Genomic DNA, 288358 nt, shown 5'->3' with positions numbered 1-288358 from the left:
AGAGGAGGCATACCTAGGGAGGCAACCTAGAAATCTCATACTTCAATGATGTGTAAGAAAGGTCTTCTGTTAAAAAGGATAGATGGACTGATATTGCAGAGATAGCGCAAGGGAGGTGGCTTCAAATTACTTGTTGGAAAGGTTTTGCTGGTGAGTCAGCTATCCTGAACTGCGGGGTGTTACCACTTTTTCCACAGTCAACTTCCCACCCAAGGGTGTTTCCATCTTTTCTTGGATCAAGGCCTGTTATGATAGGGAATTTCTTCATTTTCTCCCATAATAGTTTCGTTTGTTTTTCTCTTTTTCTTTTTCCTATTTTCCTTCTCTTTTTTTTGTTAAGAAAGAGAATGGTAGAAATACCATGTGTCAAGACCAACCTCGCCACCGTTGTTAGATCAGACAAGAAGAGAACAAGGTCGAGTTGAGATGTATCTGTGAGGGGTTAGCAGAACGAGACCGCCTCATGAGGAGAATCATAAGGGCTATTAGAAGCACGTCGAGAAGGACAATGCGATGCCCAAAAGGGAGAGGGTAGGTCGACTGTGATTGTCAAGATCCACAGGGAGGGAAGTACTTCTTCAGACGATAGCCATTGATTAGGAAGGGATCATCAAAGGCATCAACGGTCTGCACCTGAACAGAGCCATTAGGATTGATAGCAAGTACCTTGTATGGGCCCATCAACCGTTGTTGAAGCTTGCCAAATCTCGAATCATAGGCCAGGATAAGATCACCTTCTTTGAACTCCTTGTGCTTGATGAAATTGTCATGATAGGCCTTACGTCGCGCTTGAGTGGTTTCCATGCATTGTAGAGCCATCCTCCGAATCTCATCCAAACATTCCAAGTGCAAAAGGCAGCATTGCAGTGACTCATCATCTCCCAAGCGTTCTTTAACTGCCACTCGCAAAGAGGGCAATTCCAGTTCAATAAGGAAGACGATTTCTATACCATACACTAGCTCTGTCCGGTAGCTACCTTATGGGAGGTTCTATATGCCCAGAGGGCCTCTATAAGTCGATAATCCCAGTCGCGATGATGTGCGGCAATTGTTCTTGTCAGGATCGAGCAAAGGATGCGATTGGTGACTTTAACTTGGCCATTGGCTCTAGGGTAATAGGGAGTGGACTTGCAATGGCAGATCTTATACAGTTCCATCAGCTCCTCCATGATTTTGTTGAGGAAATGAGTACCTCTGTCACTTACCAGGTCGAGGGGACTGCCAGAACAGGTGATAATATTCTCGTACATGAACAGGGCTACACTGTTACCATCATCCTGCTTCAGGGCTTTAGCTTCACACCACTTTGTGACATAATCCGTACATACTATGATGTATCTGTTTTGCTTCCGTTTGGTGGGTGGGTCAATGGGACCCACAAAATCAATCCCCCACTTCTCGAATGGCTTTAGGGGAAGAATGGGTTGCAGTGGCATGGCACTTGTTTTGGTGGGTTTCCCCATTCGCACACAAGCATCACATCTCTTGTAGTAGTCATGTGCATCCTTGTGGAGGGTAGGCCACCAGTATCTTGCTAGCAGAGCCTTCCTGGGTGTCACTTCTCCTGCGAAGTGTCCACCACATGGTTCATCATGGCATGCTTTCAATACTATGGCAATTTCATCCCCTGCAACACATCTTCTCAATACTTCATCTTTGCCTCTCTTGTACAGTGCACTGCCTAGCAAGGTGTAGGGGGCTGATTCTAATAGAAACTTCTTCTTCTCACAGCTTGAGATACCAGGAGGTTGGCTATGTGTGCATACGAGGGAGTAACTATTTCAACTAGAAACAAGGAATCATCAAGAAGTTTTGGATCATCATGTTCCTCATCTGCAGTTTGAGGGATCTGTGATAGATGATCGGCTAGGACATGGGAACAGCCAGGCTTAGTGACCACTTCAAAATTGAACTCCCAAAATAGGAGCAACCATCTCATCAGTCATCCTTTAACATCTGCTTTGTTCATCAGGAATGACAATGCTTCATGATCCACATAGAACTTGAAATGTGTTGACAGTATATAGTGTCTAAACTTCTCTAGTGCAAACACCATTGCCAAGCACTCAAGCTCTATCATTGTATAGTTTCGTTCTCTATTAGTGACCTTTTGGCTTGCATAATAGATTGGTTGATCTAATTTAGAGGGGCCCTTTTGACATAGAATAGCACCTAGCCCTTTGACTGATGCATCTGTGTGCACATGAAACTCCTTCATCCAATCAGGAGGCTACAAGATAGGTGCTTGGATAAGGCATTGTTTTAGGGTATTAAAGGTTTCTTCATAGTCATCAATCCAAAGGAAACCAACATCTTTCCTTAGGATCTTGTGTAGAGGGGCCGCCTTGGTTGCAAAATGTGCAATAAATCTTCTGTAGTAACCCGCCATGTGGCCAAGAAATCCTCTCAATTGCTTGAGGTTTGTTGGTGCTATCAAAGTGGCAATCTTCTCGATCTTTGCCGGGTCAGTTGCAATCCCTTATGCAGAGCCAATATGGCCCATAAGAACTCCTGATGAGACACCAAAGACACGTTTGTCAGGGTTGAGAGAAATCCTATACTCTCAGCATCTGTCAAAACATTGCTCTAGGTGTCCCTAATGCTCACGAATTAAGTTATAGACACAAAAGTTATCAAGATACACCTCAATGAAATCATGAAGATGATTCTAGAAGGCACCCATCGTTACTCGTTGGAAGGTGGCAGGAGCATTACAGAGCCCAAATGGCATCATTCTATAGGCATAGGTCCCCCATTTTGTGGTGAAGGTTGTTCTGGATTGGTCCTCTTCTGCAATTTGGACTTGGTTATATCCGTTGAATCCATTTAAGAGGGAATACAGCTCATGGCATGCCACTATGTCCAATAGTTGGTTTGTAAAAGGGATAGGGAAATGATCCTTCTTCGTCGTCGAATTAAGCTTTCGAAAGTCCACACATATTCGAAGTTTCCCGTTCTTCTTGGGTACTACCACAATGAGCAAAACCCATTCACTGTTAGCCACGGGATAAATGAACTCGGCTTCAAGAAGCTTCAATAATTCAGCCTTCACCAGAGCAGAATAATTAGGATTCATATGCCTTTGTCTTTGCCTTACAGGTTTGGCATCAAGCTCTAGGTCAATGTGATGTTGGCATACTGTGGGATCAATCCCTTTTTAGATATTTATATGACCAAGCAAACACATCTAAGTTCTCCTTTAGTAAGTCTTGCAGGACCACTAGTTCTTCTTCTGCAAGATTGAGGCCCACTTTCAAGTGATGTTCAGTACCATCAATATCCATGAACGTCACTTGTCTTTCACCTTGCACTTCGTGGATAAATGTCCCACGGATTACTTCGGGATAGAGGTCTAACTCTTTCAAGGGACTAGTATCCTCATCTGATATTCCACTAGAATCACTCTTTCCATCCTCTCTTAGTGTGATGCTATGCAGAATTTTGCCATCAAACTCATCTTCCGCGCACAAGGATCGTTTAATAAACTGACGCAATCTACGATCCTTAACTCCCTTCACATTTAGTCGATGACTTTTTTTCATCTTAATATGCACATATTTGTGTGGCTTAAGTACATGAAGCCTAAATTTCCATGCATTTGTGCATTTGCATGCTACGAGCAAGAGCTATCATTTCATGTGTTTATTGAAATTACGGACGTGAACCATGAACCCTAGATAACTGTTCATGTACTAGTTTGGATGGAAGCCTATTATTTTATGTGAAATATTGGAAAAAACCTATCATTTCATGTGTGTAAACCTGGCCTTGATTCGTGTGCACTACATTGGTCGTTCCGCTTGTCCCTCCAGCATTATCGGTGGCCTGGACGCCTACGCTTCCCGCGACTTTCTTCTTGGGAGCCATTCGCCTCACGAAGATTGGGCAGTCCGCCGATCCTTGACGGGTTTCAGGTAGATATGTTTGGTTGGGAAAGACCACTGGACGGGGTTCGTTGGGTGACTTGTGGCGGTTACTCTCTTTCTCTCTCTTCTTCTTCTTTTTCTCCTCTCCTTCTTTCTTTCTCTCTCTCTTCTTCTTCTTCCCTCCTACTCTCTTCTTCTTCTTCTCCTACTCCCCTATTCTCTCTCCCTCTCCTTCTCTTCTTCTCCTTTCCTCTACTCTCTCTCTCTCCTCTTCTTCTTCTCTTCTTCTACTACTCTCTCTTCCCCACTTCTCTCCCTTCTTTCTCTTCTCTCTCTCTTTCCTCTCCTCTCTCTTCCCTCTTCTCCTTCTCTTCCTCCCTCTTTCTCTCCCTCTTCTCTCTCTTCCTCCCTTCTTCTTCTTTTCTTCTCTTCTTCTCTCTCTCCCTTTTCACTCTCTTCCTCCTTCCTCTCTTCCCTCTTCTCCTTCTTCTCTTCCTCCCTCTTTCTCTCCCTCTTCTCTCTCACCCTTCTTCTTCTCCTTCTCTTCTCCTCCTCTTCTCTCTCTTCTCTCTCACCCTTCTTCTTCTCCTTCTCTCCTTCTCCTTCTCTCACTCTTCTTCCCTTCTCTTCCTCCTCTTCTCTCTCTCCCTTCCTCTTCCCTTCTCTTCCTTCTCTTCCTTCTCTTCTCCTCCTCTTCTCTCTCTCCCTTCTTCTTCTCCTTCTCTTCTCCCTCCTCTTCTCCCTCTTCTCTTCCTCTCTCTTCCTACCTTCTCTTCTCATGGCCAGTTGCCTGCGGAATGGGGTGGGGTTTCAAATGGCGGTCTAAGGTGGGGGGGGGGGGGGGATTCTGTCGATGGGGAGGAAGGCCGCTACCTGACAGCCCGTGGGGAGGAGGGGGAGCTTCTGCCCCTCTCTGACAAGCCCCCATGGGGCTTTATAGAGGAGGTGGTGTGGGGGGGAAGGTGACGTCCTCCCGCCACCTAGGGGGCTACATGCCCCCCTCTCTTTATCACTTCACTCTCTCTCTCTCTCCCCACCATGCAATCGGCAAGGGGAGAGAGAGGGGGTAAAAAAATTTTAAAAATTTTGAAAATTTCCTCCTGGGGGGGTTCCTATGGAGCTCGGGGATATTACAGTTGAGATGTTGAGCTCTACACGAGTTGGTATCCACTATGTGACTTGTTGATGTGATACAGTTTTATTTGCTAGCATGTTAGGTGATTACGCCAGTGATTCTACAATTGGACCCACGTAGTCCATCCTTGGTTATGGCACATTTATTGTGCCACCTCTTCTTTCCTAGTGGGTTAGACTTAGTGACTGTGTGTACATTTTTGTGGTTCTTTTATATTATTATTTTATCATGTTGTAGATTTACTTATTTTATGTGGAAAAAGAAGAAATAAGAAGAAAAATATTTCAGTCCTATCTCTTTGTGTGCTCAAGTCTCCGTTACTTTTATGTATGTGTGCTCTTGGATACTTAACCTCTCTCCAATCTTGTATGTTTTCACCACTTAGTTAGATGGGTCTATACGTCTACACTTAGCACATTGGTAGTTATTATGATCCTCACATGAATGTTGACTTATCACTTATTATATTTAGTTTGTTGCACCTACCTACAATTGGCATAGTTATAGTGCTAGTGGATTAGTATAGTCAATTATGTATTGTTTGTCTTAATAGACCACTTTCCTTTATGTTTTATCTTATCTATACTTTATGTATATTATATTGTTTGTGAAAGAAGAAGAATAAACTACCAAGAAAATATTTTGGTCTCCATCTCTCTTCTTGTGTTTTTGAGTGAGCTTTCTCTTATGTATGGTATGTGTTTAGTGCAAGAACTCAAGCAAGTCCCCCCACCACACAATTCATGATAAAAACTAATGAGAAAACTATTGGGCATTAGAAGAGGATCAAGGAAATACATCAAAACACAGAAGATCCTTCAAATCTCTCAAAGGTGGGATGAGAGTTCAGTGGTCAAAATTAACTAAATTGTAGTGAAATAGTGGCCAATGAGAAGGATTCCTCCTAAGAGCTATGTCATACGTAGATCTAAGGGTGATAACTAAGTTCTTTCATTGCCTCTTCACCTACAACAAGACCTCAACCAACCCAATCAAGATACCTAAGTGTGAGTCCTAAAAGATATACTAACAAGGAATCTAGTCAAGCAAGTCTTGAATGCTTTGTGGCTCGAGAATGTTATAGAATCCCTGGCCAAGTGCAAAGGATAGCTCCAAACAATCCAAAGGATAGCTCCAAACAATCCAAAGGTGAAGCTTAACTATACGGAGGCTAGGCACATTATCCATTAACTATGGCAACTTGCTCACCTACATTATTATTGTTGTAGTGAGAGCATCCCTCTAGGAAATCTTGCCACCACATATAGATCCACCCACACAATCCAAGGATTCCTTTGAGGTCACCATGAAAAGAGAAAAGAGGTGAAGATAAGAAGGAAGAAACCTAGCCATAGTGATGACACAAGCAAGGAGAAGAAGAAGCATCGAGAAGACGAAGAAGTGAGAGCTTACCTTCAGAAAAATCTAATAGAGGGAACACAGAGGAAAAGGGACTAATTGTTCATATTTCTAAAAGGAGCTTAAAGAAGGAATGGAGAAAAATAGAAGCTATAATAAGGCAATGATAGGAAGAGTATAAAAGGGCTATTAAAGCATCAATAGAAGAGCCCATGTGCAGCAAGTACCAATCTATCACTCAACAAAGTAGCAAACCTTATAGCCAAAAAATGAGAAAGTAGTTCTAGCAAGGAAAAGGAGAAGGTGACAAAGGAACTAATGCATGAGCTAATGGCTCAAATTGGTACCATGCAAGTGCAGATCAATGAGTTGGCAAAGGCACAATCCATACATAAAGTTGCTACAACTAATCTAGAGGAGAACTCTCACCCAATACATATCATGAAGAATGCACAAGACACTTCCAAGGGGTAGAGGGCAACCAGGAACCCTTGAGCAGATAATCAAAGAGCTAAAAGAAGAAAAACCCAATGCACTTAAAGCCAACCAGGTGCTCAAGACATATTGAAAAGGACACAGGAGGAGTACAAAAGCTTCTTGATATACTCTAAAAGGCAAGTTGAGGAACTTCAAGCTCAATTGTAGTAGGAATGTGAGTTGTAGGAGCATGGCAAGGCACTGAAGGAAATTCAAGAAAATCAAGACCAAGAGTTTCAACACCAATTGAAGAAGTGCAACTTGGCGCTCATGGATCTTCAAAACTACCTAAAAGAGTGTGACATTGTACTCAAGGACCTTCAAGAAAAACATGTATAGTAGAGCTATAAAACCAATTGAAGAAGTGCAAATTAGTGCTTAAAAATCTTCAAGATCAATTTAAATAATAGGAGATGCCATAAACAAGCTTGAAGACACACAGGAGCAAGACCAATCACTTTGCAAGATACAATATTAAGATGGTGGAGCTAAGTATATGGATAATAGAAATCAGCCTCCACCTCACTAATGCTAAAATTTAAGTGAACTAGGAGAAAGAAAGGATTGGATTTACATGAGAGACACCATCTTGAACATCATCAATCAAAGGGCCAATGGAGTGTTTCATATGCATACTTGTAGGAGACCATCTCCAACATCTTATTAGGGACCATGGGCATGGTAGAAAAAGATATCCAAAGCCCCTATGAGATCACTTTGATGAAGGTATTCAATGACCTAGGAGACCATCTCCAGCATCTTATTAGGGAACATGAGCATGGTAGAAAAAGATATGCAAGGCTCTATGAGACCACTTTGACGAAGCTATCCAATGACCTAGGAGCAACCGTGTATAGTGAAAGCTAGCACAAACTCCAATTAGAGGTCTACAACCTAGTCATGGTGAAGCAACAAGGGACAATGACAAAATCACTTCCCAATGTGATGTTTTGAGTATGCTTAGACAATGGATGTGATGTCTTGACTCACATATGAATAATATGATGTAATTACATAAGAATACCACTAGGAGATAGAGAAAGGGTTGAATTAAGTCCTCATGATCTTACCAAGTGATGAATCACATATCTCCTCAAGAATAAGCAACTAAAAGATAGAGCTATTTAGGGAAGCTAAGATGATAGCCCATGTGCCTCAATCTAAGAAACTAGAAGAACTTGAACCATGACTTGATTCACTCTCCACCACCTTGGAAAATATGGGGAGGATTCAAGAAACCAATCTAATGATAGAAGGGACAACCTAGGAGAACATTGAAAATTTTAAGGAGGATATGAGAGAGCCGTTCATTATAAGAATGTATGCGAGAGAAGAATATGGATTGATTTGTGGTTGAGAAAGTACATATAGCTTTTTAGCTTGGACACTCTCCCTTCTCTTTGCCTATGGGATACATTTCATACATTGTAGATAGCCTCTTTTTTTAATCATGCGAACTCATCCATCCACATGTCTATCCATTCATCCTCTTAGAACTAGTTCCCATACATGCACATCAAATATGCTAACAACCCCTCCTTGATATGTGTTGGTCATTACCAATTGACATTTTCATTAGGGATGTGATTACAAAATAAAATTTCCCCCTTGAGTCCCCTATCATACTCATAAGTATGTGGTGCGACATAATCATGATATAAGCAATTAGCCAAGACATGGAAACGACCAAGTTTAGTGACCACTTCAAATCAATCTCCTAGAACAAAAGGAACCATCTCATCATTCTACCTTTGACATTTGCCTTCTTCATCAAGAAAGAAAAAACCTCATGATCCACATAAAACTTGAAATGTGTTGATAGAAGGTAATGTCAAAACTTCTCTAAGGCAAACACCATTGCCAAGCACTCAATCTATGTCATTGTATAGTTCCTCTCTCTATCAGTAACTTTTTGGCTTGCATAATAAATTGGTCGGTCTAACTTTGAGGAACCGTTCTAATAGAGAATTGTGACTAGCCTTTCAATCGATGCATTATTGTGTACATGGAATCCCTTCATCCAGTCAAAAAGTTGCAAAATGGGTGCTCTGATCAAGCACTACTTCAAGGTATTAAAGGCTTCTTCACAATCACCTGTCAAATTAAACTCATCATCTTTTCTCAGGAGCTTGTGCAAGGAAGTATGCCTTTGTTGCAAAATGTGATACGGGCCTCCTGTAGTAGTCCATATGGTCAAGAAACCCTCTCAATTGTTTTAGATTAGTTGGCATGATTAAAGTTGTAATCTTCCTAATCTTGATAGGGTCTATTGCTATCCTTGTGTGGAGACAATGTGGCCCAACAAAATGCTTAAACAGACTCCAAAAATAAATTTGTCAGGGTTGAGAGAGATTCCATACTTGTGAGTACTTCTTGAGGTGTCCCTAATGCTTGTAGAGCATATTGAAGACACAAAAATCATTCAAATATATAAAATCATGTAGCTAATTTTGAAACGTGGCCGTCATCACTCCCTGAAAGGTAGGAGGGGCATTACGAAGCCCAAGTGGCGTCATTGTGTAAATGTAGGTTCCCCATTCTATTGTGAAGGTCATTTTGGACTGATCTTCTTCTACAACCTGCACCTGATTATATCCACTAAAACCATCTAGCAAGGAATAAAGTTCATGAACTGCCATTGTGTCTAATAGTTGATCAATGAAGGGGATAGAAAATTTATATTTCTTCATTTTGGAATTCAATTTTTAAAAGTCTACATAGATTCAAAGCTTTCCATTCCTTTTTAGGTACAACCAAGATGGGAAAATCTCATTCACTATTGGCCATTGAGTAGATAAATTTAGCTTCTAAGAGCTTTGGCAACTCTATCTTGACTAGGTCCAAATAATTAGGATTCATACACCTTTGATGTTGTGTATAGCTTCACATTTAGCTCCAGGTCAATGTGATGTTGATATATAGTGGGATCAATCCCCTTTAAGTCTTTGTAAGACTAAGAAAAAACATCCAAATTCTCCTTTAATAGGTTATAAATGGTCAATAACTCCTCTTTCAAAAGGTTGCTATCCATTTTAAGATGTCTTTCCATGCAATCTATATCAATAAAAGTCAACTATTTTTCACCATCCACTTCTTGAATGAAGGTCCTACAGATTGCTTCTGGATGTTCTTTCAAATTTTGTTTAAAAAGTAATTACTTCTTGACTTGAGAACTCATCTTTTGAGGATTCATCCAAGAATATCATCTAAGAGAAACCATCTAAGTTTTGTTTGGGCTACGGGATTAGTGCTTATTGGCAAGGTGCATCATGATCATCTAGTCTGAAGGGTACTTTAGTCATTCTATCCAAGAGCATGGGATCTTCACCTTTTCTAGCCTCTGGGACGTCCTCCTCATTAGTATCCTCTTTTGGATGGATAGCTTCTTCCACTTTGGTTTCATAATCTACATCTTCACTTTCATCATCATCCTCTTTGTACTCTATATCTACCTTATAGGGGCTTTGTAAAAGAATAACAAGTTCTCTACTTCCTCTTCTTGTTCTATCTCTCACTCTATTATAGCCATGTAATAGGGAAAGCTCTACATCCATGACTCTATCTCGCTATCCAAGGTAATTTTAGAAATCATTCCTAGTTTCGATAGGAGGTATTCACCCCCATCAACAATTACTTTACATCTTTTAAGAGTTGGCTTTCGGTACCCCTCCAGTACCCACCACTGTCACATACACTATGCTTTTGGTTTCTTAGGGAAATTTTTCTTGACAATGTCTTCTTCTACTAATGTTGCTTCATTGGAGGAGTTAGATGAGACTTCTATGGAGGTGGATCCATGGCCTTTCTGCAAACCATAGAGCTTCAACACCACTTTGTTGTGTCCCCTACCTAGGGCTAGGGTTCCTTTAAACCAATCTGCTCTATCTCCAAACATCCATGGTCTTTTGAGAAATAGGGGTAAGATGTTCCATAAGAGTTGGGCTTTACTACCAGGCATGTCATCGTTCCTACTACCAAAAGTTAGTAGCATTAAGGCTTAATATATTGCACTAGAATTTAGAGTCTTATTGTGGCTTGTGGTCTACAGCTTGTAGTATAGTGTGAATTAAAACTCATTGTATATTCTCATTCTCTACACATCCCTTGTAATTTCAATCCCACGCTAACTAGCAAATCTACTATATTCCACTTACCTACCATGGTAGTCATGCATCCTCACCCACTCTATTTTGTGAATGTGCTTGACCTCTTGGTAATTACCTTACCAATCTAATTATTAGAGCTATTATCTTTCTTTCATCGTCACATCCATCATGATGTTCACTAAAGAGCATTCATCTATCAATGCACTTGCAATAAAGTAGCCTTCTATATCTAAACTCCAATCTTTGGAGTGTCATGATCTAGGAAGGCATTGGCCACATCCACTTCTTTCACAAGCTTTAGGGCTTTATTATCCTTAGGCTACATCTTCATGTGAGAATGCTTTTAAATCTCTTTCTACAACTAGGCAAGAGCATCTCAATCTTAGTAATATAGAGACCAATCATTCAATGTATGCCAAAGATCATTGAAATAGATCTGTTATTTCCTAATAGACACCATTAAGATGAGATTCAATGACAAGAAACAACTAAAAGGGCTAGAGACTATGAGCTGAGTACTTCCTAGGGGGTTGTGTCTACCTTACCATGTAGTGCACTGTAAAGTGATGGCAGAACTGGGAGATGGGTCAGAAGTCTAAGGTGTTGTCCCACACTTGATGACCTAGTTCTTGTGAGGGACTTAGGGAGACAGGTCTATCAAAATGTCTTACCCTTGATGTACCCTAATTTGTGAAGTGGTGGAGGGCTAGGGTGGTCCTTAGGTGCAGTGATTGTGACACTCATAGATTATAGATGGATAGATTTCATTTTTGTGTTCCTTTTCTTTTTCACTTCTTCCTCTTCTTTTCTTTTTTTCTTCTTTTTCTCTTCTTTTTTTTTCCTTTTTCTTTTCTTTTCTTCTTATTTTTCTTCTTCTTTCTCTCTTTTTCTTAAATTACAAAGGAGCACATTAAGTGGTTGTGATATTTTGACTTTTATTTTCAATCTTCTTAACTTCTTATAATTAGGATTGGAGAGTTTAGACCATTAGATAAAAGAGAGTCTCAAATAAAATAATCCAAATTTTTGTAACCTAACACCTTCCAAGACCAATAAAATCAGCAAACATCCTTTATGTAAATTGCCATACACACGGCGATCATGACTCGTAAATCGAAAATTGACTAAGCACATTTAAAACCTAGATGACTAAGAGAGAAAGTAAGAGAAAACTTAAAGCTTTAAAGCTTAAGATTTAAAAGAAAGTGACTCGAGAGGGCATGCTATAGTTGGTATCAAAGTGCACCTTGGTAAAGAATACAATGCAAGTAAATAAAACTAGTTATAACTACAGTATAAGATATCTTCCCTTAAGTTGTGAAAATCTTCTCTTGTTAATATATGTTCTTGATTTCTAGCAAAGGGAAAAACCTTGGAAATGATTCTTGATTTTCCAAGTTATGTTTATGTCAGCAATGCACTTCTCTAGTTTCAACTGGAGAAACCAAATGATGTGAATATTAGATTAGATATACAACCCTTCGCCCTTGTATTACAAAAGATGATGAATGTTAAGGAGAGGGTATTGTTACATTGACGCAAACCATATTGCTTACCTCCAAAACAATTTAAAGAGGCTAAGATGGATGGAAACCCTAAAGGTTGCCAAGATTTATCTCTTCTATAAGGCCAGAGTAAACTCGAACATGTTCACTGGAGGACGACAAGTCAAATTGAATTGGTTCATCTACGATGAGGTTACAAAGGTTATATCGATTGACTGAGTCATGGTTCTAGGATACTCCAATTGCTACAACTATAAGAAAGAAGGATTATCTGATCTTCCCCTAAAATATAGATTTTTGGATATCCATTCCAAGAATCCTAATTACTATGTAATGGATATATCGCAATGCCATGCCTAGGTCATGATAGAAAATCATTTTCCAAGAATAATATGAGCTTTTGAACTACTCAAATAATGTATTCCCTTCCTATTGATGTAAAGAATTATTTTCATCCACCCATTAATCAAAACTGGTTGTCTCCTTGGTAAATTTGGAATAGTGGAAAGATATTATCCATTTGATGAAACTTTTAAACCCTAGTAGAAATAGAATTAACTAATAGAGGTGACAAAGTCAGAAAAAATTCCCTATCAACCATACCAAATATCAACCTTAGGTGAATCCAATGGATGGAGGACTCAAAGGCTCGTTGAATTATCCTTCCTTGACAACCCTAGACAGGACCCCATTCTTCATACTAACGATCGAATAGATCATGAAATCATCATGTAAGAAAAAAACCAACTAAGTTCGTCTTGATTGATGCAATTGCTATTTTAGGGAGTAACCCTCATCGTAAGGATATCTAGATCTTCCCACAAAAATATCAAAATATGGATATACATGCCATAACTCCAATCGGTGGGGTCTACTAAGTTACTAGAGATCCATGGGTAAGTCTGACTAAGATTAAAACTCTCTTTTAAAGTGTAAACCTTGATCATTATCAGAAAGACTGAGTAGTACATAATTCCCTTCCTAAATTAATGAGGTAGATGAAGCAAGTTAACATCTTCTTGAATATTATTGGAGAGAAAATTGATTATGAAAATTACATAAATCCCCAAGGCATCACCCCAAACCTCAATATTACAAAAGCTCAAGAGAAGAAATTTCTTCTTAAGCAATACAAGCCACAGAAGTTTGATGGTAAGAAGAGGGATATTCCAACTAAGGTAGAAACATGGATAGAATCTATGAAAGATTATTTCATTACTGTAGGGACTGCACCGTCAAATCAAGCAATGATTGCAAAACTAAAACTCACAGGAGATGCCCGTCTTTGATGGAAACTGTGGTGCAAGGACCAAAGAACATCTGATATCACTATCACTTGAGACAAGATTAAGGATGCTGTGCATGGGAGATACCTTCCACCCACATATCAAGCCCATCAGATGAATGAATTCTTCAACTTAAAGCAATTAAGACTAAGCCTAGAAGCTTACTACTCCAAATTTGTAACACTTCTAAAATATGCACCTACGATGGATGTTTCATAGCATGTATCCAAATTTTGCAATGGTCTAAATCTGCCCCTAAATATGCTCCTTGAGTCAATGAGACCCTCATATTTATAGGATGCATTGATTCCAGCAACCCCAATAGTTTAGGAGATGGAACAAAGGCCAAGAAATGTAAAAATTTTTTAATAGAGACTGTTAGAATAAGGGCAACTTCCAAAGATATGCAAAAAGAGCCCAAGGGCAGTATCAACCAAACAAGACAAAGAGAGCCAAGTCAAATGCAATGGGCAATGAGGCTCCAAGGTGCTTCTATTACAAGGAACTAGGACATTTCAAGAGACAGTGCCCAAAGCTTGGCCCAAACAACCACCAAGGTCAATTCTGTGAGGAAAACCAAGATGCCAGGGGCAAATTTGCATGAATAAACCCGAAAGAGATTAGTAATGATAGAGATCCTACAATGGAATCCAATATGGAAAGAGCGAGAGTACACACCACTCTCAATAAGAAGGGTCCTCAATAATTCAAACACCAGCAAATTATCAAGGTAAATCCTTTCAAATATTAGTCAACTATGGAAGTACCCACTCTTTCATATCACCAAAATGTGCAAAAAGGATAGGCATAAACACTACTCATGCACCTAGTTTTCTTATGGAGTTAGCAAACAGCAAAGAAGTTCTATCAACACAACAAACTAGCAAGGTAGAATTTAGCTTCAACGCCAATTCTTCCAAAATGAGCTTCTGGATTATGAACCTCGGGGCTTATAAATGCCTACTAGGAATGGATTGGTTAATTCCAAATAATGTCCATATCCATTGCAAAAAGGGTTGAATTACATCTCAAAACTCTCTTTTACATCTCAAAACTCAAAGAGAGAACAAGTAACCACTCATCAAAAAGAAGCATGGAACCCTAAGGTTCAGCTGGCTAAAGATTCCCGAATAGTAAAAGAATTGAAGAAAGGATTACCCGTCTATCTAATTAAGCTCAACAAGGCTGAGTAGGATAGTGAAGCCAAGGACCAACCATCTTGACTAAGAGATTATGTGGATGTTTTTCCAGAAGACCTAATAGAGCTTCCATCGACAAGAGAAGTAGATCACAAAATCCAACTCATTCTAGGTGCTGCCGCCGTCACCAACAAATGGCCCATCGAATATCAATTCCTGAAGCCATTGAGCTAAAAGAATAACTCAAGCAACTATTAGACCAAGTAATTCACCATGGGGATCCCCTATACTATTTTAGAAAAAGAAAGATGGAACACTCCACCTTTGTATTGATATACGAATTGCTTGATCGAGGAGCAAATGTCTTTTCAAAGATTTTAGATTAGGCTATTATCAAATAAGAATCAGGGAGGAAGATATCCCTAAAACTTCTTTAACACAAGGTATGGTCATTTTGAGTTTATTGTGATATCATTTGGATTAACAAATGCTCCCGCCACCTTCAACAAGTTGATGAAATATATTTTCCGACCCTACCTTGATGACTTCGTCCTCGTCTTCTTCGATGATATCTTAACATATTCCAAGAATGAAGAAGACCATGGACCATAGCTGCAAATAGCTTTCGAAAAAATGAGACCCCACAAACTATATGCTAAGAAGAAGAAATTTGCCTTCTTCAAAAAGCAGATTGAATATCTAGGACTAGGATTCATACTATCAGCATATTGCATTTCAATGGATCCTACCAATATCCAAGTTGTACAAGATTGGCCACCCCCAACAACAGTCAAGGAAGTGCGAAGCTTTCTAGGGCTAGCAAGTTGGTATAGAGTCTTCATTAAAGGCTATGCCTTGATTGCCACACCTCTTACTGACCTTCTCAAAAAGTAGGTCTCCATAATATGGACGTCCATCGAACAATCTAGCTTTGAAAAGCTTAAGTAGAGTTTGGTAATCGCCCCTATTTTAAGGCTACCTAACCTAAGCAAAGAATTTGAAGTCATAACTAACACAAGGTCTCTTGCTTTGGGTTGTGTGCTTATGCAAAAGGGATATTCAAAAGCTTATGCTTCAAGAAAATTAAAGATCCATGAAAGAAACTATGCCACACATGATCTAAAATTACTTGATGTATCTCATGCCTTTAAATTATGAAAACATTACCTTCTTGGTAATAGGTTTTCTCTAGTCATTGATCATAAAAGCCTGAAGTGGATTTTTACTCAACCAGATCTCAATATGAGACAACGTTGATGGATTGAGACCTTGCAAGAATTTGACTTTGAAATCAAATATAGACTAGGCAAGGAGAATGTGATTGTGGATACCCTATGCTGTAAATCATTTCTTCATACTCTAATCCTAGAGGAACCCTCTAGGGCAAGAACTCTTGCTACAATGATTTCAATGGCCCAGTAACCCTATCATAGAAATGGCTAAAGAAGAAGCACTGAAGGATCCAAGCTATTAGAGAATGTTAAGAGAGACTTATGTTAAGGGTTTAAGTCCAAAACTCAAGTCTAAGTATCAAGATTTTCTATAAACAAGGAGCTTGCCTATTTTAAGGCAATACTATGTATTCCTACAAGCCAGGAACTCAAGAAGAAAATACTCTGGAAAGCTCACGATTTTCCATTTTCGGGTCATCCTTGATATGCCAAGACTCTTAATACAGTCAAAAGAAGCTTCTATTGGGAAAGACTCAAGGGTGACATACTCAAGTATGTCACCAAATGCCTAAACTGCCAACGAATTAAGGCCGAACGTGTCAAGTTGCCAAGAAAGCTCCAGCCGCTTAACATCCCTCAAATGAAATGGGAGTATATCAACATGGACTTCATAGTTGGATTACCCCTAGTACAAGGATGATATGACTCCATAATGGTAGTCATTGATATGCTAACAAAAGTTACACATCTTATTCTTGTAAAAACCAATTACAAGGCCTCCGATATCGCCATGATTTTTTTTAATGGTATTTTGAGAAGGAAAATTAAAAGTGAAAGTGCCAAATCCTATTTTTTGGTGGATTTTTATTTTATGAAGCTTCAGTGTATTATTTTGGGCACTTGTCTATCATGGACATCATCAAAATACCATGGATGTATTATTTTGTGAGAGCCAGTGTGGCTCATTCCCATGCAAATTGTATTTATCACTCGCGCAGTTATATTTGTTATGCCCGCAAGTGTTGTGTGGGTTGCACACATGTATTTGTGGTTAGATTAGCATAGGCTTGGTCTATTTAGGCTAAGGTACAAGCATGCTTCAAGGATTGACTGGCCTAGAGCCCATTAAGTAGGTAGGATGCCCAAGAGAGGGTGCAAACCCTAATTCACAGTTGTGGAAACCCTAAACGCAAAAGGGGCGCAAACCCTAAGCACAAAAGGGGTACAAACTCTAAACACAAAACACAAACCCTAACCCTAACCCTAATTCTTGATCTATATAAGGGTGGGAGATCTCGGTTGTATTCACCCTTTTGGCACATCCATGCTGTGGAAGCTCTATCAGTGTGACTATTCAAGCTTTCTATTCTATCTTTCCATTCTATCATCTTGCATCCATTGTGTTGAGAGTGACTGAGAGGGAGAGAGTGAGAGGTGTGTTGTGAGAGGGACTGAGGGAAGTTGAAGCTCTTCTTCATCTTGTTTCTTTTCTCATCGTCTCTACTAGCTCTTCGACTCATTGGTGTGCTTGGTGGTGTATGCAAAGGAGTGACAGCATTGGATCATGTTGATCGTGGTCATGAAACCATATTCAAGCCTTCAAGTCATCAAACACAAGAAGGTAAGTTAGGTGATTTCACTACAACTTGAGCTAGTCTTATGTTCTTGGTTTCTTGGGTTGGAGAGGAGGATGCTTAGTTAGTTAGAGTGGAGTGTTAAGAGACAAAGTGAGAGATTGTCACCAAAGTGAGTTGCAGCTTCCGAAACAATAGAAGTCTGTCCAAAGTCCTGACTATTGGTGCATTTGGCTCAACACATCTCATTAAGAAATTTTTTTGATTACATGGATTACCCCAAATAATCATCAGCGACCGCGATTCTCTCTTCACATCAAACTTTTTGAAGAGTTTATTCGAAGCTCTAGGAACCTAGCTCTACTTCAATACTGCTTACCATCCCCAAACCAATGGTCAAACAGAGCAAATCAATCTAGTTATTGAAGACATATTGAGAGCTTATTGTAATAGGGAGCACAAACGATGGATCCAATACCTACCCTTAGTTAAAATTGCCTACAATGCATCATACCATCAAAGTATTCAAATGACTCCTTTTTAGGCACTATATGGGCAAGGTTGTCTTACACCACTAAATTTTTTCAATCCTACCCTATGGGTAGAAGCATCTAGGCAAATGCTGAAAGAAATGCATCAACAAAATGGAGACTATAAATCAACACAAGGCATATGCCAATCAACAAAGACAATAACACATTTTCAAAGAATATGACATTGTTTTCATTCAAGTTCATCCAAAGAAAAGTTCCTTATCTTTTGGGGAATTCAAGAAGCTAAGTCCAAAGTATTGTGGACCATATAAGGTGCTAAAGTGTCTAAGACCAATGTCTAGGACCAAATGCTTACAAGGTGCAACTCCCTAACAACTTGAAAGTACATAATTTATTTCATATCAGTCCATTGAAAGCCTATGTTCCTAACATTGACCATGTACTTAATGACCAACAAATTGTGATGCCAAGTCAGGAGTCCTCAAACTTCAACTAGAAAAGATACTTGACATCCGAGAGAAGACTCTAAGAAGCAAAACCCTTAGAGAGTATCTCGTCGAGTGGAAAGACTACCCTAAAGAGGATGCCACTTGGGTTGACGAAAAATCACTATGTAACTAATACCCTTAGTTCCATTCGAGATGAGGACATCTTGATTCCTCTAAGGAGAAGAGGATGTGATATTTTGACTTTTATTTTTTATCTTCTCAACTTCCCGTAATTAGGATTGGAGAGTTTATACCATTAAATAGAAGGGAATCTTAAATAAAATAATCCAAAATTTTGTAACCCGAGGACCGATAAAATCAACAACAAGCATCCTTCATGTAAATTGCCATACGCACAGTGGTCTTGACCCATAAGTCAAAAGCTGCCTAAGCACATTTCAAACTTAGATGACCAAGAGAGAAAGTAAGAGAAAACTTAAAGCTTAAAATCTTAAGCTTTAAAAGAAAGCCTATGAGGAAGGAGAAGTTGACAAATAGGCCACCACTCCTCCCCCCTTTTTTTCCGTTAAAAAACAATGCAAATTTCTCTCTCCCTTTCCAAAATTGGGAGAAGTTGAAACCATGAAGAAAAGCCTAAATTATCCTCCTCAATATCAGTAAAAGACTCCAACAATCTCCCACTTTTCTCAGTTCCGATAAGAAGCCTAGATTGGAGCAAGATCATCCAAGAGCCAAGTGAATCAGTGATAGTATCTCTGGCAACCTCTTTGGACCTCAAAGATCAGATCTCCAGCATTAGATTACATCTTGAAAGATTCTATATTGATGGATTGCCAAGATATCCTCCACAAAGATCTCCTTTTCTTGGCCACAACCCATAAACCCCTTCTTCTTCAATTTAACTATAAATATGGAGCATGAGGAGCCATTGAAAGGGCGGCCTGATCTAAGAGAAGAGGCTTCTCTCAAACCAAGACTATAGAGCAAGAGGAAGTGGGGCAAGAGGAGCACAAGGATGGAAATTCTTGCCACATGAAGACAAGGAGGATACTCCACCGGCTCTTGGAATCTAATCCCCCATCCCTTCTACCTTCACTTCCCTGTAGAATTGAGACTCTACTAGATTTTTTCTCAATTCCTAGTGATCACCATCCCCATAAATTCGATTGTGATAACCCCAAGCTCGATTGCCAAAATCTCCTCTACAATCTCATGATAAAATACCATGGCCCCGAAGAAGAAAATCATAAGGTCACGAAGGTAGATGCCAATAATGTTGCCACTACAAATGGAATCGCGAGTACTGGGATTACAAATGAAGCTGAAAATACCATCAACCAAGCACTCATTAGATGCCCATGTACCATATTTTGATATTAAAGGCAGCTACCAAATCATCATCCTATGAGTTGGTAACAAAAAGTTGCATTCGTAAAATGGGACTTTTTTGAAATCTCCTGCATAAAATCTTTTAGAGAAATTCTTAACCGCAAATTTAAAGGAATAATTTGGGTTTGTAAGAGATGTACCAAGCAGAAGTACAAGGAAGATACTACGATTCCTAAAAAGACTTAAAAAATTTTATTTGTATTGAACTAATGGACCCTTTGATGGATAAACACGGACACTAATTCTCCTTATAAAAAAAGTCTTGAATTGTAATTGTTAAAAGAATACTTTCCATAATAAAACTAACCGATATTTTTTTTAATTTATTGCAAGAAAAGACCCACAAACTCCATTAAGAAAAGAAAAAGACAATCATGGGAGTTGTTCTCAAAAATAGAATTCTTGTTTAGATTCAATCTGAACTAGATCCTGAGGGGAGGGTAATTCGAGAAGATTATTGGAAGATATTGCCACTTACACTAATTTTTGCCTTGATATTATTATTTTTTAGAATAAAATATTTGTCTCAAAAATAAATTTATTAAAAGTTTATGTATAATGCATTCGAAATAAGATGTTTGTGATTGGAAGCTAGGTACTAATCTTTCCTAAAATCATCAGGCTAAAAGATGGATGATCAAATACAGATCGCCAACCGAGGCAGTATTTCGATGAGCACAAAACTCCAACTAAGGCAATGTTCTTTGATGGTTCTAGACCTCTCCAAGGCCAACGTGGACAAAACCTACTCCGAGGAGTCCTTTTTTTGTTTTCGCATTAGTGTAATCATGGTGGGAAATGTCTTATCATAGGGAACTCTAGTTGGCAGGAGGAGGTGAGGATACCAGGGGGGCTCTGGTCACAAACTCTTTATACTCTTACAAACTATCAATTACCCTTCAAATTCCAGATAGTATCCTAGAAGTTCCAATATTAGTCTAGGAGCTGAACTTGGAGAGAATAATACCTTTGGGTTGACATCACATCTAGCTAGAACAGAAAACATCGTAAAAAGATATTTTTCTTGAAGGAACTATTGAGAAGAAATTATTTTACTTTGTCTTTGTGTCATGAAATAAAGACATGTAATGAATTTGTATTAGGACATAATCAAAGAAGTTGTTTTTATCAGTTGAATCTAAGGTGGTATAATTAGGTAATTAAAAATACTCTATCAAGGGAAGCGGGAGGATGGATCCCCGACGGATCCAGACCTACGGTTGGATGGACTCGATAAGTAAGAGCTTTATTCAAAAGGAAAAAATCACATTTTAAATAGGTAAATGTATGACCACTAGATATCAAGAAGCCTGACTTGCATCGTTTTAGAGGCCAAAATGGGATTTTTCCCCATGGGCAAAAGTGTCAAAGTGCCACACTCCCCTTCATCTCCTATTCTCTTTGAACCAAGCACAATGCAAGTCTGTTTCAATCAGGTAATTCTATAAGAAGTGGAAACTCAAATTGCTGACACTAATCAACCGTTAGTAGTTGATTTGGCTCATAATAAGAACTAAAAACTCAAGTAGATCCTCATGAGGATGGCTAAAACTTCCACTGCAGGGTAGACTTGAGCGAGCTTGGAAAGCAAACTCCACGGCATTTTATCAAATATCAGACGGCATCTTCTAGGACATCTCTTGATGGGCTACTAAGTATGTGCCGACAAGGAAGTAGCTCGAGGGGGCACATTACAGTGGCATCCCATTCATGGGCAAGGGCCAAACTACGTGGAGGCTTAAGGGATTTTCTTAGGAAGGCTCTACTTTGCATATAGCCCTTTAAGTTAACCCTTTAAGGCTCTACTTTGCATATAGCCCTTTAAGTTAACCCTTACATTGAGGGACATAGATGACAAAAATGGGTGGCTCCACCCAGTGAATCTACTTTCACTCATATCCTCTAATAGACTCATACAAAATGTTGGCAAGAGGGTGGCTCTCATCATGAGGCGGACCATACAACTATCTATTCCTACATTAATATCAAAAAGAGGGGCGATAACTGTTCTTCCTCCAGTAGGCATTTGTTTTAGTATTCACAAAAAGCAGAGATAATTGCATGTGGTAATGAACACAAGATCTAGGGACGAGGAGAATTCTCTGAGGAAGCCTACTATTGATGGTGGAGGTCCTTTTCAGTGAAGGTTAGGCCTTCTTCAAGAGACACAGCATTCACATTATAGATCATAGGGAAGTCATACCTACCATGCACCTCCTAATTGAAGTCAAATCCAATCCTCCACATATAGGGCATGTAGGTAGGATAGTCCCTCTCGTGTGATAGGGTGCTATATAAAGCCATCTAGGTCTCTAAGTTAGAGTCCTAGATGTTCCTACGCCACTTAGGTTGAGCCTCATACCCTTCCACTCTCCTGGGCACTTCCACTGCCTTATCTTCCCAATCATCTGCAGGCTCATGTTGCCAACTCGTGGGGTGTCTCATTCTTTCCTCCAACCATCTCCTTTCCAACCTCACCGAGAGCTTCATTACATCCTCCACCACCCTTGGAGATACTACCATGGCTATCGTTCGAGGGAAGGTGAAGGCAAACTCGAAAGGGTATCTGCAATTTTCCCATTGCTCCCACACTGCAAGTTCCTAGCTCTAATTTACAGGATGGCACTCCTCTCCTTGAGAAATGGCAACATGTGGAACTTGCAACAACTTGGCTTGGAATTTTCTGCGTGCTAGTTCTTTTTTCTCTCTCCACTCCACCATTCTTAGGGTGATATGGCTTCCTCCCCTTACTCTTCTGGTTGCAAAGGGGGGCTCAGTTCATGCAGTTGTTCTTCCTCCACCTAGTCATGCTCAAAGTCCCACCCTTCTTCATGGATTGGCTCTATTGGCTCTTCTGGAAGAGGTTGTGCTCATTGCTCCAGCTCCCCAAAACCTAGCAATTTGAGTTCTTGCATGGTTAATCTTGTTGTGATCAAATGGGATTTTTGCTCCTCTACTCCTAGGGTGGTGATAGGTATGAGTGCCTTGGTATGGAGTCCATATTCAAGCACTCTCCTTGCTAGCTCTAACTTCCCTTTGACTTCCTCAAGGGTCTCTTCTTTTCTTGACTGCGTTACATTTAGCACTGTGTTTAAAAGGGCTTTTTGTTGCTCAAAGATCCTCGACTCTATGACTATAGCTTTGCTTGCTGCCACCATGAGGCATTCGCTCTCTGAATCGGCCAGTCAATAACCTAAGTGTTTGATTCTATCTACAACTACAGCTTTGCTCTCTACCACCATGAGGTATTCACTCTCTGAATGGGCCAGTCGATAACCTAAGTGTTCGATTTTTTCCTAATTCTTGGTTGCTCATTCTTAATCTTCTCTTTCATCTACTCCAAACCTTGATTCTGGTATTGGGCTAGAGTGGTGATTACCTACTCCTGCTCCTACCATAATGTATTCATTTTCTCTCTTTCTAGATTCAAGTGCTCTACTTGCTCCTTTAAGATTGCATGTTTGTGGAGAGCTGCTTGAAGTTGGTTATAGAACTCTACTAGTTTCTTTGTGGCCTCTTCATCTTTTTGTGTTTTTACCGCATGCAACTCTTTTTTTTGCTTCCTCTCTTTGCCTCTTCAACTCCTCATTTTCTAGCTCTAGGTGTCTATTTTTCTTGGAGTTGAAGGCACACATCGCCTCTAGCTCCATATGGTTGTCCCTTTCCTCATCTTACAAGTCTTTGAGGAATTATTTGCCTTGCTACAAGTGTGGCCTTTTTCTCTTCAATCATTCTATCAAGTTGGATTTGAAGTTATTTTATCAAATTGTCATATTCTTCTATGTTGTGCATGGTTGAGGACATCGAAGTAGTTGACACTTCCAAGCGGGGTATCTTCGGCCCTTGGCATGATTCAGCATCGACTACTACTCTATTGGCCTTTTATTTCCTACCAAGGGGGGATCCTTTGCTTGGTGCAGGTGCAAGTTCTTTGTTGAGAGTGGAAAAAGACTGAATTTTTGATTGATTTTTATTGTTTTTGAGGATTGAATGATTGATTTTTGATGGATTTAGAGTGATGTATAATTGTTAATGGAAGTCTTTGAGAGTTTTTTGGATGATATTGATTGTGTTTTGGAGACTCATAATGATTTTCAGTAGAGATATGAAGCTCAATGATGTTCTGATAGGTTCTGTTGAGGTTCTGATTTGGTTCTGTATACCTTCCGTATAGCTTCTGTTTTGTTCTGATTTTCTTCTGTATGAAGCATGGATTGATGATTGATGAAGGTTGAAATATTTTGGAAGCTTATTGAATAGTTTTTTATATTTTGGAATGGTTTGAGTATGAGTTATGAGGTTTTGATGACCTTCTGTAACCCTCTGTACACCTTCTGTAGAGCCTCTGTCTCTGCTCTGTAACTGTTCTGTAGCTGCTCTGGTACTGTACTGTATTGTTCTGTAGATCTTTTGTAAGTGTTCTGTAGAATGTATATGTAACTTTGGGAAAGTTTTCTAACTTTTGGAAAGGATGAATCTAAGTTCAAAAGAGCTAAAACAAATGGAAGAAGCAGCTGCTAAAGACTGAAGAGAAGACTGAGTGACACTGACAGTAGTGAGCTGTGAAAAGACATTGTAGTGGCTCTGGTGTCTCTTCATATCAGACATACCTCTTGGGAGGTGCATCCACAACCTAAGAAGGATTATTGAGAGTTATTATGAGAGTATTGTAGTGAGGAGATGATGTATTATTGATAGAGAGAGAGATAGACAATTCTATCAAAACAGTGTAACTGTATATGAGAGATTGAGAGAGAGAACTATGAAGACATTGAAGATGGATAATATGTGATTGATTTCCATTCAAAGATGGTGTATTCCTCTATGTTCTTTGTTCTATTGATGGATTCTATAAAGATGTTGAAGATTATGATTGATTCTATCAAATCCATGGGAGATATCTACTGTGATGTTGCATGAAGAATTGTTGTTTTCTTTGTTTTGGTAATCAAAAGAATGAAATAAAAGCTTGTTGATGTTACAATATAGATTTTCTTGCAGTAGAATCCCCTTTTCCTTGGTGTTCCTCTTGGGGCTCCATGTTTTTGGTGCGCAGCTGGGGAAAACTTGCCATCAACAAGCATTAGAAGAGACTGAAATGAAGGAAATGGCATTGCCAAGAAGAGGAGAATTCAATGGATGTTTGCAAAGTATCTTCTTCCACTAAAGAGTTGGAGATTCTCATTATCAAATCCACTTTCCACAAGAAGTTCATCCCACAATTGCGGAAACATATCACCATCATGATACATGCTTTATGTGGTGGACTGTTTCTTCTTCCTATTGAAGCAGCAGAAACTTGCATCTTGGTGGCAAACTATTTGGGAACAAACTGAAGAGCAGAAACAAAGAGAATGACCACCCATGGAAGATTTGGCATTCATTGAGAAGTTTCCAAACATCATCAAGTGGAAATTTGTGAAGAAGCTTCAAGAGTCATGGTCTGTGGAGGTTCACGAAAACAAGAAGGAAAAGAGTTGGAATTTGTTCATGGATTCTCAACAGCAAGATACGTGGAATGCTTGGTGCACTGACAATCTTCTGTTTGTCCAATTAGCAACCCACTAAAAGTTGGTAGACAAAGTGTTTTTCACAACATACACTGTTGAAACCCTCAGAAGGTGGCATTATTATAATGGCACAACAATGGTCCTAAGAAGAATGAGTTTTGATACTTTCAAAATGGAATATCTTCCCCTCTATAGTGGTTTGAAAGCTGAATTCAGAGATGTTGAAAAGAAGGAAGTAGAAGAGATGTTGGCCAGAGAATCCATCAGCAAACTAAAGCCCTCTCTGATACTATCGTGTTGAGTACAGATCAACTGGTTGGAGCCAACCCCCTGATGAATGACGCAATCAAGAGACAAGCGTTAGAACGAGTCCAGAGGGACGTGAGAAGAGAGAAGGCAAAAATCAAGGCTGAGAATGAGCTCGTAGTAGAAGCCTCCTTTGACGCCCTAAAAGCACTCTTTACAAAAGTCCCCAGGGAGACTCAAGGTCCCCTTCCTAGTCAGATTCGTCCTGGAAATATTGATGACATGCTAGCAAATGTAGTCCCATTGCCAGTTTTTAAGGGAGAGTACAATGAAGACCCTGATCTTCATGTAGCAGAATTTATGGTAGCATGTGTAGCTAACAATGCCAGAACCCCTGAGCATTGGTTAGCAATATTCCCCACCACCTTCAAGGGGGTGGTGTTTCAGTGGTATGAGAGACAAGCAGCAGGAACTTTTGGCACATGGGACACGACCTGAAGTTGGCCTTCCTCACTAAATTCAGGCGTGAAGGTTTTGAAGAGCAGATACTAGAGGAGTTCATGAACCTAAGTCAGTCCTCTGGAGAAAGAGTAGAAGCTTATGTCTCGCGAATGGAATCCATCCTGAAGAGATGGACTAACCATCATTTGGATGAAGAAATTCAAAAAGGAGTGTTTCTCAGAGGCCTACAACCAGAAGTTGAGAAGACCAGTCAATCTGCAAGCTGCAGTGGAAGGTGCAAGATTGTATGACGAAGTTGAAGCAAGGCTGTCAATGACTCCAGGTAGAGGAGTCTTACCTCCTCCCATGCTTGGAATGGTATACCCACCAAATTCAGTCCCAGGGACAGTTCCCTACCCCTATCCCCAGATGCAAACAGTACCGCAGTATAATGCACCTAACCCACTGTGGTCACCGTAGATGACAGTGCCTCAAATGATGGTTCAACCACAACCACAATGGCCTCAAATAGTTCCTCCAATGGCAACTCAACAATAGTGGAATCCTACCAACTAGAATCAACAACCCCAAGTCTCAACAGGAGCGTTGAATCAGAACCAGAACAAAGGACCTTCTGGCTCGACCCAACCAGTGTATGCAGTAATTACAGAAGCTTCCCAAAACCCTACTACAAGCACTTCAGGAGGTGAAAATCTGAAGGACTACTTATCCAACTCAGTTGCAAGTATCAAGAAAGAGCTTTTGGATGTGATTACAGAGCAACTACAAATGTTGAAGGTGAATACCACCAATATATCCACTCCTGTGGGAGCTGGAAGAGATGTGATGCGCTCTAATACATGGTGCGGAAAGTGTCATCAAGCGGGACATTTAACCACTGAATGTACCCAAAAACCAACCATTCCTGGAGCCTTCTATTCCTATTGTTTTCGGAAGAACCATACAGAGGATATTTACTCTCTGAAAGAGATGCATGAACAAAGACAGAAGGATGAAAATGCAAGATTCCACTTGCTGGAATCTAAAATGACAACACAGGATATTGGACCAAAGCCTAGGGAATTTGGTCCTAATTTTGGTCCAAGGAGGTTTCCCTCTCAAAGTTACAGAGGCCGACAGTCTGGCGGTGGTCAGATATCTCCCCGAATTGTCCAAACCCCTAGACAATCTATGGACTACAAGACCTTATGCAGCCGATGCAAAGTAGAAGGCCACACTACAACCAAGTCCAACCCCCTGTAAAGGCCAATGGCACTGATAGCCAACAGAAAGTACAAGAGCTTGCCTCGAATTTGGTAGAGTTGAAAGTTGCCGCTGTCATGCGCGCCAAGAAAAAGGAACCAGTTGTTCAAAATGAAAATAACTCTCTTACCAAGACTGTGAAGTTCAACCTACCAACAGGGGGATACAACAGTACAGAACAGAACAGTGCAATACAGAGTAGTGCAGTGCCACAGAGAGTTACAGAGACAGTCCCAAAAACAGGACCAGAGGCCCAGGAGATAGATGATACAAAAGCACTTCCAGAAACAGAGGAACTGCCGATGTTACAATTATTAGAAGAAAAAGGAAATATGAAAATGGATGTAGCCCCATTCCCCAGCAGGTTGGAGAAGCCTGTGGATCCTATCAAAGATTATGACTTGGTAAAAGACCTAAACACTTTTAAACCAAACTTAACATTCCGACAGTTACTGATGTTGTCTCCCAGCTGCCGAAAGAAATTCAAAAGCATCTTGACAAGAAGATGTGGACTAAGGATCGCTCCTTCAACAGTGACCAAGACAGGCCCTAGAGCCTGTAAAGGAAGTCGATGTGGCTAATGCCTTCCTAGAGCCTGGAGCCCAAGAGATTAGTGTATGGATAGAAGGATGCTTTATTTTAGATGCATTGATTGATGGAGGCTCATCAGTAAACATAATGACAGATGTGACAATGAAGGACTTAGGGTTGCAAGGAATTCAACCTACACATTGGCTTATCAGATTGGCAGACCAAAGCAGAATCAAACCATTGGGCATCCTCCCATACATAAAAATAACCCTTGAAGGAAGAGACTATTGGCTGATATATTTGGTGATTCAACCGAATTCTTATGGGACCTCATACCCTCTGCTATTGGGAAGACCTTGGCTTTTTGAAGCAAGAGCCAAGACGGACTAGTTCAAAGCAACCCTAACCCTAGGCAGAGGACCCAACAAAGTGGTGTTAAAGTTGTATGGATCGTAAAAAGGCAATGGATCCACATCCATTGAAATCATAACTAACTACTCCAACGAGGTAATAGATGGTACATCAGGAGATGAAGAGGCTGTCAAACAGATCTTTCCTAAGAAAATAGAGGCACAGTCCCTAACTATGGGCAATGTAAGCCAACTACCAAGGGAAGCAAAATCCTTGTCCATGGGAGAATACATCTTGCCTCAACTTGAATTGACTTCTAAATCACCTCTAACATTGAAATAGAAGCATGGATGTACTATTCTCCATGTTACATGACAGTCACAGAGACAGAACAGAGGCAGAACAAATACAGAGACAAAGGAGAGGCAAAATAGAGAGAGAGTAGATACAGAGACAGTCGCAAAGACAGAACAGAGGCAGAATAGATACAAAGAAAGGGCAGAGGCAGAAAAGAGACAGAGCAGAGGTAGAACAGAGACAGAGCGAATACAGAGACAGTCGCAGAGACAAAACAGAGGCAGAACAGATACAGAGCAGTTACAGATACAGAGACAGAGCAAAGGCAAAACAAAGACAGAGCGGATATAGAGACAGTTCACAGAGACAGTAACTGAAACAGAGCCAAAGGCAGAAGCAGAGTCAGAAGCTGTGACAGAAGTAGAAGCAGATGCAGAGGCAGAAGATCTATTCTTCTCCTACAGAGCCTCTACAGAAGCAGAGACAGAGCCTCCAGAGGAAGAGGATGAAAATGATGAGGAAAAAAATGAAGCAGGTTATGAAAGTGCAGATGAAGAATTTCCTCTCATAGTAGATGATCTTGTTGAAGTCCCTATAGAGACCTCAGACGTTGAAGATCTCAGGGTACTGTATGGAATGACTATGGTTCCATTTGGGTTGGCCAATGGACCACAAAGTATGCAGAATCTGTATAACCAATGGATTAAAAGCACAAAAATTAAGTTCACTAGTGGCTCCTGTCATCCTAAGTGTTCAGTCCAGAGAAAAGATGATGATGATGATGCCCCCTGCCCAACAACAGAAGCTAGACCTATCAAAGCCTCGGCCCATAGAAGGTCTGTGCTATGTGACATTCCTGGATGCATCCTTTGAAGATGAATCCTTAAGTCCGGAAGAAATTACCACTCATACAAACAAAGCTCTGATACCCTTTCAGCAACCTCAACAAACAAATGAGTCATCTATTCAAAAGGAGAACACTGGTTCTAGTGGAACATCAGATGAGGGCACTACTCCCTTGAAAGAGTCAGACCTCTATCCAGAAGCAATCCGTCACATTTATCCGTGAAGTGGAAGGTGAAAGACAAGTGATGTTCTTGGATACTGACGGTACTGAACGTCACCTGAAAGTGGGCCTCAATCTTCCAGAAGAAGAACTAGTAGTCTTGTGAGACCTACTCAAATAGAACTTAGATGTGTTTGCTTGGTCATATAAAGATCTAAAGGGGATTGATCCCACAGTATGTCAACATCACATTAACCTAGAGCCTGATGCCAAACCTCTAAGGCAAAGACAAAGACATATGAATCCTAATTACTCTGCTCTAGTGAAGGCTAAATTATTGAAACTTCTCGAAGCAGAGTTCATTTATCCCGTGGCTAACAGTGAATGGGTTTCGTCCATTGTGGTAGTACCCAAGAATAACGAGAAACTTTGAATATGTTTGGACTTTCGAAAGCTCAATTCGAAGACAAAGAATAATCATTTCCCTATCCCTTTTATAGACCAACTCTTGGACACAGTCGCGCAGGCCATGAGCTGTATTCCTTGATGGATGGATTCAATGGATATAACCAAGTTCAAAATGCAGAAGAGGACCAATCCAAAACAACCTTCACCACAGAATGGGGGATCTATGCCTATAGAGTGATGCCATTTGGGCTCTGTAATGCTCCTGCCACCTTCCAATGAGTAATGATGGCTGCCTTCCAGAATCATCTGCATGATTTCATTGAGGTGTATCTTGATGACTTTTGTGTCTATAGCTTGATTCGTGTGCACTAGGGACACCTGGAGCAATGTTTTGACAGATGCCAAGAGTATGGGATTTCTCTCAACCCCGACAAAGCCCCTCTGCAGAAGCTCCTAAGAAAATATGCTGATTTACTTTGGACTGACGACTGTGAAGAAGCCTTTAATACCCTAAAATAGTGCCTTATCCAAGCACCTATTTTGCAGCCTCCTGACTAGACAAAGGAGTTCCATGTGCACACAGATGCATTAGTTGAAGGGCTAGATGATATCCTATGTCAAAAGGGTCCTTCTAAATTAGATCAACCAATATATTATTCAAGCCGAAAGGTCACTAATAGGGAATGGAACTACACAGTGAACAAAGCTTGAATGCTTAGCAATGGTGTTTGCACTGGAGAAGTTTCGACACTATCTATTGTCAACGCATTTCAAGTTCTACGTGGATCATGAAGCCTTGTCCTTCCTGATGAACAAAGCAGATATTAAAGGACGACTGATGAGATGTTTACTCCTCTTCCAAGAGTTCGATTTTGAAGTAGTCACTAAGCCTGGCCGTTCCCATGTCCTAGCCAATCATCTATCACAGATCCCTCAAACAGAAGAAGAGGAACAGGATGATCCAAACCTTCCTGATGCTTCCTTGTTTCTAGTTGAAACAATTACTCCCTGGTATGCAAACATAGCCAATCTCCTAGCAACTCAACAGTATCCTCCTGGCATCTCAAGCCATGAGAAGAAGAAGCCTCTGTTAGAATCATCCCCCTACACTTTTCTAGGCGGTGCACTGTACAAGAGAGGCAAAGATGAAGTATTGCGAAGATGTGTTACAAGCGATGAAATCGGCATCATATTGAAAGCATACCATGACAAACCATGTGGTGGACACTTCGCAGGAGAAACGACAGCCATGAAGGCTCTGTTAGTAGGATACTGGTGGCCGACCCTCCACAAGGATGCATACTACTACTACAAGAGATGTGAGTTGAGATATCGAGCTCCACTCGTGATATGCCAGGGTGACCGTTGTGCATTTATGTCACCGACTTGTTAGCTGCAAATGCGGTTGGTACACCACCCATGAATAATAGCTAGATAACAGCTATCCTTATCTACTCTAGTTCGTGGCTCACTAGTATGCCACCTTAGTTAGTTGAGTTTGGTTTGAGACCCATATATAGGGTTCTTCTATTACTATGTACAAGAGTTCTTTTTGGCTTACACAACTAAGAAGAGAAAAACTGTTTCCAGCCTCCACCTTTGTGTGTATTCCCCTATTGTGCAAGTGAGAAAGCTACAAGTGAGACTCCTTCCTTCTCTCCCACAATCTTGACATGGTATCAAAGCCTTGTTCATGGTAAGGAGCTCAAGAAAGCAAACCAAGTTCGCAGTGTTCTGGTAAGAGGACTAGTGTTGCTTTCATTTTTCTGTTTTGGAAGCAAGTCTCTGCAGGTAGCATAGCCAGAAAGTGCAAGAGTGCATTGTCTCATATTGAGACGCCCTTCGCGCTGTAACAAGAGGGCAATATATGCTACGGGACATGGCTTTACCCCTTGGTTGCTCTATTTTTTTTATTTGAGGCCATTTCGGGGCCTGTTTTGGAGGCGGAAGTTTTCTGCACGCACTCAGGAAAAGGCCCTGTTTTATGCTGTGTGACCATTGTTCTACAGGTCGGTGAAAAGTTACCGTAGAAATTGCATCGTATGCTTGTGCGCAAAGACATTGGGAGTTACAGAATCATCCTTGTTGCCTGTTGATGCAAAATCGTCACTAGGAAGTGACTGTGTGGTCAAATACCACTTTCGTCAATTTTGAAGATTTGCCCTTGTGAGGCTGAAGCTGTGTGTTTTACAGTGACAGAATTTTTTGCAGTGTTCTGTAATGGCGTCTGATTCTCTTTCACAGATTGTCACTGAAAAGCTTGACAAGAACAACTTCCAAGCATGGAAGTTTAGAATGATGAATTTCCTTATGGGAAAGGGATATTGGGAATTTTTTGCAGGAAATGAAGAAAAACCAATTCTTCCTGATGTTTCCAATCAACAGCAAATGCATGCATTTAAAGGATGGCATGAGAGAGCCAGAAAAGCTATGTATTGGCTGTCTATCAATATTTCAAACTCTATGATTGTGCATATTCAGGATGCAAGTATGCCAAAGGAGGCATGGGATACTTTGTCAAAAATGTATAGCACAAATACGCAAGCCAGGAAAATGCAGCTCAAGCAAGAGTTACACAATGTGCAAAGAGAAAGTATGAGCATCAATGACTACACATGAAGGTGAAGAAGATTGCACATGCACTTGCTTCCATTGGGTCACCAGTGGAAGATGGTGATTTAGTTTCCGTGACCTTGAATGGTCTAGGAAAGGATTATGCACAGTTCCGAACATCCATTTCTATCCGTAAAAGATTTCCTGATTTTGAGGAGTTGATTGCTTTTCTAATTTCTGAGGAGCAGAGAAACGGTGGTACATCTTCTTCAGGAGGAACCTCAAAAGAAATTGTCTTCTACTCAAATCCTGGAAGAGGTAGAGGCAGAGGTAGAGAAGGCCGATCTGGAGGCCGTGGTAGAAATCAGAATATGCAGCAAACTCAAGAAAACCAGTCCTATGGAGGAGGACGTGGTAACTCTAGAGGCAGGGGGAGCCAAAGAGGTCGTGGTGGATGGCAAAGAGGCCAAAATGCAAACAGCAATGTTGAATGCTACTATTGTGGTAAAATGGGTCATATGGCTAAAGACTGCTATAAAAAGCAGAATGACATCATGAATGGAAAATTGCAACAAGGGAATTATGCATCTTCTAGTAGACAGGGTGATGACAGAAATGAGCATTTGTTTATGGTGCAGCACATGAACAATTCTGTGACAAGTGTAGAAGAAAGCAATGAAGTGTGGTATGTTGACTCAAGTGCGTCAAACCACATGACAGGTCATGTAGAATGGATGCAGGATGCAAGGAAAATAGAAAAACCAGGATTTGTGGAGACTGGTGATGATACTGCACATCCTATTGTGCAGATTGGAAAAATTCATTTGTCTATGTAGGATGGGAAAAAGAAATACATGTTAGATGTATTTCATGTCCCGAATATCACCAAGAATCTGGTTTCTGTTGGTCAAATGGTTGAGCAGGGCTTGCAGGTCAGATTTAATCCTCATGGATGCTTTGTTGAGGATATGAAAAATAAAGGTCGCTTGATAGCAAAAGGAAAGAAGAAGGGCAGAATGTTTACATTGGATGCAGACATGCCTGAATTGAGTGTAGCAATGTTTGCACATGGGACCGGTGTAGTTGCAGATATTGATATCTGGCATAAACGCATTGGTCATGTTAATGTACAGCGACTTAGATCAATGCAGGCCCAAAATATTGTTGCAGGATTGCCTAAATTCAAGGTTGCAGAAATGCATAAGGTATGTGAAGCCTATCAATTTGGAAAATAGGCAAGGAAACCATTTTCTAGACATGTTCAAGAGAGTAAGAAGCCATTGGAATTAATCCACTCTGATGTGTGGACTACTAAAGCTGCATCTATTGGAGGCTATCATTATTTTGTCACTTTTATTGATGACTATAGCAGAAAAGTTTGGGTGTATTTTATGAAAAAGAAAAGTGAAGTTTTTGGGCATTTCAAAACTCTTAAAGCTATGGTTGAAAAAGAAACAGACCTGCAAATAAAATGCCTAAGGTCAGATGGAGGGGGAGAGTACCTCTCAAATGAGTTTGCAAGGTTCTTGTAGGAGCATAGCATAAAGCAGCAATATTCATGTAGGCATACCCCACAGCAAAATGGAATTGCAGAAAGAAAAAGCAAGCATATTGGAGAGGTATCTCGTGCCATGCTCAATGAAAAAGACCTGCCAGATTTTTACTGGGCCGAGGCAGTTGCTACAGCAGTCTACATAATGAACAAGACTCCCACTGCAGCAATACATGGCATAACTCCAGAGGAGAGGTATACTGGTAGGAAACCAGATATTTCTCATTTGAAAATTTTTTGTTGCATTGCCTATGTTCATGTGCCAGATGAGTTGAGATCCAAGTTGGATCCAAAAGCTGAGAAGTGTATCTTTATTAGTTACTCTCTGCAGAAGCAGAAAGGGTATAGATGCTATAACCCTTCTACTCGTAAGTTTACTGTGAGCAGAGATGTTGTTTTTTATGAGATGAGTAGCTGGTATAAACCAATAAATGTGATTGATAATGTAGATGCACAAAATGGTAATGCTGCACAGAATTCACAGCAGCAGTTACAAGATATTAGTGGACCTGGAGTGTCCTCTAGCACTGGTTCACATTCTTCGCCATGGATAGGCAGATTGAGATCAAGAGAATCTTCTCAAAGCAATGCAGATAGTGGTATGCAGGTATCACGAAAAGGAAAAGAGAAGGTAGATCAGCCCATGTTTGATGTGAATGCAGGTCACTCTTATGTGGATGGTGAATCCAATGGCTCAGAACAGAGCATTGATGATGAGTTGGGTATTCCTTCTATTGTTACACCTAGAGTAAGGAAGACCAGGGATGTTTTGAGAGCACCTAGAAGTGAGTCTACTTTGTGTAGGTCTACCAGAGCTAGGTATCCTGTGGATAGGCTGAAATATGATGGATTTACAGCCATTCACTATGCCTATATAGTCAAAGTGATACAGGAACCAAAACCCACTTCTTTTGAGCAAGCCATGGGAAAAGAAAAATGGGAGAAAGCCATGGATGAAGAAATCGATGCTTTGGAAGCAAATGCTACATGGGAATTGGTACCTTTGCCTAAAGATAAGAATGCAATTGGTTGTAAGTGGGTTTATAAGGTGAAGCACAATGCAGATGGTTCTGTGAACAGATACAAGGCAAGATTAGTAGTCAAGGGGTATACACAAACATATGGCATTGATTATGAAGAAACATTCAGTCTAGTTGCAAGGATGGCAACCGTAAGAGCAGTCATTGCTATGGCTCCATCAAAGGGATGGTCTTTACATCAGATGGATGTAAAGAATGCCTTCTTGCATGGTGATTTGCAACAAGAGGTCTATATGGAGCAGCCACCAGGTTATGTGCATGCTGTTCATCCTGAGTTTGTTTGTAGGTTGAAGAAAGCCTTGTATGGCTTGAAGCAAACACCTAGAGCATGGTCTGACAAGATAGGACAGTATCTTGTCACTATTGGCTTTCAGATTTCCAAGGCAGATTTCTCACTTTATGTGCGAAAAACAGAGAAAGGTATTATGATGCTTGTCATTTATATTGATGATTTGATTATCACATGTGATAGTGATGAAGATATCCTTCATGTGAAAATGCTATTGAAGCAGAAGTTTGAGATGAAGGATTTGGGAGAGCTGCGTTATTTCTTGGGCATTGAGGTGATTAGATCATCAAGTGGGATATGGCTCTTGTAGAGGCAATATGGATCGGACATGATGTCCAAATATGGGATGACAGGCTGTAAGCCTATTTTAGTTTCTTTGGAGCAAAATGTGAAGCTAAGCACAGATGCAGGTGAGCTTCTGGAAGACCCTACTATGTACAGACGCATAGTAGGAAGTTTGATTTATATGACTATTACCAGGCCAGATTTGAGCTATGCTATTGGATTGGTAAGTTAGTTTATGCAGGCTCCAAGGAAACCATATTTAGATGCGGCTAGACGCATACTCAGGTATGTGAAGTCCACATTGCATTATGGACTATTTTATGAGATTGGGGTTCAGATACAGTTGCATGGATACACTGATGTTGATTGGGCTAGTAGTATTTCTGATAGACAATCTGCCAGTGAATATGTGTTCTCTTTTGGGAGTGCTGCAGTCACTTGGAGCAGCAAGAAACAACCTACAGTTGCCTTGTCGAGCACAGAGGCTGAGTACAGGGGTGCAGCAATGGCTGCATGTGAGGTAGCTTGGTTGCATAAGCTACTTTATGATATGCATCAGTCTACAGACGGGCCAGTTGTCATTTATTGTGACAACATGAGTAGTATACACTTAGCAAATAACCCAGTATATCATGCTAGAACAAAGCACATTGAGGTGCATTATCACTATGTGTGGGAGAGGGTTTTACTAGGTCTTATTGATCTAGTTTATTTCAGCACAGAGGATCAGGTAGCTGACATATTCACGAAGGCATTGGGCGCAGAGAAGCTACGCAAGTTCAGAGACCTACTTGGTGTGCAAGAATTGGGATTGAGATCGAGGGGGACTGTTGAGATATCGAGCTCCACTCGTGATATGCCAAGGTGACCGTTGTGCATTTATGTCACCAACTTGTTAGTTGCAGATGCGGTTGGTACACCGCCCATGAATAATAGCTAGATGACAGCTATCCTTATCTACTCTAGTTTGTGGCTCAGTTAGTATGCCACCTTAGTTAGTTGAGTTTGGTTTGAGACCCATATATAGGCTTCTTCTATTTCTATGACAAGAGTTTTTTTTGGCTTACACAACTAAGAAGAGAAAAACTGTTTCCAGCCTCCACCTTTGTGTGTATTCCCCCATTGTGCAAGTGAGAAAGCTACAAGTGAGACTCTTTCCTTCTCTCCCACAATCTTGATGATGTGATGCTTGTCTATGAATGGGGAAACCCACCAAAACAAGTGCTGTGCCACTGCATCCCATTCTTTCCCTAAAGCAATTCGAGAAGTGGGGGATTGATTTTGTGGGTCCCATTGATCCACTACCAGATAGAAGCAGAACAGATAGATCTTAGTATGTACGAATTATGTCACAAAGTGGTGTGAATCTAAAGCCCTGAAGCGGGACAATGATAATAGCATAGCCCTGTTCATGTACGAGCATATTATCACCCATTTTGGTAGTCCCCTCGAGCTAGTAAGTGACCGAGGTACTCATTTCCTTAACAAAATCATAGAGGAGCTTATGGAGCTGTATAGCCATCGCAAGTCCACTCCTTATTACCCCTGAGCCAATGGCCAAGTTGAAGTCACCAATCGCATCCTCTCCTAGATTTTGACAAGAATGATTGCCGCACATCATCGCGACTGGGATGATCGACTTAAAGAGGCCCTGTGGGAATACAAAATATCTCATAAGGTAGCTAAAGGACAGACCCCTTTCCAGCTAGTGTATGGTACAGAAGCCGTCTTCCCTATTGAACTGGAATTGCCCTCTTTTCGAGTGGCAGTTAAAGAATGCTTGGGAGATAATGAGTCACTGCAACGATGTCTCCTGTACTTGGAATGCTTGGATGAGATATGGCAAATGGCCCTACAGTGCAAAGAAACTACTCAAGCGCGATGCAAGGCCTATCATGACAGTTTCATCAAGCACAAGGAGCTCAAAGAAAGTGATCTTATCCTAGCCTATGATTCAAGATTTGGCAAGTTTCCTGGCAAGCTTCAACAAGGGTGGATGGGCCCGTACAAGGTACTTGTTATCAATCCTAACGGCTCTATTCAGGTGTAGACCATTGATGCCTATGATGATCCCTTCCTGATCAATGGCTATCGCCTGAAGATGTACTTCCCTCCCTGGGGATCTTGACAATCACAGTCAACCTACCCTTTCCCTTTTGTGCATCGCACTGTCCTTCTCTTTGTGCTTCTCGTAGCCCTTATGATTCTCCTCATGAGGCGGTCTTGTTCCGTTAATCCCTCGTAGAAACATCTCAATCTGACATTGTTCTCTTCTCGTCTGATCCAACAACGGTGGCGAGGCTAGTCCTGACACATGGTATTTCTACCATTCTCTTTTTCACCGAAAAAAAAAACAAAAACAAAAAAAAGCAAAACAATCAAAACTGCTATGGGAGAAAATGAAGAAATTCCTTATCATAACATGCCTCATTCCAAGAAAACACCCTTTGGTGGGAAGCTGACTATGGAAAAGGTGGTAACACCCGGTAGTTCAGTATAGCTAACTCATCACCAGCATAATCTTTCTAGCAAGTAATTCGAAGCTACCTCCTTGGGTGCACTGTCTCTGCAATATTAGTCTGTATGTCCTTCTTAACAGATGACGTTTCTTACAAATCATTGAAGTATGAGATTTGTTGGCTACCTCCCTGGGTATACCTCGTCTTCAAGATCCTGATGACAACAACAGGCGACATGATCTTCATCACCAAACCCCTTGAGTGATGTGAGCTTTCATCCTAACAAGATGGGGACGTGAGCATGGGCTATATCTATCTACAATATTTCCGCAATGAAATATTAAAGACCCTAGATCCCGCACAACCCGCACAAGAGCAATTTCAAGTGATCTCTTGCAATAAAAAAACTTTGGGCTAAGTGCTCCCTCCCCGTGCATCAACAAACACCAGCCCCGCGTCGCGTATAGGAAGCCGTGGCTAAAAACCGTAACCCACGCAGGAACACCCCTTGATGGGACAAAAAGATAATGAATTAAGTGCAAATTGTTTTATTAAACCCCCTCCCCTTCAGCCCTTGCATGGCGGGGAGAGGGAGTATGGGTAATGTTGTGGAGGGGCATGGGGAGAAGAGCATGCACCCTGCCACATGTGTGGCAACCCCCCCCCCCCCCCTTCAAGCTATATAAACCCCCCCTCCCAAGCTTGAGGGGGGAGGGAGGAAGGAATTGGTCGTGCTGCTGGCTGCCATGTGGAGCCGCCCGCCTACTGCACTGCCAGGACTGCCACCGCCGCCTGCTGCTACGCCCCATTGTCTCCATCTCCATCATCACCATCATCATCATCATCACCACCACCATCATCATCATCGTCGTCACCATCTTCACAATCATCTCCCCACCCACATCATCTGCCTGTTTTCAGAAGCTTGGAAGCTTCTATCAAAGCTTCTAAGCCAGGTTCACTCGTGTGCTCCTAGTTTTCTTAAAACCGTGTCTTGCAAGGCCCAATTTCTACACAGGGAAGAAATATCGGACAGTAGGGAGTTTTGGAAATCGGATAAAGGGCAAGGAGAGTTCGTGGAGTCGAAGTCTACTGTGTCCATGGCTCCTAAGCAAACGTAGAGAGGAGCGCACGCGGGAGCTTCCACCCTGAGTACGAGAGTGGACAACACCCCGATTCTTAATGCCCAGGTTCCAATAATATTTCCACATGAAAAGGATGCATTAAGCATGTCTTTAATTCTCTAGGGAAATTTGAATGCATTGGGAAATTTATATACTCATTCGATCTACAAAATTTAGTTGCATGTCAAGCATTTGCAATTGCTTGCACTTCCGTGGTTAGGGGTAGTTGAAATTCTCAACGTATGATGCATAAGTAAAAAGACAGAATTGCGCAAAGGCATCTTTGTTGCATCGCGCAAAGGACAGGGTAAATAACACATAATGCACTTATGTAATACTTTCCTAGTTGTGACTCGTGTATAAGATAATCCTAGATGCCCATTAAATGATGTCCGAGTAGTTGCAATGCATGGAAAGGATTTATGAACCTTACAAATTGCATGCGATGGTTGTTACATTCTAGGATGGGTTAAGTGCTAAATGAAGGATTAAATCAATGATGGACTCATGGCATTCGCTCATGCATGGAGTTCTTTTATCAAAAGATTGAAATTGCGAAAGGATGCATCATCATTAAGAGACCAAAGCTTGAATTCGATGCATAAAACGTAGGGTTTATAAGATTTAGCTCTAAATGTCAATCATTATAGTATAGGGCAAGGAAAAGAAAGATCTCTGTAGATCCTTTAGTTGCATAAAGGCAAAAGGTCTATGGTTTAGAAATTGCATAATCGCATGGAATGATAAATCTTGCAGTTACTTCCATCTTTTAAGGAAAGTCTTGTGAACTCTAAAACAATGTATTTGCATCTCTAAGGAAAAGATCACCTATTGTCGTAAGACAATTAGATCAATTAGGTAAATCGCTTGTAATTGTGTAATTCACATGGGATTCATAAAGGCGTAAATAGTTAGTGTACGACGAACACCTCAATGTGCTAGATAGGGTTAAGCTATGTTAAAATTCTGCCTAGTATCGCACTTAGGATGCCAACCTAATATTTCTGATCTCAAAGGTCCTACCCACATTCATGAAATGTTAGGGTTATCTAAACGCCCATGCAAGAATAATATAGGGTTCTCACCCTAAGGATCAATTGGCCAAATACTAGACTTCCATATGAATTTAGGAACCCTAGGGCCAAAGCGTTATCGGCCTAGTAGGGTTAGGGTTGGGTTGGGTCAAGAGGAATCCCAAGCCCTTATCTTGATCAATGGTATTCTTGATCAAGAAAGACCGTACGAAGAAAGATATAATCACAAGTCAGATACTGACACATATCTCGTGTGATGAGCTGCAACGCCATACGATCTTGTGTCTAAATCACAAAATAGTATTGCTACTCCTTAGACTAAGTTTGGCGAGTTCTAATCGCAACTCACATTTCCTAAGAATTGAAAAGTCGTCATGCTTCAATACTCTTCCTTGAAGACTGATTTGTCAAGCCAAGGTAATTATGAATTGCCTAGTAAGCAATTGACCAATCAAGTGAGGAGAACGGGGTTGTCCAAGATTTATTGACCATAATATATGGAAACCTAAAGTAGTGACAATTTGGGTTAACAGGGTATAAACCCTAACCCAAGGAAAAGGGTTAAACAAGCAAATTCAGCTTACGAAACCCTTGGGATCTTACCAAGTCGTGATTGATCTAGGATCGAATGCTGGAAGCATTCGGGGAGAAGAAATCACACCTTAGCACTTGGCCGTACAAACGACCATTGGAATGCTCGTGATTGTACACTTACGAGCACTGTTTGTACTTCTTTGCTCAAGGAACTAATTCCGGAAAAATAACTAATGCTTCAGGTTGAAAGCGTGGAGGGAGAGGCAGTACCAACTACCTCCGACTGTCTACCTGACCCTATCCAAGGGGGTTGTTAACTGCGCCGGGTACGTGAACCGAACCCGCCGCAAGAGGTCTCTCTGTGGGTGCTACTTGGAGCAGGAGGACGCTTGGGTGCCAAGGGAGACTCTAGCCGTAAATCCCTTACCTCCGGATCCTGCACAAGAGGCCGACGTGATTCGAGATGGGATCTTGAGGCCCGCATACTAGTCAACGGGTGGAACTTGGAATAGCGATCCCTGAGGATTGCTAGAATAGCCTTCGGGCAGGTTATTTGATGTATTCCAAAGACTATGATAAATAAAGATCAAATGTTGAAAAGGAACTTGCTTGACATTGTTTTTCTATGTCAGTGCCTAAGTTACGTGAAGAAACTTGTTAATTAAGGAAGCTATTTTTGCTTGTCAAACTAAATGTGGTAGGTAATTAGATAACTAAAGAAACCTGAGAAAAGTGTGGTGAACGTGACTCCGGGTCCGTCCTACGGAAGGGTGGTCCCGGTTGGTGGGAAACTTTTCTCAAAGGATTTGACAGCGAGGTAACAATGACCTAGAATCTTTAGAGCTAGAGCCCCGATTTATGTTGTTTTAGGGGAACGGAATGGGACTATGCCTTATGGGCAGAGAGGTTGAGCTTCGCATCCCTCTCGTTTCCCATTCTCCTTGAACCAAGTGCAATATAAATCCACTTCAACCCTGATGTTTTTGCGCAAAGTAGTTCGTCTGGGGCGTCTAGGGCTCGACGCTAGTTACCTCGTAGGAACTTGACCATAAGGGAAACCCTGATTGAGGTCGGTCCTAAGTGGGAACGGCCGGAATGCTTCCGCTTCATGGCAGACTCGAGAAGACCTAGATCACAAACCCCGTGACATTCCTTAGGAGTGTCAGGCACCGCTTTCTGGACTCTCTTCCCGATGGGCTGCTAAGACATGTCCTACAAGCGGACAAGGGGGACACGTTACAGTTGGTATCAGAGCGAACCAATGAGATCTAATATTTACAAGGGAACTTAATGAGGGGAAGTAGAGCAATGTTGCCATTAAGAGCATTTTCTTACTTACTTATGAATGCTAGCCTGGAGAGTCGCGAAGCATGGAACAAATTCTTGGTGTTCGAGGTTATGTTTATGACTGCAATGCGCGCTTCGGATTATCGACGAAGGCTAAGCATGATGAATATTCTAGACCGTACCTACAATCCTTCACCCTTGTACGTGGAATGGAGATGAACGGGTGAATCAGGAATTTATTACATAGCTGCCCACCGACTTGCATACCTTCGGACCAACTTGAAGAGAATCAAGTGGATGGAGAACTTAAATATCGTGAAGCTGTTCATCTTTGTCGAGGCTCATGCAAACGCAATCCTACATGTTGGCGGTCGAAAGGTCGAGCACAACAAGTATGTGTACGAGGAAGTGACTCGAATAATGCTTGTCAATAGAATCAAGGTGCTGGGATGTTATGAGAAGAATGGGCATCAAAGGAAGGGATACCCCAAGCTTCCTATGACCTATCGATTCCTGAAAATCCATGACCCCACTCCATATTATTACTTAGTTCCCGTATCCGAATGTAACACAATCTTATTCTCCCCAAATTGATGTGCCAATCAGCTTGTTCTACCCTCCCAAAATAAATGTACTCGAAAGGGATATATCCATACAAATGAAATAGACTTTTTATCACTGTCTGTCTTGGCTGCAAGTGTTGGTAAAGGAGTTAAGTGATTAGGTCACTTGGCTAAAAGCTGAATTGGGCATGTAATGTAATGTGAGAAATGTTTAGCAAGTTTTTAATGTAAAGAATCTTCATGCCCATACTCAACCTCAAGTGCAGATTCCTAGTTCGACCCCTACACCAAGTATAGCCGTAATTCAGGAGAAGAAGTTTCTTCTCAAATAAATCAAGCCACCTGGATTCGATAGTAAGGGAAGGACTGTCCAAACTGACGCCGAGGTTTGGATCGAATCCATGGAGGATTATTTCAAAGCAGCAGGTACTGCACCCGCTAACCAAGCTATGCTCGCCAAACTGAGGCTTACTGGCAAAGCAAGACTTTGGTGGAAATAATGGTGCAGAGACCAAGGGATTTCGGAAGGGTCAATTACTTGGGAGAAGCTTAAAAGAGCTATGAGAGGGAGGTATCTGCCACCTGCCTATCTCACACAGAAGATGAATGAATTCTATGAACTGAAGCAACTTGGCCTATCCCTGGATGCATACTATTCAAAACTCGTCTCTCTCTTAAAGTACGTGCCACAAATGGACATGACACAACAGGTGTCAAAGTTTTGTGCTGGATTAAACCCACCCATAAACACACGCCTGGAATCAATGCGCCCAACAGACCTTCAAGACGCACTCATTCGAGCTGCACCCATAATACAAGAGGTGCAGACCAAGCCAAGAAATAACAGGACTTGGTCTTACAGGGATCAGGACAAGGGAATGCTTAGGTCTCAGGTTAAGAGAGCACATGGCCAAAATCAGGGACAAAGGAAGAAAGCTAGGGCCAGTACTATCAACAATTTTGTTCCTACCCAAGGTAATGGTCGCAATCTCTATTGCTTCCATTGGAACGAGCTTTGTCACTTCAAAAGGCAGTGTCCCAAGCTTAGCAGAGGACAACGTCAAGGGCCATTCCAAGGAGCCGTCCATGGCCAAGGAGCCACCGTCATGGCTAGAGGGAGAACCTCCAGTGTTGCCAACAAGGAGGTGGGTGATGAAGAAGATCCAACCTTGGAAGCTGACATTGAGAGGGCAACGATTCATGCCACTCTTCACAAGAAAGGCCCCAACCGCCAATTCTCAATGATTCAAACACCATCGGATTATCAAGGTAAAAGCTTCAAAACCTTGATTGATTGTGGCAGTATACATTCCTTCATTTCACTAGTCCATGCAAGAAGATTAGGAATAGCCACAAAAGATGCGCCTACCTTACTTGTGGAATTAGCAAATGGTCGTGAGGTCTCTTGTACCAGGCAAACTGCTAAGGTGAAATTCCTACTGTGTGGAAAGTCGACTTCGGTCAGATTCAAGGTAATGAACCTAGGTGTCCATGAATGTTTGCTTGGAATGGATTGGCTAATACCCAATGACGCCCACATTCACTGTGGAAAGGGCCAAGTCTCCTTCCGAAATTCTGAAGGGGAACTAGTCACAACTCAAGGAGAGGCTGGGAAGCCAAAAATTCAACTGGCCAAAGCAACACGGATAATAAAAGGAGTTAGAAAGCAGCTACCTGTCTATTTGGTTAAACTAAATAAGCTAGATCAAAATCAAGAATCTAGGAAAGAACCTTCATTGTTAAAGGAATACGCAAACGTATTTCCTAAAGAGCTTACAGAACTTCCTCCTCAAAGGGAAGTCGATCACGAAATCAAGCTAACGCCAGGAGCTACACCAATTACAAAGAGACCTTATAGGATGTCCATCCCGGAAGCGATTGAGCTGAAGGAGCAACTCAAGCAACTGTTAGACCAAGGCTAAATCCGTCCTAGCAGTTCACCATGGGGAGCTCCAGTGTTGTTCCAGAAGAAGAAAGATGGAACGCTTCAGTTATGCATTGACTACAGAGGGTTGAATCGATCAACAATTAAAAACAAATACCCCATTCCAAGAATAGATGAACGTCTTGACCATCTTCAAGATGCGAAGATCTTCTCTAAGATAGATCTCAAGTCTGGATATTATCAGATAAGGATCAAGAAAGAAGATATCCCAAAGACGGCATTCAGCACAAGGTATGGACACTTTGAATTCCTAGTCATGTCATTCGGGCTGACAAATGCTCCTGCTACCTTCAACAGGTTAATGCGGGATATCTTTAGGCCCTATCTTGATGACTTCATACTCGTCTTGTTTGACGATACCCTAGTCTACTCCAAGCAGGAAAAAGATCATGAACTCCAGCTTCACATCATCCTTGAGACAATGAGGGCACACAAGCTTTATGCCAAGAAGAAGAAGTGTGCATTTTTCAAGCGACATATTGAATATCTGGGATTCATTGTATCAGCATAAGGAATTTCAGTCGAGATGTTTTGGAGTGGCCAACACCAACTTCTATCAAAGAAATACATAGTTTTCTTAGATTGACAGGATGGTACAGGGTCTTTATCAAAAACTATGCTTCGATTGCAACACCTCTGATGACTGATCTACTAAAGAAGCAAGTATCAATTGTATGGTCACTTGCTAAACAGACCAACTTTGACAAACTAAAGCAAAGCTTGGTATCAGCACCCATCCTAAAACTTCTTGATCTTAGTAAGGAGTTTAAAGTGATAGCTGATGCTAGCACACTTGCCTTAGGATGTGTGCTTATGCAAGAAGGTCATCCTGTAGCATACTCTTCAAGGAAACTAAAGAGCCATGAAAGGAATTATGCTACCCATGATCTGGAGCTATTGGCTGTCATCCATGCTCTCAAACTTTGGAGACACTACTTGTTGGGTAATAAATTTACCTTAGTAACGGACCACAAGAGTCTTAAATGAATTTTTACCCAGAATGAGCTCAATATGAGGCAACGTCAATGGATTGAAGTGTTGGAAGAATATGATTTTGAAATCAAATACCGGCCTGGAAAGGAGAACGTAGTTGCCGATACACTCAGTCGTCGCAAGGCATTTCTGAATTCTCTAATTTTGCAAGATCCATCAACAGCCAGATCTCTAGCCACAAAGGTATCCATGCCAAACAACCCAATTCTTGAGCTAGCTAAAGAAGAGGCATGCCATGACCCAACCTATCAGAAATTGCTAAGGGAGATCCCCATCAAGGATCAAGACCCGAAGCTACAAACAAAGTATCAAGAATTCTCTATCAATAGTGGACTTGTCTACTATAGGACAAGATTATGTATACCTGCAAGTCAATCACTCAAGCAGAATATACTTTGGGAAGCCCATGACTCCCTCTTCTCAGGACATCCTGGCTATGCTAAGACCCTCAATGCGGTCAGAAAGAGCTATTATTGGGATAGGGTCAAAGGTGACGTTCTCAAATATGTCATGGAATGTTTGTCTTGTCAACACATTAAGGCCAAACATGTCAAAATGCCAGGGAAACTGCAACCACTTGACATTCCCCAAATGAAATGGGAATTCATTAGTATGGACTTTGTTGTTGGCCTGCCTCAAGTTTAGGGAGGATACAACTCCATTATGGTCGTGGTAGATATGCTTACCAAGGTTGCACATCTTATCCCTATTAAGACAAACTATAAAGCCTCAGACATCGCAAGGCTATTCATCAAGGAAATATTCAAACTGCATGGGTTACCCAGAAGAATCATTAGTGATTGTGACTCTCTCTTTACATCACACTTGTGAAGGGCTATCTTCGAGGCCATTGGGACTCAACTCTATTTCAGTATAGCTTACCATCCCCAAAACCGATGGTCAAACAGAACGAGTCAACCAAGTCATTGAAGATATGTTTAGGGCACACTGCTGTTGCGAACCCAAAAGTGGATTCAATATTTTCCACTGGTTGAGTTTGCCTACAATGCTTCCTACCAACAAAGCATTCAGATGACCCCTTTTCAAGCATTGTATGGGCACGATTGTCATACTCCTTTAAGCTTCTTAGATCCAACCTTGAGGGTTGAAGCCTCAAAGTAGATGCTGGAAGACATGGATGACCAAATCAAGTCAATAAGACAGGACACCCAAGCTGCCAAGGACAGCAGACAGAAGGCCTACACAGACTTGAAACGTCAAGACAGATCCTTCGTTGAAGGTGATATGGTCTTCATTCGTATACGTCCAAAGAAGAGTTCCCTATCCTTGGGTGAATCCAAAAAGCTAAGTCCAAGGTATTGTGGACCCTACAAGATTCTCAAGTGCCTAGGGCCTAATGCTTACAAACTGCAACTCCCTGAAAGCCTAAAAGTTCATAAGGTATTCCATATCAGTCTATTGAAAAAGTATGTGCCTAACCCTAGTCACGTGCTTGATGATCAACAAGTTGTAATGCCAAGACAAGGAGTCCTTGAGCTATGGCCTGACAAGATCTTAGATGTTAGGGAGAGGCATTTGAGATCCAGAACCTTGAGAGAATACCTCATCCAGTGGAAATATTATCCTGAAGAAGATGCCACTTGGATGGATGAAAGTACTCTCAACCAACAATACCCCCAGATCTTCTCAAGATGAGGACATCTCCATTCCTCTAAGGGGGAGAGAATGTAATATTTCTGCAATGAAATATTAACAACCCTAGATCCTGCACATCCTGCGCAAGAGCAATTTTCAGTGATCTCCTGCAACAAAAAAACTTTGGGCTAAGTGCTCCCTCCGCGTGCATCAACATACACCAGCCCCACGTCGTGTATAGGAAGCCGTGGCTAAAAACCGTAGCCCACGCTGGAACACCCCTTCATGGGACAAAAAGATAATGAATTAAGTGCAAATTTTTTTATTAAACCCCCTCCCCTTCAGCCGTTGCATGGCGGGGAGAGGGAGTATGGGTAATGTTGTGGATGGGCATGGGGAGAAGGGCGTGCACCCTGCCACGTGTGTGGCTACCCCCCCCCCCCCCCCCCCTTCAAGCTATATGAACCTCCCCCCAAAGCCTGAGGGGGGAGGGAGGAAGGAATTGGTCATGCTGCTAGCCGTCGTGTGGAGCCGCCCGCCTGTTGCACTGTCAGGACTGCCGCCGCCGCCGCCGCCTGCTGCTACACCCCATCGTCTTCATCTCCATCATCCTCATCATCACCATCATCACCATCATCATCATCATCGTTGCAATCTTCACAATCATCTCCCCATCCACGTCATCTGCCTGTTTTCAGAAGCTTGGAAGCTTCTAATTTGGAAGCTTCTATTGAAGCTTCTAAGCCAGGTTCACCTGTGTGCTCCCAGTTTTCTTAAAACCGTGTCTTGCAAGGCCCAATTTCTGCGCAGGGAAGAAATCTCGGGCAGTAGGGAGTTTTGGAAATTGGATAAAGGGCAAGGAGAGTTCGCAGAGTCGAAGTCTACTGCGTCGATGGCTCCTAAGCAAAAGTCGAGAGGAGCGCACCCAGGAGCTTCCACCTCGAGTATGAGAGTGGACAACGCCCCGATTCTTAATGCCCAGGTTCCGATAATATTCCCACATGAAAAGGATGCATTAAGCATGTCTTTAATTCTCTAGGAAAATTTAAATGAATTGGGAAATTTATATACTTATTCGATCTACAAAATTTAGTTGCATGTCAAGCATTTGCAATTGCTTGCACTTCCGTGGTTAGGGGTAGTTGAAATTCTGAACGTATGATGCATAAGTAAAAAGACGGAATTGCGCAAAGGCATCTTTGTTACATCACACAAAGGACGGGGTAAATAACACATAATGCACTTATGTAATACTTTCCTAGTTGTGACTCGTGTATAAGATAATCGTAGATGCCCATTCAATTATGTTCGAGTAGTTGCAATGCATGGAAAGGATTTATGAACCTTGCAAAGTGCATGCGATGGTTGTTACATTCTAGGCTGGGTTAAGTGCTAAATGAAGAATTAAATCAATTATGGACTCATGGCATTCGCTTATGCATGGAGTTCTTTTATCAAAAGATTGAAATTGCGAAAGGATGCATCATCATTAAGAGATCAAAGCTTGAATTCGATGCATAAAACGTAGGGTTTATAAGATTTAGCTCTAAATGTCAATCATTATAGTATAGGGCAAGGAAAAGAAAGATCTCTGTAGATCCTTTAGTTGCATAAAGGCAAAAGGTCTATGGTTTAGAAATTGCATAATCGCATGGAATGATAAATCTTGTAGTTACTTCCATCTTTTAAGGAAAGTCTTGTGAACTCTAAAACAATGTATTTGCATCTCTAAGGAAAATATCACCTCTTGTCGTAAGACAATTAGATCAATTAGGTAAATCGCTTGTAATTGTGTAACTCACATGGGATTCATAAAGGCGTAAATAGTTAGTGTACAACGAACACCTCAATGTGCTAGATAGGGTTAAGCTATGTTAAAATTCTGCCTAGTATCGCACTTAGGATGCCAACCTAATATTTCCGATCTTAAAGGTCCTACCCACATTCACGAAATGTTAGGGTTATCTAAACGCCCATGAAAGAATAATCTAGGGTTCTCACCCTAAGGATCAATTGACCAAATACTAGACTTCCATATGAATTTAGGAACCTTAGGGCCAAAGCGTTATCGGCCCACTAGGGTTAGGGTTGGGTTGGGTCAAGAGGACTCCCAAGCCCTTATCTTGATCAATGGTATTCTTGATCAAGAAAGACCGTACAAAGAAAGATATAATCTCACAAGTCAGATACTGACACATATCTCGTGCGATGAGCTGCAACGCCATACGATCTTGTGTCTAAATCACAAAATAGTATTGCTACTCCTTAGACCACGTTTGGCGAGTTCTAATCGCAACTCAAATTTCCTAAGAATTGAAAAGTCGTCATGCTTCAATACTCTTCCTTGAAGACTGATTTGTCAAGCCAAGGTAATTATGAATTGCCTAGTAAGCAATTGACCAATCAAGTGAGGAGAACGGGGTTGTCCAGGATTTATTGACCATAATATATGGAAACCTAAAGTAGTGACAATTTGGGTTAACAGGGTATAAACCCTAACCCAAGGAAAAGGGGTAAACAAGCAAACTCAGCTTACGAAACCCTTGGGATCCTGCCAAGTCGCGATTGATCCGGGATCGAATGCTGGAAGCATTCGGGGAGAAGGAATCACACCTTAGCAGTTGGCCGTACAAACGACCACTGGAATGCTCGTGATTGTACACTTAGGAGCATTGTTTGTACTTCTTTGCTCAAGGAACTAATGCCGGAAAAATAACTAATGCTTTAGGTTGAAAGCATGGAGGGAGAGGCAATACCAATTACCTCTGACTGTCTACCTGACCCTATCCAAGGGGGTTGTTAACCGCGCTGAGTACGTGAACCAAACCCGCCGCAAGAGGTCTCTCCGTGGGTGCTACTTGGAGCAGGAGGACGCTTGGGTGCCAGGGGAGACTCTGGCCCTAAATCCCTTGCCTTCGGATCCTGCACAAGAGGCCGACGTGATTCGAGATGGGATCTTGAGGCCCGCATACTAGTCAATGGGTGGAACTTGGAATAGCGATCCCTGAGGATTGCTGGAATAGCCTTCGGGTAGGTTATTTGATGTATTCCGAAGACTACGATAAATAAAGATCAATTGTTGAAAAGGAACTTGCTTGACATTGTTTTTCTATGTCAATGCCTAAGTTACGTGAAGGAACTGGTTAATTAAGGAAGATGTTTTTGCTTGTCAAATTAAATGTGGTAGATAATTAGATAACTAAAGCAACCTGAGGGAAGTGTGGTGGACATCACTCCGGGTCCGTCCTACGGAAGGGTGGTCCCGGTTAGCCGAGAACTTTTCTCGAAGGATTTGACAACAAGGTAACAATGACCTAGAATCTTTAGAGCTAGAGCCCCAATTTATGTTGTTTTAGGGGAACGGAATGGGACTACGCCTTACGGGCAGAGACGTTGAGCCTCGTATCCCTCTCGTTTCCCATTCTTCTTGAACTAAGTGCAGCATAAATTGGCTTTACGTTTCTTCGCAAAGTAGTTCGTCTGGGACTCGACGCTAGTTACCTCCTAGGAACTTGACCATTAGGAAAACCCTGGTTCAAGTCATCCTAAGTGGGAACGATCGGAATGCCTCCGCTTCATGGCAGACTCGGGAAGACCTAGATCGCAAACCCCGTGACATTCCTTGGGAGTGCCGAGCAGCGCTTTTTGGACTCTCTGCCCGATGGGCTGCTAAGACGTGTCCTTCAAGCAGACAGGGGGACACATTACATTATCAGAGCGTGAGACAAAGGGTGGAGTGAGTGACCAGTTTTTTCCTTCGAATCAAATGAGAGGTGAGATGTGTGAACGGAGTGTTATACGCACGGGATGGGCCTCTCAATGTACAATGCACGATTTGTTCCTATGCACTGCACCATAAGGCTCCCTAGCCTTCCTTCTTGCACTGTATGCCAGCACAGAGGGCAGGATGCACAATTGCACCATCAAATGCGCACAAGGCATACAACCTCTGCACAAGTGACAGTGAGGATTACATCAATGGGTTTCAGGAATGGGTTGCCCTCTGTATCTTTCAACAGAGTGTAAGACAGAGGATGGGCTGAGTGTGACTGATGTTTCTTCAATCAATTATCGAGAGGTGAGGATTAAGGGATGTTGTGACCATTGGACTCACGTACGTTTTTGTTTCCCTATGCACCCACGGGATGGGTCTCTGCCATCAGCACAGGATACGTCACTCTGTTCTGTACACTGCACTGCAAGGCTCCCTGGCCTTCCTACTTGCACCTATGCCAGACAGGTTGGACGCACTGATGGACCATCAACTGTGCACCGTGGCATACTCTCTCTCTGCACTATCCCTTTGTCGATTCTTAAACCGGGTGTGAGCTATGGGTTTTCATCATTATTTCCTCGAGTGATATTAGTCATGGGGCGAGTGACTATTCTTTCATTCCATTTGAGTGATCGTGAGTTGGGTGCAATATCCCTCGTCATCGACAAATTTCCTATGATTCCTTCAACCAACTACCTCCCTAGGTGCTGCTGCTTGGTCCCTGCCACGAAGAACGAAGGATGTGAGTTGTGAAAACATCTTGTTACCTCCTGCAACCGATAATGACACAAGACACAACCTCGATAGTCGACATTCCTCCTCAGCAATATGGGCCAAGTTCTTCTAACCCTACACCTTTTTTTTTCAGTGACGGTCATGACGTAAGTGTGGGGATGTTCGTGGTTGGTATGATGTGTGGTACTAAGTTCTTGTTGTTCGGTTGACCCTCCTTGCTAAGGTTCTAAGTGTGGGGACGCGTCCCTGTGCGCCTATGTTGCATACCCCCATGCATATACTCTACTCTGATCATATATCTATGCTATGACTTCATTTTACCCTAATGGGGTCCCTTCCCCACTCCTCCGTTCTCTTTCACTCTGTCCCCGAAGTTGTTCCTTGACCGTTTGTCTTTATCCTTTGTTTTGTGATTTTTCCATGTGAACGCACCCTACGTTTACTGAAACTCACATCCAACCTTATAGCCGTGTTTGTCCCTTTGACCTGCCTATTTTTCCTTTTTACCAACCCTTGTTCTGACAGATGGTTCTAAAGTTATTAATTTTTAAAGCAATTCCCGTAAATTGGACGATTTCCCATGTGAACGTATCTTCATTGCTTCGAAACCCTGATCTCATGTGCCAGCCTTATCCTGCCCCTTCCCCCTAACATTTTTCCTTTTTACTCCATGTCATTCTGATGCACGGTTGATCGTGTTATTAATTTTTGCGAGTTTTCGGGCCCTTTTGGCGCCTATTTTTTACATTTTTCCATGTGAACCTGCCCTATTTTCACCGAACTTCCAGTTTGATTTGACAACCGTGTCCTACTAGCCTTTCCCCCACTTTTTCCTTTTTCCTCCTCCCTCTTCTGACTGTCGGACTTTTAGTTATTAATTTTTCTGAGTGTTTTTGGAATGGTTTTTCGATCCGACGAACGGTTTGGATTTTATTAATTTTTATTCATTTTTACCATGTGACCACGTTTCTCGTGTCGCACGTGAACGCGCCTGTTTTGGATTTTACGTGTCTTGAGATGCCCCCAGGGTGTCTGTGGTTCGCGCATCGCTGTCCCTACCCCGTTTGATCCCATCATTGTAAATTTTTTTTTACTCCCGCCTCGCGCATGCGCTCGACGGGGGTGCGTTCCTTTTTTTTTAAAGACACCAAATTTTTTTTAAAAACCAAAATAAAGAACCAAAATCAAGAAAAAACAAGAGAAACAAAAAAAAAAAGAAGAAAATAAATAAAACAAAGAAAAAGAGGCAAACAAAAAAAAGAAGAACTAGGAACTCATTCAAAAAAAAACACCATACCTGATACTAATAACATTTTTCTTATTAACACAAACAAAAAACCAACTAAGTCCATAATTATATTTTTTTTTTTAAACAAAAAAACCACAACTGGAAACGAAACGACGGAAAAAAGAAAAAAAAATTACCTGATTTGTCGTTGTCGTCCGCGCGTCCCACCCGCCTTCATCTTCTCCCTCTCAGCACGTCGGTCTCCTCCACCTGTATCGCACCCTCCTCCCCCTCGGCACATCGGCCTTCTCCACCTCGTTCGCCCCTCCTACCTCTCCCTCCTCCCCCGTCTGTCACCGCCCTGTACGCCAAGCGGCCGCCCCAACCTGCCTCGAAGTCGGCCCGATGCCTCGACGTCATTGCTACCCCAGGAGCGATGTTGTGGCCGCCTAATCCGCCGGCATCGCTGCCTCCATCGCTTGACGCTCCTAACGCTACACATTGGCCACCTATTGGTCGTCGCTACCTGTCCGCAGGTGCCCGCCATCCTCCTCCTCCCCCTCCTCCTCCTCCGCCATTCGGCGGGCCACCTTCCTTTTTCCCCCTTTGTCAGCCCCCGTTCCTGCCCTTTCTCCTCTGTTGTCTTCCCGCTGTGTACGGGTGTGCTAGTGAGTGTTCATGCGCGAGGACACGCTTTCGACTTGTCCGTGCGGTGGAGTCTCACAATCAGCCATTCACACGCAATCATCCTTCGTTGTTCACACGCAGCTCGAGTATCGCCTTTTATTTTTCAACCCGCAAAATACATAAAAATACATTAAAAGTAAACATAAAACACATAAAAATTTCAAATTTTCATTAAAATTTACTAAATTTTTTAAAAATTGCAAAAAAACTTCTGAAAAATTTCCACTTTTTTGAAATCATTTGAAATATTTAAATAAAGTGTAAATTTAAGCAAGTAAATTGCAAAAAAGTCAAAATTTGAAAATCCCTTCAAAATTACATGCAAAATGAGTAAAATTCATTAAAAATTGGTAACAATTTAAAAATAAATTCAAAAAAATTCCAAAAAATGCCACGAATCTCCTTGTCCCTTTTGCCACTAATTTCTCAATTAATAATGCTTTCATAAAAGGTCTAAATATTATTTGAAGTCAAAATCCTAATTTTAATACTTCACTTTATGAAAATTTATTTTAAATTCCAAAAATCAACTAAAAAATCATGGATACATTCAAACACATTCTTGACACTTGCTAGATTGTTGAAATTCTACCCTTACATTTCATAACATATTCATGTGTCATATATCCCGATTTAATTATTTAAAAAAATAGAAAAAATAATAACCCAATAAATAAACCAAAATCAAACACTATACAAAATACAAACACACCTAAAATTCAAAAATAAAAAATCAAAACCACAAAAAAATTTAAATATCAAAATAAAATCAAAATAAAATACAAACACTAAGGTGCTTTATTTTTTCTAGTCAATGGTGTTTGTTTTATTTTACTGGACTCCTTGCCTTTGGGACTACTTAGTGCGTCTTCGGTCCACTGCATACACACCCCTACCATGTATTTATTTGTGAGTTTTATTTATTTTCATTATCCCTTAATCACAATTCATTGCTAAAATGAACTATATTCACTCACTTTTTCACACATATTCACGCTAAACACACATATTAAAAATCAACCAGTTTGGGAATCGTAGTCCGGGGTTCGTTAAAGTACCGTTTCACCCTAATAAATTGTAATTAAAGTTATAAGAAGAAACCGTCGTTTTCCTATTAAGGTTTATCACCTAATAAAAAGTCACGCATTGTTAATAATTTCTTAAAATGAACCCTTCATTAAAACAATTTTCCCTCATTGCACTTTTTTCCCCCTTTTTAATAAACACACTTTGTGGGATGGGCGTGTAAAGTCCTGTAAGTTGAAATTGTTGGTCAAGGTTATGGTCATGTCCTGATTAGATTTTTATGGTATTATGGTTTGTTTATGTGCTACAATTACGGGTACGGTTTATAGTTTTTCCTTCTTTTGCGCCTGATACGGGGTTTTGGGTGCCTACTTATTGCACTGCATGAAGTTTTCGGTCGCATATGTGTAGAGGTCATGCCGAATTTTTTCTAGGATGTGGGTTGTTTGGAGTGGTAAATTGGTTAGTTACGTCTATGTGTGTCCTTCTTTTGATTAATTTCTTTTTTATAGCTATTTTGGTTATTTTGCAGGCATTCTTTGTGATTGTCTATGTTGTGGTGTTGTGTTTTCCATCTGAATGGCGCCTCACACTCCTCCTCCTATCTAGTATGTCTCATTGATCAGTAGGGATTATTCTTCCCTACTGGCTTTTGAGCTTATAGTGAAAGCAAGACTTGCGACTTTTGTGGCTGCTTCATTCCCATTGATTCCAGATGATCCATCCCTGTGTGATGAGTTCCTTGCATCATACAGCAAGAAGTCGAGCCTAGTTCATGGTGCTTCCATGGTATTGACACCCCGAGGGTTAGGGAAAGCTTTGTCTCTTCCCTACAAAGGAGAGCCCTTTGTTACAGCTAGACAATTATTCTCTAACGATGAGATTTTCAAGTTGTTACAGAAGCAAACCAAAGAGATTCTAGATGTTAAGAAAGTGATAAACACTTCAGGAGTATCTTTTTCCATGATCACTAATCCTCTTTGGAAGTTAGTATGCCAATTCCTCCAAGATAGGTTTATGCCTACCACAACACCATCCCATTATTTGTCCAAAGAGCTCTTCACAGCTTCAAGATGGTGTTAAAAGGGGTGGCCATTGATTGGAGTACTTACCTGCTTACAAAGATGGACCAACATTTTGTCAAAGTAACTAGAGGAAATGTCACAAATCTCACTTATGGTTCCTACTTGTATGCTTTCTTGACATACTCAGGCCTAAAGAAGGGTGTGCTTCCACCTCCTCCATCAGATCCAGTACCTCCCCCTCCACCTTTAGAAGAGTCAAAACCTATTGACATAGAGGATCTTGATTCTCCTCCTCCATTGGTCATTCAGTGGAAGCGCTTGAAGCGTGTGGTAGATAAAACTCCCTCAGTTCTTCCTTCAGTCACAGTTCCTGCTACATTTGGCAATGACCTCCCTGCTAACCTCACCTGCAACAATTTTTTCAAGGCACATAGAGAGGGTTCCTTGGAAATATCAGTCCCTTCACTGAACATTTTAGTGTCAGGAGATGCTATTCCATTCCTTTGTAATGACATCTAGAGTTTGATTGAACTTTCAGTGTGACAGCTTGTGTTCAATAGCTGTATACTTCTTTCTATGAAGAATTGATGCAGTCCAAAGACCAATTGCATAAGGCAACCTCAGAGTTAGCCTTTGCTAAAGACACACTTGTAGATCTGTTTAAGCAGATGGAGCAACAAACCCAAATGATTGAGACCCAGAGAGAAGAAATATATTCTTTGAAGATTCAGTTAACAGAAGCTCAGTTAGAGGTCAATAAGTTTCAGAGGAGAAAGAGAGAATGCTCAAAGAAGCTCAAGAGTTTTAGACTCTTTTAGATGCAAAATTGTCAACCTTACAGACTTCTCATAATACAATGGAATCACAAGCTTCCCAGATTAAGCAGTTGCAAGACCAACTGGCACAGTCACGGTCCATTCCTCCAAGCCCCAATGTTGCTATTATTCCTTCTATCTCTAAGCAGCATTTGGTAGTTCTCCAGAGACAGGCCACATTGTGTCCCTTGTTTCAAGATAAAGTGGAAAGATTGCAGTCCAGGATAGATTTGTTATGGTCTACATTTGAGCACTTTCAGGAGTGTGTTCCTCCAGACCATTCTTTCTTTGTCCACTATCAGTTGCAGAAGTTGGCCTTCTATATGAAGCTTTCAACGATGGATCTTCCTCTTCCAAAGGATGGTTGGAGTGGGGTTTGATCTCCTGAGTTACTGATAAAAGTGGTCCGTATGGTGTTTGAAGATTCTGTGACGACAGATACCATGTTGATGTCTTACATGTATCTACAAGGAGATTTGTTGATTCTAGATGATGTAGATTTGGCTTGGTATGTGGGGGACGTGGTTTTGCAAGCTATTTTGTATGTCAACTATTTGGAGTTGCGGATAGATGACATGTTCCAATGTTATTCCTCAAAAGTGGCTACTTGCCCTGACAATTCATGGCATTCAATGATTGATTATGTGATCTTGAATCAACGTCAGAATATACTTCTACCTATGTGCAGAGCACTAACCAGATCTCTTAGCTTATCTTTCCAAAAACCATCCGTTTGATTCATCCTTTTTTTATGCCTATCAGAGAAGATCTGTCTTAGGTCCCTCTGTTCCTAGCCTATTATACTATCAACAAATGGCTTATCGCCATGATACTTATCTTTCCCTTTATCAAATCAATTCAGCAGTAATCTTACCTCTTCTTTTTCAACCTCAAGGTTTTCCTCAAATTCCTATATTTACCTATTGTTCTTTTATCGAATATCAAGTTTTTTTCCATTCTCCACCATGCCCTTCTCCATCTATCCATATACCCTCTACTTTTCATGTTTATCAATTGACACATTTCCTAACTGATTCACTTAAATTTTCAGTCACTCCTTTATCTTATTCCTCCTTTTATGATTTTTCCTACCCATCTCTTCATCCTCTTTTACTTATTCCACTTCCATTTGCTACCACTTCTATTTCTCAACCCCCTTAGCTGGTTAGTGAATATGATGGATTTGATCAGCAGATTCCCAGAAGAAGAGGATGGAGCTCAATTGATTCTCTTACAGGACCCCAGATAAACTGGCCAATAATTCCAAGAGACTGGACAACTGCTAGTCAAGCATACCAGAATTACCTTCATTTTGCTCACCAATATTCATAATCTCTAGATCCTTCAGTGAGATTGACAGCTCATTTTGCTTGGTATCTAGCATACATGCATAGGCATTCCCATAATGATTAAAAGGCCATTCCAAAGCTTTGTATGAGTGTCAATATAAACATTGATTCCCAACAGTTGGATGTCCTATATTTTCATGCCCTATGTCTACCTAGCAGATACCTTGTTTTGCTAGAAAGAATGTGATGCCTGCAGTTCTTTCAAAATCCTCCCAAGACATTTGTAGATGAGTCCTTTTCCATGGATCATTTTCGAAACCACCAAGCCTTCAAAAGGGATCACCTTCATTGAAGCCTTTGCAATGTATTGTGGATGATTCTTAATGATATATATCTCTTTTTGGAGGTGTCATTCAGATGGTTGTATTAGTGTTTGTGTGTGTGTTGTAATCATTGTATGTGATGAGTTCATGCCGGTTGAATACTTTGTTCAAGAGCTCTTTTCAAATTATTGAAGGTGGAAGGAAAGCCTGTGGTGCCAAGATGAAGAAGAACCTCTTATATCCTTTACAAATTTGTTATGACTTTTAAATGGTTATCAGATGAGTTAATGAATAACGAAGTTTGTCTTTAGTAGTTTTTTTTTAGAAATACAGGTGATAAGTTGGGGTCGTGGTTTGGCAAGATTATTGAAGATCCTACGGAAGATAAAATTAAGCTCTTTAATGAACTTATATTCTTCTTTTTCTTAGGTCGCGAGGACGCTTCCTTTCTAAGTGTGGGGATATGTTGAGAGTGGAAAAAGACTGAATTTTTGAGTAATTTCTTATGTTTTTTAGGACTGAATGATTGATTTTTTATGGATTTAGAGTGATGTATCATTGTTAATGGAAGTGTTTGAGAGTGTTTTGGATGATATTGATTATGTTTTGGAGACTCATAATGATTTTCAGTAGAGATATGAAGCTCAGTGATGTTCTGATAGGTTCTGTTGAGGTTCTGATTTGGTTCTGTATACCTTCCGTATAGCTTCTGTTTTGTTCTGATTTTCTTCTGTATGAAGCATGGATTGATGATTGATGAAGGTTGAAATATTTTGGAAGCTTATTGAATAGTTTTTGATAGTTTGGAATGGTTTGAGTATGAGTTATGAGGTTTTGATGACCTTCTATAACCCAAGGTAGACCTTCTGTAGAGCCTATGTCTCTGCTCTGTAACTGTTTTGTAGCTACTCTGGTACTGTACTGTATTGTTCTATAGATCTTCTATAAGTGTTCTATAGAATGTATATGTGACTTTGGGAAAGTTTTCTAACTTTTGGAAATGATGAATCTAAGTTCAAAAGAGCTAAAACAAATGGAAGAAGCAGTTGCTAAAGACTGAAGAGAAGACTGAGTGACAGTGACAGTAGTGAGCTGTGAAAAGACATTGTAGTGGCTCTAGTGCCTCTTCATATCAGACATACCTCTTGGGAGGTACATCCATGTCCTAAGAAGGATTATTGAGAGTTATTATGAGATTATTGTAGTGAGGAGATGATGTACTATTGATAGAGAACACAATATTAGTGAGTTTAGTTATAGTGTTCAAGTTATGACAAATCCAAAGATTTGACCATGTGTCCCAAACTTATGGGAAATTCCCATATTCCCCAATATGGTGTTAGAGAGAGAGAGAGAGAGCCAGAGATAGGCAATTCTATCAAAACTGTGTAACTGTATATGAGAGATTGAGAGAGAGAACTATGAAGACATTGAAGATGGATAATATGTGATTGATTTCCATTCAAAGATGGTGTATTCCTCTATGTTCTTTGTTCTATTGATCGATTCTATAAAGATGTTGAAGATTATGATTGATTCTATCAAATCCGTGGGAGATGTCTACTATGATGCTGTGTGAAGAATTGCTATTTTCTTTATTTTGGTAATCAAAAGAATGAAATAAAAGCTTGTTGATGTTACAAGATAGAATTTCTTGCAATAGAATCCCCTTTTCCTTGGTGTTCCTCTTGGGGCTCCATTCTTGCACTTTGCTCACCAAATACTGCAGCCAAGCCATAAGATTGCTTTCATTGACTACCCCTTTCGTGGTTCCTTGCATCAGGGTGATTTTTGGGGTGGCTATGTCTCGCAGGATTGCGTATAGAGGGGCCTTTCCCTTCCCTTTTACTACCACTGGTCTTTATCATGCTTCTTTTGTGAGCAACACTTGTGCTTGGCACATTCTCCTACATGGGGCTCATCATAGCTAATTTGTGAGATTAGGAGGGTTGCATATGCATTCCAATTTACCTCATCCACTATGTTTGCTATAAGGATCTCAAGCAATGGTACTCCTATTCTGTCCATGAGGGCCTTTGGCTTGAGAAGAGGGTGTGAACCATCTTTACTTACAGTATGATGGTGGGATCAAGGATATCAGCCAAGCTGATTCCATCATTTGTATAGACTTTCTTCTTGTCCATTCTTGGTATCCCATAGACATCTCTCTTGGGCCTTTTCTCTAGCTTGTCCACTAGTCCTAGGGCCTTTTCCACAATTTCTCAGCTAAGTTCAACTCCCACCCTTCTAGTGGCATCTCCTTGTTTGATTGTTACTCTGCCACTATTCTTCTAGGCATCAAAGGTCTTTAGGAACTCAGTGCCTTTGCTATGGTCGATGTATTGCCCCACCTTCTCCAGGTACTTAGCAAGATTACATTATTACATTATCTTCCTAATCACCTCTTTAGATATCACCAACTCCCCCCAAGTTGTGGATATGCTGTAATATTTTAGTTTATTGAATGCGCATATCTCCATGGCTAAGCCATATCTTTTGTGTTCCTCCTCTGAGAATGGGAGCATATTGGCTTTATCTTGTTGCCCTACCATTTGGGTTCTTGTCACCACATGGCAGCCCACAATTTCTTTTCCCTAAAGGGCATTTCTTGCATAGAAGGTAAAGTGACTAGAAAGGTTAGTATCTGATGATGAAAGGTATAAACCACAAAATGACAATTTCCACATCAATCAATCTATACATTTTACACAAGAACTTCATGAGTAAATTTACTCAAAGAAGAAGAAGCATTCATTCTTTTCTTAGAAGTTCAACTCTTATTTTGATTTTTCATTTATTTTTCACTTCTGTCCCCTTCCCCTTGGAAATTATGAAAATCATTCCTAGGATTATGGAAGTAAAGGTGTAAGGGTTGTCAATACATTCTTGGTGCACCTTACTGGTTCAAGAGTCAGTCGTAAAATGTTGGGTTATACTCTAGTATTACGTGGCAGTTCATATCTTGCGGACAAATGACCACTTGTATTATGTAAGTGAATACATTGATCAAGAGGTCACTTGAGCCGATTCAACTTGCAATGTGGAGTTCGAAGCATGGATAATAGGATATTGTCATCTAATGGCCGATTTCTTGTCATAGCTAATACCCTAAATGATGTTGAGGCCATATACATTGAGTCCTACTCAAAAATTTTGATGGCACGTTGTTACTTTGCATTGGTCATGATTTGATAACCCTCTTGAGCTCATGAAATGTGGAGAGTATACAACATTCCTAAGAAAGTGGACTCGGACTCAACTAATTGTTGGAGTTGAGCAAGTTCCTGTGGTAGCATAGGAATTTTGCTCTTCTTGTAAGAGGTAATTAGGCATTGGCTTAAGGCCTATTCTTGTGAGATTTCATTGGCAATCATCTCTTCTGCAATGGTGGAGGCTTTAGTGAAGATGAATTCATATTCTTCCTAAGAATACGGCAAGGAAGGTGCCTCATTTACTATGGATTCGTCAAGTAGACCTAGGTCCAAACATTTGTAACTTCTAGCAAACAACATGAAAGTTGAGTCCAATCATTGAATGCACGTTACTAAGTCATCCCTCGTGTCCATGGCCATGTTGGAAGCCACTTCAAGAATGGATTGTCGTTGTTGCTGCGATGACTTAAGTTTTGTCATCGATGGCTTTAGTTTTGTTGGACTGGACAAGTTGTGGCATGTTAGTTCCATCTTGGGATTCTGAGAGCTGGATTTTAGGACCCGATTTAGACCCGTTCTTGAAGCACTAGAGCTCGTTTTTTGGGCCGGCAAGTGCCTAAGAGGCGTTAAAGAACCAATTTTCATGAAAAATCTAATGGTGACAAATGGATAAGCTGGAGTTTTCCTAGATGCATTTCGACGTCACGAATCCAACGCCAAGTCTCGGTGTCGATCAGAGGTCGCTTGACCCCCCATTTAATCCCCACAAGGTTTGGCATTATAAAGAAGCTACTAAATCTAGGAGCTAGAACTGCGCGATAGAGCCCAAGTTTATAGTTTTTGACATCACAAAGCCAGCCGTCCAGTCGGATCGGGAATCAAAGTCTATTTGCACCCCCCCCCCCCAAACAAGTCGAAAGCCCTTCCGCGGCAATGTGAAAGTGGTTTTTTTGAAGTGGACGTTTTATAAATGAAATGAAATGAAACTCTAAATGAAGAAAATATGCAAAAACATTCGAGATGCAGGGAGGGGCGTTCTTTGATTTGCACCCCATTTTTTAGGGATTTGTGTGCCTCTTGGATGCTCAATCATGTAGAGAGAGAGGGGGAGATCCCTGATCTATGTAGAGGGCAAGATTTTGATGGTAACCATGTGTAATATGATGGAGGGAATGAAATTTTGATTTTTAGTATTTCTCTCTCCTCTTTCCTCTCTCCTCTTGTGGGCTGTTCATATGCATCAATGAAAGAGAGAAGGGGGTGGAGGTTGATGACAATTTTGAAGCAAAGGATGCTAACGAAGTGGTAGAGGATGTAGATCGGGGCTGGAGATCATGTCAACGGCAAGAGGGAAGCATCAGCGGCCTCTCAATCTTGACATATACACCTTGAACATGCAAGTTTCTATGAGTAAGTGTTATTTTTCTTTGTTTACTGAAAGATAATTGAAATAAATGATTGATGATTATTGTTCTTGGTTACATATGCTGAATTATCTCTAAAATGAAAGAAAAAAACCAAAATTTTTTATGATATAATAATTTTTCCTCAAAACACGTAAAACCCGCAAAGTGTGGTTTTTAAAGAAATCATGAAAATTGGGGGTTTTGGTGAGCGTTTTGAGTTTTCATGGAATAAAAATGAATATGAAAATGGGGTTGAATGCTTTTGATCAGTGAGAGCTCACAATTCTGATTTTTCATTATTTTGCAAGAAACAAATAGAGAAAAATGGAGAAATTTAGGTTTTTCGTGATAAATAAACAAGGAAAAAGAGGATCCATGTTTGTGGATGTGTGACAAGATTGAGGCATGAGGATTAAGCCTCAGCTTATCCTTGTTTGTATGTCTTATGGTGATTTTTATTGCTTTCCATATGAAAAAAGACATAAAAGCGAACCCTACACCTATGCACCGTTGCAAAATCTAAACGGTTACGGGAAAGAGATTGTACGAGTGAGAGGTTGTTGGAAATACAAAAAATCCTAATTCATTTAGTTTATGCAAAGCATATAGGCTGATAATAATCTAAATTTAAAGAGACTAGTAGCATGAGGAAACTCGGTGCTAGTCTCTAGCAACGCCACAATAACGCATAGGCTAAAAATCATTAAAGGATTGTTTTGCACATCATGTGGTTGATTTCTAATCATAAAATGGTTTCGCATAATGGTCATACACTTCTGCATTTTCCGTGCCACATGGTATAAAACCTAGATGCATAGCACTTCATTGCTTAAATAAATGGCCAACATGGAGTATGTGAGGATTCCTATACTGTAGGATAGACGAGTGGTTCCTTGGTGTAAGTTTAGTGAGGAAATATCAACCCTTAGATCATAAAATATACAAAAGAGTGGAGCTTAGACGCTTGTTCTTTATGTTGGAGCAGTGCATCAAGGGGCCAATCCCCGAGATGTAGGAGAGCTGCACTAGTGTTGTGGCATTCAGACACGGAGGAGGTTGCCTCCCTATGTATGTGATACGTGGTATATTATACCAATGAGTATGGGATCTCCCTCTGAGGAGTAAGGGAAGAAAAACGTTGGACTATGTCCTATTACAAATGCAAGATCAATATTAGAGTTTAGTATAGTGTGTCCCTTAGACGCTCCTGGCCGCGAGGCCATATGGGGTGTCTTGTGTGTCTTAGAGGTTTGGCTAGTGCTAGAGAGCCAGTGTCGGGCCTGTTTTAGGTTCTGATAGATTTGCATTGAGTTTAGTGATCTTGGTTTGAGAAGTTTGGAGTTCAATTAATGCTTTGTCCGTCGATTTTTGCGGTGGTGATCACATCAAAGTCACTAGGCATGATCTCATTCATGAGTGGTTTCTCATTGACTCTTGGTTGAGCTTTGGGTCAATAGACCATTGAAGCGCTCATGGATTGAGCACCCTTTCTTTTGGTTTTTCTCTTTTTTTGTTTTGATTTATGTTTCTGGGCGTTAGTTTTTAGAGCATGAGATTGAGGATCGTACATGCCACTTGTGAGTTTAGGTAGCCATACCAAGGTATTACCTTCACAGTAGCCTTGGGCTCAAATAGGATATTACCTTCATGATTGGCATTTGTGAGACTATGGTCTATGCTTGTTGGAGACCCACTTGGGTGTTTGGATCATAGCTTTAGTTGTGGTCTCTAGATGCTGGTGAGACTTTACCATGGGTGTACATTGTGGTGCACACTAAGTTTAACTATGAGTGGTACTCCACGCCTATGGGTAGTTGAAAGCCATTACTATTCTAACATTGTCGATGGCAAGGTAGATGCACTACAAGTTGCAGTCAATATTACAATGAACTTGTTTTTTGAATCCATGACCCAATAGTGATTCCTTACCAATACTTTGCTTGTTAGGCAGCACATACAAGATTATGGGTAGGCTGTTAGTCTCGATAGAGACCATTAATTTGAATTTTCCCAAGAGTGGATAGGACTGCCCCCCAAACAAGTTGAGTGTCACACTGGTTGGTTGCAATTGCAGTTGACTCATGGCAATCCAGTGATCATATGTTAAGATATTTGAGTCGACTCCCTTATCAACAAGCATTTCAAAGGTGTATACCTCTTGAGCACTCATCACACTTATTCACAGGTAGGCTGGTGCTACTACTTCCTCATTCTCCTCCTCTAGTTCAGTGATGGTTGCAACTTTCACATTCATTAGTGGTTCCATCATTAGAGGTTCATAAAGTGGATGTGAAGGAGGGTAATACTTTTTTATGCGACTTACATTGAAAAATCCTACATCCTCCCCCCCCTAGGGTTTTGAGTTTCACATTGCCCATTCTATTGATATTGTGAACCTTGAAAGGTCCCAATCCCCTAAATTTCATCTTCTACTCTTGTGTCCATTGAGAAAAAGTACAGCCAGACTAGGTCTCCTTACTTGAAGTCTCATTGTTTGACATGTTTGTCAAACCAACTCTTGCATCATGCCTTCTCATAGATTAGGACATGGGTTGCAATGAGATGAGTCTCAGATAGGCATTCTAGACCAACCAATTTGTCCATGTTTCTATGCCCTCCAATCTCTCCAGGACTGCTATTCTCAAGCTTGGAACAAATAACTCTACTAGTAGAATTGCTTCGATTTCGTAGGTCACTTTGAATGAGATCTATTCTATGGTTGTTTTGTAGGCCATCTTGTATGACCATAAAGCTGCCAAGAGCTTGTTGTCCTAATCACTGTGACATGAAGCAAAGACTACCTTTGTTAGGACATTCACCAAGATCTTGTTCATGGATTCAGCTTGATCATTGGCCTAAGGGTAATATGATGAGGACCTCCGGTGGATTATCAAGAATGTGGATAACAAGTGAGCAATCACTTCATTGATGCAGTGTGTGCCTTGGTCTCACTGACCAACTCTATGGGACAACCAAACCATGACATTACTTGCTCTTAAAGGAACTTAGCCATGGTTCTAACATCATTTTTGCAAGTTTCTCGAACTTCTGTCCACTTGGTGAGATAGTATGTGGCAACAATGATGTACTTGGCTTGTGATACTATGACACAATATTGATTGGACCAATGAAGTCAATTCCCCATTTCTCAAATGGTTGGCATACGATCAATGGGATCAACTCCATTTTTTCCTTACAAATAGAGACGTTGGTCCATTGGCACTCATCATAGTGCTTCACAAACTTAGGTACATCACAGAATAGCGTTGGCGATCACAATTGAGAGTAGAACACCTTGCATGCTATGGTGTCTCCACTAAAATTTCCTCCAATAATCCCCCCATGTGCTTCTGTGAGCACATGGTGCATTTCATGTTCGTAAACTATTAACCCTCAAACGAACGAAGGTGGAAAATTCGAAAAAGCTAAAGCAAAAGACAAAGACAAAGGCCAAGGCAAAGAGAAACGGAAGACAAAGACACACAAGGAGAAGAGTCCTAAATAAGGGAGAAATGCGCACAAGGAAAAGCGCAAGTCAAAACTTTTGTAAAAGAGCGCAAGCGCATCATGGTTTAATTCAAGGAGCACCGAGCTCTCACCCATGCAATTTGTAAATGTAGATGGGCGGTGGAAAGGAAGCTAGGAAGATAGAAGGACAATGGGAAAAAGGGCCTAGGCTACGGCCGGCCATGTAAAAAAGGGGAAAAGGGGATGACCGCCCAAAAGGAATTTAGGGTTTTGTATATAAAGTTGAAAAGTGAATGAGAAGCTCATTCTTGTGTGTGGCCAAAAGTGGCTCTCCTCTTCTTCTTCTTCTTCTTCTTGTTCTTGCTTGCTTGAGCTTGTGCTTGAGAGAGGGAGTGTGAGAGTGTGAGGGAGTGAGTGTATGAGGGTGAGGGACCCGGAGAGGAGAAGCTCTCCATCTTCTCCTCTCTTCTTCTCTTCTCTTCCCTTCTCTTGTCTTGCTCGCGGCAATGGAGCTTGGAGCGTGGAGCTTGAGAATGGAGCTTGCTTGAAGCTTGCACTTGGATCATGGAGCTACCGGAGTGCGCGGGAGAGGAGGTAACTCGATCGGCAAGAAGGTAAGCTCACTACACCTGTAGATATGGTTGGCGTGTCGGCTATGTGAGAGGTAGCCATTAGTACTCGGCTTGGAACGCTTGAAGCAATAAGGAGTCCGTGGGTCTTGGCGATTGAGCGAAAGCATCCCACATAAACACACCTCCTTAAGAGTCCATCCTATCCTAACTAATACAATTCACTAGCGATGAATTGACAGGGTTAGATCTTCAAGATTAGTCTTTTTAACCTATCTTTTTCTATGGTCATTCAAGTAATCCATTCTCTAGGATGTGGACTATATCATGCATCCAATACGGTGTGAGGTCTGCTCTAAACAAATCATGTTCACTGAACATTCTAAAAAGATGTGCATCTGGTAGGTCATCAATGATGCCCTATCCAACCACCTCACCTATGGGTATGCGGGACATGTGATCTGCCATATATTGCTATTTACCTTTGTTGAGATATTTACAATCACACCTACTTCAGTCCCTTTGTGAGGAGCAATGAGGGCTTAGGATTAGAATCCCATATGCACAGTAGGAGAAAGTACTACCACTCAAATCCTATAAAGCATTGTACTTGCACTCTTTTTCTAATGCAATGATAGTACTCTTTTCTTTCCAGTAAAGTGTCATATCACTATCAATACACAAGATTATGTTTATGAGTCCAAGTCTCAATCTTGGAACCTAATTCACTTCTGTAACAATTTGTCCTAGTCAAGGTCAATGTTTTCATGAGTTTCTTTTTCCTCTTTCAACCTCCATAGCTTTCGCATCTGCCATGCTCTAGATCCCACGTATTTCACATGGTATCAGAGCTCAATTGAGCATGGCCCAACTCGCCTTTCACTCCTCTCAGCTCCTTTCCATCTCTACTCAGTTCAGTTCGAGTACTGGACCCTATCTCCAACTTCATTTGCATTCCTACCTTCAATGAAGCTTCCATGGCAGCCATAGCTAGCAGCACCATGTCAACTTGAAGCTTTCATATCTCTCTCCACATGCCAAATCTCTTTGAACTTCCTTCTAGAGAAGTGTTTCTCTACTTCTAGAGCTCCTCCTTGGCACCTCAATTATTGAGATTGGGCAACTATATCTTTAGCATTGCCTCTTTTCAAAGTTGCTACCATAACTGTGTCTTTGGACAACACCTACCTACCTTTGTTGGAGCAGCCATATCTCATCAATCAGGCCATATCTCTTCGAGCTTTCTTCTTGAAAGTTGTTCTTCAGGTCAAGGCGCAACTTCTTGGCACAAAAAACAAGGAGATTGATGCACACCATGCCTGACATTTTCATTTTTTCAAGTCCGGGTGCAGTTTTGACAGTGACCACTTTGAAGGCTTAGATCTCTCAACTCGAGCAAAATGAGTACAAACCCTCTTAGGGCGAGTTAGACCCATTAGTGAGGGTCATCATCTCAGAGAGTTTGAGCAAATTTGACCTGTGGAGCTTGTGGGAGCTCATTTACCAATCGTTGGTCCCTGTTTTGACAGGACAGCCATAGCCAAACTTCATCAAGCTTAAAAATCTCATCATTTTCTCTCTTCTGCCACCACTAGAACAACCCACTGCCACTCAAACCTAAAGGTCCCAACATCAAATCAAGAAGGGGAAGATCTAGATCTAAAAGAACTTGAAGGATTTTTGTAGGTTTGAAAGACTCAGGGAAGAAACATAGTGTCTATTGACACTTATTTTTAGTGATCTAAACACTTGTGTCTCTTGACACATCTCAACCAACTCTTCTACTGCTTAAATTTGATAAGTCTGAAGCTGATTTTTTGCTAGTCTCTCAAGTCGAACATGCGCAAAGATTCTCCAATTGTCCGTTTCAAAGGAGTTGGGTTTCATACCTGGCAGACCCGCATCAAACCGATCCTGATGAAGAAGGTCCTTTGGGCCATTACCACTGGAAAAGAAAAGAAGTCTCGTGATGCATATCTTGCTATCACTTGGCAAAAGAATGATGATAAGGCTCAGGCCATTATCGAACTGGAGCTAGAAGAAAACTATATCCACCATGTGGATATTTATGAGACTTCACATGATACATGGAACAGACTTGACACTTTGTTCGGTGCACACTCTAAATCATCAAAGTATGGTCTCCTGATTGAGTTTTTCAGGCTTGAAATGAAGTCCAACACATCACTTTCCACACATCTAAATTACATGGAAGGACTTCTAACCCAACTTGCAGGAATCAACATTAAAATGGAAGAAGATGTTTGCATCAGTGTTCTACTTAAGAGTTTGCCTCCTGAATATAATAATGTATCAACAACTCTAATTAATATCCCAAACCCTAAACTTTTTGATATCCGGGCATCACTGTTAGAGGAGGAAAAGAAGCTAAAAACTAAGGAAGAACCAAGTACCTCTAGAGATAAGCATGCCTTATATGTTGGCAACAGGTACAAAGGTAAGAAGGATCAGCTCTTCTGTGATTTCTACAGAAGGACCAGACACACTGAGAAGTTTTGCCATGCCAGAAAGAGGTCCCAAAAGGCCTATCTAGTTACAATCAAAGAAAAAGAAGAAAACAAAGAAAAGGAAGAAGAAGAAGAAGAAGACCACCAGGAGAATGACAAACCTCATCAGTCCTTCTATTCAAACAGACTTTTTTAGCTGTGTATTTCCCAGCCCTAATGCCTCAGGCATAAACTTGTAAACTCCTCAGTTATCCTTGTACTACATCCTCTGTACACTTTGTGAGGCCGCTGCTATAGCCTCTGGATGTCCATCATGTTTGTGGTACCCACACTTAGCCTTTTCTACGACAGCCTCTGGTGTTTTGCCATGTTTATGGTGTGCCCATACTTTGCAGGTGTTGCTTTCACTAAAGCCTCTACACACTTTGTACTTTTGATTGTGATTGAGGAGGGGTGTTGAGATATTTGGAATCATACCTACTTCAGTCCCTTTGTAAGGAGCAGTGAGGGCTCAGGATCAGAATCCCATATGCACAATAGGAGAAAGTACCACCACTTAAATCCTATGAAGCATTGTACTTGCACTCTTTTTCTAATGCAATGATAGTACTCTTTTCTTTCCAGTAAAGTGTCATGTCACTGTCAATACACAAGATTGTGTTTATGAGTCCAAGTCTCAATCTTGGAAACTAATTCACTTGTGTAACAATTTGTCCTAGTCAGGGTCAATGTTTTCATGAGTTTCTTTTTCCTCTTTCAACCTCCATAGCTTCCGCATCTGCCATGCTCTAGATCCCATGTATTTCACAACCTTTGCATACTACCACAGAGAAGTCAAATTCCAAAAGCAAAAGTAACCATCGAGCGATGTGTCTTATTGTGCACAGTTTGTTCACAAGATAAAGCAGTGCTTGATGATCCACAAAGAAGGTAAAGAGTGTCACTAGAAGATAGTATCTAAACTTCTTGACGGCGAACACCATGGCTAACCCTTCCCTCTCTATTGTGAAATAGTTCATTTTCGTATCACTGAGTTATCTACTAGTAAAGCTCACTCGATAATCAAGGTTATGCTCACTAGGTTGGCACAACACTGCCCCCACAGTAAACTTTGATGCATCAATGTGCACATGGAAGGTAATGGACAAATCTAGGGCTCTTAAGATAGGTGCTGAAGTTAGAGCCTATTTAAGCCTTTCAATGACTTGTTGACATTCTTTGATCCACTTGAATACTATCAATAGCTTGTACAAAGGACTTGCAATCAATGCATACCTCAGCACAAACCACCATAGTATCGTGTGTGGCCTAACAAGCATTGAACTCCCTTGAAGTTGCTCAAAGGAGAAAGGTCTACAATTACCCTAACTTTCAAGGATTTTGTGGCTATCCCATTCCTCGATACAACATGCCCTAAAATACACCCATGCTTTACCCAAATTTGCACTTTAAGGGGTTCAATGAGAGATTGTATTGTCTACACCGTTCAAAGACTATTGGCAACTTTTCCAAGTGCTCTTCCCAATTGGTATGGATGCAAAGTCATTAAAAAATACTTCCAACCATTTTCTGAGCATGTCCTTGAAGATGGCATACATAAGGTGCTGGAAGGTAACAGGGGTGTTAATGAGTCCAAATGGCATGACTATGTAGGCAAACACCCCCCATTTGATGGCAAATGCTACCTTGTGCATGTCATTCGGATGGACTTGCACTTGGTTATAGCTTGAGAAGCCATCTAGAAAACTGTAGGCTTCCTTTACTACCACTCTCTCTAGCATGTGCTCAGTGTATGGTAATGGGTAGTTGTCTCTCTTTGTAGTTGCATTGACCTTCTTATAGTTCACTCATACTCGAATATTCCCATTCTCTTTCATGACTATTACAATGGGTGATACCTATTCTATGTGCTCTATATTGTAAATGAATCCAACCTTCAATAGCTTATCAATCTATTCCTTCACTGCATGTGCGTGCTTAGGATTCATTGCATATGGTCATTGCTTAACTGGTACTGTATAAAGGGTCATAGGAATGTTATGGGTCATGATACTTGGATCTATTCCTTTCAACTCGTCTAAGGACCATGTAAACACTTTAGAGAATTCCCTTAAGAGATTTATGAGATTATTCTCCTCCTCATTAGTAAGGTCATCCGCTATGTACACATGTCGAGGCTTATCCTCTTCCCTTGCCAAGTTGAATTTCCTAACTTTGGTTGGTCCTTCAATGGATTCACTTGCCTACCCTTTCCACTTGGCTCCCACTAACATCACTATTCGATCATCCTTTCTAAACTTCATCAAATGCTTGGGCAAGCTGTCACATTTCTTTTATCATTGAGCTTCCAAAGACTTTTACTATTTCCTTCTCACCTCCTTTTTTCTCTTGCACCTTAGGTGGATTGAAAGTCCCCCTTGGTGCATTTGGTCCCAGGTGGTCAAGGCATTTTGGGATCACTATCAGAGCTCCCCTCTAACTCGCGGTTGTACCCACCATCCTCACTGGAAGAGGCCATCTCCCCCCTAGTGGTCGCAACTCCTCGAAGGCTAACTCCACTCGAAATAATAATGGGGTTCAAGGATGAACTAATCCCACTTGCACATTATAATCTTCTATCTCTAGGCATTCTACCATGCTCGACCGCAATCTACCTTGGCAACTCCTTTGTTCATTCTAAACGTGTTGATCTCTTAGGGTTTAGTGTCTACTCTAATTTGCTCAATCACTCTTCCATCCGTATCATATTCTATGGTCTTCACTTCCTCTTCACTTTCCTCCCTGATGGAATAGCAGTCTTTGTACTCAACCTCCTCAGAATCCTTATGCTCAAATAGTGTGTCGTTTTTAGGGTTCATACTCTCCAGATTTTTCTCACTTGTCATGAGAGTTTGGTTATATTACAAGTTTTAAGTCATGCACCTTAGTCCATCACCACTCCTTACTTTCCATGAGATCCTTGAGGGCATTTAGGTTTTCAGTTGGGTTGCCAACTGGGCTCACTTGACAAGTACTCAAGGATTTTATGGAGTTCTAATTTATTAGTTGGGATGCAATAACTGATTAATGTTGGTTTGGTGATGGAACTCATGGCCATCATGCATAGGGGCACTGTGGATAGGTTAGAAATTATGGTTTTGCTATACCAACACATGCATCAAGTCGTGCTCATCCTCAAGACAAGGAATGTACTTTGTTATAGGTCCATACTTGCTTCGAGCCTTTAAGTCACCCTTTAACATGGTAGAGATGGCATCTAGGTCCATTGGTGAGGTTTCTAAGTGTCCATCTCTACTCAAACTGGTTCTAATCTATTGCTTAAGAATATCAAGCCATTATCCCAATCCTCTATCACTTGGATGAGCATTCCTCATCCAAGGTCTACCTAGCAGGATATCATAATTCACTCCCTTCATGACTATGAAGTTCATAGAGAATTGGATTCCAGCTACCTTTAAGGGCCAATCCTTAAGGACTTTAAAAGGTCTAACCTTCATTTCGTTTGTTAGAGTGATATTGAACTATGCAATTTCTATCGGTGGGTTTTCCCAAGCTTGCAAGATAGCATGGCTGAGTACATTGACTCCTACTTCTATGTCTACTATCCCCTTCCACATAGTATCTCCTAGGGCAATGACAGGTAAGACTGTGTGTATCTCAATGCCTTCCCAAAAGGCATTCACATGTGGGGACTTATACATTGGATTCAACGTCAAGCTTGGTATGTGTATCATAGCATCATGATTAGGCAAGTCTTGCACTTCATTTTTATCAGTTTGTTCTATCCATCACTTCAACCCTTGCCATAGTGTAGGGTTTTGCCTACGCAATTCCCTCAGTGACAATGCCACAAGAGTTTATGTTTGTGTGGTTAGAAATTTTCCAACCATCCTTCCCTCCTTTGCTTCATGGGATTTTTTCTAGTGCTCTTGGGTGGCCCGTCTACTTGGGACAGGTTGGTGGGCTCATGGTTGAGGGTTCATTGATCTCATCCTCAATGATAAGTTCAGTATCTTGCAAGTGAGCTCGTGCTTCCTTTATCCATTCCTTGACCTTATCCACAACCTTTAGTTGATGGTTGGGATCAAGGTACTCTCCAACCTTAGCACTTCCCTTCTCCCTCATCTTAGGAGCAAACGTTTCTACTTCTACATCAATAACCTACTTTTCCTTTATTAAGTTGGTCACACTCTGTTTTGAGTGTTACTTTTGCCTTAGTCCTCTTTTTTCTCCTTTGTTGGCCCTTCTTCCCCATAGAGAATGAAATTAGGTTACTAGGTCTAGGTAATGAGATACTAACCTACTTTGTTTGGGGCTCATGTCATGACATTTATGGAGATGGGTGTGGCATCGTTGTCAGGTGACTTGACATAAAAGAGTCTGAGAGGCACTAACGTTACGACTGCCAAACTATTGGAGGTTTTTCACTTAGGGCAATCAACAAAAAGGTGTGTAACTCTATATTCAGGGCACCTCAAGTTGGCCTTCTTCGTATTGCTTGCTCCTTTTCAGGGTAGCAAGATGAGATATGCCTTGGATGGCCGCATGTCCACAACATGCTATGAACTCATGGTTCTGACCTCCTCCTAGCCCTCTAACTCTTTCTCTGCCTAAAGCAATGATAGGCACATACCTAAACTCGATCAACATGGGATTACCTTCCTCGTCATAAGGGACGTAAGGGTTCATCTATGAGTATTCCTCCAATGGTTCCTCTACAAAGTGCATTGGAGTGTCTCTTGGTGGATGGGTCATTGTAGGTCTTGGTGTGGCAGTCTAGGGATTCCTATTGATCCTGGAGTAGTTGGCTTTGAATTGTTTGGTGCGGGTAGAGCCAAAGGGGCTCTCCCTCTAACATAAGGCTATCTAACTCCTGGATAGTATGGCTGAGTGTAAGGTTGTTGGTGGTATAACAACCATCTTGACAATCGGTAGTGCATAGTATCATGCCCGAATCTTTCATAGTTGGCACAAGGCCAGGATTTGGGATTGAGGCATTCAAATGGTAGGTGGTTCCCTCCACAATGTACACACTTCATGTGAGGCCGTATTGGCCTTTGTATTGACTCTATAGTCTAGTCGACACTCTTTCCTTTATATTGCTTGCTAAGACTACTTGTTTGCTAAGTATTATGGTTCTCTCAACATTTATTATCGTGTTGCTCCCTTGTTGCATAGCCCTAGAGCTTCTCTCTTTGAGAAAGTCATCCACCTACGCGGCCTCCTCACAGACTCTTGCAAGCACATCCCTTTGTAGGTTCGAGTAGCTCGCTAAGGCCTTATAGAGTTCTTTGTTGTGGATCCCATTAATAAATATGGTGGAGACCACTCTCTCATTGGATCACTCAACTATAGGTATCCTCTTATAGTCCCGTATGTCCTCTTTGTCTTTTTGGCTAGCATTCATTAGATTAACATTGAGGTTATTGAAGTATCCTACCTCTGAGAATCTCTTGATGAAGAGATCCTTTAGATGGGTGAAGTTAATGCGTTCAACATTATCTAGACTAATAAATTAAGTTTGTCCCTTATCTTCCAAGCAAAGACCAAATTCTTGTGCTCATTGAGCAGGGTCCATGAGGTTGTTAGCCTCACACACCAACTCAAAATACTCGACGAAGTTGGAGGGGTCACTGCTTACTTGATATTTATCGAATTGCTTGGACACTATGCGTATCTTTATTTGGCTCCTACTATTTGGGGTAACTCTTAGGTTGGCTAGCAATGATGCTACCAAGGCTACCCCACTTTGCTCAATGCTAGTATTGTCCAAGAATTGCTTCATGAGTAGCTCACTCACTATAAGGTCTACTTTTAAGACTCTCTCCCTAATAGCATTGTCTCATGTTATGTTTCTATCTGAGATAGCTAGGATCCTGTGAACTCGTTGAGCTCTCTCTCCTGGCACAACCTCTAAGCCCTTTGCTCCTGGTGGCTATAGCTTACTATGCGCTACAATGCAATCTATCCTAGTCTTCTCTCCTCCTCAAGTCCAGCTATGATATCCGCTACTACAGGTCTTCCTTAATGCATTATCCTTGTCTACTAGTCATACTACTAAGTGATAAGTTACTGGACCTCATCTGGATACCCTACCATATTAAGGTTAAGGTCAAGGTCATTCTCGTTTGAGTTTGTACATGCCATGGTGGTTGTCTCCTAACCCACTAGTATTTTTATGAGGTCAACTAGGCCGAGTAAAGATACATGTCTAATCATAGCAAGTTCTTTCTTCCCTCAACAGTCTACTAATGGTTGTGTCTTCCCTAGATCTTTGTTTCTAGTGTCCTGACTGACTCGTCTCATTCCCAGGGTTGCAATCCTACTAGTGGGCTCATTCTAGCTTAATCCCCTTTAGTGTGTTCCTTGTTCATCCAATCAATCTCTACACATATATACATGCTTATGTGCTTGAGCAGTGAAACTCTATGTGAACTGCGCAAAATTAGGCTTTCTAGCTTTCATGTATGCTTAAGTGTCTAGAATGTAGATTGTAACCTTTGATGGACTCAATCACATCCAATCAGTTTCATGCCATTGCAGCTTTTTTGCATGGATTGTGATTACTCCTAGCAATCAATTTTGGTTTCTTCATGGGTCTTGATAGATGGTCTGATGGGAATTTAACCCAAATAGTCAAATTGAGTCTCTATTAGGGGTAAGTGGCTAGTGCTTAGTTATTTCAGTCAATCCTGGAGTACTAGGTCAAAGTTTTGAGTACAAACAGCTCTAAGGTCTCATGTGCTAGTTTAGATCCCAACCTGGGTTGCTGGATAACCAATCATAGGCCCTAACAGGTCTTAGAATGGAAAAAATGGTCAAAATTAGAGTTTTGGAGACAACTCATCTGAGTCCAACACTCAATCATCTGATTCCTCGATTCGGTTGTCGTAGTGGGCTCCTAAAGAAGAGTAGTCGTCAAGTGGTCAAATGAGGGGTACTCGTCTAAATGTTTGAGTCGACCATCCGAGGCCTAAGATTCTGACCACCATCTAAGGCCTGAAAATTTGTAACCTCATTCAAATGCACTGCCTATTAATACATCCAGGGTGCTAACCTCATTCAATGCATATCATGGGAGACTCAGAACATACCTAGAGTGCCCCAATGTGACAATGCCAAGGTTTGCTGTTGCTGTTGCCTCTTAACCTATAACTCTCTATCTCTCTCAAAGCTCTCTCTCTCTCAATCTCACAATGTGCAAATGAGCTCTCTCTTCCCCTTTTCCACCTTTTGTGTTCTCTCTTTCTTTCCTTACTCTCTATCTTCCTTCCCAAACGTTGAAAATCTTTTTTCTTTCTTTCTCTATTCCCTTGTTTCCTGGTTATACATAGACTTATATTTTCATTCTTCTTTTTTATTTTCCAACCTTAATTAAACCTAATCAAAATGCACTTCTCCTACTCTAATCAATGCACATAAATATTTCTAAACCTAAACTAATCCACAAGAGATATTGAATGGCCTCTGACTCTCTTGCTTCCTACCTAAAACCAAGTGCCATTTCGAAGATGAGCTCCTACTGCATTGCTTGATTTGGAGTGTGTAAGTACTCAAGCTTGAATTAGTTTGTCCCATCAAACAATGGAACCAAAATATCATTGCTCTTGTGAGCTAATTGCCAAGACCCATAGACCGCTTATTGCTTCAAGTGTTTCAAGCCGAGAGCTATTGCTACCTCTCACATAGCCATGCGCACTCCTCCACACAAAAATGTAGTGAACGTATCTTTGAATCTAATCGAGTTACCTCCTCCCAAAAATCCATTGATAGCTTCATGATCTAAGATGGCTCTCAAACAAGCTCCATCTCCAAGCTCCAAGCTTCGACCTTCATAGCCATGTGTGGGAGAAAGAAGAAGAGAAGAAGATGAAGATGAAGAGAGGAGAAGAAGAGCTTCTCCATGGTCCCTCACTCACACTCACACTCACACACTCTCCCTCTCTCACACTCCCTCTCTCTTACATAAGAAGGAAGCAAGAGCAAGAAGCAAAAAGAGAATAAGTTTGGCCACACACAAAGAATGAGCTTCTTCATTCACTTTTTGACTTTTATTAGCATTGGCCTTAACCCATACCTCTCATTCCTTCTTCCTATTAGCATTGGCCTTAACCCACACCTCTCATTCTTTTATAGCTTGCATGGGAGAGAGCCTGACACTCTTTTACAAAATGAATTATAAGGCACCTGGAGCTCTTTTTGCAAAAATATTAAAGTGCACTTATTTGTATGCACTTGTTTCCTATTTTAGACTTTTTATGTGCTTTGTGTCTTCAAATTTTCCTTATTGCACCTTTGTCCTCTGTCTTCCTCTTACCTTGGAACTGTCTTCTGCTTCCAATTTTTTGGATTTTTTATCTTGGTTTTTCAAATATTAACATATTTTATATATTTTTAGCAACTATAAAATATAGTATTAGGTGCTGTTTAGCTCAGATTTGGGAGAAGTGGTACCATCCAATTGTGTTTGCCAATCACAAATGGGGGGTATCTAAAATTAATTATACTTACATGGAAAAACTATGCCTTGGGATAGTTTTTGCAACGAAGAAATTAAGGCACTACATCCTATATGAAAAGGTAGTATTTTATATAAAGGTAGAGGGAATGAGACTATTGTTGAATAAAGGTATTATTTTATATAAAGGTAAAGGGGATGAGACTATTGTTGAATAAGTTGCAATCACTTGACCGCCTAGCAAAGTGATTGATCACTTTGCAAGAGTTTGATTATGAAATTAGGAGTAAGCTATCAAAGTTGCACGCCATTGTGCTGAATGTCTTGTGGATTTTGGAGAGCTGAAGGACGTCTTGGTTGAAGGTAGTGACCTCGAGGGTCTATTCAAAATTGATACGGCCTCCATTCCATCCTGGTATGCTACTATAATGCACTATCTATTCACAAGAGAGGTTGCAGCCGCTTTGTTGAAGGTTGAAAAGAGGAAAATTAGGTAGTAGTCCTTAAAATTTGCCTTGATCATAGGGACATTATATTGGTAAGGGGTCGAAGATGTTTATCACCGATGTCTTATGCCTGATAAGGTTCTATTCATTTTGGAAGAGTTCATGACTCTACTTGTGGAGGGCACTTTGCTGGATGGTTAACTGCACAGAAGGCTTTCAAAGCTGAATATTAGTATTTGTCTATTTTCTAGGATGCATTTGAGTATCTCAATAGATGTGATAGATATCAAAGACAAAATAATATGGAAAATAGGAAGCACCCACTAACTCCTATTATGGCTATACTACCATTTGAGAAGTGGGGCATTGATTTTGTTGGACCTATACATCCTTCATCAACTACACACAAGCATTATATCATTGTGGCAATAGACTATTTTATAAAGTGGTCTGAAGCCCATGCTACAATGAAAGATAATACTAAGGAAATGTGTAATAAAGCAATTTTCATGCTACCTTAGTTAGGAAATTAGCCTATTTTATACAGCACTTTCCATGATGATTCAATTTGCAAAGAGGATATGGGTTAATAATGTGATATGCAGTTTATACTTCCATGTTTAAACAAGGTATACTATATTAATTCTGTTCTATAATAATGGACATTAATCTAAATTTAATTCATTGCACTGCATAAAGCTATATACTAGAAATGCATTTATGCGGCCTTTATTTTGCTTGTTTTATTGAAAATATTAATGACTAAATTCATCTGTCGTGAGCTAATTTTTTTAAAGCATTTAAGATGAAAAATGCATCCTATTTCCAACAATTATCCTTTGCACGATTGAGTTATAACGATACCAAATAAAAATGATGAAGGAAAACCTAGACTTGGGGTGAGATGTCCACGTGGATGCTAGGAGATGATCCTCCTGCAGTTGCACCTTGGGCTTTCTTAGGAGGCATCGCAATTGTAGTCTTTCCGTCGTGGAAGCAGCTTTACAACTCCTTTTTGAAATTCCACCGTGGCTCCCTTTTGTGATAACTTGCACCGTCGGTCGAAAGCATTTTTAGAAGGCTTCCTCCTTGAAGTAGGGATTTCGAAAGGGGGTGTTTCAAAATCTTTTGCGAATAAGACCCATTAAAGCCATGGGAAAGGCTTAATGGAATTATAAAGACTCGCACGAATGGAGAATAAAAGGTGTAGAATCCCTTATGAGGGCTTTTGAGTGGGAAAGGAAGGTGTCAAAAGACCCTCCACATTCACTTTTCTTTTACATGTGGGGGAAAAAAACAAGGTATGGGAGAGCTAGATGGGTTATTTTTGCATGGCCTAAGGGGGCCCTTAAAGGGATTTAAGATCCGGAAAGGAAGAGTCTTTAAGGTAATATCTTTTGATGGAAAAAGGGCTTAAAGAGCTTCAAGGGGAAATTTGAGGGGGGGGGAGGAAAAAGGGCTAAGGGGGCCCTTAGGGGGGGGAAATTCCAGGGGGAAAAGGGGGTAGCCCTAAAGGCTAAGGGAAAGGGAGCCTAAGGGAGATTTAAAACACAGGGGGGACGGGAGGGGGGGGGGGGGGGGGGGGGGGGGGGGGGGGGGATAGGATCTTTAGGGTCAACTTCTTTTGGGGAGGGAAAGGGGGCTTATGAAGCCCCTTAGAAGCTTCCCCCCAAGAAGCTTCTAAAGCTTCTGAGCCACGTGGGGGGGGAATACAAACACCGATTCGGCGGCGTTCTAATGGCTGGGGGCGCGGACTACGACGATCAGAGGGCGACAATGGCCTGGCATACGGTGACTCCAATGCCGCCACTCCTTCTTAGCCTCTCCCCTCTTGCAACAGCAGGTGGCAACACACCCCGTATGCGATAATGGCAGCACCTCTCTCCACAGAGCCTTCTCTCTCCCACTCGCAGTATGTCTCTTTACAGCGTCGTACCTCTTCAATATATATAGGGGAGGGGATAAGATCCTCCCTCCCCACGCATCGATGGGCATGCCCCATTGCCTAGGCAAGCTTTAGCAAGGAGCTTGCCTCACTTGCTATTCCCCTCTTCCTCCAACTCGACAGTCGGCTGGAGGAGAGGGGAAATAATTTTTTAAAAAATTCTAAAACAAAAGAATTATCCAATTCTATTATCCCCTATTGAGGCACTTCACGCGTGCCTTTGGGATATTACACTCATGATGACATTGACTGAAGACCACAACCGTTACACAAGTGAATTAGGTTCCAAGATGGAAGCTTGGACTCATAAACACAATCTTGTGTAGGGCTAACAAGTACAAGACTGACACTAACTGATAAACAAAAGCATCATCATGTATTCATTCATCTATATGAAAAGTGGTAGTCAAGTATAATGCTTTATAGTTGTTGGATGGCTACAGTTTTCCTCTCTGTGCATATGGAATTCAGTCTGCCTGCATGTCCTAAGCCCAAAACTTTCTCATAAAAAGAGGCTACATTAGGTGTGATTGAAAATATCTCAACACCCCTCCTCAATCACAACCAAAAAGTACAAAGTCTGTAGAGGCTTTAGTGAAAGTAACACCTACAAAGTGTGGGCACACCATAAACATGGCAAAACACCAGAGGCTGTAGCAGAAAAGGCTAAGTGTGGGTACCACAAACATGATGGTCATCCAGAGGCTATAGTAGGGGCCTGACAGAGGTTGTAGTACAAGGCTACATGAGGAGTTTATAAGCTTATGATAAAGACATTTGGGCTAGGCAATACAAGGCTAAAAAAGTCAGTAAAAAATAGGATCAAGGACCACGAGGCCCTTGCGGTTTTTAGCATTTCTTTTGACATAGATCTTCGATTCATTACAGCTCTTCTTGTCTAGCTTCCTGTACTTGTACTTCACTTTGTATGCCACTTCAAAGTCTTCATGATTTTTCTGCTTCTTCTTCTTATTACTGTTCTTTTGGTCCTCTTGATTTTCTTCTTCATTGACTTTGCTTGCAATAGTTGCATCAGTCTTTATGTCCATGTCCCCCTCAAGCAAAGGTATCATTGTCTCTGAGGCAGCAGAAATGTCTTCAAAATCTTCAAATAAATTCATCAATTTCTCTTCAAAACAAGTAAATCCATCCATCCCTGCAAGCGGAATAAACAAGTCTTCCATGTAGTTGAATTGAGCAACAAGAGTAATCTTACTCTTCATGAGAATCATCTTCATAAAAGACTTGATTTTGGTCATTCCCATGATGGAAATCAGCTTCAAATGACTAAAAATAACCAGCAATGAGTTGATCTTTATATGTGTCAAAAGACACAGGCAATGGCAGTGAAGTATCAAAAGATACTAGTTTGAAATTTGATGTTTGTTGCTTGAGTTTGACTTGATGATCTTCAAAAACTCTTCATAGCTTCCCCTCCTTGCTGATTTGATGGTTGAATACTTGCTAAAAACTTCATATTAGAGTGGCCTTGGCTTGGTCTAAGTGGCAGGAGAGAGAAAATGAAGGAAAAATGAGCTTGAAGATAAGTGGCTATTGCTGTCCTGTCAAAATAGGGACCAGCGATGACTGGTAAATGAGCTCCCATGAGCTCCACAGGTCGAATCTGCTCAAACCCTTTGAGACGGAGGACCCTCACTAATGGATCTAACTCCCCCTAAGAGGGTTTGTACTCATTTTTCCCAAGTTGAGAGATCTAAGCCTTCAAAGTGGTCGCTGTCAAAATTGCGCCCATATTTGGGAAAATGCAAATGTCGGGCGTGTTGTGCATCAATTTCCTTGATTTTTGTGCCAAGGAGTTGCATCTTGACCTGAAGAACAACTCTCAAGAAGAAATCTTGAAGAGATATGGTGTGCTTGATGAGATATGGCTACTCCAATAGAGGTAGGTAGGTGTTGTCCACAGACACAATTATGGCATTGACCCTAAAAAGAGGCAATGCTAAAGCTATAGTTACCCAATCTCAATGATTGAGGTGCCAAGGAGGAGCTTTGGAACTAGAGAAACATTTCCATGAGGAAGTTCAGAGAGATTTGGTCTATGGAGAGAGATATGAAAGCTTCAAGCTGACAGGGTGTTGATGGCTATGGCTGCCATGGAAGCTTCATTGAAGGTAGGAATGCAAATGAAGTTGGAGATAGGGTCCAGTACTCAAACTAAGCTGAGCAAAGATAGAAAGGAGCTGGGGGAGTGAAAAGAGAGTTAGGCGCCATGCTCAGCTGAGCTCTGATACTATGTTAAAATATGTGGGATCTAGAGCATGGCTATGGCAGCTTGTAAGCATAAACTAAACTCATGATGACATTGACTCAAGACCACAACTGTTACACAAGTGAATTAGGTTCCAAGATGGAAGCTTGGACTCATGAATACAATCTTGTGTAGGACTGACAAGTACAAGACTGACACTAACTCATAAAAAAAAGCATCATCATGTATTCATTCATCTATATGAAAAGTGGTAGTCAAGTACAATGCTTTATAGTTGTTGGATGGCTATAGTTTTCCTCTCTATGCATATGGGATTTAGTCTGCCTGCATGTCCTAAGCCCAAAACTTCCTCATAAAAAGAGGCTGCATTAGGTGTGATTGCAAATATCTCAATAGATCTTGGCTTCTCCTTTCTTCCAAGTCTTTCAATGGCTCAAGCAACTCCCAGGGTTGAAATCCTTGTATTTTAAGTTCTTTATAGAGTAGCTTTAAGCTTGCCTTGCCTTCTTCTCATTTTGAAGTAGGGGAGTATGTGTTTGCGTTGTTTGCGCTGAAAACACAATCCCTTACCTCACAAAAAATTTCTGCCGCATAAGCCTTGTCTATGGCTTTAGCAAGCTTCTACAAGGATTCTTCAAGCTTCCAAGCAAGCACACATAGCTATTTCTCATTCTCATGATCATTCTTAATCTCCCAAACCCTCGCTATGGCAAATTTTATGACAGATGTGAAATCTCTTGAAATTTCTTGAAGAGATCAAAGGGGCTTTACTCTATCAAGTTTCCTGGAGCTTCCTCAATACTCAAGGGACATACATTGAACCATTCTTGGACTTGAAGCTTCAAGGATAGTTGGCTATGGAGTCAAAATAGGGCAGCAAGCTTTAGGCATCAAATTCTTGGATTATTCTCTTCCATTTCATGGGGCTTTTGCTCTAAATCACGTCAGGGACCTCTCTTCTACTTCAAGTATTCAAGATCTTGAAGAATCCAAGCAATGCATTCAAGATTGAAGGCCAATCTTCTCTTGATTTATAAGTATGATAGAGATTGAAGAATTTCTTTGAAATCTCCATCAAAGAGGCTTCAAATTCAAGGGATTTTCATCTATACTACTCATTGGATCTTGGATCATATTTGGAGATAATATGTGGGATTATAGAGTGTATTCTTCTCTTAACCATTTGTTGGATTCAAGAAGACGGTCTATCAACCTTATGGCTGAAGTTTAACTCAAGCAACATCTTCTTTTTCAATCATTGAAAAATGTACTATTACTCTTCTTTAATCTCTCCAATTCCTCATTCAATTGTTGTTGCATTTCCTATTGTTGAAGGAGAGGTTAAGTAGAGTACTCTTGCATTGAGCTTCAATATCACCATTAATTGAATGAACCATAATACTCAAGTATTGAGGCTTTGAATCTTGAATCCCAAGCATGAATTGATTAATGAATCAACCCATTGAAATCAGCCATTGAAATTGAGGGTATCATTACTCTTTGCATTGTTTGATTGATCAGTCCATAGCATTAACCATACAATTTCCCTTCAATTTTGCTAATGGATTTCTTAACCTTTAACTTTTGGGTCTTTTGCAAATTCAATCTATTGAGATTACCCAAGAAATTTTGTAAAAGGTGAGTATAGTAAATCAGTGAGTCACTGATTACTATAGATAAACCTTTCTCGTCCTCATTTACATACATTTTACCTTCCAATTCCTGCATATCATGGAAATATCAAAATCTTGATTTAGCCATGCATATCATGCCTTGGTTTTTTTAGAACACTATCTCTACCATGTATATTCTGACTGAGCAAAAATGTCGAAGCCATACAAGATAGCAAGACAATAGTGAGGTGACCCTTCCTTGCTATTTATGACTCCGTAGCGGTACACAACCTAGCTTGGAAGGAACTTTGCACACCTTCCAGACTTGCAAAGCCCATTTACGTACCTGTCGTTGTTTTATCCCTCACCATAGGTGGTGGACCACGGAGGACCACTTGGAAAAGAGTGGACAAAGACTTGAAGACTTTTGGTACCAAACATGGCAAAATAGGACAGTTGATGACAGTTTTGAATAGAGATACAAGTCTACAAGTACTTTGAAGGTGATCAAAGGTTGGTGACAAAGCTACTTCAGTGTCCACAAGGGATTCTTAATAATCTATGACCAAATGGTTTGAAACAGGGTCCAAACAGTGAGTTTACACGTGGTTACAGATTGTTATCTCATCCGGACAGTCATAAAGAATCAATTACAGAAGTAGGATATTTCATTTTGAAAAATTGGTTCTTATACTTTATGCATAGAGGATGAAGTTAGCTTGAACGCTAGCTATATAGCACCTCATTTGGACCTACGATTCAAAAGTTTTGGTCATTTTAGTGACAAGTGGTCACTATAGACAACACCTGGACAGGTTGACAAAGTACACTATTTTGATCTAAAGCAACCATATACCTCTTCCAAACTAGTAACCTCGATAAATCTCGTATAACTAAGTGTTGTTAGCTTCGTTTGGAGATATCAAGCACTTAGATTAGAGGAGTATAGCTCTATTTCTTGACCATTCTTTGACAGGCAATCCTAAGTTACTATAGTTTCCATGATGGCAAGGAATAAGAAGAAGGAGCAGGTATTGGAGCACATTAATGAGGGACTACAATGCTGAAGAAAATCCTACCATAAGGGCCACAAATTAGGGACAATAATTTATGGGCTATAATACACCTAATGAAGAGATCCAATGGCCAAGGGTTCCTTATGACAATGATCCTAGAACTGAAGTAAATGTTTCTCATGACCCCAATGATTTCCAACAGCTATCAAAGAAAATTGGTAATATGAATGAAGGTCTAATCCAACTTATCCATTCAATGGATGACAAGTTTGGCAAGATGATTACACATATGGGGCAGCAAAAGCATAGGCTAGAGGCCAAATTTGAACAACTGGTTACAATATTCAACAACTTGGGCAACAAATTTCAAAGCAATCCACCTTCCCATGCTGAAGATGTACCTATTATTCATGGCAACGTGAGGCCTACAACAATCCACTAGCATATACCATCCACTTTTGAACATGGAGGACCTTCTAAGGTGAATGAAATATTTCAGCCTCATACCAACTCTTGGAATAGAAACAGGCCAAAATTCACTAATTCAAGAGATAAGGACAACAAGATTATTCCATGCATGATGACAGAAATGAATTTGTACATGGATGTCATCCCTTTTATAAAGAGTTCTGCTCTCAACATACTCAAGTTCATAATGTAAGAGATGATCAAGGGCAGTATGCATATGATAAAGCAAGGAATGGAGACAATTTCTAGCATGCTGAAGATCATGATGATAGGTCGCCACATGGGATATCCAGTCATAACCAACAATCACATGGGAACTCATTGTTTGGTCATCAATCTTTTGGAAATAATAGAAATGGGAAGTATTCATTTACTCCTAATCATGGATAGCAAGCAATGAGTGATCATTTTAATAGGCAACAGTATTTTGGATATACCATCATAATGGGCAACATTACCATTATGACAATGAATACAAGGACAATATCAACATATCCAATTGCAAAGGAGAGAACCCTTCATCGACCAAACTTGAGGAATGGATCAACAAATTGGAAATGTATTTAACTCTCTACCCATGCAATGATCAAGCAAAGATTTGTTATGCAACCCTACACCTAGAGGGATATGTGCATACGTGGTAGAGATACAGGACCGAGATTGGGGAGAATTTTTAGTCTTGGGAGGGCTTTAAATCAGCCACATGACTCAAGTGTTCGTGTCACCGATGGAGAAGGAAAGGCTTGAAAGGAAATGGTATGATCTTATGCAAAGGGGTTCTACCATGAGGGAGTATTCCAGCCAGTTCTTAAACATTTCCATGTATGTGAAAGGCATTTCTAAATTAGCCAAACTGAATAAATATTTTTGATATTGATCCAATCCTTTCAGCTGAAGTTGGGGCAGCCAAGCCTACAAATGTCCATGCAGCCATTCAATATGTTGAAAGGTATAGCCAAAAATATAGAAGAGATTTGACTTCATTTCAGCCCAAAACAAGAATGAATTATCAATCAAATCAACCTATGAGATTTGGTCAGCCAACAAAGAGAGAGATTAGAGCTAAAAATAGGTTTCAAAATAGTTTTAGCAAGGTTCCAACTTCCCCTATAGCATATGCTTCAAAACAGGGCAATAATTTCAAATATAATGCTAATCCAAAGGGACAATTCAAGAGGATTGAAGGTGAAATTAAACAATATCCCAATAACAATAGCAACAAGGCACTTCCCAATGACAAATCCAAGGGTCTATGCTATAAATGTGGGGAGAAATGGTCTCCTGAGCACAAGCAGAAGTGTAAAGGATATATGTCAAAGTCTAATATGTTGAGCATTGAAGATTCTGATGAAGAGAAGACACAACAAGGAAATCTTTTGCAAGTAGAGTCAATTCCTACTTGTGATGAGATGCATGAGCATGATGATTAGGACACACAGGAGGAATTAGAGCCAATTAATAGTTTTCTTTATGAACCAGGTGGTCCATTTGATCCTCGTGGATCAGGGATTGATGATCCTTGTATGGTTTTTTATCATCCCATGTTATGTTCCATATCTCAAGATGCACTAATGGGTTGTAAAGATGAAAATATACTTTAGCTCAAGGGTGCTATAAATTCAAAGGTTGCTCATATTCTCATTGATACGTGAGCAGCACACATGGTTTTTTCAATGCCAAATCATTGTATGAGCTGATGTTACAACCTCAAGAAATAGATGCCCCACTGAAGGTACAAGTGGCTAATGGTGCTCAAGAGTTGAGCAAAAAGATATGCCGGTAGACTCCTATTGAATAATCAAAGTCTTGCACTATTATGACAAACTTGATTGTCCTAGATAAGGGTCCTATTGACATCATCATTGGTTGTGATTGTCTTAAACAGCTTGGAAATTTTTCTTTGGACCTAAATCAAATGTTCATGGAGTTTACTTGAAATGAATAGCAAGTAAAACTTAATGGCATAGAGAGAAAGCAAGTGAAAATAATCAGCAAGAAGAAGATGAAGAAGGAAATTAATGCTATGTCTTGCATTTCCACACTTCTTCTATCAAAGGCAGATGAAAATCAGCAATCTACTTCACCTAAGGAGCAAGATCCATATTTATGTAAACTTTTGGAAGAGTTTAAGGCCATATCCCAACCACCTACATCATTGCCTCCTCTGCAAGAAGTGGATTATCCTGTTGATTTAATGCCTGGCACTAAACCCATCAACAAACCTCCTTATAGGTTATCCAAGTATGAGAGAGAAGAAGTAGAGAAACAGGTTAAAGACTTGCTAGAAATGGGGTTTATTAAGCCTAGTCAATCGCCTTTTGCTTCTCCCGTACTACTTGTCAAGAAGAAAGATGGGGTCATTTAGGATATGTATTAACTATAGAGACTTAAACAAGAGCACCATAAAGAATAGGTATCCAATCCCCCACATTGATGATTTGTTGGATGAACTCAAGGATACAAGAATTTTCACTAAGATAAGGTCAGGATATCATCAAATCAGGATGAAAGCAGGGAATGAGTACAATACAATTTTTAGAACAGAAAGAGGTCTCTGCCACTTCCTAGTTATGCCATTTGGACTTTCAAATGCACTTGCAACTTTCCAAGGTCTTATGAACAAGATTTTTTAGCCATTCTTATATAAATCAGTATTGGTATTCTTTGATGATATTCTCATCTATAGAAAGAATAGAGAGAAACATCTAAAGCATGTCAAAGAAGTCCTTTTTACCTTGAGAAGACAAAAGTTTTTTGCAAAGGAAAGCAAGTGTACTTTTATGGCTGATGAACTTGGGTCATATAGTTGATGAGAAATGAATTATGGTTGATCCAAAGGTCCAGTGCATCAAGGATTGGCCCATACCACAGAATTCTACTTCATTGCAAGGATTTCTTGGATTATCTTCTTTCTATGGGAGATTCATCAAGAATTATGCCCATGTAGCAGCTCCTCTCATCACTGACAAATTGAAAAAGAAAGCTTTATTTTGGGATGCTATAGCCACTATGAGTTTCAATGAGTTGAAAAGTCTTCTCATTTCAGCACCTATCTTAGTGTGCCTAGACTTTTCTAAGGAGTTCACTATATTTGTTGATGCTAGTGGCAAAGTTATTGGGGTCATTTTATGTCAAGACCATGGCATTATTACTTATGAAAGCAGAAAGTTCAATGATAAAGAAAGACAACTCCACATCTATGAGCTGGAAATGTTCGCTATTCTTCATGCAATCAAGAAGTGGCACCACTACATTTATGGCAGTCATTTTAAGGTGAAGAGCGACCATCGTGTGCTGAAGTATTTCCTCTCTTAGCCAAATCTCTCTCCCAAACAAAGACGATGGTTAGCTACACTTCAGGGATATGATTTTGAGATTCCTTATATGGCATGCAAGGATAATTTAGTGGTAGATGCCTTATCCAGGATGTGGACATGTTTCGTTTCTACCATCTCTACCATAGATAAGGATTGGATCCAAGACATTCAAGAAGAATATCTTTTAGATGAGCACATTGCCAATATTATGAAGAAATTACAGCAAGATGATGGATCTGAATTTTTCACTTTCAAATGGCAAAATGGACTTCTCTACTTTAAAGGGGGAGTATACTGGACTCCTCAGTCATCCTTTAGGTCACAAATTTTACAAGAGATGCATTCTTCTCCTTTGGTAAGACATATTGGATTGTTTAAAACCTTTGATAAGATCCATAAATGTTTCTATTGGAAGGGACTTTGGAAAGATGTCGAGGAGTATGTGATGTAGTGCTTACCATGCCAGCAAAATAAAGATTCAAATTTATTGCCTAGTGGTCTACTTCATCCTTTGCCTATCCCACATGGTAAATGGACTAATATCATCATGGATTTTATTACAGGACTTCATACCACTAAGCAGGGCCAGAATAGCATTTTTGTTGTGGTTGATCATCTTACAAAATCAACCTTACCTACCAAAGTCCAATATTCAACCAAACAGGTGGCAGATCAATTCATGAAAGAAATTTTCAAACTTCAAGGATTACCTATGAAGATTTTTTTTTATAGGATTCCAAGTTCATGGGGAATTTTTAGAAAAGCCTTTTTACTTCCATGGGTACCAAACTAACTCCAAGTACTGCCTACCATCCACAAACAAATGGCCAAACTGAAAGGGTCAATAAATGGTTAGAAATCTCCCTCAGACACTTTTGCCATGATACACAGAATGCATGGGATCATTGGATTCATCTTGCGGAGTTCTGTTACAATAATACTCATCACACGAGTATTCGTATGTCACCATTTGAGGCATTGTATGGATATAAAGTCCAAGTACCTTCAGCATTGTTTCATGATGAAATGAATCCTCTTGCTCGAGAAGAGTTGGAAAAGATGGAAGCCTTAATGAAATAGTGCAAAGAAAACATCAGGAAGGCACAAGAGACAACGAAATTATATGTTGATGATAAAAGAAGGCATGTGAATTTTGAAGAAGGAGAATGGGCATTTTTGAAAGTACCTAAGTCTCGTTATGCTTCTCTCAAGGGTGGACATAATAAGCTTGCTCATCGCTATTATGGTCCATATCAAATCACAAAAAAAGTTGGAGATCTTTCTTACCAACTTGATTTGCCTTCAACCACATGCATTCACAATGTTTTTCATGTGTCTCAACTCAAGAAATACATTGGCCCTACCATACAAGTTCTTAAAGAACTACCTCCTCTTGATGAAGATGGCTTAATCATCTATGAGCCCAAAAGGATTATTGGTAAGAGAGACAAGGTTCTAAGGAACTGTATTGTTATGGAATATCTTGTCAAGTGGAAGGGATTGCCTATGAAAGAATAATCTTGGCAACATGCTTCATATTTAGATCAGTTTCCATGCTTCTACAAGAAGATATTACACTGGGGATAGCTTGATTTTATAATTTTCTATCATAAAAATAATTGACCTATCAAAATCAAAATTGGATTTTGATGATATGGATGGATACGTTATGAAATATACTTCATTTCTATATCTCATATGTGCCATTCTAACATTTCTATCCAACATTATGGGTCATTTACTAACACTACCCTGTTTAAGACAGCATTCTAGATTTCCACTGTTTTGAGCTTATTTTTGAGATTCTTTTCAATGGAAGATTATATTCTTCAATGGACAAATTCAACAAGAACATTCAACATTGATCTCTCATTTCTTAACATTTACCATTTACTTGTCCTTTCCGTCTTCAAAGTTTTGAGGACAAAACTTTTGGGGGGCAAGGATGGATTGTAATTAAGCAATTTTCATGCTACCTTAGTTAGGAAATTAGCTTATTTTAAATTGGAGCATAAAAGGCAAGAGGGTGCCAATGTAAATCATCTTTGTTAATCATTTTTTACATCTCCATTTCTTAGAGCTTGAAGGTAATTCCTTCTCCACCATTGTAAGGGATGAGTTCCTTGCAACAACTGTCATCAATTGATTCTTAAGCTTCCATGGCTTCAACATCTCTTGTAATTTTTTGTTGTAAGACATCTTGAATTAAGAAGTGGCAAGCTATGGTTCTCAATATTTCTTGTTTTTTAGCATTTCTTGTTAGTCTTTGTGGAATTTCATTGAAGAGGAAACCTTCATTTCAAAATGATGAGTTTTATTTTGGAGCAAATTGTTTGCCATCTTGGTCCACCTAAGGAACTTCTATCTAATCGAGGTACACACTTTTTAAATAAAGTGATTGAGGCTTTAACGGAATCATTAAAGATTAAACATAATAAGACCATACCTTTTAACCCCCAAGCCAATGGGCAAGTGGAGAGTACCAATAAGTAGCTTGAGGGGATTTTATCCAAGATTGTATCTAAAGGTAAGCATGGTTGGGATAAGAAATTGTATGTGATTGTTTGAGCTTATAATACGACATTCAAGAGAGCTACATGCCACACCCCTTTTAAATTAGTTTATGGAAAGGAGTGTGTTTTACCTTTGGAGATTGAGCTGCCTACAATAAGGTTTACTCTAAAGCATTCTCTGGGTGAAGAGGAAGCATTACAAGAAAGGATATTTCCCTTATACATCTTGATGAGATTCAATTACAAGCCTTGTTACATCAAGAAGTAGGCAAGAAGCAGATAAAAATACTTGATGACCTTTGGGCTAAGATGTATAAATTTGCTAATTGTCAATTGGTTTTATATTATTATGCATGTTGCAAGCTTTTCCTAGGCAAGTTAGAGCCCAAATGGGATAGTCCTTATAAAATTATTCATATAGGAAAGAATGGTTGTACAACCCTTTTAGTGGATTTGCAAGGGCTAGAGTGCAAAACTAAAGTAAATTTCAATAAACTGAAGCATTATTTATATATAGGGGCTGATGCTAGACTTGGTGCCTTTGCAGGTCCTTTAGGATACAACTTAAACTTTCAAAAGGGTCCCAAGTCTATTGGATAGGAAAAATCATTATTTATCTTGAGCATCCATATTTAGAGCAATGTTACCACCAAGGCAAAGTAATCTAGTGGAGTAAGGGTTATCATATCATTGAGTGGCAAGATGGATCTTTTATGTAGGGTATTAAGGTATATTGTTTGCTACCACTATCATTAGATTCTTACTAACATCCCTATTGACTTTAGCGAGGAAGAAGGAATTGTACTTGTTCTACACCCTTTCTCTCGATTAGACTTTGATTATCATAAGTACGAGTAGGTTTATTACCATGGCAAGTTACATCAATGCAGCCTTGGTTTACACATTATATTTTTATAGAACTTCTCGAGGACCTACTAAGCATGTGAGTATTGGGATCATCATTAAAGACCCCATTGTCAAGTGCTTTTATGAATAACATGGCAAAATACAAGGCCTTGATTATGGGGCTAAATCTAGCCAAACATAGTGGTATTCATCGATTATTAGTGAAAGGCGACCCACAGTTAGTGATCAACCAATTAAATGGGACTTATAGTGTGAGAGATCCCATTTTAAGGATGTATCATCGTGCAATATTGGATACCCTTGAGGTCTTTGAGGTAGTGACTTGCCAGTTGATTCCTTGAAAATGGAATCACTTTGCATATTCCTTGGCTACTTATGCCTTTGTTGAAGATTAATTTTCTTAACTATGTCTTAAGGGATTTTTACGATTGCCTCCTGATGTTAGTCCAGGGCTATTGTGGAGATTGCTTTGCTGACATGTCTTGTTTTGGCCATCGATGGTGGTTACTATAGGTTATGAGTCATGTAGTGATTAAATATCTTTCTATTCTATCATGATTGTATCAAATTGTTTAGCTACATATTTGTAGGATATCCCTTGCTATTTATATAGGGGGTTAGCTAATAATTTGATACATTTAGTGTAGGGTCTAAACAGCCCACTCCCTTGGTCTAGTTTGGTACTTCAATAGGATTTATGTGGGGACCAAGGGTTTGTTTTTAGCATTAGGATGTTGAATGGTGTGCTTTATTGGTTAATTTCATTAGGCCAAGAGGGCCATTTATTTTGTAGTAAAATAGATTTATCTCCTTAGGCCAAGTGGGCCATTTGTTTGTTTGATGCAGATGCAATTAATGGTTTTTTGTTTGGTGCTACACTAAATAGATTCGATGGAGTACCTGGAGGGAGCCTCTTGCTACACAGAAGCTTCTTAAAGCCAAGTCCAGATTATATCCTTCCTTTATTAGGTCTTTTCCTTTATGCTATATGTGTATTTGTATGTGGGAAATCTTTCTTTTTTTGGGAACCAGCATTCAAGGCATGAAGTCCCAGGGTTTGGTTAAGCGTCTCTTGGGAGGTTTTAGTAGTTATCCACCTCTTGTAAAGACATTGTCAGGCACTCTAAGTTTTTATGAGCAATCCTAGTGACCCTATTCTGCTAACCTACCAAGCAGCTCTTTCTAGGACTCCCTATTAGTTGTGAGGTAGATAGAGAAGCCTGCCAAATAAAAGAGAACAAACAATGGATATGTCTAAAATATACAAAATACAAAGGTCTGTAAAAAGGTGTTCTAACCCCTAAATTAGGAAAATAAAGAAAGAAATTTTCCAAGAGCAAATGATCATTATCTTACGAAGGCCTAGTAGGTTCTTAGGGGCAAGTCAAATGTCTTCTCTTCCTAGGGGTGGCATTTAGTCAAAAAATAAAATAAGCATGGTTGAAGCAAAAACAAAAGTGAGCCGAAAAAGAAAAAATAATTAAGTTTCAACTTGTAAGATCTTGGTAGGTTCTTAGGTACCGAGACAGGATGTTCTGAACTAATGACCTATTCTCATTGGGTCACGATATGCTCGGCTCCCTCCTTTTTACACACCCGAGTATAATATACTGAAGAAAAAAGCATGATAAAATAAAAAATATGTGCCTTTTTATAGACCAGGCTATAGGAGTCCTCACCTAGTAGGAGTTCCTGGTCTAAATGTCCTAGGTCGTCAAGTAGGCAGGTCAAACCACCACTAAGGATGACTCATGTCATCCTAATTGTACTTCCTCCCACCATCGTGCTTCTATCTTTGCATGTGTGAAAGTAGCTAGTCATTTAAGGTTTACATGTTCACTAACTGGTGCGCAGATCGGTCGCAGATAGCTCACGTGGTGAATCCCGGAAGGTCCCCAAGAACAAAGTACTCTACTTTTTAGCACAAAAACCCATGTAAAAGCAAGCACGACAATAGGCAAGAGACAAATTGGGTTCAATCTCCCCCATGCCTTGTGTGAGCGCTTCACAAAGCATGTATTTTATGTATATTTCCAATCTTCATGCTCAATAATAGCCCAATTACAAAAATATGACAAGCTTTTAGCTTTTGAGTTTGCTTTCTACAAAAATAGTAAAATAAAGCTAATGGACGGTGCCCATAGTGTCTGGCGGCGTACGCCCAATCTCAATGTCCAAATAGAAATAACATATCCAGGCGCATAAGCGCATACAAAATAATAATAAATAATCGATGTCTCAATAGACATAACAAAATATAGGCGTGGCGTCTATCAAAATCTAATCCAAGAGTCGAAAACCCGCTAGACTCCAATGCTTTCCTCCGCCACTGCTTCTATCTCTACACATCAACTGAAGCATTCACAATCGTTAGTAAATTAATACAATTAAACCGACAAAAGTGAATACCTAGCAGTCTTCAACTACATAAATAAATCAACTGGTTAGAAATAAATCCTAACCTTAATTTATTACGAGTGCGCACTCTAAACTCATAAACGTTTATTAATTTAATATGCATTTTGCGGAATCACCCGCTATGGAATCACCCATGTACACACTAAATTAATGAAACGCCCGAAAAGGACAGGCGTCCCCATCAACTTCTCGCACAAAGAATCCTCTTTGTGTATGAGCCCCGGTCATCTAAGTTTACGGAATCCATCGTAAAACCTCACGGAATCCACCGTGGAATATGCCTCCTGGCATCATACCCCCAGGGTGGGATAGCAATTGACCTCAATTGCTATTAGCTCAATGTGGAGCTAACAGAGTGGGGAAAGCATTTAAGTCTCTAGCGTGCATCCATTGTGCTTCCTCTACAGGATGGTTCTTAAATTTGACTAGATATCTAGAATACCTTCGGCCAGTTCTAGTGGTCATGTAGTCAGTGTCTATAATGGCTTCTGGTTCAAGTATTTCAGTCTCTTCTTCTAGTAAAGGTGGGTTTTCATAGACAGGGTGTATAGGTAATTGGCCTCTAAATGGTCTCAATAAACTAATATGAAATGTATTATGAATTTTCCAATGAGATGGCAGTTCTAACTTGAATGCATTGTCATTAATCTTATGAATGATTCTAAATGGTCCGTAGAATCTAGGAGCTAATTTGACAACTGGATGTCTATCTACACTTTGCAGTCTACGCTTTTCTATTCTAAGCCAAACATAATCATCAACTTTGAAATTCATGGCTTGTCGTTTCTTGTTGGCTTGTTTGGTATATGATTGTTGGGCTTTAGCAATCATATCCTTTACCTCATCAAAAATAGTGTTATGCATAACAGCAATATCATCAGCACTCTGTATTCTATTAGACAAAGATGCAACAGGTGTAGATAATCTATACCCATAAATAAGTTCAAAAGGTGCTTTCTTTGTAGATGTGTGCGGTGTATTGTTATATGCAAACTGTAATAAATGTAAATGAGTATCCCAAGTCTGAGGTTTAGAGATAGTGTATGCACGTAAAAGATCTAAAATGGTGCTATTTGTGGCTTCTGTTTGTCCATTCGTTTCTGGATGAAATGCAGATGAGAAATCAATCTTTGTGCCTAGATTTGCAAACAGTGTAATCCAAAAATTATTACAAAATCTAGAATCTCTATCTGAAATAATCATTTTCGGCAATCCATGGTTAGTAAAAACAGTTTTCAAAAATAACTGTGCTGCTTGTGATGCTGTTAAAGTTTTCTTACATGCAATGAAATATGCTTGCTTACTAAATCTATCTACAATTGTCCAAATCATGTCATGGTTAGATTTAGTATTTGGTAAACCAGTAATGAAATCCATAGATATATGTTCCCAAGGTTTAGATGGAATAGACAAATGCATTAATAATCCATACTGTTTACCATGATGTCTCTTTATTCTTTGACAAATCAAACATTCAGAAACAAAATTAGATACATCTGCATCCATATGCGGCCAATAAAAATCTTCAGTTAACATGCGTAATGTAGAAATGATACCTCTATGACCTTGATATGGGGGACAATGAATTTTATTCAAAACAAAAGATCGGAATGGAATAGTAACACACAGTCTCTTTTCAAAGAACATGAATCCATCATTATATGACAATGAATCAATAGGAATGAAATTATTTTGAACTAATTTTTGCCAATCAGAATGAAAAGTAATATCCTGGTGATATGTGTCTTTCATGGCAATCAAAGAATCAAAAGATATGATAGAAATGTTATGAATTGCAGGTCTTCTACTCAATGCATTAGCAACTACATTTTCTTTTCCAGGTTGGTATTGAATGATAGGATGGAAACTTTGAATAAATGAAGCCCATTTGATATGACGGTCAGAAATTTGGGGTTGGCTAAGTAAATGTCTAATGCTTTGCTGGTCGGTCTTTATCATGAATTCTGAACCCATTAAATAATTCTTCCATTGTTTTAATGCTTGGACAACTGCTAAGAGTTCCTTGTCATAAGTGGAATATTTGAGCTCAGAGGGTTTCAGCTTAGAACTAGAATATGCTATTGGATGGTTGTCTTGCATTAGCACGGCTCCTATTCCTGATCCGCTAGCATCGGTCACAACTAGAAAGAATGGTCTATTAAAGTCAGGCAATTGTAGAACAGGGGCATTGGTTAATGCACATTTGAGTAAGTCAAAGGATTTCTGCTGGTTTTCAGTCCATTGATAAACAATACCTTTCTTAAGAAGTTTGGTCAATGGTAAAGCAAGTAATGAGAAATTACATACAAACATCCTATAGAAACTAGCAAGACCAAGGAATGAACGTAATTCATGTACATTTTTAGGAACAGGCCAATGCAATATTGCATCAATTTTCTTAGGATCAACTTTAATTCCTTCTTTTGATACAATATGACCTAGATATTCTATTTCTGTCTTAAAGAATTCACTCTTGTCAGGATTTGCAAACAATTGATTTTCTTTCAGTAATTGAAAAACTAATGATAAATGCTCATAATGCTCTTTTTCACTTTGACTGAACACTAAAATATCATCAAAGAAAACAATCACACAATACTGATATTTTAGAAAAATACGGTTCATCATTCTACTGAAAGTGGCAGGTGCATTAGTTAATCCGAATGGCATGACTAAGAATTCGTAATGGCCAAACTGTGTCCTGAATGCAGTCTTAAATATGTCTGATCTATCTAGTCTCACCTGATGATATCCAGACTTAAGGTCAATTTTACTAAATATAGAAGATCCTTGCAGTTTGTCCATAAGGCCATCAACTCTAGGTATAGGATACCTATTCTTTACAGTGATCTTGTTTAATGCTCGGTAGTCAATACACATCCGATAAGTATTATTCTTTTTCTTGACTAAGAGCACAGGTGCACCGAATGGAGAACTGCTAGGTCGAATTAAGCCTCTATTTAGTAATTCTTCAACTTGACTCTGGATTTCTTTTTGCTCTATTTGATTGTGCCTATATGGGGCTTTGCAAGGTGGTTGTGTGCCAGGTATTAGGTCAATCTTATGGTCTTCTGGACGTGATGGAGGTAAACCTGGTGGTAGGTCTTCTACAAAACAGTCCTTAAAATATGCGAGAAATTCCTTATGCCTAGGGTGGATATGATTTTCCTTTGCGTGCAATTCATTTACCCAAATGAGATATGATTTAGTATTCTTGCGTAGTGCACGTTTTGCTTGAGTATGCGAAAGCAGTGGAAACATATGAGATGCATGCATACCAAATAATGTAATAGATTTTCCTTGAAAATTAATATTCATTGTGTGTGTGGAATAATCTATATTGGGATTATGTTGGTGTCTCCATGGCATTCCTAGAATAATGTCGCTAGACTGTAATGGGACAACTAAGAAATTTCTTCTTTCAATATATGGACCAATTTAAATTTCTAAATCTGGAACTTCTTGTGTGCCATTGTACCTAGTGCCTAAAAATGCAGCTTTTATGCGATAGTGCGTAGGTACAGTATGCAGTTTCAATTCCTTTACCAATTTTGCTGAAATAAAGTCATGGGTACTACCGTCATCATGCAATATAGTTCTTTCTTTTCCATGCACCATACATTTCATAGTCAACAATGAATGTGAAGTAGGCATACCTGGTAAAGTGTCGGAAGTAGTAGTAGGATCATCTTCTTCTTCAGTGAAATCCGGCATATCCTCATGCTCGTCTTCGTCCGTAGCTCCAAGGTAGTTGATATGTGCTGATGGCTTCTTTGAATGACAATTTGCTGCGAGATGCCCTGGCTGGTGACACTTGTAGCATACGATGGGCTTGGCTTTGGTCACATTATTTGCAATGGCTGGGAGTCTGGGTATATTTGGATTTGCTTGTGGAATAGGTTTAGAATTTGGATTGACAGTGGATGGTAATGCAGGTGGTTTAGGCCAATTCTTGCGGAAAGATGGTGATGAGAAACGACCTGGATTAAACCTTCTGAAATTGGAATTGAATTGTTTAGATCCATAATTACCGTTTGCTTGGAATGGCTATGGTCGTCGATCTCTTCTGCGTAACTTATCTTCAGTGTCGTGGGCTAAGGAGATGGCGTCTTCAAGGGTAGCAGGCTTGAACATGTTCACTTCAGCGTAGTAATGTCCAAGAAGTCCAGACATATACTTCCGCTTATGTGTCGTCTTTGATACGTCTTCAAGCATGAGTAGCTGTAGGAGTGCATTCCAAAAACGCTCTGTATACTGTGCAATAGGCTCACGATCGCACTGTTGAAGTAAATCCCATTGCTTGATAGCCTTCTCATGAAATTGCGGTGGTAGGAAATTTTGCATGAACTTCTTCTTGAAATCTTCCCATGTAGCAGGACATTCTATGCTCTTGCGGACTACAGTCCACCAAAGTGATGCTCTGTCTATCAGATGATTAGTAACACACTTGATTTTATCTTTCTCGGGATAAGTTTCCTCATGGAAATAGTCATCAAACTGACTAATGAATGATAAAACAGTCTTTCCTTCTCTTATGCCATTGAAAGTGCGAAACTTGAAACTTCGTTTACTTATCTTGGATTCCTTGCGAATGGTTTGTGCTTCAAGAGTGGCGTTGATGGTACGGCGAATCAAATCTTCAGCTTGAGGTTCTTCTTTGTCAGTGGACGCTCCTTGTAGCTTTGTCAATTGCGCTTGCAAGGCTTGCCTAGCTCTTCGCTCTTCTTCCAATTGCAGCATGATAAGATCCAGCTTTTGTTCCATGGTAGGCTCAGGTAGATCGTCTTCAGCCATAGGATCGTCCATATGTGGGGTAGTCATCCTGTAAAACTCAACAAACCTTTCTCACTCAAAATCAGTTAGCGGGATGAGCGTAACTCAAATTTGGGGTTACAAGGCTATGTATTTTTGGGTATTTTCTTCTTCTATTTTCAGAAATTCTGCAATATTTCTGTATCCGTTTGCTAAAAGTACTTCAACGAACTTGTAGATAGGTAGAACAGCTTGCTGCGAACAACTTTCCAGTTCAGAGTTTTTGCATACGAACAAGTCTTCTATGAGTTTTAAGCACTAATCAGTTCTGATTTAGTCTGACTTGCAGAGTTGCAGACTTAACAGACTTGCAGAGTTGTTGACTTGCTGGACTTAGGCCGACTTGCAGAACTTGCAGAACTTGATTACCGTCGACTTACAGAACTTGACTTCAGGAGTGCGAGACCCGGAGTTACTGAACTTGTTTGCCTAGTGTGACTTGCAGAGGATTGTGTGACTTGAAGGAAGCTTAGTGATTTAAGCTTTGACTTAAGGATTAAGAGAGCTTAATGGTGGAGAACAGGCCGCCGTTTTTTTCGTGAAGGGGGGGGGGGGGGGGGGGGGGGGGGGGGGGGGGGCCGTTTTTTCTCCACGCGGAAATTTCGAGGGGTCTTCTTGCAAATCGACTTGAAGTTTTGAAGCTTAATAAGCTTCTTAAGCTTTCTCTAAGCTTATTGAAAGAAATTTTGAGAAAAACAATGAAGCTTATCTCTGTAACTCCACGACTTGATGAAGGAGTTGGATGCGTGGTCCTCCGCCTGCAGAGCTTGGTCCTTCGCGATCTGACAGTGGAAACAGGGGTTCTTGATCGCCAGAAGTCTGCCTGTATCGACGGTTCGCGACGAGGTTGACTGTAGAGTCCGTTTGTTCCTGGAGCTCCGCCTTCACCCGAGATTGGTAGCGATTGGAAGCTCTTGATCTCTGCTCCGCTCCGATACCACTGGTGCGCAGATCGGTCGCAGATAGCTCACGTGGTGAATCCCGGAAGGTCCCCAAGAACAAAGTACTCTACTTTTTAGCACAAAAACCCATGTAAAAGCAAGCACGACAATAGGCAAGAGACAAATTGGGTTCAATCTCCCCCATGCCTTGTGTGAGCGCTTCACAAAGCATGTATTTTATGTATACTTCCAATCTTCATGCTCAATAATAGCCCAATTACAAAAATATGACAAGCTTTTAGCTTTTGAGTTTGCTTTCTACAAAAATAGTAAAATAAAGCTAATGGACGGTGCCCATAGTGTCTGGCACGCCCAATCTCAATGTCCAAATAGAAATAACATATCCAGGCGCATAAGCGCATACAAAATAATAATAAATAATCGATGTCTCAATAGACATAACAAAATATAGGCGTGGCGCCTATCAAAATCTAATCCAAGAGTCGAAAACCCGCTAGACTCCAATGCTTTCCTCCGCCACTGCTGCTATCTCTACACATCAACTGAAGCATTCACAATCGTTAGTAAATTAATACAATTAAACCGACAAAAGTGAATACCTAGCAGTCTTCAACTACATAAATAAATCAACTGGTTAGAAATAAATCCTAACCTTAATTTATTACGAGTGCGCACTCTAAACTCATAAACGTTTATTAATTTAATATGCATTTTGCGGAATCACCCGCTATGGAATCACCCATGTACACACTAAATTAATGAAACGCCCGAAAAGGACAGGCGTCCCCATCAACTTCTCGCACAAAGAATCCTCTTTGTGTATGAGCCCCGGTCATCTAAGTTTACGGAATCCACCGTAAAACCTCACGGAATCCACCGTGGAATATGCCTCCTGGCATCACTAACAATTTCCTACAATCCCTCAATATTTTTTTATCTTTTCATATCCTCTAAAGAAGCATTTTGTCCCATCTTTCTAATTAATGTTTCCATCTTTTCAATGTAATGTTCCATGCTTTCTCTTGGTTTTGTGCTAGAGATAGAATGGTTATCTACTCTCTGATGAGTTAACCTAAGCTAAGGTTGTGCCAAAATGAAAACCCTAGCAAACAAGAGAATTGATTAGTTGCTTTCCAAGAATATAAGAGATAAACTTTATTGACAATCCCAGTTCTCTAAAAAAGAGTGATAAAAGTTCATAGCTTGAAAACTCCTAGTAAATCCCAACAAGGAGAGACAAATGAAATACTATTGAAAAGATTGCCTACTAGGGCAAATTATGTTCATGGTTTCAATTGTGCATTCAAAGGGCTAGTTCATACACAATGAAGGAAATATTTGTGTTGTAAAGATTTAGGATTCTAATTGAATCTTAATATAAATGGATTAAAAGAAAGGATTGCAAAACCCCACACCAAGGAGGTTGGTTTTACTACTTTAGAGAGCTCGAATTGGGGCCCCAATGGGTGGCAAGAGGCCATTTCGTAGGGAGGATGCTATGTAGGAGGTAGTAAGGATGCGAGGGGGCTTTGGCTAGTAAATTCTTGCCTAATCCCTATGACTCAGGATGGATTTATGAAAGCCCTGTTACTAGTTAGGGATGGAAGTATTGGTGAAAATTAAACCTTCAGGTTGTTACTTTCATATGGATAGAAGGAGAAATTATGATCAAATCCTTCAAGATGAATAAAGATTGTTTAATAAAGGATTTTCTTATTCTGTTTGAATGTTGTGATTTAAATTACATGAATGAACCTAGTGCTTGAGGAAGCTACCTTTATGTGTTGAAATGTAAGGGTAGTAGGTAATTAGATAACTAAAGATTATCCATAGAGAGTAGAGGGAGGGCAAGATCCTGATGAGCCTACACTTAGGTAGGATGGTCTCAATGAAGCAAGAGCTTTTTCAAAACACATTAAATAGAAACTAAGCATTGATCTAGCTAGGAGATTAAATAGAACCCTGACTCCATGTCCTTTAGGGGACCAAATGAGACTATGTCTTATGGACTAAGGGATTTATGTGTTGCACTCCCCCTCATTTCTCACTATCTTTGAACCAAGTGTTACACGAATCGACTTTGATATGGGTGATCCAATACAAAGAGGATGATCAAAGACCGATGCTAGATGAACCAATAGGTGACCTTAGTCTGAGCTTAGTATGCTCTGAGAACCCGGATTCAACTCAATACTTATGGTGGGTCATAGTCAAAACCTTATGTTTAGAACTGGACTCAAGTAAACCTAGGTGACAAACCCCATGTTATTCTAAGTACTTGGGAGCATCACTTAGAAATATCTCTTGATGAGCCACTAAGTCATGTCACTGAGGGCTTCTCAATCAAACATATCACACCATGCTACTTTTTCCATTTTTAATTCTAGCCTTCTTTTTGAAATAGTTATGAAATATGGCCTTTCTTACTATAACACTACCATTTTCTGCTACTATCACTAGAATTCTACTATCATTTAAAACTTGCAGCTTCTTTTCTTTGGTTTCCCCTTCCTTGAGACTATACTCCCCCTATTTTGTTGTGTCCCATAACTTTGACCACAACAACCACCTTGTCCTTGACTATGACCTCTTTAATCTTGTTCTTATTCTTACTTTGAGAAAAAGAGAAATCCAAGACAAGGTTCTGCTCCTCAACTATCGTCATAGAAATAAAATCTACACGTTGGGGATGTCATATCTAGTATTCATAGATAACCTAAGCTATTGTACTCATCTCCAAGTCCATCTAAACATGCTCATATGACATTACTATCATGAACTACTATGTTGGTAGATTGAAGAGTTTTCACAATGCTCTTGATCTTTAATGCATAGTCATTGACGGATAAATTTTCTCTTTTAACTTGTTTATCTCTCACTTAAACGTCAACTTTATAACTTTTGTGTTTACCTCAAACAATCTTGCCAAATTCCTCCAAGCAATAGTGGAAGTTTCAAATTCTTGCAAATAGTCCACCATACTATCTGTGACCCTCATAGATAGTAAATACATGAATTTACTTTGTGTTTGCTCCCAATCTTCAAAGTCTTTATCTTTTATGTACTATTGGTTACCTAACGTGCTAGTGAGTAAAGTCTTGGCACATTACCAAGGCATGTAGTGAATACCAACTCATCTGGATCTTGGCATCTCAACAATATCTCCTCATCAAGCAACTGCCTAACACAATACAGTAGCTAAATAAGTAGTGATGCTCTAGCTACTTCCATTTAGCTAGATTTGGTGTGACACTAGACTCTAGAGCCCAAACAAGAATTTCTATTATCACCATGCAAGTTCAGAAATGCATAGAAAGAAATGATCCATATAATTTTATTGAGCAATTTGAGCATGTCTATAGGCTAACAACTTAAAGACATTGACAAAAGACTAGAAGCATTTGGGCTGCACCTAGAAGAGAAGTATGACTTGGTTTACAAGTCTTGATGGTATTGAAAAGAATGGTTCTACTCAAGGACTTGTTCATAAAGCTTTTCCTTGAAGCTACATATATGAAAGCTCATAAAAATGAGTCAAAAAGACAAGGAAGAGATTTGGGACTACATAACTCACATGCATAGTCCCTCAGACTAAAAGGACCAATTAGAAGGTTGTAGCCATAGTCTTCATAAATGGAGTCAAAAATTAGAAAATATACAAAGCTATTGCTAGCAATTCTAGTCTATATGTGATAGATTAACAGAGATATATGAAGAGGCCATTAGAGTCGATGGCATGTTAAAGGAAAGAAATAGTAAAGTGATTCAACCAATAAGTATCATTACAATTCGCAATGAGCTACCATCCATAGCAAACGAATAGTTCTCAATGAGTAAGAGAAGAGAATGGGATAGATCTCTCCCAAAAGATGTCAAATCTTATGTTAGAACTTGTAAAACTCCAAGAACTCTTGAAAGAATGGCCTATAAGTTCTCGTGTCTAATGCGTACATTATGAAGGTAACCATCTTTTAGTGCAATGCTCCAAACCTCAATCAAGATATTGGATCAAGTATGGGAGATTTGAACATGATGCAACTAATTTTAATTGTTGATGAGACTTTTGTATCCTCAATCCTACCATCAGAACCCTTATTGGATAAATGCACAATTTCATTGTGGTATAAGATCTCCCTTAGCTATATCTACACTGAATGGCTAGAGATAATCAATAGTTAGGGTGAATATAAACCCAATAGAGATACTTATACCAATCATAATGCTTCCATAAATCAACACTCCAGTTTACTATATGAAGGAGCCACTAGATGAAGAATCATACATAAACTCTTATGTCTCACATGATGAATGTGGCATCATGCACTTATATGTTGATTTTTCAAAATGAAAAGCTTTTACTAACAAGGCAATCAATATGTGCCCTTAGGCCTCTTTGGAGTTGAATTATTAGACAAAGTAGTGATCCCAACTCTAGTTAATGTAATGACCAAAGCAAAAGTATCAATACCAAGACCAAGCAACTTGGAATATTCTTTTATTTTTCAAAAAAAATTTAAAAACAAGAAAATTAAGAGTGATAATGCTATTATACTTCTAATGATGTCATGAACACAAAAGTAAAAATCTCAATACTCAAAATGAAAAATAAAGAAAGCACTACATTATGGAATTACCCTAACCATAACCTTCGAATAAAAATCATGGGGAAGATTAGAGCTCGGTAGAAGAGGCCCGAGCACATCTTAAAAAGGCAAAGTTGGTGTTAGACTAAGATGCTTAGGATTTATCAAGCATGGAGCTGACATCATCCCCAACATACCTAAAATATGTTGGGAACATAAAATCTAACCTAGCAAACCAAGGACATGAAATAGAACTAACCATGTCCTTCCACAAATAGGGTTCTCTAGTATTATGTGGGATAAAACTTCTTTTATGGACATAGACAAGTTGCTCTTACTTACATCATACGTGACCTCATTATCTCATGGGAGTCCAACTAGCACCACACATGGGAGTATTTATCACTTCTCTTATAAGTCTAATGCATTTCCCCTTTTTCACCAAATAGAGGATGATTCACATGAGCGTGTTAGAAGGGGCATTTTTCAACACCCTCCCTAAGATAGATAATGTTGGCTATGTGGCACTCACTCTAAAATAAAGTAAGACAAAATAAAAATTTGTATAGAGCCTTGAAGTTTCTAAGCTCTTTTTAGGTCTAGGAATACAAAAGAGAAACATTTGGAACTTCACCTTCTTTTGTACATCACCATACTAACCTCTCATCTAGATTCTATTCCTCTTTTATCCTTTACTCTTACCTTTGCACCTAGAATTCCCATTTTAATTTGTTGTCTTTATATTGTTGACCCTACATTTTCTCATATCCCCCTAGATTCTTCTCTAGTTTATTGACAAAGAGGGAGAAAAAAAATGACATAGTAACTAAGCCATAACTTGAGAGGGTAGAGAACCCTCATTATCTTCCTTATTCAATATCACTTAGAGTAGAATACTCTTTTCTAGTCACACACAATAGATAGAGAGATATGTCATAGCTAGCCATACTAACTATGGTTAAGTCTTTGTATAGTTGATGGAGCTTGACTCTCAACACTCCCCTTCAAGCTCAAGAAGGACATTGTACTCCAACGAGCTCTCTAAAGCAATTGAACTTATCGTTACCTAATGACTTGGTAAAGATATCAACTACTTAGTCTTTAGTTTTGACATGTAGGAGATTTATCTTCCGTGCAAATATCATCTCTCATATGAAATGATCATGTACCTTGATGTGTTTGGTTCTAGCATGATACACAAGATTTGTAGCTAGAAGTATACTACTCATATTATCACAATGCAATGTAACTTGAGCATCTATTTGCATATCCAAATCTATCAATAGCTTCAACAACCAAGCAATCTCACAAGCTACTAATGTGACACCTCTATGCTCTGCCTCAGTACTAGAGAGTGCAATTGTTAGTTGCTTCTTGCTACTCTAGCTAATCATACCACTACCAAGGCTAAAAGCATATCCACTAGTAGACCTTCTATCATATGGACAAGCTACCCAATTTGCATCATTATACCCCATAAGCTTTAAGTGCTTATCACTCTCATAGAAGAGTCCATAGTCTACTATAGTCTTAACATAGCACATAATTCTTCTCACTACATCTAAGTGAGGTTTTATAGGCTTTTAAATGAACTGACTAATAAGTCCAAGTGAGCAGCTGAGATGAAGCCTAGTAATGGTAAGGTAGATGAGACTTCCTACCATCTGCTTGTACATAGTAATATTTGAAATTTTAGCTTCAATGATAACATCTAGCTTAGTATTTTGATCTAGTGGAGTATCCAAAATCTGTATTATTATATTTCTTTAGCATCTCAAATGCATATTGTCTTTGCATCAACTAAAGCCTATGAGCTAAATTCACAACCTGAATGTCTAAAAAGAACTTCAACTCTCCCAAATCCTTCATATCAAATTTAATTTTCAGCATGGCATAACATTTTGTACCTTAATGTTATCATTCCATGTCATGATTAGATCATCTACATAAATGATTAGTACCACAATACCTGCATCTGCTTTTTTAGTAAAGAGACTATGATTAGCCTTTCCAACTGCAAATCCAAGGCTCTGCAAGTAAGTACTAATATGTGCATGCCAAGATCTTGGAGCCTATTTCAGCCCATAAGTGCCTTTTTCAATTTGCATACGTAGTGTGGATACTAAGAGTGCACATACCCTTCCAACTGATCCATAAACATCTCTTTTGCCAAGTCTCCATTCAAAAATGCATTCTAAACCTCCATTTGTTGTAATTTCTAGCCCTTTTCTATGCCAATGCAATAACTATCTTGATGGTTGTCATTTGGCAATGGGGCTGAATGTCTCTTCATAATATAGGCCATACTGTTGTGCATAACCTTTTGCCACTAACCTGGCTTTATACCTTTCAATGGTGCCATTTAACTTACACTGAACCTTACCCATTTATAGCCTATTGACTTATTACCATCAAGCAATGCAACTAATTCCCAAGTCTAATTTTCAACTAGTGCATTCATCTCTTCATCCATTACCTTACACCAAATTTTGTCTATGGTAGCTTCATTGAATTTAGCAAGTTCTATGTGTTCCATGACTTTTATCATACATGCATAATGATTTTCTAAAAATCCACTATATATAAGCCTGTCAATAAGGTATCTCACCCTTTGTGACCTTTTGAATTGAGGTGGATTGCTTAACTCCCCTCTCTCATGAGGCAGTTGTACAGACCTATTTTGCTTAACTCCATGAGTATAAATAGATGGAATTCCAAGTTCACTATCCAAGCTATCAACTAAATCATATCCAAAAGTCAACATCCGAGGAGCATCATCAAGAACTTTCTCTTTGCCTTTGCCTTTTGCTTCATTTCTCCCCCTCACTGACATAGCATTATGAGTGGATGGTGATGCATGACTACATAACATGCCACTCCAAGGAGAAACACTCAGAGATACATCACCTGTAGGTCCAAACATAGTAGTACTATACTACAAAATAGAAATAGATACATGATCTAAAGATAAATCATTAGAACTAATAGCATAGGGCCACAAAGCCAACTCATTAAAGATGATATCTCTGATGATCACAGTTTCCCATGTAGACGGATCAAAGCATTTATAAGCTTTCCGCTCTTGAGCACAGCCAATAAACACACACCTTTGTGCCTTAGGATCCAACTTTTTCCTCTTCTCATCTAGAATGTGTAGATATGCAATGTAGCCAATGACTTTAAGATGGCTGATGTTTGGCTTATGACCATACAATTTCTGATAAGGTGTCATGCCGTGAATCCCTATAGTAGGAGTACAATTTAGCACATACATAGTTGTCATTATAGCTTCAACTCAATAATACAGTGGCATGTTCTTCTCATTGAGCATCGCTCTAGCAGTCTCCATAAGAACCCAATTTTTCCTTTCTACCACTCCATTGTGTTGTGGAGTGTAACTACAAGTAAGTCATCTGTGAATGCCATTCTTTGCCAATAATCTATCAAACTCATTGGAGACATACTCACCTCCATTGTTAGATCTCAAATAAGACATAGAACAGGCAAATTCCTTCTCAACCTATTGCTCAAAATCTTTAAGAACCACAAGTACCTCATCCTTTTGCTTCAAGATATGCACCCATGTATACTTAGTGAAATCATCAATGAATGTGACATAATATTGGGATCCACCAAGAGAAGCATTATGGACTGGTCCCCAAACATCTTAATGAACCAAATGCAGTGGTCTAGGGTTGTTATGAACATGCGTCATGAATGGAAATCAAGATTGCTTGCAAAACTAACACACATCACAAACATGACCTAAATCCAAGTAGGCAAGCCTATAACCAACTACTTCTTTTGCATAGTATACAACCTTTGGACATTGACATATCCAATGTGCTTATGCCAAATCTCAAGATCTCTAACTGTACCCTGTCCATGTGCAAACATAGCTCATTTCGACTCTAGAATACTAGCAGCTAGGGTAAACATATGACCAAGTCTTCATCCTCTACTTTAGCTCCAATAAAAGTTAACGGATCAACAATGGTCTTGATCTCTATGACATAGTCCTATATTGACCATCCTTTTCTACCCATAGTATTAAACTTTTGTTTCACTTCCATTTTTCATGCACTAGTAGTAGTGCCATAGTAACACATCAAGATATCCCATCCATCTTTCAGTGACTTGCAATTCATGATATGCATGACCATTGCATCTGAAATACATGGTGAGAGTCAATGCAAGACTCGGAGAGCTCATTCAAGCCAAGCATGAAGTGCTCTCTGCTACTCAATAGTGGGATTGCTTTTTGGAAGCTTTGGTTCAGCCTCATCACCTATAACAAGATCTTAGTATTCTTTCCCAATCAAGAAGTTCTCCATGCAAAATTTCCATATTGCATAGTTGTTGTTGTTGTCCTAATCTGAGTGATGTTGTCTAATCCTCTTGCATTCGCAATGTTTGCAACTATAAGTATTTACTGCAATATCCAAGTTGTTTGAGCTATCAATGTTTGACTCTCTGCACACCAAGATGTCTTTTCACTGACAAAATGCTTGCATATAATTCAAATAACACATGTACATTACCCAGCTATTTTTCATCTAGCTCAATTCAACTCAGTTTAGTCAAGTAACATACATTAATACTTTAGTCAAAGTCCCCAAAATTTCAATCAAGTGGCATAGGCATGCACCTTGCAAAACAAGATAGTTTCAGTCCTATAGTGAAAGCAATAAAATGTGTGTAATAATCAAGGTATTTCACCTCAACAACTTCTCCAAACTTCTCAGAACATGTGCCATGTCATCTGGGAGTCAAACCATATCCATATAGGCATCATTGATTGCATATAGGTTCAACCCAAACAACCTCTGAACAATGCAGATTTCTCTGTGGTTAATTGACAACCTCTAAACAATGTAGATTTCTCTGTGGTTAATTGCTACATATGATGCCAAAATTCACCAAGCATAGAATAATTTGAATCATTATTTCGTACATGGCTAATATTCAATAAATGTAAGCATGGACTACTATGGGTGGCAACAAGAACCACATCATTGACCTCTATGCAAAGCCCTCTTATGCTACTCTCATTGCTCTAGCCTTTGTCCTTACAACTGAAGCCATTTATTTGAGGGAAAATATGATTTGGATGTTATTTCATAGATCAATACTACTATCGATGAGATATGTGCTACTAGGCAAGAGTGTATATGTATACCAGGGAGAGGTACCATTCTAGCTCTGTCCTCATGAACCCAACATAGTAGCACTTGCAAATTTTCAATTTGCTTCTGATCGATCACAAACATTTGCTATGAACTAAGCATTCAATGCTCTAAACAACTGAGCACTCCATAAAGATGCCATCATATGATCCAGGTCATAGCTTTGGAATTTTTAATTGTATTTTTGGTCGCTACCTCAATTGGTGCTATCTTGCCATTTTTCACCCCATCGCCATGGGGATAGGTGGATGCTTGTTGAGAATGTCCTATGGAAGATCATATGAGTCCAAACACACACTCTCTCACCTTTAATCACACGATTTTTTGCAACCTTCTCATCACAATGTTCTTGACTTCCAAGTTGATTTTGTATTGTTTCTTGTGCTTAACATTGTTTATCCCACAACTCTCAAAGCTCCACCAATTGTCATACATTATATTTCCTTACAAATTGTTCTGCTTCTAAGGGGTTAGTCATAGCCTTGTATTGATATCAAGAAGAAGCCTGACACAAAATTGGACTACGCCATCATCCAGCTCACTCCCTCAAGAACAAGGTGTAAGCTCCATGTTGCTTCACATGGAGTTACATGCAAGCTCGCCTCAGGCCTACTAGCACCCTTCCTTTCTCCCAAGCACCCGAGCTTCAAAAGTAGGGCATCTTACTAGAATCTAGGGAGGAGAGATTGGAACAAGGGTTCTCAACTACTTTGGAACTGAAAGGGGTGGCCTATGCAGTAAATAAGTCGAGCTGCAAATTAATGGGGGGAAATGATATTGATCTCTAAGGTGGTGCAATATTGGTGCAAGAACATGACACTCTAAGCCTTCCATTAATTATAGCAACTGCAAACATGGCCCAAGCACATTGAAACCCATTTGACTTGGGCTTAAATCAAGGAGCTTGCTTTGATACCATATTGAGAGAGAGGGAGAAAAACAATGGCATGGTAACTAAGACATAAACTAAGAAGGTAGAGAACCCTCATTATCTGCCTTATTCTGTGAGAGATAGGTCATAGTTGACCATACTAACTTACAATTAAGTCTTTGTATAGTCGATAGAGCTTTATTCTCAACATAGTTGTCCCTCCTATTTTTTCCACATTTTTTGAAGAATCCCTTCAAATCTTTTTATTATCTTTCCTCCATTTCCAACATCCCTTTCCCTTCAACTTTCTACTTTTATGATTTGTCTTATCCACCCATTCATTTCTCATCTCTTATTCCACTTCCCCAACCCACTAGATACATTAATCTCCCTCCTCAATTTGTCATTGATACAAATGGATTTGATAGTGATATCCTTTGTTGGCAATAATGTACTTTACATGATTCATTAACACAACTAGTTTTATAATGGCCTATCATTCCTAGGTCCTAGGAGAATTCATCAACTTGTTCAAATTCACACCTTTTGTTTGCTCGAGCGCAGGCTCAATTAAGCAATTTCTCTATGTGATAGGTTACACATTTTTGTTGGTATTTTGGCATTTATGCATTAGCAATCACATATGAATGTCAAAAACTCTATCCTATCCTTAGCCATCAATACTAATGAGGGACGTGTTTGTTGCCTAGATAGATGTACGCTACTATTTCACACAAGCATTTCCTACCAGATTTGTCATTTTGATAGTAGAGAGGATGTGTTGCTTACAATTCCTTTAGAATGCCCCTATTTACTTTGTAGATGAGACTAGAGCAAGGGAGAGACAAGTTAAGCATGCAATTCAAAAGGAAATATTAACACCCTAGCAAGTCCATAGAGAGATCCTTAGATGTATCTTGATTTTCAATGATAATATAATTTCCTCTCCATTTTTGGGTATTTATGCCATTTTGACTATTATGTGTGCTTCTGTGTGTGTGTGTGTGTGTGTGTGTGTGTGTGTGTGTGTGTGTGTGTGTGTGTTGTGTGCGTGCGCGCGCGCGTGTGCGTGTGCGTGCGCGTGCGCGTGCGTGTGCGGGTGTGTGTGTGTGTGTGTGTGTGTGTGTGTGTGTGTGTGTGTGTGTGTGTGTGTGTGTGTGTGTGTGTGTGTGTGTGTGTGTGTGTGTGTGTGTGTGTGTGTGTGTGTGTGTGTGTGTGTGCGCGCGCGCGTGTGTGCGTGTGCGTGCGCGTGCGTGTGCGGGTGTGCGGGTGTGTGTGTGTGTGTGCGCGCGCGCGCGTGTGCGTGTGCGTGCGCGTGCGAGTGCCTATGCGGGTGTGTGTGTGTGTGTGTGTGTGTGTGTGTGTGTGTGTGTGTGTGTGTGTGTGTGTGTGTGTGTGTGTGTGTGTGTGTGTGTGTGTGTGTGTGTGTGTGTGTGTGTGTGTGTGTGTGTGTGTGTGTGTGTGTGTGTGTGTGTGTGTGTGTGTGTGTGTGTGTGTGTGTGTGTGTGTGTGTGTGTGTGTGTGTGTGTGTGTGTGTGTGTGTGTGTGTGTGTAGGAATGAATATTTTTTCTCCTTTGTAGTATATCCCTTGTTTTAATTTTGCAAATTTTGATATATGTAATCATTGTATATAGACCAAGTTTTCACACAAGAAAACTCTTGGTAAGAAGAGGATTGAATCATCAGAGCCAACTCACATTGATTTGTGAGGAGCTACACCAATGGAGGAGCATCATAATTGGTCTTGTTTATCGATGGTACTACACAAAAACTATAGGTATATCATATTCAAAAAACTGTTGGTATCTTTACTACATTTCAAAACTCCTTAGCGTATGTAGAGAATCAATCAATCAAGAAATTTAAATGCTTTCATATTGATAATACTAGGCAATACATTTCTCATTTCTTTCAAAAGTTTTGTGAAATGTGGTGTACTAAGAGGGAGTTGACTATGCCTGATAATGTAACTTAGAATGAGATTGTTCGAAAAAATGAATAGGACTGTGGAAGAAAGGATTTTTATCATCCTATCTAATACAAGTCTTCCATATAGATTTTGAGCTAAAGTTATTAAAATAGTTATTCATTTAATCAATATATTACCTAGTAAGCTATAGGATAGAAAAAACCCTAAAGATATATGGTCAAGAAAGAAAACCTTTTAAAAAGAGCTTATCTTTGTGTGTTTTGCACACTATAAAGTGTTGATGGACATCATATAGTATCTTCATTAGTTTACCTTCCTTAAATTTGCATTGGCATTTAGGTGCAATATTGTTGGGGTAAATGCCAATGGCCAAAGATCAAGCAAATATCCCTTGTTTATGTACACACTATGCAAGCATATATCACTGAAAATATTAGAGAATAAGGGTAATTTGGTACCCACAATAACTCAACGACCTTTGTGCATGCAGCATTGCTAAAATACATTTGTAAAGAAATGTCTTGCCTAACCCCCCAAGACCATCCAAAAAGAAGATTTGTCCCTCACCAATACGCAAGGTACCAAGAAAAGCATGGAATGTAGCAACCTAACCTTCATTGAGTTGTAATTTCATCAATTCAATAATCTATGTCTTCTCATATTGATCATATTTAAACTCCTCAAGAATAAGAGGAGTTCCTTACATTACTCCGCTTTACAATTAAAATTCTAGCATCTTGAGGAAATAAGACAAAGTTCAATCATGTCATCTCAAGAGTGATTGCAAGTCTTTCAAGGCTTCATTTCTTATCTCTATCTATAGTCGATCACCCTACATACCAACCATCCTAAACTTGTAAATGATATCCTCTGTAAATGGATATTCAAATCTCTCCCACAACTATCCTAGAGAGGTTATTTCACAAAACACCAATATTGCCATAAATAAATTCCTTAATTACACACCCAACTTTCTCACTTTTGGATATTGTTGATTGCAATAAAACCACTTTGTAAGATTAGTCATCTTAGCATTATGATTTGCAACATCATCACCATCTTTGAACACCACAGTGTTTTCTCCTAGCAAAGGGACGTGCAATCTCTGAAGATTAGGCTTCTCATTGTGCGTGTGGAAATTCAAAATACACTAGCATACCTCAAGGGCAGAGACATAGCAAGAATTAAGGTATCTATGAATCTTATCAGTCATTTGAACTGCAATATTTGTACTTTCACCTTTTGGTCTCACACATGCAAGCATGACCGTAGTTCTATTACGTCCTTTGTATATATAGTTGTAAAGATACTTCACAACTATGATAGTAAAACATATCTCAATATCAATGTGTACATTGTATTGCTTTGAAAGGTACATATTTTAGGTCACAATCCAATGATTATCAATGATACTACACCTAATGTTCATGCTTTTGCCATCATCACATCTCCTATAAACAGAATAACCAGTGTCATCAATAGCAGTCTCACAAAAGAAATTTCATGGATACCCCTTTATACATTTTTTCTTTGTTCATACATGGAGTGTGTGAATCAAATGGCCCACATGGTCCATGTATGTTACATCTAACCACTATCTTATATAGCATAGGGAATTTTTCTTTATCTAGCAACTCTATGGAAATGATTCTATCATAATGCTCTATTGTCAAAGGCTTGAACTAATCTTCTAGAATCAATAAAATATAAGAGTGAGGCAACCATGTATTTTGAAACTCTATAACACAACATATCTAGCTACACTTCCAAAAATCTTTTTCTTAATAAGTATGTCCATCAATCCATATGCTTTGTATGGAAGACGCAAGGAGCAAAGTTGCAGTGATAGTATGTTGATTGCGCTTAACAACAATCTTTGGCCAATTTAGATTACATGTAAAATTTATAAAAAGATCAAGCTTCTCCTTTGCATGCACAATTCCCATGACCAACCTTATTTGTTAATTGCTCCAAAGGCACATCATCCGCTACATCACTATATGGAATCCTTGTATACCATCCATCTTATCAATTTGGAAAAAGCAAGACATACAACTTTGTCATATACACTTGATCTAATTTTGACATTCACGCATATTAGCCCTCTTGCATGAAGACATGGATATCATGATGACATAGCTCATCTTCATCACCATTCCTAAGCATAATTGCAACAATCTCATTTCCAATAGGCACTGCATACTACCTTGATGCAGAACCATTATTGCTCTATAAATCATCTCTTGAAGCTCTTATAATTATGCAGGTATCAAGCTAGGCATCACTTGGAATCAATTTGCCAATTTGTGCTCTATATCATACACATAGACTTGCATGAATCGAGGTCTCAATTTATGCTCAACATCAAGCAACACTAGACCAATGTAATGATACATTGAACCATGTACACAAAAAGTATACCCATTTCTAGTGGTATTTATAAGCTTATCTACATGTGCTCACATTGAAACAAATGAAAGGGCACTATTATATCCTCAAATGTTATTTTTGAATTCATGACTATATCTACGATAACCATCCAATAATTTTTTTTAAAAGTTGAGGTGGTTCTCACAAAGTCGATAATTTAATCTTACCATTTTTGGCACAATGTTTACCTAACATCTGAGAATGCACAATCCTTGTCTCCACACTCCACAACAATGCATGACAAATTCTCGAGGCTCCATATGGAAAGTACTTTAGGATCTTTAAACACCAAAATATTCATTGAAGGATGGTTGTCCAACCAACTCGGGCAAGTCATGCAAAATGGAGCATGGTCCTCTATTTTTTGGAAAGGCGAGATCACGCTACACTATCTCTTCCAAAGCATGCATCCACTCATTCCCAATCACTTGTTCTTCCTAAATTATGTTTCCATTCAACAACTACAATCCCATATCTTGTACTTGCACTTCTTCCTCCATGATACGACAATCGTTTCCCTTAGGGTATTGTGCACACACACTACTAAAACATATCACTTCCACATGCTCACCATGCAGAATGTTGGTCCCATTGATCAGAGGAGCACTTCTATCATTTTGGTACATCAGATGTTCTATAAGCACATCATTATGGATTTCCATGTTTCCCAAGATATTGTGATGCACATTGGCAATTGCATCATCATCTAATGCATGAACATTCTACATGAAAAAATGTGGCTACTATCCTATTCATGATGCATGAAAACCACCGTGCAAAGCATTGAATGGAACAAACCATCGAAAGAGATTTGTTGATGGTGATAAGGTAAGGGTAACTCAAAATTATACACTCTAGAAACATGAAAATGTACAAAAGGGAGCAATGCTCTCAAAAGTTTGTGATTCAAAACTCACATTTGTGTGTGTGTGTGCGTGTGTGAATAGAGTGAGAGTGAGAGCAAGAAAAAGAGACACACACACAACATACACATATATGTAAGTATGCATGTATGTATATGGAGAGAGAGAGAGAGAGAGAGAGAGAGAGTTGGGTGTGTGCGTGCGTGTGTGTGTGTGTGTGTGTGTGTGTGTGTGTGAACATTTGCAAAATCAACACTCGCATGAACATTCAAACTTTCATGTCAATAGGTCAAGTGGATAATTTGAAATTAGTTGTGCAAGTTAGTGCATGTTTATTATAATTTGACATTAGCTTAAAATTGACATTACTTGAATGAGACAACATAGCAAACACACACACACACACACACAACATGTGTGTGCATGTGGAAGTGAGCAAATGACAATAAAAAGATGAAATTCATATAGTTTACGAATATGATATCACGTCATGGAAGTTGCAAATATAAAAATGCACAAAAAAATTTCAACCCTCCTGCAAGGAGCCTCACATGTCTAGTAATGGACATGTGAAACTTTCTATTCATTGTTGCCAATAAATCTGTCAACTACCCAAGGAATAATGGAATGGCCCATAGAAGTTATTGGTGCATCGAAGAGGCGACATTTGATAATGTACTTGACTCAAGTTATGTTCTCCACATTGTTGTAGAAGACATAGAATTTGTTTCTCTCACACCATGGACAATGTCCAACATCTAATGACTTCTTCCTATTGGAAGGTCTTCCAATGACCCATAAAAGTATTCAGAAATCTTTTTAGCTAAACATAGATCTTTCCCAAAGTAAGCCCACTTTGTTTGATACTACACATATTAAGCAGAGATTTTGAATATTTCTTTTTCATCATGGAAGAACCACCCATCCACGCATGTGGTTCACTTTGACTATTTTTCATACAACTGAGTTATGACATTTTTGCATAGCCATGCTTGCCACAAGCGTGCTCAAAACTATGTCTAGAAAGACATGTGCCTACTCCATTGTTACAATGGGCTACATTCCATCTCAATAAATATTTTGGGAAAACAAAATGAATAACAATAAAACATTGAACAACACACCAATACAAACAATAAAATATTCATAACTCAAAAAAAAAAAGATGATACAACTTTTGAAATTTTTATCACAAATTGAAGGAAAAAAAGAAATGTGATCAATTGGAAATAGTCCAAAAACCAATATAAGTAATATTTTTCTTTCCAAAACACTCCATGTAACAAACTCTATGTAGTGAGAAAGGTAGATTCAAGACAATCTGTGGCTCATCAATGACTACAAGCCCTTGAACCTTTGCATACAAAATTTTAAGCATGCAACCTCCTCTCGCAACTAGGTGAAAGGTAGGGTGCATCCACTCATGCACATGGTGGGCCCTCCAAGAGAGTCCTCCTCTTAGAGGATCTTCTACATATTATCAAAGATGATACTCACAAACTGATTGGTTTTTGCAATAGTGGTTTGCAAGCCCTTTACCTCTCGCTTGACTTTAGAAGACCACATATTAAATATGGTCTCCACATAAGCATTAAAAGTTCCATAGTCCTTAGCCAATGACAATTTTTTTTTCAAGAGATTTCAAGTGCCTCAAACAATTGAGGTACTTTTCATCGCCATGTGAAGCATGCTTAACTTGACAATACCACTTTCTAATAGCTGCTTCATTGTGGACTTTCAAAATTCTGCATGTGTTTTTGCGTGCTTGCTTAGAGCACATAAGCTTCTTTGGAACCCCGTTAAGATCTTTAGCACAACAACATCCAACATTTTCCACTCATACATATGTACACACAAAAAATCATAAGTATGTGAGCATAATGGAACTAAAAATGAAATGAAATTCAGGCGCACGCACACGCACACACACAATGCATCACACATTAAAACAATCATATGAGAAAAAAAGGGAGGGAAACATATACTTGTATACACATAGTAAAATAAATACATCTATACATCTATATAAACATGGGATAAGAGAGAGAGAGAGAGGGGGGGGGGGGGGGGGGGGAACATACAATTGTATGCTCACAAGAAAATCAATACATAAAGTTAGAATTTTTAATTAACATAACATAAAAAGTTGATGTAAGAAGGGTAAAATATTAATATATTTGTATGAACATGTAATGAGAGAGAGAGAGAGAGAGAGAGAGAGAGAGAGAATTTTGTGGATCATAAACACATTTCACATTAAAGCAAACATCATTTTAAAAAAATGGGAAGGAAACATGACATTGCACACACAACACAACAATCTCATTATCTAAAGTATGCCCCTCTAAATCAATACAATATATAAAAATTTGGTGTAATAACCATAAAATATTAATCCATTTGTATAAACATGTAACATGGAGAGAGAGAGAGAGAGAGAGAGAGAGAGAGAGAATGCACTAATGCAATAGAAATGCTAACTAAAGGTCGCGTGGTTTGCCTTAATTACACCTCCTTTGACTTGTGAGTAGAACATTCCATTTTTGCATTTTCTACTGCTGCATTTCCCTCTCTCATTACTATACGTAATGTGATAATCATCTTGAATTCAAACAATCACGCCTATATTTTTGGTAAACTTGCATTATATCTAATGAAAAAGTTGTATTTTTGTATTATGGTGGCCTTCAATTACATTGTATATATATTTTCCAATAAAACAAAACAAAAGTAGTCTATCCTAAAAAGGAGGAGTACATCTCCTTGGCTTTGTATGTCTTTTTTGGTTTATCCAAAAAAAGAACACCCTATGCTATTTTGCTATTTTAGGAGAAAAAGGGGGGGAAATGGCCTTAAGAGACATGGTTTTAGGAGGAAAAAAGGAATAATGGCCTTAAGAAACACACTCTGAATAATCCAAGAAAAATGAGGAAGAAATATGGCCTTGGAAAACATGCTCCAATTGATAAAACTGTTGTATTTTCATATTTTGGTGGCTTGTATTTCTTTTTTTCAATTTTAGAAAAGAAAGCTTAAAAATAGGCTATCCTAAAAAAGGGGAAACATCTCCTTGACTTTGTATATCTTTTTTTTAAATTAAAAAAACTCATGCTATTTTAGGAAAAATTGGGGGGAAATGGTCTTAGGAAATAAACTTTGAATAATCCAGGAAAAATGAGGAAGAAATGTGGCCTTGGGAAACATGCATTGATTGCCACATTGGATAGGTAACTTTGAACTTGAGGCTTGGTGGATCCTGTAATAAGAGATAATTGGTCAACTTGCATTGTATTCAATAAAACAATTGTATTTTCAAATTTCAATGGCCTTTAGTTGCATTGTGTATCTTTTTTCTCAATAGAACAAAAAAGAGTTTAAAAGCAATTCGTCCTAAAAAAGGGCGAACATCTCACTAGCTTTGTATATCTTTTTTGGTTCATCCAAAAAGAGAACACCTCATGCTATTTCTCTATTTTAGGAGAATAATGGAGCTAAAAAGAAAACAAGTGTTTGCAATGAGATAGATAGACCACAAAGCACATATTTTTAACATATAAAATGGCCATTTAAACTCCACACTATTCGTGTAAAGACCATTGGTCGAAGGCTGAGTAGGCATCATCTATAAGAGGTTCAAATAAGATACTTGAGCTCTCTAAATAAAGTACAATACATGCTTTGATCAAGGGAACCCTTGAGGATTAGTTTGGCAGTTGTCATAGCCTAAGTTTGAAGTGTTTGAACATCCGTTGAAGGTTGTTGTCAAGGTCAATTCGCGGGTTTTTTTGGATTTCTTAAGAAGAAATTGAGTTTGTCTATTAATGTATGCAAGCGTGGAGGATGCTTAAGCATAAAGGCGGCATGTTTCTTGAGGAACAAGGGGCCATCTTGTTAAAAGAAGCACATAACCTACTTGTGTATTGAAGTGGGGGCATGCTTGTGAATTGAAGTAGGGTTAGCTTGTTCAAAGAAGCACATGGCTTGCTTGTGTATTGAAGTAAGGGGCTTGCTTGTGCGTTTAAGTAGGGTCAACTTGTTCAAAGAAGCAAAATGCCTACTTGTGTATTGAAGTAGGAGGCTTGCTTGTGAATAGAGAACTGAAAGGAGAAGAAATATTGGAAATTGTTTTGATTGTTGCTTGATGTAAAGCATTAAGGCTCCCAATCCTGATCATGTAAGAACATATTGTGGGCTTGGTCAATTTTATGATAGTCGACAAGTGACCACCTCCTATTTGAGACAGAGCTTGCAAATAAGCTTTTCTTTGCCATGTTCCACAAAACCCTCTCGCTACTACATGTAGATATCATCATGAAGGTCACCATGTAGAAATGCTACCTTGACATCCAATTATACAAGAAAGTCCATGTCATCTTTAACCACCAAGGCAAGCATTGTGCAAAGAGTAGTTGATTTCACCATGTGTGAAAACATCTCACCAAAGTCCACACTTTCTTGCTTAAAACCTTTGTCTACTAACATTGTCTTTTACTTTACTTTACATAATATGTAACCTTCAACTTATAGATCTAGTTGGATGACAAAGCATTTTTTCCCTTTGGCAAAGGAACTAACTCCCAATTCTGATTCTTCATAATGGAATGCATTTCATACTACATAGCTATCTCCCACTTAAGCTTACCATCATGAGTCATTGCCTATTTATAACAAGATGGCTCTCCACAATCTATCAAATCACATAATCAATCCTAGGTTGAAATCCCTTAGGGAGATGAGAAATATAAGTAGATCTACATAGCACAATGGCCTATGGGAATTTCAACCTCCACTCTTTCTTCATGAGGCACCATAGGGCTCTCAACCCTATTGCTCAAATAAATCTCCAAGCTTCTTGCTCACTAGTTGAAGCATCACTTATGCCCTCTATCTACACACTTGATGCACTAGCACTTGTCCTACTACATGGCAAAATAATAGGTTGCACTATATCTTGGAAAGTAACTTCCTTGTTTCCACTTCCTTAAGAGGCTTCTTATGCATCTTCTTCTCATTAAAGATGTGGAATTTGGCTCTAGCTTGTTGTGTTTTTCCTTTTATATGCATAAGCTTCACATCCAAATACTCTTAAGTGATCATAAGAGGGCTTCTTGCCTGATCATGCCTATTATGGAATGCCGCCATCCAAAGTAGTACTGAGTGACTTGTTTATCAAATGTGTAGCAATTGTCATAGCCTTAGCCCAAAATCCTTGAGTCACACCAACATTCAATAGCATACTCAACATTCTTTTATTTATCGTCATATTTATACGCTTTGCAATACCATATTGGGCTGGATTACCAGGTACAGTGAGTTTCTTTTTTATCTCATATGCTTTACAAAAATTACCAACTCTCATGAGAGATATATTCTCCACCATTATTAGTTATGAGACACTTAGGTCCCTTGCTAGACTCATTTTTTGTAAGTGCCTTTTTTTTTGAAAACAAGACAAAGCCTTATCTTTCCTACCCATAGTGAAAGCCCACACTTTTCCAATTGCATCGTCAATGAACATGATAAAATAGGATGCCCCCATAGACTTTGTAGGGTTAGATCCACATATATTGCCATGCACTAAGTCAAGTGGCTCACTTAATTTCCTGTGTAGGTTTTTCTTTGTGTTGAACATGTATGATTTTCATAAATACAATGCTCACAAACAAAAGATCAGAAAAATGAAGAGAAGGTAAGTAAGTCAAATGCAACAGCATTCCCATTCCTTCTCTAGACATATGCCCTAATTAATAATGCTACAAATATACATTTGGATGCTTGGTTACTATAATGATATGATTTTTGATAAAAGATACATGAAGGAGATTCAAAGTGCCATATTGGGCTCCTTTAGCGATAACAAATGATTCCTTGTGGACTTTCCATGATTGGCTTCCAAAAGTATTAAAGTATCCCAAGTCATCCAATTGACTAGTAGATATCAAGCTCTTAGAAATCGTAGGTATATGGTAGACATTCCAAAAAGTAAAGGTAGATCCATTCTGAAAAACAAATTGCACATCACATGTATCGACTATATCACATACATAGTCATTACCAAGATAAACAGATGCATGCCTACCATTGTCATATGAACAAAACCACTCCTTAGGAGGAGTCACATGAAAAGATGTACTAGAATCAAGAATGCATTCTTAAGCTAGTTATCTATCCACTATAACTAGCCAATGTGTAGGAAGAGTAGAAGTAAATAGCACCTCACCATCGTCATTATGCACAGTCACTTTATCGATTTCTTTAGTCTCTACATTTCCTTTACCTTCTTTTAAGTCATCATTCTCATCCTCATTTTTTAAAATCATTTTTCTCTCGCTTCCATGTGTAATAACCCTTCTTAATATGACATGTTTTACCACAATGAAAGAATGCAATATCTTTCTTGAATGTGGATTTACTGTGCGATCATCCATGCTCCTAATTCTTGTATTTGTATTTTTTTTTGCATCTTTTTTCCTAAGTTGCAAATATGTAATAATTTCTACCTTGTTCCATGGATTTTTTGCGTATCTCTTCAAACAATAAAACTACCCAACATCATTAAACTTCAATTCACCATTTGGAGCTGAATTATTGATAGTTGTTCTAAAGGTGTCCCACAATGCATGCAAGGAGCATAACAAAAAGATTACCTTAATCTCATCTTTGAACTTTGACTTTTGAGCCTACATCTGACTAAATATGATATTATATTCATTAAGGTGAAATGTGATAGTAGAGTCCTCCTTCATCTCTAACTCAAACAACTTTTTCATGAGATACACCTTATTAGAGGCAGTTTCTTTCTTGTAAGTGTCACAGAACTTCTCCCATAAGTCATGTGCAGTGGACTCATTCACAACTATACAATATACAAATTCTGCCAAGTGAAAGTTTAGTAGTAGATTTAGTCAATGAATCAAGCTCTAACCAATTATCTTCAGACATGTTTGCTAGTTTTCCATCTATACCTCTTATAGACCTTAGTTGCTTCTTTTGAATAAGGACATCTTGGATTTGCTCCTTCCACAAATTGAACGTGATACCATCAAAGTTCTTGATATTATACAGTTTCTTCTCCACTACAGATGATGAAGCCTTTTGTGCAAAATAACAACCAACTGGCAAGTAACAGCAACCAAAAAATCAACAAACTACACCATGAAAATAGTAGAATTTTTATAACATATACTGAGTATAATAGGAACTTAGAGAATATAGAAAATGAATGAATGTTCAACAATAATGCATATACCGTCCAAACACTATGAAAGTAAATACATATAGTTAAAATATAATATTATATCATCAATGCTTCCTCATGGATACATAGCATAACAACATCCAACTATTCAAATGTACATCAAAAGTTTGATCTCCTTGAAACCTTTGCAATATTTGAAGAAATATTATTTTTGCTTATTCACAAGTAAATATGCATAGATAATATGACAAACTATATAGTTCAAGAAATCTCTACAACATATATATTTGAGTATCTACTCTAGTAATACCTGTTGCATATAGTAGCGCATCCAACAACAACCTCTAAAATTGTGAAATACGTGATTTGCAATGTGCATCAAACTTTTTACTCCAATCTCGAACTGCTTGCTTCTAATACTACGTCATTGGTTACCGATGCATGGTAACTTGTGTCCAACATCTCTATAGAGAGGACATTGCAATCCCTTATTTGTTTTGCATCTTTTGAATAACTTGTATAGAATTGTAGACAAAGACAAAAAAACTTGTGCAAGTAGCACTTACAAGTCAAAAATGGAGCCCAAAATAGTATGACATAAAAAAGAAAGCAAATTAAGTCCTTGTGGGCTCGCCCTTAGAATTTGTTGACCTCTTCACACACATCGAATCTCATTAAAAATAGGGATGAGGAAGATTTCTATTGTCACCACTTATTAGAGACTCTCTACCACTTTGATACCAGTTGTTGGAGTTGCAAGGAGAGTGGAGATTGCACACACACACACACAATGTATGTATGGATGTATGCATGTAGTATGTATGTATGTATATGTATGTATGTGGTATATATACTATGCATGTATGCATGTAGTATGTATGTATGTATGTATGTGGTATATAGTATATATACCACATACATACATACATACTACATACATACATAGTATGCATGTGTGTGTGTGTATAGAGAGAGAGAGAGAGAGAGAGAGAGAGAGAGAGAGAGAGAGAGAGAGAGAGAGAGAGAGAGAGAGGATGCTATGTTTATGATGATTCTAATAGCTCTCTTGTGAGCGGCACAATTCTACTAACAATGAGTAAAAAAATCTAGCATTGGCTAGGTGAATATTGAAATTCAATTCTATTGACAATGTTGTTGATGTTTTTGCCAATGTGTAACTCTCTTATGGTTTTGGAGTGGTTTTGCAAATGGTTGTCCATGTTCAAATAATGTAACCGATTCAAGGTGTCTATTCTTATAACATTGATGTTCTCATGAGAGATGTGCTTGAAAAAACCGCATGTGCCCTTCATCGAGCCATAAAGGATATCAATATTCTTCATACAGATCACCACAATCATGTCTCTTTTTAACTGCAAACAAGACTGGAAGCCTCTAATATTCCCTTGTTGCTGAAAATGTAGATGGGTTGTTACTACAAGCCTTGGCCTTGACATGTCAAAAATGTAAGGGAGGCATTGGGATCCTACAGTATTAGCTTGTAACATTTAAATTGAAAATTCTCTTAGTGAATATCCCAAAATAGTTGAAGCATGTATTGGCTTATAAATATCTAATTGAATTTGGCATAGCTAACAATGCACAAATCACTACAAAACACAAATCTAAGGCACCAAAAGCATAGTTTCTAGCAATCTTGTCTCCAGAAAGTTTAACATCCTCTCACCAACTAGGCATATCTCACCAAAGACAATTAGCTCTAGATTTTGGTAGCATGAAGATAAGGTGTTAGTAGTCAATGGTTTCCATATTCTTGTTATGCATGTGAAAAGGATGTTTGATGTCGTGGATTTTGTTTTTTTGTTGAGGGGAACACCATCATACATTTGCCTTTGCTTTGGATTTAACATGTGAAAGGCCCCCCTTAGTACTTGTTGCTCATGTAGTAGCATATATATATATATATTTTAGTCTTGGGGTGTAAAATATTAAATTCTTTTATGTTGGGACTCTTGGTAGGCTCTCTAAAGAGGCCAAATCGACCAAGTTCCAACAAACAAGGGTATGATGAATTGTTTGTTGAGGGCATTTCACACTTAGTATATTTTATAATCATGATTCGATGCGTTTAGATATGGCTTTCATTTTATCGATTTAGTTCTTCCCCAATTTTGTTGCTTTGTAGCAATGAATTCTCATCACCTTGATAAGTAGGGCATCATTACTATTTATAGAAATACTCAAGATCTTTGCATTTTTTATATGCAAAAATGAATAGTTTGTTAGATTTTTGGAATGGTTTTATTATGTTGTATGCATTGGTGAATTCTATTAGGCATGTGATGTGTGATAGGATAAGGAGCCACACACATATGTTGTATGCATTGGTGAATTCTATTAGGCATGTGATGTGTGATAGGATGAGGAGCCACAAACATCATTAGGGATTACTACATTGCTATTATCAAATGGTCACACATCACACTCAACATTTGAGATCCTATTGCAATTGGAGGGCCACTCTACATACAACATACCCATGCTGAGTGATCTAGAAGGATTATTAAGGGAGACCTAAATTACTTTGTGGAATGAGGTTTCGATAATGCACGATTATGATTTTGAAGCCGTGGATAAGAGTTTACAAGATATCATGTTTTACAATTGATATTTTGGTAGAAATATTACATTGTTTGGAGGTGATTTTAGATAGATCTTGTCTACTATGGTTAAAGGAGGTTGTGAGGACATTGTGAGTGCATCTGTCTGTTGTTTAGTTTTATGGCAACATGTAAAAAATTTCAAGTTGACACAAAATGTGAGAGTATGTCCTAATGATGACTCGATGCGTACAAACTTCATTAGGTGGCTTCAAGGTATTAGAGATGTTATTGTCTTAACAGATGCTACTAATAGAGTTATATTCCTTGCAAGCATAGTTATACAAGGGGGGTTTAGTTGGGGGTCTCATTGCATGCATATATAATGACTTTTCCAATGTGCATGATCAATCAAGTTTCTTTGTTGAAAGAGCAGTTTATACTTTGAGGAATGTAGAGATGAGGCATTTAAATTTAGAATTATTTTGTTTGATGCCAAGAGATGTGAGACGATATTATAGTACTAATAGTATATTTGATACAAATAAAAATAGGTTTCACTACACTGTAGAATATTTGAAGTCTTTTGATTTGGAAGGTGGATTTCTGCAATATTTATTGCTATTGAAGGTCAATGCATCTATTATTTTGCTTCGAAACTTAAACCGTACGAGAGAACAATGTAATAGAATGAGAGTGATATGCAAGGCTTTTAGTAGCAAGGTTTTGGAAGTCGAGATAATTACAGGTACAAACATTGGTGCCAGTGTATTTATTCCAAGAACCACATTTATTCCCATAACTTTGCACTTTTCCTTCTCTATGAGGTGACGACATTTTCATGTACAATTGGCATTTGCAATGACTAATAACATAGACTGTGAGCGGGGCTCTATCTTAAAAGATCGATCTTTACACATGGGTAGTTGTATGTGGCACTTTTAAAAGTGAAATCCTTTGCTGGCTTAGAAATTTTGTTGCATGACAACGATTGTTATGCAAGTTCCATTACTAACTTTATGTACAAAGAAATCTTGCAAAGAGTGTAATCATATCCAACTTTTTGCAATGTGTGTCGTGCTCGATTGTTTCGATCATTATTACTCTTTCTAGACTCATTTCATCTTTGTTTGTTTTAGTTTTTTTAACTCTTGTTTTGTAAGAAAATGAAGCCCCTAGTGTTTAGTTACTAACGTGCATCTCAGGTTTAGATGAGATTGTGGTAGAAATTCCTATCTTTCGTACAAGAAACTAAAATATGTAGATCTCTTACACATGTATTGAGCATCTTGAGAGTCTTTCATTTGTTCAAAGATTTGAAGGCCTATTTATTGAGATTATTTATGAGGGATATGTACAGTGTCATTACATGGCATCCCCTATCTACATATGGATAATTTGGGCGTTTGTTTTCTATTGCTTTTATATACAGGCAATCTACATATAGATTTCATTGTTGTTTCCTCTCATAAATATACATTGTTAATATCGTTATATTGTTATAAGAAAATAATTAATGAGGGTGAGACGTTGCTTTTGCTCTTGCATAAACATTAGAGATACAAGAAATTAGTTTAGAGTCTAGGGTGTAGCTAATGGGAATGATGTTTTTTTTGGGGGGGACATGTAAGGATATTTAAAGGGAGTAGTAAACTGTGAGCTCTACTTGGTTTCCACTCTACATGTGATTCCCTATACTTAATGGTGAACCTTTACATGTGAGGGTTCACCATTCCCTCACATGTGAGGATTCATCACTGAGTATAAAGAATCACATGTAGAATGTGAGGGTTATCACTGAGTACAGAGAATCATATGTAGAGTGGAAACCAAATAAAGCTCAGAGTTACTTCTACTCTTTATATAAGTGTTTCTGGCTCTAATGCTATGGTATAGTTACAAAGCCCATAACCTTATAAAGCGTGTTTCTGGCTCTAATGCTATGGTATAGTTACAAAGCCCATAACCTTATAAAGGGACGAAAGGGGTTTATACTAGATATCTTTAAAAATGTCCTACTGGGGGTAGGAGGGAGGAGGGCTACTTCCCCATTGAGAGAGAGAGAGAGAGCGAGAGGAGAGTTCTAACCATACGAGAGAGAGGTTACGGAAAAGAGAGAGCAAGAGTGTGCGCGTGTGAATTCATGAATTGGAAGAGAGAGAGAGATAGAGAGAGACAGAGAGCGCGCGTGCATGCATCTGCAGCATTATGAGTGGCGCCCGGCTCTGCAATTTGCTGGTAGAGTTGGGGTATGAGGATTGGCAGCTTCTGGATCCGGACAGCTTCGAATGGCCTTTCCAGTACGACGATACGCGCGCCCTTCTCGATTGGCTCTGCTCCAACCTTCGTCCGTCCAACGTGCTTTCCCCCCAAGAAGTCCTACAGTCAGTGTTCCCCCATCTGATCACTCTCTTTGTACTGTGCTAAAATGCAAAAATCCATGATGCACCCAGGAGATATGAAAATGCGCGTACTTCTCAGCTTGAATCTTCTTCTATTCTTCGTTTCTGCGTCTAGGAAATTTGTTACCAGCATGTTGTGTTGATTGAAATGACCCAATTTCAAAATGAGAGCCTTTTTATCAGTGTAGTGAGTCGATCGAACGACTCCTCTAAACTTGTGCTTAATGTGTATGTTGGGCCTCGGATCCTAATAGCAGTCTCTTTATGAGGCCTCATACACATGCGCACACACCTGTTGTTGTGGAGAAATAACCTTGTACTAACAATAAATGTATACGAATAGGCCCAATACGATTAAAAGGTGCAGGCATAAAGGTTAGAAGCATTCATTGAAAATATCATATTGATGTCTATTGATCCTTTATTGATGAGGCTGTCAGAAAGAGATTTGTGCAGAGATCTTCTAAGATAAGTGTTACCGTTTGAAATAAAGGCCTCAAAAGTAGCCAAGTTTTGAAGCTTTCAAATATTCCAGAGTATCCAAAAGTGCCCCCAGAAAATTAAAGAAGCTTAATATTTAAATCTGATCGGTAAAGAACCAAAAAGCCAGAAAAGCTTGCCAAATGCAAAGGAAGAAAGCGGAGTCTAAGAGAAACAGACACTTGTTGAATAAGCTCTTGTGATTGAGGGTGACCCTAAAAAATGTGAAAAAGTCTCATTTGAAGCACCACATCTATGACAAGTAGTAGGAGCAATCTTTTTGGTGGTAAGCAATGGATGCGAAAGGACAACAGCACTCATACATCTGTGATGGAAAAGACACTCCTTGATTGGCAACTCGCTGGCCCAAATATTTGAGAGTTGTTAGTACCATTTCAGAATAGAATCTAGCAATGGAGGGAATAGTGTCCTTATCAGTGTCTCAAAGCACACAAAACCTATTTTTAGTTGTGTATGCTATTTGAGGGCAAAACCACCTTGCCAAGCAAAGTTGCAATGGCAAGAAGATGTGCTTGAAGATAGTTATGGAAGTCTTGGACTCCCATGGGTGGAGATAGAACATTTCTAATGGATATGATAATTATAACCTCTAGTAGTTGACTATGGAAGCACACAAACCAACCAAGCTCAAACACTGGAGGTGATTTCTCAAGCATAATTTGTTTGTGAGACACATTTGAAAAGGAGCCCGTCAAAGCAAAGTTTGATGATCAATCTTAACAACAAAATCAACAAGGTGTTGCTTTCATAAAAGAAGGGCATGAATAGCACCCAACAACTCTTTCTCATAAACTTGCAAATACCTACATAAGCCACCCTAAATGTCAAAATAGTGTGATGGGACGGTTTGCGCTCATACCATATCAAAGAGATAGTAGGGTTTGTAGGGAGAAACACAGAGTGTACGGCAAATGTCGAGAGAAGAAGAAACTCGGAGAAAACATAGAAGAAGAAAAATATGAACAATGAATCATTGAATCATGCTGAATGAATCAAGGTAATACAACGGAGCTGAAGTTCAAAGATGACTACATTGTCTTGGTTGATTAGGCGATAGCACATGTAGGGAATCTGCATAGTGAAGGGAGTGAAGCGCACTCCTTCGGGTAGTAGAATATTGAAGTAGATATTGAAAAATGAAGGACAGTAGTATCGGGAGCGAAATGCAGTCCTCAAGAGTGAAGAAAACACAAAAACGTAGGTATCTGATGCAGGGTTAACAAATAGGATGTATCTTGCTGTAAATGGCTTGAATCCACTATTAATGAAGCCTCATGATAATGCTAGGTGAGGAGGGTTGACGCTAGATGCGGCTGCATTAAATGTAGCCGATTGGACAACAAATCTGTTCGCCGACCAGTTGTTTGAATGCACTCTGTTGATGCCTAACATGTGGCAGTTGCCACGTGGCACTCTTGTACCAATTGTTGCCTGGGAAACTTACTGTACCTACTGCCTGTTCGGGGAATGACCAGCTAACTAGGTCTAACACCCCCTCTCAAATCTTGGATATGGTAGAAGGCTAAGGGATTTGGAGTGCTGTCGAAGTAAAGCTTGGGAAAGCGCCTTGGTAAACAAATCGACAAGACTTTCCTTTGTCTTGCAATAGACCAGGAAAACGGTCTTATCTAGAATCTTCTTCCGAATGAAATGGTACGCGATCTCAATATGCTTTGTCCGAGCATGAAACATAAAGATTCCTGGCCAAGGCAATGCAACTTTCATTGTTGCACTGTAGAACAATAGGACCTATTTGCGGGCAGCCAAGCTCCTTTAGGAGCTTGTGAAGCCACATTGTCTCACATGTAGTAGATGACGCCGCCCGATACTTTGCCTCAGTTGAAGAGAGGGCAACCGTGGGTTGCTTCTTGCTGCTCCATGAAACAACACCAACACCCAAGGTAAAACAATAACTTGTTGTGGATCTCTGATTATCCACATCACTAGCCCAATTCGAATCACTCCAACCAGTAAGGACCAAGTCCATAGCACTTGTACCAGTAGGATAATAGAACCCCAGATTAGGAGTCCCTCGTAGGAACCGCAAAATCCTTTGAGTAGCCTACCAATGTGCCATCATGGGTTCACTCATGAACCCAGCCAGCATGCCTACAACATAACATAAGTTAACATGGGTATTAAGAAGCCAAATCAAGGAGCCAACCGATTGTCTATATTGGGTAGCATCCGCCAAAGGAGATTCGGGTCCATAGGAGTTGTAAGAGACTTGCATCCCTCCATTTCACGCATAGTCAAGAGCTCCTGTATATACCGTTGCTGGGAAATAAAAATACCCCTCGGAGTTTGATAGATCTCATGACCTAGAAAGAAGTGAAGAAGTCCCATATCCGTCATCTCAAACTTCTAATGAAGTGCTGCCTTCATCTGCTCGACCATCTGATTATGATCACTTGTCACAATCAGGTCGTCCACGTAAAGGACAAACAACATGACCTCCACTTGAGGTGTGTACATACAACTGGGGGTTGGCTTTGAAATGTTGATATCCTAATTTCTCTTGGAGGAACGAGTCAATCTTCTCATTCCAAGCAGGGGGAGTCTGCTTAAGGCCATAGAGAGCCTTCCACAACCTGTACACCTTGCCATTAGAAGAACCGAAGCTGGGAGGCTGTTCGATATAGATATCCTTCTTCAGCTTCCCATTTAAGAAGGCAGACTTTACATCCAGCTGATAGACCGGCCATCTTCTATGGCTAGCCAAGGCAAGAACTACGCGAATAGTGGCCATCTGAGTTGTAGGGGTAAAAGTATCATGGAAATCAACGCCTGGGCATTGTGCAAAACCTTTAGCAACAAGGCATGCCTTGTACTTATCCAATGTGCCATCACTGTGGTACTTGGTCTTGAAGACCCATTTGACTCCAATGATCTTCTTATAAGGAGGCTTTGGCATGAGATACCAAGTGCCATTCCTCTCAATTGACTCCAACTCCTGCTCCATTGCTTTACGCTAATGATCATGTTGTAAAGCTCTCTTCATCGAAGTGGGCTCCTGATCCTGCATGACACGAGTCATCAAATAGTAATTAGTGTAATCAAGCTCAGTGTGATGTGCTTGGTTCCTTTGAGAACACCGTGGGCCATCTTGTGGTTGCCACTCCTTAGGGACCCCCTCAATCCTTGCATCACGAAGAGTGTCATGAGCCCAACGAGGAGGCGACCGGATCTCGCCTCGTTGCCCTCCATTTGCTGAAGTTTCTGAAAGGTCCATTGATAGTGGGGAAGCATTTTGTTAATCCGGTGGCTAAGAACTAAGGCTCCAAAGGAACAATTGCGGGCGCTCAACTGTCACCAGGATCTCCAAGAATAGGGTGTTCCTCACCCCCCTCTAAGGCTAGAACTTCCACGAACCGAACATCACGGCTTGTGTAAACATCTCGCTTAACGGGATCATATAATCAATAGCCTTGAGATTGCGAGCTATAGCCCAGAAACACTTGCCGTTTAGAAGCTGCTTCAAATTTGTCATGCTATGTCTTCGGGATGTGAACATAGGCATCACACCCAAAAACCTTGAAATAAGAAACATTTGACTTAGACCCAAAGTACGCCTCATATGAAGTCATACCAACAACAATGGAAGTAGGGGAATGATTAAGGATGTGAACTGCGATAGCCACAGCTTGAGCCCATAGACATTGAGGTGTCTGACGGTGCTCCATCATGGTACAAGCCATCTCAATCACATTGGATTTCTTCCGCTCGAAGATGTCATTCTAGTGAGGGGTGGTTGTATTTGCAAACTCCTGGTGAATACCACGATCTGCTAAAAAATGAGCAAGCTCATTAGAAACAAATTCTCCGCTCTTATCCAATCATAAGGTCTTCAGGTTCCGGCTCGATCGGTTTTCCTCAAAGAGTAACCAATCCTTAAAGTAGGAGAAAGCCTCCGAATTTAGCTTTAAGAAATAAGCCCATGTCATCTTGTTGTAATCATCCATAATTAGCGTGAAATACAAGCTTCCTCGAAGGGACTCTGTCCTCATCGGTCCACAAAGATCGGTAGAAACAAGCTCCAAGGGTGCTGAAGACCGCCTTGAAACCTTGTTGGGAACAACATCATGAGTTTGCTTCCCACGGATGCAGGATACACATGGTTGTTGGCTCACCACAATATCCGGCAAACCTCGAACAAGCTGGCCCTTGGATGCCTTTTGAAGGTTATCATAATTGAGGTGGCCAAACTGAGCATGTGAAAGCTTGGACTGAGTTTGTGAGGTAGGAAGAAGAAGATTGTAACTTGTAGACTCCATTCTCCTCATAACCTGAAGAAAGAACCTCTCTTGATCCACGATCAAGAATCCAAAAAGAATCCTCATCAAATTCAACCAAGAGGCCGAGGGCACAAATCTTGTGTACTGAAAGTAGATGGTACTCCAAGGCCGACACATAAAGTACCTCGGAGGTATGGGCACCACCACGTCCATCTAGAATAAGATGCATGTTGCCTCGTCCTTGTATGGAATAGATGAATTGTCACCAATGAGAATCTGGCCATGCAAAGGCAGCAAATGAGCAACACCTACGGAGGAAGGAGTCATGTGCCAGGAGGCACCACTGTCAAAAATCCACTCCAGAGTGTATGGCGCCATCAACACAACATCAGAAGCCGTCAGGGTCGAATCCTCAACCACCTCCAAGTGGAGGAAAGCATTTGATGAGGGAACAACCACCGCTCCAGAATCCTTTGAAGATTTCTCCTTCTGCTCCTTGTTGGGGCAATCCTTCTTCCAGTGACCAGTTTTGCCATAGATGTGACAAGTAGACTCCTTGTCTTTGTCCTTCTCCTTCTTCTGAGAGGACTGTCCTGTCAGAGTGAAGCAATGCGGAAGTGAATGACCGTGACAAAGAGTGAATGGAGAGAGAAGAGAGAGAAAGAGACAGTGAAACGCAGAATGCTGTATAAGGATGCAGAATTATACATGGGTGCAGAGAGAATATCTGCATATGTCTTTGCCTTGAGGACCTTGATCTCTGTCACCCTCGAGTGCTGTCTCCGTCACCAGCAGGCTGAAATCTGTCAAATACAAGTGATGAAGTTTGCTGGAAACTCAGCCTTTAAAAGGCTGAAAAGAATGCCTCGAAAGATGCCCAAAATAGGCAGGTCGGCTGCATTTAATGCAGCCGACTGCAGTCGGGGACAATTCGATTGCTGGCACGTGGCACTGTTGACGTGGCATGGAGCTGATTGCTAACACCCCCTCTCAAATCTTGGACAAGGCAGTAGATGTAGGGATCTGGAATGTCAATGAAGTAAAGCCTGGGGAAGTGCCTTTGTAAAGAAATTTGCAAGATTGTCTTCACGCTTACAGTATTCCACATCAATGGTCGCATCTAGAAGCTTCTCCCTGATGAAGTGATATTCAATCTCTATGTGTTTCGTTCGAGCATGGAATACGGGATTCTGTGCCAAGGCAATGCAACTCTCATTGTCGCACCGCAAGATAGTAGGACAAGTCTGGGTGCAACCAAGCTGCTCCAACAACCACCAAAGCCACACAACCTCACATGTGGTAGAAGACGCAGCTCCATACTCTACCTCAGTCGAAGATAGGGCTACTGTGGGCTGTTTCTTGCTACTCCAAGAGATAGCACCAGCCCCCAAGGAAAAACAATAACCTATAGTAAACCACGTGTGATCCACGTTGCTAGTCCAATCTGAATCACTCCAATGTGCAAGAACAAGATCAGAAGCACTTGTACCTGCTGGATAATGAATCCCTAAGGCAGAGGTCCCCCTCAGATATCGTAGTATCCTCTGAGCAGCCTGCCAATGCACCTGTTGAGGTGCTCTCATGAATCCAACCAAGAGACCTACAACAAAGCAGAGATCAACCCGTGTGTTGAGGAGCCAAATCAATGAGCCAATAGCTGACGGTAGCAAGTAGCATCCGCCAAAGGAGAATCCGCGATTGAAGTGGCCTTCCAGTTCAGATCCACAGGAGTAGAAATGGACCCATCTCAAAAGTCACCAAGAGCTCTTGAACATATATGTGCTGAGAGATGAAAATCCCCCTTTGAGATTGATAAATCTCATGGCCCAAAAAGAAATGGAGAAGTCCTAAATCCGTCATCTCGAACTTCTGATGTAGGGTTGCCTTCGTCTCTTCGACCTTTTGGGTATGAGCGCATGCAATAATCAAGTCATCAACATACAAAACAAACAACACACGACCTCCCTCGGAAGTGTGCACATAAAGCTGTGGATCGGCCCTAGAACACCGATATTCCAACTTGGCCTGGAGAAATGAGTCAATCTTCTCGTTCCAAGCATGCGGAGCCTGCTTTAGGCCATACAAGGTCTTCTTTAACCTATAAACTTGCCCAGTTGAAGAACCAAATCCAAGAGGCTGCTCTACACAGATCTCTCCTTCAAATCACCATTCAAGAAGGCCGACTTCACATCCAACTGCAAAATAGGCCATCTCCTATGACCAACCAAGGCAAGAACATCATGAATAGTTGCCATGCGAGCTGTAGGGGCAAAAGTATCATGGAAGTCAACACGTGGGCGGTGTGTAAAACCTTTAGCATCAAGGCGAGCCTTGTGCTTGTCCAAAGAGCCATCACTATGGTACTTGGTCTTGAAGACCCATTTGGCACCAATCACCTCCTTATGAGAGGACGAGGCACAAGGAACCAAGTGCCATTCTGCTCAATTGCCTTCAACTCGGTTTCCATCGTCTTCTGCCAATGATTAGACTGTAAAGCCTCCTTCATTGATGTAAGCTCTCTATCTTGCATAACATGGAACATCAAACAGTAGTTAGAGCAAACAAGCTCCGTTGTATGTGCCTGGTGTCGTCGTGATCTCTGTGGTTCATCTTGCGGTTCCCACTCCTCAGGGACCCCCTCGATCCCTGAATCACGGAGGGTGTCACGGGCCTAATGACAAGGAGGCCGAATCTCTCCTCGGTGCTCCCCATCTATTGAAGACTCGGGTACATCCACCGGTGAGAGCTCCACTAGGGTGGCCGGTGGAAGAGAAGACTCGGAATCTGAAGAAGAATTGCCATCAAGAGACTGGGCTCCAAAGGAATTGTCTCGGGAGCCCAAATCTCCCTTGGATCTCCAAGTATGGGGTGCTTCTCACCCCCCTCTGTGGCCGGAACTTCCACGAACCGCACATCTCGGCTCGTGTAGACATCCTGCTTTACGGGGTCATACAAAGAAGACTTTAATTTGTAGATGCCATTCTCCTCATACCCTAAAGAGAGAACGTTCGTCGATCCACGATCAAGAACGCGAACAACATCATTGTCAAACTCCACCAAGAGACCAAGAGAACAAATCTTATGTACCGAAAGCAAATGATACCCTAAACCTAGCACATCCAACACCTCGGAAGTGTGGGTACCACCATGCCCATCTGGAATCAACTGCATCTCAACCCGTGTTGCAGTAAACACTGAAGAGCTGTCTCCGATGAGAATCTGCCGACGCAAGGGTTGCAAATGGGCAACACCAACTGACGAAGGAGTCATGTGCCGGGAGGCACCACTATCCACGATCCACTCTCGAGCCTAGGGAGATGTCATCACAGCATCAAAAGTCTTCGATGTAGAGTCCTCAATGACCGCTAAGTGTAGAAAAGTAGTTGATGAGGGTGCAGCCACCGCTCTAGAATCCTTTGTGTCCTTCTTGTCCTTATCGGGGCAATCCTTCTTTCAATGGCCAATCGTACCACAAATATGGCATGTTGATTCTTTCTCTTTGTCCTTCTTGGATTTGTTGTCCTCCTCCTTCTTCTTTTGGTCCTTCCTCTTTTTCTGAGAGGTTTGACCAATCAATGCCTCTGATTTGGAAGCATTCTGTCCCTTCAATTCTTTCTCTTGGTCCAAGACCATAGGAACCAACTCTTTCCATCGAAGAGTCGACTCTTGCCCTGAAGCAATAAGAGCGGAAAAAAAAGCACCGAATCGTGGCAGGAAGTGGGACAATAAAGTGATTGCCATGTCTTTGGAGGAAATGGGCTTCCCCACATTTTGAACCTGCATCTGAAGTTGCCAGAGCTTGTTGATGTGTTCCCAAAGCGGAGAAGACTTATTTACGTACAAAGTCCGTTTCTGCACCTCCAAAGAAACCCTCTTCATAAGGGTCATTCTATTGTACATCTGGTCAAGTTCCAGCCATATCTTCCGAGCCACCAACAAGTGCTCGATATGGGCTATCATGGTTGTTGTACAAGACAGAAAGAGAAAAGAACGAATTGCAGCATTCAATTTGTCCCAGAGAGACTGAGCTTTGGTAAACTCCACACGAGCATTGGAAGAGAGTTTGGACTCATCTCTCACTGAGGGCCGGTTGATCTCCTCCATCACAAGCTTCGCTAAATCATAAGACTCCAATATGGCCAAGATCATCACTCGCCAGATATGGTAATTGTCGCCATCAAGCTTCTGATCTGATGGAAGAGCCGGTAGGATAGGCACCTTCCTGTCCATGATCACCCGGAACTCTATGTCAGTCTCTGTAGACATCTTCACTTGCATTGCCTGCACAAATGCAAAAGAAACCCCCTCTGACTGTGAAAACGCAGCCTGCTAGGGCTCTTGTCTCCATGTCCCGAACCTTCTTCAAGTGCCCAAAGGCGATGAAAAGGTAAAATCTGCACTTGAAGGCCAAAAACACAGCCTTCTTCTTCTCCAACAGCAGAAAAACAGCAGCAGCTTCAGCAAATCTTCTCTTTTCTCGCATGCCCACACTGGCCTCAGCCTTGTTTTGATGTGCAGCCCACGTGCTTGCACTTGAACACTGAAAACGCAGCCTTGTGTCACTCTGAAAACTCCTCTTCAGATAGGTCCACCCTAGGTTAGTCCTTCAATGCTTTGATACCATGTCAGAGTGAAGCAATGCGGAAGCGAATGACCATGACAGAGTGAATGGAGAGAGAAGAGAGAGAGAGAAAGAGAATGAAATGCAGAAAATCTGCAGCGAAGAATGCTGTATAAGGATGCAGAATTACACATGGGTGCAGAGAGAATATCTGCGTATGTCTCGCCTTGAGGACCTCGATCTCTGTCAGCCCCGAGTGCTATCTCCGTCACCAGCAAGATGAAATCTGTCAAATACAAGTGATGAAGTCTGTTGGAAACTCAGCTTTTCAAAGGCTGAAAAGAATGCCTCGAAAGATGCCCAAAATAGGCAGGTCGGCTCCATTTAATGTAGTCAACTACAGTCGATTAGTCGGGACGGACAGTTCGATTGCTGCCACGTGGCAAAATTGCCATGTGGCAATATTGACGTGGCAGGGAGTTGATTGTTAACATGACCAACCAAGGCTTCAAATTTAGAAGCATTGGTCCCTTTGAATTGCTCTTGTTTGTCCAAGACCATAGGAACCAACTCTTCCCACCGAAGAGTCTCAGACTGCCGTGAAGCAATCAAGGCGGAATAAAAACTGCTGAAGCGGGGCGGTAATTGTGAAAGAAGAGTTATCGCCATGTCTTCAGAAGTGATCACCTTCCTTGCATTTTGAACTTGCATCTAAAGTTGCCTCAGCTTGTTGATATGCTCTCACATAGAAGATGACTTGTTGACACTTACGGTCCGCATTTGCACTTCCAAAGAAACTCACTTCATAACGGTCATCCGATTGTACATCTAATCAAGCTCCAGCCATATCTCCCCGGCCACCATCAAATACTCGTATAAGAGATAACAACTGTAGTACATGAGAGAAATAAAAATGAGCGAATGCGAGCATTGAGTTTATCCCAATGTGCCTGAGCCTTTGCCAACTCCACCTTATTTGGAAAAGAGTTTGGAGTCATCTCATGAAGAGGGACAATGAATAGCCTTTGTAAGAAGCTCCACGGAATCATAGGACTCCAGAATGGCAAGCATCATGACCCACCAGATGCAGTAATTCTTGCCATTGAGCTTTTGATCTGAAGGAAGAGCCGGTAAGATGGGCACCTTGCAGTCCATGATTGCCTGAAACTCTGTCTTGGCCTTAGAAGACATCTTCACCTACAATGCTTGCACAAAAAGCAGCCCCCTTTGACTATGAAAACACAGCCTGTTAGGGCTCTTGGTCGCTCGTCCTGCTCCTTCTTCACCCGCCAGAGGTGATGTAAAGGTAAAATCTGCACTTGAAGGCCCAAAATGCAGCATTCTTCCTTCTCTAATAGCAAAAAACGGCAGCAGCTTAAGCAAATTTTCTCCTTTCTTGCACGCCCACGTTCACCTCAGCCTTGTTTTGATGCGCAGCCCTCTTGCTCGCACTTGAATGCTGAAAAGGCAGTCTTGTGTCACGCTGAAATCTCCTATTTAGATGAGTCCACCTTAGTCCTTCAATGCTCTGATACCATGTTAGAGTGAAGCAATGCGGAAGCGAATGATCGAGACAAAGAGTGAACAGAGAGAGAAGAGAGAGAGAAAGAGACAGTGAAACATAGAAAATTTGCAGTGAAGAATGCTGTATAAGGATGATAAATATACACAGGTGCAAAGAGAATATCTGTGTATGTCTCCATCTCGAAGATCTCAGTCTCCGTCAGCCTCGAGGGCAGTCTCCATGGTCTGTAGCATGAAATTTGTGAAAACAACTGAGGAAGATTGCTGAAATCAGGGCCAATAAATAGGCCAGTAGAAAAATGCTAGAAATATCAGGTCGGCTGAATTAAATGCAGCTGATTGGACTGCAAATGTCCGACCGGTTGTCCAATTGCACTCTGTTTGATGCCTAACACATGGTAGCTGCCACGTGGCACTCCACCAATTGCTGCCTGGGAAACTTGCTCTACTTGCTACCTGTCCGGGGAATGACCAGCTAACCAGCTCTAACATGGAGAGGATGGGGAAAGGAGTGAAGAATATGGAAGAGAGTGAGAGTGCTAGAGGGAATGAATGTGTGGGATCATGAATTGATGGAGTGAGTGCTATATTTATAGGTACAGACTGTCTTGAATGGCACCCATCGAAATCTCTCAGGTAACGCCTCGGCTCTTTGGGGTGGTGCCCATGCCTGAAACATCCAAAGCCTTGAACTATAAAGAACCTATAGATCTAGGGTATCATTGGGAATCAATGGGAAGGGGGATCAATTGGTGAGATGTCATGGACATGCCAACCACCCCAAGAAGATAAAGGTTGTTGACAAGGTGTGTGAAGAATCGCATGATGAGAAGGGACCCCCTCTGAAGAAGAAGAAGGATGAGCCCTCATTGAAGCTCCCTTGATGTGAGATAGAGAATTAGAAAACTCATGGATCATGGCCTCCAAAGAGTTTGATGTTAAAGGAAGGGCAGTCGATGGTGCCGAAGAAGGTATTTGGGCTCTAAGGGAACAGAAGCGAGGCAGCTTCCAGAGGTGGCCGCTCGGACATGAGTAGAGGAGGGAGTGGAGGGAGGGGTATCACACAGAATCTCCTTGATACCCACATTGGAGTCAATGTCCATGGAGCAATACTAGGGAGGTGAGGAAATAGGTAGCTCATGAGGAGCCATTGGTGGGCAACGGCCTTTGTCTCTCACTTGAGTGGACTATGGAGCCGAAGGAGAGGAAGGAGTCGAACAATCATTGTCTCTCAATGGAGTGGACTGAGGAGACCGTACCCTACAACCATTGTTTCTCAATGGAGTAGATTGCAGAGCAAGAGTCCAACAACTACTGTCTCTTGACGAGATGGTATTCAACATCCATTGTCTCTTGGTGGAGCAGACTATAGAATTGGTGGTTGGGAAAGTCACTCCACCCGAGAATTCGTGGGGGAAACCTCTGTAGTGCATTGCAGTGGTCTCTAGGAGGTCGTAGCGTTTGATGAGCTCTTAGATTCTTCTTTTTCTCGTAAGGGCTTTAGTGCGCATCAATGCATCTTATTGCCTTGAGTATAAAAATTAGATAGCCCATGTAGAATAATCCTTGCGTAGCGCATTGTATAATAATAATTTGGTAGCCAGTGGTCTCGAGGAGGTCGTAGTGCATGATGAGATTTTAGATCCTCCTTGGACTCGTAAGGACTTAGTGCACATTGGATGTGTCTTATTGCCTTGAGCATAGTAATTTGATAGTGGATGTAGAATAGTCTTTGTGGCCTAGAAAGGTGAGGTGGCATAAAGTGTGCTAGGGGGAAGATGCATATACTGTGGTGGGGTAGGGAGCAAAGATTGATATTGACAATCTTTGGTGGTATGGCCGTTCTTGTTGTGGGAGGTGTACCTAGCGCTTGGTTCTTTGATCTGTTTAGAGGCCATAGCAGTGGCATGGCAAAAGTGTAAAGGGAGGGTGGTAGGGAGGAAAAACATAAGAGTGTCTCTCGATAATGCAACGAAAAATAAGGAAATCTGAAGGTGATGCCAAGTTTGCAACCTTTGTTTGCCTTCTTTGATGAAGAGGATCTTTAGCTCTCTGAGCACCTTTGTTCTAATGCCATGTCAAAATAGTGTGATAGGATGATATGCATGTCAGAAGTGGTGCAGCAATGGAAGCGTAAAGAATATGCTGAAATAAATGCTGAAACACAAGACAGAAGAAAGGAAGAAAGAATGAACACAGTAGACAGATGAGAACTCAGATGTATGCTCGGAAAATGGAATCCATATCGAACACGAGACAGCAGCATACAACGGTGAGTCATTGGCTGCGTGGGCTCCTCAGCACCGGCTCCTCTCTCCCAGAAGGATCTCCACTGATGGCTGAAGTACCACAGACTGTGGAGGAGGAGCCCTATAAATAGCCACAAAAGTGGGGAGCATAAAATGCAGGTCGGCCAGCATTTAATGCTGGTCAGCCAGCAATAAATGCTAAAAGTACATCATAAATGGCCACAAAAATGTGCCATAAAATACTGCATAAAATGCTACATAAAATGCCCAGCCTCTGCACACAGACTCACACCATGAGCTGACTAATATCTGCTAAACCCACACCATGAGCTGACTCATATCTGCTAACACCCTCTCTCAGATCATGTGTGATCTGATACAATAAAATAGTACAATGATGGAGAATCATAAACTACACAACAAAGAAACACCAGAAGGACCATGGATGTCCAAGCGGTGAGTGGCCAACCCACCACCAAGATGCCTCGGAGAGTATCTGATGTCGATGTCGATCATACCAACAACACCTGAAAATAGAGAAGACTCATAGCAGCTCTCTGTGTAATGTCACCTATGTCACTCAGGACAGACAAAGCCAATCTGCCAAACATGTCTCTGAACATGTGACCATGGATTCCCCGCCTTTGGCCAAACCACCAAAGTGTCCCCTCATGTGAGCTCCAGACGAAAGCCTCTCGCTCTCTATCAAGAAGAACAGCTCATCATGAACCCAGAAATCAACTCCAGTCTCTAGGATTTCACTGCCAGATACCGTCGATGCGTCAGGGACATCCCTCTCTGGATCCTGTGCATCTATATCAAGATATAGATGAGGCATTGCAGCCCCACCAACACTCGCTCACACTCCCTCTCTGGCATAAGAGAGTCGTGAGGGATGACCGCATCACCACCACTAGAAAGCAGCCGAGGAAGGGGCCACCAAGCCCTTCCCGCGATCCGAAGAAGAGGATCCCTTCCGCGCCTTGGACTTCTCCTTGGTCGGAGGATCGGAGTCGGAGTCTGATGAAGGAGAGGACTCATCGGTAGAGTCAGCATCCCGCTTCGTCTTCTGCTCCTTCTTCCTGGAAGCCGCTAACTTCTTGCAGTCCTTCCGCAAATGTCCCTTCTTGCCACAGTGGTAACACTGGGCCTTTGACTTCTTCTTCCCGTCACCCCTCTCTGAAGCTACATAAGCCTCACCTCCATAATGTGCTGGAAGCCGCCCCTGTAATCTCAAGGATGCCTCATGCTCAAGAAGCATCGAGGTCTATGTGTAAAACTGACAGGAGTTGATGATGTCTGTGCCCGCAAAGCATTGGCCACTCCATCAAACTCCGGGGGGAGCTTGTAGAGGACCGGCCCGACAAGATGCACCTCGGGAAGAGCAGATTGCATGTGCCGAAGCTGGTCCTGTACCTGCGTAACACGAAGAAGAAAAGACTGAATAGTATCTTTCGGCTCAAACTTCATCTGCTGGAGCTGGCCATAAAGTGTGACGGCCCGCATGGTGGAAGGTGCCTCGTACATCTGCTGCAACTTCTGCCATACTTCAGGAGATGTCCTACAGGAGGTAACCGCCGGTAAGACCGCTTTAGAAATACACTGAAGCAACGCCGAGTAAGCACGGGCATCGTCCGAGTCCCATGTGAGCACCGCTTCCTCATGGTTGTCCTCATCAAGGTCTTCAGGAAGAGGAAAAGGATGGAGAGGTCGAGCAAGAGCTCCACAGACGATGTACCATAGCCGCTTTTGCACAAACCAAGCTTTCATGACAGCACTCCATGTGAGATAATCAGGTCCATGTAACTTATCTTCATTTGAGGTGCACGGAGGGGCCATCTGGAGGAGGTAGAAAAGAGAAGTAGAAGAAAAGAAGGTCGTTTGGAGAGTGAGCACAGCCAAAACGCAACCAAAAACACCAAAAATAGTGAGTTCACATGCAATATAACCCAAAGGCTGACCAAAATAAGCCAAAAGCTGCTGCACAAAGTGAAAAAATCAGTCAAAAACTGCCAAAAACAGCAAAAACGGCCTGAATAATCAGAAAAACAGGCAAAAATAATGCTGTAAACAGCAAAACGCAGGCTGCAAACTGAATAAACAGGGGCTAAAGACTGTTGCCAGCAGTTTGATGAAGGAAACACGGGCAGCAAAGAGTGGAACAGCAGTAAATGCAAATCTGTCCAGAAAAACACAAAACGCAAATGCTGAAACACTGTCGCCAGCAGCAAATCAGCAGTCGCCAGCAGGAAGGACAGCTGGCTGATCAGCAAGAAGGGTGTAAATCCTGAAATCAGCAAGAAAACACAGCACAAATAGGTTGCAGCCTGAGCTCTGATACCATGTCAGAAGTGGTGCAGCAATGGAAGCGTAAAGAATATGCTGAAATAAATGCTGAAACACAAGACAGAAGAAAGGAAGAAAGAATGAACACAGTAGACAGATGAGAACTCAGATGTATGCTCGGGAAATGGAATCCATATCGAACACGAGACAGCAGCATACAACGGTGAGTCACTGGCTGCGTGGGCTCCTCAGCACTGGCTCCTCTCTCCCAGAAGGATCTCCACTGATGGTTGAAGTACCACAGACTGTGGAGGAGGAGCCCTATAAATAGCCACAAAAGTGGGGAGCATAAAATGCAGGTCGGCCAGCATTTAATGCTGGTCGGCCAGCAATAAATGCTAAAAGTACATCATAAACGGCCACAAAAATGTGCCATAAAATACTGCATAAAATGCTACATAAAATGCCCAGCCTCTGCACACAGACTCACACCATGAGCTGACTAATATCTGCTAAACCCACACCATGAGCTGACTCATATCTGCTAACAATGCACTCATACCATATCAGCGAGAGAGTAGGGTTTGTAGGGAGAAACATAGTGTACGGCAAACACCGAGAGAAGAAGAAATTCAAAGAAAACACATAAGAAGAAAAGATGAATGGTGAATCATGTTGAATGAATCAAGATGATACAATGGAGCCGAAGCTCGAAGATGACTGCATTGTCCTGGTTGATCAGGCAATGGCACTTGTAGGGAATTTGCATAGTGAAGGGAGCAAAACACAGTTCTTCGAGTAGTAGAATATCGAAGTAGATGTTGAAAGATGGATTTAGTGTAGGGAGCGAAACACAGTCCTCAAGAGTGAAGAAAACACAAAAATGCAAGTATTTGATGTAGGGCTGACAAAGAGAATGTAACCTGCTGTAAATGTCCTGAATCTTGCTTCAAACAAAGCCTGATGATGATGCTAGGTGAGGAGGGCTGATACCAGATGATGCAACCTTCCTAGGTGGCGATGGATGCAAAAGCCACAAACTGTACTATCCTTCTCATGGGGTGTGAACGGTAGTGGAGAGGATGGAGAAAGGAGAGAAGAATATGGAAGAGAGTGAACAGAGTGTTAGAAGGAATGAATGTATGGGATCATGGACGGGTGGAGTGAGTGTGGTATTTATAGGCATCGATTGTCTCAAGTGTTGCCCCAACTCTCTTGAGTGGTGCCCATGGAAGTCTGTTGGGTGGTGCCCGGCTCTCTTTGGTGGTGCCCAAACACTAACTAATGATCCAAATAAAGCTTTTTTGGGGCTGTAAATGGAAACCAAAATAGGAATGATGGAGAAGAAATGTACTGTTTCCACATGCATCACATTGTACCAAAAGATTTTTGAAGGTTAAGATCAAAATGTTGGATTTGAAGTAAGCTTTTCTTTCAATTGCTTGAAGGCTAAAATCTCTATTTCGGCCCGTTTGAAAGGCACACCATTTCTTTCTTTTGTGGAGAGCAAAGAGAAGCGATCTCTACAAAATGGCAGATGAACCTCCTATGATAAGAACAAAAAAGAAACTACAAACATTATGTAGATTCCACAAAATCGTGCCAAGCTCAAATGGCCTTTAGGCCCATCTTGATACCATCTTTAGAAATGATATGCCCCAAGAAGTGAATCTCCTTCAAGAATTCACTCTTCTTGCCATTAAAGACCAACCAATACGTAAGTGGTTGTTGAAGGACTATAGCCAAATGATTTCGATGCTTCTTCTCATTCTTTGAATAGATAATTGCATCACATTAAAGTGTGAGACAAAGCTGGGCAATGGAAGCAAAACAGTGCAACTGTTGCATACACAATGAACTGAACACAAAGGTAAGAATGGATGAACTTAGAAGAATTGGTCACTGGAATCCTCAAACAAAAGTAGGAGACTATGTACAAACCACATGGGTTGTGGCTACCACTGAATGTAAAGAAATACTCATTTACAGATAACAAACACAATTGTACGACAAAGCACAAACTGATAAAAGAACTTAGTAGGACAATGAACATTGAAGATGAATGAATAATGATGAATAAATACAATGCTCATGTAGTAAACACACTATGTAGGGCGAATACAAAACCTTAAACTATTGTGTTTCTAGGATTGGGACAGAGAATGTGAACTGGAGAGTGTGTCATTCTCTGTAGAGATTCCAAAATGCAGCAGACAACCTCCAAATGTGTACGCCATTAGCAAACGCAGATCTAGAGAGCCTACATCAGTGCTGGACAAGATTGAACAGCTTGAATTGTGGGCAACAGGCTGAAATCAGTTAGGATGATGCAGATGACAATGACTGTAGCAAAATGCAGCAGATCTGATAATGTGGCACGCTGTACAACAGTGCTGGTCAGTAAAAGCAGGTGTAGATAATGATGTCAGCAACATGTGACAGCTGTAGAGTGGTGAAAATAGGCTGTAACAGGTAGATAGCAGTCAAACACGCCAGCAGTAGAAGACAATCTAGAAGCAGGCACAAGCTGAAGGACAACAATGTCAATTTGAGATATCCATTGGAAGAGGTATGTGTTGAGAAACCCTTCACCCTTCACCCGCAGTTTGCGTTTTTGCGTTTCTGTGTTTTGCGTTCAGGGTTTGCGTTTAGGGTTTGCAGCCCCAAAAAGGGGTGCCATCCTAAACTGACTGTGCCTATTTATAGGCCACTCTCTCATTCATTCCTCACGGCTGATTCATTCAGTCCGTCACCTCTCCTCCTGACTCTCCACTACCCTCACACCCCTTTAGGAGGACATTGCGGTTCGTGGCTGTCATCATCATCTTCCTTGTGCTACGACACCCTTGTTCCCTTGTATCACATTCACTCCATGATTCAGATCTTCATCATTCCATTCATCAGAGTTTCTTCTCTCTTCTCTTGTCTTCTCCATGTTTGTCGAGTTCACTCCGTGTTTCTCCTCGCAAACCCTATTGTCTCGCTGGTACGTCATCTTCTGACAGTATGTACAATAGAGAACATGCATCAACAATTTGCCAAACAAGGATGGGTTGGGTGGTTGGGAGCTTGTCTATTTATAGATGAGTGGATGCTCTCAAATTAGGGTTTGGCTTATGGGATATAGACACTCTCTAGGAATGTATATTTTTTAAATGTATGTTTGGTAATAATTGATATTTAGGGTTGTAATAAAGAGCTAATTACTTTATAATGCATTTTTTAGCTCAACATCCCCACTCAAGCCCAAAATTGGAACTAGGAATTGACTATAAGTACAGCTTAAGCCCATGAGTATCCTAGGGTGTCCCATCCCAAAGCAACCGGGGCATTGGGCAAAGGGTGTGTGTCAACTACCCAATGACCTACGAAGATTACAGAGGCAATGGTTATCTTACCAAGGGAGCCCAAAGGGTCACCCCTGAAAGGCCAAGGCATTGGACAAAGGGTGCTTGTTGCCTACGTAATGGCCTATTGAGACTTGACAAGGTAGATGGAACCACTTTGAACTTTTTTTCGAGTGTTTGTCCTATCAAGCATCTGTGTCCCAAGGGGGAAATGGAAAGGATGGTTAGATCCAACATGCCACAAAACAAACAAGCTATCCCTGTGAGAGAGTGTACCAGAAAGGAAACATGAACACAAAGATAGGAATAGAGATAGACTGCAAGAAAAGAAGAAGGAAATCTACATTGAACAAAGAACAAATGCTGAATATAGAAGGAGGATTGATTGATCCCTGCATGCAACTCATAGTGTCAGTGAGGGCACCAAATTAGGTTGATGATGATGGCAGTATCGGAGACAGAGGGAGATGATGGAGTTGGAGTGTGCACTTGCAAACCTTGCAAGGGGAGAATGCATTTGCCAAGTGGGAGGAGTACCAAATATATAGGCACAACCATAAAAAAGTGGCCGATTGCACTTTGGATTCTAAAATATGGCCGACCAGCATTTAATACTAGTCCGACTAGAATAAATGTAGAAAAAAATGCTAGATGTGCTTAGAAATATCTTGGCAGATATGGACAATGTCCGATAGGTAAAGGTAGACTGATGTATGTAGAAACTACTTGGAAAACGCACACTAAATCCCGACTGGAGGAGAAAATTCATTGAAAGGCAATAAACAGATTGCTCTAGAATGAGCTATCTCCTCTGTCAAAACAAGTGATAGACATGTGTGAGCTCCTAAAGTCCTCATCTGACTTAGACTGAGGCTCAAAGGCAAGAGATGACAAGGCATGATAATCATGACTACTAACACCCCCTTAGATCTTGGATGTGGCGGAAGGCCAAGGGAGAAACGAATCCTTGGGTGGCAATAGAAATGCCAATGTTGATGAAGTCTATCGATAAAGATTGCCGATGAAGAAGCTGCTTACGATCCTAGGAAACCCCCTTTGAAACACTAGAGACTAGGAAATTCATAGTTGCATCACCAAGATTGTTCCCCTCTGAAAGGGATGGGGGTTATGAGGGAACCAGTAGAGGAGAGGGTGGGGGATGGGAAGGAACTTGGGGAATAAATGGTGAACAAGCGGGAATAGGTATAGCAATAGACAATTGCCTCAGAGGACCTTGCAAAAGAGAAGGAGAATGGAGCCTGTAAATCCCAGTCTCCTACCAACATGTTGCGATAATAGCCCCCGTAGAAGAATGGAGCTTGTAAAGCCCACTCTCCTACCAACCTGTTGCGATAATAGCCCTTGTAGAAGAATCCTCAATACAAACAGCCTACTCAGTGAAGACAACCTAGGTACTAGGCCTAGTAAGGTGATAAATTGAGAGGAGTGGAAAGTTAAAGTCCGGAATATAGAGGGCATGTGAAAGGGAGCTCAATGCATGGTTAGGAAACAAAGGCAAAGTGCTAACACCACTAATAGGCACCGACACAATGTCGCCAAGGCCCAACAATGACTGAACCCTCAGAAGGGCATAGATCTCGAAACAAATCACCTCGTGGAGTCATATGACTAGAAGCTCCACTATCACCCAGCCAAGGTCTCTCAGAAGACAAGACAACCGATGAAGAAGGCTCCTCCAACTCAACAATATGAAGGAACATTGACTCATGGGTAACTGTTGGAGTAGAGGTAGAAGGCTTGGATGTTTTAGCGCCATCCTTCGCTCTTGGATGAAGGTGAGGATACTTCTTTCGACATTTCTTCTCTGGATGTGTTCCCTTTCCACAATATGGGCATTTAGAATTCTTTGAGTTGGAGTCAAAGCCCGAAGAACTCTCTTGTCGTTTAGCCTTTGACTTCCTTTTCTTCTTCTTTCCCCCTCCCGAACTTGCAACAAAAGCTTTGGTGGAGGTGGATCCACTGGCGACCTCTTTGGTGCACTTCAAAATAAGTGGGGCAAGCTCCTCCCATAGAAGCTTCTCATAGGTCCTCAATATAAGAAGGTTGGTGTAGAAGACATTAACCGGGGAAATGGCAACCGAGTCAAAAGTATCATGGCCTTGTCCTTTGAAGAGATCATCCTTCCAAGGGATGCAAGCTCATCCGTCATGTCCTTCAACTTGCTGATATGATCCTTTATGGAAGAAGAATCATCAACAACGAGCATCCGTAATTTCTTCTTGAGAGTAATCCAGTGGGCAAATGTCTTCTGATGGTACAAAGAAGTAAGCTTTGGCCACACTTTCGTTGCTTTCTGGAACTTGCGCACATGCACTAGGATAGAATTTGGTAAGCTTACAAAGACGAAAGATCGAGCTCTAGAGTCAAGTCGATCCCATAAGGTGGTACGATTCATTGATGATTCAGCAGTGGAATTCTCCACTGGATGGGGAATAGGGTGGATAACAAACTCCCAAAGATCGAAGGTGTCAAGGATATACTCCACCTTACATGACCAAACCAAGTAGTTTGAACCATCAAGTCGGTCTTCTTTGGGCAAAGAAGGGAGTATGGGCATTTGTATAGAGGGTGCCATGGATGGCATATGTGTAAAGAAATGCCCTAATACAGAAACACAAATAACAATTGTACAAGAAAGCATAGATTGATAAAAGAACATAGTTAGGGTTAGGGTAACTCAGAGACAATGAACACAGAAAATAAATGAAGTGATATGACTGTTGAATATACAATGCTCATGCAGCAAACACACTATGCAGTGAATGAATACTAAACCTCGAACTCCTGTATCTCAAGGATCAATGTAGGGGTAATGAGCTGGAGAGTGTGCCTCCAATGGAGGTAGGTTGCAGGCAGCTATGGAGGAAGGAGGGATAAGATGAAAGAGATAAAAGCTCATGTGCACTTAGTGATAGCTGCGGCTGAGGGAAGCTGAGGAGATCAGAGATGGCTCTGATACCATGTTGAAAAGCAGAGTTGCAGCATTGGAATGTGTGCACAAGATGGAGAAGAGAGCTCAAAGTACAAGAACAAAATCTTGCTTACTAAGTTGCTTAGAGAAGACTAAAACCGCAGGTTGTAGGAGAGAGAAAGACTAAAAACGCAGAAAAAACCAGCAATAGCAGCTAGTATGCTGAAATCAGCTCCGAACAGTGTGTGGTAGGCTGGAAACGGGCGCCAAACTGTTATAGACAGCAATGGCCAACTTGGACCGTGATGTCCTCCGCGTCCAGGGTGTGGGCAGCAAGCTGAATTATTTGAAATCTGAAAAAATGTGATCATTTTCTGAATGGAGAGTGATCAGCAACAGTCACTCTGTTGTAAACAGTTGCAAACTGCAGGTGGAAGTCTGGAAACAGGTGCCAGACTGTAGATGACAGCAAGGGACAGCTGAGATTGCGATGTCCTCCATGAAAGGGGTGTAGGCAGCAAGTTGAAAACACTTGAAACCTGTAAAAACGAGATTGAGGGCTGAATGGAGGGCAGCATATTTATTTACAGAAAGTTTGGGCCCTCCCAAGTGGGTTTGTGCTTATGGGACCCAGCCACTCTCTAGAAACATATTTCTTTAAAAAAAACAAGGTTCATTCATTAATTAAGCATGTTTTCGGGCTGTTTTAGTAAAGCTAATGCATTTTTAGCTTAATGTCCCCTCTTAGACCCAACAACGGTGCCACAAGAATGAAGGTCAGCCAAGCTCTTTTTCTTTATATTTTACCCCAAGGTGTCCTGCCCCAAAAGCAAATAGAGCATCGGACAAAGGATGCGTGTTGGCTGCCCAATGGCCTACTGAGACTAAAGAGGCGATGGTTATCTTACCAAGGGAGCCCAAGTGATAACCCTAGAGAGGATAGGGCATTGGACAAAGGGTGCTTGTCGTCTATCTAGTGGCCTACCAAGCCCTACAAAGGTGGATGGAATCAACTATGGACTTTTTTTTTTTTGAGGGCTTTTTAGATTTGATAGATTTAGCATTAAATGATGGTTGTAAATCAGTTTTCATCCTATTGAGTATGTGTGTCCCAATACGGGAGAGTGATAAGGGATAGTCAGACCCAAGACCTTCACAAAACAAGTATATACTATCCCTACCATTACTAGGTGTCGATGAAGAAGGAAAATGGCTAAGGTGTGGGTATAGCAAATATGTGAAGCAAGCAAGACAAGCAAAGCAAGCAAGAAAGCTAGGGAAAGATTGCCTTGGAGATTGCCGGGTGCAATGCCACGAATATGGTGGATCCAGAGTTGACAACTCCAAAGGACCGAAAAGGGATAATTGCGCTCAGAGGCATGTTTACATGGTTTGTCATCTTGAAGGTAGCACTAAGCTTGGCCTTAATTGTTGCTATGGCAGCAGAATTTGAGCCTGTGATAAGTAGGTCATCAACGTACATGAGGATATAGCTGACCCCCTCTGTAGTAGATCGAACATATAAGTTCGGGTCATAAGGGATAGAATGGTATTTGTGAGTTTGTAGAACTCGTCCATCCTGTGGAACCAAGACTGCGGTGCTTGCTTCAACCCATAAAGAGCTTTCTGCAAGTGGAATACCTTATCCCTTGGGTTCCCTGAAGGAAAACCTTGTGGTTGCTCCACATAGACTTCCTTCTTCAAACAACCATTGAGGAAGGGACTCTTGATATCCATCTGATATATCGGCCAGCCATGGTGAACGACTAGCGCAAGAAGTAATCGAAAAGATGTCAACCGCGCAGTAGGGGCAAAGGTCTCTTCATAATCAATGCCATGCTTTTGTCAAAACCCTTGCACTACAAGGCGAGCCTTGTACTTGTCTAAAGTTCCATCAGCTTTTAGCTTGGTTCCAAAAATCCACTTTGTCCCAATGACTTTCTTGTGGCTCAGACGATCCACCGATGTTAAAGTCTCTTTTCGGTGAATACTCTCTAGCTCCTTTTCCATGGCCTCTCGCCATTGAGGGTGCTGAAGAGTCTTCTGCCATGTATTCGGCTCAGAATGCGCTATGTAATCAGTTGTAAACGACGACGCAAATAATGTCTGAGGAGCAAGCCAGGCAGATCTTCTAGGTCCCTCCGGAGTGGAATCCGATGGTAGGATTCCTGAATCCCGCATGGTTTGTTGCTACCAGCGAGGTAACGGGTCTCGTGGAGAGGCCTAGGAGCTGAAGAATATGCAGGAATGTCTAGAGCGGGAAGTAGACCGGGCTTAGTAGGCACTATCTCCAAAGATGTGGATGGAGGAATCGGATCGGAATCCGGTGCAGAGGAGTGCAGGATATCCCTCTCATAAAAAAACGACGTCTCTCTAACGATCACCTTGTTTGTTCGAGGATCAAACAAATGATAGGCTTTCGCTTTAGAGAAATATCCAATAAAGATAAGGAGATCAGTGTGGGGAGTGGGCTTTCCTATCTTATCATCAGGTGTGTGTGTGTGTGTAGGCACGACACCCGAAGACTTTGAAGTGGGAAATGATAGACCAAGAGCCAAAGAATGCCTCATATGGGGTCTTTTGAGGAAGAGCCGCAGTCAAGCACCGGTTGAGGATGTACACCGAAGTGTTAATAGCCTCGACCCAAAGGGGCTCAGGGAGGTTTGCTACGAACAGCATAGACTGTGCCATTTCCAAGATTGTCTGGTTTCTACACTCTACAACTCCATTCTGAGAGGGAGAGTTGGTAGAGGTGAGCTGGCGAGAGATGCCATGCTGCTGTAGAAACTCGGAAAACTCGTGGAAGATAAACTCACCATCGCTATCACTGCTCATGCAACCAACACGACGTCCAGTCTGGTTATGAATCAATAGTACCCAAGCAGAAAAATATGTGAAAGCATTTGACTTATGGTTGAGGAAGTACACCCACATGTATCTAGAATGATCATCCACTATCAAAAAGAAGTATAGCATGGCGTTTAAGGCGGTAGTGGATGTTGGCCCACAAAGATCAACATGAATCAATCTAAGAGGTCTCTCAACACGATGTGTGGATTGTTGAGGGAATGGGGTATGGTGCTGCTTCCCAAGCTGACATACTTTACAGACATCTCGAGCTAGCTTTAGGTGTAGAAGGCCCTCAACCAGCGCATGGCGTAACAACTCATAAAGAGAGTCATAACCAAGATGCCCTAAGCAAAAATGCCAAAGACGCTCATTGTTCGTAGGTTCCCGAGATGTGGCTAATGTGCGGAAGCTATGAAACACAGAGCCCTCGGCTGTTGGCTCGGTCAGAAAGTGTGTCATGTGGTATAGGCCATTAGGTGTGTCTCATCGCGAGCAATCAGTAAACTAGTCTGAGAGTCAAGGACCTTGACTGTGGTTGCTGTAAAGAAAACTGTTCACCCCAACCGGCAAAGCTGTTGAACAGGAAACAAGTTCACCCCAAGCTAAGGGACATGGTATACATTGTCTAGCGAAGCGAGATCCGGACCCTTGTCAGTGGAAAAACTGACACAACCTTGAGCTTGAATCTTGACCGAGGAGTTGTTTCCTATGCGGACCCGCTCGGTTGCATGGGCTCGGGTTACAGAAGATATCCTCTATAGGAGTCATGTGATGGGTAGCTCCACCATCCACAATCCAAAAAGGAGCTGAAGTGCTCGACTGTGATGAATGGGTCTCTGCGGTAACCTCATTGGGAGGCAACTCGTAGATATGAACGAGACTCGCATCGGATGTCTCTACAGAGATGATGTAGGCCTCTGCAGACCAGTCAGACAAGCCCTTTGGAGTTGAGAATGTTGTCGACTTAGATGGCTGAGTGGTGGCAGTATGAGCTGATTGCTCCTTGCTATCACCTTGCCTCCCCTACTAGGGGTTGCCCGACTGGGGGGGGGGGGGGTTCGAGACTTAGTTTTTGGTGCTGTGCCTCTTGCCTTCGATTGACACTCGTCAAAATGGCCAATTTTTTGACAATGTTAACAATACCTATTCTTTTTAGATACGTTTTGCCACGCGGGTTTGAGTTGCGACTGGGAGTTTCCTTGTGAATCCTCGGACTGATTTTGTTTTTGAGTGGAAGTTTGATTCTGTCTATCCTTTCCTTGTTGCCTCTTTTGAGAATGAGCAACAAGAGCCCCCTTTGAGAGAGTATTTATATGAAATTGATTGAACAATCGTGCTTGATGCAATAGCTGACATTCAAATTCATAGAAAGTAGGCATGGTGGTCTTGGAAACTATACTTTCCACAAAATTGAAGAATTTCCTAGGGAGTTTGTTTAGAAACAGTGTGACCTGATCGTAAGAGGACTTGGGAGTCCCTGTAGTGGAGAATTCGGCAAGAAGACATCGATACTCGACCAACTTGACTTTCAAGTCATCCTGGTCAGAGATTTTGAAATTTTGAAGCTCATGGTCAACATTTATACGACGGGTCTTATCCTGAGCTGCATAGCGGTCAGTCAAGTGCGCCCATTGCTCTGACGCTAGGTCAAAATGCTGAAGCTGAGAATGAAACTCAGGCAATAAGGCCTACATCAACTCGACAATAGTGGAGGCATTCCTAGCCTTCCATGAGCGGACGATCTCATATGGAACAAGTGCGGGATCGGATTGGGGTTCCAACCCCTTCACAAGATCCCATAGTTTCTGTAAGTCAATGACATGTCTCATCAGATTTGACCAAGTGGTAAAGTTTGACCCGTTGAAACGAGTCTTGTCATTGGATGCATGCTTAGCTGAAGATGAGGTAGAACCATGAGGTGTCGGAAAAGTGGGGTAAGATGGATGGGGAGGGTAAGAGGGTGGTAGTGGAGTTGGTTGATAGGAAGGAGGAAGGGGAAGAGGTGGGTAGATAGAATTAGGTTGTGAATGTCCAATGAGTGCCAATTGAGGCAGAGGCACTAGAACATGAATGTTTCCATAAGGTGCCGATGGAGGTGGAGGCACTGGGACATGGAAGCCTTGTCCAAAGTTCGGTTGGGGCACAACAGAATGACCAGAAGGTCCACTAGGTAATGCCATGGAGGCAAGTTGTGGTACCAAAACTGATCCACACTTGAGAGGGAAGGACTGGGGAGAATACCCAGGCTGCAATGATGCCGAAAGTGTGTAAGAAGAAGGTGGAGCACCACCTGACTGAGGAAAGGATGAGGTTCTAAAGGCGGTGCCTATATTTCCATAACTCCCCAGTGCTGTGTGATGTGCAATATGAGGTGTTTGAAAGGGGAATGTAAATGGTGTAAATGGAAGTGGAGAAGCAGTGGAAGAATGTGGTGGGATGGGTGGGTTTTGAATTTGTGGTGTGAAAGGTGTAGATGCATTTTGTTCATTTTTTCCATTTAATGATTGAAAATGAAATGATGACGATGATGATGCACCATGCAATGTAGAAATAGAAACACCAAATTCATTCTCATTTTGAAAAGTAAATTGAAAAGACGGAAGGATAGAAGAAGAGGTGCTTGGCTTTCTCTTATAATCCCCACGACGTGTGTTAACATACAAGAATTGGTCCTCAAGAGAACCTCTTCCGTAGTCAATGGATTGTACTCTTTCTTTCTCATGATTTCTATCAGTATATTGCAAAGCAGAAGAGGTAAAAGACAAAGGATTAAAAGATGAATCTAAAGTACCTTGCATCGGAGTGAATGGAAGAGGATGAAAGAATGGAATATACTCCGGATCTCTTTCTCCAACAGGGGGGACCCATCCCTGATGGAGGTCTTGACGGCCCTGCAATATCATTAGATTTATGTGCAACGTTTGAAGATAGAAATTCAAGTATACCTTCATTGATTAGCATCTCTTGAAGAGCAATCCTTCAATCAAGCTCCTCAACCTTCTTTTATCTATAAGCCATGATCACATGATATTCTTTAGTGGACAGCTTGTATAGCTTTTCTTTTGTGCGGTCAGAAGTGTCTTCCACCATGTCGGAACTTTGTGGAGTAAGCTGACGTGCCCACTCACGCTCGGTTCTCGACATAGTTGATTCTGGAGATTGAATTGGTGTTGTTGTGTTCGAAGTCATTTGAACCATGGTAGCTAAGAAACGCGTTTCTATGAATTTGAAACTTACGAAATGTTTCTTAAAGTACGAAATGTTTCTGAGAGTATAAAACGTGGGTGTTTTTTTTTTTTTTTTGGTTTGGTGAGTTGGAATCCAAAATATGGTTTTTTGACAAAAACTATCGGGCAATGTTAAACATGATGATGATGATGATGTGTAATGACTTGTGAGGGCTCAAGATTTTGGACGAGAGATTGATTTTTTTGTGATTTTGTTTAGTTATTGGACTTGGTCAATCTAGTATCTATTCTTGTCTTGAGAGTTGAATATTATACGACTTTAGTCTCATTTATGAGTTATTTATGATATATTATGATTCATTCTCGATTTTGATATTTTGTCAGTTTGTTTTGAAATGAGAATCATGATGTTGCAACTTGACTCGGTCCATATTATAGATAGGCTATTTACATGTTAATTTCAATTTTCTTTGTATGATATATATGAATCATAATATTTGAGTTCTAAACCATAGTATAGCTTGTGCAAAGACTAACTTTGACATAAGTGATAAGTCAATAATGTATCATGGATATGTAACGTATTATTCTCAATTGACTTTATTATCACGCAAGCTCAATTGGCCATTCTTTGTTTAAGACAGAGTTCCATAAAGGTTTAAAACCTCTTTCTCTAGTGAAAACTATTAAAAATCCCTATATAAAAAAACCCGTGTTTTTTATTTTACCCTCTCTTGAAAGAAACTTATGAAACATGTTTCTTTCGTCTCTAAACGTTTTCGAGGTTTTTGGTTGCTATGATTTGAACCTACTATTGTTCTTACTTCTGCAAAGAGCTTTCAGATCAAAGGGCCTAGGTTTCTCAGAGAGTACTAGGTTGTGATACCATGTAAAGAAACTCCCTAACACAGAAACACAAATAACAATCGTACGACAAAGTACATACTGATAAAAGAACACAGTTAGGGTTAGGGTAACTCAGAGACAATGAACACAGAAAATAAATGAATTGATATGATTGCTAAATATACAATGCTCATACAGCCAACACACTATGGAGTGAATAAATACTGAACCTCGAACTCTTGTATCTCAAGGATCAGGCAAGGGTAATGAGTTGAAGAGTGTGTTGTACTGTGAATGGTCCCGAATTGCAGCAAGGCAGTCTCTGGATGTCGAACACCAGCAAATAGAGCCAAGGAAGGTTGGATCTGATGCAGATGGAAGTGTAGGATAGAGAAAGAATAAAAACGCAGGAAAAACCAGCAATAGCAGTTAGTATGTTGAAATCAGCTCTGAATAGTGTATGGTAGGCTGGAAACAAGTGCTAGACTGTTATAGACAGCAATGGCCAGCTTGGACTGCGATGTCCTCCACGTCTGGGGTGTGGGCAGCAAGTTGAAATACCTGAAATTTGCAAAAATGCGATTATTTTCTAAATGGAGAGTGATCAGCAATAGTTGCTTTGTTGTAAACAGCTGCAAACTGCGGGTGGAAGGCTGAAAATAGGAGATTGTAGATGACAGCAAAGGACAGTTGAGACTTCCATGTCCTTCGCAAAAGGGGTGTGGATAACAAGTTGAAAACACCTGAAACCTGCAAAAACGAGATTGAGGGCTGAATGGAGGGTAGCATACTTATTTATAGAAAGTTTTGGCCATCCCAAGTGGGTTTGTGCTTATGGGACACAGACACTCTCTAGAAACACATTTCTTTTAAATAAACAAGGTTTCATCATTAATTAAGCATGTTTTGGGGCTGTTTTAGTAAAGCTAATTCATTTTTAGCTCAACAATATGGAGGGTAGTAGAAGTACTACAAGTAAGCTCCTCAAGTAGATAGCCTCTGTGGTGCTGTTGTAAAGAACCCCATACGCCAACTTGATAGTGGAGTTAACCACCATTTCCTATTTATGGTTGGATTAAACACTGGTAGCCATACTCGAGGAGAAGATATAACCACTATGGGAACATCGTGTGTTAGGATCTCTTGCCCAATCAGAATCTGTGTAGCCGTGCCAAAGCAAACCACAACTATATGTCAGTCTATAAGAATAGGTATACCAAGCATATCTTAACACATGTATGCAACCAATCCAATGTGACATTTTAGGTGCATTGAAATTCTCATTGAGCAAAGTCACAGAGTAAGCTAAGTTTGGCCTAATATGACTGAACTAGAGGACTTTCCCTACCATGGACTCATAAGTGTGCTCGTTGAAGGGCTGACCTTGGGGATCTTCAGATAGTTTCATAGTGGGTTTGAAAGGTGTGGCCATTGTTAGCATATTAGTGAGCCCATGAGTCTGGGTGTAGTTGTAATCAGCCTTGAATGATTATAAGAAACCACACATGAATATGGACACCAAACAATGCTGTTATGAAGCAAAATCTGTCGTCTACATATATAAGAACATCCTTGGACCTATTCAGCCCATAAATTCATGAAATACCTGCAGTAGACTAGGCATGAACCCCTTGATCAGCCCAACATATCAATCTGTGTTTTAGGTACATCAATGGTTCGAGATTGCTTTATAACAGCTCATAGATTTCCTTATTTCAGGACAACAATGAATACATAGCAGTAGAGATCTTTACGGCAGCAATGACCTACATGGAAGATTTCTTTTGAATAGTAATCCAAAAGTGAAAGTTTCAATGTATTGAATATTGACTAAGTAGTGATACTGAGTATGCATGATTTGACCTAGTATGTATCAACCATAAGAACTTTCCTATGATTAAGTTATATGTATGCTCATCGAAAAGTTGTGCATAGGGATCTTTTCATAGCTTCGTAGTGGAATCTAAAGGTGTGGCAATGCGCCCTGTCTCATGTGTGCAATATTGATTCAATCATGAGGACATGTATTTTTACAAGCCTCACTTAACATGTGTATTAATTTTTAATCACATGTTTAAGTAAATGTTGCACATGTGTGGTGTAATTGAGGTTAGTGCAAATTAATGAGCTTGGGACCCAAGGGAATCAATAGATGTCAAATGCAAAAGTTGTAGTTAGTTATGTCGCGCAGATATTAGGTGGTATCTGGTTCCAATTATTGGTATAAGTCATTTATTTGGCCATAAGTGTCAGTTGGTGATACTAAAGATGTGGTGTTTAATAGTACTTAACATTGATTTGATATGGTAAAAAATGACATAGGGACTTTGAGAGATGAAGTGTCCTAGGCAATTTACTTATTGGTTGGTCAATCAAAATTTTTGGATACTGAAATAATTATTATATTAATTTTCAGTAATTTTTGTTTAAAAATTAATATAATAATGTGGATAATGCTGGAAATGCAGTTTAGAAGGCTGCCACTTCACAAAATTTGCACATGTAAGTTTGGGAAAGCTGAATTGGGACTGAAGGGAGAAGGAAATCTCGTTTTTGCATTTTGGAGTCGTTGGGAAGAGAGGTTGGGCTGTTGTCGTCTAATTTTGCAGCCATTTCTCAGCCATTGGAGACCATTTTGGTGAAGACGGTTGCATATTCTTGACCAGGGTAAGCTGATGATTGCCTTTGATGCTCCCTTTGCTGTTGGTGAGTCCATTTGGGGCTAGAAAATTGGGTTAGCAGCCCAATTTCACTAAATTCTTGCGACAAATCTCTGAATTTTCTCTCTCTACAGCATTCTCTCTCTTTCTCCAACCATTTCCCAGCTTTGCTCTAAGTTTTACATTAATCTAGCCATTGGAGGTGGAGATTTTGGGTGAATCTTGGTTGTAGACCCTAATTTACAGCAGAAATTAGGGTTTTAGTAGATGCCTTAGGAAGCATGCCAAACTTGAAGACTCCAAGACCTGAATTATTCAAGGCTGAAGGTGATTTTCGGCCGTGAAGTGATTATTCAGGGCTGAAGGTGATTTTCAGCTGAAATCAAGTGGAGGACCAGCCAGCCAACAAATTTGGGGCATTTCCACTTTTGTTGAAGTGGGTGAAGCCCAATTGATTGCCCAAATCAGGGGGCAAATCAAATTGAAGACTTGTTGATTACTTTGGACAACGAGGGGAGTTTGGATTGTGAAGGAGATTGGGAGAAAATCAACTTCTACTTCAATAAAGCTAAAGAAATACCAAAAGTGGTGCCAAATTTGGGGCCCCAACTGAGTGTCCATTGTCCAAAAATTAGTAGGTAAAATTATATTTTCAGTTTTACAATAAATGTTTGGTGTTGTAATTAAGTTGGAATCATGGAATTACCAGCCATCTAGTGAAGGAAGATTGGTTTTAGATTCACTAAATGAAGGGCGTATTTTGCTAGGATATAAAGATCCCATCCCATGTTGGACGACCTCCATGCCCAAGAAATAAGATAGGTGATTGGGATTGGTCGTTTCAAATGTAGAGTAGAGTTATGCCTTTATATTTGCTATGGTGGCAAAATCTTGGCGCCAGTGATCAATAGATCATTGACCCCCTTGAAGTGGTTTCGATATAAAGATTTGGGTCATAAGGGGTAGAATAGTATCCATGTGATCCAAGAAAATCGTCCATTCTATGAAATTAGGAATACAATGCTTGCTTTAGTCCATAAAGAGCTTTTTGCAAAAATGAAAGACTTTACCTTTATATTTTGGAAGAGAAAAATTTGGAGGTTGCTCCACATAAATTTCCTCCTCCACATAAACATTGGAGGTTGCTCCACATAGACTTCCTCCTCCAAATAAACATTCAGAAAGATGCTTTTGATGTCCATCTGATAGATGGACCAACCGTGATGGGAGCCCAAAGCCAATAACCAATGGAAAGAGGTCGAAACCCTTGTACCGCGAGGCAAGCCTTGTATTTATCCAGGGTTCCATCAGCTTGCTATTTAGTTCAGAAGATCCATTTAGTCCAAATGACCTTGTGGCCTAGAATGTTAGCAGATATGTCAATTCAGGGCTGAGTTTGTGCATGTGATCTAGTGGGCTAGGGCACTTGTATATTTTCTAGATTATTTAGGCATTCTATGATGGCTATTTTAGCATTTATGGCTGGCTGACCTGACATCATTTATGGCATTACTACAGCCTATTTATTCAGGCTCCTCCTCCAGAGTCATCATGCATCATTTGTCATTCATCATTTGATAGGTTCTGGTGAAGGGAGAGGAGGAGGTGCCAATACCTTCACAACCGGTGACTCACATTGGTTTTGTACTGTCTCATATCTTGGTATATGGATTCCATTTCCTGAGTGTCTCTTTGCTTTTGAGTTCTTTGGGGAGTGTTTCTCTTTGTCTTTCCTTTGTCTCTTGTGTTCAGCAGTCTGTTACAGCAGATTTCCACGCTTCCATCATTGCATCCACTTCTAACATGGAATCAAATTGCAGGATCATTGTTCTTGCTGCTGTTTTACACTGTTTCAGGTCTGAGTTTTGACTGTTTGTTTGCTGTTTGGACCTGTTCTGACTGCTGTGATTGATCTACAGACTGGGCAACCATTCTCTGCTAATTTTTGGCTGGTTCTGCTGCTGTTTTCTCAATGTTTTGCAGTTTTCCATTTGCGTGTATAGATTTTTGGGGCTGTTTCAGGGTTGGGGACCTGTGCCCCTTTTTAATTTGCATTTTGGGGACAGCAGGCTGAGGCGACCTGTTTTCCTGCAGGTTGCTTGCATTTAATGCAGCTACTGTCTGCGTTTTGCTCTTTCGCTTTTGGCGGGGCTGGGCTATAGTATTTTAGGCTGGTTTTGACAGTGTTTGGTTTGTAATTTCCTTTTCTGATATACTGCTCAGCTTTAGAGAGGGTTCATGTGCATCCGGTTGTCATGTTTCAATCACTACCACTCTGGTTACTGTTGATCATTTTTCTATGTGCTTTCTTTATTGCTTTGAATTTGTGCAATCCTTGTGAGTCTATATTTTTGGCATACTTTTCTCCCTCAAGATCCCGTGCCTTTATTTGCTCTGTATCTCACTCCTCATGGCTCCTTCGGCATCTCCTCTTGATGGTCAACATGCAAACATTATTTACTCATCTACTTGTGTTATGTTGGAGACTTGCTATGTTCAACTTTAGGTTTCTATGAGGATGCTATCTCTTGGCGCTTTAGATGTTCCAGTTTCAGAGAGGGGTGCCATACAGTGGAAGAAGAAGAAGTCTTAGTGCTATTATCATGTCATGAAGGGACACCACTGGAAGGACTATAGGGCATTGGTAGCTTCACGATAGGCATAGGAGCGGACTGTGTCAAAGGGTGACAACTCTCTTGGCGAGTCTTCCTCATCTCCAGGTCCAGGTTTAGGCTCGAGCTATGTGGCCCTAGCGATGGTTGCAGGGGCTTCCCTTTCATGTTGCTAGTATAGGTGATGTTGAAACCAGCCTTCCTTTTGTGGATGGGTGGTAAATCCCTGATTACAACTTAATTACAGTAGCAAACAATAAATGCAAATCTGAAAATATAAATTTATCAACTGATCTTGGATAATACACACCTGATTGGTTCCAAAATTGGCACCCCTTTTGTTATTTTCTTAGCTTTATTGAAGAAGAAGTTGATTTACAATCGGATTCTCCTGATCACCTTCGCAATCCAAACTCCCGTTGCTGTCCAAAGTGACCAACAATCTTCAATTTGTTTTGCCCCTTGATTCGGGCACTTAATTGGCTTTCACCCACTTCATAGACGATGGAAATGTCCTAAATTCAATGGCTGGCTTGTCTCCACTTGAATTTAGCTGAAATTCACCTTTAGTCCAAAAAATTCCAAGACTTGGAGCTTCCAATTTTTCGCATGCTTTCCGAGGCTACTGCTAAACCCTAAATTTTACTGTAAATTAGGGTTTACAGTAGAGAAATTTGCAATTTCTTAGTCTCCAAGGGTCCAAATGCTGAGATCTTTGGAGTAAGGTTGTAAAATGGGTGGGAGATGAGAGAGAAATTTGTAGAGAGAGAAGATTCAGAGTTTTGTCGCGAAGAATGATTGAAAATCGGTCAAATGCAGCTGTTGCCTTGCCACAATAGCATTAAATTCTGTTACCTACAGCTGAGACATCCAAATCAGCCGTCACCTTGTACTTGGATGCAATCGCCTAGTTGTGGAGGGTTCGAATCTACAATCGCCTCCTCAAAACTCACTAGTGGTTGGCTGCAATGGTTGAAATAGGCTGGCCATGGCTGCTCACAGCTCTCCCACATTTGCTACAGTAAGAATAATCTCGTTTTTCCTCTTTTTCGGCCTTTCAACAACCTATATGAGCAAGTTGCCAAGTGGCAGCCTTTGTAAATGGTTTTTCCAACATTATGCATAATTAAATATTAGGTTTCAGTATTTAATTACTGAAAATTAATCTAATAATTACTTCCGTGCCCAGAAAAATAATCAGACATGCCAATAATTAAATTGGCTAGGCATCTTTCACTCTCGAGCCTCTCTGTGTTATCTTTGACCATTGGATTGGCGTTAGGTATCATTAAATGCCGCATCTCTAGTGTCACCAATTGACACTTATGGCCAAATGAATGACCTAGGCTAACAATTGACACCAGATACTACCAAGTATCTATGCAACATAACTTAAAGCAACTTTTGCCTTTGATATCCCGTGATTTTCTCGAGTTTCGGGCTTGTAAATTTACTCTAATCCCAGTTGCACCTCATATGCAACATTTACTTAATCATGTAATTGAAAATTAATCCACATGTTAAATGAGATTTCAAAAATACACGTCCTCATGACAGATGTGGTCATTCCTTACAGCTCTTTAGTGCCAGAGAGGGAGTGTGACAGGGTGGTGCGATGGTGTCGGAGAGTCTCATCTATACAGGAATAGAGGTGCATAGATTCTTGAGAGGGGTTTCCTTGACACATTGACCGAAGTCTGGCAGGTTGAAATCCTGGAGTTGGGATTGACTTCCAAGTTCACGATGAGCTGGTTCTTTTACAGAGAGTGGGATTGGTTCCTAGTTTGAGCTCACACGAGGGGACACTTTGGCAGTCAAAGGCATGTAATTTATGGTCATATATGTTCAGAGGCATTTTTGACAAGATGGTCTTGTATGCTATTGTGAGACATTGTTGGCACATATTGAGAGCTACTAGGATTCTTCTCTATTTTTAGGAGTTGATACGATCGACATCAACATTAGGTTCTCACTAAGACACCTTGGTGGTGGTTTACGCATCCACTGCTTGGGTATCCATGGTTCTACTCTGGTGGTCCTTGTTGTATGTACTATGATGGGACTTTATCATTGTATATTGTCTTGTATCAGATCACCCATGATCTGAGAGAGGGTGTTAGCAGATATGTCAGTTCATGATTGAGTTTGTGCATGTGATCCAGTGGGCTAGGACACCAAGATAGTTTCTAGATTATTTAGGCATTTTATCTAGAATTTATGATGGCTATTTTAGCATTTATTGCCAGCCGACCAGCATTTAATGTTCTCCGACTTGACATAGTTTATGGCATTATTACAGCCTATTTATTCAGGTTTCTCCACAGTCATCATGTGTAATTTGTCATTCATCATCTGACAGGTTTTGTTGGAGGGAGAGGAGCAGGTGCTAGTGCCTTCATAGTTGGTGATTCACATTGGTTTTGTACTGTCTCGTATCTTGGTATATTGATTCCATTTCTTGATTATCTCTTTGCTTTTGAGTTCTCTGTGCAGTGTTCTTTTCTTTTGTAGTGTTTCTCTTTCTGTTTCCTTTGTTTCTTGTGTTTAGCAGTCTATGACAATAGTTTTTAATGCTTCCATCACTGCATCCACTTCTGACAAGATGATCCTCCAAAGTCTAGGTTTTGTTTTGGCTAGTGCTCTCAAGCTCCTTTTCCATGTTTGCTCACTAGGGGATGCTTTAGGGCCTTCTTCGATAGTTTGTCTTTGAGACTATAGTTGGTGGAAGGACCCTTGAACATTGCATGGTCTATTGGTACTAGTGAGATAACGGATCCTTGGGAGGGGACATGGGAGTTAAAGATTTTGCAAGCTGATCATGATTGGGGAGAAGACCACGCTCATGTGGCATGACCTCAAGAAGTGTAGGCTGAGGTTTAGGATTAGAAGTCTTTGTTGTTGTAGGGGGTTGTACGATATTCCTCTCGTCAAAGACATTTTTTCTTTGAAAGATACGGTTTATTTTGGGACCAAATGACCGGTATGCCTTAGGTTCAAAAGAGTAGTCTACAAAATCAAGAGTTTTGCTTTGGGTATGAGCTTATCCATCTTATCATTAGGAGTATGCATGCACGTATGACTCTCAGAGACCTGAAGGGGAGAAATGACAGAGAGCGTGAGGATTGAGACACGCATTTTTTCTCGTAGTGCGCACACACACACACACACACACACACACACACACACACACACACACAGAGAATGCAGAGTAGAGAGGAGAGTGTGAGCATGACACAATGTTCTTAGGTTCAATGAGACGAGTTTACCTCTTTAGGTTTTAGATAGATATATATGAAAGTACAAATGTGCTAAGGGTGTGTTCACACCCGTGCACACATAAAAGGCACGATGGCCCTTTATTCCCAACAACCTCCCACACCTAAAGGCAATGTGCCTTAAGAGGAGAAAAGAATCAGCTAAGGCTAGGTATGTACAAAGCTGAAATACATATACCTATCCAACTCCCATAATTTGTCGGCAATGAGCAAACCGCTCTGCTGGAAGACCCTTCGTGAGAAGGTTTGCAGGATTATCATCTGTATGCACTTTGACAAGCTCAATGCTCTTGCTGTCAAGTACACCTCTAATGAAGTGATACTTCACCTGTATGTGCTTCGTCTTTGCATGAAAGACGGGATTCCGTGCTAGCATGATAGCACTCTGACTATCACAATGGAGAACAGGTAACTCTGTAATGCTGAGCTCTCCCACCAGACGTGAAAGCCATAAAGCCTCATTGCATGCTCCAGTGGCAGCTACATACTCTGCCTCTGTAGTACAATGCAACACACTTTTGTAGCTTGGAGATCCAAGAGACTACCCCTCTTGTGAAGGTAAACACATATCTAGAAGTGGGCTTTCTGCAGTCCGTATGACTAGCATAGTTTGCATACGTAAAGCCAACGACAGATGCCTTCTGTTTTCCAAAGCAGATGCACAAATTCTTTGTGCCTTTGAGGTATCCCATGATACCTTTCATTGCTTCCCAATGCTTTTTACCAGGGTTTGCCATGTATCTGTTAACCACTCCCACTGCAAAGGCAATGTCAGGACGTGTAGCAACCATAGCATACATAAAACTGCCAACAGCTGAAGCATATGGTATCTTGGCCATTTCAGCCTTGTCATCATTAGATGTAGGGCTGTCCTCTACATTGGATTTCACATATGGAGGCAATGGAATCCCAATTGTTTCCCGCCCCCCTCCATATTGAAATGCTGCAAAACCTTGGAGATATACTTCTGCTGAGATAGATAGAGTAATTTTTTTGACCTATCTCTGAGTATTCACATGCCAGGAATGTGATTTGCATCACCTAGATCTTTCATGTCAAAGCTGCCATGAAGACTTTGCTTTAGTGAATCCAAGGGATGAGTATCCCTGCCAGCAATCAGCATATCATCTACATATACGCTCTACAACTCCATTTTGGGGTGGATTATGAGGGGCAATGAGCTTCCTCTTTATCGCTTTGCTGTCACAAAATGCCTGAAAGGCCTTGGACACATATTCCCCACCATTGTCAGAGCGAAGACATTTAAGTGTCTTATCAGTCTAATTCTTAACTAATGCCAATAATTTTTGAAACTTGTCAAGCATTTTATCCTTGCTACGACCTTTTGTGTAGCATAATCGACAAGGGTGACAAAGTATTTCTTTCCTCCTAAAGATAACCCTGGAATCTGACATACATCGGAATGTACTAACTCTAGAGGCAAAGGTTTCAGGGAAAGAGACTTCTTATGAGACGTTTGTGCATGTTTACCATAAACACAATGATCACAATGCTCAAAATCAACATAACGAAGACAAGGTAAGTAATCCAAACGAGAAAGCACTTTCATTCTAGTTTGACTCATGTGTCCCAACCGGCCATGCCACAAAAAAACACTTAGCTGCTCGGTCACGGCAACAACATGATCACGTATACTAGATACATGGAGAGGATACAAGATATTACTTTTACAACTCTAGATCCCTTACAGATCTTTCATTTCCCATCACCAAAAGTGGTATGAAATCTATTCTCATCTAGCTGCCTTGTGCTAATCAAACTCTTTTTGAGCTGAGGTACATTCCATACATGCTAAAGTGGGAAGACGGAACCATGCTGAAACTACAATTGCACACTGTCTATACTTGCAATGTCATATGCATAGTTGTCCCCAAGATGGACAACACCATGTCGATCTCGTGTATAGTCAGAAAACCACTCTTGATGAGGGGTGATATGAAAGGAAGCACTTGAATCTAGAATCCAAGTATGCATGCCATCATTTGTATTTGCAAGTAAAGCATATGTACTAAAGTGTGAAGAGACAAAGAGTACATCATTTCCACTGTCACTATCATGAGTGACTACATTCACCTCTTCAATTTTGACATTGCTCTTCTTAGGTTGACTCTCTTTCTTCTCTTCCTTGCTATCATTTGTCTTCTTGCCCTTTCCTTTCTCTTTCTTCCATTTGTAGCAATCACGTCTAATGTGACCCTTCATGCCACAATGATGGCATTCGACATCCTTACCACGTGATTTACTGTGTCCCTTGCTATCAGATTTGCCTTTTTGTTGTGATCTGCCCCTAGTATGCAAAGCACCGGAAGACTTACTGGATGCATTGTTCTGCCGATTCATTTCTTCCTTGAGTAGAGCACTCTCTCCATCAGCATACAAAAGGATCGCATTAGAATTGCTCATAGCAGTACGGAATGTATCCTAACTCTCTGGTAGAGTGCAAAGCAAGAACGTAGCCTTAAATTCTTAGTCAATCATGAACTTCAAGCAACTAGCTGGCAAAAAATGGAGTTAAACTCACTCAACTGAGTAGACATTGCTGTACTCTCTTTCATATGCAAATCCATAAGCTTTTTCAGCCAATAAACTTTGCTTGCGGCACTCTTCTGTGCATACAGTTCTTCTAGTCGAGTCCAGATAGCATAGGCAAAATCCAAACCTTCGATGTTAAATAGCAAGGCATCAGAAATCGATAGCTCGATGGTTGAACGTGCAAGCTCATTTAGCTCATCCTAGTCTTCCTGTTCCATATCTGCGGGCTTTGCCCCTTTGGTCTTAATCGGCTTTGCCTGCTTCTTCAACAACAAGATATTCTAGCACTGTTTTTGCCAGACTGCAAAGTTATGTGCTCCTTCAAGCTTCTTAATGTGCATGAGATGACTGCTATCACTGCTACCAGCCATTATTTTCAGTCCAAATGTGACAAAAAAAATCCAGCAAATGCAGGCCCAAACTGTCACACAAGTGACCAAGGTACAAACAAGCACCAACCAGCAATAAATGACCATGTAGAAGCAGAATTTTCAGATCTGTAAGTAAATTCTCAGAAGCACCAAACCATGTGCTATAGAATTTCACAACTGATTATAGCTATTCCAAGGGCAAATACATCACATTACATGAGAATTCCCAAATTTTAGCTGTAATTTTTGTTGTACATGCACCCACGGGCACAAAATTTGACATGCACGGTCAAAAGCCCCAAAATTTTTGTGCTCAAAGCATCAACCATACATTTGCATTGTCTCTGACATGCTTAGGATAGACCAATTTTGCCAAAATAGAGCAATTTCAGCAAAACCCCCAAAATTTTCCAAGTGCTAGATGTCCAAATTGCATGGAATTAAACCCGCATATACATAAAATGACCAAATGGTGCACAAATTTTACCCAAACAACAAAAGCCCCAAATTGCACGGGGTCCAATGTGCATCAATGTCGAGAAATTGTGTAAATTTCAGCCCAATTCTTGCATGTACATAAAAAAGCCCCAAATGCCGGAGGCAAAATATCACAAATTCGTGCAATTTTTGAGACAAAAATCACTGTGGTGTCTTGCTTGTATCAAATCTGAACAAATCCCAAAATTTATGGCACAAATCTGCCCAAAATCCTGGACTGTGCTTATACGCTCGAACGGCCGCAAAGGAAAGGGGGCAAAAGGGATTTTAAGAAAAAGTGATTTTTGAAAAAAAATGTGATGGGGGGGGGGGGGGGTCCATTGACCCGCCGACTTGGGATGCGACGGTGTAGCTGGAGTCCGCCACGCGCTGGAGCATCACGCAGTGCTTGTCTGGCGTCGTTCGTGCAGCTGCAGACCTGGTCCGCCTTCGCCTGCTTGGTCGTGGTCGCTTGTCAACTGGTCGTCATGTCCTGTCTGTCACGACTGCTGCCCCGTCACGCATAGCTGCTGCCGTCCGTCGCCTGCTTGCGTGACATCTGCAGCCCGCGACCTGCCGATTAGTGCTTGCTTGTGACTTGTCTGTCGCCTATTGCTGCCCTCCTGTGACTTGTCTGAAAACGACGTTTTGACCTGTGTGTGACTGCGCGAGATGTCGCCTGTCTGTCCTGTGAAGGAACAATGACGAGGTGACCCTGCACAGACTCCAAGAAGCGCTAACACCTTAACCGTAGCTCTGATATCAGTTTGTTATGACAGAGAGTACGAGGATCGAGACACGCAATGCTTTCTCACACACACACACACACACACACACACACACACACACACAGACACAGTGTGAGTGAGAATGTGATGGCGCGTGACGGGAGCTCCTTGCTGGACCTGAGCGGGGGTCGTCCGGTGCTTGTCGCCTAGCCGCCTACCGACTGCGCGTCCTGTTGCCCACGGCGTCGTCGTCTGCGTGCCTGGGGGTCCCGTTGCCATTGTATCTGCTGGACTGTGCGTCCTCTCGCCTAGCCGCCTGTCGCCTGTGCGTCTCGTCGCCCACGCGCCAGGCTGCCTTGTCGCCACATTGTCAGATAGCCTAGCTCTGCCCCTGCCATCACCTGGACCTGCGCATCCTGACAGAGAGTACGGTCGACGCCTGGAGCTTGTCCGCCTGTTCCGCCCCTGTTCGCCTGTAGAGACCTGCCCGACGTGAAGCCCTGCCCTTGCCGTCGCCTGGACCTGTGCGTCCTGGCAGAGCGTACGGTTGACGCCTGGAACTTGCCCCGGTTCCGCCCCTGTTCTCCTGGAGCTTGCTCGCCTGGTCCTTCGTCTGACCCACCCTGCTGAACTCGCCCTGCTGAACCTGTGATGTCAGCTGATCTGCCTTGCGGACCTGAGACGTCGGCTGACCTGTGATTTGCCTGACCTGCCCCGCGGACCTGCGACGTTGCCCTTGGCGGCGCGCCCTGACAGAGAGAGAGAGGACAGCGGTATGGCTGGCTTGGATATGGATTTTATCGACCGGACGGTGGCAGCCCTTGGTCCTGACTCCGATGCAGAGGAGCCGGAGGATATGGTGCCGTGCACGGAGGAAATGCCTTCTGGTTCTGACCTGCCGCCTGCGGGTAAATGCCCCAAGCATACTTCTGACGAGACAATGGGCCCTCAGGACCGTTCCTATGCGCAGGTTGCCTCTGATCTTGTGGATTCGCAGGAGATTGACCGGGAGCATTTGCTGGAATTTGCCAATACTCTGCTTGGCGATTATGTCCAGCATAATAATGAAGCTTTCTCTGACTCGGGAACTGATGAGGTGCTGGAAGCCACGGTCCCGAAATCAGTCTTGCGGTCTTTCTCGGTGTTTTATGACCGTGCAGTTATACTTTTCTTCACTGGCAGGATCCCAGTGCTTTCCCATATTCGCCAGTGGTTGCACCATTTATTACAAGGGGAGGATGTCGAGGAGATCTTTCTTGGACCCCGCGGCTTTTATGAGGTGCTGTTGAAATCAGAGACACATCGGGCTGAGCTCTTGTCCAAGTTGCCATTATTCTTTGATCGCCGCTTGGTCCATGCTATGCCATGGTGCCCTATGGCAGACTTTCAGCGCCTGCTTCAACGAGAATGCCCGGTGTGGGTGGAAGTGGAAAATTATCCGGCGGTCTATTGGCCATTGTTAAAGGATGCGATGGCACTTGTGGAAACGGTGTTGGTTCCCCCAAGCCTAAGGGCTATGAATCGAAACCGTTTATGCATGTTATGGGACACAGCCAGGAAAAGGCATGCGTGGCTTCGCCTCAATTGCTCTGGCATGCATCCTTTGTACTTTCGCCTTAAATGGGGCAACTTTGCAGGACACTACTTTTCATGTGGTAAATTGGGGCATTTTATGGCGGAATGCCCGGAGAGACAACCGTCTTCGGATGATGCGCATGTTGTGCTGCCTAAGGATGACATGGTGCTTGATGCCCTGGCACAGGAGGCCCCCCAGTCACCTAATGTTGTGGATAAAGGAAAACAACAGGTCCTGTGTTTGGATTCCCGTAGCAATGATTGGCTCGAGGCACGTCCAAAAAAAGGTAAAAAGTTGGATGCAGGCCTGGTGGATTCTGGGTCTAATGCTTCACAGGATTCCGTGCGCACGTATATGCGTCGGAAAGAAATGCTCTCTTCACAGCATGCTGCGCGTACTATGGCTCCTTCAGTCCCCCGTAATCAGTCTTCACAGAAAGTCTATATAGACGGTCCAAAGGGCCCACCTGCGAAGCTGGCGTTTGATACTAGAGGTAATGTGATTACACCCTGGGATCGTCGTTATCCCCGTTCCGCTCCCAAGGCAGTGGATATTCCCTCTACCTCTAAAGCAGGCTGCCAGAATCTAATGTTGTGGATAAAGGAAAACAACAGGTCCTGTGTTTGGATTCCCGTAGCAATGATTGGCTCGAGGCACGTCCAAAAAAAGGTAAAAAGTTGGATGCAAGCCTGGCGGATTCTGGGCCTAATGCTTCACAGGATTCCGTGTGCACGTATATGCGCCGGAAAGAAATGTTCTCTTCACAGCATGCTGCGCGTACTATGGCTCCTTCAGCCCCCCGTAATCAGTCTTCACGGAAAGTCTATACAGATGGTCCAAAGGGCCCACCTGCTAAGCTGGCGTTTGATACTAGAGGTAATGTGATTACACCCTGGGATCGTCGTTATCCCCATTCCGCTCCCAAGGCAGTGGATATTCCCTCTACCTCTAAAGCAGGCCGCCAGAATTCTTTTGCAGTGTTAGCGGATTTTCTGGATGAGGGTGTCCTGGACGCTCTCGCGGAAAAGGTGAAATTGAGGCAACAGGTGCCTCGTTCCTGACTCTCTTTTTTTGAAGATATATGAAGATAGCCACGTGGAATGTGCGAGGCATTTGCCCTCGTCATAAGCAACATGCCATGTGGACTGTCTTGCATGAGAATCAGTGGGATGTCTTGTGTGCGGTTGAGCATAAGAGTCACGGTGAAGCAGGAAAAGTTGTGGATTGCCATGGCTTCCGCCTGTTTTATGCAGGGACACATGCTATGCACTATTCGGGCATGCTTATGATTGTCCATGAGAAATACCAGCCTGTTCTTATTAAAAATGATGTGCAGGGCCGCTTTCTGGTAATTGAAGTCTTATTTGAAGGAGAGATTTTATGGTTGCTGGGCCTCTATGCCCCGAATGACCCTGCATCCCGACGGGATCTTTGGACGACTTTGTAGAGCTCCATGTCACTTGGCAGAAGGGGTTTTTTGATGGGGGATTTCAATATGTGTGTTGACTCTTCTTAGTCCACTTCAGGGCATTCGGTAATGGATGCTCCGGAAAGCTGGGTGTGGAATGCCTTTGCTCTTCACGTACTTAAGCAAGATCTTTGGTCTTGGCTCCACCCTTCTTCTTCAGGGTTTACTTTTCATTCCGCACAATATGCAACGACTTGGTCGCGGTTGGACCGAATGTATATCATGCAAGGGGATGATTTTCTTCCCGAGATGCTGGAAATGAAAGTCTTGCAGCAATATGCATTGTCGGACCATTTCCCCCTCCAGCTTGAGATGCTTGCACAACCTATTGCACCTTTTATGTAGTTGCTGGATAGACTCCCTTTACGTTTCAACTCGTCTTATTTGAAGCATCCAATCTTTCAGGGCTATATGCAACAATTGATTGAGAGGTTCTTATTGGACTTCGCCCTGAGGGCTTGGCCTCCTTTGCACGGCTGCTCTCTAATGTATAGCGGGTTGCTCGGCAGTATGGGATCCATCATGCCTCTATTTGTCGACGGCGTCGGCATGCAGCGGAAGCCTTACTGGCTTTGGTCCGTTCGCTGCTGGTGGACACCCCAGATGATGAATTTCTACTGTCACTGGCGATGCGTTTGGCTCAACTTATTCAAGTATTTCAGTTGAAATCTTATCAGCAGGCCAAGCTGCACAACTTGACTGACACATTGCAAGATAGTGCCTGTCAGACTCATAAGTTCTTTCGCGCCTTGCATGCTTCGCCTACTCGAGAAAATATGACTAGACTTCAGGATTCAGAAGGTCGTATGGTCACTGATCCGCAGACCATTGTTAATATGTGTAGAACTTATTTTATGGATCTTCTTGGTTCTTCTCTGTCGCCTTCTAGCCAGGTTACGCATGCACGCTCGGTCTTCTATGATCTGGTCCGCCAGCAGGTTCCACCTGATATGCAAGCTACTTTGGAGGCAGATATTTGCGAGGAGGAGGTTATGGATATTTTGTTGCATCTGCCCAAGGATAAAAGTCCTGGTTGGGATGGTCTCACCAATGAATTCTTTGAGAACTCGGCTACCCAGCTGGTGAAGCCATTGGCGGCTATGTTTCAGCAGGTTTGGGAAACAGGGGTCATGCCTTCCTCATGGAAAGAAGGCCTTATCAAATTGCTTCCACAAGTCCCTTCGCCGTCAAGGCTGCAACACTGGAGACCAATTTCTTTGATGGGTTCGATGTATAAAATCTTCTCCAAAGTGCTGGCGAATCGGCTTCACAAGCACCCTCCAGCTATTATGCATCCTCTCCAATATGGTTTCATTAAGGGCCGCAACATTCTGCATAATATCTTAAATGTGCAAATGGCTATTGACTATGTGAGGCACTCCAGTCAGGAAGTGGTATTGATTCAATTGGATTTGGAAAAAGCTTTTGACTATTTAGACTGGTCTTTCATTGCAGAACTCGTGTTTGCTATGGGTTTTGGTACTTGGATGTCCTGATTGATTTACACCATCAGTGCTGTGGCTTCTTCACGAGTTATGCTCAATGGTGGGGTTACAGAGCCGTTTGTCCTTGCACGCTCGGTCAAACAAGGTTGCCCTTTGAGTCCTCTCTTCTTTGCCCTGGCGACTCACCCGGTTCTTTCAATGTTATCTTCAATGGCAGCTTCTGCTCAGCTGGCCGGATTGTCTCTTCCTTTGGGACAGCACTTCATTAGCCAATCTCTGGCTGATGATAGCTTTATGATTTTGCGAGCGGACAAGGACAACATTCGCAAGGCATTAGATGTTTGGACACTCTTTGGTCATGCTTCGTGTCTTCGCATCAATGCCTTTAAATCAGCCATACTCAGTTGCACGGAGCCTGATTTACAGTCATTAGGCTGGCAGGGCCAGGTTGTTTCCCGTGGCTCCATTGTCAGGCATCTTGGATACCCATTGGGGGTGGATGTTCGGCCAAAGGAACTACTGGAGTGGATTTCACAAAAACTGGCAGCGAAGTTTATGTATTGGAAGTCGCAAGCGTGGCCTTTCCATGTCTGCCTCAAAGTGGCTCAGACAATTATGCTGCCAATGCTGACATATTTCTTGCCATTGTTGCCGTGGACTCCTACTTTGAAGGCGCTCACTCGCCCCATTCGTTTCATGTTATGGAAGAAGGATTCATTGCAACCAGGTATTTCATGGATTTCATGGTCACATATATGTACCCCTAAGCGCATGGGTGGTGGAGCTATTTTGGATGCTCAAACTCATATGCTGGCTCTTCGTTGGTCTCTTTTTCGCGCCATGTGTGTGGATCATCACCCGTGGACCATTATAGCCCATTATTTTCTGGAGGACACTGGGCTACGCCATGGTAATACGCGACTTCGAGGCTCCTGGTGGCATGTCCTTAATGCAGACTCTCGATTTTCCAGTACCTCTTCCTCTTTGTTACTGCATTTGGTCGGTTCTTGGAAAGTGGTACTCCAAAAGGCGCGTTGGCATCTAGGGGGGACCGCTTGCATACTAACTCCTTTCAATTGGAATTGTTGGCAGTCTCGAGATTACTTTCATGGGAAGGCAAACATGAGCTCAGACCAAGATTTAACCGCATGGCCCGTTTGGGTGTGACTTCAGTTGCGGATGCTACCCTTGCTACTCGCAATGTCCTTGCATCGTTTCGTACTGCCAGGAGACTTTTCAGGATCCCGCGTGGATACCGTGATTTATGGGAACAGCTTTTGTCAGTGCTTCGGAGTAGGCAACCCTTTCCTGCCCTGGTTGTGGATCGTCCTTGGCAGGATTGGGACCTTGCAGGCCGGTTGAGTCTAGAAAAGGCCTCTGCTAATCAGGTGTATCATCTTCTCATTAAAGATCATCATTGGCTGGGCATGAAAGCTAATACTGTATGGGGATTGCGGAAATCTTAGTCATGGTGGAAGGCAACTGTGATGGAGGGCTGGTTGAATAAGACACCTTTCAAATGCAAGGTCTTTCTTTGGCGGGTGATGATTGGTGGTCTTCCTCTTGCCGTGGCCCTTTCCAAGCGTAGAATCTCAAATGGTAATTGTTTCTTCTGTACCACTACTGTGGAATCGGCCCGACATCGATTTCTTTCTTGCCCGCTCGCCAAGAATATCTGGTCACTCTTGTCACAAGTTTGGCGCGCAGTGGTGGGGTCCTCACTAACTCCTTTCGATTGGGTTTTTGTGCGCCCAACCTACCCCACACCGCCACAGTTGCATATGAGGATCTTATTCCACTTTCTCAGATATTGGGGATGCTGGCACATTTGGACCACGCGGAATGCCTTTCTCTTTGATTTGGCCTCTAATGTACCAAGACACATTGCCCGGCTTAAAGGTCTCTTGCATTGGCAGATAGATCTCATTTAGCATTCGGACTTGCTCCCTCGGGAGGACTTGCTTCCCTGGCACATGGCAATTTCCTCTTGGTCTTTGCCATGATTTGTGTAACTTTTTCATGGCTTAGTCCTGGGATTTTACACACGTTGGCCTAGGGCCCTCGTGTATTTTGTAATCATGTAATCATGTAAACTTGTACCTTTTTTTTCGTAATTAATACAATTACCTTTTACGAAAAAAAAGAGAGAGAGAGAGAGAGAGAGTGTGTGTGTGTGTGTATGTGCAGAGTAGAGAGGAGAGTGTTAGCACGACACAATGTTCTTGGGTTCAATGACGAGTGTACCTCTTTAGGTTTTAGATAGATATATATGAAAGTACAAATGTGCTAACGGTGTGTTCACACCTGTGCACATATAAAAGGCACGATGGCCCTTTATTCCCAACAGGTTGAAGGCCATGTAATGCCTCAAAGCCTAAAGGGGTCTTATGAGGGACTGCCATAGTTGGGGAGTGCTTGAGGGTGTACATTGTGAAACCAGCTTTCCTTCTCTGATATGGTGGTAGGATGACTTGATTTAACACTAATTACAGGGAGCAAACAAATACACAAATCTGAAATAAATACTTTACCACATTAATCTTAGATAGCTGACACCCAATTGGCCCCAAAACTAGCGCCTCTTGTGGTATTTCTTTAAGTTGTATTGCTATGAATGTGTAGTACATTGAGATGTAGACTGATATACAAATTTCAATACTTTGGGCTGTCACCAATGACCTGCAGCATCAAGATCCAATTTGCCCTTGATTCTAACACAACTCTAGCACAAGTTGAATTGAGGACACTTGCATGCGGGTCAACTTCAATGTGGATGTGCAATCTCTATCAGATTTGTTGTAATTGGTTCAATTCCATCAGCTGCTCTAATCTTTGGGCTTTTGTTTAATGGGCATGCACTTCAAGGTGGCTGAGAAACCCTAATTTGTGCTGTAATTTAGGGTTTTGACAGCGTAAGCATTGCCATCCACATTCAAACAGCTGAGCAAAACTGAGAATAGTTGAGATTCAAGGGCATACTTCTTGAGACAACTTCAATTTGATGTCAAGAAAGTGCTGTAACAACAATCCACTCCTGTTTTAGAGAGAGAAAATCAGATCACTTGCTGGTTTTTAGAGTCTTGCTGCTGTCTGAAACCTTGATTACTGCATCACCAACTGTCAATGACCTCGTTTTTAGGGTTTTTTGCTGTTTAGAGCCCCAGAATCTGTTCTAGATCAGGTTGCCCTGCTGTCTTGAAGCTTTCCACAGGTGTTTGCCTATCCACAATTGAGTTCTCCACCCTGAGATTTGTCCCAGACAGCCTAGAATGGGATAAAAATAGCCCTACATCAAAGATACAGATACAATTGCATGCAGCCCAAAACTGATCCAAACTTGACCTCTGGCAAATTTTCCATTTTCACTAGGCCCTTCATATGCACAAACAAGCTAGCTGTCTAGCTCTTTGACCTTGTCCTCATTAAAATAACATTAAAGGTTGTCCAACCTCAATTATAAATTCTTAACCTCTTTGAACTTGAAAATGTTGACACTTTCTTCAAACCTTAGTCTCGAGCATTAAATCATTTAAAACTCTAAGCCCCATGACACCAAAAGTCATTTCCAAGGGGAAATTCAATGTCCTTGACCAAGATCTATCCTAGATACCCCATTGGCACTAGTCCACAACATCTGCCAATGTACCATGTGTACCTCACATGTGTGCAACTCAAGTATCCCACCTTAACTATCCAAAGAGCATTAAGTTGAAAATTCACATTCTCGTGACACATTGAAGTGTTAACAGCCTTAGACCATAGGTGCTTGGGGAGCTCTATTGCGAACAACATAGCGTGAGCCATGATCTTTAGAGTTCGATTTCTATGCTCTGCCACTTTGTCCTGAGAGGGAGAGTTAGTAGATGTGAGCTAGTGCGAAGTGTCATGCTCCTCTAAGAACTTGGAAAACAGGTGGGAGATGAACTCACCACCATTATCACTCAGTGTTCCAATTTGGACACTTATTTGATTTTGCACTAATTGCACCCATATAGAGAAATCTGAAAAGGCTTCAAATTTAGCTGTTAGGAAACACAACCATATATATCTCGAATTGTCATCCACTAATAGGAATAAATATACACGTCATTAAGGCAACAATGGATGCCAGCCCACTAAGGTCAATGTGAATCAACTTTCCACTAATAGGAAGAAATATACATGCCATTAAGGCAACAATGGATGCCAGTTCACTAAGGTCAATGTGAATCAACTAAAGGGGCCCCTTAGCTCTATGTGGTTTGTTGAGGATAGGATTGTTGAGCTAAAACACTCTTTTCAGCTGATTAGCATTCTTAAACAGTCCCAAAACACACTTAATTAATGAAAAATCCTAAAAAGGGGAGCAATCCGAGAGAGTTTCAGTGGTCTCCCAAAAACCCTAATTTTTGGGGCACCCTTCTACATCTATAAATAGATAGGCTGCCCCCATTGAGACTAATCCCGTCTGTGTAAGTTTCACACTCTTCAATGCAGATTTTAGCAATCAGTCTACCTCCATGTGGCTGTCCAGCCTTCACGACTACTACCACCTCTCCCTCCAGCCTTGCAGTGCCCTGGTGCCTTCCTCAAGGCTGTCGCCCACTGTCTGGCGCCCTTCCTCTTGCTGTGTTTGGCCCTATTTCTCATTGCCAGCACCTTCACCCTCATTTATCTCTGCATTTATAGCTTCTGGCTATTGGCAATAGTAGATAGCCCTCCTCCTCCATCAAGCGACCTTCAGTACCCTGTGTTTTGGTCCTCCATTGCCAAGCGACAGCTGGTTGATGCTCTCCTCTATCAAGTGACACTGTCTGTTACGTTTGCAGCTTTCTGGGGCCATCCTCTTCCCTTTGCATCCTCTACTGCTTGCGTTTGGTTCTCTAGCAGGCTCTGCTAGTACCATCGTTTTGCAATTCCTCTACTTTCTCACTCCGATTGGTGGTCACAGACTCATGATCTGTCTCCGGTGGATGTTACTCTCCGACTTTGCTCTGCCCTTGAGCACACTGTACACTCTTACATTCATTTACAACATTCATTCACTTCAGCGTTGTGTTCTCTCTCTCCCTTCTTCTGTTTGTGTTTGAATTTCGAGTTTTGCGTTTAGGGTTTGAGTTTTCGAGTTTTGCTCTGTGTGTTTGCGTTTGTCTCTTTATGTTTCTGTCGTGGTCGTATACTATGTGTCCTCAGTGCAAACCCTAGCAGTTTTCTTCACAATGATGTGGAATGGGGTTTTTCCAGATGGCATGCTTTACAAACGTCCTTGGATAGTTTTAGGCCAGGAAAGCCCTCAGCCATCCGACAGTGCAACAACTCATAAAGAGAGTCATACCCAAGGTGTTCTAAGTAAAAGTACAAAGACGCTCCTCATTTGTATGATTTCTAGTTGTAGCTACGCCATGAGGTCTATGGAATTTGGAGCCCTCAACTATGGATTGGGATAGAAACATGATATCAAATAGAGGCCATTAGGTTGCACCTCATGGCGAGCAATCACTAAAATAGACTTGGCATCAATAACCTCGATTGTTGTCATTGTAAGGAAAAGTACTCTCTAAAACGAGTCTTCCTTCTTGGAGAGGGTGGTAATTCCCTGATCAAGCACTTAATTAGAGCAATAAGTAAACATACGTAACTTGAACTGCACACTTTATCTTAGTAATCTTGGACAATGGACAATCTGTTGGCCCCAAAACTAGTGCCCCTTGCAGTATTTCTTTAACTTTTATTGCAAATGGAAGAAGTATAAGTGAGATCCTCTTATCTCCTCCACTAATTCAATTGCCTCTTGCTATTAAAATTGACTAACAAGTCTTCAAACCAATTTGTTCCTTGGTTTGGTCGGGGATTGGCCTTCACTCTACTCCTTGAAAGACAAATTCAGCCCCAAATCTAATATTGGCTGGTTGGCCTTTTGAATCTCCTTGAAATTTCTCAATTTCAGCTGTTGGAATTCTCCCTACTCCTTGAAAGACAAATTCAACCCCAAATCTGATATTGATTGGTTGGTCTTTTGAATCTCCTTGAAATTCCTCAATTTCAGCTATTGGAATTCAAGTCCTAGGCCCTCAATATTGAGCGTGCGTCCTAGGTTAGACTTTTCCCAATCCCTAAAAATGTTTTCTTCCACTTGCATGGGCAAGTTTTGCCAAGTGGCAGTCTTCTAATCCCATTTTTCAGCATTATCTAGCTTATTAAATTAATTTTTAGAATATTATTTTAAAAAGTAACTCAATAATTATTCTATTACTTAAAAAATTAATTTACTATCCAATAATTAAATTGGTTAGGTCGATTTGTCTTTCAAGTATCCTTGAGGAGTTATTAGCCCTTAGACTAGCATTAATTAATGTCACCACTGACATTAGTGGTGAATAAATTGGTTTAGGCCCAAATTTGACACTAGGTACCACTAGTACTTGTTAGGCATAACTTAAAACAATTTTTGCCTTTGGCACCAACTGATATCTTGGGGTCTTGGGTCCCACATTGTGGAATAATTAACTTGCATCTCACATGTGTGTGCCACATTAGCACTTTGCACATTTGATTAACGTTTAATCAAATGCTAAGCTAAGCAGTAAAATTTCATATCCTCATGATAGACTCCCCCTTGAAATCCTTGCAATCATCCTCGATTGCATTGCATTGTGCCAAAGGAAAAGCATATTGCATTGGGATTTCTACAAGGCATTACAGTCATAACATTGGCCATTGTTGTCTTACCATGCCACATGCCCCAAACCTTGCTGAAATTTCCCAACCAACGTAAACATGATATAAATCTAAAAAAGAGTCGAGAACTGTTCCTAGAAACTCATTGGATTCATCCATCTTGGCTAGAATAGGAGAGAGTTGGGAGTATCTTATTTTGCTCTCGACATGGATTGTGATGGAGATTGCTTTGGTGATGAAGTGGATGAAGAGATATTCTCTTCTATGTTCTGATTGGCCTTTGATGTCAAGCTTTCAGGTCAAGGCTCTTGGCTTAGGTATAACACATTGAACAGAGTAGAACTCAAAGATGAAGGTAACTCAGAGATAATGAATATGAGTGAACAAATGCACTATGCTAATGTGAAAAAATGAGCTGAATAAGGTTTTAATGTAAATGTACCTTTCTTAGCTTAACATCTTCTCTTGCTCTTTCTTTTGTTTCTTTCCTTTCTTTTGCTTCTAATTGCCACCACCTGATGAAGTCCTTGTTGTAAGTGGCTGACAATTCCAGCTCTATTGGTACTTGTCTCTTTATGGCTTGCATCCTACTCCAACATCATGTGGATGAGATCCTTCCATGGGATGGTGTTCCCCACTCTGGAGGATAGGAGGTTGGTATAGAAGACATTGTATCTCGGAGAGGGAAGATCTGACAAGAGTGTCACAACCATGTTGTTGGAAGATACCTTCGTACCGAGGGATACTTACTCATCCCGAACCTCCTTTATCTTGTTGATGTGGTCTTTCATAGTCAAGGAGTTAGTCATTGATAGTTGATGTGGCCTCATCTCTAGGGTCATGCGATGGACAAAGGTATGGACTTGGTAAAGGGATGCCAACCGAGTCGACACCTCCATTGTAGAGTAGATTCTTCTTATATGCATAAGGATTGAATCATGGCAGCTCATGAATAGGAAAGAATCGGTTAAATAATCAAGTTGATCCCAAAGGGCTACTCGATCAATTGTCACGGGGACATGAAATTTTGAGATGCTTTAATCTTGTTGATAAAATTTGATTAAGCTATTAATGAAATGCGTAAGGTTGTTAGCACATGTGACGTACATGGCAGTTATTTCATGGTAATAGACCAAGCACCCCGAGGATGTAGTGGGTGTCAAAGGCAAAAGTTGTAATAAGTTATGTCTGATAGGTATGAGGTGGTACCCGGTTTTAAAATTGGGCCTAGACTAATTTATTGGCCGCTAATGTTAGTGGTGACATTAGAGACTAAAAATTAATTAATTAATCAATGCTCGTCTCTAAGGGCTAATAAATGCTCAGGGATACTTGGAAGACAAATTGGCCTTGCCAATTTGATTTGGTTGGTGAAATTAATGTTTCAAGCACTAGAATAATTATTAAATTAGTTTTCAGAATTAATATTTTAAAAATTAATTTAATAAGCCGGATAATGTTGGAAAATGGGATTAGAAGGTTCCCACTTGGCAAAACTTGCCCATGCAAGTGGGAAAAACGTTTTTAGGGGTTGGTGGAGTCTAATCCAATCATTGTGAAAGAGAAGAAGGCTGTTAGAGAGCAAGGAGAGATTGCTGATGTGATTTGCAGCCACCAAGGATTAGTCCTATAGTATATGATGGTAGTTTGGAGTCCTCCAGGAGTTGGTGATAGTAGCTCAAGGTCCTTTTGGTGCAGATGATGGCATCTAGGAGGGGGCAACAGCCTTTTTGGTGGTCCTAAGCTACAGGTGATAGGTTCCATGGTTGTTTGAGCAGGGCAACAGCAGTTTTTCAGCATTTCTTGTGAGGAAATTGTGAAATTTCTCTATCTATAGCATTCTCTCTCATCCCCCAGCCATCTCTCAAGTTATCTCAGCATTTTCTAACAGCTTGAGCCATTATAGGAAGAGATTTCAGCCAATCTCTATTGTAAACCCTAATTTACCAGCATAAATTAGGGTTTTGATAGGTACCTTGGTCTAGGACTTGAATTCTAGTAGCTGAAATTGAGGAATTTCAAGGAGCTTTAAGAGGCCAGTCAACTAATATTAGATTTGGGGCTGAACTTGTCTTTCAAGGAGTAGGGTGAAGACCAATTCCCAAGCAAACCAAGGGGGAAATTTGTTTGGAGGCTTGGTGGTCAGTTTTGACAACAAGAGGCACTTAGATTAGCAGAGGAGATCAAAGGATCTAAGTTGTACTCCTTCCATTTGCAATATGAGATAAAGAAATACCGCAAGGGGCGCCAGTTTTGGATCCAATTGGGTGTCCAATATCCAAGATTAAAGTAGTAAAGTGTGCATTTTTAGTTAATGTAAATTTTATGCTTGCTGTAATTAGTACTTGATCAGGTTATTTACTGTCCTCTTCGAGGAGGAAGGATGGTTTCAGAAAACATGGGTTGAACAACATCTCCAAAGAAGGCGGCAAGTTGGGTGGCAATTAGTAGAACAGGGTGGTTGCTCCAACTAAGGTGGGCTGTAGTAGATCGGCTTCAGATGGCAACAAAGCAGCCACTTTGTGGGGTAATATCCTCAAGTATTGGAGAGGTTAAGGTGATCAACAATTGGTGAAAGGGGAGACTGATTGAAGAATGAATGAATGAATGAATGAATGAATGAGTGTATTTGTGGTGACAATGCCCAACTCTATTTATAGGAAAAAATTAGGCATTTGTCCTACCGTGCACCATAAATGCCCGTGTATACAAATGAAGCCTTTTTTGGGCTTTAAATGGCAACCGAAATGAAGAGTTAATGCAATACAACTGTTTGTTAATGCACTTGATGACTTTGGTTGCTCAACAAGGGGTGGTGATTGAGGCCCATAAATCGAACATATATAGGGTGTACTCCACTTTTCTGGAGCAAATCCAAACACTCTCTCTCGGGGAGGAAAGGAAGTGTATGCTGAAACCAGCCTTCCTTCCGTGGATGGGTGGTAAATCCCTGATTACAACTTAATTACAATAGCAAACAATAAATGCAAATTTGAAAATACAAATTTACCTAGTGATCTTGGACAATACACACCCGATTGGCCCCAAAATTGGCACCCCTTTCAGTATTTCTTTAGCTTTATTGAAGGAAAAGTTGATCTATAATGGGATTCTCCTGATCCCTTTCGTAATCCTAACTCCCCTTGCTGTCGAAAGTGACCGGCAAGTCTTCAATCTGATTTGTCCCTTGATTTGGGTACTTAATTGGCCTTCACCTACTTCATAGACGATGGAAATGCCCCAAATTCAATGGCTGGCTAGTCCTCCACTTGAATTTAGCTGAAATTCACCTTTAGCCTTGAAAAATCCAAGTCTTGGAGCTTCCAATTTTTGACACGCTTGCCGAGGTTGCTGGTAAATCCTAATTTTTGTTGTAAAATTAGGGTTTATAGCAAAGAAATTTGCAATTTCTCAGCCTCCAAGGGTCCAAATACTGAGATCTTCAGAGCAAGGTTGTGAAGTGGTTGGGAGAAGAGAGAGAAAGCTGTAGAGAGAGAAAATTCAGAGTTTTGTCGTGAAGTCTTGCATGGGCATTTTTGACAAGTGGCAGCCTTCCCAAATGGTTTTTCCAGCATTAGCCATAATTAAATATTAATTTTCAGCCTTTAAAATACTGAAAATCAATCTAATAATTATTTCGGTGCCTTGAAAATTAATCTGAGTAGCCATAATTTAATTGGTTAGGCAACTTCCATTCCTGAGTGTCTCTGCGCCATCTCTGACCATTAGATGGGCGTTAGGTACCATTAAACACCACTTCTCTAGTGTCACCAACTGACACTTATGGCCAAATGAATGACGTAGCTGCATTTTGATGTTGCCTTGATGGTTGGATTTGTAAACACAGAAAAACTGGTTGCAAATCAGCAGTTTGGTGTTGTCTCTAGAAGAGGATCATGAACACAGGGGGAGAAGAGAGAGGAGAGACAAGAAAGAATGCAGAGAATGAAGGAATGGGATTGAACTGCTCAATACTAGGCTGGCCTGATCAGCCCTGATATGCAGCTGGTATGCATTAGTGAGGGTTTAGAACTGACAGACAGAGGAAGAACAGCAGGCTGAAAGAGAGAGTGTTGGTGACAATTTGAGAATGAAGGCAGACCAGGAGGGCAGCAGCTATCTATAGCAGTCTGTGGATGCAGCCAAAACTGGCCGACCAGCAGTCAAGGAAGGGCAAAGTCAGCCTGACCTGCTGTTGGGCACATAAAGCTTGGTGAGCACGCTGCAATAAATTCTGCCCAGCCTTCCCCTTGGCAAAACTGAAATGCACTCAGCCCTAGAGCTGGGCACACAGCTAGAAACTGACCCACAAAGCTGGAAATGGAAATGCAAATGCATTGAAGGCTATCAGAGCTCCTTTGTCTCTGTTTGACTCTGATGAAGTTCACAACCAGGAGATGATTGGCATGAATACAAGAAATACTAATGGAATGCCCCATGCTTGAAACATTGCGGGGAATATGGCAGGAATCGTTCCAGCATCTGGGAACACATTCCCTGCCCCATTCTGTCAGGGAATGCTGTTCCTGTGTTCCAAGGTACCGTTTTGCCAGTTTATGAAAAAAGGTAATGTAAGATAGTAGGAGAAGCAGGAGCTCTTGTACACGTTAATGGCATTGTCTTGTTATTGTTTCATTTATTTTTCTTTGTTTATCTATGATGTGATATACTCTAATGCCGTTGCACTCATCAATTTGGTCTCATTGGTCATTTTGGCCACTAGTAGATTTGCATTTACCAAAATATTGGATTTTAATTGTGTAATGCTGTTCAGTTCTGTAGGCTAACCTGGTCTTTTTACTGGATGATTGAAACAGATACAAGGAACTACTTGTAGATGGAAGGCTACTCGAGGTACACTGCTACAACACGTGCTATTTTTCTTTTCTGATATGATAGATAAGCTGTAATTCTTTTGTGCTGATTGTTCACAAGGCTATAAATGGAAATGGCAGTACTAAGCTATGTCTGAAGTGGACACTCTGATTTTGAACTTCCTCTGCAAGGGAGGAGAATGCAACTTTGTCAGGGTGTATGGAATTGTTGATCCCATTTTAATGGAGAAATGACAATCATACTGTGTCTGGAGTGAGATTGATCAGACCTTTCTTTTAAAAGTTCTGAACAAATAAAGGCACCATACTGAGACAATGTTCCAGCTATGTGGTACATGATATAAAGTACTCTTGGCTCAAATATCGTCTCCATCTTTGCTTCTTTTTATTTACAAAGTCGGCTATTAGGTCACTTTCATGCAATCAACATGATACCTGATGTTTTGGAGCAGGGAGAGGATCTTGATTTTGCCTATGATAGTATTTCTGCATTTTCAAGTCGTAGAAGCAATCAAGAAGCAGTCTTGGGTGCAGAGGAATCATTGAAGGAAATCAGGTTTCTAAACTAATCTAGAAACATTTCACTATTCTTCTTTTCAAATAAATGATAATGTTTTAGGTTTTACCTTGGAAGATCGGAGTGCAAACCTTCCCAATAACATGGCTGACATCTTTTTGTCTCTTCACTGAATGCAAATTTGATCATAGGGATTCTACTACTTCCTACAAACTTGAAGCAGCAGATCTACAGAAAAAGATCCATCGCCTTCAGTCACAGTTGGATGCAATGACAGGACAAGCTTCTTCTCTAATTCAAGGCAGGAGAGCAAGAAGTGCTGCTGCCTCAGCTGCAAGCGGGCAACTGCTTTTGGCTGAAGAAAAACTTGCAAATAGGAACCTCGAGGTAGAGATTGTGATTTCTTTCACTTTATAATTTTCTTCTTGTTGTATTTTAACTCTCAAATGCTTAGGTGCGTTGCTTAATGCTTTCTACCAGTGCTCCATTATCAAGCTCGGTAACTTCATGGCTTGCAATAACTGTTCTACCTGTAGGTGAATTCTGTGCTAGAGAAGATATCATCATCTGCTCGAGAACTAGCTCATTATCATTCTGGTGAAGGTAATTCAGAGAACACTTCGAATGGCTCGATTCTGCTTCATCTACTCTTTGCATGGGATACTACTCTGATGTGACTTTCTCTTGCTGTATGTATTATTTTGAGAGCATTGTGTTGCTGTAAACTCTGACTTTTAAAGCATTAATTATGCATGTGAAACTTCTGTCCTGTGTGTTCCTGGAAGAAGGTTGGTCCTCTGTAGGCATGCTTGTGACTATTAATTAGCTAAGTGGTTTTCCAATACTTTGCTGTACTGTCTAGTCGCATTTTGACTGTCTCCAGGGGTGGCTTTGCTTGCTTGAATTTCATTATCATCTCTTGCACTCGTTTTTTATCTTTCAGAGGAGGGAATCTATATTTCATTCATGGATTTGCGTCCATACATAGTACAAGACTTATCTTGTACAAAGGAACTTAATCAGTGGTTTGTCAAGCAGTTTGATGTGGTAAGAAGGTAGAACATTTACAAACACAATGCTCTATCTTATTGCACATGGGTTTGGTGATTCTTAATCTTCTCTTCTTCCAGGGCCCCTCTCGCTTGGTTGCAGAAGAAGGGAAATCAAAGTGCTCTTGGGTAAGCCTTGATGATGTAACGAATCGGTTTGTACGAGGTGAGTTGCTAATTCTTACCTTATGTTGTGCAAACACATTTCTTAAGGGATAGAAGAAAAATCACGTTTCTTTAGAAAGAAAGTGAAAGGCATACCACTGTTTTTAGCAAGAACAAGGTGCTTGTTTGCCCCTTTTGTGAAAAACAAACTTCAGTAGAGTTTTCTGGCCTACAAAGTGAAAGTAATTTTGGCTTCTTTCATTTGATTTGTTGATCTTCAGACTAGCAGTTTTAACTAATTGGTCTGTTTGAAGTTTAATTCTGTTAAGGAAGACTTCGATGCCTGTAAATCAGCTTGAGCTTATGCATAAAATGATACCATTATAACAGCTCATGTTAGCTGTGTGCTGCCTCCCAAGTAACATATGCTTATATATAAACACCATTGCAAGGCAATACAATAGAGCTAAGACAGGGCCTATCAGAATTAGAGATTTTTGAAGCCCCTCCCTCCCTTTCACAAGAACCTCTTGTGTGAGTATAAAGAGGCTGGTCTCTGCCCATTAGAGAAGAGTAGCAGCAATAGCATCATCAGCAACCGCTGCTTGTGAGGCTCCTTGACACACCCCTTCCAGTGCTCCTGAAGTATTGCCAAGAATGTTCTCAAGCCTCAACCAATGAAGCATTAATGAGTGGGGTACGGAATTATGGTTTTCTAGATAGAGTTGGCTGAACCTTAAAGCACCTTTGTAGGCTACTTGACACCACTGCAAAGGCTTGCCCATGCTCTGGAGCTGCCCAACCTTCCAAAATAGCAACTATGAGGTGCATAATCATAGCACAATCTTTCCTTTTGAAGTGTGATCCATTGTTTGGGGGTGAGGACAAAGAGGACGGTTCCCCCTTGCTAGATAATTGTAGCAAAGTGGCCTTTGCGGCTACTATTGCTTGTGACGCTCCATGAGACATATCTTCTAGTGCTCCTTAAGTGTTGCCAAGAATGATATCAAGCTTGAAACAATGAAGCATTAATGACTGCGTGGGGATGAAGCCTTTAGGTAAACAAGCTGTTATAGGGACATTAGGATTTTCTAGGTATATAGTTTGCCCAACCCTAAAGTGCCTCTTGTAGGGCATTCAGCACCGGCACGAAGGCCTATGTATGCTATCAAGTCACCAAACCTCCCAAAAGCAATTATAAGGTGCATAATCACTAAGCAATCTTTGTTAGAGATATTGTCATCCTGATTCCCAAGGACGGGCGCATGCGTGACCAGGGCAGTTTATGTAGTCACATTATAGTTTGGAGCAGGTCCAGCTGCAGTTAATGCAGTTGCCAGCAGTTTGGGCATGATTCTAGGCAGGTCACACAGGTTGGACTGGGCGGACAAGTTGTGCCACGTGGCAGGCAGCTGATTGCATTATCATTATTATTATTTTATTAGTTTCATGCAGTCAGCCATTTTCAGCATGCAGTCGGTTTGACTGGCTGACCTGATGTATTTTATTCATTTTTCATAGCCTATTTATGGCTGGCCTGCCTGGAGGTCACATTCACTTTAGTTTCTTGCAGGTGAGAGAGAACTCCGGTTGGTGATAACTCCAACAGCCCGTTGTATATATCTGCCTTTGGCATTCAGCATTTGTACTCTGCAGTCTTCAGTGTTCTATTGTCTCTTTCTCTCTCTCTCTCTCTGTTACACACACACACACACACACACACACACACCCCTCTCCATGTTCATTTGTTTCAGCTAGACAAACATCATATTCAGTGTATTCCATCAATGGAGACAACTTTCATGGCTGTCTAGATAGAGCAGCAACTGATTTCTTCCATTTTCTCATGATAGAAGTCTGAAATTTCTCTCTATTCAGCATTCTCTCTCATTCTCCAACCATTTCCAAGCCTTGCTTTGAAGATCTCATTGTTCTAATCCTTGGAGGTTGAGAAATTGCATTTCTCTATTGCAAATCCTAATTTACAATAGAAATTAGGGTTTGGCAGCAACCTTGGGAAGCGTGCCAAGAGATTGAAGCCTCAAGACTTGAATTTTCAGGAGTGAGAAATTCCAGTGTAGTTTTGCTTTTGATGCATCCGACAGTTGAGGCTTTGAGAGAGAGAGAGAGAGAGAGAGAGAGAGAGAGAGAGAGGGTCATTCCAACCTTGTGCAAGCTGAAAGAGACAGAGAGAAGGTTGCTATAGCTTCTACAATAGTTGACAGGCCCTTTTTAGCCAACAAGAGACCCTCCAGGAGTGGTGACATGCCTTGAAGAGACTACATCAGTAGATGACAGTAGTTTGAGGGTTGTTTTGGCCAAACAAACATCATATTCGCGTATTCCATTAATGGAGACACCTTTCATAGTTGTCTAGACAAGGCAGCAGTTAATTTCTTCCATTTTCTTGCAATGCAAGTTTGATCTCAACATTCTACTCCTTGGAGGTTGAGAAATTGTATTTTCTTATGTTGTAAACTCTAATTTATAGTAGAAATTAGGGTTTGATAGCACTCTCGGGAAGTGTGTTAGGAGATTGAGCCTCAATACTTGAATTTTCGGGATTGAGAATTAATTCTCAGCAAGATTCAAGTGAGGGACTAACCAACATTCGAATTTGGGGCAAATTTCATTTCCCAAGGAGTTAGTGAAGGCCAATTCCTTGAGCAAATCAAGGGGTAAACTGATTTGAAGACTTGCTCGTCATTACTGACAGCATGAGGCTTTTGGATGGTGAAGGAGATTGAAGGAATCCCATTGTATTTGAATTCAATTGCAACTAAAGATAAAGAATATCGAAGGGGATGCCACTTTTTGGGGCCAATAGGATGTCCGATATCCAAGATTGATTGATAAATATTTGTGTTTGATCATTTCATTAATTATTGTTCACTGTAGTTAAGTTTAGTCAGGTTATTACTACCCCTCCATGCAATGAAGACTAGTTTTACCTGCCTAGGAAGGATTGATTCAAACTTGTATGTTAGCTCTATACTAAAATACAAAACCTTGCAAAAAGAGATCAAAATCTGCAAAACATAGGTCAATAGTGAGATGTTGCAAAGCAAAATATGACAGGAAATGAGAGCTAAATGAAAAAACAATGCAATGAGTGTATGTATGAGTGAATGCAGCGGAAGACTAAAGAAGGAAAGACTAAGGATGTGGCCACCATTGTGTTCTTCCATCGGCAAGTCTCTGCCCATGAAGCACATGACAAGAAGGGGAAGCGTGACTAGGGTGGGGATACAGGAGGAGACCTCGGAATGGATGGAAATAGTGCAATGGGTAAGGAATCAATAGATCAATCAACTAATCCTTCAAGGATAGTGAAAAATATGGGTTGTTGAGGTTGTTCATGTGCCACATGTCCAATGGCAATTGTGGCAAGAGTAGATGAGGCAGTAGCGAGAGGCGTAGGAGATTGGAGTGTTCAGTAGAAGTGGAGGTAGTTATAGCAGCTTGCTATGGTTTTTGAGGTGGGAGACCTTGGGCCTTGGTATGACACTCCTCGTCCACATGGCCCGATCTCTGGCAATGTATGCAAAACCTATTCTTTTTAGGAAGTTGTTGCCAGATGGGTTTTATTTCTTCTTTTTGTCTGAGGAAGGTGTGTCATCCTGTAACGTATTCACCTGTAATCTTCAGGACACGTCCTAGCAGTCCATCGGAAAGGATGTGTAGAAAGCTCTGCCGGCATTCCCATTGAATGCCACGGGTTTTGCAATCTAGGACTTTCCGTGTCTGCCACGTAGCGGAAGTATTCTGGCCGTTTCCACTTAGGACCGACTTGAATCAGGTTTTTTTCCCTAATGGTCATTTCCTAAACGGCAACTAGCGTCGAATCCGAAGCGAACTACTTTACGCAGAAACGCTAGGGCCGAAGCGGATTTACGCTGCACTTGGTTCAAGGAGAATGGGAAACGAGAGGGATGCAAGGCTCGACCTCTCTGCCATAAGGCATAGTCCCATTCTGTTCCCCTAAAACAGCGTAAAACGGGATTTTTGTAACTTAGACTCTAGGTCAACGCCCTTGCTGTTCGTGTTCTTTGAAACGATCTTCTCGCTGTCCATCATGATTGAGAAAAGTTCCTGGCCAACCGGGACCACCCATCCGTAGGACGGACCCATGGCCACATCCACCGCACTTTTCTCACGTTGTTTTAGTTATTTAATTACCTACCACATTTAGTTGGACATGCATCAATGAGCTTCCTTAATTAGCCCTTTGGGAACTGGTTCTTTCACGTAATCATAGCACTTGACATAGAAAAGCAATGTCAAACAATTTCCTTTTCAACAGGTTATCATATTTATCTTTGAAATGCATTTATAAAATCCAGCTCGTAGGCTTATCCATAATCCGCTCGAAGGCTATCCAGCAATCCAGAGGGATTACTAATCCAAGATTCCGCCCGTAAACTAGTATACGGGCCTCGAGATCCAATCCCGAGACGTTGGCCTCTTGTGCAAGGCCCGGAAGGCGAGGGATTTACGGCCAGAGCCCCCCTTGGCACCCAAGCTTCCTCCTGCTCTAAGTAGCGCTCAATGGAGAGACCTCTCGCGGTGGGTTCGGTCCACCTTTCCGGCGCGGTTAACAACCCCCTTGGTTAGGGTCAGGCAAGCAGTCGGGGGTAACTGAGGCTGCCTCTCTCTTCAGGCCTTCAACTTGAAGCATTAGATATCTTTTCATCATTTAATTCCTTGAGCAAACAAAGCAAACATTGCTCTATACAACTGTTATAAGCACAATCATTTCCAGTGGTCGTTATTTGGCCAACTGCTAAGAAGTGAATCTTTTTTTCCGAATGCATTCAGTATTCAATCCGAGATCAATTGCGACTTGGCAAGATTCCCAAGGATTTGTTTATTAACCCTTATATCCTTGGGTTAGGGCCGTACCCATTAACCTAACTTAACCAATATCTTAAGTTCTATTAGCAGTAAATATATTATTCCAATTGACTGATTGGTCTTTTGCTTCCAAGCAATTATCTAATTCCCTTATCTTGGTCATTTTTCCCAAGAAAGGTGCTATGTCAGGATGACTACTCATCCTCTTGCAAGATAACTTGCTCAAGAATCTGCCAATCTCATTCAGAGGAATTGGCCATTCCCTTGTGATCAAATCACAAGATCATGCGACACTGCAACTTGTTGCACAAGTGTCGCATAAAAAACCATGGGACTATTTTACCCATTGAATGGCATCTTCTAATCAGGAAATCAGGATTAGATAGGAAACAGGGTTAGGGTGTCTTCATAACAATCCGTTCTTGATTGCACTAGGCCGATATTGTCGGTCCTAGGGTTTCAAATTCAAATCGAGTTTCATCCTTTTAGCGAGTGAATCTTAGGGAAAAACCCTAGATCGTTTCTCATAAGTATGTCCTATTGTCCCTACATTCAGTGAATGTGGGCAAGTCTTTAGGGTGTAAGGATTTCTGCTGGCAATAAGTGCGACTAGGTCATGTCCTCAACGTGCTAAACCCTAGTTCGTCTTTTGGGATATGTTGCATCGATTTAACTATTTCTAAGGAGTCCCTCGGGGTTTAGGTGTTTAGGTTAAACCAATTTACTTGTCTATTCTTGAAGATATTTACGATATCATTCTCATAATCACATGAATCATTGCTTACGTATGGTTTGATTTACAAACCCTAACTTTTTTTGTTAAGATCAAAGCGTAAGTTAAGTTATGGCATAATTTCTATTGATCCTTCTATAACATGCAATCAAGATTCATGCTACTAAGCTTTAGGGTTTTATGTTTGAACCATGCAGCCTTTTCTAACAATTACACTGTTGAAACGAGATTTATGCCAATTGCCTACAGTTTAATCTTCTTCATGCATCCTTGGAGTCATTTCCTTGCCTAGCAATTTCCTACGGTTGTTAGCAACTTTCTTTAAAGAATCATTTCGAAGAAAATATGCCTAATAATGCGACATGTGATTTATTCTTTCCATGCATAATCGAAGTGTACAACAATAATTTCGACTTTATAAAGATGGTCATTAGTTAATCTAAGTTTGTTACTTTGTAATGCATAAAAACCACTTGCTAGGAATGCATAGAGATCTTATGCTCTTCTTTTTTATTCGTTTAATACAAATGACCGATTCTTTGATCGAAGTTATTTACTTTAATTTAGCCAAAGTATTTCAATCGAAAAATTGCATCCTAATTTCCGTAAATGAATCATGCACAATTGAATTATTACAATGTAAATCAAAATTAGGAAGAAAACCTGGACTTGTGGTGAAATGTCCGTATGGATGCTAGGAGATGATCCTCCTGCGGTTGCGCCTTGTGCCTTCTTAGGGGCCATCACGAATTCGGCCTTTTCGCTTTGGACGTAGATTTATGATCTTGGCCGTCTCCTTTGCACGAGAAACTCCCTTTGTGATTGGGCTTCCTTGATCGATTCCACTGTCTTTCAGAATTGAGCTTTAGAAGGCTTTATAGGCTTCCTCCTCGAAGTAGTGATTTCACGATTTGGACTTTACAATCGTCAAAAATGACTTTGGGGAATGTAAGGGAAAGGAAAATTGGAAATTCCCGATATATTAGGGCTTCACGAAAAAGGATATAATGGTTTTAAAAGGCTTGTGTAGGAATGCAATGGGAGACCTTAAAAGACTTGTATGGGGGGAAAATCAACGGAAATGACTTTGTGGAAATGCTAAGGGAAAGTTCTCAATTTCCGAGGATGCAAGGTGAAAGGATGCTTAAGTCCTTGGTTTGTAAAAAACCGCTTTGTAGGGGTAAAGGGAAAAGGGCCCACTGAAAGGGGGTTTAAAACCCGGGCTAATGGAATGACAAAAAAAAAAGGGGGGGAAAGGGGCTTATTTCTCGGGGTAAATAGGCTTTTAAACCCACTTGAGAGGGCAATAGGAAAGGCCCACGGGAAGGGGGGCTTTGGATCTCGGGGGGGGGGGGGGGGGGGGTTATTAAACCCACTTGAAAGGCCCTTATGGATGCCCACAAGAAGGGGGGCTTCCCAAAGGCCTTTAGAAGCTTCTGTGGGCGTGGCCACTCCACGTGGAGGAAAGGAGACGCTTGTTGGCGGCAGCTGGCGTACTTAGAGCTTTAGGCAGCGGTTCACCTCTCTCCCTCTCACGGCGTCGATTCTCCTCCTCTCCTTCTCAGTCAGCGTTACGCTCTTAGCTCCCTCCTTCCTTCCCTTCAAGCCTTCTCCCTTCCACTCGACTGGCAGCCTTACGCCCTCTCTCCTTACTCCCATGGTACAGGGCTTTTATAGGTGAGGGGAGGGGACCTTCTCGCCCCCATGTGGCCATAGTGCATGGCTATGTTTCATCTGTGAGCTCCAGCAAGGAGCTTAATCATCCTTGCTATACCCCTCTCCTCCAGCACAACTTTCGGTTGGGGGAAAGAGGGGATAATTGTAAATTTTTTTTACCATAATTCCAATATTATCTTTTTGGCCTCCTACTAAGAGGAAGTTCCCAAGTAACTAAACGGGTTTTTTTTTTCCCTTTTGTCTCGTTTATGCAAATGGAGATCAGGATACGTTGTGTATAATTTGAAAATCGCATCGTCAGTATTTTTGATGTTGGAATTCCCTTGCATGAGTATCACGCGGGTTAGAAATATTATCACAGAAATATTACACACCCTTGTTTGGAGTTGCCTTCACATCTTGTGAGTTCTTGCTACTGCCGGTTTCCCGTGGGGAGGAGAGTTAACTAGACCCCTCTTTGAATAAGAATATGTGGAAGACTTCTTGTGGACTTGATCGTGTAGCCTTGTGTAATGCAAGAACTGTTGCTCGAACTCATAGAAGGTAGGCAGTTGGGGCAATGAGATAATGTGTTGAATAAAGTGGAAATGTTTTTCAAGAAGCTTATTTAAGAAAAAAACGTAAGATGATCACTATTTGACTTTTGTGAGTCAGTAGTGGCGATCTATGTGAGTAAGTGTCTATATTCGGCCAACTTGACTTTCAGATTATCCCCTTTCTAAATGGAAAACTCCCAAAGCTCAAAGTTGAGATTGATATATTGAGTGCGATCTTTGGCCACATAGCGGTCAATGAGATGACTTCAATGCTTAGATGTGAGGGGAAAATGCTGTAATTGAGAGTGAAACTTAGGAAGTAACCCTTGCATTGACTCAACATTGACTGTGGCATTATGGGCTCTCTAGTGACGGATGTGCTCAGGGTAAGTTAGGTTTGGCATAGACTCATCAGGACCAACTACTAGGTCCCAAAATTCTTGAGATTCAAGTACTTGTTGCATGAAGTTTGACAAAGTGGTGGAATTCTATTGGTTAAAATGAGTCTTATTTGTGAAGGTATTCTTGGCCATAGCAACAGTAGTGGTAGTGCTATAGGATGGGAAAAGTGGATAGGATAGGCGAGTAAAGTACACTCGGGAATTAATCCTAGAGTGGCCACCGTGCATGTGGAAAGTATGCATAGTGGATCCAAATGTGGGATTGAACGGATTGGGCATGGGCATGGTGACCACATGAGTAGCCCATGGAGGAGAGAGAGGAAGACGTGGAGTAAAAGATGGAATTTCTTACGTGGGAGTGACCCGTGGAGTGTGTGATGACACACCATAAAGAGAGGATAGGAATATCTCTATGTGGAAGGTCGATGAATGGGGAGGTGAGTGATTGGGGGTAGTGAGGGGGATGTCCATCATTGCTGTCCTAGAGGGAAAAGAAGTGCTCTCTTGTGGGTATGGAAGACACAGTGTTAAAGGGTGGCATTCTCCCTAACGATGTACGAAGGTGCAAAGTGGCATTCGCTTGAGGGTAGGTAACATGGGGTCTAGAGAAAGAGAAAGAACTAGGAGTAGAGATGAAAGACACAACTTTGAGTGTGCTCGATGTAGAAGTGGAGTGCAATTCATAATTATTGAATGCAAAAGAAAGAGATTTGGGAGATGTGGGTGGGATAGGAGGGAAGTGTGAAAGAGAAGTGTCAACTCCATGCTTAGAATAAACAGTTCCAAGTATATGTGTAGATGTATATTTGCGAATAGAGCCTCCTTGATTAAAATTGACATAGTGAAAGTTATTCGGATCCTGTACACCAAAAGGAGAAACAGGGGAGGGTTTTGATTCATATGACTTAAAAGGGTTGTATGAACTTGATATTGGGCTTGGTTGAGATGAAGAAGATGGTTCACTAGTTGTCCCAAATGCTGTATGTCCTCCTTGATTAGAGAGTGGCTAGCCTCACCAACCGGTTTGGATATAGAAGAAAAGTTGGTAGGAGAGAGGTAAGTTGGACCATACTTGTTGCATAAACTCCTCATCTGTTTCGTGAAGTCCAAGAAAGGAGAAGAAAGTGAAGGTGAAGGTGAAGCGTTGTCTTTCTTGTCGAGTCCATAATGCCTTCTGAAGGCCTCGCCCTCTAGTGATGGTGAAGCCTAATAAGACGTAGTAGGATCCTAAGGAGGAGGAGGTTGAGACATTGTGAAATGGTTACGTGTTGTTCGTGTATCTCACACAAAACCAAGCCTCCACAATTCTGCTAGATACTTTGTAAAGAGTAGTGGCTCTAATACCATGTGAAGATATGCTAGGGTTTGCATTGAGAAAACATAGAATGTGCGAACATGACTAAAACACAATAACTTAGGCGGTAATGCAACAAACACAAATCCTAAATGCAAAATGCAAAAACACAAACACAAACAAAGAAGAAAGAGAACTTTGAAGTGAATGAATCAATGTTGTAAATGAATGAGAGAATGTACGTAATGCTCAAGGACTAAGGGAGGTGTCAATGTGTGTCATCCACCTAGATGGATCCCAAGTGTAATAACCACTAGAGTCGATGTAGAGGCTGATGAAAAAAGTTGATGAAAACACAAACTAGGCGATAGTGGGAGGCAAGGCAACAACGTAGACCACATAGCATTAGTCGTTGGGGGTTGGATAGCTAGTGGGAGAAAGCTAATGGCCAAAATATGCAAGACAAGGATAGGTTGAATGGTGGGCAGCTTGTCTATTTATAGATGTAGAAGGATCCTCCCAAATTAGGGTTTTGTATGTGGGACATGGAAATGCTCTAGAACCGCTCCCCGTTTAATGAAACTTTTGTAATTTACATGTTTTGGGGCTGTTTTAAAGAGCTAATCAATATATTATGAATTTTTAGCTCACCGTGCTCACTAGTACCTTTCAAAGAGCATGTTGAATTGCTTCCATCATGATGTAGTGATTATATATATGAGGGTGAAGAAAAGGAAGGTTGTGATGTAGTGTCACATATGAAGATATGAAGAGAAGGAATATACAAAAGGCATGCTACTGCTTCGTGTGGTGGATATCATGGTCATACTTGACAAAGCACGAGACTGTGTACATGTCTATCTCATCTGTGTGTACTTTACTACTTAGGGCTTATCAATGGCTCGAGTGGATGGTTCTTCTTGGGTCTAGTGATGTTGCATGCCCTCACATATTCTTAGATAGAAGGGGCAAGTGTGAGGGTGGAGAGAGAGCATGTTGATGCTCTTTCATTGTTGGTGGATTTGATGTATGCCATCAAATTCACATCTTTTGGTGATCCAAACCTTGGACTAGCGTGTTCAAGGCCAAGTTCATGCGGGGATGAGTGACATGATGTGTTCATGTGGTCTTGCATGAGGGGACTTCAAGGGCATGCATATGCTCTAGTGGAGGAATCTTGGTGTCAAGGTGAGCTGTCCATGTAGCTTGTGTGACTACAGGAGGTGCAAGGTGGCTAGCTCAACTAATTTGCTTTCGGAGAGGGATTATGGCATTTGGACTTCTTCTTCAAGGTGCTTTCTTATTGAGGTGCATCTAGCGGAGTGCATGTTGTTGGAGTATCCATGGTGCATCCTTGGTGTTCTTGTTCTTTGCTTGTTCACCTGTACTTTGAGAGAGGGTGTTCGAAGTGGTCATGTCATAGGTTCATGGGTGCCCATTGCCTAATTTATGGGCACTCTCTTCATGCTTTATTTGGTAATTGACCAACCTATTTTGTAGTAGGACAACTCCTTTATTTTGGTGTATAAAAGGAGGGAGTCTGGCCATAGTCCATGATCCATCACACTTGTACGTGCATATTCTTGGTGTGGAGAGAGGGAGCTTGTGGAGCGTGTGAGTTGGCGCTCAACCATTGTACTCTTGTCATAGTGGATTCCTATTCCTAGTTACATCTTGTGCATTGTCTCTTTCATGGATCTTGTGTCTTCCATGATTCCCTCACGTGCTTTGCTCTTCTAAGAGCTATTACTACAGGTCAATATAAGCTTGAGTTGTGCATAAGATGATAATACATGTGGTGTTGCTAGCAAGATGAAAATGGTGCACAACTCCATGAGAAGTATAAAGTGGCCAGGAAATAAAGGGGCTTGTTTGCAAAACCTAGGACATCCTTCTTAACAAGTAAAGGATTAGTTGGTAGTAACGTCTCTTGTGGATAAGAACATCCATATTGTAGATGCTTACCCCATAGGATTGGTTTGTGAGTGGTCATTGAATTATCCTTAAGTAGGGATCCTTACACACAAGTTTGCAATTAAGCGTGGCATAAGTGAGTAACAAGATTAAAGTCCGTGATAGTTGCTATTTGTTGGAATGTTAGCTTCATTCTACTTTTTAAGAGCTAGCAAACATCAAAATGGTTTTTGGATTATGTAATCAGAACAATCAAGCTAATTTAACTATAAACTTCATTTGTCATCCGAGAGGTAATGCATGGCAGTTGATTGCGTAGTTGGCACCTGAACAAATCAATCCTAGAGTTATCCTTAGAACAATTTGAAGGAGTTAGCATCTCTAATGAAAGCAAGTTGGAGGAGGAATTTGGGAAGATATGCTAGGGTTTGTAGGAGAAGACATAGAATGTATGAGAGACAAAAATGCAAAAACACAAGCAGGGAAGAAAAATAACTCTGAAATAGACAAATGAACGAGTGTACAATTTGCTCAAAGGTAGAGTTGTCCAACAACCAATGACTCTCGTGGGAGAGGGAGCAGTCAGAGAGTGACGTCCGCTGAAGGCGGATTGTGAGGAATGTAACCACCAGTTGGAGTAGGTAGGCAGCAAAACGCAGCCTGTATGAGAGTGTTGGGCTGATGGAGACATCTAGGAGTAGGGCAGCAGCAGTAGGAGCAGACCTGCAGCAAAGCGCAGCAGCACTGGCACTCTGCCTTGCCAGAGCGGCAGCTAGAAAGGGCAGATATGATGCTGAACACTGTCTTGGAGTCTGACCAGGTTGAAGGAAAGGTGCAGAAGCCTTGCCTGGCAGCATGAGCTGAAAATGCAGGCTGAACAGGTGTCAGATGTGGTGCAGCAGCTGATGTCAGCACACAGGCTGAGAATGTAGCTGTATGGAGCCTCTAATGAGCAGGGCACAAAGTGTAGACAAGGCACTTGGGGCTGGAGAGGGTGTGGCAGCAGTCAGCTGAGGGCTGGATAGTCACCTAGTGGAGTAGATTGATGGCTGAAATGAACAAGATGGCAAGTGGCTGAGCACCCTATCTGTTTATAGATGAGGAACGAACCATAAAATTCTGAAATTTCACCAAGTAGCACATAGAAACTTTTCCTCTAACTTCACTTGCCTCAAAACCTCCACTAGGTTCTAGGCCTTTGTTCCTTTGGACATCACAAATCCTTTGAACTATCACATTGTTGCCAACAATGGTACATTGGCTACATTTCCCTCATGATCAGCATTATACAAAGTGTGTACATTGGATTTTGCATTCCTATTGCCATACCTGGATACGTTGGGTCTTGCATTCCGTGCATTACTTGTGGCATACCATACGGATTTGTGCCATACATTCCCATAGACGTTCCTAGAGCAGCCATCGCATGAAAAATAGATCCACCGCCAAAGCATCCTGGGTGCCCCACATTAGCATGCTCAAATTTTGTTGGATTGGCACTACCAAGTTGGCCTTGCATTTGCAGTACTTGCCCCATTGGCATGCATGCCTTGCTATTCAAAACTCATTGGGTTGGCACTACCAAGTTGGACTTGCATTTGTAGTACTTGCCCCACTGGCATCATTTCGTTTTGGTCATTACCAACATTAAGTGCATCTTGAGGTTGTGGTGGCTTTTCTTTTGGAACCTTGTGCTGTTCAGAAGCTCTAGAAGATGACTCCTTCTACTTGTCTTTGCTGTCCTTCATAGGAGCATTCAAGAATTGTACAAATCGAGGATTCTCTGCCAATTGTGCAAAGAGATCAGCTGATGTCCTCAACTATGCCTCAAGTTGATCATCATCCTCTTCTTTTTCTTGCTGGTCATTGACATTTTGAGGCCTTGAAGGACATGCTTCTTGGTCAAAATCCGCATTCTCAACATGCTGACCATGGTGTGTGCCCATTCCAAGATCAGGGCTTGCATTACCCTCGATCCTTTGTGATCCTTTAGACTCTGAAACATCATTATGACTTGAATCTATTTCACTAGAGTATGATGATATACTTGCTGATTTGCACTCAATTGATCACAAATTCAACAACTTGCAAATGGTTTGGTTTGCAATCATATGCCTTGGGCCCACCTAGTTGAAGAAGAAGATGTATCTTGGCAACGAAACCATGAAACCAGCCTTCCTTCTTAGATAGTATAGTAGGTCTCCTGACTTGCGACAATTTACAGCAAGCAATAGACATCACAAATCTAAAATTTAAGCTTTACCATTCAATCTTGGTCGTTTGCACCTGATTGACCCCAACAACTAGTACCCCTTGTAGTATTTCTTTATCTTATATCTCTCAAAGATGAAGTACACTAAGATTTAGGACTGATCTCCTTCAGTCTTCAATACAAAGGGCTGGAACAAATGACCAACAACAAGAAGGAACAATTTACCTCTCCTTTTGGCTATTTATTTGGTCACTATTCAATCCTTGCACTCTTTGCATGTAGGCCAAACCGATGGGAATGGGCTGATCCCTCGAATGAGTTGTAAATTCTCAATTCACAGCTACTACTTTGAATAGAGATCTTCAATTAGTGGGCGTAGATCTTGAGGTAGTTGAGAAACCCTAATTGTTACCATCAATTAGGGCTTTGGCAACAATTTCTTTAGTTGTTCTCACCAAAGGTTGGAATATACTGAGAATTGTTAAGGAAATGTCAAAGGATGAGAGAGAAAATCAATTGAAGAGAGTAGCTTTTAAATGATAGCTCTAATGGCAATTTTCATGGCATGAACAATTTCATAAATGGGTTAAAACCCTAGTATGACTAATGAGCCCTTGTGTTCTATCATTGCCTCTCATTGAGGCAGAGAAGGAAACTTGTTGCCTTTGTCTTGTCGTATTGCATGATTAGCTATCATTTGTCTTAGAGCTAATCCGGTAGCCCCAGTGAAGACAACCTTCCTTCTTGGATAGGGTGGTAATAACGTTATTGATCAACAATTATTGCAAGTATAAAGTTCACATAAATTGAAATGCATACTTCACTACTTTAATCTTAGACAATGGATAGCATGTGTTGGCCCCAAAACAAGCACCCCTTGCGGTATTTCTTTAACTTTTATTGCAAATGGATGGAGTATAATGGAGATCCTCTCTGATCTCCTTTGCTAATCCAAGTGCCACTTGCTTTCAAAATTAACCGGTAAGGCTCCAAACCAATTTGCCCCTTGGTTTGCTCAGGGATTGGCCTTTATTGTGCTCCTTGAAAGAGAAATTCAGCCCCAAATCTGATATTGACTGGCTTGCCTCCTGAATCTCCTTGAAATCCCTCAATTTCAGCTACTGAAATTCAAGTCCTAGGCCCTCAATATTGAGCACGCATCCCAAGGTGACTGTCAAACCCTAATTTGTGTTGTAAATAAGGACTTATCGTAGAGATTTTTCAATATCTTTGCCTCTGATGACTCAAATTGCTGGAAAATGTTGAGATAACTTGAGAGATGGTTAGGGAATAAGAGAGAATGCTATAGAGAGAGAAACTTTAGAGTTTCATTGCGAGAAATGTTGAAAAATTGTTGTTACTCTGGTTAAACAACCATGGAAATTATTACCTCTAGCTTAGGATCACCGGAAAGGTGGTTGTCTTCTCTTGTATGTTGTCACTTGTACCACAAGGACCTTTTGCTATTATCATTTGCACCCGAACGGCTCTCCAAACTGCTATTGTTTGTTATAGGATTGGTTTTTGGTGGTTACAAATCTCATCAGTAACGTCTCCTTGCTCTTTAATAGCCTCTTTCTCTGTCACAATGACCGGAATAGATTTCCACTAGTCCCAAAAGCGTTTTTTCCACTTGCATGGGCAAGTTTTTCCAAGTGGTAATATTCTAATACCATTTTCTAGCATTATTTAGGTTATTAAATTAAAAATTAATTTAATAATTATTATAGTACTCAAAAAATTAATTTCACTAGCCAATAATTAAATTGGCTAGGTCAATTTTTCTTCCAAGTATCCTTGAGCAGTTATTAGCTCTTAGACCAGCATTTATTAACTAATTAATGCCTAGTCTCTAATGTCATTGACATTAGTAGCCAATAAATTAGTCTAGGCCAAAATCTAACACTGGGTATTACCTAGTATATGTCAGACATAACTTATTATATACATGCATATGTGTGAGTTTGATGAGGCCTATTACATGTGACTATATATATGGGTGTTAGAGTGTGTGATTGCGACTATGCACTTATTTGTACTTTTTTGTGTGAATGTATGATTATGTACAAGTATATAAGTGCATTCATCTACCTAGCACCGAGTGTTATTGTGCTTGATTATATGGGTATATATGAGTATGTGTGCTTGTGAGTGTTGTAGTGCTTGCATGCTTGAGATGTGGGCACTAAGTAGGCGAACAAGGTCTTGAGGGGCCTTATCCCTGTTAGGTTTGACTTATGCATATGCTCATAGAGGAGTTTTCGTGATCCGTGGTAGGATATTGGACGCTTTTTACTCTCCTTATGAGGTTTTTTCCCCTTGTTATATTATCTTCTATTTTATGTTGATAGACGTTCCAGACAATTCAACAGATGGAGAGCTTCGAGGCGAGATTCGGCCGCCTCCTCGTTGGGCCCACGACACGCTCTAAGATTCAAGGATTGAGGGGGTCTTTGAGGAGTAGGAACCGCACGATGGACCACGGAGGTGATGGAGACACTAGGCACATTCTACGGAGCTTGCTTGCTCTAACTACTGTTTGATGTCCTGTCTTATGCAAGATAGAGAGCCTACATTAGTGAAGGAGGCTTTACAATTATCATTGGCGGAAAGTGATGGAAGCCGAGTTGGAGGCTATTGAGCGGAATGGCCCTTGGTTTCTTGTGCCTCATCCCTCTCATAAGAAGGTGATTGGTGTCAAATGGGTTTTCAAGATCAAGTATCATAGTGATGGCTCTTTGGACAAGCACAAGGCTCGCCTTGTTGCTAAAGGTTTTCCACAGCGCTCAAGTGTTGATTTCCATGATACTTTTGCCCCCACTGCTCGCATGGCGACTATTCGTGCTGATCTTGCCTTGGTTGGTCATAGGAGATGGCTTGTTTTTCAGTTGGATGTGAAGTCGACCTTCTTGAATGGTGATTTAAAGGAGGAGATCTATCTCTTTCTCTCTCTCTCTTCACTCTTTGTCATGGTCATTCGCTTTTGCTTTGCTTCACTTTGACATTATCAACCAATCCTATCAAGGGGCCCCTTGGTCCAAAGAGGGGAGAGGCTGCATGGCCCATAAATAGGTGGAGGTGGTATTCCACAAATTGCCGCAGGCTTAGGGGACATGAAAGTAGCGTTAGCAATAGTGGAGTCCCAAGCGCGCCATCCTATTTATTATTTAACATCAGCTTTTGTTCCTTTTTGCCTTGCCAAGAGAGAAGCTTTGGAACCGTTAGTGCTTTTGCCCTCAAGGAGCTAGTCTCCTCCCAATTTGGAGGTGGGTGCCAAGAAGATTTAGCAAGGACCGATCTCTAGGAGGGGACCAAATGATTCAATAGTATAGATGACTTAAGATGGATAGGCTATTTGACATTAAGCACATGCCACTATGAGGCAGAAATCCTATTGTTTCCAAGCTTGATACCCTACGTCTCAAGGAAAAATCTGCCAATCAAGGACTAGGGTTGCCTATCCTTGCACAAGGCTTGGAATAGTGACCAACAAAGAGAAATCATATGTCTCCAAATCTAGAACAGCCCCACCATCCAGTCTTTTGGGAGTGCAAATATGGTGCTAGGAGATCAAGGAAATATCCATCCAAGTAGAATCTTTTTTTCAAAGCAAAAATTTGACGGTTTGAGTAATTTGGTGTAAATGAGACTTTAGCCAAGGGAGCAAGAGAAGGTAATATGAAATCATCGGTATCATGAATGTTTGCGCTATTTTCAATGTCAGGTGAAAAGGCCAAGCTTGTGATTTCCAATACAGAAACTTATCCATAATGCCCTAGGAGATCCAATCTATTAGCACTTAGGCGAAATTTGCACTCCCAAAGGATAGCCCAAGTGCTTAAAAGCAGAGCCTTTAATCACCACCTTGCCTTGCTAGCTAGACATCACTCTCAGTGCAATCGATTAATGTGTAGTGCCGAGGCAAGGGCGAATAAGTCCCATGTGGCCATCACTCTTTGTATATTATTTGGATTAGCCTTAAGAAACATTAAGGTATCATTTGCCAAGGTGTGGCCCACCAATTGTTCTTATGAAGGGAGAGAGAGTCCGACCACCTCACCATTGGCCACTAGATGAGACAACATCATTAGAATGGGGTGAAAGGCCAAGGCAGAGAAGAAAGGACTCAACAGGCAACCCTGCCTTACTAATCAGCAAAGAGGGAAGGGTGTTTTGACACCACCTCTAAGCAAAACTCTTGATGTGGAATCCGTGTTGATAATATTGATAAGTACAAGCATTCTCAGACCAAAACCCATGCCTTGCATCAACTGACCCAGGAAGGACCATTCCAAATGATCGAAGGCTTTTTCAAGATCCAATTGAACCGTCACCATTTCATGCTTCGTGTATCGAGCATAGTCTATTTCCATCTGGATGTTCAAGATGTTGTGTAAAATATTGCACTGCTTAAAAAATCCAGTGGTGGGTAGGGTGAATAATGTTCGGAAGATATTCATGCAGCTTGTTAACTAGGACTTTGGTAAGATCTTATGCACAAAGCCCATCAACAAGATTGATCGCCAATGCTTCAAGGTGTAGGGGGACAGCCGTTTTGGGATTGGTTTAATCAGACCCTCCTTCCAAGAGAGTGACATGCATCTAGTTGTCCAAATTTGCTGGTATAAGGCTGCCAAAGGAGTAGCCAAGTGAGTGGTATAGGTCTCAAAAGACCCATTAGTGATACCATTCCACCATGGGCTTTTGTCTTTAGGCAAATGGAAGAGGATATCCATGACCTAATCTTGTGTAATGTCCATATCCAAAGTGTTAGCAACATCCAGTGGAACTCGATCTTTAACCAGATCACAAAATAATGAATGGGCCGCATCGACTGCATGAGAAACAGAGGACTGCCATCCAAGCAATTCCATGAAATAGGTTGTGCACATTTGCAGAATTGCTCATGGATCTGCAATCATTCCACCATCGGAGATGCCTAGGTGGATCACATTTTCCCTTGCAAAGGAGGCATGGAGGCCATGATAAAACTTATGTGACTAACAATTATTGTCATGCAAACCCTCTGATAGTATAGCAAGTTTGGTCTGTTGGTACAATCTCTTTTGAAAAGTATCCAACAAGCTGTCATGAGGACATGTATTTTTGAAACCTCACTTAACATGTGGATTAAATTTTAATCACATGATTAAGTAAATGTTGCACATGTGAGGTGTAATTGGGGCTAGAGTAAATTTACAAGCTTGTGACCCGAGGAAATTACAGGATGTCAAAGGCAAAAGTTGCTATAAGTTACGCTGCACAGATACTCAGTGATATCTGGTGCCGGTTGTTTGCCTAGGTCATTCATTTGGTCATAAGTGTTAGTTGGTGACACTAGGGAAGTGACGCTTATTGGTACCTAACGCCAATCTGATGGTCAAAGATGGTGCAGAGATGCTCAGGAATGGAAGTTGCCTAGCCAATTTAATTTTTGACTAGTTAGATTTTTTTTGAGGGCATCGAAATAATTATTAGATTAATTTTTAGTATGTAAAGACTGAAAATTAATATCTAATTATAGATAATGCTGGAAAAACCATTTGGGAAGGTTGTCACTTGTCAAAAATGCCCATGCAAGACTGAAAAACGTCTTTAGAGGTTAGAGAGGCATTTTCAGTGTATTCAGCCCTGCAAGAGAGAGAGAGAGGAGATGCTGTTGGCCTGATTTGCAGCCATTGGAGGATCTTCCGAGGCAGCCAAGGGTAGGAGAAAACCAATCAATTGTAGGTGATAGCATTTACAGGCTGTTGAGACAAAGCAGCAACAGTAAATGATTGATTTTCTTCAGCTCTTTGCATCTATAAGCTGTTGAGATAGGGCAGCAGCAGTAAATGACAGATTTTCTTCAGTTCTTTGCAAAAAAAGTTTGAATTTTCTTTCTCCCAAGCATTCTCTCCTATCTCCCAATCATGTAACCAGCCTTCCTCCATAGAGTGGTAAATAACTGACTAAGCACCATTTACAACAATTAACAAACTCACAAAACTGAAATGTACACTTTACCATATAATCTTAGACATTGACTCCAAAATTGGTGCTCCTTTCGGTATTTATTTAACTTAATTGAAGAAGAAGAAGATGTACAATGGGATTCTCCCTATCCCTTTCGGTATTCCAACTCCCCTTGTTGTCCAAAATGACCAGCAATTCTTCAATCTGATTTGCCCCTTGATTCGGACAATCAATTGGCATCCACATGCTTTGATGGGGATGAAAAATGCCCCAAATTCAATGATTTGTTGGTTCCTCCACTTGAATAGGCTAAAAAATGCTTCAGCCCTATTGAATCCATGTCTTGGAGCTTCCAATTTTTGGCACACTTCCTAAGGTTGTTGCTAAACCCTAATTTTTGCTCTGCAAATTAGGGTTTATAGCAGAGAAATCTAAAATTTCTTAGCCTCTGGTGATCTTAATGCTGTAGGAGGGAGGGTTGTCATGAGGATATGTATTTTTGAAACCTCACTAAACATGTGGATTAATTTTAATCACATGGTTAAGTAAATGTTGCACATGTGAGATGTAAGTGGAGTTAGAGTAAATTTACAAGCTCGGGACTCGAGGAAATCAGGGGATGCCAAAGGCAAAAGTTGCTTTTAAGTTATGTGGCATAGATACTTAGTGGTATCTGGGGCCAATTGTTGGCCTAGGTCATTTTGGTCATAAGTGTCAGTTTGTGACACTAGGGAAGTGGTGTTTAATGGTACCTAATGTCAATCTAATGGTCAAAGATGACGCAGAGACACTCGGGAATGGAAGTTTCTTAGCCAATTTAATTATTGGCCAGCCAGCTTATTTTTCAGGGTACCAAAATAATTATTAGATTAATTTTTAGTATTTAAAGACTGAAAATGAATATTTAATTATGGATAATGCTGGAAAAACCATTTGGAAAGGCTACCACTTGTCAAAAATGCCCATGCAAGACTGAAAAACGTCGACGCTGGAGAGAGGCAGTTTCAGTGTATTCAGCCTGCAAGAGAGAGAGAGGAGATGCTGCTAGTAGTATCTAGAGGCTGTTGATACAGGGCAGCAGCAGTAAATGACTGATTTTATTCAGTTCTTTGCATCAACAAGCTGTTGAGACAAGGCAGTAGTAGTAAATGATAGATTTTCTTGAGTTCTTTGCGAAGAAAGTTTGAATTTTCTATCTCCTCAGCATTCCCTCTCATCTCCCAAGCTTTCTACAGCCTTGCTCTAAAGATTACAGCATTGAGATCATGAGAGGTTGAGAAATTTCAGATTTCTTTGCTGTAAACCCTAATTTGTAGAGAAAAAATTAGGGTTTAGCAACAATGTTGGGAAGCATGCTAGAAATTGGAAGCTCCAAGACGTGGATTCAATAGGGCTGAAGCATTTTTTTGCCTATTTAAGTGGAGGGACCAACAAATCATTGAATTTGGGGCATTTTTCATCCCCATCAAAGCATGTGAATGCCAATTGATTACCCGAATCAAGGGGCAAATCAGATTGAAGACTTGCTAGTCATTTTGGACAGGAAGGGGAGTTGGAATACCGAAAGGAATAGGGAAAATCCCATTGTACATCAACTTCTTATTCAATTAAGTTAAATAAATACCGAAAGGGGCATAAGTTTTGGGGCCAACAGGATGTCCAATGTCCAAGATTATATAGTAAAGTGTGCATTTCAGTTTTATAAATTTGTTAATTGTTGTAAATAGTGCTTAGGCAGGTTATTTACCACCCTATTCGAGGAGGAAGGCTGGCTACACAAGCTGTGCCAATCTTGTCGAGATGGAAAGTAAAAGGGGATCTTATGGCGATCCATCTAAATAGAGAGTGTTAGAGCTAGGACTTGCTTATTGGCTTGCAACCATTGCCTAGGCAGGGTAGCATGATGCATTCCATATTGTCTAGTGACCGTTTGCACATTGCATATCAACCGATTGAGAGAAGTTGCCCCTTGGGATGGAAGGTCCAATGAAAACTGATGTGACAACAATTGCATACAACCATCAAATATCTCATGTTGGAGGAAGGAGTCGAAACACAGCGGGAGCTCGAAAAGGACCCACACGATGCATGTGCATCTTAAATACCACCTCTGGTAAAAAGGAATCATCATGGCAAGAGTCTCTCTCTCTCTCTCTCTCTCTCTCTCTCTCTCTCTCTCTCTCTAGCCACGGCAAGAAGCAAAGCTCGGCTCCCACACCCAACTGGCCCCCACCCATGCAGGAGGCACATGTCGAGGACACAAGGGATACTACGCCACCACTAGAGGGCCCTGCTCTTCCGATTCAGCCTCTCGATGTTAGATAGACCCATGCAGGACATTTTAGGATGACCGAGCTCCATGAGCAGTTCCACACCATACTTGGAACACATATGAATTGTACCCAACCTATATATCATTTTTTACCTACTCAATTAGTTTATCATAGCATTAGATAGAGGCTTTACTAGGACTTGGAAAGTTTCCCCCAGACATTTTGTATGTAATGTTTTGGTCTCATAGGCCAACTTGGCCTTTCGTAGACATTAATATAACTTTCTTTCTTTCTTTCTTTCTCTCTCCCCCCGGCGGCAAACCTCCATGGAGTTCCATCTGCCATAGCTCGTTGGCCATGTGTGAGCTCGATACCCAACATAGGCCCCCTACTTATAATAGTTTTTGTACAAAGTAGCTTGCAGATGAGGTAACATGTGGGGACAAAGATTTGCTGGGCATTAGGGAGACATGGAAAACATATGGATGTAGTGTTCTATGTCATGGATGGTCCAACGCTTAGACCTATCATCAATGTTGTGCCATCTTCTTAATATGGGTCTGTTTGATACAAGTGGCCATCACAAGTTTGGAGACTACATATATGAGATAGTAAAGGAAGAGATCATGGACATTGGGCCCCAAAATGTTGTGCAAGTGTGTATGGGTAATGCAACAAATTGTGTACGGGATGGACAATTGATAGAGCAATAGTGGCCTATTAATTTTATACTGGATGTACTTGTGCTCCCTTGGGTTGCGTATGTCAGTAGATGCCAACAAAATTGTCACATTCATTACAGACGAGTAGAAATTTTAGGTCTGTATTAACAAATCAACACAAGTTGTGTACATGTTTCTCATCTTGGTAAACCTACTAGATGACGTGCTACAATGGACTACATTGCATTGTCGTAAGTGAGGTTTTAACTAGAAAGAGAGTTTGCCATACGAACAAGGTAATGCATGTGGATAATATGATTTCGGGATTCTTTTTGGCAAAATGCAAAGTTATATTGAAGTTATGTGCGCCTATGTTGAATGTGATCCATCTTGCAGAGGTAGAGAAGATGCCACTATGGGGCTGTTATATGAGTTGACTGATTGTATAAACGAGAATATAGAAAGTCAAGGGTATTGATTCTAGTAAGTTGTAAGAGGTGAAAGAATTATGCATGGATAGATGGGACGTGTTACATTCACCTTTGCATGCTGTAGCATAGATGTTTTGTGTGATGAGGTAGGCAGGTACAAGTCTAGAATCAAGTAGATTTGCATACCCTCTTACAAAGGATAAGAAAAGGATCATCAAGCTTTGTGGTGATCAAAGTGCTTTCACAAGGTATATGTGCATGTCCATATGAAAGAGGTTGGAGCATCTTTTCTCTTATCCAAACAAAGAGAAGCCTACAGTCAAACTTGTGTACAACCTTCATATTTCCTCCAAAATCCAAGAATGAGGATGGGAGAAGGTTGAGGTGACTCTTGAGATGCTAAACAAAGAAAAGGATGATGATAGGCTGATTGCATTGCAGGAAATGCAAGAGGAAGAAATGGAAATTGCTTCCCAGCACCAAGTGCTAGTGGTACTGCTGCTATGGATGACATTGATGAGAAGGATGAAGAGGAGGATTTTGATGATGGTGCTAATGAGGATGAGGACAATGATGATGATGCTGAGGAGGAGGAGAGCATCATTCCTGCGATGGGCATTGTTGCACTGTTTTCTAACTTTGTTGAATGTTCTAGTCTCTTTCTAGTATGTATCCACCTCTTACCTATCTCGTAGCCTTGTTGCGATGGGCATTGTTGCACTGTTTTCTAACTTTGTTGAATGTTCTAGTCTCTTTCTAGTATGTATCCACCTCTTACCTATCTCGTAGTCTTTAACTTTGTTGGTGAAACCTATCTCTTTCTAGTATGCATCCACCTCTTACCTATCTCGTACACATTCTTTGTTTGAGAGAGAGTTCCATAGAGGTTTAGAACCTCTTTCCCTAGTCAAAACTATTTAAAATCCCTATATAAAAAAAACCCGCGCTTCTTATTTTACCCCCTCTTGAAAGAAACTTACAAAACACGTTTTTGATGTTTCGTTTCTAAATGTTTTTGACGTTTCTGGCTGCTATGATAACAACATGATTAGATAGAAAGAGAGGGATGCCATGGGAGGAGTGAGGCTCTTTGGTGGAATGCACATGATCCAAAGGTTTCAAAGTATGTGTGGTTGAAATTGAGGTACTTTCACTTGTGATACATTGCTTGGCTGCATCAACCATGGATGTAAGGCAAAAAGGTTGGATACATTTGTAGTTTTAGACATTTCTGTTAAACTGTGTGATCAATTCAAATCCTTAAACCAAGGTTAGTGTGTCCAGGGTTGGGGGTCTTTATTGGACATTGCTGCCCACCATAGTTCTAGCTCGGCATCTTTTCAGTGGCATGTTGCTCCTCATCTGTGATATTTTGCGGATGCCCTTTACAAACACAGCCTAGTTTATAATGGTCATAGCTCTATAGTTACATAACTTTATATTTTCCTAGATTGAAGTTATAGTTTGTGCCTGCCCATCTATTGTTCAGTATATTTGTGAAAATACCATGTTATCTGATGCCTTTTGAACCTTGATGGAAGTTCTTTTAGATTATATTTGGGTCAATAGAACATTTAATGGTTTAAACCTATGCAACTCTATTATGCAGAAGTCTTCTAATCTCTAATTAGTGGCAATATTCTGGACTTTAACTGAAAGCCATTAATATCAACTCATACTTGATGAATCTGTTTCAGGAGACTCGGAAAAGACATATCATCATCGAGTGGTAGAGCTGCAACGGTTGCGTTCAATGTGGGTGGTATATTTTTTGAGCCTTTTCTTGTTTGGTGTGGTGGCCATGCTGATCGGTTTATTAGATTGCCATCAAAATGTTCATTCATTTGTGAGTTTTACCATACAGATGTGCAATTGTTCATATAAAGAAGTTCTGTCACCATCCAGTTTCTATGATAGTATTTTTATCATGTTAAGCTCAAAGATTTTGACAACAGTATCTAAGAAGTGGGGTTTTGCATATAGAATTGTTTGCGACTGTCCTACTAATCGCTAGGTTTCATTGAATTGTATTTGATATGAAAGTATAGAATAATGGGTTGTGAATGTGGAAAAGTCTCCAGGGTGTCTTATGTGTTGTTTATTCATCTATTTTCTTTCATGCATTTTGCTTGCAGATTTGGAATAAGTGAAAGGCAATGGGTGGAGGCCCAGGTCGAGAACTCGAAGCAACAAGCTGTACTCTCTACAGCCAAAATGCAAACTTCTGCTGATGAAGCACATGTTCATTCTGACCTCCATTATCTACGGTATATGTTTCTAGTGAATTTGTCAGTTTTGTTTGTTGTGCTATACTAGATCATCATTCTTCATATGAACAAGGCTTGCTCTGAGTGTTCTTGGGTTGTTGCTTTACTGCTGCCTATTCTCTTGGAATATTACTTCTTTGATATATGTTTCTAGTGAATTTCTCAGTTTTGTTTGTTGTGTTATACTAGACCGTTCTTCATATGGACAAGGGTTGCTCTGAGTGTTCTTGGGTTGCTGCTTTACTGCTGCCTATTCTCGTGGAATATTCCTTCTCTGATTCATGTTTCTGAAATGTGCCTCAGTGGCAAGATCCTTCGCCTTAACAGTTTTGAAGCAAAAACATGAAAAGCCCTTGTAAGCACACAATCTGAACCTGAAAAAGAGGACATCAATGTGGGAAAAAAGGCCATACTGCTATCAATGTTCAAATGATGAATCGATTGATTTTGATACAACTGATATGGCACTGCTGCAATCAACATTCAACGAGTGAATGATCTTGATCCAACTTGTTATGGCTGCTAGATATACCTCTATATAGATTTATAGTGAACAACTGTGTACTTTATTAAAAGACAATATAGAGATACCTGTGTATTGAGTGGCTGGGATGGTTGATTGCTTTGTCCTTTAGTCAAGACCCAATCCTGATTTGAGTGGAATATAATGAGCAGTGTAATTATGAGACTTTCTCTAGCAAGAAGGTCAATTCACCTTGCCCCAATCGACATTCAAACAACTCATGTGGAACAACGGGTAAATTTGGATCAGGGTTGCATTCCGTTCACATACAATACATTTCTATGGTACCATACCATACGGCACTATACAGGCTCTGTGCATTCGAACTATATTTTTAAAAATGACCACTATAAAGTGGCTGTTGGTGCTTTTTTACAAAAAAATGAGGGTTTTTTTTGTTATTTTTGTTTTTGTTTTTTTGGGGTGCTCTTGTAACTTCAAACTTGTAAGTTATCTCTTCTTTTAAACCTCATCTACTCTTTCACACTTCTCCCTCACCTGAGCCCTTATAAAAGGGCAGCCCCCCCATCTCATCATACAAATCAGCCTTCATCTTTTTCAATCTCCCTCTCTTAAGCTCAAGCCTCCATTCAAGCTCCATCACCCTACTCTCCCTCTCCCTCTCCCTTTCTCTCACCTTCTCTTCCTCATCTCTCCTTGTCTCTCTCCCTCTCCATGCCCCTTTTCCTCACCTCTTTCTCTCCTCTCCGTATCCCTCTCCCTCTTTCTCTCTCTCCCTGTCCCTCTATCTCACTTTCAAGTTTCATCCATACATAATAGACCTCTTTCTCTCTTTTCCCAAATCCCTTTTCCTTCCTCTCTCCTTCTTTCTCCTCATTCTTCTCCATAGCCTACGTCTCTTTAATTAGAGAACCTGAGTAGAGGGTGATCCAATTAGAGAGCTTGAGTATAATGATGGTGGGAGTGTCATCAATGATAGTGACTTTGGTGAGCCATCTTAGGCCTCTTCTAGTGAGGGTAGCTCTCCACCTTCCGATGTATTTGGGCCTGATGATGAGTCCTTATGAGTCATGAGTCGTTTTGTATTTTGTCATTTTGAGTCCTTTTATAAGCATTGAGTGATAGCATATACCATGGCAAATGCCCTTTTGTATATTTTTGGAGTTCGCAATAGAATATATTACATGACTCTAGTTTCAACTCTTATATGGCCTTGGAATTATTTTCTAAGCTCTAATTCATGAAACTTTGTGCTTTCCATGATCTATCTATAAGTTGCACATTTCATATGTGTGTAGGTTGATTTTATATATAATATATGTATTTGTGTACGTTCCATATTGTACATATTCATGTAGTGATTGTATTTTATTCTTAAAATTTTAGTGTATGTTCCATATTGTATTTATTCATGTAGTGAATGTATTGTACTAAATCTACAAAACCACCTTGATTTGGATGTTTGGAGGTAAATTCAATTGGTAAAACATGCTACTGATCTTCTTGGTAATCTAGAATAGTTCACAATACCTCAAAGATAACTAAATAGCACTCGTAGGTAAGTCATTGAGGTGGAGTCCTTTGGGACTTAAGTACACCCACATGCCCTCTTGGAGCTCTCTAGGTGTATGGTTTAGATTAGTATAAAATGTAATACGATCGCAGGCTGTTTAATGCTTTGCTCACAATCATTGTTATTTTTTGCACATTGTGTTGGAAGTCAACTATGATGCATTTTCACTCATTTGAGCTTGACTGCTAATGATGCTTTTAGCTCATAACTATACATAAGCATAAATAGGATATATGGAGTAGTCACATGCTTAGCACTATTATAAGCAAACTCAATTTGTGGAAGATAAAGCTCGAATCAGATCATCTATACAAGATATATATACGTAGCATGCCCTCCATGGTTTGATTTGGCATCTTAGTTTGTTTACTCATCTTGGGATGCTTCCAAAAGGACATTGACAATTGGAGCTTCAAGTTTTGGAAGATTGTTTGCTAGAAATAGCCAATGTAACTTAGGAAGGTTTAGAATTCACTCAGGATGATATTGATAATCAGGTTTTTGGTGTTTGGTTAGTGAAGTTAGGATTATGATCAATAACTATTTCTTTGGGTAAACCATAAAATTCATAAAGATGACTAGGAAGTTCTTGATTTTTAACAATCTTCTCTATCGGAATATTTGATTGAGGATTTGATAAATGAAGTAATATCCCCTCCTAATTGTATTGAACATATTTATTAAGTTGATACTACAAGCACCTATGTACCTAAGATCCAACTAGAGTTTTCATGTACGGCCAAGAAAAATGCCGTGTGATCGAGACCATAGTTTGATGTATGAAAGTACGGACCATACTAGGTGCATCATGATACTCATCAAATTTTCTTGTAGGTATCCTCATCGTCAGGCACATGCCCTTTAGCTTGTTTAAACAGTAATCCATTTTCGATGGTATAATTTACCATCTTTCTCTTAGTAGCCAAGTTTCGAGGCTCCAGACCACCAAAGCCTCTCGGGCTTCTGGGTCCGTCTTGACTAATTGCTAGATTCTATTAAAAGATTGGTTTGGTAACATCCCTTTAGACAAAGATAGATACTTACTTGAGATTCATAAATAAACAAAGCATTGACTTTCGGGATTAGACTAAGGGCGGTTGATAAAGTTATTGGTTGTACCCTTATGGTAATGCATCTCAAAGTTAAACTCTACCCATTTTGCCCTTTGGTTGTGAAGGAGATTGGGCTAAATACAAGGGAATTTTAGCGAATGGTGGTTAGTCTAGATAATGACCCAGAGACCGTACAATTAATGATGTGAAAGTTGAAGCGCATGGATTACTACCAACAATTCTTTCACATGAGCAGTGCCATGTGTTTGGACATTGATGAGCTTAGAATCCTTAGATGCGATAGGTTGATCATCTTCATATAAGACGGCACCAAGAGCATTATCACTAGTATCCATATAAACCACATAAGGCTTTCTTCGATCTATGATGTGCAACCTTGGTGTAGTGGTAACCATTCGTTTCGGTTTTTGAAAGCATTGATGAAGCTTACTTATCCAAACAATGAGTGGACTAATGGGCTTTTTCTTGCTCTAGATATCATCCTTTAGCAAATGGATGAAGGGTTCAACAATCTTAGCATAGTCCTTGAGGAATTTTGGAATAAAGCTAAAACTTAGAAAAGATTTCACCTTTGTAATAGTTCTTAAAATAGGCCAATTAAGCACTATTTATACCTTTTTGGAATCAATCCTAATGCCATCAACTGACATAACATGTTTGAGGTACAAAAGCTCCATGGGAAAGAACTTGCTCTTAGTAAAATAAGTGTTCTCATCTCAAGAGATATAAGACAGTTACACAAGGGATTTGCATGTTTCTTAAATGACTTACTTGAAATGAGTATGCCATTGAGGAAGAACGCTATCCACTTCTAGAGATAGAATGAAACAAATTGTTCATCATTTGTTGGAAAGTTGTGAGAGAGCACTTGGCAAACCAAAAGGTAAGATAAAAATTTATAGTGTTCATACCACATATGAAAATCAATTTTAAGGACATCCTTAATAGCTATTTTTATTTGATGGTATCTAAGCTTAAGATTGATCTTGGTGAAGTACTTTACACTACAAAATGGATTAATAAGGTCCTCCATTCTAGATATCAGGTACTTGTTCTTAATGGTCATCTTATTGAGACATTTATAATCCATGTAGAAGGGCTCCATGCAAACCTTCTTTTACTGAGAATCACAAACACACCCCATGGAGATTTACTATGTTGAATAAAACTCTTTACGAAGACATGCTATGACTACCGAGGAGCAAGGTAACCGCTAAATGTTTCAACCCCAAAAGGTTTCACCCATGAAGCATTGTGTTTCACCTTGAAACGTTTCACATGTGGACAAGTCCCAAGTGAAACACCGAGTGAATTAGTTGAACAATATATATGAGATAGTTTTCTTTATAAAGAATGATTTGCAACCGACACATTTACACCATGCAAATCCTTTCATGTCAACAAATGATGCCTATCAAGTAAGCAAAGTGTTTAAAGACTCTTAAAAAGACATGAAAATCCAATTGTTTTTCATTTGAAAATCTTGTTTTAGTCAGTCATTTCACTTAAGGCGTTTCGTGTTTAAACGAAATGTTTCAAGCATTTCAAGTGTTTTGCGTTTCAGTGCTAGGGAAACACATTTCGTAGTTACCATGCTGAGGAGTGTCTCTATTCTATGATCAATTGCTTTGCGATACAGTAAAACTTCCTTAATCAACTTGGATAGAAGACACTAGTAAATTCATGTAAAAACATATCCAGCCAAGTACTACTAGTGAGATTTATTATCATCATCATCAAGACCATTATTATGTAAAAGGGGATCACATTGTAATGAAGATGACTAAACTTTTTCAAGAAAACACAAATAAGTTACAACATCTAGATCAAGAAATGCATTTGTTGAATTCCATGGTTGATATCATATGTATATTAGATTCTGTGATATTCGAGGGTGGACAATCCTTGATCACAAAGAAATGACCATCATTTGAAAAAGAGATTACACTAGTTTTATACTCTATACAAAGAGAGGATGACCTATTGAAGAACCATGACATGCCGAGAATGACATCCATGTGGTATTGCTAAATCATAAGATTCAATTGTGGCACCAAACAATCCCTACGATCCACATTTGGGCGCTCGGCATATCAAACACGATAAACATGGTCAACGAGTGCCATGTGGAGTTGAAGTGTCTGTGCCATTTGAGAAGAATGAAACTTGTGAGTAGAGCCATTGTCAAACAAACCTATAACTAGCTGGCCATCATTTAAATTGGTGACCTTAAGAAGGTCATGCGAGCTAAACATTGTACTATGTGACAACGTGGGCATCTACTTGCATAAATAACACAATCCGTTGCTGAAGAGAACTTAGAATGTTAGTGGTGTTTATCAAAGCTTTGCAGTTTATTGTATTCGCCTTTTTGTTTTGTGAATACTCCTTCCGCCATGGAAGTGGCCAATTCGATGAGACAACAAAACATCGACCCTTGAAGTGATCCTTGCTGCAAGTTGGATTGTGCTTGTCCTTTTTCTGTTTCCGTGAGTTAGGAGGAGACTGAGGAGTTGCGGGTATGGGAGCTTTTCTTTGATTTGAGATTGTAATGGCTCGTGATGGCTGCCCTTGCTTGCTTCCAAAGGGTGGCAACCCAAAGATGTAATGCTTGTAGAAGAGTGCATGTGGGTTGTCCATAGCCTTGGTCTTATGCAGAAGAAGCTCGAACTCTTATGAGTATGCGTCCAAGGCTTTCTTACCCATGCCAAGTTCAAACAACATGCAGAAGTTGTCAATGCTTTTATGGCTGACCAAACGCTTTTGAAAATGGATTGAAACTCAGCCCATGCCTCAGAATTGGGATGTAATTCTGCTCACAAGTGTATGCCTCCCCTTGAAGCATGATTTATATCTGCTCATTGTGCTATGTGTCATTATATTGATAGAAATCAAAGTAGGTTGTCCACTTGGTCTACCATGAATCAATGGTAGTCTCACATTCCTTCTCCCCTTGGAAGGGATGCAAATGCAATCGAAGAGGCAGTGTACCCATGGCTGTGGGCACAAGTGTTAGAAAGGAGACTAAATACATGCAAAATGACAAGTTTGGAGAAATGACATTGGCAGCATTTCCCTTTGCCTGCATTATAGGCTTCATCCCCATGGTTGTACTTTCTGCACCTGGATGATTTTCTGAAACAATCAACCAATTAGGTCTATTTTCAAAAGGTTGATGATAAGAGTGGGGTGATTGAGAAATCAAACAAAGTTTGAGTGGTGTGGTCGATTGCTTCAATTGTGGTGGTCTAAGCTTCCCTACCAAGGGAATCTTGCCCTATTGCTAGACAAGTTTTAGGTTTCATTTCCTAAATAAGGACTGCAGTCACACGTTACCATACAAGCATCCATGGCTGAGTTTTAGGCAAGATGCCATGCAGGGGTGCTTTACAGTCCAAGCATCACGCTCTCTTCATTTTTTGCTTTGGACTGGTCTTTGGCGCATTTGGAGGACACACAATGCATTCACTTTTGCTTTAACCTCTGATATCCATGGTGGTTGCTTTGTAGATGGAGATTATCCACTCCACCCCAGTCATACCCAATTATGATTCCCTTCTCTTGTCATTATAACCTTGTGTCTTCTTATTTTGTTTGTAGCTTTGTGGCTTCTTGTGCTATTTGGTTGGCTAGAAGACCCTTTGTAAGTTTTTGTGCTCTTTAACATGAGAGAGAGAGAGAGAGAGAGAGAGAGAGAGATAGAGAGAGAGAGAGAGAGAGAGAGAGAGAGAGAGAGAGAGAGAGAGAGAGAGAGAGAGAGAGGAGAGCCTTTGCGGAGAGACTGCGAGAGCGATGGTGGAGAGACGGACGGCGACCTGCCGTAACCCTTCTGCTGCAGTGACCTGACCTCGTGTGCTGGCTTGATCGGGCCTGCGCCTGCGCTATTCTGCCCTGCTTCTGGACGCAGGCTGAGGCAGCCACACAGCGAGAGGGAGAGTGAACGAGCGGAGGCCACGCCCCTGTTCCTGTTACGTCGACAACTGAGGACTGCGACACGCTTGACCTCGATCTGCGTCCTGTCTCTCCTCCTGTTCAAGCCGTCGAATGTCGCCCTATCTTCCTGTGCGTAGTCAAACCACATCATTGAGGGTCCCTGCTTCTGCACGTCAACCTTCAAACCACGTCATCGCGGGTCCCTGCTGCACGTTGACCTGTAAGTACCCACAGAGAGAGAGAGAGAGCGAGTGAGAGCCCACGACCTGCAGGCAAGTCAGACGGTGGCTCTAATCTCATTTCTGCTCCTGCACATCTGCTATTCCATTTGCCCTGGTTTTGTGTTGCTACCCTGCTCTGCATCCAGCAGTCATCTGCCTTGGGATTACACCGCCAACATATCTGCTCTGCTACTGGACATTCGACCTGTGTATAGACTTTCTGGCTGGACAGGGGTGCAGATTTCTATCACAGCAGACAGAGATCTGTGATACAGCAGACACACAGTGAGAGAAAGAGAGAGAGAGAGGGAGGCCTGTGCTGTTTCTGTCTTCTGAGAGATCTGTCTTCCGTGAGCTCCGGGCGTTGCATCCGACCTGCACAAGTAGTGATACAATATGGCTGGTTTGGATATGGCTTTTATCGACCAAACGGTGGCAGCCCTTGGTCCGGATTCTGATACAGAGGAACCAGAGGATCCTTGTACGGAGAAGATGCCCCCTGGTCCGGACTTCCAGCCTGCGGGCAAACGCTCCAAGCATATGTCAGAAGAGACAATGGGTCATCAGGAACGTTCTTATGCTCAGGTTGCCTCTGACTCTGTGGATTCGCAGGATATTGAATGGGAGCATTTACTGGAGTTTGCCAACACTCTGCTTGGCGAGTATGTCCAACATAATCATGAAGCTTTTTCTGACTCTGGAACTGAAGATGTTCTGGAAGCCACGGTGGACCCGAAAAATGTCTTGCGCTCTTTTTCGGTGTTTTATGACCGTGCTGCTATACTCTTCTTCATTGGCAGGATTCCAGTGCTTTCCATATTCGCCAGTGGCTGCACCATTTACTACAAGGAGAGTGTGTTGAGGAGATTTTTGTTGGGCCCCGAGGCTTCTATGAGGTGCTGTTGAAATCTGAGAAGCATTGGGCTGATCTTCTGTCTAAACTGCCATTGTTCTTTGATCGCCGTTTGGTCCATGTTGTGCATGGCGCCCTATGGCAGACTTTCAGCGTCTGCTTCAACGTGAATGCCCGGTGTGGGTTGAAGTGGAAAATTGCCCGGCTGTCTATTGGCCTTTGTTAAAGGATGCCATGGCTGTTGTGGGAATTGTTCTGGTCCCCCCGAGCCTAAGGGCCATGAATCGCAACCGTTTGTGTATGTTATGGGACACTGCTAGGAAAAGGCCTGCATGGCTTCGTATTAATTGCTCTGGCATGCATCCTTTGCACTTTCGTTTGAAATGGGGCAACTTTGCAGGACACTGCTTTTCGTGTGGAAAATTGGGGCATTTTATGGCCGAATGCCTAGAGAAGCAACCATCTTCAGATGATGAGCATGTTGTGCTGCCTATGGAAGACATGGTGCTTGATGCTCCGTCACAGGATGCAACCCAGCCACCTAAAGTTCTGGATAAAAGTAAACAACCTGTTTCGGGTTTGGATTCCCGTGGCAATGACTGGGTAGAGGCATGTCCCAAAAAAGGCAAAAAGATTGATGCTGGCCTGGCGGCTATTGGACCTAATGTTTCACAAGATTCCATGCACACGTATATGCGTAGGAAAGAAATGTTGTCTTCAGAGCACGCTGTGCATACTATGGTTCCTTCTGCTCCTCGTAATCAGTCTACTCGGAAAGTATATACTGACGGTCCAAAGGGCCCGCCCGCTAAGTTGGCTTTTGATACTTGAGGAAATGTGATTACACCATGGGATCGTCGTTATTCTTGTTTCATCCCCAAGACAGTGGATATTCCGTCTACCTCTAAAGCTGGCCGTCAGAACTCTTACTGTGTTAGCTGATTTTTTGGATGAGGGTGTCCTTGATATTCTAGCAGAAAAGGTTAAATCGAGGCAAGTGGAGCCTCGTTCTTGATTTTCTTTTTGAATACACATGAAGATAGCCACGTGGAATGTGTGAGGCATTTGTTCTCGCCATAAGCAACATGCCATGCGGACTGTATTGCATGAGAATCGGTGGGATGTCTTGTGTGCGGTAGAGCACAAGAGTAGAGAGAGAGAGAGAGAGAGAGAGAGAGAGAGAGAGAGAGAGAGAGGTGTGATGGTCTGATGTAAATATTTACTACTTAATTCAATTATCTTCACGAAGAAAAAAGAGAGAGCTCCTTTGTTGGATATAGTTTACTCTACTCTGATTTTGCCATCTATATGGTTTTTTTAAAATGATTTGGTAGCCTTTTGGCTTAGCTTGTGATTCATAGGATTTTCATGCTGTAGGTTGTTTTAATAGCCTGATGGCTTTATTATAGTCGTTTCTATGTCTGTTCAGTTGGCTCGAAGGCCTGATATAAATATTTCCATACAATTAATATACACTTATGAGAGAGAGAGAGAGAGAGAGAGAGAGAGAGAGAGAGAGAGAGAGATTTACGAAATGCTTTTCTCTTTGATTCGGCCTCTAATGTACCGAGACATATTGCCAGGGCTTAAAGGGCTCTTGCATTGGCAGATAGATCTCATCCGACACTCCGACTTGCTCCCTCGGGAGGATTTACTTCCCTGGCATATGGCAATTGCCTCTGGGTCGTTGCCATGATTGGTGTAGCCTTTTTCGTGCATTAGTACGGGGATTTCCCACACGTTGGCCTAGGGCCCTCGTGTCTCTTGTAATCATGTAATCATGTAATCTTGTACATTTTTTTCGTAATTAATACAATTATCTTTTACGGAGAGAGAGAGAGAGAGAGAGAGAGAGAGAGAGAGAGAGAGAGAGAGAGAGAGAGAGAGAGAGAGAGATTTACGAAAATTTACGGAAAAAAAAGAGATTTATGAAAAAAGAGAGAGAGAGAGAGAGAGAGAGAGAGAGAGAGAGAGATTTACGAAAATTTACGGAAAAAAAAGAGATTTATGAAAAAAGAGAGAGAGAGAGAGAGAGAGAGAGAGAGAGAGAGAGAGAGAGCCTCTATGTATGCTTTGCAATCAAATTATTGTGCTTGGGAATTTGCGTAGTACTAGCCATACCAAGATACATTTTCCCATACATTGCATGTATCACTAATTGCATTTTTCTCGTGACCAACACTATATAGAGCATTTGCATAAATAACATTAATATTATGAGTTCCAAACATAGTAGGTTGCATATGTTGATTGCCAAACTTGCCACTTTGTACCCCAGGATCATGCCAATATTGCTATACCCGGTTGCTGCATACCATAAGGAGTTGTTCTATATAGCCTTGCATGTAGTCCCAAGCCCACCATAGCATGGAAACTAATGGCACCACCAAAGTATCATGGTTGGCCCATCATTACATGCATGCCTTGCTATCCAAAAAGCAGTGGATTGGCACTTACAAGTTTGCCTTGCGTATGCATCAATTGCCCAACAGGCATCATTTGCTTATGCTCACTATCCACTTTTGGAACATCATGTTGTTGTATTGGCTCTGCCTTCAGTGTATCTTGATGTCTCGAAGCTCTTGAAGACGATTTTCCCTTGTTGCCTTTGCTGCCCTCCTTTAAGGGGTTCAAAGAGCGCATGAACTGAGGATCATTTGCTAATTTCATTAGCATTTCGGCTATTATCCTCAGCTGATTTTTACATTGGTTATTAAATTCCTCTTTCTCTTGTTGATCATCAGTTTCTAAAGGCCTAGAAGGACCAACATTTTGGTCTAAACCAACATTATGAGCTTGCTGTCCATGTTGCGTGCCTTATCCAAGATCAAGCATTGCATTTTTCCCAACACTTTGTGAATTTTGAGATTGAGAGATATCATCCTTGCTTGATCCCATCTCACTATTTGAAGATATTCTTGCTGTTATGTTCAGCTGAATATAATTTCAGTAGTAGAGCAAATATTTTGACCTTCAATCATGTGTCTCAGGCCTACCAAGTCAAGGGATATGATGGTATCCCCACGATGGAACCATGAAACCAACTTTTCTTGTCGGATAGGGTGGTAAATAATGTGATTAAGTACTAATTACAGCAAGTAAAAAAATCACATAAAGTGAAAATGCACACTTTACCACTTTAATCTTGGACATTGGACACGGTTCGGTGTCTTAATGATTCCTACCTCGCTAACCATAATCTCTATCATTGCTTTCATTGCAGTAGTAAGATATGTAAAAATAGATAGATGAATACCACTGGCCCCAAAACTGGCGCTCCTTGAGGAATTTCTTTATCTTATATTGCAAATGGAAGGAGTACAATTGAGATCCTTCGATCTCCTTCGTTAATCCAAGTGTTTCTAGCTTTAAAAATAACTAGCAAACCTCTAAACCAATTTGCCCCTTGGTTTGCTTGGGGATTGTCTTTCAACTTGCTTCTTGAAAGACAAATTCAGTCCCAAATTTGACATTGACTGACTTGTCTCTTGAATCTCCTTGAAATTCCTCAATTTTAGCTATTGGAATTCAAGTCCTTGGCCTTCAATTTTGAGCATATATCTTGAGGCGGCTGTCAAACCCTAATTTTTGCTGTAAATTAGGTTTTATAGCAGAGATTGACTGAAATGTCTTTCTTTGATGGCTCAAATTCTTGCAAAATGCTGAGATAATTTGAGAAGTGGCTGGGGAATGAGAGAGAATGTTATAGAGAGAGAAATTTCAGAGTTTCATAGCAAGAAACACTAAAAAACTGCTATTGCCCTGCTCAAACAGCCATGCAACCTATTATCCATAGCTTAGGACTACAAGAAAGATTGTTGCCCCCTTCTTTATGCTGTCACTTACACTAAAATGACCTTGGGTTGTTGTTATCTGCTTGTGGAGGGCTCCACCACTTGCTGTAGGACTGATTCCTAGTGGCTGCAAATCACATCCACAGTCTCTCCTTGCTTTCTAACAGCCTCATTCTTTCTCATAATGGCTGAAATAGACTCCACCAACCCCTAAAAACGTTTTTCCACTTGCATGGCCAAGTTTTGCTAAGTGGCAGTTTTCTAATTCCATTTTCTAGGATTATCTAGCTTGTCAATAATTAAATTGGCTAGACCAATTTGTGTTACAAGTATCCTTGAGTAGTTATTGACCCTTAGACGACATTAATTAATTAATTAATGCCTAGTCTATGATGTCACCATTGACATTAGTGGCCAATGAATTGCTCTAGGCCCAAATCTGACACCAGGTACAACCTCCTACTTGTCAGACATAACTTATTACAACTTTTGCCTTCAGCACCCACTGGATCCTTAGGGTCGTTGGCTTGTTACCATGAAATAACTGCCATGTGCATCACATATGCTAACAACCTTGTAGATTTGATTAATAACTTAATCAAATGTTATTGACAAGATTAAAACATCTCAAAATTTCACGTCCTCTTGAAAATTTTGTGTTGCTATTGAGGCTCTTGGCTAGGGTGATTCTCCAGCTCTCTCCTATGCTCTGGTGACTTTTGCCTTGTAGGATTTCCAAGAACCCAATTGGGAATAATTGCTAAAGTTTGTAAATACTCTTGTGGAGGAATATGTCAAGCATAACCATGGAGTGATTCCTACTTGCGCGGAGGAGGAGATTCTCAACACACATGTGCATACCCAAGAGGTTTATCTGCTTTTCTTTGCTTTTCATGAGCAAGGTGTTATTTTGTACTTCACTAGCCATATTCCTTTGTTTGCTAGGATTTGGTAGTGGGTTGATATCTATCCTTTAGACTAATTGTGTGGACGAGATTTTCGTCGTGGATTCTATGAAGTTGTGCTTCTTTTCTCTTTGGTGCGGGATCTCTTCAATAAGAAGCTCCATTTCTTCAATAAACAATTGGTGCATATTGTCTCTTGGCGTCCAATGGCAGATTTTCAAGTTTTACTCAAGCAAGCGTATCTTGTATGGGTGGAGGTGGAGAATTTCTTGGTTATTAATTGAGCCCTTCTCAAGGATGCTATGGCTCCCAAAGGTATTGTGTTGGTACCTTCGAGCCTAAAGGTAGCTAGTAGGAACAAGCTTTGCATACCATGGGATACTACTAGAAAGAGACCAAATTGGTTGTGCCTCAAATGTATTGATATGAGGTCACTTCTTGGCCGAATGCCTTGAAAGATAGACTAGTATGGTAGACCCATGGACAAGGACCAAACAATGCTTCCAACTTTTCCTTGGTGAAGGATTACCCTGGCTGTTCAATCCAAAGGCAAGAAGATTCCCTGTTCAGATTTGGTGACACATGGATGGATGGAAGCTGATGGAAGCCTGACGCAACAAAAAAAAAAGCAAAGGAGACTTCTACGTCCACAACAGCTACAAATCCTTTAGTGAGATTACAGGACCCACCCCCTCCATACTTATTCCCGTCGTCGAGATGCGCCTACTTCTCATGTTCCACCTCTTGACAAAGATCTACTGCCTCTCAAGCAGCCCTTGCAACAGCAACAATCCACCTAGTGATCACCTATGACCGTGGCCCTCTAACCCAGCTGACCTTTGATGCTGCTGGTAGAGTTATCACTTCATGGGATTGCATGTATCCAAGTTCTTCCTCCCACCCTACAAATCTGCCTTCTTCCTCGCGGGGCAAATGTTAGCAACCCAATCCGTTTTTCAGTGCTGCGAGACTTCTTTGAAGATGGAGTTCTTGAGACATTGGCAGCAAAAGCCTAGGCTCATGCTACAAAATCCCGCCCAAAAACTTGATCCTTTGTGTCTGTCTAGTTTCGGGGTGCATTTAACACTCTTGTTCTTTTGTACTTGCTGAATCTGCTGTATCTCGTTCATACATGATGGGCTAGAGCCACCCTGCACTTTGTAATCCTTTAATTTTATTCATAATTAATATAATGACCCGTTACGGTGCACAGAGAGAGAGAGAGAGAGAGAGAGAGAGAGAGAGAGAGATTGGCAATGATTTTAGAAAAGATTTTATGCAAAGAACCCACAACAGAAATGGGTCTCCATTGTTTCAATTATCTTCACAAAAGAAAAGAGTTATTGCAGGCGTAGGCAATCTGAGATTGGAAAAGAACTTTATGCAATGACTCAAAAAGAGGAGAAACTACTTTCTGAGGTAAACGACTTGGCTAAGCTATTGATATTCTTTTTTGCCTTTTGGTTTTGATAGAAGGATTCTGTTTATGGCTTTTGTTTGTTTTGGATTTATCACTACTCAGTTTAGAAAAATCCTTTTGCATACATTTCAGGTTATTCCGAAACTTTGTAATGAACTAGCTCAGCTGCAAGACACATACATATTGCAAGGTTTGCTTTGTCCTCTCCTACGTAAATGACACAATCCTGACTTGAATAAACATTTATCCTTGCAAGAGAGAGAAAGTATAGATCTTGAGAAAGCTGAAAAGATAGTTTTACTCATTACAGAAGAAAAAGATCTTGAGGAAGCTTAAAATATAACTTTACATGAAGTTTTTTGTATTTTAGGGTCAGCATGTAATTTTGCTGGTATGCTTTTGTGTGTTAACGCTAGGGGACTATGATTTGAAGGTGATGCGCCAAGAATATTACATCTCACAACAAAAACAGGTGCAATTTAACACATTTCTGTTCTTTTTTCTTTGGGAGTTTTGGCTAATAAATGATCGTTCATCTTTTTTTTTTTTTTTGTGTGGGGTTTTTGGTAAAGGAGTTGGAGGGTGAACAAATGCAAAACACACCCCTTCTCTTGAACTAATTTCTCTGTTGATCATGGAACATTACAACTATGTATTTATCAAGCTTTTTTTTGGGGGGGTCCCCCGGGGGGGGGGGGGGGGGGTTTGGGGGGCGCTCTTTCTTAGTAAGGGAAATTCGAAGGGAGGTGAGAACCCTTTATGAAGTACAGAAGTTGAAAATTGCAATATCTACTCATTGAAGGCAATAGATAAATCAAAAAGTAATAGAAAAGAATCTATTACTCTCTTAAGTAATTGGTGGATAGGAGCTTGTTAGAAATTCTACAATGGCAAGAGCTGCTTGGCAATAAGTGGCAATCACTCATCAAATATACAATGAGATTCCCTAGAATGAAGTGGTGATATGATAATGCATGAATAAACCCTTTGGCCCTCTTCTATGGTTGAAGTTGGAGGCATTTTATTTTCTCATGGCTTCCGCAGCAACAAGCATATATTTGTTCAATTTTGACCTTGGTGCTTGTAAGATGTGGGTTTTCATCTTTATAGCCTAATAGCCTACGTTTTAGCTATTGTCCAAGATCAATGACTGGATTTGACACCATAGTTTTGTTGATATGTCTGCTATATGCATGCATATATGCTATGGGAGTATTCAGAAAGTATGTTTGGTTGCTTTTGGTTGAATCATACATGGCCCTAATTTCTTTCATACTTTCAAGGAGCTAGACTTAGGTAATAGATTTAGGAAGTACTACTTGAGCATTTCGAAAATACATCATTAAAAAATCTGCAACACATTGAAAGACTCCAACGATTCTTTAGTTGTTGAATATTATCATAGATCCATAAGGCTTAAGAACATACTTTCTGTGTTGTAGGCCTTAGGAAGAGCATGGAAGCCAGGCAAATGTGATAAAAAATGTCAAAGTTTGGACGAGTTGACACTTGGTTTAGATTCGATCAAATGTTACCTTATGGGATATGTCTTCTCAAAATGTTTGTAGTATGGTATTTTTTTTCCTTTACATGTATAGAAAAAACCTATGTTTGACACACTTCATAAGAGAAGTATTCCACTATCTCTTTTCTTCCTTTGTATTGGTGTTGAGCTATTTGGAGACATGAAATTATGTGTGGTTCACCCTCATATTGCTGGGATTCAAGGGTAACTCCTTTTGCAACTCTCTAATATAGGGACATTAAGGGTGGTAAACAGGGGTAAAGAAGCCAATTGACCACCTATTAGATAAACATTGATAGTTCATTAATGCTGATCACCAAAAATAAATGGCTCTATTTTTGAACAGAAGGACAAATGCTCTAAAGTCTTCTATAAATAGTGTGAGTTCTGGGCATCCCTTGCATCCACTTTGATCTTTCATCAGAACCTTCAGCCTACAGCTGCCTCTCCTCACAGTGATGCCCATGCCCCATCTTGAAGCTGCTGTGGTCATCAACAGCTGCTGCACCCTAACTAGAGGATATTGTGAATCACCGGAAGGAGGATTTTCAGCTGCTGCCCAGCCTGCCACATCATCAGAAAACTACTGTCCTGCTGGTGTCAAATTTGTGAATCCTCTCCTCTTGCTGGTATCTATGGCCTGCAAAAAGTAAGTGCCGAGTGGGCATGAGATGAGTATGTTGATATGCCATTTCTTACAATCAATTCATCTGTTGGTGAGAATCCAACAACCATATTTTGTCCATGCTGCCCAAATAGGATCAAGGTTTCTCTCAATCCTTTCCTTCTCTTCATCAATCTTTTCCGTCCTCATGTCATTGTATATGATAGTGGTTCATCCTTCACATGGAACCACATCGGCAACGGCTTTTACTATCTTCTTCCATTGCTCTTGCTTTAGAACATTGAATGCAAGATTGCACTCAATCACCATGTGTGCAATTTCAATGTTTGCAAGTCGTTGCCTTCTCAAAGAAAGACAATTGATCTTAGAGAAAGGCAACCGATCTACACACATGACTTGAAGCTTGAGAGAGAGAGAATCACATCTTTGGTGTTGCATGAGTCTCCACACTTTGTCTTTTTCCAGAGCAAGATGCGGGAGTGGAGTCCCCACCACCAATGGTGGAGGCCTCACTCACATCAATTGAAGAGGATTGCCTCTTCAGTGTTGCATGAGCCTCCACTTTTTGTCTATTGCCAGAGTTGGATGCAGAGTGGAGCCCCCACTACCAATGGTGAAGGCCTCGTTTGCATGGGTTGAAGATACACATTCAATGCTTCCTTAATAGTAGGCATAGATGCTGGTGTTGATACCCACTTCCTCCTCCTCTAGTGAATCCCTCTCTCATCTTGGTGAGAATCTCGTCCGTGATGTTTTGAGGGATTTCCTTGCATGGAGCAACTTGTGCGAGCCCCCCGGGAAAAATATTGGAGAAGTCAGGTCACATTACTTGTGTATCACTTGTTGCAATACTTGCATGTCCAATGGTGGGAGTTGGACCTCTTTATGTCTCTCTCCACATGGATGGCGTCCAAATTGAAGTCCTAATGTTTCTTAGGAGTCATGTGAAGGGATGAGTGCATAATGGTAGTGCGAGTCAGGAGTGGAGGGGCAGTGTTGAGCGTGAGAGTGAGATAATCCTAAGATGAGTGTATTAGATTGTTACGGTACACAAAGAATAAAATGTATTTATATGTTAGGATACAAATAAGAATGTCTTCAAACCAATATAACTTTACATGGAGACGAAGGGATCTTTACACCCAACAACCTCCCACTTAAAGGTCCGAAGTGGAACCTTTAAGCCAACCAACTCCCACTAATTGAATGCAACGCTCATGTTGAGCCTTTGCAAGACTCCTAGTGAGAACATTTGCAGGGTTATCTTGGGCTTTAATCTTAGTCAGTGTGACAAGACCATCATCCAAGACTTGTCAAATAAAGTGGTACCGAACATCTATGTGTTTGATACGTGCATGGAATATAGCATTCCAAGCTAGACATACTGCACTCTGGGTATTACAATCAAGCATTGGAGTACGTGAAGAAAGACCAAAATCCTTGACCAAACGACCAAGCCAAATAGCTTCCGTAGAAGCTTTTGTGGCTGAAATATATTCAGTCTCTGTAGTACTCAGTGCCACAATTTTTTGCAACCTTGAACAGCAAGAGATAGCTCCACTAGCCAAAGTAAAGACATATCCATTGGTAGATTTTGTATTGTCTAGATCTGCCATGTTCGAATCACAGAATCCTTGCAACTCTAGTGTACCCTTTCCATAGCATATATACTTCTCTTGTGTACCTTTTAAGTATCTTAAAATGCATTTCATTGCTTTCCAATGTGACTTGCCAGGGTTAGACATGAATTTCCTAACAACTCCCACTACGTGAGCAATGTTAGAGCCAGTTGCAACCATAGTATATATCAAAGATTCACAAGCTGATGCATAAGGTATACTCTTCATCATAGTTGTCAGGTACAAAAGGTACAATACGGTACGGTACAATAAAATACGGTACTAAATGGTACCTTATGATTTTATAAGGTATGGTATGATATTAGTACGAAAAAAAAAAGATGATTTTTAAGTAACAAAAATCACAATTCATTAAATGATAGATCATAGAATACATATTTAAAGTGGAAAAAGCCGTTTCATTATAGAATAAGATGAATACATCAGGATGACCATCGCGGTCGCATGGGCTATGCAAAACATGTGATACAACTACAGTCTAGTATATCTGATACAAAAAAGAGAGAGACCTATGAATCTATGATGAGGGATTACTATCATCATCATCATCAAAACCATCTGAGTGCTCATCAAGAGAGTTTGAAGATGACTCCTCAATATCGGATGATGAGACACACTCATACTCATCCTCATTGATGAGGTTACTATCATCATCAAATGATGGCTTCTTAGGTGGCTGTTGTGTAGGCAAGGGGGGATGCCATCATGAGGCCTAGAATGTGAGCTACTAGAGCCCGCTTTACATATGTATGCAAGCTACTTGAGCCACCTCTTCTCGATGATGGAGGGCGTCGAATGACCATGCCCCTGCTACCACCTACTCGAACTCCTCACCCATGAGCATGTTGACTGCGAGTGCCATGAGTATTTGTTGCTGTAAGCTCTCTATAGAGCTCTGCAAAAATGATCTTCTCCTCCTAGTCCATCTTTTGATGTATACTTGAAAGAGTGTTGTTGCCGGTCAACTTGAATGTATCAACATTCACCTACACAATGCAGTGATGCACACAAGACTGATCATTGTAAATGGTGAAGTCTAAATTGTAAAGTATAAACTTGAAAGTTCTTAGTTTAAAACAACAAAATTTAAATGTTATGGTTAAATGCTTAAACTTTACCTGCTTCGGATTACCCATGCTCATCATAACCCTCATCATATGCGTAAGTTAGTGCGGCAATAGACTAGCCGCTCTAACTGTCGTGTGCTAAGCCGATTGCGAATCTTTGTGTGAATGAGAGAATAGGTACTCTAGTTTCTCTCACATGCACTTGAAGAGCAATCCTGGGCAAGGACCCTCATGGCTAAGGGCTGAAGGGTCTCCAATGCATATCCAAAGTTTTACCACCAAAATAAAGGCTTCACATGTGTCTCTCTCCTTCAACAAGTGGGAGAAGCAAAAGCTACATGCCCTCTCTGATCTGCATAGCATCCTAGCTCCTTGATCACTGCATTCTGGTCATCCACAGGGACCACACGAGTCAAATAAGCAAGCTGGTTCGAACGAAACTTTCTATCATCCATGACCACTGGTGACTTATAGGCTGGATGTACCAATGCGGCAAAACAGTGGATGGACTTATGCATCCATGTCCATCTCCTCTCTGCTATCTCTAAAATATGTGCATGCTGTGTCTCTCTGATCACTGTATAAGCACGTGTCTCCACCAATGCCGCTCTAAAAAAGTGAATGATAGGCCCATGGTGGACCCCTCGGAATCACTCATATGTAACACCCTATAAAGGGAGTCATGACAATGACAACGACATGGACTTTTTGTCAAAACTGCTCATTAAGGCACAAGCGCTGCATGGTTTTGGCCTCCTCTGTCTCATGCTCATCCCACTCATTCCATAGAGTGGACACCACTGTTTGGCTAAAGGCGCCGGACCACACCTCATAAAGGCGCTCCAGCAATAACCACACGTAAGCAAAGCGAGTTGAAGAAGGCTTCGTCAACTCCAATGTGCTATGCTCACGATTCATCGCAAGCACCTTTACCTTTACCGTGAAGAATGTGACAATTGATGTAGCTTTGCGGACCACCCTCTTCACCCACTTGAGCTTCCCAATGTCCTTCATGAGCAAGTCCAAACAATGACTTGCAAATGGAGTCTACACAATCGTAGGAAACTCGGCCTTAAGCAAACGGCCCATGCGCCGACAATTCGATGCATTGTCGGTAACAACTTGCACCACATTTGAGGAGCCCATCTACAACCACAATTTATAAATTGCAAGTAAGTATACTAATAATACTTGAAGGTTAGAGAGAGAAAGGGAGAGTTGAAACTTGAGCCTTTGAAGTTTGAACTTTCAATTTTCAAGGTTCAAGAATGAAGAGAGTTGAGGGTTGGGGGACCTTGCGGACCGAGGGAAAAGAGAGAATCGATATAGATACTAGAGAGAAATTAGAATACGGAGATAGATAGTTATGCATAAATCAATTTAAAATTATCATAATGAAAGAAAGTGAAACAAATTTAAAAGGCAATGTATACCTCAATGATAGCTCGTCGAATGTGGCGGTAGATTAATGCGGCCGTCGTTTTCCTCCCCCTCTTGCCAGTATTTATGGCCCGCAAAAAGTAAGTGCCGAGTGGACATGAGACAAGTATGTTGATGATTCCCCATTTCTCACGATCACTCCATCCATTGGTGAGAATAGAGCAACCATATTTTATCCATGCAGCCCGAATAGAATCAAGGGCTCTATAAATTCTCTCATTCTCTTCATCAATCTTTTTCGTCCTCGTGTCATTGTATGTAACACCGGTCCATCCTTCACATGGACCCACATTGGCAATGGCTTTTACCATCTTCTTCCATTGCTCTTGCTTTAGGACATTGAATGCAAGATTGCGCTCAATCACCGTGCATGCAATTTCAATGTCCACAAGTCATTTCCTTTCTCTAAGAAACGCAACGGATCCACACATATGATGGGGAGTCTAAGAGAGAGAGAGGATTGTCTCTCCGGCACCGCGTGAGCCTCCACCCTTTGTCTTTTATCGGAGCTAGATGCGGCTGTGGAGCCCCCACCACCAATGGTAGAGGCCTCTCCCGCATCGGTTGAAGATACGCCCATATTTGATGCTTCCTCGTTAGTAGGCATAGGAGTTGGTACTGATACACCACTTCCTCCTCCTCTTGTGGATCCCCCTCTCATCTTGGCGAGAATCTCCTCCGCGATGTTTTGAGGGATCTCCTTGCATGGAGCAACTTGTGCCCCGTCTTGGAAAGATGTTGGAGAAGCCGAGTTGCACCACTTGTATAGCGCTTCCCGCAATACTTGCATGTCCAATGGTGGGAGTTGGTCTTCTTTGTGCCCCTTGTAAAGAAATACTCTGATACAGAAACACAAATAACAATCGTATGACAAAGCACAGACTGTTTAAAGAACAAAGTTAGGGTTAGGGTAACTCAGAGACAATGAACACAGAAAATAATTGAAGCGATATAACTGCTGAATATACAATGCTCATGCAGCAAACGCACTATGCAGTGAATGAATATTGAACCTCGAACTCTTGTATCTCAAGGATTAGGGTAAGGGTAATGAGCTGGAGAGTGTGTCGTACTTTGTACGGATTCCGAATTGTAGCAAGGCAGCCTGCGGATGTCGAACACTAGCAAATGCAGTAATGAGAAGGTGGATTTGATGCAGACGGTAGTGAGGAGAGAGAAAGACTAGAAACACAGCCTGCAGGAGAGAGACTACAAATGCAAGCAAGACAGCCTGTAGGAGAGAGAAAGACTAAAAACGCAGGTAGGATAGCTTGGAGGAAGCAAACGCAGGATTGTGATGACATGAGCAAACCAATGAGATTTGGTGTTTGAACAATTAGATAATTTCTTAAAGCAACAAAGCAACTGCTTCTTAGGAGTTAATATCTCATTAGAGAGAAATGGTTAGATCACTTGGCCACCTCAATGTGGGCAGTAAAGAGGCAAGAATGGGGAATAGTCGTCATAGCTGTCATAGCTGCCATAGTTGACCTCTCTTTTTCACTCTCATGGTATTTCAAATTAGTTTGCGCTCCTTTCTCAATTTGACTCTTCCTTATTTCTTTCACTAATCTCTTTAATAAGCAGAGGATCTTATGAACCACATAGCCACCTTCGGAGTCATGAAATACGTATTTGATCAGGTTTTAATATAGTGCCTTCGTTATTTTCAGGAATCCGTCCGCGATTCTTTAAAGCAAAGTAAAAAACTCTCATCCGATGAGCAGCAACTGATTGCGCTAGATATCGCCACAAAGGTATGGGAGAAGCTTGGTTACGCATCCTCTCCTGAGAAGACCAGCATGTGGTCCCATCTAGGCTCCTTTACCGGGTCTTTATACCAATATATAGTTCCTGGTTTCGCCTGATCTATTTTATTTCTTCCTACATACGTTATTACCTCTCTCTTTAGATTTTTCATAGAAAAAAGATGAATGGACTCACTAAGAGAATGAACTCGCAATATGGCTATGCAAGGTTTATGGAGCATTGTTATACCCATCAGCCTTGCATATCTATCCAGATCCCTACTTGTTCGCAGAATGGAGTACGCCTGAATTGTCAACGGGGAGGGACCCAAGGGAGCCGAGATACAAAGCCATACCCTTAAGCGAACAGTTGTGGGCGCGGAGCGCTTTTCTATTATGCTACCCAATAACGATGTCCTTTACATCATAGTCTTTGTGCTTTTTTTCCCTAGCATTTTTTACATTGCCAGTTTTATAGTGTTGTTATTTAGGTATACCAACAAGCCCTAAAGGCTAGGTGATTTCATAACATTCCTCTCACGTGGTAGGCTGTACGGCAGTAGGTTTGTGTAGGAACAGCCGTCCCTTGGTTGGAATTAGTTCCAAACTGTGTGAAGATGGCTGGAAATCAAGTGCCAACTGATGGAGACAGCAATGGACAGCTTTGACTGAGATGTCCTCCGCGAATAAGGTGTGGGCAGCAAGTTGAAACATGTGAAATTTGCAAAAACGAGATTAAAAGATGAATGGAGGGCAACATACGTATTTATAGAAAGTTTGGGCCTTTCTAAGTGGGTTTGTGCTTATGGGACACAGAAACTCTCTAGGATTTCGTTTCTTTTAAATAAACTAGGTTTCTTCATTAAATAAGTAAGTTTTGGGGCTGTTTAAGTAAAGGTAATGGATTTTTAGCTCAACATCCCCTCTCAGGCCCAACAACGGTGCCATGAGAAAGATCTTTTATCCCAAGGCATCCCACCTCAAAGCAGCTAGAGCATCAGACAAAGGGTGTGCGTTGGCTGCCGAATGGCCTACTAAGACTATAGAGGCGATGGTTATCTTACCAAGGGAGCCCAAGTGATCACCCCAGAGAGGACAGGGCATCGGACAAAGGGTGCGCGTCGGCTTCCTAGTGGCCTATCAAGCCCTACTGTGTTTTTTTTTTTTTTTGGCTTTTTTTTTTTTTTTGAATTTGATAGATTTAGCATTTAGTGGGGGTTCAAATCAGTTTTCGTCCTATTGAGTATCCATGCACTAAATGGGAGAATGATAAAGGATGGTTAGATCCAAGATCTTCACAAAACAATGATACTATCCCAACCATTACTGGGTGTTGGTGAAGAAGGAAAATGACTGTGAGTATAGCAAATATGTGAAGCAAGCAAGACAAGCAAAGCAAACATGCAAGCTAAGGAAAAACTACCTTGGAGACTGTCATGGGTAATGCCACGAATATGGTGGATCTAGAGTCGACCACTGCAAAAGACCGAAAAGGAATAAATGTGCATAGATGCATGTTTACGTGAACAGAATGTCAATGCATGGGGTAATGCAAAGGGTGATGCAAGATGTCATGCCCACGCAAGATGCAATGCAACAGTGCCACTTGGACAATGCCCTCGCAGGGGAATTGTTCACTTGCCTAAGTGTTCTTTTACAATTAGGTCATCCTGACAATGCGAATGAAGTTACAAATGTCCATAATACAATACAAAAGAATGAATGTCTAAAAACTGTAAGCATCATCATTGTCACTATCAAGAGTAGAAGCTGCTCCCTCTCAATCTGGAAGGGAAAGCAAGAGGGAAGCACCCTCTCCTCGTCAAGCTGGATAAGTAGGGAAGGGTGTACCTACACCGGTTCTGGGTAATAGGTACTGAAGAGCCGGCCGGTTGACCACTTTGGTCAAAATATTTGCAAGATTGTTGGATGTAGTCACAAACTCTAGGTGGATAGCTTAGCTCAACCTACCCTTTGGAAAAATGAAAGTGGACTCTCACATGCTGTGTCTCTGGCGTAATGATCGGATTGCTCACAAGGGCAATTACACTTTGGTTGCCATAGTAGACAATAGTGGGAGAGTCGCATGGGAAATGAAGTGCTGCCAATAAACTCCTTAGGTAGATGGTCTTGGTGGCGCCATCAAAGAGAGCCCGATACTCAGCCTTGGCCGTGGAACCGCCACCGTCTCCTCCTGCTTACGGCTTGACCAAGAAATGGGAGCTGTGCCCAAGGTAAAGAGGTAGCCACCATGAGAACGCCGGGTGTTGGGATCTCCTGCCCAATCAGAATCAATGTATCCTTGCAAACATAAACGAGAACCATATGTCAGGCCATAAGAATAATTACACCGTAAATATCGCAATACACGAAGACATGTAATCCGATGTGACGTCCTAGGTGTTGTGAAATATTGAATGAGTATGCTAACTGAGTAAGCCAAATCTAGACTAGTGTGAATTAATCCAAGAAAATTTCCTAAAATAGAGCAATAGGTATGTGCATTGAAGGGCTATCCTAGGGTATCCTTTGAGAAGTGGACAATGGGATCAAGAGGCATGGCCACAGGGCGTGTTTGATCCGAAGTGTGCTGTTCCACTAGTTGAAGTGCGTAGTTTTGCTATGACACAAAAATGCCTCCCTTAGAACGACACCCGAAGATTCTGAAGTGGGAAATGACAGGTCGAGAGCAAAAAAGTGCCTCATACGGGGTCTTTTGAAGAAGAGCCGCAATCAGGCATTGGTTGAGGATGTACACCGAAGTGATAACAACCTTGACCCAAAGGGGCTCAGGAAGCTATACTGCCTATAGCATAGAGTGTGCTAGCTCCATGATTGTCCGGTTCCTACGCTTTACGACTCCATTCTGAGAGGGGAAGTTAGTAGAGGTGAGGTGGCGAGAGATGCCATGCTTCAGTAGAAACTTGGAAAACCCGTGGAAGATAAATTCACCACCGCTACGGAGCCCTCGGTTGTCAGCTCGGTCAGAAAGTGAGTCATGTGGTAAAGGCCATTAGGCTGTGCTTCACGGCGAGCAATAACTAAATCAGTCGAAGAGTCAAGGATCTTGACTGTGGTCGCTGTAAAGAAAACTGCTCACCCCAAGTGGCAAAGCTGTTGAACAAATAACAAGTTCACCCCAAGCTGGGAGACAAGGTATACATTGTCCAGTGAAGTGAGATTGGGACCCTTGTCAGTGGCAAAACTGACACTACCTTGAGTTTGAATCTTGACGGAGGAGTTGTTTCCTACTCTGGCCCGCTCGGCTGGTAGGGGCTTAGGTACGGAAAATGTCCTGTATGGGAGTCATATGATGTGTAGCTCCATTGTCCACAATCCAAACAGGAGCTGAAGTGCTTGGCTGTGACGAGTGGGCCGCTGCGGTAACCTCGTCGAGGGGCAACTCACAGATGTGGACGAGACTCACATCTGATGTGTCTATGGAGATAATGTGGGGCTCTGCACACCAATCAAACAATCCCTTTGGAGTTGAGAATGTTGTTGATTAAGATGGCTGAGCGGTGGCAGTATGAGTCTGACCTTTAAACCGCCCCTTGCCATCACCTTGTCTCCCCTGCTGGGGGTTTTCCGACTGAGGGGTGGGGTTCTGAGACTTCGATTGGTATCCTCAACAATATCCTCAAGAAGAAAGTGAGGAAAATGACTCTTCAACGAACATACCGATTCAAAAGGAGCCTTTGTCTATAGGTGGGTTTTCCACTTGACCAAATACTTGCGATAAATGGTTTGATAGGATCGTTTAGTCCTAAGGTCCAGAACCAATTCGGGTTCGAGTGAAATCTATCAAGCAATATTCTCAAACTGAAGGACTTTCTCAATTGAGACTATTTGTTCACATTGTCCTAGTCGTTCTTTCAAATGACTCATGTGGAACACATGATAAACTCAAATGTCCGAAGGCAAGTCCAACTCATAGGATATGCTACTTATCTTTTTGATAATTTGGAAAGGACCACAATACCTTGAAGAGAATTTATAGCATTTGTCGGTAGTCATTGAATCGAAGACCTTTGGGACTTTAGGGTAAACCCACATGCCTTTTTGGAGCTCTCTAGGGATATGATGTTGGTTAGCATAAAATGTGGCACGATCTTGGGATGTTTTAATTCTTTCCCTAGCAATGGTCAACATCTCCTAGATATCATATAGAAAATTAACAATGGATTGTATCTTTACTCCTCGAACCTCTATGGCAATCGGTGGTTTTTGCTTATAACCACATGCAAGCGTAAATGGGCGATAACCAATAGCCGAATGCTTAGCATTGACATCATATGACTCCCATACAGGACATTTTCCGTACAGTGGAGCTCCCACACAGGACTATGAATCAAGCTACACATCATACAGGCACATAAGACTCAACCATAGTCTCAATATGCGGCTAATAAAAATAACGGGTGACCAAGAACAAAGTCCAATGTATGCCAGGATGTCAAGTGCTCGGCATATTATGATACTCGTACTTTTTTTTTTGTGGATATTGTGATCTTTGCACACACACACTTTGCCTTGTTTAAAAAGTAATCCATTACAAGTGGAATATTTTTCTGCCATCTTTTGTTCAGTAGCCACCTTTTGAGCATTCAGACTACCAAGCTTCTTGGGCTATTAGGTCCCTCTTGAACTAGTTGTTAGATCTTGCCAAAGTGAAGATTGTTTTGGCAATGCTCTTTGAGAGAAAGATAGAAATCAATCAAAATTTCAAAGAAGGATAAGGCTTTGACTTCAGGAATTTGACTAAGAGTATCGGTAACCATACTAGTTGAACCCTTCATATAGCGAATTTCAAGGTCAAACTTGCATAAGATCTGCCTCTCTCTCCTTGTGGCTATGGAGATCGGGTTGATCACATAGGTATTTCAATGAATGGTGGTCTGTCCATATGATAAACCGGGTGTTGTACCAATAATGATTTCATACTTTTAGGGCATGGATGATTGCCAATAATTTCTTCTCTTGGGTGGTATAATGTGTTTGGGCATTGGTGAGCTTATGGCTTTTGAATGTGATAGGCTGGCCATCCTGATAATTACAAGAAAGCCCTTAGATTAGAATAGTTTTTGTGGAAGGAAAAGTTAGGAAAAGGAAAGAAATCAACCAAATCAGCCTCAAAGAACCAAATTGATGATAGTAGTGATTCCAATTCAAATTTCGATCTACTGGTAGAATCCAGCAGTGAGGAAACTGACCCAATGAAGAGGAGGAGAAAAAGCAAAGTAAGAGTAAGGACACAAGTAAGAAAACCTTAGAAAACACTAGAAAAATTGAGTTAAAAAATCTATGGTGCAAACAGTGCCAGAACCCTAGTAGGCTGAATGCGGCCTAAATTAGAGATGGTGTAATATATGTAACATGGCCACTCATAACACGGAGTACTATTGGTACAATGGTAGGTACTAGATGACGTGCCATGGAGGATGGCAAGGTGTCGGAGCGTCCTCGTCTAGCCTATGGAGCACCATTTCAACCAACCTATTTCAGACACTTGCAATTGCTTACACAAATCAGGAGTACCAGCAACTTGGTGGTGGCTATGGGATGCGTAGTAGAGGAGCAAGAGGCTGAGGAAATTTCTAGCCATTCTCTAAACATTGTTTCTTATGTATGTAGAAAAAACATAGTTGCTCGCATTTGTATGAACCTCAAAAGGTTTATTTGGATTGATAATCTGCAACATCGTTGGAGTGGTAACAAGCCGTTTCAATGTTTAAAAACATTGATCGAGCTCACTAGTCCAAACAATTGGTAGGACTCAGGATAAGTGTATCCTATAAGTTACTTTGCGATATAGATAACAGCCTTGCCAGAACCTCAGTGCTTGGTCTTCTATATCCATTGTTGATGCATATTTTAGTAGGGTTACGAAGCATGAGTAATATGCTTTTAGGGACAAGTTTTGTTGCTTTAGGTTGAAAAACTCATTCGTCTTGATCAACTTGTACATTGTAGGTAGGTATCTTCCGTTCATAGCTTGCTTTTTCATGCAACCACACGTTTAGGGGTACCACTGTTTTTGTACCATTGCTTCCATTAGAGGTGTGTTGTGGGCATTTATCAACTTAAGCTTGGTCATCATTGCTTGGTTTGCAACGATCATCCTTGCAACAATAAAGTAGTCCTCCATGGAATTAATCCAAATCTTAGCATCCGACTGCACATACTTCCCTTTTGTGTCAATCTCAAGAGGCTTAACTTGCATAAGGAGGAACTTCTTGTCCTATAGCTCAATATAGTTGGCAACTTGAGAGTATCTTGGTAAGATTTAGATTTTTGTTAGAATTTCTTCGTGCACCTTGGTTGATCAATTGTAGCTTGATACAAGGAATCTGCAATACAAGAGACAATGTAGAGCATAGTTAGAGCCGTTTTTATTATTGTCGAAATTAGAATACAAAAAAGACTCAGAGAGTCATTTTATTTATATAGAAATTAGATACCAAGAATTCAACTATGGAATTCACTGATATGAAGAGTCCTAAATGTAGTTGGTTGATTAAAGATGTCAAGAATGTGATAATGATTCGTAAGTCTATAGATCCCTTTTTGACATAATTATTTGGCGGGATGTTTGTGTCATTGCAACTCTATTCGTGGATAGCACTTGGATTACCCGCTTGTAGATGTAGTAGTTTTGGATGGATTGTTGGCCATTAAAGTGCAAAAGAGAGTTTACTCTAGCCTCTCTAAAAATGAAGATAAGCAAGTGGCATTGATAAAGGAATAAGTTCATGAATGCATCCATCGTCATTGGACTTAGAGAGGTGACAGGTTAAGGATTTCCATAGCTTCACATGAGCCCTCTAAAACGTTGCTATGTGAGGATCTAAGACTTGGACCTTGAGAGGAAGTACAATGTTAATCCCTCTATCCATAAGGCATAGTTTCACACCAGCCTCGTAAAAGGTTGCTGTGTGAGGATCTAAGACCTGGACCTTGAGGAAGTTAGCATTGAGCTCTAGACCTAATCATTGAGAAGCCACTTGACTAATCAAGTCCACCTAGCCATAAGGCAGCTTATGTTAGGGAAGTTGTCCTCTCACTTGTTATGCACACATCCAAAACAACTTTAGTTTTCTAATTAGAGTCCTAGTATGATTAGTTTGAACATTCAAAACTTCTCAATTAGCTCTTTAGCACAGGTTCATTTTATGTGTTTATATCATATACACAAAATTAAGTGAATTAGTCCTTTTAAAATAATCCTTTATTTGAAACAAGATAAATACAATGGTGGGCCAATGGCCACAAAGCTACCGTTCAGCCAAAACCGTTATGTATTGAGCCAAAACCACCTTGGATAGTCCAACCAATGTGAAGCAAAGTCCTCTTTGGATTGGAGCTACTGGTAGTGGGCCTTCACTAAACCATCTGCTAACTAGTATATGAATCTTTTAGAACACATTTGGGCTCGCAAGTCAATGGTCCTATCTTGGACCTCGTGAAGGTCTTTCCAAAGCTGTGCTAGTCTGAATATCGCTAGTTATTAGTGTTTCGTGATTAGTCTCACCTTGTAGAGGCAAAGCAAGTGGTTGTGACTATAAATGCAAACCCTCTTCCGCCTCTATGCCCAGTTTATCACATGACTCTAGTCAAGTTATTTCACTAGCATATAGTGCTGTTAGGACTTAAGGTAAACTCAAAACAAAACCCTTTTAAATTGCTAGACCTAGAGACACACGAATCAAAACACAATCAATTTCTGATCACAAAAACGCGGTATATGTTTGTAGTTACTGAAATTTTTATTTGCTTTGTTAGATGCAACTAGGGAAAGCATTGTTTGCAAAGAAGTGCTTGCAAATATTATTTTTAGGTAAATATTGGTTTCCTTGCTTAGGTTTTTCCAAAGCACGCTATTGATGGATTGAGTTCGTACAAAGTGTTTACGTAGCGGTTATGGCTATCCCCAAGCACACTACTAAGTTCTCTCACTAAGAACTACTGCCACGGATACTTAGACCAAGCCCATAGATGAGTGGTTCCATTGTTGTTGGGATTTGCTCCGCTATAGCTGCTTTTATTCTTTTTGGGGCCATCTTGTCGTAAGGTTTCAAGTCACGATCTTGTTTAGCTCTTGAAGTGGAGTAAATGATAGCGAGCTTGGTTGGAAGAAAGTGATGAACGAAGGTTGGTAATGATTAGAAGTAGGGCTCTTGGGTACGAGGGTATTAGGGTGATGATGGGGAAAAAGAGCAGTATGTAGAAGGTTGGGTGTGAGAGTGTCATCATAGAAGAGATCATCGAAGAGCTCCACCCAAAGATTGGGGTTTTTATCTGAATTTGATGAAGAGATTATGGTTGATATGCCAGAGGGCTACATTCAAGGTAGGGGAGCTCTATCCAAGGTTGTTGAAGGTCTGAGCTTCTCTCTTCTCTCTTGGCATGAGGGTCTCTTCTTTCGCTTGCCATGTATGTGTGTATGGGGGGTTCATCTAGTTTTTGTGGTGATGATGGAGCAAACCCTGTTCTCCAAAAATAACTCAGGTTTGGTCTCCACTAGGGTTGTCTCCGTATGTAGTATAGACTGATTCGTATGTTGTATCAGATAACACCAGCACACGCAATGGCTAAATTGAAAGCAAGTTTATTTCATAGAAATCCGTATGCTGTATCAGATAACACCAGCACACGCAATGTCTAAATTGAAAGCAAGTTTTTCAAGCATAATAGTTTTCCCATCTACTGCAATAATGGAAATCTGTCCAATGCCTTGGATTGCATAGGAAGCATTATTTGCACATACAATTGTTATCCCCTTTTGTAAATTTGCATATGATACAAACAAGTCACAAAAAGCACCGTTGTTAGAATACCATGTGTTGTTGTTTTCAGCCACTAATAAGCCATATGCATGTGAAGAAGGATCATAAGAACAACGGACAACGAAAGCATAAAACTAACCAATGTACAAACTTGCTAAATCTGTTGTTGCATCCTTCACACTTGCTGAATTTCCAGAAACACTCATGCATGATTGATTCCTTTTCTCACTTGCAATCAGTTTTTTGCATTCCTCAATAATATGCCCCTTTTTCATGCAATTACTGCATCTCTTTTCTTAGCACCCTCTTCCTTGGTGCGTGAAGAGTCCAGGGAAGGTGTCGATTTGCCTTTACCCTTTGAGTTTGATGGCTGCCATGACTTCCCTTTGTTCCTATAGCTGGCTGCAAATGCTTGATTTTCCAAACTTATGTCAGAGCAATTCACCTGTGATTGCTCTTCTTGCAATGACAACAACATCAATGCATCAAATGTGGATACCTCGGCATCTCCTTTTGCAGGTAAGCTAAGTGCAGTGGTGCAACTCTATTAAGTATGAAGTAGGCAAGCCAATATAAAAAATAAGAGAGCCAAGTACGAAGCTACTTGGTTGTGTTCTTGACATATATAATACATGCATCTACAGAATCACCCTCTCGTCATGTGCTCCATTTCAAGTTGTTTGCGCAAATAGGCTACATGAGCCTCATTGTGCATCTGATACAACAAAGCAAGATTATCCCAAGTATCCATGGCAAATAGAGCAAAGACCAAGTATATGTATCAAGCCTTAATATCTAAGGATTTTTTAGGTTGAAACATAAGAGGTTTTTTTTATTTTATTCTTTTCTTAGCAATGTATCTATTGGAGGGACGTTGGGCTTTTATTTTTTACTAATCTCAAAGGTTCCACTTCAAGTTGGTAGTGTATCCTCACTTATGATGGTTTAAAAGGTTTCAATACAAAGCCATAGTGTGCTCTCATAAGTTACACAAGATCAATAAGGATGGTATTCTATTGTAATGCACCCAAAATTCTTGCATTACAATAATGTAGTTCTTTCCTGCTCCTACCTTGATTCTATGGCTTCTATCTTGCAAAGGCACTCCATAACAAGCTTCTTTATCAACTATGCTTGGTGGTTTTGCTTCAATCACTTCACGCAAGAGAGAAATGTAGATCAGCGCGAGCTGCGCATGAAGTGTATATACCTCTATGGCGGGTTAAAATCAGAGATATCTAGCATGTATGGCTACTATTAAGCCTTGTACACATTGTACTTCAAGCCTTCTTCAACTTACATGAAGATTCTTCACCATTCTTGAACTTTCAGCTCTCTTGGAAACCGTAGAAATGGCAGTTTTGGACAATATTAGAAATTTCCAGATTTCTTCACTCATTTCAAGGGGTTTTTTGATCTTTTATTACTCCTGGAGCATCTCATAACCATGGCTTCAAACATTGGCCATCATTGAAGCTACATTGAAGGGATTTGGAATCTTCTTGCTCATTGGAAGGGATGGACTGCATAGGCTTCAAATGTTCTTGAAATAATTGGACTTTTCTTTAAATTTGGAGTCTTCAATGATTCTTGGATTACCTATTACCATTCTACAAGGCATTTCATCAAATTGGAAGGGGATTTTGGATACATTCAACCAATCTTGGCTCAATGGAGTACCTATGGAGCTTGAACAAAAAGAGCATGCTACAGGGAGTTAAATCCAACATGGAGCAAGCTTATAATGGAGAATCTTGGTCTATTTGAGGCTGAATTGAAGCCATTCTTCTCAAAGGGTTCTTCATCAACAATATACTTCAACTCCAAGTACAAGAGGTATTCTCAATCATCTTTTAATCTCTCTTGAATATCCTATTGCTGAGCTTATCCAATTGATGGAAAGAGAGGTTAAATTGATAAGAAATTTATCCGTATTCCTAAATGCATTACATGATCATTCCCCTAGAGCCATCATAGATGGTAATGATTACCAAACCACTCTGATTTCATTACCATAATCATACTCTAAGCTTCCAATTTCTCATCTATTTTTCCCTAATCTTGACACTGCCTTGTTTGATTGTTGTCTCAAATGTCATGAGAAATTTTGTGCCCAATGGTAAGTGGAAAAATTTGTAATGCAGTGAGTCATTGTTGAAGGTATTTCGTACCTACTTTCATTTCATTTTTCAGCCCATTTCACTCAGTTCATGCATATCATGAAATGGATACCAATTTTCTTTCAATCCACGCATTTCATACTGTTTTATTAGCTTAGTATTGATTTTCCATGTTATTTTCCATGAGGAAAAGTGGATGCCAGGCGAGTTGGTAGGACAATAGTGAGGTGACCCTCCCCTATTGATGAGGACCCTGAAGAGAAGCACAAACTAGCTTGAGAGGGAAATTGGCAAACCCCTCAAGTCACGGAACCCACACATTTTTCAATTTAGGTGCAAGTACCGACATAAAGAGTGATGTACTTTGGCCTACAGCATGATGTACTTGGCAAATGACTCCACGATGTATTTGGCAAATGTATGGATAAGATATATGGCAACATGATATGTGGGCAAATGTATGACAACATGAAATACTTGGCAAATATGGGAAGAGATATGCAGGGCAACATGTATGCTTATTGATGCATTGAAGTACTTCCGTTCAGCAGTGAAGACTTTGGCAGTGAATGCATTTATTGTGAGTAATTGTGAATGCAAACAGGTCGCCTAGTAATAAAGAAGAATCTTTATTTTGTTGGCATTCCAAACAATGAGAAACATACTCCTGTACATCTCACCATAAATCTTTCCAATAAAAACTCTTATGCACTTCGTCAAAGGTCTTAAAGAGACCAAGATGACTAGCCAAGGCTGAAAAATGCATTTCTTGAAGGACTCTCAGCCTGAAATTACTTTGAGGGATCAAGTAGACCTTCCCTTTATACCATAAAAGTCCATTATGCCATTTGAAGTTTGGGTACTCTTCATTTTGCCCTTGCTATAATTTCTATATTATTGTGGCAGCATGCTCCTCCATCAAATATTCTTCTTGTATGTCATTTATCCAATCCTTGTATATAGTAGAGATGGTAGATTCATTGTAAGCCCACATGCTAGAGAGCGCGTCTCCCCCTATATTGTCTTTTCCAACCATATATGCAATCTCAAAATCATAAGATTGAAGGGTTGCCAACCATCTTCTTTGTTTAGGAGACAAGTTGGGCTGAGAAAGAAAGTATTTCAACACTCTATGATCACTTTTCACCTTAAAGTGGCTCCCATAAAGATAATGATGTCACTTTTTCACTACATGTAATATAGCCAACATCTCTTGCTCATATACATGCAATTGCATTTCTTTTTCATCAAATTTCATGCTTTCATAGGTTATGACACCATATTCTTGGGCTAAAACAGCCCCCAATCCTCTTTCACTAGCATTAGCATAGATAGTAAAGACCTTAGAGAAGTTGGGGCAGACCAATATAGGTGCTGAAATGAGGAGTTGCTTCAGCTCATTGAAGCTTTTGTCGGCTATTTCATCCCAAAAGAAAGCTTATTTCTTTAACCTAATGGTCAATGGAGCAGCTACATGCACATAATTCTTTATGAACCTTTGGTAGAAAGACGATAAGCCAAGAAAGCCCCTCAATGATGTGGTATTTGTCCGTGTAAGCCAATCCTTAACACATTGGACCTTCTTTTGATCAACCTTGATACCATTTTCCCCAACAATATGCCCCAAATACTCTACTTCTTTGGCCATGAATGTGCATTTAGATGCTTTGGCAAACAATTTGCGCTTCCTCAAGATGTCAAATACCTCTTTAATATGCTGTAAATGCTTTTCTTTCCTCTTACTATATATCAATATATCATCAAAGAAGATCAAAACTGTCTTAAACAAGAGTGGCTGAAGTATTTTATGCTTGAAATGTGGCTTGAGCGGTTGAAAGACCAAATGACATAATGATAAAATGATATAGTCCACTTTCAGTCCTAAAAGATGTTTTGTATTCATCTCCCTTCTTCGTACGTATTTGGTGGTATTTTGATTGCAAATTGATCTTTGAAAAGACCTTTGCATCCTTCAACTCATCCAAGAGATCATCAATTCTTGGTATTGGATACCTATTCTTGATTGTGGTCTTATTCAAATCACGATAATCTATGCACATGCGGAATGATCCATCCTTCTTATTCACCAAGAGAACATGAGAAGCAAATGGAGATTGACTTGGTTATATGAGACCCATCTCAAGTAATTCCTTTACTTGGCATTTAACTTCTTCTCTCTCCACCTTTGGGAGACGATATGGAGACTTATTGATAGGCTTGGTATTTGGAAGCAAGTCAATGGGATGATCCACTTCATGTTTGGGAGGAAGAGAAGAGGGAGTCTAAAATAGATCATCATAATCTCCCAACGATTTGTAAAGGCAAGGATCCATGTCCTTAGGAGATGTAGAGGGCTGATTTGAAGAGGGTCCTCATCAATCTTAGACAAAGAGAAGATTGAACATACATGCCTTAGCATTGATTTCCCTCTTAACCTTCTTGGGGCTGATTACCTCCAACTTCTTCTTCTCAATCCCTTGAAGAATAACTTGCTGTCCATGCCATTAGAATTCCATTTGCAGCCTTTCCAAATTCATAGTAAATCTACCAATACCCTTTAGCCAATTACAACCAAGTATCACATCAATGGGGCCCATCTCCAAGGCAATAAGACTGCCGAAGTGGTACATAATGAAGATAAAGTGATATGAGCATTAGAGAAAATCTGATTACTGCTCTCATAAGCTTCATTTGCCACTTGAATCCGTAGAGAGGAAGGCATTTCTTGAGTGCTCAACTTCAGCCCATCAAGAGACCTTGTGTTTACGAAGCTATGAGTACTCTTGGTGTTGATAAGAATATGGGCAATTCTTCCATTGATGCAACCTCTAAGGTGTTGGGTATTATCCCCTTTGGGACCATTCCATGCACCATGGGAAATAGAGCATAGCTTTAAGGAATCTAGATCAGTCCATGGATCATCCATATAATATCCACCCGGGTCAAATGGAAAACCATCCATGGGATCATAAAACTCCTCATGGCTGTCCTCTTCATGGTCATGCAACTCTTCAAGAGTGGATGGTCTCTCAAGCTGAAATACATTACCTTCATTTGCTTCAACTTCCAAATCTTCCTCAAAGATCATGCTTACCTTGATATTCTTGGCTTTGCATTTTGCCTTATGACCGGGAGACCATTTCTCTCCACATTTGAAGCATAGTCCCTTTGCATACATGGCCTTTAGCTTTTCATTGGAAACTTGTTTGCCTTGCACCAAAGGAGCTGAAGTTTTCCCACCAATTTTAATCCTTTTTGTATGGACATTTTGTATGGTCATTTGGATATCGGTTCAGCTCCAGGAATTAGTTCTACCTTGTGGTGAAGTTCTCAGTTTGGGAGTAGATAACTTAGCTCTTCTAAAAGATATCTTTGAAGTCATTGGTCGAGGAAGGTAAAATGTCTTCTTTAGTATTTCTAACCTTATTTAGTGGGATCATGTAGACAATATAAATGAAGAAGTACATGGTCCTTTGGTGGAGGACATTTACAATGGGCCAAAAGGTTTCTTTGAGGTTCTCTCTTGCACCCCACAAGCTCGGGCTGAGATAATGCAAAGTATTCCTTTTTTTTTTGAATGGCCAAATAGTTAATGTTGTTCCATGGCAACCCTGAGAGGAATTTCAAGATGTACTCAGATAGGCTTGTCCTATTTGGATGGAATTCATGAACTTCCCTTCGCAGCTTTGGCGGCTTCTTCTGTTGGTCTTGCACTATATTGGGCAAGTATTGGTAGAAACCCACTTGGCTCCTGCAAATAGAAGTAGTGCCTAATTGCTTTGGGATACTAGTAAAGCTCACATGGCTAAAATGCATTTTCAAGCTCTTGGGTTGCAGCCCTTGTTTTATGACCTGAGATAGAGACATTTGCAAGGCACTACTTTAGATGTGGACAACTCAGACACACTATGTCTGAATGTAATCATGATCTTGAGGAATACTAGCATTATATGGATTTAGAAGAGGAGATGCATATGCAAGTGCAAAAGCCTCAACCTATGTCTTGGGAGAACCATGCATCTCCTCTTTCACCTCCTGGGCAAGTGGGACTTAATAATTTGTTTGATGGTAGACTTGTGGATGAGCCTTGACCCTCTTATCATGATCAAGCCTCTAGGGAAGCTCTTTGGGTGACAGTGGTGAAGCGTCATGCTTGCTAGGAATCTCGTTCGGCTCCTATCCATACCCCCCACAAAATGTTACTTAAACATTTCAAAGGGGAAATGGATTTTATTCTAGACCCCAATCTTTTTGTTTTCTCACAATAGGTGTGGGAGGAAAAAGTCCTTTAGATTCTACCTTGCGCTTTGATTCTTGAGGACGATTGCTTCCACCAAGGGAAGCTCTTTAGCTAGTTTATAGAGAGCTAAGCTCTCTTGCCTATTCTATTACACGGACAGCCTTATGAAATGTTAAAGGTGTTTCGTCTGGAAGTAAAATGCATAGATTGTGGAGGACTATTTTTGCAAGAAAATGGGATATTTTATGTGCAATGGAGCACAAGTGACATGCAATGGCTGGTTCCACTTATGTATATAAGGATTTAATGGTATTTTTCAGTGGTTGAGCACTTGGTAGATTTGGGTCATGCTTGTTGTTCACACTTCTTCGCAACCCTCTTTGATTCATTAGGATGCTCGAGGCAGGTTTGTGATTGTGGAGTTTATGTAGTGGGAGGGGGGGGGGGTGGGGCGCTCTTTGACTGGTGGGCATTTGACAGCTTTGGGTGGACTTGTAGTGTCTCTCTTTGGCCCACTAGCATTTTGTGATGGGTGGTTTTAATACCTTTGAGTATGTGCAACATGCAACTTCACCTCATTTTGTGATGGATGGCCTCAAATGTCAAATATGGGATGCTTTAACTCGTCATTGAAACAAGATATGTGGTCATGGCTCCATCCTTCGTAGCCAAGGTTTACCTTTCCTTCCGTTCAACATGCTGGAACTTAGGCTAGATTGGAGACGATGTATGTTTGTGAGAGTGATTCTTTCCTCCCGACAGTGCTTAATATGTGGGTGAAGAGACAACATGTCCTCTCGGACCATTAACGTCTGATCTTGGAAATGATTCATCACTCGGTGGATGTGTTCAAGGCCCAGCTCAAGCATCTGCCCTTGAGATTCTATCAGCCTTTCTTATTGCTTGATCAGTTCTAAGGAAACATGCTACAATTGATAGCTTCATTGGGCAGACGAGTTCTATGTGAGGGGTTCAAAGCATGGGCAATCTTTCGAAATAATGCACATGCTTTGTCTAGAGCTTATAGGATTCAGCAAGCATTTGCATTTAATTCTGAATTATAGCATTTGTAATCCCTTTGGAACAATCTATCACCTTGAAGCAAGTTTGAGAGTCATCTAATGAGTTGACCAGTTAGATTGAAATGCAAAGTACAAGCTTTCCATGATGAGCAATATGTAAAATATAAGTTGTTGGCCCATTTGGATGTCTTATATGATAGTAACGGTCACACTCATTAGTTTTATGCTCATCTTCGCCAAAAATATTGATGCGAGAATAATGTGCTCTTGTTGGATAAGATATTGTGATCGTTGAGCCTCACTCTATAATGCAAATGTGCCTCCAGTACTATCAATCTTTGTTGGGCCCAGAAGAAATTCGCACTATTGTGGTTCTTGCTACCTACAATTATGTTGTGGGCATGGTGCATGACCAGGTGAAACCGGAATGGGTGGATTTTACAGAGGGAGATATTACTAAGGAGGAGGTCGAGGAGGTGTTGTCCCATCTGCCCCACAAGAAAAGGCTTGGTTGGGATGGCTTGCCTAATGAGTTGTTCTCAACATATGTTGACCAACTGAAGGGCCCATTGTCTCCATCAGCTCAATCTTTAAAGTAATGGAGGCCAATTTTTGTTATGGGATCTTTGTATAAAATTTTATCTAAGATCATTGTGAATAGATTGCAAAAAGTTTGCCTGTAGTTGATTCACCTACAAAAGTACGATTTCATTAAAGGGTGTAATGTCATGCACGATGTTCTAAATGCCCAATTGGGGATAGATTATACAAATAGGAAATAGTATGCAAAGTGCAATGGTAGCACTTGAGCAATGCCTTCATGGGGGAATTTTGCAGTTGTCCAAGCACCCTTTACAAGCATTAACATCAAGATGTCAAATGCATTAATACATTGATATAGTGACCAGAATTCTATGGTTTGCAAGAGAATGAGATCCCCCCCCCCCCCCCCCCCCCCCCCCCCGCCCAAAAAAAAAAAAAAAAAAAAAAAACCACCGGACGGTGGAAGGAGAAGGAAGCACCACCTCTCATCCCATCATGTAAACGTTGAAGTGGGGGAGGAGAAGCATTTGACAAAGAAGAGTAAAACACTTATCCAGCTAAACCTAAGAAATGAATTGTCTCTATAGTAGCCTCAAGGAAGGTTATAACTCTGTCTCGAGACAAGAAACCTCCATTCTAGTTTGAGAATGTGAAGTTCAAACAAAGAGGAATATTTGATATGGGAGTGCCAAACTATCCAAGTCTTGGCCCCTGAGTTGGTGTGTGTGGTTGTTAGTTATTGACTAAAATACGATAAGCATAAATATAGATGAGACCGTTGGATACCCATACCTTACTAGTTTAGGATTTAGTAGCTCGCATGCACAGGCATACACTCACAATAAACAAGTGAATAGCAAGAGAAAAGAGTGCTGGAATGTCACATCCACTATGTGAGAATGGTTTGAAAGTACAATCCCTAAGGTACTAAGCACCACACCTAGTAATGAGTGAGGTTAGGATTTAGCAACACGTGTGTGTATACACACTCTCTCACAGTGAACAAGTGAATAGCAACAAAGAAGAGAGTGTTGGAATATCACATTCAGTATGCAAGAATGATTTGAAAGCACAATCCCTAAGGTACTAAGTACCACACCTACTAACATGGGTTCGCATGAGAAAAAACCCTTCTCTAGCTAGAAGGTAAAAAGTACTCGTGGATAAGGGAGTGTTTACACCAGAATGGTATCAAGCCTAGAGCCTTGCGAAAGGCTTCAAACTTCTCTAGAGAGACCTTGTGCAAACACATCTGCCAATTTGTCTTGTGTAAGGATATAAACCAAGTCAATCTCTCCTACAAGGAGCCTCTCTCAAACATAATGATAATGCACCTCAATGTGCTTAGTGCAAGCATGAAAAACTAGATTCCTTGCAATTGCCATGTCACTTTGACTACTAGTATAGATAGGAATGGGTGATTGCTATCCTACACTAAGATCTATAAAAAGGCATTTGAACCATACACATTTCAATATAGCTGTAAATGATGCCTTGTATTTAGCCTCATAGCTAGGTGTGGCCAATGTAGATTGCTTCTTGCTTAGATAAGAAATACATGATTCACCAAGCATGAAACAATTACCACTAGTGGACACCCACATCTCAAAACAATAAACCCAATCATTTACTATGGATGCATGCAAGCAAAGAGAACTGCCTTTAGGATAAAAAAGGCCCAATGTTTGGGAGTCTTTAAGATAACGAAAGAAACATTTTACTACTTGCTAATGTGTCATACTAGGGCTTTGCATAAAGCATTCCAACTGAGAAAACCCAACTAAATTTTCGGCCATGTATTACACAAATACAATAGACAGCCAACACCCTTATAATAAAGAGAAGCATCAAATGAATCTCTCGCATCCCCTAGAGTAAACCTAAGGCCTGTCTCAACTGGAGTATAGATAGGATTGTAGTCTTGCATCTAAAAATGCTCAAGGAGCTACCAAATGTACTTACACTATTGCAAAATAATGCCCCCCTCAATTGAAGTAAATTGTATGCAAAGATAGTAGTGCAAGTAGCCAAGATCTATCACATCAAAAGCATGCTGCAATTTAACATTGCAAATGGCGGTCATACATGAAATGGTTGCAAGCATCTCATCATAGGCAATCCCATGTTATTGGACACACTCTTTGGCAACAAAATGTGCCTTGATGGGATCCAGAGTTGTCCACGTCTGACCCGTCCACTACGTCCGATCCCGTCTGTGGACCCATCCGGTTTAATCCGACTGTGCCGTACCCTGTCCTCTCGTATGCTTGCACCCAAATGGTCACTTTTTCTGACCATTTTTTCCTTTTTTTTCAGTGCATTCTTTTCTTCTTTCCTTTCTTCTTTCTCTCTTGAATCTTCTCTATTCTTTCTCTCTTTTCTATTCTTTTCTTTCTCTCTATTTTTCTCTTTCTTTTCTTTCTCTATATCTTTTCTTTCTCTCACACAAAGACTCAAGAGAAAAGTTAAAATATTAAACTAACAACTTAAAAAATTCTCTCCTTTCCTCTCCCTCTCTCATGATTCATCCTCCCCCCTCTCTCTCTCTCTCTCTCTCTCTCTCTCTCTCCCAACCCTAAAACCCAAAGCACTCTCCCTTTCTATAAAAATCTCTCTCTTTCTCCCCCCCCCCAAAATCATCTCATTCATCCTTTTAAGTTCTCCACCCCTTCTACTTCTTTCAAGCTCTCCATCCTTCCTACTCTCTCAAGCTCTCTCCTCCCTTAACCTCTCAACCCTTCAACCTCCTTCATCAAGCTCTAGTCTCTCTCTACTTTCTCAAGCTCTCTATTGCTTCTAGCTCTCTACCTTTTCCACTCCTTTCTTCAATCATCTCATCCTCCACCCGTGATCCTCTAGGCTCTCTCTATACATCATCAATGGCATCCCCTCTTGATAAGGCCTTTCGCTTACATTGTTCCTACTTTGAATGAGTAAAGGAAAAATCCAACACTTGCAAGTGGCAATGCAAGTATTGCCCAAAGCTCCAAATCTCATTCGTCACTCGTCTTTTTATCCACCTTTGTAAATTAGGAGGGGAGGCCACACCATGCCCCAGTATTCCCGACGATGTCTATGAAGATTGTGGTCAAAATTACTTGCCATTGGAGTGACGCAAAGGCCTTTCTAGGGCAAGTGAGGAGGTGATTTCTCCCGATCATGAGGTCTCGGATGTGGAAGAAGATTCCTCTCCAACTATCTCGGTTTCCTCTGTTGGAGGGGCCTCTTCTATCCAATGTAGAAAAAGCCATTTGAGTGGTGCACCTATGCCCAAGAGACAAACTGCTCTTGCCCAAGTAACGGAGCAAGTTTCCGGTGCTCTCTTCTTTCTCGAGGAGAGGCAAAGGCAAGCGGAAATAGAGATTACACGTATCATAATTGAGTGGAATCTCTCTTTCCATATTCTCAAAGTGGATCGATGAAAGTGGATAGTAAAAGCCATTGCCACCGTTGGTCCATGGGAAGGATGGTACAGTGTCACATACAATGACATGGGTACTAAGAAACTCGATGAGGAGAGAGAGAGGATTGACAAGTCCCTTGAGCTCGTGTGTGCCGGTTCGGTGAAGTATGGGTGCTCTATTCTATCGGAGGATGGAGTGACTGCAAAAAAAGAGGGATCATCAACATCCTTGTCTCTTGCCCACTTGGCACATACTTTCTACGAGTGGTAGATGTGGGCACAAGGGGAAGGAGAACCACGCGCTCGTTCATGTATCGGCACATATGGCAAGCCATCATTGAGGTAATACTTCTAAATCCATTATCTTGTAATCTCTCTTTTCTTTTAACCTTTCAAATTTGTTCTAATTTCATTGTATATAATCTTGTAGGTTGGGCCGTAAAATGTGGTGTAAGTTGTCACGAACAATGCCTCGAATTACGTATCTATGGGGCAGAAACTTGAGGTCGAGTTTCTGTCCATAGTATGGACACTATGCGCTACACATTGTGTAGATCTTCTTATGGAAGATATAGGCAAGTTGGAGTGGGTGGCGAGGATTGTCAACGATTCTTGCACAATTGTTGGCTTTGTTAACTCCAAGGTCCGAGTTCTTGTGATTTATCACTCATACTCAAGCTTGGAGTTGAAGAAGCCCTCGAAGGCTCGGTTTGCGATCATGTGGCTTCTCCTCGAGTGTCTCTATGATGTTCACAATAAGCTACAAAAAATGGTCGTGTCAAATGAGTTTAAGGAGTGGCTTGAAGGGAAGTCCATATTAAGTCAAGTGGAAGCAAAGGCCGTTCAAAGGCTTTGCTTAAAGGAGGAATTATGGATGGATGTTAGAGGCATTGTCATTGTTGTCACTCCCATCTATAAGGTGCTTCGCACAACAGACATGGAGAGGGCTACTATTGGCCTCATCTATCATCTTATGGCAGATGCAATGGAGGAGATACAATCATCGATCATCTTGGACCGGAAGGCCTCTTCTTCATGATATTATTGTTATTATTATTATTTAAATGATTCATGTTTTTTTTAAAGTTTTAGAATGTATAATTCATATTGTCTCACTCTCTTTCTTTTGAAATTTCACCTCTAAATCTCTATTCTCTTACACCTATTGTAGTAATATCTTAGATACCATCCCTAAAAGAGACAATATTCTCTTTTTGACGAAGAAGAGATGGGAGTGGATAAAGCAACCAATACATGGGTGTGCGGTACTCTTGCATCTCGCTTTCAAAAAGCCCTCTCTTTATGGATGTTGAAAACACGGATCTAGAGCATGGTAGCTATGGAGGTTGAAAGATGAAAACTAGATTCATAGTGACATGGACAATGACTAAACCAAATGTTACACAAGTGAATTAGGTTCCAAGATGGAAGCTTAGACTCATAAACACAATCTTGTGTAAGAGACTGATAATGACAATGATACTAACTGAAAGTATAAAGCATCATGATATTGCATTACTCATTTGAAAGTGATAGTCAAGTACAATGCTTTATAGTAGTTGGGTTGTTCCATTCTCCTCAGTGTGCATATGGGATTCAAGAGATCTCTTCTTGGAGCATATATCATTTGTCATTTCTCAACACTCCCCCTTAAATGATGAGTTCCTACACTTGCTGGCTTTTGCTCCCTCTACATGATAACATGGCTCGGGAGACTAGCTCATAGACAGCCTAGTTAAGTTAAAGCTTGAAACTTTACATCTTTGGTAAGGGTTTTGTTTTACAAAGCAAATAAACTAAGGGAAACAAAAAATCCACTATGAAAAATATAATTTCTTCAAAACAATCTGTTAGAGTGGTTGTTGATGGCGGTAGCATCTTCTTCTTCTTCTCCTCTTTCATTCATGAACTGATTCTAGTGGTTACTATTCTGCATTTGTTGTGCTCTTTTACAGTGGAAACATTCACTAGCTATATTGCCAATCTTACCACAATAATGACATGTCATCCGATCTTTATCGGAGTTGAATCCTCGGCCTCTTCCTTTGGATCTAGTAGCTCCTTTGGTGTATAAGAGATTTTTCCTAGATGATGGGACACCATCTTTTGCATTTTTGTTCTTTTGCTTGTTCTCTTCATCAAGAAGAGAGTGCTCACTATCTTTAAGCAGGGTTGTCTCCGTACATAGTACAGATTGATCCGTACGGTATGGTATGATACGTATCCGTACGATTTAGTACGAAAAAATAGGCTCTTTTTGGCCACTCTCCTTTAAGTCTACAACTTTAATTTTTTCTTTCTCCTTTCTTTTTTTTTTTCTTCTAGTTCTTTCTTATTTCTCCCCTAAGCCTCTCTCTCTCTCTCTCTCTCTCAAGCTTCTCACACCCTTTTTTTCTCTCAAGCCTCTCCTCTCTCTCTCTCTCTCTCTCTCTAGCCTCTTCCTCTCTCTCAACCATAGTTGCACTAGTACCATGCATGAAAGGTTTGATACTATACCATACTTTAGGTACCATACCTTATCTATTAGTACCATAAGGTACCAACTTAATGGATACATCTTTCCCATTCAAACTGCACTTTGGAACGAGCTAATGCTCCTTATATTAATATGATTCTCCTATGAGATTAGGTTATTTGAGACTCAAGCAATTTCTCTCAACCTTCTCTCTCTCAAGCCCACACTTCTCTTATTTGTATGATCATGCATGTATGATGTATCCACTCCCATCTATGTAGTTATAAGTTGTAGGTAGCAGTAGCGCATCCTGCGCATGCAGCATTAGGTTTTGGCATGTTATCCTCAAGTACTCATATTATATACTCTAATAGCATGGCTATTTAGACTTGAAATATCTATTCTATTATCTTTAGTCCAAAATAATTAAGTTTTTTTTTTCGTACTAATATCATACCGTATCTTATAAAATCTTAAGGTACCATTTAGTACCGTATTTTATCATACCGTACCGTATCGTACTTGACAACTATGTCTTTAAGTGAGAGACTTGGAATATTGCTTAGGGTGGACACAAGATTCTCGTATGGATCCTTATTTACACTTGCAAGCAGTATGGCTATAGCTTCATCTTCATCAATATTCTTCTTAAGAGTTGCAAGCTGGGTTTTTAGGCTCTTGAACTTGTTAATGTGTATGGTCATGGAAGCATTGTCTTTTATATCCACTTTATAAAAATGCATGAGTAATTTTACCTTTGAATTCTTTGCTTGGGAACCAAACATCCTGTCAAGTTTTTCCCAAGCAGTTCTAGCATCTCTGATGCCAGAGATATGATGTAGTACATCATCACTTAGTCCCCAGGCAATGATGCCTAGAGCCTTGTTGTTCATTTTTTTCCACTTCTTTGTCTTGAGCTAGTCTTCTTCAATGAACTCGTCTTCATTATCTTCCTTCTTGCTATCCGCATCATCCAAAAAATAGATCCACAAGTCCTTTTGCAAAAGGCGGTACATGGTCTTCTCCTTCTAGGCATGAAATCCTTCTCCATTGAACTTGGCTATTTTCTCATGTTTGTTGGGAATAGAGACCCTCGTGTCTTTTAATGTGCTCGGGTGTGAACAAACCCTTAGCACTTGTACTTTCATATATATATATATATCTATCTAAAAACCTAAAGTGGTACACTCGTCATTGTACCCAAAAAGATCGTGCTCATTCTCACACTCTCTCTCTCTCTCTGTTGCTAACAATCCTTGCGTGTCTCGATCCTCGCGCTTGCCTATCACTACAAACTGGTATTAGAGTTGCGGCTAAGGTGTTCGCGCTTCATGGAGCCCGTGCAGATCAACAGGTCAGGTTTCCGTCAGGCCATAGTTCCAGGTTGCAGGCGGAGGTCAAAACGTTACCTCCTGGTGAGAGGCAGTTACGTGGTTGCAGGTGCAGGTCAAACATCACTTTTTGGTTAGACGCAGTCACGTGGCTGTAGGCGCAGGTCAAAAAACGTCATTTCTGGTTTGACACAGGTTACGCAAGCAGGCGATTGTCGTTTCTAGTCTGACGCAGGTCACACGAGCAGGCGAAGGGCTGGTGGCTGTAAACGGGGAAGATTCATCATTTTTCCTTTGCAAAAAAATTTAAAATTTCTCAAAGGTTCCATGCAAGCAAGCCCTTTTCTCACTGACGGGCGTTTGTGCGTGTAAGCACAATTCAGGATTTTGGGCAGATTTGTGCCAGAAAGTTGGGGATTTGTCCAGATTTGATGGGAGCAAGACACAATAGTGATATCTGTCTCAGAAATTGCAGGGATTTGTGACATTTTGCCTCCGACATTTGGGGTTTTTCATGTACATGCAAGTATTGGGCTCAAATTTACGCAATTTCTCGAAATTGATGCACATTGGACCCCATGCAATTTGGGGCTTTTGCTGTTTGGGAAAAATTTGTGCGCCATTTGGTCATTTTATGTACATGCGGGTCTAATTCCATGCAATTTGGACACCTAGCACTTGGAAAAATTGGGGGGTTTTGCTGAAATTGCTCTATTTTGGCAAAATTGGCCTATTCTATGTATATCAAAGACAATGCAGATGTATGGTTGACGCTTTGAGCATAAAAATTTTGGGGCTTTTGACCGCGCATGTCAAATTTAATGCCTGTGGGTACATGTACAACAGAAATTGCAGCTAAAATTTGGGAATTCTCATGTAATGTGATGTATTTGCCCTTGGAACAGCTGTAAACAATTGTGGAATTCTGTAGCACATGGTTTCGTGCTTTTGAGAATTTACTTACAGATCTGAAAATTCTACTTCTACGTGGTCATTTATTGCTATTGGTACTTGTTTGTACCTTGGTCACTTGTGTGACAGTTTGGGCCTGCATTTGCTGAATTTTTTGGTCACATTTGGGCTGAAAATCATGACTGGCAGCAGTGACAGTAGTAATCTCATGCACATCAAGAAGCTTGAAGGAGCACATAACTTTGCAGTCTAGCAAAAGCAGCGCTACAATATCCTGTTGCAAAAGAAGCAGGAAAAGCCGATTAAAACAAAAGGGGCAAAACCCGCAGATATGGAACAGGATGATTGGGATGAGTTAAATGAGCTTGCACACTCAACCATCGAGCTATCGATTTTTGATGCCTTGTTTAACATTGAAGGTTTGGATTTTGCATATGCCATTTGGACTCGACTAGAAGAACTGTATGCACAGAAGAGTGCCACAAGCAAAGTGTATTGGCTGAAAAAGCTTATGGATTTACGTATGAAAGAGGGTACAAGAATGTGTACTCACTTTTTTCTTTTTGCAAATAAAGTGTGGCTAATTATATTACTCCAGAAAAAAACCTTGAATACAAAGAAGTGCTCATGCTCAACAGACCAAGCTGGAGCTAGTGAAAGTCATAGATACATTATATATACAAGCCTCTCAAGGCGGTCTGGGGGGGATAGGGGCAAGAAGCCATGGAGGGGGGGTGTATCGCCATCTAGGGCTGCCTGCCTGCATCACAAAGAATAGGTCCTAGCCGCCCCAAGTGCGCATGAAATGACCTCGGAGCTCTTGACGAGTCCTAGACTCACCCTACACCTGATCCCATCGGCCTCGAAGGGAGTGGATGATGGAGGTCTAGAGCTCTGCTAAGGTCGCCTGTAGTAAAAGTCTCTCTCCATCGAAAGCCACTTGACACCGCGCCTTCCAGATATGCCAACCAGTAAGACTCCCTATGATTTTCCATACCTCAAGAGTGGTATGCTATGGGCTCCAGTACCTAGCGGATGGGTAGAGCCTCTAAACCCACCACTGCGCACGGCCCTGCCTCGATAATGAATATCGTATCTTGCATCCCGGCCTCATACAGAAGGTGACGGCCCTGGCTGACCGCCTGCCAGCAGAAAGCACCCCAAGAGATACATCCAAGGCTAGGTGCTATGCGGCACAGGATGCAGTATACTCCTCTCCACATGAGTTGTGCTGCCTCACACGACCAAACGTAGTGCTTTGGAGTTTCCATAGACTGACGTGTTCAGCATTTGGGCAAGCCAGCTTCCCACCGCCAAGCCTGCTTCCCACCGCCTGCATCTGGGCAAGCCAGCTTCCCACCGCCAAGCCTCCATGTGCCACTAGTCATAAAAAATACGATACCCTCCTCGGCCTCCAGCTGTCCCATAGGCGACACTAGAAGGTCCATCAAAATGGCTCCGTGACGTTGTGCTCTGTCCAGTGCCTGCTACGTGACGGCACCCAATCCATATCCTCCCGCATCAATACGTGTCTGCTAATCCTGGCAGTGTAGTCTAGGAACCTCGGTGGCTTCTTGGCGACCGCAGTGGCGGGCCAAAGCCAGTCTCCTAGATCCCACTTTAGCTCATCAAGTGGCCTTCCTTCCCAGATCCAGAGGCGCCACTCCCTAAGCTTCTGCCAAAAGACCAAAGGCTCTAGCCGCCATGTCTTTCCCTGAAGGCCAACCACCCGGATCCTCTTCCATGAAAGGACAGCTATCCCCTCGTCCTGTTGCCCTTTGTCAAGAGCCAGATGCCCCTTCTCCTGCACTGTGAAAAAGGTCCCAGGTGGAGCACCACCCACTCTTCCTGCCACCTGTAGGGGGATGCCTGCTGGTGAAAACCTAGCGGCCCATACCTCCCTTGGCTCTATCGGCTCATGGATCAGGGAAGCAAGCCACTCCTGAGGTATCGCTGCGTTTATCTCCCTTCTCCTCGGCTCCACTCCTCGCTGGCAGCTTGATACTTGCTGTAGCACCTCCTCAACCGCCATCCTCTACACCTCCTGCCATGTCCTGATGGTAGGAGCCAGGCTAGCCTCCCAACCAGCCCATTGAATGTAGAGGCGCTCGCCAATCTGTGCCCCTTCCCGGTCCCTGACCTGGGGGTTCCAAATCACCGGCTGACGGTCTATATTCTCCTGGCAGCCTGGGGGGCTCTGGATTAGGGCCTTACGGAGGCCCTGCCACACGTGGAGCAAGCTGCGTAGGAAGGGTGATATGGGGGGGGGGGTTATCTGGGCTGACGTGAAGATCCATCTCAGGGACGACCTTCACTCACTGCCAAGCCTCGGTCTACAGTCCTGAAGACCCTCCTGCAATAGGACCTTCTAGGTTTGCCCTCTCAGTGTGAGGCCGCGGACAACTAGCTTGCTCAGAAGGGCCATACTTTGATACTCTAGATCTATGATCCCAAGCCCTTCCTTTGACCGATGTCGTATAATGGTCGCTCACGCCACCTTGGCCCTGGAATCCCTGGAGCCATCTGATACCCAGACCAAAGGAAATTTTGCACTAGGCGGTGAAGCTGCATTACACAGGAGGAGGAGAAGCACCAACATGAGGCGATGTACCAGGCCCTCGCTAGGAGGATCTGGTTAACTAGCAGGGCTCAACCGGCTAGTGAGAGGCGAGCCATTCTCTGGTAGGTCAGCTTCCTCCGAATAGAGTGGAGGATTGGAAGAAACTGTTGGGCGGGAGTGATGTTGAGTTCTCACCCATCTAAATCCAAGGTGGACGCCCCATTGCGTACTAGAGTTCGGGTCTGTGAGGAAACCAACTGACTTTCGCCAGTTGATTTTTGTTCCTGCTGCAGAACAGAATACCTCAAGAGCCAACCTCACTCTCTCCAGCATCAACTCGTCGTCCTCTATGTAGAGCGCTGTATCATCTGCGTACTCTGAGTCTAACAACTTGGTCTCCTCTCTTACTGGAAGTCGGAGTCCATGTAATCCGCTCACACGTGACCTGAGGAAGTGAGACACCTCCTCTGCAAAGAGAAGGAACAGGTACGGGGCCAGGGGGCAGCTCTGTCGGACCGATCTCTCTAGCCAAAACTCCTCTCCTTGCCTCCCTCCTATGAGAACGTTGCTGGTGGCCGATCTGTAAAGTGCGGAGACCTCGGAAACCCAAGCTTGGGGGAAACAGAACCTCACCATGGTGCCCTCTAGGAAATCCTAGTCCACCCTGTCATAGACTTTCTCAAAATCCAAGAGTAGTACGGCCAGTCTCTGCCCACTGTACTGGGCCTACTCTATCGCCTCAAGTAATTTCAGTACATTGTCCAGGATGCTCCTATCCTGGACAAAGCCTGTCTGTGTGTCATGGATGATGTCTGGAAGCAAGGGGCGTAGTTACCTACCAATTATCTTTGCCAGTGCCTTATAGGCTATTGAGAATAAGGTGATCTGTCTCCACTGGGAAAGCTCCAACGGGCCTCCCTCTTTGGGGAGAAGACTGATAAGGCTTGCCGATTGACTCCCTAGGATTTGTCGTGAAGTGAAAATGTCGTGAAAGGCCATCAGTAACGGGTCCTTCACCACTTCCCAGAAGGTAGTGAAGAAAGCCTTAGAGAGGCCATCCTCTCCCAGGCATTTCTGCCCGTCTTGTGTATGGAAAGCCTTCTCTAGTTCCTTCTCTGTGAAGGAGGCTAGTAGGAAGCATCCCATCTCCTCTGTGACGAGGGACGGGATGTTATCCTAGACCTGCTGTCTACATCGCTCTTCTCTAGCTGAGACTGTCTCCTGTTGGAAGAGGCGACTATAGTAGTCGGGGGCAATCTCCATCACCTCGTCTGGGCTAGAATGGGTCCTCTCATACTAGTCTTGGAGGCTGCGTATCTGCTCTCCTGAGGTGCGAGGTTGGTGCATTTGAAAAAACTCCTTACACATCGTGTCCTCCTTCCGCGCCCAGAAAGCTGTTGAGGTGCGAAAAGAGAACTCAAAGCGCCTGTCCTCTAGGCTAGCAATGGCTGCTCGCGCACGCACCTCCTGTGTGTGGAGAGTGGGATCCCCTAGTGCCTCTTGTAATAATCTCTGCGTGGCTGCAAGGTCCTGTTGGAGTGCTTTCTCCTCCGAGCTCTACTGCCTGGCTTGTATGGCTGCCTCTTGGCAGATTCTGCTCAACTCAGCTAGGGCCTTTGCAACCTCCTATGCAATCTATCCCCTCCTGCCTCACTCTCTGGTCCAAATCTGCTCTGTCTCGTCACCTCCTCCCTTCTACAGATCGAGTCAGGGATCCGATAAGATCGTGTATCTAGGGTGTAGATGCTGGGGGATCTAGTGTCAAGAGAACCGGGCGATGATCGGAGAACATGGTGCCCGCCAACTGCCCAATCTGGCCTCCTTGAGAGCCTCCCCACTCTCCTACATAAAACCTGTCCAATGGCTCCAGCAGGACTCCACCTAGCCATCTGTATTCCCAAGAGAAGTCCACCGACCTCTCCCTCTTGTGGAAGGCAGGGTCTCTCCAAGCATCGCGTGCTCCTATTGCCAGTAGAAACACCTCCCATGCCTCCTGTTCCTCCTCGGGCATGCCCTAGTAGTTTCTCCCTTTGCCTTGCTGGTCCTCCAAAGCCTCCAGGTTGTTGAAGTCTCCTCCAACAATCCAGGAGTCCACCTCTGGGAGTCCTTCCATGATCTCCACCCAGAACCTGCTGCGGGCCCTAACCTCCGTAGAGGCAAAGATATTAAGGAATCCAAGGCATGAGTCCCCAATATCCATTCTGATCCTCATAGCACCCTCCCTGCCACTATCGTCTTGTGGTCTCGAACACAAGCGGTAAGACTCGGAACAATAGAGGTGTATACGCCTCCACTCCTACTGTGGGCACCTATGGCGTGCTCCTAGTAAGTGTGCAAACTGCCTGGGAGTACCTTCTCTATCCACTGGGCCTGGGTGGGGGTGAGCTTGTGCTTCTGTAGAAGTAAGATGTCGATCCATCCGGCAAGGGCATGCTGCAACTCCCGCCAAACAATCAATTTCCTGGAACCACGTGCCCCACTGTAGTGGAGGCTATTCACATTCTAGGATGCAAGGTGTAAGCTCATGGGGAAACCTGTGACTGCCCAAACATGCATCTGTTTAGCGTGGAGGTTGCTGATGAAGAGTAGCTATGAGGCATGCAGGTACGCTTTGCCACCGGTTTGGGTGGCGAACTCCATTTCCCCATGGTGGCCCTCGACTGGACCATAGGGGTGATAGAAGTTCGAGGTGGTACTATCAATGCATCTATCAGCCATACTGAGAGTCAAGACTCTATGCACCGGTAGAAATGGGGCGCCTGTGCCAGGGGCCACTCGATCACATCCCTCGGAGCTCTCCACTGTGGAGGGGCTCGAAAGATAATGCTTAGGTGAGGGACCTCGGCATAAGCCCACCAGTTAATGTCCATCATGCAATCAGGCCACTGCTATGTAAACAATGCTAGTCCTTCTTCTCCCATCCACTGGGAGATGTGGTCCGCCACCTAACTCTTCAACTCTTCCTCTATCTGTGTCGTCATCCATTCCCTTGAGTGAGAGGAGTGAAGAAAAAAAGTGTAGTTTGGTCCATCCGGTGGTGCTAGTAGATGGACCTTGGCCCTCCTTGACTTATGAATCACGAAGATCCCCACTTCTAGAGATAGTGGGAACTCTCCGCTCTCTGTAACTCTCAAGTAGGACCATGGGCCATTGCAGAAGAAATCCTGTGGCAACAGGTGTGCCTGTCTCGGGAAAGTGTGACGGGCGGTAGGGATGGATGAGCTGGTGGCTGTATGGGAGGGGAAGGACTGCTGGTGCGAAGAGGATGTAGGCATGTGTGGCTAATCACCTCATGTGGAAGGAGGGGGGGTGGGTTTGGGGGGGATCGCCTGAACCAAGTGCGGATCAGGGGGGTGCTCGGTATGGGTGGTGGTGGGGGGGAGGATGATCGAGGGATGGTGGGATGGACGGAAGTACATGGCGGGTGTGGAGGGGGGGGGGGCTGGTGGTCCTGGAAGTGGGGGGCTGTGGCCACAGCTAGGGTCAGTGGGGAGGGGGGCCATGGGATGTGGAGGGAGGTGGGTGTGGGGGCTATGGGGACTCAATAGGTAGTCTGTGGCGTGGGTGGTGGATGTGGGGGGACTGCAGCCCTGCCGGGTGGGGTGGGCAGGGGAGCGAAGTGCTTTGCCGAGGGGGCATTCCATGCCCACCTGCTCCCTGCTGTCGAGGCTGGGCCTGAGACGTTGGCTGCGCCCCCCTGCCGTCTTTCTCTGTGTCATCTCTGGACCCATGTGAAGCCATCAGCGTCCACTTGCAGGCCTGTCGGTGGAGTCACCTTGGCTCCGAAACATGTGCAACCTGCTGCCTAATGCCCAAAGTCGTGGCAGCGCAGGCACTGCCCTGGCTGCCCCGTCACAATGACCTGCTGCCTAAAGGAGTGCCCGTCCGCCTCAATCTCTAGGAACTGTGGGATATTCTTGACCTCTCTCACTGCCACCCGTACCTTTAGGACTCCTGTAGCTGTCACTGCATCCACGAAGGATGCGGGAAGGATAGTGCCGAAAAGCCGTCCAAAGTTTTCCACCAACTGGCGATACTCAATCACGAGGCCGGGGAAAAGAAGGGTAACCGGGTGCCGAAGAAACCTGTTGTGGAGTGCAAACGCCTCCACAATAAAGCCCTTGTTCCAGGGGACCATGTATATGATCCCCTTCGTGGATGCATATGGTGAACTGGCGAGTAACTCGCGAGCTGCTTCTGCCGAGCTGAGCCGGACCATGAAGATCCCTTGGCCCAATAGGACCGTCTCCTTGATCTGCGCTGTGCCGATGCGCAGTGTGGAGTGTAGCCAGTCTTGAAGCTGGGCCCTGGCTGGGGAATGTCCTACTACCTGACCATAAATCATTGTTTCCATTAGCTCAAGCTCCTTAGCTCGGACGGGTACGAGCTGTTCCTCAGAGAGAACTACGCGCAAGGTGTTTGACTGGGGAGCACTCGCTGAGTACGTTGGCGTTTGACCAGAGGTTTCCATTGCGTGCCCTTCTGAGAGAACTACCAATCACGTCGCGGTGCTACCTGGGGGGGGGGGGGGGGGATAGGGGATAGTCGTGTGGGGCGGAATGGAAAGCTAGGTGGAATGGAAGGCTTGGCGAGCAGACCCGCGGGGGGGGGGGGGGGGGAACAAATGTTGAGGCGAGGAGGGCCGTGATCAAGCGAAGCGAGGGGCATAATGACGATTGGGGGCCGGCGTGATTAGACGGAGCGGGGGGTAGAGACCTTTCGATGTGATGGACGGAGCGCAAACACATGCACCTTTGCAGAGATTGTATGAGGAAAACAAGAATGTCTACTCACTTGAGTGAGTTTAACTCCATTTTCAGCCAGCCAGTTGTCTTGAAGTTCTTGATTGATAAAGAAATTAAGGCTACGTTCTTACTTGGCACTCTTCCAGAGAGTTGGGATACATTTAGGATTGCTATGAGTAATTCTAATGCGATTCTTCTGTATGCTGATGTAGAGAGTGCTCTACTCATGGAAGAAATGAATCGGTAAAACAATGCTAGGGGCAGATCACAATAGAAAGGAAAATCTGAAAGCAAGTGACGCAATAAATCACGTGGGAAAGATGTTGAATGTCATCATTGTGGCAAGAAGAGTCACTTTAAACGTGACCGCTACAGATGGAAGAAAGAGAAAGGAAAGGGAAGAAGACGGATGATAGCAAGGAAGAGAAGAAAGAGGGTCAACCTAAGAAGAGCAGTGCTAAAATTGAAGAAGCGAATGTAGTCACTCATGACAGCGACAATGGAAATGACGTACTCTTTGTCTCTTTACACTTTGGTGCACATGCTTTACTTTCAGATACAGATGATGACATGCATACCTGGATTCTCGATTCAGGTGCTTCCTTTCATGTCACCCCTCATCATGAGTGGTTCTCTGTCTATACAAGGGGTCGACATGGTGTTGTCCATCTTGGGGACAACTATGCATGTGACATTGCAGGTATTGGCAGTGTGCAGTTGCAGTTTCACTATGGTTCTGTCTTCACTTAATTAGAGATGTACTTGACAGTAAGAGCAGTGAGCTTGTCAAAGTGCATACAGATGATAATCTTGCAGACCTTCTCACGAAGGGTCTTTCAGCAGAGCGGTTTGCTCATTGCCGACAGATGATGGGAATTGGATAGATATATGTACTTCAGCTTTGTACATACCTAGACTTAGCTGATTCTTTTCTCCTCTTAAGGCACATTGCCTTTAGGTGGGAGGTTGCTGGGAATAAAGGCCCTCGTGTCTTTTAATGTGCTCGGATGTGAACACACCCTTAGCACTCGTACTTTCATATATATATATATATATATATATATATATATATATATATATATATATATCTAAAAACCTAAAGTGATACACTCGTCATTGCACCCAAAAAGATCGTGCTTACTCTCACTCTCTGTCGCTCTCTCTGCTGCTAACAATCCTTGCGTGTCTCGATCCTCGCGCTTGCTCGTCACTACAAAGTTTAGACATTTTGAAGGAGGTCTAACTACGAGTATACTCGGGCAGTGTCTATCCTTTGACAATGAGATTGAAGCTTACAAGGGATTTAATCAGTTGGGCATTCCACATAAAAAATCTTCATGTTTGTCATTGCAAGAACTGAAGTAAAACCAGCAAATGAATTGTTCTTGGATGTGTCAAGAAACACAAGTGCCAAGAGGCACTAGTATCAAGAGATACTGGCGTGATTTCAAGCTAGATGTTACCTGATTTGAGGTGGACTTCTTGAATTCAGGTGGGTTACTCTAGATCTTCTTGAAGTTTGCACTTGCTGGAATTGATCAGATCTAAATGACAGAAACTCCAACTGACTGAGAAGGATGAGAAATTGAATAGATTTTTAAGCTTGAAATGAGGAAGCTATGGCTTCCTTGTTAAGGTTTGTAGGCACCTACTGATTTCCCTTTTGGTACAGCTTGTAGGAAAAGAATTTATTGGAAATATTTTATGGGGAGAGAGCTTGGATATGGAGCTTTGAAGGCCCTATAGCTACAGAGTGAACCGCGGCGTGTAGGAGCAGAATAGACAGTACGAATGGCGACAGGCGCAGAATTTCAGCGAGCTGAGTTTTTTCAAAATGCTGGAGCAGGGAGCGTATAATGTCGACCTTTGATGTTATACAGTGATGCGTCTTGAGCAAGGGAACAAATCTCTAGAAGAGAGCTGGCTGAGATAGGTTCTGGTTGAGGAGATCCAAGAGCTCCAAGTGCTACAGGTCCAGTCTTGCTATGGCTGCCAAACAGTGAGTGTGAGTTCAAGTGAGAAACTGAAGTCATGCATTCAAATTGAGCTGTCCTGAGATTGAGTAGAGCTGAGAGGAGTAAGAGGAGAGCTGAGCCATGCTCGACTGAGCTCTAGCCTCTAATACCATGTTGAAAACATGGATCTAAAGCATGGGAGCTATGGAGGCTGAAATATGAAAACTAGATTCATAGTGACATGGACAATGACTAAACCAAACGTTACACAAGTGAATTAGGTTCCAAGATGGAAGCTTGGACTCATAAACACAATCTTGTGTAAGAGACTGATAATGACAATGACACTAACTGAAAGTACAAAGAATCATGATATTGCATTGCTCATTTGAAAGTGATAGTCAAGTACAATGCTTTATAGTAGTTGGGTTGTTTCATTCCCCTCACTGTGCATATGGGATTCAAGAGATCTCTTCCTGGAGCATACATCATTTGTCATTTCTCAACAATGGATGCTAATGTTCTTGCCAATCACGATGCCTTTCTTTCAAAGGCTTTGGCATAAGAGCACCATGGTGCTTTTCTCCCCAAGAGCTCATCAATTATAGCGATCAAAGGAGCATCGCTTTCGCATCTACCATTTGTTGGAAGTGGAAATCGTTGGTGAAGCCCCTTTTTTTATGGGAGTCATTTGGCTATCAATTCTTGCACAGGTTTGAAAATCTCATTTTTTTCAATTTAATTCTAGTTACGACTTGCAAGTTTAAAGTTTAAACTGATTTTTTTTTCACATGGTTTAGGATTGTTCGTCGGGTGCATGTGAGAGGAATTGGTCCGCCCATTCCCTGCTGCACACCAAAATTTGTAATAAGTTTAGCACACAACAATTGAAGCGACTAATTTATTGTCGCTCCAATTTACGCATGATACGCAACATGCATGAGATGTTTATGGCAAGACATGTATCGTATATTCAATTTTATACCTTTTAGCTCATAACTTTATTCATAGATTATGAAATATATTTAGAGAAGTTTCATTTGTTTAATCAAAGTTTTTCACCTTTAAATATATAGATAAATGTGGATTCACTCAAGCTCTCTGCTAGCACACTTAAAGGTGCGACTCCTGAGAGACTTGGAGGAGGAGCAAATCTTTAGAGAGCTTTACTTGGAGCTTGAGGAGATTGACCGGCAGGTCTCTCGCACTCGTGCACGCTGTGCCTGTATTGTTATTCACCCTGGCGCTGGTAGTGATGGAGCTTCCACTTCGGCATCCACATTGGCTGCCCGTGATGCACGTGGGGCCTATGAAACTCATGGGGCCCTTGGATGCTACACAAGGCATGGGAGTGGCTCGAGAAGTACTCCTAGTTCGGCTCACGAGGACATACCTATCACTACCTCTCACACAGAGCTTAGAGAGCTGGAGTGTGATGATGAGGGTAATGTCATTAGTGAGGGTGATTTTGTTGTGGAGGATGATGGCTCCTCAAGCGGTGACGAGGATGCTTCAACCTTCGATGCCGAGAGTGATATGAGCACGTAGAGTAGTTATGTATCTTGATTGAGATTGAGCCATGGATGATGGCGTTTATCTCAATCCATTTCTGTATTCTTTTTGTGTGAGATTGCATAACCAGCTCATAATAAAGAAGTTGGTTTCATTATTCATGCTACACTCTTGAGTCTTGTTTCAACTCTCTTTTGCACTTACGTTTGACTTGAATCTCTAAGTTTATATTTAACTTTTAAGTCCAAACATTAAGCATAGACTTTAAATTATATGTATTTTTTCTTTCATCGGACGTAATATCCGACGTAGGTCCAAGATTTATTAGTCCAATTTGTACCGTACTAGCATCAGACTGTACTAATCGGATGCCATTGGACGTGACAACCATGGCCTTACCTAGACAATTTGTGGGTAGGGTTTATTGCCCCATCTTAATGTGGGAAATAGATTATGATTTTAACTCCATAGGGTACATAAACGTCATCACTGCTGTGCAGGTGTGGGAGAATGTTCTCTATTGGATGGGTATGCTTGCTGCTGGGATATGCTTCACCTGTCAGATTTAGGACATCTTGCTCTAGTATTTCAGACAGCTGCAGCCTGCAATGTGGAAAAACCTGAGTGAAACTGCCAACCCACGCCTTATTGTTTTTGACTTGCCAATTTGAAATGCTTGTGTGGAAACCTCTGACTCTTTTCTCAAAGCATCTCCAAAGCCAAGAAAGGGTTACATTCTTATTAGTGCTCTGTCTGTAAGGGGAAGGGTCCTGATTAATCTTAGAAGCAGCAAAGGATTTCTAGATAGTGCATCTAAATGTGAATTGTGTGAGACTTTATCCTTCCTTATGCTGGTTTGTTTGCAAAAGAAAGAAAAAACAAGAGAATTCTTTCAAATTAGTCCAGTACAAATGACACCTTTGGTGATATGCTGTACTGTCTGATATCCCAATATTGTTCAGGTCTTTCAAATTAGTCCAGTACAAATGACACCTTTGGTGATATGCTGTACTGTCTGATATCCCAATATTGTTCAGGTCTGTTTTATACTCTTGAGTACAGAAAATCCAACTCTGTCAACTAAGTGGGTGACTTAGAGGTCTGTTGCATTAATTGTGAAGAATTGGTTACAAGATCCCAGCCTAATTTTTAGTATTTAAGAACATTGCCATACAGAAATCCGGTCTAAATTTTAATGCTTTCCTTGGAAATTGGTGTTTTGTTCCTGCAGTTTATCAGCCATCTGGTGAATCAATTAGCCCGCCATAAATTTCTTCAAGTTGCATGCCTGCTCGAAAGGAAAACAATGAATGGTGCTAATGAGCTTTTACGGGTGATAGAGGTGGAGCTTCATGCATTTTCTCAGGCAACTTTGAGCCGTATTGTGAGTGTTCTCTTCAGTTATAGCTCTGCAGACATCTTCAGAAAATCGAAAGCATTTTATATCGCCATTCCTCATGCAGCATAGAATGTTCTGCTTTGGCAGGAAAGATGCTCTGCTTTGATACAGGCAGGAACAGAAATCCAGGAGCAAGGTGCTGTAGATGATCGAGATGTGTTCTTACATAGAGTGAGGGATCTTCTCAACATACATGCAAGTGTGTACTGTAGCTGAACCTGAAAAATTTGTGGAGAATTTGATTAACAAACATTTTTCTTTTTGGGTGTTAACATGTGCTTGCTTGTTGAGCATTTACAGATGATCAAGGGGCTTCGTCAATGTATGTATCAGCTCCTGGGCTTGTTCAGCAGATCAATAATCTGCAGTCTGAATTGCATTACCTACAAACAGAACTCGACATATCATTGATGGAAGAGAAGAGCAAGTGCATAAATGAGCTGTAAGAATTGCCTATCAATTTCAAATAATGTGAGTTATGTGCTGCCTGTCAACCTCATGCTCGTCATCTTTCACACTTTCCAGTTGTGAGGTAATAAGAAGAATGCAGCAGCTTCTCTTTGCTTCGTCAACAACGGCACAGCCTGTTTTAAGTCCTTGGGTATGTCCTTGAGCTGGTTGATTGATTTGCCAACATCTAGTCGATTTTCTTCCTTATGGTAAAACTAATGGTTCTTTGAGCATATAAAAACTTAAGCACTATGCTGGAAACTGGGCAAAATGAGTCTGTTGGAAATGTCTTTCAAATAGTGGTCTAAAGGGCCGGAAAGGTAATGTGAAGTTACAGCTTAACTTGATTTTGTGTCGTGGTGCACACCTTTATGTGACTTAACTTACCTTTGCCTTGAACATTTCACTGTATTATGTAAAATGCCGTGTATGGGTCTTGTTGGAATTGGTTGGTTCAAGAAATTGGTTTGTGTAAGGGAATATGTCCAATTTTTTAATGCTGCCAAAATGTCCAATTTGGATGAAGTAGCTAGCCTTTGGGGAACTTATGCCAAAGACTGATTCAAAATGGTGATTGAACAACTGGGAGAACTTGCCGGATATGATGATGAGTTCCTGCGTATTCACTATTTTCTGATTATGCCAGTGTGGACCCTCCCAGTTTTCGGGTTTTGTGTTCCAATGTGAACCCTCCAGTGCTTAAACTTTTGGAGGTGTACTAATGTGAACCCTCCAGTGCTAAAACATTTGAAGGTGAGCAGACTGTTGCAAGAGTGAAACACTTGACCTTAGAAACCATCTTTGACTGTCCGTATGGAATCGATGGCCAGCTTTCCTGAACATAAGTCCTCCATGAGCTCATGCATGTCTGTTTGGACAATTCACAAGGCCTCACAAACATTCAATCATCTAAAGCCTCTCTTCAAATCAATTATGAATTTGCCAAGTTTTTCTGCAACAACATTACTGTCAAGGTGACATATTCCTTGATTTTAAGGCCCAATAAGACTTTCTAAGATCAAAACTTATATGTCAAAGGACATTTTGACTGTTTTAGAATCTTGGCTTACAATTTGCACTTCCTTCTTCAATGGCCAAAAGGAATACATCAACAAACTGCGCAAGTGTGATGTTTTAGATGACCTTAACGGTTGCCTGTGTTCTTCCTTAGCCACCATATGGAGCCAGACATATATCCTTCTGTTTTCAGTATGGTTTGTATGCTTTTAAGGCCTCTGATGAAATCTTAGGATCTTTTTTCTAGAATTAAAAAAGGAGGCTGTTTTGATGTCTTGGAAGTTCCAAATTTTCATGTTGATATGATGCCCAACATTCTGCCCACACTTTTGGTCCCTGGTTTGTGGTCAGCAGTTGTGAGAGATTTAAGTTCCTGGCTTGGACTCATGGATCTTCCTGCAGATTTCATCAGAAGTCTTTTGAACAAATCTTTAATTAGTTTAGTTATACCCATACACTGTCAGACCAAGTATTTCTGGATAGTCTGTTTTGCTGCTGTGGTTTAGGCCGCTTTTAGTCTCAAAGGTTCTCTGATCTGAGTCATGCTGCCATTGGTTAGTTGTAGTAGTGTTTGTGATCAGATTCCTTGTTACAATTCCATGTTGCAGCCACTAATGAAAGAGCTAGCAGAAATGGAGAAGGTGAACTCACAATTGTCAATTGCTTTAGAGGAAGTGACACGCGAACATCGTGAAAAAGCGGAGGTATGGAAGGCTAATTTCTCATCTTTCCCCAGCTTATGGTATTATACTATGTCAGTTGTTATATATGTTAAGCACTTTCCTTGTTTTCTTCCATGCTTGCGACCTTGTGCAGATTGTCAAACACCATCCTCATGAAGTGGGCCGTGAAAGGCAAGTTTTTGTAGACTTCTTTTGTGCTCCAGACAGGCTGAGAAATCAAGTCAGAGAGCTCACAGCACGAGTGAAGTCCTTGCAAGTTTGAGTGGCCAGCTATTCATCTGGTTTGCTTCTGAAGGTTCATTCCAGGATGGAGGATTTCTTTTCCATCAGGTCAGGACCCAGAGCATCCAATTTGTTTTTTGGACACGCACATTCTACAATCCCTGTTTTGTCCATCCACTAGTTTCAACATGAGTAGTATTTCTTTGTGAGAGCAGTTTACTTGATCCAAACAAAATGCAGGATGAAGGTTCAGATTGCTCATGGTATACGTTGTAGTGTGCTGTATGAAGTAGGATAGCAGGATCAATGTGATATGAAGGAGAGAGTGGTTGGTAAAGACTGATTTTTTCAGGTGAATGGTTAAAACGATCTTTGAAGAGAAGCTGCATGTAGCCTTGGCTGTTATCATTTATATAGGAAGCCCAATCACATTAGACTGTGGTACTGGATGTTCATTAAAGAAAATAGCATGCCATGTAAGGGCAGCATTATGCAATCATCAGATGCTATAGCGACGACTCTCAGAGAGTTTTAGGCTGTTGTTTTTTAGAAACTGGTTTGTTTGTGGCACAACTAATGTGGAGAATTGTAAATTGATTTTTCAGGAAGGTATCCAGAAGACGGACCACCTCTTTGGAATTGTAAGAAACCTTGACAGCAGCAAGGATTTGCCCACATTGAACAAATTTTTACACACATGCATGCCAATCTTCAAGAGCCTAGGAATAGTTCCTCTTTACATCCTATGCTTCACCATGTGGACAACAAATACGCTTCTAAATCTTAGTCAATACACATGCTCAGAAGACAAGATAGTCGCCAAAAGTTCACAACTTTACCATTATGTGTATGTTTTGACATAATTATTTGTGTTTGTGTGCCTATCGTTCTATTATGGTGTCACAATTTACCTTTACTTTGTTATCAAGCACTCCTCTACAAGGTATGAATATCATGGTTGATAGAATGGTTTGTACGGAGCAAAAGAAAACATGAGCAATGATTTGGGCATAGCTTTTTTTTCACCACCCGCCCTGAAGGTCATGCTTGTCAGGAATGAAATGTATGATACAGTTTAGTACGCTACTGTACTAATGGTACCTTAAGATTTTTTAAGGTACCGTATGATAAAAATACATTGTTCTGTCCTAAAAGCTACTACACCTTGTGGTACCTTTAGTATGGTATAGCAGGAATCCTTTCGTATGTGGTACTAGTGCAATGATCCTTGAGGTCCAATGCAAGTATGTGGAATTAGGAGAGCGTCAAAGCTTGTAATTGATGTCAAAAAACGGCTAATAGATTATGTCACTTTCTTTGGACTCCCAGACAACAGCCTAAGCTACTTCTTACATCTTAACAATAGGAGGTATAGGGAAACAATGATGTAAATGCACATCATTATTCTTGTCCTATCTCAGTCCCCATGTGATCTTGCAAAGGCTAATGCATGGTCTTACCGTAATGTTTAAATATACAAATTAGCATATATTCATAAGCTCTGGTCTAACTTGGATTTGCTTGATTAAATGTTTCTTAACATATGATAGAAGTGAGAGAGCAATAGTATGAATGCAGACACCACCATATATAATATTGGCAAACTCACATCAAGGTAGGTGTCTTTAACTTTATCATGTGCATGTCAATTAGTTTTTAATCCCCTTAGCTTCTTAAAGAAACCCTAGGAAAGTAAATTCACTCCATAATGTTGTAATTGAAGTCTTAGAGAACATGCATCTCTTCATCAACATGAAGCTTTTCATCAAATTAAAGGAAATCATTGCATGTATACAAGATGGAGGCATCACTTCATCAATATGAAGCTTTTCATTAAATTAAAGGAAATCAGTACAGCGTATACAAGATGGAGGATTGATGGACTCATGATTCACCAATGTGAGCCTCATAGAGTTCAAAAGCTCCACTCCAATTCTTGGGTGAGAATCTAGATATGGAGCCAATATTAATGTATTTGTCTCTTCCCACTACCACTTTCAAAAATTGATGCTGTTGTCTTTTGAATGGCTGAGTTCACACACTTTATCTATCCCTAGCATTACTAGAAGTGTTGAATTGCTAGAATCATTGGAATCGATTTGTGGGTGTTCCCTTCTTGATTTTGAAGGCCTTGATGGAACGTTTTGTAAGAGACAAAAGTTGAAATCATACTATCCAACTTTAATAGATCTAGTACCATGCCTATGGAGTTTAATGAATGACACAAACTTGATAGAGACGTTACATCTAACTCCCAAGAAATGATAAGTTAGGTTATGTTTGCCAAGGTTTACCTAGAAGATTATGCATACAAAAGTGGAGGTATTTAACCAAGGAGGACCATGCTTTTAAGTCATGAAAATGTGTATTCAAAATCCAAGAAAGGATGTGTTTTGTTTGTGGGGAAATGGGGATTGCACATTGTAGCTATAAGTGCAAAGAAAGAGGAGCAAAGATAAGTATGGTTCTTCATGGGGATCTTAATGTGTTTGTGCTTAATTTGGTGAACGAACAGCTTTAGCCTTTTCTCTTAAAGTTTGTACTTGGTATCTTTGATGATATATTGACTTGTGATAATACAAGATTAGAGATTTGGAAGTATATAAGTATGGTTTTGGATGCATTACAAGTTCATAGGCTCTATACAAAAGGAACAAGTGTTTCATGATATGAGAATGGAGGTTGACTACTGATTAAGGGCTAGGATGATTGGTTAGGATATTCATCAAATGGATCCAACAACAAACTAGCTCACCAATACTATTGGGCATTACTTAGTTCATAAGCAGATTGAGGCCTTATTTTACTCCTTATGTCAGAGATGAGGTCTATAGAAGTTGCGGAAGAGTAGTCCCAATGGATGAGGGAGGATCAATTGTTGACATAACTAAGGTCATTGGCAAATAGGAGAAGAATCTTCAAAATCGAGTTGATCAAGAGTTTGTTATCAATTGCCAAGAGCTTCAAGATGATTATTCTCGGATATCAACTATTTTCCTTGGGGAGCGTCCCTAATTTAGGTTTTAATCAAGCAGCATTAAGGGAAGAGGCTTTCAAAGGAACGGGAAACTCTATCTAAAATGTGTTTCCACCCATAAATCTAGTGAGCTATTTTCAATTTTCAAACCACTCATAAGGCTAGAAAGAGCATGGTTGGAGCTTTGTTTTGAGGTTATTATTCACCTTAATCAGGTTATAAAACCTTATAATAATTCGATGAAATTTTGTCTTGTGTGAATGGTTCATTTGGACCTTGTTTTTGGATTTGATATAATTGTTTTCAAATACAACATTCCCTACCCTTAAATGTGACTTTCTTTGAGGCATTAGAGTAATGGACTCACATAGAGTTTGAGGGAAAAATGTTATAAGAGAGATATATTGTCATGAAATGGGACCACCATGGGAGACAAACAAAACCATAACTAAGGGGGCTATATATACATACATGTGTGTGTGTGTGTGTGTGTGTGTGTGTGTGTGTGTGTGAAGAGAGTTTTCATTTCTATTGCCTTAGCCTTGGGTAAATGCAAGGTCCACCTTTATTGATGATATATTCTCCAAAATAAGTTCCCCTTTGCTTTTCCTTTGAAAATGCCAAAATCTTTTGTGATTAGCTACAAGAGCTACCACATCATTGTTTTTTAGCAGTGTGAGTCCATATCTACTTGTCCTTTTTCTTTATTTCAATTAGTATTTTAGATATATGCTTCTTTCATTATATTTACTTCAATGAGAGACGAAGGGTCTAACTCCTAATGTGCACGGCTTATTTCATTCACTTCATAATCCCTTAGCCTTTCTAAAATTTAGTGCCCCTTGTAATGTATCCACCTTACTACTTAGACATAAAATAATGCTCAACAATTATTTTAATAAAAGTCAAAAGGATTATGTGTATTTTATTGCACACAGCAAGAATAATATTAAGGGATCTTGAAGACCTTGGGTTTATGGATATTTCTATGATATTGGTAGGAATTCCTGATGGTGAAACACATAGATTGAATTTTGGACTTTTCAAAATTACTAAGACATAAGATGAAGTGTCATAATTGGAGATCTCATGATCACAATCACAATAGCTTAAATTACTCTAAATTTTGACTTCCAGATCAAAACTTATGACCATTTGAAGTTTCGTCCCCTATGCAATAAATTTTATGTGTGTGCTACACATGAGTGCAAATGGGTTGCACTTTCACATCTCGATGCTCTTTTTGGAGAGAAAATGTGGCAGGCCCTACTTTTTCAAAATCCAACCTACACAAATCACAAGAAATAAAGTAGGAATTGGATTGAGAAAAAGGACAATTCTCTTCTTCTCCATCTTAACTAGACTGCTCAAAGAAAATAGAAGAAACCTACCTACCGCCCAAAATGAATTTTAAATTCTCTTTAGGTTGATCACACAATTCCACACTCCAAAAAATAGCTGCTAAACTCAACTTAGAGATCCTCCGCCTCCCCTATAAATTGATGACTATGTAGAGACCATTGATACTCCACCCTTGTGCTCAATAACATCAATAACTTGCATATGAGAGAGAGAGAGAGAGAGAGAGAGAGAGAGAGAGAGAGAGAGAGAGAGAGAGAGAGAGAGAGAGAGAGAGAGAGAGAGAGAGAGAGAGAGAGAGAGAGAGAGAGAGAGAGAGAGAGAGAGAGAGAGAGAGAGAGCTATCCTAATCAAGTTCAACATTGTCCATCATCATCTTTGTCCCTCTCATCTATGGCCATGCAATCATCTACCTTGGCATTCCATCATTTCAATCTTTGTATTTCCTCAAACTTCCATCTAGCCTTATTTGACACCCCCTTTTTATAGTTATCTTGTTATTAGTATATCACAATTCCTACTCCAGAATAAACCGTAATAGCCCATGAATGAAATATTGCCTTACAACTAGTCTTTATTAGTTCACTTCCCTACTACCCTTGAACTCCTATAGTGAAGAACTACTTGATTCCGTATTGAAAGTTACAACTCCCTACTATTTATCAAGGCCAAGGTGTGTGATAAAGCACCTTTTAGGAGCATACAAGAATCAAAACTACACATGAAGGAAGCATGCGAAGTGAGGAGTTACAAATGACACCCAAGAGGAGGACATAAGAGAACTTGCAAGGGACAACTGCTATCTCTTTTGTGGGCACAAGTACATGAGGCCCACATCAAGTGAGGACTTTCAAGTGCTATTTACCTTGATAAAGAATCTTTCCTTATTAAATAATCCCTTGCAGGTCTTAAATATGTTTATGTGCTAGACTTGAATTGATACCAACTCAAGAATACAATGAAATCGTTGGTTATCCTTCCTTATATTTATAAGTGATATGTCAATTCACTTCATAAGAAATAGATGGACTTGTTGATCATCTCTTCATTGAGAAGAATAATTTTCTCAAAAAAATCCATGCTTAGGTGCATCCTTGAGATCCCCATTGATTGAAAAGAGCACCAACAAACTAGTAGATAATTCTCATGATGCAAAGTTACTGAAGTAACTAGGCCCTAATGCTAACCTCTAATAGCGCTTCTTAAATGGATAAGATGAGATGTCTTATTCACAAATAGCCTTGGTATTGTTCCCTCTAGAAAAATATAATATTCGAGGTCTTAACTTGGGGTAGGAAAGAACCTTAGGTTCTAATACAAGGGGAATTAGAGATAGGGTGTATGCCCTTGTATGAGATAATGATGTCATATTAGAAGCTCATGAAAACTAACTTGGTTATGGGGCAAAGAACTGAAATGGTAGATAAAAACTATTAATAGGACTTGGTGACTAGGCTCTAAGGCACCTAAGTTGTCTTCAACCGGTGAAAAGGGGTCCATGAAATGAAGAATAGGAACCTAGACCCAAACTTATACACAAATATGAACCTATGATTGATAAAACTCTTATGCAATGGTCCAAATTCAAAAGAAAACTAATCTTCTCACTGTAAGTATTGTATTCGTGAATTGAAATTCAATGATGTAGAATATATTATTGTGGAATGTTTAATGGACTGTTTGCCATGACTATTGAGCAATCAATTGGCAAAGTATTGAATCTGCTTGAAAGAGATGATTTCATAAGATATGCTTAGTTTCCTTGTTTCTGATTGACTCTTGAAAAGTTCCTTGAGAAGAAGGTTATGCTCCTCTATTTGATGGGGGATTTGCATGGGTTAACTATCTCCATGGTTTCATCACAGGATTGTTAGTTAAAGGCAAGGAACTTGGAAGGGCACTACTTGTAGTACACTAGCCAAAGATTGAGTGGTGGAAAGGCTACCGTGGGGGCAAGGTTCACTCCTATGGTAGCTTGAGAGTCAAAGAGGCTCTCGACACTCTCTTGCTAGTCTTCGGATGGAGATAGAAACCTCTATGGTCTAACATCTATAGACATTAGAAGATCCAATTTTGGATACAAGTGGATTATGGTATCCATGCATTTTGGATAAGGGTATCCAGGTTATTTGGATACATGTCCCAATGTAGGGACCAAGGTTGATGAGGCATAATATTGTTGAGAAGATATGGAACTGCATATATGGTTGTAATTATTTTCTAAAGGACTAGTTAATATTGATTTTATATCTATGACTTAAACCATGCAAACGAAGCTATACTAAAGGATTACTTAAGGAATCTTATTTTATTTATCCACACTAATCGTATTGGACTCTAATTAGATAACTAAAGATGACTTGATTGCATGCATGGGAAGTGGGTGAATGCTCTATGGAAGAGTGTTAGTCAAGTGGCTTCTCAACACAATTAGCTTAGTTTTCAAGGGACAGGGTGAGAATATGCCTAATAGATAGAGGGGTCGACGTTCTACTCCCCATAATGTCTCACTCTCTTTGAACCAAGTGCAGTACTAGTTTGCTTTGAGATTTGAGCAATCGCACAAGTGACTCTCTTAGTTGGACACAAGATTATTATTGCATGAATTAGTTGAGCTATTAGGAATCCCATGTTAGTCCTTGTGGGCCGAGCCCGATGCTTCCCCTCTCAGATAGAACCATAAGTGACCTAACTGACTAAGGTGGCATATTGCATGGGACGCAATTGTTTAAGATGAGAAAGTAGGTGACTATTGTATGTTACTTCCTTGGGTTTCTGAATGGGTACATCTCACATGGTATCGACACAAAAACTAGAAATAGAAATTATTTTTTCATTGTTTACAAATGAAAATAGTTTAGACTATCTCTTTTAAAAAATAGTTATGAAAAGACAGAATTGAGTTTAAGCCATTCTTTTGAGCTTAGAGAAATTGTCTCTAGGATAAACAAGAACCATGGCCAAATTTCTTGATTTTTTGGACCCTATACACATCTGTCGTGTTCTCCAAAACTATGAGTAGAGAGAGCAAGTGATGGAAATCTTAGAGAGACTCTATTGCCCATTGGGTCTTGCAACACAATGGATTCAAGAATATTCAGTTGATGCTAATATAATGGCTTATTTGGAAACCAACCTTAAGTACATCTATTGGATGGAATAGCTAAAGTTGGTGCATATATATTCTTTTTTGAAGAATCTAGAGCCAATTCTTCCTTCTAAATAGTGGTCATATTCTTTCTTGAAATCAATATTGTTCATCAATTTCCTAAACAAGGATCTCCTTGAAGGGATTCCAACCCAATATCAAGTTCTTGATATACTCACAAAACCACCTACTTGTGGCGTTATAGATATTAGAGCGTTCCACCAATGAGCTTATTGTATCTCAATATGATATAAAGAAATTCACTCTTCTAAATCTTAATTGTATCACAATTTGCAAAATGAAAATGAATCTTTGACATTCCTCAGTAATTTTTGTTTTATATCACTATTGAAATATTCAAGGGAGCCTTTCTCTTGTGTCAAATTGATAATAATAACAACTTAGATTATGTAACTCCTAAATGTGAGTTAAGCTACATCTAGGATTTTTCACAAATTGCTAATACAATTGATCTTCAAGAGAGGATGTTTCTCTTGAAACAAGTCAAGCCTCTTGAGTTCGATGGCAAAGGCAAAGATGTGGAATTCGACGATGCTGAAGTATGGATAGAATCCATGGAAGACTATATGTTGTAGCCATGGGAACTAGCATTGTTAATCAAGTGATGATATCCAAACTCAAGCTAGTTGGAGAAGCTAGCCTATGGTGGAAACAATGGTGTAAAGATAGTGGCACCTCTTAATCTGCAGTCACTTGGGAAGAGATCAAAAAGGTTAAATGAGGGAGATGTTTTCCTCCATGATACAAATCTCTTAAGATGGAAACGTTTTTCAAGTTGAAGCAAGAGGGCCTTATTCTTGAGCATACTATTCACACTTCTTTACCCTTAAAAAACATGCATTAGTCATGGACACGAATGATTATATAACTAATTTTTGTCAAGACTTAAATGCTCCGTTGAATGTCTAATCAATATAGCAATGTGACCTAATGACATGCAAGACATGCTTATACATAATAGATCGAATGGGAGACCAAGTTCTTGAAGATAGACACCAGTGGAAAGGTACTAAAGAGAGCAATAATTCCTAGAAAGATCAATAATTCCACAAGTGTGGTGAGTTGAGGCACATTTAGAAGAGATGTTCCAAGCACTCATGTTTCCACTATAATGAGCTAGAGCACATCCAAGCCAATTGCCTTAGGATCACTCAAGAAGAGGTGGTGTTGCCAAGAAAGCAAGGCCACCATTCTATGGTATAACTCAAGGCCAGAAAATGGTGGACTTAGATTCCATAACAACTTTTCAAAATTTATAGTTCCCCTTAATGCCATGTAATGAGACTTATACATGTAATAGCCATTGAGAAAAGAAAAAGTAATAACCTTGTCTTTGGATTACTTGAATTGCCTAAAAATTTAAATTAGGGTAGCATAGTAGAAGTGTATTGGGTCAACAACCCACAACTCTTAGGACCCAATAGCAACTTGACATTAACAAAACCCCAAAGTCATTTCACGATGAGAACATCTTGATTCCTATAAGGGGGAGAGGATGCAACGTGCCCCACCTTACTACTTATTTGTTATGAATACTCAATAATTAACTTAATATTTATCAAGAATAATGCATTTTTTGTTGCACATAAGTAAGATTCTAGAGTAATAGCATTATAAGTCTTGAAGACCTTGGGTTTATGAATATTTCTATGATGTAGGCTAGAGTTCTTGATTGTAAAACACATTTTTTTTTAAATTTTGAAGTTTTTAAGTTAACACATAAGACAAAGTGAAAGAATTGTAGAGCTCATCACTATGATTACAAGGTTCAAATGGATCTGAATTTCGAGTTTTGGATCAAAATGAATATTTCCATGAGATAGGCAAGAATTCTTGATGACAAAACACATAGATTGAAATTTGGAAGTTTATAAAATTACTCAACACATAAGACAAAGTTATAGAATTGTAGAGCTCATCGGTATGATCACAAGGTTCAAATGGATCCAAATTCTAAATTTTGGATCAAAAGTTAAGATTGATTGAAGTACTATCCCATGTGTGGAAACTCATATATATACACTATGTGCATGTGAGGATGGGTTGCATTTTCACATTTTCCAATTCCTTTTTGGAGAGGAAATTTGGTATCCCCTACTTTTTTAATAAAGCACTCAAGTTTACATCCTTCAAGATGAAACCAAGCTTGCAAATATATCCTACAAAAATCACAAGAGATAAAGTACAAACTGAACTAAAAGAAGAGAGAGTTCTCTCCCTCTCCATCTCAAGTAGATTGCTCAAAGAAAATGTGGAAAGCCTACGGACCCCGCCAAAATGATTCCTAATCCTCTTCAGATTGAACATGTAATCCCAAACTTGAAACACCAATTGCTAAACTCAACTTAGAGATCCTTTCCAAATGATTCTTAATCCTCTTTAGATTAGTTAGTAATATCACAATATAAAATTGATTGGTAAACTCAATGTAGGGATCCTCCCCCTCCCCTATAAATTGATGTCTAGGTAGAGATTGTTCACACTCCTCCCTCACACCAAAATCACACACACACACACACACACACACACACACACACACACACACACACACACACACACACACACACACACACACACACACACACACACACACACACACACACACACACACACACACACACACACACACACACACACACACACACACACACACACACACACACACACACACACACACACACACACACAGAGGGGAAGTTGGCTAGCCTTATTAACTTCAATATTCCCCACATCATCATGTTTTTCTCCACCACCATCCCCACCTTCCTCTCATCTATAGCCGTGCAATCATCTACCTTGTAGTCTACATGCCTCTCATCGATAGCCATGCAATCATCTACCTTGTACTCCAACATTCCAATCTTTGGATTCCCTTAGACTTCCATCTTGCCTTATTGACATCCTCTTTTATAGATATCTTCCTATTAGCATCATTACTCCATAATAAACTAGAATAGCCCATCAATGCAATACTTCCTTACAATTAGAATATTTTAGTTGACTTTCCTACTAACCTTGAAATCTTCTAGTCAATACCTACTTGATTTTGTATCATAAGGTACAATTCCTTTCTATCCATCAAGGCCAAGGGGTGTGATAATGACATTTGGGAATTGTACGAGAATCAAATGCATACATGAAGGAAGCATGAGGAGTGACAAATGGCACCCAAGAGGAGGAGGAAAGCAAATTTGCAAGGGACAACTATTGTCTCTTTTGGGAGTATAGGTATAATGAGGCCCACATCAAGTGAGGACTTCTACGTGCTATTAAACTTAATAAATACTCTTGTCTTATCACAAAGATCCTCAAGGGTCTAAAATATGTTTAACTATTAGGCTTGAATTAAAACCAACTCAAGAATGTTACGTCAATGAAATCCTTATGTTTATCTATGTTTATAAAGAGATATTTCAATTCACTTCACACAAAATGCATGGACTTATTGATCATCTCTTCCTTGAGAAGAATATTTTGCTCAAACAAATGCATGCTATAGAGTATGTATGTCATTAAGATTCCCATGGATTAAAAAGTGGGCCAATGATTGGCACTAAATCCTCACAATGGAAAGTTACTAAAGTGACTAGGCCCTAATGCTAACTTGCAATAGTGAATCTTGAATCAATAAGATGAGATTTCTTATATCAACTCACAATTGACCTTGGTATTGCTCCTTTTAGAAAAATACAATATTTGAGGTCTTAAATTGAGGTAGGAAAAAACCTTAGATTCTAATACAAGGGGAATTAGAGATAGGAAGGATATCCCTCCTTGAGATAATGATGTCATAATAGAAGCTCATGAAATCTACCTAGGGTATGGAGCTAAAAACCAAAAGGAATAGGAAAATGCTATTGATGTGACTTGGAGAATAAGCTCCAAGGCACTCAAGTAGTCTTCAAGAGGTGAAAATAGATATAGGAAATAAAGAACAAAAACCTAGACCCAAACTTACATACAAATATGGATATATGATTGATAGATTGCTTACACAATGGTTCAAAATCAAAAGAGAAGTGATTTTATGATTCTAAGTACAGACCTATCGAATTGAAATTCTATGGTGTAGAATATTCCTAGTGGAATGTTTAATGAAATGATTGTCAAGACTAGGAGTAGTGCATTGATGGAGTATTGAACCTACTTGAAAGGGACGGTTTCATAAGAGAGGCTTGGTTTTCTTTTTTTAGATTGACTCTTGAAAATTTTGCTAAGGGAACACTTATGCTCATATATTTGATGAGGGGTTTGCATGGGTGGGCCACCTCCATGGTTTCAGTGTGGGATTCTAGTAAATGCAAGTAACATGGAAGGGAACTATTCCATACACTAGTTGAAAGGTCGAGTGGTGGTGGATAGGGTACTAGGGGGCAATGTTTTCTCTTGTCACAATTTGAGAGTCAGGGAAGCTCTGGACACTCTCATGTTGGACCTAAAATGGAGTTAGAAACCTGTGGCCTAACATTTGCAAATGTTAGAAGAGCCAATTCTAGATACAGATGGGACAGGGCATCCAATTATGTTATGAATATGGGTATCCAAGTGTTTTGGATTCATTTATTGGTGTGACGGATTCCAGTGATGCATAGTACCTTGGAAAAGATATGGAACTACATATATGGTTGCAACTGTTTTCTAAAGAACTAGTTGATATTGCTTTTGTGTTTGTGACTTATGTAAATAAACATGTTGAATGATTAATTAAGGAAGCTTCTTTCATTTGTCCACACTACTTATACTAGGACCCTAATTAGATATAGTTGTCTAATTTGGGTGTGTATATAGAAAACATGTTAGCTAATTTCGGTGCATATATAGAAAATAGGCGAACATCTTTTGTGATGGGAACATTCTATGGGAGGGTGAACTCCATCAGTCAATTAGCTTCTCAACATGATTATAATAGAGCTAACTTGATGACTTACCTAGGGTTCATGTCTTAGAACTAGCTTAGTTTTGTTTTAGGGAGATCAGGGTAAGATTATGCCTTATGGGTAGAGGGATTGGCATTATACTCCCCTTCATCTCTTGCTTCCGTTGAACCAAGTGTTGTGTTGACTCGCTTCCTGCTTTGATCGATAAGACAAGTGACTCTTTTAGCTTGATGCTAGATTATTGTTAGATGACTTAATTAAGTCATTAGGAACCCCAGGTGGGTCCTTATGGGTCAAGTAAGAAAGTTTCCTCATGATAGGTAGACAACAACCTAATTGACTAATCTCATGCTTCCCATGGAATCTAGGTGGTGCCTCTTAGGACAACTACGTGACTACCAAACATTACCTCCTAGGTTTTCCATGCGAGTATGTCTCACCCCTTACGAATGAAATTACGAACAAAGTATGTCTAATGAAATAGCAAATGATGGTAGTTGCTTTATAGTTTCTCTATTGGTTATTTTCAATCTTGATCATACCAAGTCATTATAATATTGATTATCTTCATATCTCATTGTGTCAATTGTGCTCCTTGATTTTTTGCAAGTCCAAGATGGAAATATCAATTCAATGTTAAGGAACTATAACCAAAAATGTATCTCACTTTATTCTCATAGCCCTAGATTGAATCATACATAGTGAATCATTCAACAACTCTCTAGGTGAGCATCATCTCTCCGTCCATGTGTGAGAAGAATTTTGGAGCTCTCTCCCAAACTTCTTTAACTAAGGGACAATCAACCAATGTAGATATCTAAAGCTGGTGGAGCATGATCTTGTGTCATCAAATTGCTTGAATTCAAGTTTCATGCCATTCAATTGACAACTAGACATAAAGACATTGAATAGAGAAAAAATCTATTTGTACGGTTTAAAATTTTGGATGGAATTTATGTAGGATAAAATCCATCTTCATGAATGCTCAAATTACATTACGTGTTTGTCTGTGTCAATCATCAAAGTTTTCTCCTCAAGGAATTGATTATAGTATGTGTTGACTGAATTTGGACAAATGAATGTATGCACCAAAATGTTCCTTAGGCACCATTGGAGTTTATCATATTGACTACAAGCCTCCTCTTGTGTTAACGTCTAGGAATACTAAGCCCTCTTGTACTCCCTTTGTGGAATGCCATATTGAGGATAATTGTGTTGGAATATCAGGTTGAAGAGTTGAAACATGTTTAATAATCAAATGAGATTAGCCAATTTAATATTAAAAAGTCCCTAAAAACTTATTACCTAAATCCCATTGTATGGCCCATGAAGATAAAAACCTCATGCCTCACATCGCTTATATAGTTCAAGATGATCATCAACTAGTGGGTGAAATAATACAATAAAAGTGAAAGAATTATTCTCATCAGTTTTGATAAATATGAGGAAAGGATTCTACATATGGATACATGGAAGTGTTGAAGACTTTGGGGTATATCCTTGCTCCACAAGAAGCCATGTAGGACTAATATCAATGAAAATCAACTCAAAGGGGAAAAGTACTATTCCCTCTCATATACAATACAAAGATATATGAATGTTAATGTGACATTGACGTAACCACCAATAGGTTGACAATGATACATACATTAACATGCAACAAACTAGGTGTTCTTTTTGCCATTCTACAAGGAAAATGTTATGCTTGCTTGCTAAGGTTGTAAATGATGATCCAAATAATGTCATGAAATTGAGACATTTTTGAAAGTAACAAATTGTTCAGTTAGTATTGGTAGAGATTGTATCAATATTTGAGTTCTCTAGGCATCAATCTTAGATATTTAATAAACTAGGCGAGTCTGTATGAATGTGTGGGTGCGTGCGTGCACACGCACACGCACACGCACACGCACACGCACACGCACACACAGCGCAAGCCCACTTGGACAGTAGGCACAACAATGCTTTAATGGGGACTATTCATATACATTGTAGTGTTTTGGGTTGATC

General features: G+C 41.0%; 1 protein-coding gene across 1 annotated transcript; it reads left to right on the top strand.

Annotated features, from left to right (window-relative positions):
• The first annotated feature begins 127871 nt into the window (after positions 1–127871).
• On the top strand, positions 127872–274861 carry AUG3 (HAUS augmin-like complex subunit). The gene is made up of 19 exons (XM_087676823.1): positions 127872–128236; positions 185413–185449; positions 185883–185986; positions 186139–186334; positions 186484–186550; positions 186891–186994; positions 187078–187162; positions 211741–211798; positions 212179–212310; positions 226496–226565; positions 226699–226756; positions 226983–227038; positions 271427–271579; positions 271682–271793; positions 271895–272036; positions 272120–272195; positions 273670–273765; positions 273878–274074; positions 274572–274861. The coding sequence occupies exons 1-18, from the start codon at positions 128061–128063 to the stop codon at positions 274004–274006; spliced, it is 1851 nt and encodes a 616-aa protein (XP_087532949.1). The 5' UTR covers positions 127872–128060; the 3' UTR covers positions 274007–274074; positions 274572–274861.
• Positions 274862–288358: the final 13497 nt, after the last annotated feature.

The sequence above is a fragment of the Lygodium microphyllum genome, chromosome 4 (genome assembly GCF_053477565.2).
Source record: "Lygodium microphyllum isolate KBCC chromosome 4, Lygodium_microphyllum_v1.1.10, whole genome shotgun sequence".
NCBI lineage: Eukaryota > Viridiplantae > Streptophyta > Polypodiopsida > Schizaeales > Lygodiaceae > Lygodium > Lygodium microphyllum.
Note: the sequence above shows the minus strand (reverse complement) of the source record. Positions and strands in the feature narration are given on the sequence as shown.

Coding starts and splice junctions, on each gene's coding strand:
- AUG3 (XM_087676823.1), top strand. CDS start 128,061: ATGAGTGGCGCCCGGCTCTGCAATTTGCTGGTAGAGTTGGGGTATGAG. Junction 185,450..185,882: donor TAGATGGAAGGCTACTCGAG/GTACACTGCTAC, acceptor GTTTTGGAGCAG/GGAGAGGATCTTGATTTTGC. Junction 186,551..186,890: donor TCATTATCATTCTGGTGAAG/GTAATTCAGAGA, acceptor TTTATCTTTCAG/AGGAGGGAATCTATATTTCA.